Genomic DNA, 288358 nt, shown 5'->3' on the forward strand with positions numbered 1-288358 from the left:
TAACAGATTTATTGCTATGCAGCAGAACTGAGGTGGGTTTAAAGGGATAAACATGCAATGCAATTAACTGTGCTCTATAAAAGTCATATACACATCACAATCTAGTTTAACTCTAACCCTGCAAATATAACGTGGCAGGTTTCCCCTCTTTTGTATTGACTCAGTCCAAACGTTGGGGCCCAGTTGCCGCGGATGTTAGCGCGCAAAGTAGCAACCGTGGGTGCACTTAGATGAATGTTGCTGTCAATAGTCTAGGTTGCCGTGTACTCACTGTAAATAGCGCTGATAGAACCACAAGTATCAGAAGGGCACTCACTGTGTCTCTATCAGCCGGAGGATTCTTTGGACTCCAGCTGGGGGCTGCAGGATTTAGACCTTTATGCAATGGGAGTGCCAGCAGGACTCTCTGGATCTTTGCTCTCTCCAGCAACATGGGTGTCTCCACGGGGTCCCCCACACTCTGCAACTTAGGGGAATCAAGATCCACACCGCTCTGTCTCTCATAGCAAACAGCAGCCACGTTCTCCCTTCTCTGCACATTTACTTTCACTTTCTTCACAGCATCCTCCCCCAAGTTCCTCCTTCTCTCTTCTTCTATCATCTCACTGAAACAAGGGTCCCTGGGAATTGTAGTCTTCTGCCACTCAGGAGAAAAACGATTAGTGTCTGTGGGTCGCCCTCCCAGGGCTGTAGGGTACTCGTTACCGGGCTGGTGTCAGGAGGAATGTGTCACAGCAGCGGTGACCCGGACCGTGGCCCTGGGCGCCCAAGTAATGGTGGGAAATTGAATTGGTGAAATTTAGTGAACAGTTTGTGACACCACCTGTGGTGTTCGGCAAGTGAGATGTTAAGCCGACGCTGCTTGCAGATCCTCTGGGGCTGGTGGTGTGTTGCAGCCAAGATGGTGAAGCACCCCACAGGTGGAGCTGTAACCCCAGGGCAGTATAGATGTAAAGTTAGAGGAGAGGCACGAGTGGTGTAGAGGCTGGTACCCAGATGTAGCGGTGCTGAGTATGTTGGCGCAAGAATCAGTGGAGGACACAGGGCTTGTAGTTCCAAAGCTTTACTCACAGTCTGTAATACACACAGGTGCCTGCCTCCGTGCCGTGTCCTCCAGGTCAGGGACTCAGTCAAGCTCCTGGCAAGATGGAATGCTCCCTTCCCACGCTCCGCCAACATGTGCCTTTCTGAACGTCTCCTCTATAGCGCCTTTTTGTGTGAAGATCTCCTAGTACTGAATTACACTGGAGTTCCTCCTATAAGATGTTCCCAAGAACTCTACTTGTAAGGCAGACAGCTGTAGCCTGCTTCGGGGACTCCTTACTCCTGAGTCCAGGCTCTCTATCCGTGTTGCTGTTGTGCCCCAAAGTCTTAGATGGGAGTAGTGCATTTACAGCCCACTACTCCACCGGTGTCTGCCGCAGAACCATTAGTGTCCATACAACCTCAGGGACCGGGCCCCGGCCTTGCGCTTAGAACTTCTAGGCAGGGTTCTTCCTCTAACCCACGTCCTGTATGTTCCCTTTCTCCTACGTTCCGTACTTGTCTTTCTCTCTTTTGGAATCTCAGGCTTCTGTTCTACGTCTTTCTCCTTCTTTCCTTTCCTGTGCCAGCTGGCTCAGATCACTGAGGCAGCTGCAGCACTCCTTCCTCCATCCCTCTTCCAGGGATCTCCTCTCCTCACTCCTCTCTGAGTGACTTCCTACTCAGACTGACCTAAAATCCTCAACATTCCCGCTCTGTTATGTATTGTAAACTCCACCCACCTCCCAGCACGTTTCGTATTCCAAGCAGGGAGCCACCATAGGTGCTCTGCTACACTCTAAGCAAGAGCCGCAATCTGGCTTTGCTGAACTACCCTGTTGTGTGGGGTGTGAGTCTTGGAACGTGGTTAGGAGCCTCCACCTTACCTGGTAGGTGGGCACCACACCTCAGGAGGAGGTGCAGTATCTCTGTGGCGACTGAGCCTCAGGGGCGTCACATCTGTAGGTCCCTGTTTAACAGCCACTGCAAAACTCTTCTTAGGGTCTGTAAGTTCCAATATGTCGGTAGATGCTCTGACAGTTCCCTGTGGAGGTGTTACATTCTCCCCCTGGTGAGTCATTAAAAGTGTCCCATCACGATATGAGGACTCACCACCTGAAACATGAAGGGGGGTTAGGGCATCCTGACTAACACCAAATTTACATGCACACAAACAACCACCTGGACACATGGGAGATACCGAGAAATAAGGCCAAACAGAATTTGAATTAGGGGGTATCTGCCTAGGGACCTCAATGGTATGTCCCATTCTATCATAGGTGAGCATCATGAGTGGCCTAACGTCCCGTTTGGGATGAGTGTGTACCAAGGGGGCCCCCTCCTCAGCCCCCGACTCTTGTCTCTCCAAAATGGGCTCCTCCAGATGATTTTCTCCATTCAATAATTGTCCTTCTCCTGAACTCTCCCCCAACTGTGGGCAGAGTGCATTAGCCTCCTGACAAGTGTCCTTTTTTCGTGTTTCAACTTCAGGAGTCAGGTTTACAGGGCCGGAGCCTATGGGGCATGGGTCCTCGGTCCATATGTAGCTCCATTTATCGTTGGTTTCCCATTCATCCCCAGACTCGCTGTCACTTCCTCCTAAGGCAACCCCAAGCTGGGGTGGGGGTTCACCCCTACGACTTCTCCTATTGCACAGAGGGGTGGTACGACCTCCTTGAATTGGCAATGGTGGTAAAGGGATGTTTTGTCCCACAGGCAACAAATGGTGTCGATGATAGGTTTTGACAGCTTTGCCCCCTTTCTCAGGCTTTACTCTGTAGGCCAGGACACCAGGCAGCTCCTCCATCACCACATAAGGGTCAGGACACCACCGATCAGCAAGCTTGTGCTTCCCAGGAAGGCCCAAAAGTAGGATAAGGACTCTATCTCCAGGCAGTAAAACTTGTTCTCGAACTCTACAGTCATAGCGAGTCTTATTGCGCCTCCCTGACGACCCAGAGGCCTGTTCTGCCAATCTGTAAGCTTTTTTCAAATCATCTTGTAGCTGGGACACATATTTTAAGTAGGTCATCTCATTAAAGTTGTCAAATGATGTCCCAAAACTGATATCCACTGGTAGCCGGGCCTGTCTTCCAAACATGAGGAAGTAAGGCGAGTATCCCGTTGACTCATTTGTGGTGCAATTGTAGGCATGAACCAACTGACTCACATGCCTGCTCCAGTGTCCTTTCTTCCTGGGATCCAAAGTGCCTAACATATTCAAAAGGGTACGGTTGAACCTCTCGGGTTGAGGGTCCCCTTGGGATTGATAGGGGGTGGTTCTGGATTTCTTGATCCCACAGATCCCCTTGATTAGTCTACTTTCAAAATCTCTTCCTTGATCAGTATTGATGCGGGCTGGCAGCCCATAATGTACAAAGAACTTCTCCCATAGGGTTTTTGCCACAGTAATTGCCCTTTGATCTTTAGTGGGGTAAGCTTGGGCATATCGGGTGAAATGATCAGTGACCGACCACAAACACATTACTGACATTACTTTCATCAGGCTTGATGGAGAGGAAATCAATGCACACTAGCTCAAGTGGGCCATCGCTGGTAATGTTCACAAGGGGGCGGTTCTCAAAGGCAAAGTTTTTCTCAACACACACCGGGAGCTGTTGTGAACTCATTTTCTGCTCCACCAGTTGAGAGTTCTCCTTCCGTTCTCCCTCTGGTGGTGACAGGAGGTAGTGAGGTTGGTTTAATTGGTAGTGATCTGCCACCTGATGATGAGGATAACGATTGGATCTCTGGAGTATCAGACTGGATATAAGACAGCCGACGTCCTATCCTGGCGCTGGTGATTCAGTCTTCTTCTCAGGTCTTGGACTTCAGCTCTGTTCCAGTCTTCTCAAGCTAAGTTTTTCTGCTAATGTTCACACTTGATTTTGTTTGGTCTATTCAGCTTTTTGTGTGGTCAGCCAGCCCCGGCTGGGGCTGTGCTGAATTTCCACTCTTATTTATCTGTATTTTCCAATTTGCCTTTTTTTGTCCCTTATTAGATTGGCCTCTTTTTGCTCTGTCTCAGAATATTTCAGAGTGCTGATATAGTGGGAGAAGTCTAGTGACTTCAGGGTTAATTTTGCTATCAGAAGTGTTGGACATTATTTTTGTAGGGTTTTTGGCAGATTGCAGACAGTGTCTTTCCTTTCCTGTCCTTTCTAGTAAGTTTGGCCCCATCGTTTGCTCAGCCTATTTTCCTGCCTGTGTTTGTGTTTTCATCTTTTCTCACCGTCAATACATGTGTGGGGGCTGTCTTTCCTTTGGGGTCTGCTCTGGGGCAGTTAGTTTTCCCCTTTTCTTGCTTTAGGCTTATGTAGTCCTCCGGTTGTGATGAGGCATCTAGATTCATCGTAGGTACGCTCCACGACTGCTGCTAGTTGTGTGGTTAGGATCAGGGATCTGCAATCTACATAGTTACCAACCTCTCTGGTTTTCTGAGACTTAGCTTGTGTTGATTTTTCTCCTCGGTGACCCATTCATAACAGGGAGCATGATTTGCAGTTTTCTTCTATATCCGCTTCCATCCGAGGCCAGTAAAATCGGTCCGCCACAAGGCACGTGGTCTTCTCGATGCCAAGATGTCCATGATCATCATGCAGGGGCTTCATGACCATCCTCCGAAATCGGGTGGGTAACACCAGCTGTCTATGAACTCCTCCCTTCTGGCGCTTTGCTTCCCGGTATAGTAGTCCATTTCTTACTACTAGGGAATCTAGCTGCCGAGTCAGCAAGACAGACTCCTTTGTTCTCAATGCATTCTTCTCGGGTCTCAAGCCCTTCTTGACCCACCAACGGACTACCCCCACCGACCGATCCTCCTGCTGCACCTTTCTAACTTGATTACGAGTCAGTTGAGGAAGAGAATCTGGGGTCACATTTGTCACTTAGCAGTACAACAATGGGAGCGCTTCACTGGATGCTCCCAAGAATTTAGCACAGCACTGCATAGGGAGGGCATTAGTTTGATGTCTATGGCACAGAGTCTTCACCTCCGAGGCAGAGACCTCTATCCATCCTCCCTCTTCCTCAATTAAGGGTTCCCTGGGCAGGTGAGAAAGGGTGTCTGCATCAATGTTACTGATCCCTGGTCGATATTTCAAGCTGAAATCGTACAAACAGAGTGCGGCAAGCCATCGGTGCCCCATGGCATCCAATTTTGCTGTGGTTCTCACGTAGGTTAATAGATTGTTGTCAGTATGAACCATGAAATGTACCCCATAGAGGTAGTCATGCAGCATGTCCACTACAGCCCATTTCAGAGCCAGAAACTCAAGTTTGTGAGCTGGGTAGTCCTTAAAAGGACCTAAGCTCCTTCAGTTTGGTGGGCTTAGGCCAGTTTACAACAGCCTCCACTTTGGCGAGATCGGTGGAAATTCCTTCTCTGCTGACTATGTGCCCCACATACTTCACAGTCGTCTGGCAAATTCGGCACTTGTCAAGGGACAACTTCAACCCAGCCTCTTTCAACCGATTCAGCACCTTGAACAACCGCTGGTAGTGTTCCACAATAAGATCATCTAGATAAACCAGGACCTCACATACCTGCATGTCCCCCACCACTTTGTCCATACATCTCTGAAAAGTGGCCGGAGCACCTGTCAGTCCTTGAGGCAGTCTCTTAAACTCGAAGAACCCAATAGGGCAGATAAAAGCGGTCTTCTCTTGATTTTCTTTTGACATGGGTATCTGATAGTAACCACTCCAGAGATCTAACACAGAAAACCATTGGCTCCTTTGCAGACAATCCAAAGCTTCATCGATTCGGGGCACAGTGTACTGGTCAGGGACCGTACGTTTGTTCAAGGTACGTTAATCCACACACATCCGAATAGCTCCATTTTTTTTTCTTGCTATCACGATAGGGGAAGCATAGGGGCTACTAGACTCTATGATGACTCCTGTGTCCAGCATACCACGTAAATGCCGCCTGACTTCTTCGATATCCGCCGGAGCCAATCTTCGGGATCTCTCTCGGAAAGGCTTTTGATCCTTCAACCGAATGCGATGCTCTACTCCTTGGGCAAGGCCCATGTACCATTTATCCAGAGAGAACACTGCCCCCCGCATCATCATGCCGTCGATGACCAGCCTCCTGTCTTCTCCTTCCAGCTCACTTCCTTCAAAACAAGGGTCAAAGCTTTCAGGCTGTAGTTCCCTCTTCTTCTCCTCCTCCGCTTTCACATAGGCTTCCAAACAGACTGGGTGGATGGATAGGGTCTGCGAATAATTTTCTACCCCAATTTCCCGACACCACTGAGCTAACGTACGGAAGATGTTAGCATTTGTCCCCACTATGACAGGTGTTGGTCTCTCATCTGCCTCTGCCTCCGGGCAGATTAACGCTATGATGGGTATCTCTCTATCCACTCCAACAACAGTCTTTAGGAATCGCAATTTCACTGACACGTACCCTCTGTAGGGGTAGCTGTGCTCACTCAGTCCCCACACCAGGAGTCCAGACAACGGTTTCAGAGGCACGTTGGATAAATATCTCTTATACCATCCTTCGAAGATGATGGACACTTGACATCCGCTATCCAGCAATACTGTTCAAGGTTGACCATTGATATATGCAGGGACATGTGGGGCTGGTCCCACTAAACCTTCAGGCAGTGTTTCTGATGAGGCACTATTGGATGGGGCGGTAGAGTAGGACTTAGCTGCTGATGGGGGCACCGTATGGGGTTCTACTGGCCCCCCTTTCCCGTTTCCTGAATGCCCCTGAGTGTGATGGGGAAGATGTGAAGAGTTCTTTGAGCTCCACTTCTTCGGACACTGATGAGCCATATGGTCTGGACTACCACAAGCAAAGCACCCTTCTGGTTTCCTACTCTTTACTCTACAGAGGTCATCATTCTCGCTTCCTGTAACCAGGGTTTTCTTCTCGGCTACCTCCGCAACATTTTGTAGCCGCTGTATTGTCTTGGCCTGGGCACTTAACAATTGTGTAATCTGCTCCCCCTGTTTCTCGATGACTGTCAGCAGTTCCATCTCTCGGCAGTCGGCTGCTGGCTTCAGGGTAACAGTAGTCACCCGAGGGGATGTCTTCTCTCTTGCTGCCAAAATAACCTCCTCCTTGCAAACTTCCTTAAGCAGCTCATGAAAAGAACCAGGAATCTTCTCTCTGTCACAAGACCTCATCCGCTGGGCAATTGGATCATGCGTGAGAGCTCCTCTGAGTACTTGTTCCAGATGACACTGGTCAGCTTCTTTAGGGCTGACTCCAACTTTAGATACTATTCTATGAACCAGCTTGTCTAGTCAGTAGAGATAGTCGGATATCTTCTCATCTGGCAGTTGGTAGGTGGTACGGAGTTTATAGAGAAGATCAGTAGCATCTTCAGGGGATCCAAAAGCATCTTCTAAAGCACTCTTATATTCTTGATAGGTTTCTTGTGGCTTGCTCCGCCAAGCAGCCAGCACCACTTCCATAGCAGTACCCCTAAAACTTTCTACTATTCTCTGCTTCTTTACGGCATCCGTGCACTGCCACTCTTCTAAGCACAGCAAAGTGACATCCCTCCAAGTCTCATATCCTTCTTCTCCAGCAGGGGTGGGGAGGGCTCTGAGAAAGTTCTTGAACGATGGTAGTTCCCTTCTGGCTGCATCTTTGCAAACTGACTAACTAATTTTTCCATAGCTGTCATAAGCACATCTTCAGGGGCCGCTGTCTCTTCCTGACTGGCTCTAAATGGTGTAGAGGGCGGACCTTCACTAGTCTTTCTAGGCTGAGTGGTGGACTTCTGTTGCCGGGTCTCCACTTCGGACTCAGTAGGCCAAGTGATCCTCCATTGTCGACCATACTCTGGGGACACGGCTATCATGGTTGGGAAATATTCTTTCCTCAAGATCTGCATGGTTGAGATCAGGACTGTGGGCAACTGTCCCCCTTTTTCCTTCCTGCGGTCGACCACTTTAGGGTGGGCAAGTTCAGTGAGTCGGTTGACTATTTTCAGTATTTCCTCATCAGACGCATCACAGAGCTCACCACTCACTGCAAAGCTTTGTTTAGCTGTAACATCCATCTCTCTGCACCACAAATCCGCTTCTCGTTCTGTTAAAGTCTCCATGGTAAATACTCCTGTGTTAGTTCTGATCTCAGCAGTGCCTCCACTGTAACACCCCTTTAGGGCTACCACGGTACCCTGGGTGTTATGGGGGGATCTCACCTCTCTAGGGTGCTGTGCCTCCACCCGAATCTTGATTGGAGATCTGTCTCTGGGGCTGCAGAAGGACAGTTATCTTCTGCCAGGGGCTGATTCGGGAAACCCCTGCCACAACTCGGTACACACTCAGGAAACAGGAGTAAAACAGTTTAACAGATTTATTGCTATGCAGCAGAATTGAGGTGGGTTTAAAGGGATAAACATACAATGCAATTAACGGTGCTCTATAAAAGTCATATACACATCACAATGTAGTTCAACTCCAACCCTGCAAATATAATGTGGCAGGTTCCCCCTCCTTTGTATTGACTCAGTCCAAACGTTGGGGCCCAGTTGCCGCGGATGTTGACACACAAAGTAGCAACCGTGGGTGCACTTAGATGAATGTTGCTGTCAATAGTCTAGGTTGCCGTGTACTCACTGTAAATAGCACTGATAGAACCACAAGTCTCAGAAGGGCACTCACTATGTCTCTAACGGCCGGACTCCAGCTGGGGGCTGCAGGATTTAGACCTTTATGCGATGGGAGTGCCGGCAGGACTCTCTGGATCTTCTCCAGCAACATGAATATCTCCACAGGGTACCCCACACTCTGCAACTTAGGGGAATCAAGATCCACACCGCTCTGTCTCTCATAGCAAACAGCAGCCACATTCTCCCTTCTCTGCACATTTACTTTCACTTTCTTCACAGCTTCCTCCCTCAATTCCCTCCTTCTCTCTGCTTCTATCATCTCCCTGAAACAAGGGTCCCTGGGAATTGTAATCTTCTGCCACTCAGGAGAAAAATGATTAGTGTCTGTAGGTCCCTGTTTAACAGCCACTGCAAAACTCTTCTTAGGGTCTGTAAGTTCCCATATGTCGGTAGATGCTCTGACAGTTCCCTGTGCAGGTGTTACACTAGTTTTCTGCTTAACTGGTTCCCAATTTTTGTTTTTATTCATGTTATTTTTAATATTCGTTTTTGGAATAGCCCCCGCTTTCGAAGCAGTAAAGGTACTTCAGGGTTTAAATGAACCCTCCGTGAGGGCAAAATTTGTCTTGGAATTGTAAAAGGTACGTAAACCATTAACTAATTCATTTTGTTTTTACAAAAACCTATTATTATCCACCCCTAATGTGGTTGCAATTGAGTTAACGTGACCAGGGGTTTTTGGTTTTGTGGGAACTTCATTGTTTTTAGTCCCTCTCTACCCCGGCTGTGGTCTCGCTGGATGTTTTTATGCCCATTTTTTTAGTTAAAAAAAAATCTCTGTAGATCTTTTTGGTCTTCATCCCAATTAAATTGTTTTCAAAAATTTTTAAATTTCTATTTGTACCCCTATTAAGTGCTTCATGTTTTTTATATTGTCTCCATGTATATGCATATGTTATCAACACATTATCATATAATTAGACATATTGTCTGTATGGGAGATCTGCTATATTTCCATATTACTTAAAGGGGGGTTATATTCCCCATGCTGCCGAGGGTTGTCTTTATGGCTGCATATTCACACTACTCTGTCTGATGTATATTAATATTTATTTGTTGCTTTGTGACCAAAAAACTTTTTAATATTTTTTTCAACAATATTTTTTTCAAAAATATTTTTAAATATTTATTTCTATATGGTTTGTCAGACATCCTTATTTATAAGTTTTTCTTTATGCATGTATTTTTTCGGGGATTTCTTTATTTGATCCTTGACCATCGTTCACACCGCCCTATCTGGATGTTTGTAGCCATCTCTTGAAATGAGTTCCATAGCTATCCTTTTACCACTACACTGTTGTGAGCCTGACAGCATCTGCACATGTGCTAGACAGCATTTCATGTTTGTGATTTTGCTATCTTAATATACCAGCGCTCGTTGATTGCTATTTATTTATATTATCATATGCGTCTTTATTGCGCTTGTTAGTTGCACCTTTTCACTTTGCTGTTTTTGGCACAAACTGCGCTAGCGCTAAACAGTATGCTTTTTTCACTACTTCAACAAATCCGCTTCTGCGCTCTGCATTTCCCTTATTCTGGGCTCTGACAGTGCATGCACTAGTGAAATATATATATATATATATTTTAATATTCGCTTTGCTACATGGTGCACACAGGCACTTGAGTAAATTGACTTCTGCCGCGCTCAATTTCTGTGCTTCATCTACCCAGATAGTGACAGCGCAAACGCTAAGAAATCTCTTTCACTCTCGTTTTGGTATATAGATCGCGCTGGCGCATTAGTAATCTGACCCCCGCTGTGTTTAATCTCCGGGTCTGTTTCAGGCTGCAGCACAATACTGGGACATGTGGTCTATACCAGGGTTCCTCTACTCCAGTCCTCAAGGTCCACCAACAGATCATGTTTTCAGGATTTCCTTAGTATTGTTCAGGTGATAATTGCATCACCTGTACAATATAAGGGAAATCCTGAACATGATCTGTTGTTGGGCCTTGAGGACTGGAGTTGGGGAACCCTGGTCTATACCTCTGTTTCTGCTGCAAGCTGCCACCTGGTAAGAATTTTGTCTAATTATGTTGCTATATAAGAGTCATACTCTTTGGACCAGTTATACTCACCCTGACAAAGACACCTTTGAGTGTCATAACGCGTGGGTCTTCTTTGGTCTGTGTTCTCCACTTGGCATTATCACTGCTCTCTGGGTTATGGGGTGACCTTCTTGACTGTCTAGGGTGAAGTATCAGCATGCCTCTATTCACATCTTTGTCTGCTCTCACTCAGTTTACTCATTGGGTGAGTTCTTTAGGCTTAATGCTATTGTGCAGGGGTCAGAGGCATTTTGGGCTAGGCCCTATTAACTAACTATGTCCTTGCCAGATTCAGTTTTTACCTCCTGCTGTTCAGGTGTGAATGTTATCATGTAATATATCTAGCAGTATTTTTCTATATGATATTATGCATTAACTCTGTATATTAAGAGATTTTGTAGCCACTGGACACTTTCTTGAATATTGTATTCTTAATTTTTGATCAATAATGTATGTTCTTGTGGACGTTTTAGAAACATTTAAAACATGTGTGTGTTTTTGCTGGTCTGAAAAGAAAAACTTTGTTATCCTTTCATATTTTGTGGTGATCCTTAGTCTATGTATATACTTTCTCTCTCTTTTGTGGTTTCAATGGTTTTTCATGCAAATGAGTGATCCCACTCCTATCATGTGTTGATGGTGCCCACTTGATTTTAGTTATTTGAAGTCCTAGAATTTATTGTCCACCAAACAAACCTATACGCCCGACAATACATTTCGCAAAAACCCACTGCCTTTCGTTCCCGTTCCTGGATCCCCAAAAATGTCCTTGAAATTAAAAAAAAAATTAGGCATTACCCTTAAACCCTTCACCCCCAAGGGTGGTTTGCACGTTCATGACGGGGCCAATTTTTACAATTCTGACCACTGTCCCTTTATGAGGTCATAACTCTGGAACGCGTCCATGGATCCCGGTGATTCTGACATTGTTTTCTCGTGACATATTGTACTTCATGACAGTGGTAAAATTTAATTCAAATAACTTGCGTTTATTTGTGAAAAAAACGGAAATTTGGCGAAAATTTTGAAAATGTAACAAATTTCCAAATTTGAATTTTTATGCCTTTAAATCACAGAGATACGGCACACAAAAAACTTGATAACTAACATTTCCCACATGTTTACTTTACATCAGCACAATTTTGGAACCAAAATTTTTTTTTGTTAGGAAGTTATAAGGGTTAAAAGATGTCCAGCGATTTCTCATTTTTGCAACACCATTTTATTTTTATGGACCACATCACATTTGAAGCCACTTTGAGGGGTCTATATGATAGAAAATACCCAAAAGTGACACCATTCTAAAAACTGCACCCCTTAAGGTGCTCAAAACCACATTCAAGAAGTTAATTAACCCTTTAGATGCATCACAGGAATTTTTTTGAATATTTAAAAAAAAAATGAAACATCTACCTTTTTTTCACAAAAAAAAATTCAGTTTCAATTTTTTTTATTTTACCAACAGTAACAGGAGAAATTGGACTGCAAAAGTTATTGTGCAATTTGTCCTGAGTACACTGATACCTGATATGTGGGGGGGGGGGACGACTGTTTCGGCGCATGGCAGAGCTCAGAAGGGAAGGAGTGCAGTTTGACTTTTTCAATGCAAAATTGACTGGAATTCAGATCGGACGCCATGTCACATTTGGAGAGCCCCTGATGTACCTAAACAGTGGAAACCCCCCACAAGTGACCCCATTTTGGAAACTAGACCCCCCAAGGAACTTATCTAGATATGTGGTGAGAACTTTGAACCCACAAGGGCTTCACAGAAGTTTATAACGTACAGCGGTACAATTAAAAAATCATATTTTTTCCACAAAAATGATCTTTTCACCCCCAATCTTTATTTTCCCAAGGGTAACAGGACCCCAAAAGTTATTGTGCAATTTGTCCTGAGTACACTGATACCCCACATGTGGGGGTAAACCACTATTTGGGCGCATGGCAGAGCTCGGAAGGGAAGCAGCGCTATTTGACGTTTTTGGCTGGAATTGAGATCGGACACCATGTCGCGATTGGAAAACCCCTGATGTACCAAAACAGTGGAAACCCCCACAAATGACACCATTTTGGAACCTAGACCCCCCAAGGAAATTATCTAGATGTGTGGTGAGATCTTTGAACCCCCAAGGGCTTCACAAAAGTTTATAATGCCCGGGCATGAAAATAAAAAAATCGTATTTTTTCCACAAACATGATCAATTAGTCCCCAATTTTTTTATTTTCCCAAGGGCAACAGGAGAAACTGAACACCAAAAGTTGTTGTCCAATTTGTCCTGAGTACGCTGACACCCCATATGTGGGAGAAAACTACTGTATGGACACATGTCGGGGCTCGGAAGGGAAGTAGTGACGTTTTGGAATGCAGACTTTGATGGAATGGTCTGTGGGTGTCATGTTGCCTTTGGAGAACCCCTAATGTACCTAAACAGTGGAAACCCCCACAAATGACCCCATTTTGGAAACTAGACCCCCTAAGGAACTTATCTAGATGTGTGGTGAGCACTTTGAACCCCCAAGGGCTTCACAAAAGTTTATAATGCCCGGGCATGAAAATAAAAAAATCGTATTTTTTCCACAAACATGATCAATTAGTCCCCAATTTTTTTATTTTCCCAAGGGTAACAGGAGAAATTGAATCCCAAAAGTTGTTGTCCAATTTGTCCTGAGTATGCTGACACCCCATATGTGGGAGAAAACTACTGAATGGACACACGTCGGGGCTCGGAAGGGAAGTAGTGATGTTTTGGAATGCAGACTTTGATGGAATGGTCTGTGGGTGTCATGTGCGTTTGTAGAGCCCCTGATGTACCTAAACTTTTGAAACTCCCCACAAGTGACCCCATTTTGGACACTAGACCCCCCACGGAACTTATCTAGATGTATGGTGAGCACTTTGAACCCCAAAGTGCTTCACAGAAGTTTATAACGCTCGGGCGTGAAAATAAAAAAATCATTTTTTTCCACAAAAATGATATTTTTGCCCCCATTTTTTATTTTCCTAAGGGTAACAGGAGAAAGTGGACCCCAAAAGTTGTTTTGCAATTTGTCCTGAGTAGGCTGATACCCTACATGTGGGGGTAAAACACTGTTTGGGCGCATGGCAGAGCTTGGAAGGGAAGGAGCACCATTTGACTTTTTCAACTCAGAATTGGCTGGAATTGAGATCAGACGCCATGTTGCATTTGGAGAGCACCTGATGTGCCCAAACAGTGGAAACCCCCAATTCTAACTCCATCCCGAACCCCAACACATCCCTAACCCTAATCTCAGCCCTAACCCTAGTCCTGGCCCTAACCCTGGCCCTAACCCTAACCCTAATGGGAAAATGGAAATAAATACATTTTCTTTTAATTTTATTATTTTTCACTTACTAAGGGGGTGATAAAGGGGTTTTGATTTACTATTTATGGCGGTTTTTATTTTTGGCAGCTGTCACACGCTAAAAGACGCTTTTTATTGTAAAAATAGTTTTTGCTTCACCACATATTGAGAGCTATAATTTTACCATATTTTGACCCACCGAGTCATGTGAGGTCTTATTTTTTGCGGGACGAGTTGTAGTTTTTATTGGTACCATTTTGGGGCACATGACATTTTTTGATCGCTTTTTAATCCGATTTTTGGGACGCAGAATGAACAAAAACCAGCGTTTCATGAATTTCTTTTGGGGGAGTGCGTTTACACCGTTCTGTGTGCGGTAAAATTGATAAAGTAGTTTTATTCTTTGGGTCAGTATGGTTACAGCGATTCCTTATTTAGGTCATTTTTTATGTTTTGGTGGTTTTATGCAATGAAAACTATTTTTATATAAAAAATAATTATTTTTGCATCGTTTTATTCTGCGAGCTATAACTTTTTTATTTTTTTGCTGATGATGCTGATTGGCAGCATGTTTTTTGCGGGACAAGCTGACGTTTTCAGCGGTACCATGGATATTTATATGCGCCTTTTTGATCGCGCGTTATTGCACTTTTTGTTTGGCGGTATGATAATAAATCATTATTTTTTGATTCGTTTTTTATGTTTATTTTTTAAGGGGTTCGCTAAAGGGGTTAACTAATGGGACAGTTTTATAGGGCGGGTCGTTACAGACGCGGCGATACCTAATATGTGTACTTTTATTGTTTTTTTTTTATTTCCAAAAAATGGATTTATTGGGGGAATTTTTTTATTTTTTTTCTAATTTATTTGGTGACTTTTTTTTTACTTTATTTCATAGTCCCAGGTGGGACATCACTGTCCTTTGACAGATCGCTGATCTGTCACATCACAGATCACTGTGACAGATCAGCGATCTGTCACAGGCACTGCTGCAGACTTCCTCATGCCTGCGCTTTGCAGGCACTGAGGAAGCCAGCTCCCTGCAGGCCCCCGAAGGCCCCCGTCGCCATCTTGGATTCAGGGGCCTGCAGAGAAAGAGCCCCCCCTGCAGCAGCGCTTCACATTGCGCTGCTGTGGGGGGCTCAGGGAAGCACGGAGGGAGCCCCCTCCCTGCCGATGCTTCCCTTTAACCACCGGTACACCGCGATCATGTTTGATCGTGGTGTGCAAGGGGTTAACGTGTCGGGGGCGGTCCGTGACCACCCCTGACACATTGTGCCGGGTGTCAGCTGTGATAATCAGCTGACACCCGGCCGCGATCAGCGGCGCTCACCACGTGGGCGCAGCTGATCGCGCTAGACGTACTATCCCGTCCATGGGCATAGGGGCCCGGGTCCCATGGACGGGATAGTACATCTGATGTCAGAAAGGGGTTAATATGGGTTTAGTAAAAATAAAACACATTATGCTCTTAGGGTAGGTTCACATTGCGATGGGGCCATGCGTTGAGCGCAGCCGTTACATAGCGGCACTAATGCTATGTAACGGGTGCATTAACACACCCATTATAGTAACGCATCCCGATATCGGCATGCGTTAGCGATGATGCATTACTTTATGATGCACCCTCAAACACAGTCTGCAGCGTTTTCGGGTGCATCGGGTATAGCACACAGCGAACGGACGTGTGCGCTGTGCATAGACCTGTATGGCTAACGCATGGTAGCAAAATGCTACCATGCGTTAGCGCATACCGTTAGCTCTAAGGCACAAAAGATGTCAAAAATGACATAAGCGTTAGTGTGGCACCCTGTGTCATTACCGCCACAAAAGGGTTAAATATTTACTGTTTTGTATGTGTTTTGTGAGCAATGGGAGTTATGCTTGCTCTGCTAGAGACCACAGCACACACACACAATTCTCCTCCCTCCCTCACTTGTCTGAAGCTTAGAGCTTTGCAGACACACCCTAACTGGGAGGGGGAGGAGTCGAGACTGGTTGTTTTCAGTGTGGAGAAGAAGAACGCTCTTGGGAGCCATGAGACATGTGCCTGATCCAGGAGTGAGAGCTAAGAAGCATCAGGGTGCCAGCCCCTAGACCATCCATGCTTTCACAGCAGGGTGGTAAGCTGAGAGACTGTGTGGGATTATATGACCAGCAGAAAAGTGTTTTCCCTTGGAAATACTGAAACAACCTAGGATCAGTGAAGGATTGTGCAAGAAGGAACTTGAGCTGCTTCACAAAAGGAAAGGATCCAAGCTGCAAATTGCTGAATGAGAAATACACAGTGAGTAGAGGCAATATTGGAAGTTCTAAACTCCGGGAAGCCTTGGTCCCAGAAGGGATTTGAATAGCAGGGAGCCTACACTGAGTCACAGCAGAGAGGGAAGGTTAACTCCCATTCTCCAGAGCAGACTGTAACCTGGTGAGAGTTGTAATATCTCCTCTGAACGGCACCTGAACTACAATAAATGATAAAGTGACTTTCCTTGTCTCCTGCTTTGTTACTCCTTGCCTTCTACTTTCATCACAATCTCTGGGGTCTGCCCTGGTTGGAGCGGGTTTAACATCTTCACTGCCATCACCATCTACTCCCCCAGGGATCATCTGCAGTGCTGGCTATACTACAGTTGAACACTCCAACTGGTGTCACGAATCACTACATAAACTTTATTAACATTCAATTCTACCCCTTTTACATGACTGCCTGAGGCCACGGACCGGGTCCCTGCTACTGTGACATTTCCCATTGAAGTTAACGGGCCCGGCGCCGAGTATCCCACGGCCTCTGGGGCGCGTCATTAGTGCATCCATTTAACGGATACGTTAAACGGATGCCCCTAACACAATTTGAACCTAGCCTTACTGGGCAACAAAAGCTGTCCACAGCACCACTGTATTTGCAGCCGTCATGTCCCGAGTCTGTTACGAAGCCCTGATGTGATTCCACCACTTCAGTGACAATTCCCAAGCCCCCCAAGAAGTGACCACAATTATGATTGGCTAAATAAATTGAGACCCTAATTTCCATCCTGCAAAATTCATTTCTAAATTCCTATACCCCAGAGAAAAATGTGGCAGTCAACGAGTTCTTGATGAGCTACAAGGGACAGCTGTCATTCCGCCAATTTATCCCCTCTAAGCGTGCCAAATACGGAATCAAATTATACAAAACTTGTGAGCACTCATTAGGGTACACTTCCACCTTCCTAATTTATGAAGGTAGGGACCGCCAAATAAACCCCCCAAACTGCCCCCCAGACAATTGGCATCCCATGCAAACTTGTGTTGCAGCTAATGATGTCCTTTCTAACTCAAGGGTACCATGTGTATATGGACAACTATTACACAAGCATCCCCCTATATAAATCCCTCCACGCTGCAAATACAGGGACCTGTGGGACAATCAGGAAAAACAGAGTGGGGTTTCCATCACAGTTGGTGTCCAGACATTTGGAGAAGGGGGTGTCTTTATCACTTGCAAGTGACCAACTTCTTGCAGTGAAGTGGAATGACACGAAGGACTTCTACATGCTAACCCACTGCATGCGGACACCACTGTGATGGCCAGGGATAACATAAAACTGGTCTGCGACACAGACTAAAATAAATTTATGGGTGGCGTTGACTTATCAGACCAGGTTCTGCAACCATACCTGGTCAAGCGGAAGACCAGGGCCTGGTACAAATAGGTGGCAATCGAACACATTCAAACTGCCACATACAACAGCTTTGTCCTGTATAAAAAATCCCAAGGACCCCTTACATTCCTACAGTTTCAGGAAAAAATTGAGGGCCTCATGTTTGAGTCAATGGCACTGGGGGAAGCCTTTGAGTCTGAGGATTCCCAGAGACTTGCAGAGCGCCATTTTCCTCTCCCTATCCCTGTCACTCCCACCCAAAGGTATCCTCAAAAATGATGCCGGGTTTGCAGGAAGCATGGCAAAAGGAGTGATTTCCGGTGCTATTGCCCCACATGCCCATCCCAACCAGGCCTTTGTATCTCCCCCTGCTTTGAAACCTACTACACCACCTACAATTATTAGTTTTTTTCTATATAAGTTTTATTTTCTGCTTAGTGGCCCCAGTAGAGTAATTTGGAACAAGCAATAGAGAATATTTTCATTAGTAGATTCCATTTTACCTCATTCCACAATTAATTCCAACACTTGAACAATCCCATACCAAACTACTATTCCAACAAATTCTCATCCACGTACCCATGTCCGTACAACCCAGAGTGTGGACCCCACAAATGTTCTTGAAAAGTCAGGTCATCTGAAAATTAATTCTAAGACTTAATTACTCACAAACATTTTTGACCATTTATCTAACTTTGACTGTTTTTACGACTGTCTTGCTATACAAATCTTTGGCTTCCATTTATATTACTTATATTTATGTTGGTGATACGGGCATAATCATTTTATTGGAGGATTTCTAAAAATAAGCAAGTTCCGTACTTATACACTATGGACTTTACCGTACGGTTCTTGCCGAACCTCTGGTACCAGACAATACAGATTCTGTAGGGGATTGGTTGTTTTGTGCACATAGCGGTTCTGACCTTGGCGGGTGGGAGCTTGCTATGGTGCACCACATCTATTGACACATTCTTCTCTCAATATAGGGATTGATGGAGCTAAAATGATGTTGTACGACCTGTCTCTGAAAGTGTCTGCCATTCTAGCCCTGCTGGTGTTCTTTCATCTTTGGAACAAACTCAGCTTTGCCACATAGTTGGCTCCATTTTCCTCCAAATTTTGCCCTTCATTCCACTACAGTTTATTCTTCCTGATACAATATACGCAAATGCGGGACAACTGTTTTGTTAGCAAGACCAAATTTTATAATCAGCCAATGTATTTTTAGGAGCATGCCTCCCTCTGTGAGTAATAATTCCTGAAAGGATTTTCAAATAAAGCCAAATTTGTCACATTGTCCCCTTCCTGGCTGAGCACTGCAGTTTGTCCAAACAGAACTTTTGGACTACATATGGGATATCGTCACGCTCATAAGTAAGTGGGTAGCAAATTGTGAAGTCCACTTTTTGGTGTAATCTCTGACAAAAGTGAGAAATGCAGGTCTAAACCAAGATTTTTGTGGAAAAAAATGAACTTTTTCAATATGACGACCTAATGCTATCAAATTCTGTGTCGAACCTGTGGGTTCAAAATGCTCAATATACCCCTGGATAAAATCTTTGAGGGGTGTAGTGTCCAAAATCGGGTCAGTTTTGAGGGGTTTCTGCTGTTTAGGCCACATGTCCAAACCCGACATGGCATCCGATCTCACAATTTTGAGATTAAAAGTCAACCGGTGCTCCTTCCCTTCCGAGCCCTACCATGCACCCAAACAGAGGTTTACCCCCACATATGGGGTATCAGCATACTCAGGACAAATAGCGCAACAACTTTTGGGTTCCAATTTCTATCGCTACCCTTGGTAAAATAAAATATTGGGGGCAAAAATATCATTTTTGTTCCAAACGCAACATGGTGTCCAATCTCAATTCCAGCCAATTCTGCATTGAAAAAGTCAAATGGCGCCCCTTCCCTTGCGAGCTCTACTGTGCGCCCAAAAAGTGGTTTACCCCCACATATGGGGTATCGGCGTATTCAGGAGAAATTGCTCAACAAATTTTGTGGTTCCTTTTCTCTTTTATCACTTGTGAAAATAAAATAATTGGTTCTGAAGTAAATTTCTTGCAAAAAAAAGTTAAATGTTAATTTTTTCCTTCCACATTGCTTCAGTTCCTGTGAAGCACGTAAATGGTTAATAAACTTCTTGAATGTGGTTTTGAGCACCTTGAGGGGTCCAGTTTTTATAATGATGTCACATTTGGGTATTTTCTGTCATGTACACCCCTCAAAGTGACTTTAAATATGATGTGGTCCCTAAAAAAATGGTTTTGTAAATTTTGTTGTAAAAATGAGAAATCGCTGGTCAATTTTTAACCCTTATAACTTCCTAACAAAAAAAAATGTTGTTTCCAATATTGTGCTGATGTAAAATAGACATGTGGGAAATGCTATTTAATTAGAAATTTGTGTGATATGACTCTCTGATTTAAGGGCATAAAAATGTAAAGTTTGAAAATTGCTAAATTTTTTAGATATTTTTTTCATAAATAAACAAAAGTCATATCTAAGAAGTTTTACCACTAACATGAAGTAAAATATGTCATGAAAAAACATTCTCAGAATCAGCAGGATCCGTTAAAGTGTTCAGGAGTTATTACCTCATAAAGTGACAGTGGTCAGAATTGTAAAAATTGCCCTGGTCATTAAGCTGCAAAATGGCTCTGTCACTAAGGGGTTAATCATTATGTTTCTGTCTTTGTTGTTTTCAGTTTAGCGGCCAAGTGTGAATGTGCACTTACACACTGCATGCACATCAGTTTATATCCCATTTCATACCTTTGGGTTTTTAACAGTTATGTGATAGTCTGTATTGTACATAATATGATGGACAGCTAATACTGACGCTATATGGGAATTGTTTGGCCTTTTATGCTAATTGTGAGGTTTATTGAAACTTTTTCCTAAAAATTAACTCTCTAAACCATCTGCTTTCATTGATTGGTGCCAATTTTATGACTGGCAAATGGCCATTAAATATTTGTTAAACATTTACCGTGATTTATTCTGAATGCTTTTATGTATTTAGTATGTGGCACATCCCACTCAATATGAAAAATGTTCATAAGTAAATTTTTGGAAAATTTATACTAAGTAAATGTGAGAAATGTTATGCTTCAAAATGACACAAACAGATAAATCGAACGTCTGTCGCCTTAAAACTGCTTTATTGTGTGCACATTTATAACTAAACATCCAACCCCATCATCAAAAAAGTAAACATGAATGGATCATCATTAACATGTTTTTACAATAAAGACAGATCAATAAGGTTTTTTTTACACTTGTATCACGCACCAGATTCAGATTAAGGATAATGATAGAATTTAAGATTTACATATCGTGACATGGAAACTCAAATTGTGACATCTCAGACCTACTTCTCTCTGTGAGCTGCAATGAACAGCATAGCCTTATAGTCAGTAAGGTCACTCACAGCCGTTCTCTTCTTAATCACACAGCGGTCAATGATAAAACCTTCTGCAACTAGAGCTTTTCTGGCGAAATCCGCATCAAAACTGAAAGCATGGAACTTGTTTTTTCCGACTTTGAAATATGTCATCTCTAAACACGAAATTAATATGAAGTGTCCTCCAGGTTTCAGCAATGAGGAGAACTTCCTGAGATAATTCGTGAAATTACCTTGGTTTTTGCAGATATAATCTAGGAGGCAGACACTCATGACACAATCTGCCAGTGGTAAGACGATCGGTTCCATCATATTTTCTTTCTCAAGGTTACATTTCACAACATGTTGAAGGGCTGATCGCACTTTTCCTACTCTGTCCTGTAACTGATCACTGAAAGAAATGGGAAACGTGATGAAAGTGACTGTCGCACATTGAATGGGATGACATTAGAGCTCAGTGGTTGGTGCTGGATCATCGGCTTCCAGTTGGGAAAATACTTGAATTCAACCAAGACTGAAGCACAAAATATTATGCTTATAACTTCTTATCTTTTCACACAGTTTGTGGATAAAAAATGCTCTTTTTCCCTTCAAATGCAATGAAGGTAGACATAGGTCCCCATTCTCCTAACTGAAACCAAAATAGTGTTTTATTGCTTTCTCTTAAAATATTAGATGCTGACAAAACTTTTTAACTCAACAGGAAAGTGCCAAAAATTGGTCTTTCTGGTACAGTGGCCACTGCAAAAAAATTATACCTTGGAAAACTAATTTTTCAACCTTGGTCAATGGCAACCATTTGCCTCTATATGGGGAATCAGCTGAATACGTTGGATATATACATTAGAGCTGAGGTTTGGGATGCTCCCAATTTATATCTCTAACCAAAACATGATATGAGCAGAGCCCTACTGTACCCTTCCAACAGTGCCTTTTATTCTACAGCTACAAACATTGAGCATTGTAACATCAGGTAAACCATAGATATTAATGATATTACACTAAAAACGGCTTTCATATCTTTGGTATTCAAAAATGACATCAGAGGGTTTTCCTAATTTATGGACATATACTTCACCTCTTTCCCACTCTATCTACATGAAGTTTTGTGGCATGGTTCCAATCAAACGCTCCAGTACGTTCGTCCACCCATCTTTTCAGCTCCATGATGCATCTGTCTCTCATCTTCAGCACTATGATGTGCTTGAAAAAGTCACAGGCTGCAAACAAATGATGAACCAAGGAACCAACACTGAGGTCAATCAAGATATTGCCTTTAACATGACCTGCAGAAAAAAAATCCAAATATTGAAACATACATAGAGGTGGAAAAGTCAGAATAATTGTCAAATTGTGTCATTGAACACTGAATGGGAAATTCAAAACAGAGCTGATGCATTTTTGTTAACCCCTTCCTGCAATGTCATCATTAGTGTTGAGTGATACCTTCCGATATCGAGAAATATCAGATCGGATTGGATCAGATCAGTATCGGATATTGCCGATTCCGATACCGGAAACCAATGCAAGTCAATGGGACACAAATATCGGAATGAAAATAAACCCTTACTTTCCTTGTAGGTTAATTCTACATGAAGGAAAACAACTAAGAATAAGGTAGAATGTATTGGGGGAGGTGGAGGAGACATTAAAGGCATAGAGGTTTAGCCCAATCAAATGGAATAGCAGGAATTAATTTTTTTTAAGACGTTCAGAGTTACAAAGATATTGACTATGTTAACCCCTTCCTGACATCCAACATACTATCCCGTCCATGGGACCCGGGCCCTTATGCCCATGGACGGGATAGTACGTCTACCGCGATCAGCGGCGCCCACGTGGTGAGCGACGCTGATCACGGCCGGGTGTCAGCTGATTATCACAGCTGACACCCGGCACAATGTGTCAGGGGCGGTCACGGACCGCCCCTGACACGTTAACCCCTTGCACACCGTGATCAAACACGATCGCGGTGTACCGGGGGTTAAAGGGAAGCATCAGCAGGGAGGGGGCTCCCTCCGTGCTTCCCTGAGCCCCCCACAGCAGCGCAATGTGCAGCGCTGCTGCGGGGGGCTCCTTTCCTGCAGGCCCCCGAATCCAAGATGGCGACGGGGGCCTTCGGGGGCCTGCAGGAAGCTGGCTTCCTCAGTGCCTGCAAAGCGCAGGAGTGAGGAAGCCTTCTGCACTGCCTGTGACAGATCGCTGATCTGTCACAGTGATCTGTGATGTGACAGATCGGCGATCTGTCACAGGACAGTGATGTCCCACCTGGGACTATTTAATAAAGTTAAAAAAATAAAAAATAAAAGTGTTAAAATAAATTAAAAAAAATCGCCAAATAAATTAGAAAAAAAAAAAAAATATTCCCCCAAATAAATCCTTTTTTTGGAAATAAAAAAAACAACAATAAAAGTACACATATTAGGTATCGCCGCGTCCGTAACGACCCGCCCTATAAAACTGTCCCATTAGTTAACCCCTTTAGCGAACCCCTTAAAAAATAAAAATAAAAAACGAAGCAAAAAATAATGATTTATTATCATACTGCCAAACAAAAAGTGTAATAACGCGCGATCAAAAAGACGCATATAAATATCCATGGTACCGCTGAAAACGTCATCTTGTCCCGCAAAAAACAAGCTGCAAAACAGCGTCATCAGCAAAAAAATTAAAAAGTTATAGCTCGCAGAATAAAGCGATGCAAAAATAATTATTTTTTATATAAAATAGTTTTCATTGCATAAAACCGACAAAACATAAAAAAACGACCTAAATGAGGTATTGCTGTAACCGTACTGACCCGAAGAATAAAACCGCTTTATCAATTTTACTGCACGCGGAACGGTGTAAAAGCACCCCTCCAAAAGAAATTCATGAAAGACTGGTTTTTGTTCATTCTGCGTCCCAAAAATCGGAATAAAAAGCGATCAAAAAATGTCACGTGCCCGAAAATGGTACCAATAAAAACGTCAACTCGTCCTGCAAAAAATAAGACCTCACATGACTCGGTGGGTCAAAATACGGAAAAATTATAGCTCTCAATATGTGGTGATGCGAACACTATTTTTACAATAAAAAGCGTCTTTTAGCGTGCGACAGCTGCCAAATATAAAAACCGCCATAAATAGTAAATCAAACCCCCGTTATCACACCCTTAGTTAGGGAAAAATAATAAAATAAAAAAAATGTATTTATTTCCATTTTTCCATTAGGGTTAGGGTTAGGGTTAGGGTTAGGGCTAGGGTTAGGGCTAGGGTTAGGGTTAGGGCTGAGATTAGGGTTAGGGGTGTGTTGGGGTTCGGGTTGGAGTTAGAATTGGGGGTTTCCACTGTTTGGGCACATCAGGGGCTCTCCAAATGCAACATGGCGTCTGATCTCAATTCCAGCCAATTCTGAGTTGAAAAAGTCAAATGGTGCTCCTTCCCTTCCAAGCTCTGCCATGCGCCCAAACACTGTTTTACCCCCACATGTAGGGTATCAGCCTACTCAGGTCAAATTGCAAAACAATTTTTGGGGTCCAATTTCTCCTGTTACTCTTAGAAAAATAAAAAATTGGGGGCAAAAATATCATTTTTGTGGAATAAAATGATTTTTTTATTTTCACTTCCGAGCGTTAAAAACTTCTGTGAAGCACTTGGGGGTTCAAAGTGCTCACCACACATCTAGATAAGTTCCTTGGGGGGTCTAGTGTCCAAAATGCGGTCACTTGTGGGGAGTTTCAATAGTTTAGGTACATCAGGGGCTCTCCAAACGCACATGACACCCGCAGACCATTCCATCAAAGTCTGCATTCCAAAACGTCACTGCTTCCCTTCCGAGCCCCGACGTGTGTCCATACAGTAGTTTTCTCCCACATATGGGGCGTCAGCGTACTCAGGACAAATTAGACAACAACTTTTGGGGTTCAATTTCTCCTGTTACCCTTGGGAAAATAAAAAAATTGGGGACTAATTGATCATGTTTGTGGAAAAAATACGATTTTTTTCTTTTCATGCCCGGGCATTATAAACTTCTGTGAAGCCCTTGGGGGTTCAAAGTGCTCACCACACATCTAGATAAGTTCCTTAGGGGGTCTCGTTTCCAAAATGGAGTCATTTGTGGGGGGTTTCCACTGTTTAGGTACATTAGGGGCTCTCCAAAGGCAACAAGACACCCGCAGAACATTCCCTCAAAGTCTGCATTCCAAAACGTCACTGCTTCCCTTCCGAGCCCCGACGTGTGTCCATACAGTAGTTTTCTCCCACATATGGGGCGTCAGCGTACTCAGGACAAATTGGACAACAACTTTTGGGGTTCAATTTCTCCTGTTACCCTTGGGAAAATAAAAAAATTGGGGACTAATTGATCATGTTTGTGGAAAAAATACGATTTTTTTCTTTTCATGCCCGGGCATTATAAACTTCTGTGAAGCCCTTGGGGGTTCAAAGTGCTCACCACACATCTAGATAAGTTCCTTAGGGGATCTCGTTTCCAAAATGGAGTCATTTGTGGGGGGTTTCCACTGTTTAGGTACATTAGGGGCTCTCCAAAGGCAACATGACACCCGTAGATCATTCCCTCAAAGTCTGCATTCCAAAACGTCACTACTTCCCTTCCGAGCCCCGACGTGTGTCCATACAGTAGTTTTCTCCCACATATGGGGCGTCAGCGTACTCAGGACAAATTGGACAACAACTTTTGGGGTTCAATTTCTCCTGTTACCCTTGGGAAAATAAAAAAATTGGGGACTAATTGATCATGTTTGTGGAAAAAATACGATTTTTTTATTTTCATGCACGGGCAGTATAAACTTCTGTGAAGCCCTTGGGGGTTCAAAGTGCTCACCACACATCTAGATAAGTTCCTTAGGGGGTCTCGTTTCGAAAATGGGGTCATTTGTGGGGGTTTCCACTGTTTAGGTACATTAGGGGCTCTCCAAAGGCAACCTGACACCCGCAGACCATTCCATCAAAGTCTGCATTCCAAAATGTCACTACTTCCCTTCCGAGCCCTGACGTGTGTCCATACAGTAGTTTTCTCCCACATATGGGGTGTCAGCGTACTCAGGACAAATTGGACAACAACTTTTGGGGTTCAATTTCTCCTGTTACCCTTGGGAAAATAAAAAAATTGGGGACTAATTGATCATGTTTGTGGAAAAAATACGATTTTTTTATTTTCATGCCCTGGCATTATAAACTTCTGTGAAGCCTTTGGGGGTTCAAAGTGCTCACCTCACATCTAGATAAGTTCCTTTGGGGGTCTAGTTTTCAAAATGGGGTCATTTGTGGGGGGTTTCCACTGTTTAGGTACATTAGGGGCCCTCCAAAGGCAACATGACACCCGCAGACCATTCCATCAAAGTCTGCATTCCAAAACGTCACTACTTCCCTTCCGAGCCCCGACGTGTGTCCATACAGTAGTTTTCTCCCACATATGGGGTATCAGCATACTCAGGACAAATTGTACAACATCTTTTGGGGTCCAATTTCTCCTGGTACCCTTGGGAAAATAAAAAAAATGGTGACTAAAAGATCATGTTTGTGGAAAAAATACGAATTTTTTATTTTCATGCCCGGGCGTTATAAACTTCTGTGAAGCACTGGGGGGTTCAAAGTGCTCACCACACATCTAGATAAGTTCCTTAGGGGGTCTAGTTTACAAAATGGTATCATTTGTGGGGGGTTTCCACTGTTTAGGTACATCAGGGGTTTTCCAATCGCGACATGGTGTCCGATCTCAATTCCAGCCAAAAACGTCAAATGGCGCTGCTTCCCTTCCGAGCTCTGCCATGCGCCCAAATAGTGGTTTACCCCCACATGTGGGGTATCAGCGTACTCAGGACAAATTGCACAATAACTTTTAGGGTCCTGTTACCCTTGGAAAAATAAGAATTGAGGGTGAAAAGATCATTTTTGTGGAAAAAATATGATTTTTTAATTGTAAGGCTTTATGTTATAAACTTCTGTGAAGCCCTTGGGGGTTCAAAGTTCTCACCACACATCTAGATAAGTTCCTTAGGGGGTCTAGTTTCCAAAATGGTGTCATTTGTGGGGGGTTTCCACTGTTTTGGTACATCAGGGGTTTTCCAATCGCGACATAGTGTCCGATCTCAAATCCAGCCAAAAACGCCAAATGGCGCTGCTTCCCTTCCGAGCTCTGCCATGCGCCCAAATAGTGGTTTACCCCGACATGTGGGGTATCAGCGCACTCAGGACAAATTGCACAATAACTTTTAGGGTCCTGTTACCCTTGGAAAAATAAGAATTGAGGGTGAAAAGATCATTTTTGTGGAAAAAATATGATTTTTTAATTGTACCGCTGTATGTTATAAACTTCTGTGAAGCCCTTGTGGGTTCAAAGTTCTCACAACACATCTAGATAAGTTCCTTAGGGGGTCTAGTTTCCAAAATGGTGTCATTTGTGGGGGGTTTCCACTGTTTAGGTACATCAGGGGTTTCCAATCGCGACATGATGTCCGATCTCAATTCCAGCCAAAAACGTCAAATGGCGCTGCTTCCCTTCGGAGCTCTGCCATGCGCCCAAATAGTGGTTTATCCCCACATGTGGGGTATCAGCGTACTCAGGACAAATTGCACAATAACTTTTGGGGTCCTGTTACCCTTGGGAAAATAAAAATTGCGGATGAAAAAGATCATTTTTGTGGAAAAAATATGATTTTTTAATTGTACCGCTGTATGTTATAAACTTCTGTGAAGCCCTTGGGGGTTCAAAGTTCTCACCACACATCTAGATAAGTTACTTAGGGAGTCTAGTTTCCAAAATGTTGTCATTTGTGGGGGGTTTCCACTGTTTTGGTACATCAGGGGTTTTCCAATCGCGACATGATGTCCAATCTCAATTCCAGCCAAAAACGTCAAATGGCGCTGCTTCCTTTCCGAGCTCTGCCATGCGCCCAAATAGTGGTTTACCCCCACATGTGGGATATCAGCGTACTCAGGACAAATTGCACAATAACTTTTAGGGTCCTGTTACCCTTGGGAAAATAAAAATTGGGGTGAAAAGATCATTTTTGTGTAAAAAATATGATTTTTTAATTGTACCGCTGTACGTTATAAACTTCTGTAAAGCCGTTGTGGGTTCAAAGTTCTCACCACATATCTAGATAAGTTCCTTGGGGGGTCTAGTTTCCAAAATGGGGTCCCTTGTGTGGGGTTTCCACTGTTTAGGTACATCAGGGACTCTCCAAACGTGACATGGCATCCGATCTGAATTCCAGCCAATTTTGCATTGAAAAAGTCAAACGGCGCTCCTTCCATTCTGAGCTCTGCCATGCGCCGAAACAGTCGTTCCCCCCCACAAATCAGGTATCAACGTACTCAGGACAAATTGCACAATAACTTTTGCAGTCCAATTTCTCCTGTTACCCTTGATAAAATAAAAAAAATTGAACCTGAAGTATTTTTTTTGTGAAAAAAAGTTAGATGTTCATTTTTTTTTAAATATTCAAAAAAATTCCTGTGACGCACCTAAAGGGTTAATTAACTTCTTGAATGTGGTTTTGAGCACCTTAAGGGGTGCAGTTTTTAGAATGGTGTCACTTTTGGGTATTTTCTATCATATAGACCCCTCAAAGTGGCTTCAAATGTGATGTGGTCCTAAAAATAAAATGGTGTTGTAAAAATGAGAAATCGCTGGTCAACTTTTAACCCTTATAACTTCCTAACAAAAAAAAATTTTGGTTCCAAAATTGTGCTGATGTAAAGTAAACATGTGGGAAATGTTAGTTATCAAGTTTTTTGTGTGCCGTATCTCTGTGATTTAAGGGCATAAAAATTCAAATTTGGAAAATTGCGAAATTTTCAAAATTTTCGCCAAATTTTCATTTTTCTCACAAATAAACGCAAGTTATTTGAATGAAATTTTACCACTAACATGAAGTACAATATGTCACGAGAAAACAGTGTCAGAATCACCAGGATCCATGGAAGCGTTCCAGAGTTATGACCTCATAAAGGTACTGTGGTCAGAAATAAAAATTGGCCCGGTCATGAACGTGCAAACCACCCTTGGGGGTGAAGGGGTTAAAGGGGTTGTGTAGCAATAGAGGGAGACGTTCAGAAAAGGCACATGTTGGCGGAGTGTTGGAACGGAGTGCTTCATCTAGCTTGGAGATTGACTGAGCCCCTGACCCGAAGAACACGGTATGGATGCGGGCACCTGTATGCACAACAGACTGTGAGTAAAGCTTTGGAACTACATGCCCTGGTGTCCTCCAGTTATTCCTGTGCCAACACACTCAGCACTGCTACATCTCTGTGCCTGGCACTGCACCATCTATGTCTCTTCATTACCTCTCCATCTACACTGCCCTGAGACTACAGCCCTACCTGTGGAGGGCCACAACATCAAAGCTGCACCACACCATCTGTCCCAGAGGATGTCTGCAGCATCGGCTTAACATCTTCATTGCCGAACACCACAGGTGGCGTCACGAATCATTCACTTATAAACTTTAATCATCATCCACACGTTCAACATTTCCCTTTTACAATGGATGCCCAGGGCCATGGACCGGGTCACAGCTACCGTGACATCTCCCATTGAAACCAACGGGCCTGGTACCGAGTACCCCACCAGTCCTGGCGGGCGATCCAACTTGGCGGAAATACATAACAGAACAGGTTGTCCGGGCTTTTCACATAATCTCAGTGCATATCTAGGCTGCAGAATGCTGACAATAAGTAATTTACCTTCTGTGGCTAGTCTGCATGGTTTCCAAGATATCATCTCTTGCTTCTAAGATAAACTTCCAGGGGGGGTGTTCTGGCATTGAAATGAGAACTGTTGTTTCCTCCTCCCTCACTAGTTTCACTTTCCATAGATCACTGTTCAGCATGTGTCTGGGAGAGGAGCAGCTGGGTGGTCCGCTCGCAGCCAATCACAGCCATGCCATTAGTTAACATGCCTACAGTACATGCCTAACAGGATGTGCCCACACTTCTTAGGATTCCTCATTGGCTGAATCAAATCAAACTGGCTCATAGCATTATGGGAACTTCTGATTCCGGTATTCGATATGCAAAAAGTATCGGAACTCAGTATCGGAATTCCAATACCGTGAATATCGGCCGATACCCGATATTTGCAGTATCGGAATGCTCAACACTAGTCATCATATATTGACTGTACAAAGCAACAAATATGAACCTAGCACTCAACTTAAAGGTATTTGTAAGGCGGTTTATTGTAGTACACGAAAAAAGACGTTTCGGTCAATGTGACCTTCTTCAGTTACGTGTGGTATATAGATTGTGTAGAGCTTATAGGCATCTATCAGAAAGGACGATGGTGCTTTAGGCATTGAGGAGAATGATCTCTCTAAGGTAATGAGCTTGTCAGTATATAGGAGAGGGGCAAACGTGCCTCCAGATGCGGTGCCCCTCTCCTATATACTGACAAGCTCATTACCTTAGAGAGATCATTCTCCTCAATGCCTAAAGCACCATCGTCCTTTCTGATAGATGCCTATAAGCTCTACACAATCTATATACCACACGTAACTGAAGAAGGTCACATTGACCGAAACGTCTTTTTTCGTGTACTACAATAAACCGCCTTACAAATACCTTTAAGTTGAGTGCTAGGTTCATATTTGTTGCTTTAATGGTTTGGGAACCTAACCTTAGCACCATCTTGAGTTGTGCTCACGGTGTTCTTTCTATATTGACTGTACAGACGGAAGGCTGCTTTCATAGGGGCTGAACATTTACTGCAGTCAAATGTTGCCAGCTCAGGATCTGTAATAAATAGCAGGACTCATGTAATTTTACAAAATTCACTGTAGTTAACAAATCAGAATAATTCTTGATTGATTTCAGACAGCATAAGATAGAGACGAGAGATCACATCATGTTCTGTCTCCGACATTTAATTCCTAATCTCTGATTGTCTGCTTGTTAAATGTTTTCAGTGTTTTTTGGCTCCATCTAGTGACCAGAGTCATAACCGCATTGTTATTGTGTGTTTTACTTTCGCTTTTTATTTCCCTCCATTGCAATGCATGCTGGTAGCCTTTTGCAAAGGATTATGGTTAGTTCAGCCCCATTTTCCCTGAAATGATTCAACCTACAGTCTCCTTATTGGACCCCGGTATAGCGGTTTAGCTGCCTGTATAGCTACATGAAGTCTGCTTCATTTAGTGAGGACTTAACACATCACCTGGCCGGTCTCCCCATAATGCCTTACAGCAGTAGTCATAGCAGAGCCGATCATGATGAACTATAGGTCTGAAGTCACTTGTGCTGAGTTGAACCCTCCATCTTTTTTTGTAGTGCAGACTGTTAAAATTTATTTTGCCACAGCATAACTTTTTTGACATCTATCACTGTGTATTGTCTGACTGCTGTGAACATTATGGTGATTTGTGTTTTCCACATCAAACTAACAGTTTTAAAGATTAATTATAATTATAGTGCATACTTTAAATATTTTGTGCCACAGTATTAATCTTTTTCTATCTGCCACTGTGCCATGTATTATTGCTGCACCCAATATTGCCATTTTTATTTTTTGAGTCAAACTCACAGAGCCGAAGATTTAAACACCACCATTAAATATTTACAAAAAAGTCTGATTTGCCCGAATACAAATGTTCAATCATTTGCTTTGTGTGAATTCAATAAAATGGTAACCATAAAATAAACTGTGACTCTGCAACATACTTCACATAGGATACACTGATACTGTTGTATACATCATGTAGGAGACACTGAGATTGTTGTATACATCATATAGGAGACACTGAAATTTGTGTTTGTGCATCATGTAGGAGGCGCTAAGAAAGCCGTATACATCACATAGGAGACACTGGTACTTGTGTATATACATCACTTAGGAGACATTGAGTCTGCTGTATTTTCACGTATACCATTGATTTAAAAAAAATAAAGCAATGGATATTCTTGTAGCACACATTGCTCATTTAAAGTAATAGGATGTCTAAGATAAGTTTTCAAGAAGCCTTATATACATGCTTCAAATGCCATTTAGCACAAAAATTTACCAGGAGTGCAGAATTTAACAGCATATTTTTAATCTATAGGGCAAATTCAAGGGAAGTTTGTATGAAAAATTCACAACAAAATCAGCTGAAAGGCCACATGAAGCACCTGAAACTTTTGTTGTGAATTTTCTCTGGATCTTCATCAAAATTTGCATCTCAAAATTTACACATGTGAATGTACCAACTGAAATTTTAATTCTTAAATGATCATTTTATCACAATCAATATATTTTCTAAAGTGTGGGAAACACGGAGGAGGGAACATTGACACTATTAACCCTAAAGCCTATATGGTTGTAAGTAATAACTAGAGCTTTGCTATGCTCCCTTTGGTTGATATGCATGGGGCAGTGTGCTTTACCTCTTTTTTATTACCCAAACCCCATATAACCAAGTTTGCTTATTTTGTATCTTGTTAAACTAATTAAACTCAAGAATAATTAGATACATACCCTCTGTGAAAGTTTTTGTAAGATTTTCAATGGGAAATATCAAGGAATCCTCTCCAAAGACCATATCAGGTTTATCTGAAAAATAATTCTCCAGACTTTCTCTGGAATCAAAGTCATCTTCATGGTAGTGCTTACAGGTGCTGGAATCCATTGTCTAATCTTGTATAACAGAAAGAGAACTCTTTTAGCTATGGTGCACAAGGTCTTTATATAATCAGTAAGAATTGATTAACAATGCATATTAGTAAGGATGACATTTAATTATTACAACATGAGTTCAAATATTACTTCAAAGAATCATATGATCATACATTTATTTTGAATTTGAAAGACTGTCATATGTTAAAGCGTAATGAAAACAAGTTGCTTAACCCATTAATGACTAGCCTTTCATGAGTACACAGAAGTCTTGATTTTACTTTTTGGCAGTGAAAAACTAATAAAATATATTTTTGCATCAATCCAGCTTTGCGATGTCTTTATAGCTATGCAGGGTGTAGATTTTACACAACGTATTTTTTTGATGTGTGTTTGGGACACAAGCAATAAGAAATATTATTTAGTAGTGATCAGCGAGCATGCTCCCACTGAAGCATCGGGGTATTCGGGCACGCTCGGTACTCTATCGAGTATTGCGGATGCTCGAGTGTCATGGTTGTATCGCCACCCCACTTGTTTGAACATGCCGGGATTACCCGCAATACACGGTAATGCCGTTGCCATGTTGGATACTGGCATTACTGTGATTGGCCTGCCGCATAATGTGATAGGGTCTTATATAAGATTTCATGAAGCGATGCTTGGCACACTGTGTTCAGGAAGCAGTTCAGGAAAAGTTGTTATAGAAGGGAGAGGATAGTTTAGTGCAGGGATATATTCAGGGTCTAATAATATTGCTATTGCAGTACTGGTCTACCTCTGCTGCACCGATAAACGTGACAGCATCAACGTATGAAAAAACTTTGATGTGACAGTTGTAATAATGGTAATAGTGGCTACATTTAAGCTATAATTTATTTTTTCCATTTTTGGCAATAATTTCATGTGTGTTGTTATAGTACAGGATGCAGATTCTTTCCTGCCGATGCAAGCAGTGAAGGAAAGAAACCACTGGAGCCATAGGCGGAGGAGGACATGACTTGGGGATGGGTGGACCTTTACTCCTGCAGCTTTTTTGGTATAGTGGTGTAGATTTTAAGCAAGAGTGATGTTGCTTTCAGAGGAAGAAGCCCAGTATGTCTGTGCCTGGTGGGTTACTGTGAGGAGGGTGGGGCTTATATAGAACAGGAAATCTGTCTCTCTCCCTCTTTCATGCACAGGATGAACAGGAGGAAGCATGTCTGCAGTTTCAGGGAGTATAATACTGGGGTTATCACCTCACATTACAGATGATAGGAGCACATTCACCTCAGACATCATGTACTAGTGTAGTATCAGCCCCTACATTATGTATGGGATCAATATTACCTCAGCAATTCATGTAGCTGCCATGTCCCTCATGTGCATGCTACATTTTCCTCACAGACTGTGAGACAACTTCTGTGTGACCTCCCTGCAGACATGTTTGATATGCTACTCTGCATTCACCTCAGACATTGTGTGGTGTGTACTATCCAGCCAACTAACAATATAGTACAAAAACTTGGCACTCAAAAGGGAGGCAAGTGTGTCACAGGGAGAGTGAACGTGCTGTTCAGGAGAAGCACTGAGGGTGCAGAGGAATAGCGCTTGGTCTGTGGCTGGACGCATGTGCTGCTGGTATGAGAGACACTCACTCTCCCTGTGACACACTTGCCTCCCTAGGCAGGACAGACCATTTGGAGAATCACAGCACCCAGTTGTGGACATTCATGCCTGTCACAAACAATACAGGATAGTTTCCTGAATATATTACAGTACAAATTTCAGGACACCCACACCAATTATTGGATCTACCGGTCCCTGTATAACCTAAGGTGTCAAACCCGTGGGTCTGGTGATTTCCTACATGAATGGTGTCCTTTCATCCTCAGTAGCTGCTGCTTCCCAGACCTCTGTTTCTCCACATTATTAATGAATATACCCAGTTAAAACCAACTGTGAAAAAATTCTGTTTCTGATGAAGGTCAATTGTATGACCGAAAACGTTTAAAGAAGTAAAAGAAGTATATTTAACTGGATGCCTTTTACAATAAAGGAACTGTCAAATCAATTTTTCTTTTGAGTGCCAAGTTTTTGTACTATATTGTTAGTTGGCTGGATACCCGACTTGTGCACCTCCCTCCATCCACACTGAGTGCTGTGTTTTTTCTATTTTGTACTAGGGTAGTATCAGCTCCTACATCATATATGGGATCAAGATTACCTCAGAAATTCATTTAGCTGCCATGTTCCCTCACTTATTGTAGAGGCAGCTTTTGTGTGACCTCCCTGCAGACATTTCTGATATACCACATTACTGCTGTATTATACAGAGTCTTCATGAGTTCTGGGTTTATGTATGATAGGACAGAGCAGGGACACATACAGTGTCTGCCATTACTATGGTGGAGCTGAGCAGTCACATGTATTAGAGACACTGGTGAGAGGAGCAGTCGGGGGATGGTATATGTATGATGATGAGAGGCTCCACTTCATGTCAGTGCACTGTATACTGACCCTGCTGTGTGCTGATTACCCCCCTTCCCAGTTATGGAGTCTGATGATCCGTATGTGACCTCATCTCTGTTACATACTGTGAGGCTGGGTGTGCAGATCCAGTGTAACCAGGTTACTCGCTATATGTGGTATCTGTGTAAAGGCTCTATTCCTGTGCTGTATACTTAACCTGTACCACAGGTCTGTATACATGATACCACTCCTCACTCTGCTGTATACGGATCATGCTGGGTCTAGACATCCTGTGTCTCCAGGTCATTTTCCTGGCTGTACATGACTTCCAGCTTAGTGCTTAATTTCTGTAGCTATGGCCACCTTTAGTCCTCTTATGTTACATGCTGTCCTGCTGGATATATCCATCCTGTCTCAGTATATTGTCCCCATCATATGTTTGCAGGATCAGAGTATACCTACCAAGAGCTTATTTTATATTACCTAAGATGGTGGATAGCACAGACCTGAATGGTTTATGTTTTTTCATGTGTAAAATAAATAATCGTGGAGTAACTCGGTACATTTGAGTGTGCACTAATAACTCAGCACATGGCGGGCAGTGAGTGGGCACTCCTAGTGTGATGCTGCACATTGCTCTGGAAAACACATCATGGGCCCAGTTTTCAGCCCTGTCTCTCGTCTATTGTAATTGTATGCAGTAGAGTGACTGACTGGGATACAGAACTTGCAGTTTTCTGCTCACACACCTATGGCTGCAGGCAGCTTATATTAGACCTACATATTTCTTACCATTTATGCGCAGCTGGTGATTAGAGTCTGTCTGTAACTGCTGTAGAGGAGCATGCGGCTGTTACAGCATATAACACAGCATTGCCCATCTCTGTCTATTTCTGGACCTTACAATGGGATATTTTCCATTATACCTTGGTTGTAAACCTGCATGGTTTTCATCCTCACTTATCCCACATCTTGTGCGGTTGGAGGGGTCCTTGAAGTTGGTTAAATATTGTCTTGGGGATCAAATGGGATATGGTTTCCTCCTTTTGGAATTTAATATGGTTCTGGATCTGGTGAAAGGTGGAGGGGAGTTTCGGCAAGGGTTTTTCGGATCCCCAGGAAATTCAAGTGAACATTGGAACCCTTGTGGTTATGGTGCTCCCGAGCTAGTGGGGTAACGGCTGGGAGTAATTGTTGGTACATTTTATGTTCACTTTATGTTTGGCAATCACAAGATTTTCGGAGCTTCAAGGACTCCTACCAGCGTGTTAATATTATTTATGCTTTGATGTTTTATTGTATTTCTGTTTTAATAAAGGCGTTAATAATAATTTAACAAAAAAAGGGATCGGTGAATACCCACCAAGTGCTTATTTTATATTACTTAAGATGGCGGATAGCACAGGCCTGAGTGGATTACCTGGAGCCTGGTGGTTGGGGGGGTCCTTGAAGTTGGTTAGAAATTGGTCTGGGGAATCCATTGGGATATGGATTCCTCTTTTTGGAAGTTAATATGGTTTTGGACCTGGTGAAAGGTGGAGAGGAGTTTCGGCAAGGGTTTGTCGGATCCCCAGGAAATTCAAGTGAACATTGGAACCCTTGTGGCTAGTGGTAGAGTTGAGCGACTTTTGGTTTTTTAGGGTCACGTTTCGTTTCGTGAAACCCGACTTTTCCAAAAGTCGGGTCGAGCAAGATCGTCCGATTATAGGGAAAAGTCGGGGTCGTCCCGAAACACGAAACCCAATGTAAGTCAATAGGGAATAAAAGTCGGCAGTGAGAGGAGGACAGGAAACACAGCTACAGTGCCCATTTGAATGCCAAAAGCATCAATTCTTCTTACTTAAGCTTGTCAACCTTAATTAACTTCATAATACAAGTTACGCACTGAAAAATGGGGGTTATTTGGCTACAGTTGTGGGAGGGGAGGGCTGGCTCCAAGTTTTCATGTGCCCTGGGCGAAAGAGCGCCCCTTTAACACATACCACAACTCATCATGCTCCGATATGGCAGAGAAATAGCGGTATAGTACAATGAAAAATACTTCACTTTTTACATCTCATGACGAGGCCCATCTATTTCTCCATACAGAATCATTGGTCCCATATAATGTTTGAAACAGTATATGATGAGCTCCACATAATGCTACAGTATATGTTGGTCCCCATGGATGAAGCTCCACTGTCTTATGGGCCCAAATAATGCTCCAAACATAATGGGCCCCATTTCTAATGCTCTAGTGTATAATGGGCCCTGTAAATGCTGCTCCAGTGTCTGATGTCCACCTTTGGAATGTTCCAGTGTATGGTGGGCCCCATCTATCATTCTCCAGAGTATAGTGCTCCCCAAAAATTGCTGTCCCAACATTGAAAACAATCAAATAAGTCTCCTCGCTAGGGAATCCCTGTACTTGTCTGGACTCCTCGTCATCCCCATCTTCCATCTCACTGCACAGTATTTCAACTTTGCAAGTGCTGTGATCCTGAGCAAGCAGGGGGGGCCCACTCGTTGGCGACGGCACTGGCACAGGGCCCCTGATAGTACGGTGGTGTGTCTGATGGCGGGTGGGCCGAACCTGCACTTTCATCTGCAGCTTCCTCTTTGTCACCGTGTAAGATGGAACTGTATATGGGAAGGGTAACCTGAGTTTCATCAGGGTCAGATTCAGGCTGTGTAGCGTGCGAGGGGAATGTAGTGGTCTGGGTCAATGTACCAGCAGATTCATCGAGCAGTGGCTGGGCATCAGTGCACTTGTGTCGCCCCCAGGAGTACGGTCGCCACAGTGGCATTACCTTCCTCCTAGGGAGTGTGATGTCATGCTTGGGAGCAACGAACGATCTCTAGCAGGTTAACTGATTGGGCGGCGTTATTCCCACGAGTCATGACCCTCCAAACAGCGTTCATGAAGGCAAAGTGTTTGTTTTACGTGGGCAGTATGGTTGCAAAGCTGAACCTTAAAGGAATGTCCAGAAGGGCACCACCAGGAGTGGAGCCTACGGTTAAATTCGACTCCACCTGGGAAACCTCAAACATGCCAGCTACAGAACAGATGCACACATTGCAAGCTTAATTCCGTTAACGAACGAGACTCCGTCATACCCCGCGGTCCGAGTCCGGCTTACTAGAGGGACACGTGAGGCTCTGGCACATGAGATTGGCCAATAACTGGTGTGTCATGCCCTTACATGTCCGTGGCTGCATGTGCGCTACACTGAAAAGGCCAGCGTTTGTCGCTTACAGGTGCAGATAACCCGCTGAACAACGTTAGTGATGGGGATCACTGATTACAATTATTACCCGCGAACAATGATTTCCCAGTAAGTGCAGGTCAACCGCAGTTCCGGAATTAGGCCTAACCGTCATTCCTGAAAAAATGAAAGGCAGGCTCAAATGGTGTCAGGCCCAGTATGGATTGCACGTGATTGCACAAAGGTTAGAAAGGGTACCGTATCCCCGGATAACATGTATGGATAGCGTACACATTCAAAATATATGTCTATACATCAGGAGGCAGGCTCAAATGGTGTCAGGCCCAGTATGGATTGCACGTGATTGCACAAAGGTTAGAAAGGGTACCGTATCCCCGGATAACATGTATGGATAGCGTACACATTCAAAATATATGTCTGTACATCAGGAGGCAGGCTCAGACGGTGTTAGGCCCAGTATGGATTGCACGTGATTGCACAAAGGTTAGAAAGGGTACTGTATCCCCGGATAACATGTATGGATAGCGTACACATTCAAAATATATGTCTATACATCAGGAGGCAGGCTCAGACGGTGTTAGGCCCAGTATGGATTGCACGTGATTGCACAAAGGTTAGAAAGGGTACCGTATCCCCGGATAACATGTATGGATAGCGTACACATTCAAAATATATGTCTATACATCAGGAGGCAGGCTCAGACGGTGTTAGGCCCAGTTTGGATTGCACGTGATTGCACAAAGGTTAGAAAGGGTACCGTATCCCCGGATAACATGTATGGATAGCGTACACATTCAAAATATATGTCTATACATCAGGAGGCAGGCTCAGACGGTGTTAGGCCCAGTATGGATTGCACGTGATTGCACAAAGGTTAGAAAGGGTACCGTATCCCCGGATAACATGTATGGATAGTGTACACATTCAAAATATGTGTCTATACATCAGGAGGCAGGCTCAGACGGTGTTAGGCCCAGTATGGATTGCACATGATTGCACAAAGGTTAGAAAGGGTACCGTATCCCCAGATAACATGTATGGATAGCGTACACATTCAAAATATATGTCTATACATCAGGAGGCAGGCTCAGACGGTGTTAGGCCCAGTATGGATTGCACATGATTGCACAAAGGTTAGAAAGGGTACCGTAACCACGGATAACATGTATGGATAGTATAGTGTACACATTCAAAATATATGTCTATACATCAGGAGGCAGGCTCAGACGGTGTTAGGCCCAGTATGGATTGCACGTGATTGCACAAAGGTTAGAAAGGGTACCGTATCCCCGGATAACATGTATGGATAGCGTACACATTCAAAATATATGTCTATACATCAGGAGGCAGGCTCAGACGGTGTTAGGCCCAGTATGGATTGCACGTGATTGCACAAAGGTTAGAAAGGGTACCGTATCCCCGGATAACATGTATGGATAGCGTACACATTCAAAATATCTGTCTATACATCAGGAGGCAGGCTCAAACGGTGTCAGGCACAGTATTGATTTAACGGCCCAGACTACACAGCGGAGGAGCAGGGAGAGGTAAAGATTGCAAATGCTGGGGCCCTGCCCAAGCAAGGGGGGCCCACTCTTGGGGGGCGTCGGTACTGGCACTGGGCCCCTCATAGTACGGCGGTGTGTCTGAAGGCGGGTGAGCACCACCACCGTCAGAGACACTTGATTGCACTATGAGGGACCCTGTGCCAGTGCCCGCGCCCAAGAGTCGGCCTACCCATCTGTCCAGGGCAACGGCACTCGCACGGTGTCGTGCGCTAGGTGGTGACCCCGGCCATGGGGGGGGAGGCAGCACAGTTAGGGAGTTTTAGAAAGTGGCATATGTTGATGTTGGACATTCAGCTGATGCAAAAGGTGAAATAGGTCAAGTCCCAGGAAGAGGTGGACCAAAGCAAGCCATTTTTCTGTCACCCTATGTGTCATCAGGGGAAGGTGGGACAAAATCCTTGGAAACCCATGCGTGGTTCATTTTAATGAAGGTTAGATCATCCACATTTTGGGTTGACAGACGGGTCCTTTTTTCTGTCAGGATTGATCCAGCTGCACTGAAGACTCTTTCCGATAGCACACTTGCAGCTGGGCAAGCGAGCTCCTGTAAGGCATATTGTGCCAATTCAGGCCAGGTGTCCAGTTTAGCGGTACAATAGTCAAAGGGGAATGACCTGTGTGGGAGAACATCGATATGGGAGGAAAAGTAGTTTGTAACCATAGTTGACAACTGCTGTCTCCTGTCACTTTCCATCGATGCAGTATTACCAGTTGTGTGAGCGGTACTTGAAAAATCAGTCCACAACATTGTCATGAAACCCCTGTCTCCAACGCCACTTCTGCTGTGTGCACCACGAACACCTCTGGCAAGCTGCCCCGGCCCGTACAGCTCGTGTGAGAACCATCACCGCTGCTGTGTGCTGGGAATGCCTCAAGCAACCGATTTACCAGAGTTGCTTGTTTATTAGCCAATATTAGGTCAAGGTTCTCCTGTGGCATGATGTTTTGTAATTTGCCTTTATAGCGTGGATCCAGGATGCTGGCCAACCAGTAGTCGTCATCGTTCATCATTTTGGCAATGCCGGGGTCCCTTTTTAGGATCAGCAAGGCATAATCTGACATGTGGGCCAATGTTCCCAGTGTCAATGATGCACTGCGAGTGCTGGTTGGAGGAGCACTTTCTGGCAAATCCACATCCCTCCAGTCACGCACAAACCCTGTACCAGACCTTGCCACGCCAACATTTTCACTTGCCCCACGAGATGCATCCTCCTCCCCTAAGTAATCATCCCCATCATCATCCTCCTCCTCCTCCTCTTCTTCCTCCACCTCGTCCAGAAGAGGTCCCTGAGCAGACAATGGCTGAATGTCATCAAGGATTCCCTCCTCCTCTTCCTCCTCATCAACATTGGCTGCAGAAGCCTGCTCCTTAAGGTGTATCAAAGTTTGCATGAGCAGACGCATAAGTGGGATGCTCATGCTTAGGATGGCGTCGTCTGCGCTTACCAGCCGTGTGCATTCCTCAAAACACTGAAGGACTTTACAGAGGTCTTTCAGCTTCGACCACTGCACACCTGTCAACTCCATGTCTGCTCTCAAAGTGCCTGGCCGTGTATCCTCCCACAAATGCATTATGGCCTGCCTCTGCTCGCACAGCCGCTCCACCATGTGCAGGGTGGAGTTCCACCTTGTTGCAATGTCGATAATGAGGCGGTGGTTGGGAAGGTGGAGCAATCACTGCAGCTTCTGCATACGAATGGAGTGTACAGGCGACCGGCGGATGTGCGCGCACAGTCTTTGCACCTTCTGGAGCAGGGCTGTTAACTCCGGATAATTTTTGAGGAAGCACTGCACCACCAGGTTCAAGGTGTGAGCCAAGCAAGGTATGTGGCTGAGTTTTGAAAGGGCTATGGCTGCCACAAAATTACGGCCGTTATCACTAACTACCTTGCCTGCCTCAAGATGTACACTGCCCAGCCATGACTCAGTTTGTCGCTTCAAGTACTCGGCCAGCACCTCGGCGGTGTGTCTGTCGCCCAAACACATCATCTGCAACACAGCCTGCTGACGCTTTCCACTAGCTGCTCGATAGGGGGACACCTCGTGTGCAAAAGTGGCAGCTGCAGATGGAGTGCTCGTACGACTGCGCTCTGTGGACGAGCTTTCGCTTCTGGAGGAGGAGGAGGAGGAGGAGGGTCGAACGCCTACAGCCAACTGTTTCCTATACCGTGGGCTAGGCAGCACTGTCCCACCACCGCTGTCCCCTGTGGACCCTGCATCCACCACATTAACCCAGTGCGCAGTGATGGACACGTAATGGCCCTGGCCATGCCGACTGGACCATGCATCAGTTGTGAGGTGCACCTTTCCGCTCACTGACTGCTTGAGTGCATGCACAATGCGGTCTTTTACATGATGGTGGAGGGCTGGGATGGCTTTGCGAGAGAAGAAGTGGCGACTGGGTATGTCATAGCGTGGTACTGCATAGGCCATGAGTTCGCGGAAAGCTGCGCTTTCCACCAACCGAAAGGGCATCATCTCAAACGAGATTAGTTTGGCAATTTGGGCTTTCAAACCCAGTGTACGCGGATGAGAGACTGAGTACTTTCTTGACCTACTCATAGTGTCTGGGAGGGTGAGCTGGACTTGAGAGCTGCATATGGTGGAAGTAGCGGTGGACAGGGCGGACTGAGAGAGGGTTGATGATGGTGATGGAGTTGGTGTTCTTTCTGATGGCCTAGAATCAGTCTTTCGTTGATATAACAGTGGGATTCCCTGACTGCTGTGGCCTTGCAACGACACCTCAACATTTGCTGCTGTGCTAACCGGTGGGCTTACAGTGGGGGAAACAATGTAGCGTTGCTGACTACCTTCGTTGTGATCAGTTGCACATGTGGCACTTGAGGTTTGGTGTTGTGTCCACGCTTGCAAGTGCATGGTGTTTAAATGTCTAAGCATGCAACAGGTATTCAAATTTTTCAGATTTTTCCCTCGGCTAAAGGTCTTTGCGCACTTCTTACAGATAACCTTGGCCTGATCATGAGGATTTTGTTCAAAAAAGTGCCACACTGCACTCTTCCTACTTTGGCAGACATTTTGCAGCCTAGCACGCTGTGATCTTTTGACCCTCTAGACAAGCTGTCCAGCAACTCTTTTGATTTTTGGAACCTGTCTTTGGAGTGCTCCGGGCCTGCCAGATAACAGCTGTTGCGATGTCGATGTCTGCTGTGGATGCTCCTCATCTGAGCTATTGGAAGCAGCACCCTCTTCCCCCAATGGATGCCAATCTGGGTCAACAACTGGGTCATCCATCACCTCCTCTTCAATGTCATGTGCACCTTCCTCTGTGTCACCGTGTATGGTGGTATAGTGTGCGGGAAGGGGCACCTGAATCTCAACAGGGTCAGAATCTGGCTCTGTACACTGCGAGGACAATGTAGTGCTCTGAGTGAATGTACCAGCAGAATCATCCATCAGCGGCTGTGCATCAGCGCACTCCATGTCAAATTCATCTTGGCCTGGGTAATTCACCATTTGACTTGATAATCCAGGCATGGTATGTGAAAACAGCTCCATGGAGTAATCAGTAGTATGGCCTGCGTCATCCTTCAATCTTGGTTGGGGTGAAGGACACAAGGAAAGGTGTGGTTCATGAACATGAGCCTCCAATGACGACTCAGTGCTTTTACTTTTTACAACTGAAGAAGAGGAGGCGATAGAGCTGGTGGCTGAGTCAGCAATGTAAGACAAAACTTTTTCCTGATGCTCTGGCTTTAAAAGCGGTTTGCCAACTCCTAGAAAACTAAGCCTTCAAAGCCTTGTGGAGCCAGACGATGACGCAGGCTCAACACCTCCTGCATTCGGTCTTATTTTGCTCTTGCCACTACCATCAGATCCACCACCAACACCATCATTACCAGCTGCCAACCCCCGCCCAATTCCACGGCCTCTTCCACCAGCCTTCCTCATTTTTGGTAGAAATGTAGACAAAATCCAACAAACTATATAGTAATGTAAAACAAGGTACAAGGTGTCTATAGGACAGGGGAGATTTTGAATTTCTGCTCACACTAGTGGACACTGGACACTTTTGGATTGTGTGAGGCCCACTGAATATCTGAGCGCTATGTCACAGGCTCGATGGCACAGCTGTGACCAAAGTGACTAGAGGATAAGTGAGATTTTGAATTTCTGCAGACACTGGGCACTTTTGGATTGTGTGAGGCCCACTGAATATCTGAGCGCTATGTCACAGACCCGATGGCACAGCTGTGACCAAAGTGACTAGAGGATAAGTGAGATTTTGAATTTCTGCAGACACTGGACACTTTTGGATTGTGTGAGGCCCACTGAATATATGAGCGCTATGTCACAGGCTCGATGGCACAGCTGTGACCAAAGTGACTAGAGGATAAGTGAGATTTTGAATTTCTGCAGACACTGGACACTTTTGGATTGTGTGAGGCCCACTGAATATCTGAGCACTATGTCACAGGCTCGATGGCACAGCTGTGACCAAAGTGACTAGAGGATAAGTGAGATTTTGAATTTCTGCAGACACTGGACACTTTTGGATTGTGTGAGGCCCACTGAATATCTGAGCGCTATGTCACAGGCTCGATGGCACAGCTGTGACCAAAGTGACTAGAGGATAAGTGAGATTTTGAATTTCTGCAGACACTGGACACTTTTGGATTGTGTGAGGTTCACTGAATATCTGAGCGCTATGTCACAGGCTCGATGGCACAGCTGTGACCAAAGTGACTAGAGGATAAGTGAGATTTTGAATTTCTGCAGACACTGGACACTTTTGGATTGTGTGAGGCCCACTGAATATCTGAGCTCTATGTCACAGGCTCGATGGCACAGCTGTCACCAAAGTGACTAGAGGATAAGGGAGATTTTGAATTTCTGCAGACACTGGACACTTTTGGATTGTGTGAGGCCCACTGAATATCTGAGCGCTATGTCAAAGGCTTGATGGCACAGCTGTGACCAAAGTGACTAGAGGATAAGGGAGATTTTGAATTTCTGCAGACACTTGTGGACACTGGACACTTTTGGATTGTGTGAGGCCCACTGAATATCTGAGCGCTATGTCACAGGCTCGATGGCACAGCTGTGACCAAAGTGACTAAAGGATAAGGGAGATTTTGAATTTCTGCAGACACTGGACACTTTTGGATTGTGTGAGGCCCACTGAATATCTGAGCGCTATGTCACAGGCTCGATGGCACAGCTGTGACCAAAGTGACTAGAGGATAAGTGAGATTTTGAATTTCTGCAGACACTGGACACTTTTGGATTGTGTGAGGCCCACTGAATATCTGAGCTCTATGTCACAGGCTTGATGGCACAACTGTGACCAAAGTGACTAGAGGATAAGGGAGATTTTGAATTTCTGCAGACACTTGTGAACACTGGACTCTTTTGGATTGTATGAGGCCCACTGAATATATGAGCGCTATGTCACAGGCTCGATGGCACAGCTGTGACCAAAGTGACTAGAGGATAAGTGAGATTTTGAATTTCTGCAGACACTGGACACTTTTGGATTGTGTGAGGCCCACTGAATATCTGAGCGCTATGTCACAGGCTCGATGGCACAGCTGTGACCAAAGTGACTAGAGGATAAGTGAGATTTTGAATTTCTGCAGACACTGGACACTTTTGGATTGTGTGAGGCCCACTGAATGTCTGAGCGCTATGTCACAGGCTCGATGGCACAGCTGTGACCAAAGTGACTAGATTATAAGGGAGATTTTGAATTTCTGCAGACACTTGTGGACACTGGACACTTTTGGATTGTGTGAGGCCCACTGAATATCTGAGCGCTATGTCACAGGCTCGATGGCACAGCTGTGACCAAAGTGACTAGAGGATAAGGGAGATTTTGAATTTCTGCAGACACTGGACACTTTTGGATTGTGTGAGGCCCACTGAATATCTGAGCGCTATGTCACAGGCTCGATGGCACAGCTGTGACCAAAGTGACTAGAGGATAAGGGAGATTTTGAATTTCTGCAGACACTTGTGGACACTGGACACTTTTGGATTGTGTGAGGCCCACTGAATATCTGAGCGCTATGTCACAGGCTCGATGGCACAGCTGTGACCAAAGTGACTAGAGGATAAATGAGATTTTGAATTTCTGCAGACACTGGACACTTTTGGATTGTGTGAGGCCCACTGAATATCTGAGCGCTATGTCACAGGCTCGATGGCACAGCTGTGACCAAAGTGACTAGAGGATAAGTGAGATTTTGAATTTCTGCAGACACTGGACACTTTTGGATTGTGTGAGGCCCACTGAATATCTGAGCGCTATGTCACAGGCTCGATGGCACAGCTGTGACCAAAGTGACTAGAGGATAAGGGAGATTTTGAATTTCTGCAGACACTTGTGGACACTGGACACTTTTGGATTGTGTGAGGCCCACTGAATATCTGAGCGCTATGTCACAGGCTCGATGGCACAGCTGTGACCAAAGTGACTAGAGGATAAGGGAGATTTTGAATTTCTGCAGACACTGGACACTTTTGGATTGTGTGAGGCCCACTGAATATCTGAGCGCTATGTCAAAGGCTCGATGGCACAGCTGTGACCAAAGTGATTAGAGGATAAGGGAGATTTTGAATTTCTGCAGACACTTGTGGACACTTTTGGATTGTGTGAGGCCCACTGAATATCACAGCGTTATGTCACAGGCAGAAATTGGCTAGTGTATCACAAACTACAAGGTGTATGTAGAATTGGGCAGAGTAGGAATCTCCCTAGAGTGCAGGTCTGTAAGAACGGAACATGTCCTCGACTTATTCTCACAGAGTGACACAGATAGCTTCACTGTGGCTGTGATAACAGCCATTACACGGTACTGTGTGAGGAGCGTACACCGCTGTATGGTGTGAAAAAATGCATGCTCAGTACCTCAGCAGGACAAAACAAAAATTGGGATTGCTTATAAAAAAGCAGTTTGCAGCTCAGTACCTCAGCAGGACAAAAAAAAAAATTGGGATTGCTTTTAAAAAAGCAGTTTGCAAAGCAGTGGGTAAACAGCAATGCAGCTGTCAGGAAGCCTTAGAAGGCAGCCCAACAACCAACACCACTGATACACCACAATATAGCCTCCCCTTGCACTGCACACACAGTGACTGGTGTGTTGTACAGGCACAATCGCTAGCAGCAGAAGCAGTTTTTTTTTCTTCTTCCCTGCCTAACGCTCGCCCTACAGAATCATCAGCAACCTCTCCCTATGCTAAGATCGGCAGAAGTAAGATGGCGTTTGGCGTGCACGCCCTTTTATACCCCCTGTGACGCCAACAAAAGCAAGCCAATCACTTGCATGCCCTTCTGAAAGATGGTGGTGACCCATGCCTATGTCATCACGTTGCCCACAGTGTCCGTGGATCCTGATTGGCTGAAAAAGAGCGCAAAACAAACTTTTGAAACGCTACTTTGCCGCGTAAGTCGCCGACCTCGTGGCCGACCTCATCCTAGGGTCGGGTTTCGTTTAATAAAACCCGACTTTGCCAAAAGTCGGCGACTTTTGAAATTTTTCGACCCGTTTCGCTCAACTCTAGCTAGTGGGGTAACAGCTGGGAGTAATTGTTGGTACATTTTATGTTTGATAATCACCAGATTTGGGAGCATCAAGGACTCCCCCAGCGTGTTAATGTTATTTATGCTTTGATGTTTATTTTATGTTTAATTTAATAAGAACATGAATTGAAAATTTAAAAAACAAAAAACGAAAACAAAAACAAAAAAACTAAACAAAAAAAGTTATTTATTTTCCTTTTAGTGGGTCCTTGAAGTTATTTATAAATTGGTCACTAGGGGTAACAATGTTATGTATGGACCCCTGGTTTGGGGGGGGTGTTCATCACAGTATGACCCTCCTGGGTTTGGAAGGGTAACCATTTCAGGTATGGCACCCTGGATTTGTGGGGTAATCATCTCAGGTATGGCCCCCTGGTGTGGAGGATAACCATCTCGTGTATGGCCCCCTGGTGTGGAGGGGGTAACCATCTCCGGTATGGCCCCCTGGTATGGAGGGGTGACCATCACGGTATGGCCCCCTGGTCTCCAGAAGCATTTATATTTTATAGGACCCTGTTAGGGTAAAACCCCTGGGGTAATGGCAATCACATTTTGCATGCCTACAGAATAAAATGGCTCCTCTGAGCCAAGAACATCGGCTGGAGGGGAGAAGAGAACATGCTTTTCAATACAATCTATAGCTTCAAGGACCCTCTCTTTTTTTTCATGTGACTTGAGAATGCCAAGGCATGGTTTTTGACTGTTTATATTGACCAAATCATGTTTCTTTCCATGTTTCTTTCAAGGTTGTCGTCTGGACAATGCAGTTATCTAGTGCATGAAACTGAAGAGCAATGTACCTAATCTGTGTGTCCTTGAGTCAGTGGGAGTGACAAGGGTAAAGTAATCAAGTGCATTAACATGAAGGGCAATAAGCCTATTCCCGATACCCTTGAGCTGGTGGGAGCGGCTAAGGGTATAATCTAGTGCATTGACACAAAGGGCAGTATACCTATTCCTGATGCCCTTGAGCCAATGAGAGCGGCTAAGGGTATAATCTAGTGCATTGACACAAAGGGCAGTATGCCTACTCCTGGTGCCCTTGAGCCAGTGGGAGCGGCTAAGGGTAAAGTAATCAAGTGCGTTAACACGAATGGCAATATGCTTATTCCCAATGCCTTTGACCCAGTTGGAGAGGTCAACAGTAAATGTTATCAAGTGCATGAAAAACAATTAACAATGGTGTGGCAGGGTTACTAATAATGCCTTTGTAGACTTTTTCTGCTTTAGGTTTATTTAAATTACTACTTCCAGATATTCTGAACGTTATTTTATGGTCGGTTATAATGTTGATGTTATATTGTGCATAGTTTTTATTGACTCCCTATTTATAATATCTTTCTATTGATATGTTCATCACTTTTCGGGTAGTGATAGTAAATGGGTTTAAGAAATTTTACTGCACAGCTACTGTAAATAATGGTGGTTTCTAGAACTAAAATCTGTGAAATGATGAATTATTAGAGCTGGCTACAATGCATGCGATATAATAGTTTTTTGAGGCATGACAGATGTCATTATACAGTATTCAGATTGCAGCTACGACCTTAATTATGGTTTACTTTCCACACTCCCCATTATGGGATTCTCATTGCAAGATGTTTAGCAACTGTTATTTTGCTGTAGTTACCGTATTATCGATCATAACTTGGTAGCATGGTATTGATAAAATTAATCTGTCGGAGCTCTGGAATTTTATTTTTTATTACTTGTGTGCACAGTCTTTCCATAGCATGTAGAAATGGTTGATGGCTTTATTAGGCATGGTTGATGGGGGTCGAGTCCATTTAAGGTGTCAAATGGCCTCTCTGGTGGCGGTTTAGGAGTCAGGTGGAAGCTGCAGACAAGTTAAGGTGGACTCATTTTAACTAATAGAGGATGTAAAACCTCATGGTGGTGAACAGGCTCGGCTTTGGTGGCCAGCCTCAAGGACGTTGTAATGGTAACGTCAATCAGGGGCGGGCACAGTGGTTAAGCATAGGACTGAGGATATTAGGGTCATTGGTGCCCTGAAAGTCTACTGGCTCTGCTTGAATGGCAAGCCAGTGCGTGCCGCCCCTTTATGGCTGTCTGTCCTGGTTCTGTATGTCAGACAGCTGGGGATATCACAGTACTTGTGAATCCCAATGTACTAGCACTTCACCTGACTCCTACTGTGATTGTTTTAATCCTGTGATTTAAATAAAGCTGTGGCCATTTTTGACAACCAAAATAATGTGTTGTGTATTTATTCTAGTGCCTAGGTTTACTGTAGTTATGGTGGTTTTAAGATGGAGTAGGGGTCCATCCCATATCCATAAGTCATGTGGCTTAAGAAGAAATTAAAGGAAGCATTAGCTTATTTTCAACATCAACAGTATACATGATGATATGCAGTATTTATCCTGTGCAATGCATGGTCCCTTCTTAGCAGCTGAAGGACAGCAAGGATCTTCAAGAAGAAATGGTACACATTTTGCAGTGATCCATTGCTTGAGTATAGTCTTTTAATGTTGTTCTATCATGCTGATATTTTGAGGTAGCACACTAGCACTAATGAATATGGGAGAGAACAGAATCCATTTTGTGTCTGTAGTATCCATTTAATAACTGATTTGATATGGTGTTCAAATAACACTACTGGGTGGAGAATTTTCACATTTCTATTCACACCTCTAAAGTTCCTATTGGCTACATATTATGGAGGAAGCATTCCTTTTTCTGTAAAACTGCTAAATGTATATTTCGGACTATAGGGCTATGTGCCCACGTTGCAGAAATGCTGTGGAAATGTCCGCAGCATTTCCACAACTCCAGCAGCAAGTAAAACGCATGCGAAAGCGTTTTGCAAGCATTTTTAGCTTGCAGAATGCTTGTGCTTTTCCAATCGATTTGAAGCATCGCTTGGAAAAGTGATTGACAGGTTGGTTACACTTGTCAAGCATAGTGATTGACAAGTGTGACCAACTTTTTACTATTGATGCTGCCTTTACAGCATCAATAGAATTTTAAAAATAATTAAAAAAAAAAAAAAATAGGGGTATACTCACCTTCTGTCGGCCCCTGGAGCCATCCCGCCTGTCAGCCACACTGCTGGCATCTTCTGTTCCCAGGAATGCCTTGCAACAATGACCTCTGATGACGTAGCGGTCTTGCTAATGTTAACCCCCTTCCTAGCACCCCCCCTGCCAGCCTTGACAAGCTCGAAGGCCGCAATAAGCTGGGGGACACAAATGTGCTCAACCGGCTCCCAGGTCCTATCCTCTGGCCCATGACCCTTCCAGTCCACCAGATAAAAAATTTTGTTGTGTACCATCTGGGAACCGACAATCGCATTCACCTCTAAATCGTCCGAAGATGTACCCGAAGTCCCGGCAGAAGACGCAGAAAACTGGGATATGTGAACAGGATTCAAGAGGGAGATGTGAAAGGTGTCAGTAATATTCAGGTGTGGCAGAAGGGACAGGCGATATATAACAGGATTCACCTGCTCAAGGACCTTCAAATGGCCAAGATAACAGGACACAAACTTAGTGGACTCTACAAGCAGCTTGATATTACGAGCTGAGAGCCTCACTAGGGATGAGCGAGTATACTCGTTAGGATTTGGTACTCGGCGAGTAATGCGGTACTCATGGTACTCGAATCCTGGCGAGTATTTCACTACTCACCTCGCAATATTCGGCACAGCCTGCACAGTCCCCGCACAGCGCAGCACAGTCCCGGCACAGTCCCCGCACAGTACCTGCACAGCCCAGCACATGCCCAGCACAGTCCCAGCACAGCCCAGCACAGTCCTAGCACCGTCCCCACACAGTACCTGCACAGCCCGGCACAGTCCCCGCACAGTACCTGCACAGCCCAGCACAGTCCCGCATAGCCCAGCACAGTCCCGCACAGCCCAGCACAGTCTCCTAACAAAACCTTCACAGCCCAGCACAGTCCTGCACAGCCCAGCACAGTCCCACACAGTCTGCCATAGTCCCTGCACAGTACTTGCAAAGCCCAGCACAGTCCCGCACAGCCCAGCACAGTCTTTGCACAGGCCAGCACAGCCCGGCACAGTCTTCGCACAGGCCAGCACAGTCCCGCACAGCCCGGCACAGTCTTGGCACAGGCCAGCACAGTCCAGGACAGTCCGGCATCGTCTTTGCACAGGCCAGCACAGTCCCGCACAGCCCAGCACAGTCTTCGCACAGGCCAGCACTGTCCCGCAGAGCCCGCTACAGTTTTCACACAGTCCCTGCCCAGCTCAGCACACACACAAAGCCCATTAATCGCATTTCTCATAGACTTACATTGGACTCACTACTCGTTACGAGTACCCGAGTATTAGGAGGTACTCGTAACGAGTACAGCGAGTCCGAATACTACACTACTCGCTCATCCCTAAGCCTCAGCAAGTCACCGGGAACGATGACAGGAGTGGGGTGGTGATGCGCGTCAGCAGAAACCCTCATTCTCTCCTTTGAGGCCTTGATGGCATCCTGTGTGCGGTCCCAGATGTCACGAGCCTCCACAGCCCAGTCTAACACCCTAGAGTTGAAAGACGAGACGGGCATGGGGACAGACGCTGACTTTAATTATTTTTATTTTTCTGCTGATGGAGCTGTATTGTGGCTTCTTTTTTGCTGGACAAGATGGCATTTTCATTGGTACCATGTTTATTTATATCTGTCTTTTTTATTGCGTTTTATAACACTTTTTGTTTGGCAGTATGATGATAAAGCATTGATTTTACCTTGTCTTTTTTAATGTTCACTAAAGAGGTAATCTAGTAGGACAGTTTTTTTGGGTGGGGCATTCCAGACGCAGGGATACCAAATATTTGTACTTTCATTGCTTACTTTTTTCATACAAATATTTATTTATAGGTACAATATTTTTTTATTTTTTATTATTTTTTTTATTTATTTTTCTTGTTAAATATTTTTACAGTTATTTAAATTTTTTTTTTAACTTTTTTACTTTTTCACTTTGTCCCACTATGGTACTATACTTTTTTACAGGCTGATTGCTTCTATAGCACAGGGATGCAGCAACATCCATTTGATATGCAAACTGTCAGCGCTGCACTAACCGAGTACTGCTGGTTTCACATTTGTATATCTGTGCGCAGCGTTTGATCCGCATAGATCCGCATGCGTCATGCATACATATATTTAACATGGTGTGTGCAGGGACATGCGTTTGAATGTGTTCACTTGTGGATGTGTATGCATGCGTCGTTTCGCAGTGTGCTGCGGTGTGCGGCGAACGCAACATGTTGCATTTTTTGAGGCATCAAATATGCGCAGCCATACGCATGCGGATGAGTGTGGATGAAGGGCGTCAAAATGACGCATTACTGTCTATGGGAACACATTGGTACACAAGGACATGCGTACACATGTGTTCGATTCGCATGCGTACTTTAGAATGAGCAGGTCCAGGAACTGGTCTCAGCAACCCCCAAAACAAAGCTGTATAAAAAGAAGGTGTGGACACTGGAAGATCAGTACTCTCAAGCCTCTATATGCTATTACAAACCAGTGGAACTGCTGTGAAGACTCTGGATTTCACTCTGGATGACAAGTCCAGCAGCACGCCAGTCTGAAGCCACCACGATGCCGAGTCCTGCAGCACACCAGTCTCAAGCTACCACCGTGTTGAGTCCTGCAGTACGTCAGCCTGAAGCCACCACTCCCACACACCCAAGGAAAAAAAGCAGGAAACAGAAGCCCAGTACCAGTTTTGCTCAGCACCACCAGAAGAGGAAGACTTGGAGCACCAAATGTCCCTTCAAAACTGTCCAACCACCTCCACCCTCACCTACCGATGTATCTCTGTTTTCTAATTTGTCTCTCCATTCCAATGTGTCTCTCCATTGCCAGGATTCCACTCCTAATGTGTCTACTCCCATCCATGACCTCCCAGACCCCATGCATTTTATAGCCCCTTCTCCTGGAACCCCTTCATCATGCACTCATGGTAGCCACTCATTTCAGCTCCACACAACCAATGTCCACGATATCTCACCCTCCGACATACCCCAAAGCTAATTACTGTTTTTATTGTTTAATAAAAATTTGCTTTTGTTTGTCTCTTTATGTGCTGCAAACACACACATGTGTGAATTGCATTGTTGAGGTAACTTTTAATGGATGTTTAACTAGAGATGTTTTATTAATAAAATCAGCAAACATTACAGGTACATAACATTACAGGTACATAACATTACAGGTATATTTTAGCGGCTTAAACCATTTCGTCTTGCAATGCCACACATCCAATATCCATAACAAAGTAGGCAGCAAATGTATCCCTCATTTGGGCAACTTCCACTGTAGTCCTCAGAGGGTGATCTTGGTACAATGTGGTAGCAACAGGTTCATCAAGTTCTAAGTTGGGTTGCTCTTCTGCCAGGTTGTAATTGCGCATAACAACACACGCTTTCACAACCTCATCAATTGTCTCAGTTTTTAGATTCATGGGTGTTCCCAAAATGTGCCATTTAGATGCCATCAAACCAAAGGCATATTCCACAGTTCTTGAGTATGGTTTTATGAGGTTGGCACACATTTGAAACGCCTCATCCCCAATCACAACAAATGGCATTGGCGGTCCTTCAGTGTTTGGAAGAGGTCATGGCTGTGGAAAATTGAAATTATTCCCATACAAACGTTGGCCCATGTCAGAGTTTTTGAAAGTCTGTGGGTCAATCCCTTGTCCAAATGAGCCAACGTCTACAGCAACAAATCGACAGTCAGCATCTGCAATCACCATGAGAACAATAGAAAATGTTTTTTGTAACTGAAATACTCAGATCCACTTCCAGCAGGTTTCCTAATCCGAATGTGTTTGCCGTTCACAGCCCCCAAATAGTTAGGAAAATTACAAATGTCCTGGAATTTTGCAGTATTTTACAGCCAGAGTTCAGTTGTAGGTTTGGGGGGAATTCCTCATGCAGAACATAACATAAAGCACGGCAGGTGTCTCCAACAATCCCAGAAAGGGTGGACACGCCAATGCGGAATTGAGATGATGATAAGAGATGATAAGGTCTCTCCGGTAGCCAGGAATCTGTGGAACAGAAAATGGGAAAAAAATCAGTACATAGCTTTTATAACAATAATACTAATGACAGGTGTTTCCTTTTCAAAATTACATACCTTAGGGTCACCAACAGACATTCCTCAGCAGGAAATGCTCGACGTAGTTGTGTGTCCTGCCCGGTGAAGGATCTTTGGACACGTAGCAGCAAGTCATCGAAGCTCTGTTCCAACATCCTTGTGTAGTCGAAAACCTTCTGAGGGTTTGCACGCAGCTCAGTGTACAACAAGTGGTAGGCTCCATGGCTCTCTTGGACTTCAAAGAGGTGTTGCCAATAGTGATGATGACGACATCTTCTCTGTCTTTCCCTTCTTCTTTCTTCTTCATAAGCCACAGCAAAGGCAACAGTCAATTTCGAGTCTAAATCCAGATTACAGTAGAAACTCTCCATGCCAAGATCTATCTTGCAGCTGGATACAACAGCAAAAGTTGAGGATTTCATCTGTACAAGAGTCTATATACAGAATTTCCATGAGACACGCCCTTTGGACGTGGCTTGTGTCAAGGAAATTCTCCTGGAAAAGCAATGTCCTATTGAATGCATGCGCATAAATGACACAAACGTATGCCAAAACGCATGCACATGCAGCATTTTTTTGGCATCATGCCTAAGCTGATGCGGATAAAAAATGCTGCATTAGCATGCATTTGCGTTTTGGCATGCGTTAGCGCATGTAGATGATACGCTGCACACATATACGCAAATGTGAACTTAGCCTAAGTTGCTGATTATGCTCTTAGCATGCTATAGCAAATTTACTAGCTCTGGTAACCCAGATGTCATCATGACAACATCGGGTCCCCACAACAACGATCGGGACGCTGCAATGACGTCATAGTGTCTCCGATACAAGGGCAGATGATCTATCTTCCCTCTGCCTGCTCCTGGAATGCAACAATCAAGTTCAATCACAGTATTTAGGGGGATAAAGTCCTGGGAGCGATGCAAGACCACTCCTGGCACTGACACCCAGCAGCAATCGTGCATGCACAGCCTGTGTGCGCGCACAATCGCCTGGACGTATCCATCCATCCCAGGTCAATAAGCCACAGGTCAAAGGGATGTATGGATACATCCAAGGTGGGAGAAGGGTTAAAACAGATGTGCAATAAAAGTAGTTTGTGACCCACACACTTTAATGTCTGGATTTTTGTCAATTTTCTTTCAACACAATTATTTAATCTTCCTCAAAAGGGATAGAGCAAACAATTCAAAACCTCTATACAATTGCTTGTCCTAACTATGCCTTAACAGACACTGAGTTTAGATTTTTTTTTCTTTATTAAATATAGTGTTGGCTTGCTGCGCCTGTACATGAAGAACAAAAACAAGTCTAATTGAAATCCAGCAGGACAGCATGCCAGCTATACTTTATCAAAGTGTCAGTGTGTATATCAGTGTGTGATCAATCACACTGGCAGTACTACTGGCATCTCTCCTATCTCTCGCTCTCCCCAGATCAATTTAATCTATGTAATATTCATGGACTACTACACTCATATTCTTCTTTACCTCTGTTGAACAATGCTCTTTTTTAAAGTATTTGTCAAATATTTAATGTTTTTTCTCTCTCTCTACTTCTAAACTAGAAAAAAAACAGCACTCTGAAATGCTATAATATGCAAACATTGAATGGATGAAATTGGATCCGCATCAGTGCTATAGAAAATATGCTAAAAATGATGGTGCTTAAAACACAAATTGTCTAATTCGTGGGAGCTGAACACCCAGCAACAAGGTGTACCTCTTTGTTGGGACCCTAACCTAATATGTGTCACGGGTATACCGCAACAGAGAGGAGCCAGAAGACTGCAGCATCTGATTTCTTCTATTCCTGCACTGACTAGAAGCACTTAACCATCATATTAGATGGTGTAAATTTGTTTTAGCAGTATAGTGGTTATACTGTTTAGTTCAGAGCTTCTGGAAACTTTCATTCTTTAAGGCTCTCAGCTGTGCACTGTTAGTCACTTCCATCTCCTACATAAACTGGGACCTGGCTAGCACTTGTAGGGAAGGTGAATTGACGGACGAACCTGTCTGTAATAGGAAGGCAAAGGATGTAAGGCAGTGTAGGAGTGAGAGATGGAAAACAGCTGTAGATAAAGAGAAAGAAGTGTAGTGTTGGGGTTTGACCATTAGAGGGCAGTGGAGAGTTGTAGGGTTGTAGGTTAGGACTGAACATCAGCCATTGGCTAGGAAAAACCATTGAGTCATGGGGGGCGGAGTTACCAGAGCAGAAGGTGATAAAAGGCAGATGTAAGGTTCTGGAAAGGTCAGTCAGCACAAGGAGCACAGGAAGCTAGAAGCTGAGGAAAAAGGAAGTTCCTGAGAGGACTGACAGTTGTGCCAGTTACGGGGGGTGGCCCTGACAGGATTAGCCGCAGACAGAGACAGCAGAGGCCACGGACGGAGAGCAAAGAGAGGCCGCAGACAGAGACAGCCTGGGGTACCACTAAACCGAACGGACTCGGACTGGTGAAACGCTGTGGTGGTAGTCCTAGCGCAGCCACAGTGACAGAGCCGCGAGGGACGTCCACTTGTCAATGAAAGAAAGTGAAGGTACCCGGGCCTGTGTACAAAGTCAAGTAGCTACTGTGTGTAGCTGAGGGAATCGTCGAGCGGCTGCTGTGTGCAGCTGTGGAGAGTGACGAGCAGCTGCTGAGTGCGGCTGTGGAGATTGACAAGCAGCTGCTGTGTGCAGTGTTGTGTAGCAGCTGTGGGAGGCCGCGGAGGCTGTCGTGCAGTCACGAAATGAAGCTGTGAAGTTGTTACCTAACTGCCAGATAAATAATAAAGAAGACCTGTTGGACACGATCCTGTCTCTGTCTCAAGTCTGTCTGCGGCCAGTAACGGACCCCCCCCGGTCGGTTGCTCTCACTCCTACCTTACCTACACACTCATTGTCAGAGGAGCTAATCTTGTGCAGCTGGAGGTTTTTGGTTGGTGGTTGTTATTTGAGAAGGTGTTTGGTGGATTTATCTGAGACTATTGATAGGTTTTGAGTAAGTGATAATTTCTGTTCTTCTCCTACTTTATTTTAACCCCATCCTCCACTCCCCAGTGCATTCCTCTGTTATATGTGTGAATATATTTGTATGTTGGTATTTTCCTTTATCCCTGTTGGTATTACCTTGTTAGTCTGGTTGGTGTATTACTGTACACTGGGAGGGGAAAGGGTACAGACTGAGGGCAGATTCAGGAGCTAAGGAAAGGTATGTGGCCCCAGAGTCTTCAAAATCAGAAGGAATCCGTGGAAAAGGGCAAGCTAGGGCACCCCTAGGGTTAGGGACCCTGGTCCTGCGACACCCGATAACAGAGTCATGACAATATGCTTCTCCTGGGCTAAAAGCCTACAATTTTAAGGGCAAGTAGGATCCAGCTCTAATTAAAAATGCCTTGACGACCAAGCATTTCAAATTCCAGCTGTTTTTTCTTAAGCTCAGACGACCAAGTCAATAAAGCTAAGAAAAACAACTGCACTTTGAAATGCTTGTTTATCTCAGCTTGCACCTTTTCACACTTGTCTTCTTCTGTTTGGGGCTGGATCCAACATGCCCTTAAAATTGTGAGCTTTCACCCGGGAGAGGCATAGTAGCTTAGGGTCCCAACAAAGGAGTATGCCTTGTTTTGAGTTAATCTCTCACAAACTGACCAATTTGTGCTGTAAGTACCTTCATTTTTAGCTTTTTTTCTATAGTAGTAATGCAGATCCAATTTCATATATTCAATGTTTGTATATTATGCCATTTCAGAGTGCAGCTGTTTTTCTCAATTTAATGATATAGAGAGAAAAACACTAAATATGGGACAAACACTATAAATAAAGGGTTCCAATAGATCAAGAAAGAATACCAAGGCACTAATGACTTGTTTATGCATTTAATAGCCAGATACGTGAGTTACAGTTGGCTTATCGACAGGTGTACAGTGTGTTCAGCTTAAAACAATCGTAGCAGACTGCTGGCAAGAGAATAATGAAAGTGGCACTCACCAAGTTGATGAACATAAAGTCCTTTATTCCATATTTTAGGACATGGAAAGAGTTTGCAGGGATGCAGGGAAGAATGTGAAGACGATGGCTGCTTCGCTTTATTTCAACGCTTCTATGGGTCCAGGCGTTGGAATAGCACACAACGGCTGTCATCCACACATTCTACCCTGCATCCCTTTGAATCTCCTGCAAGCCCTGTCCATGTCCTAAAATAAGGAATAAAGGACTCTATGTTCATCGACTTGGTGAGTGCCAGCGGTATACATACATTGTGTTGTTCAACAGAAGTAGAGGAGAATATGAGTGTGGCAGTTCAGAGTGCAGCTACTTTTTCCTAGCCTTATAGACTTGCTTGTCACAGCTTGCACCTGTTCACACTTCTCTTCTTCTTTTTGGGGATGCTTGACAGTCTTTCTGATATTTTTATTGCTAAACTGTTAGCCATACCATCCTCTAGCTATCCAAATTCGTCCTAAATTATCTGCTGCATTTCCTACTTTGTTTTTTTTACAGGCTATGATATTTTGTCCTGCTCCTGATTTGGTTGTGCTTTACCATGTGATGTGATAGCTGCAAGGCAACATGTGGAAGCGCTGACACTGTGAGCCTTCTCTGTCTGATACAGTGTTCTGCTTTATGTACAATACTGAAGGATATATTTTTGAGAGTTTGCACGAATCAAGTTGCAAATTCTGTTTCATTTGGGTGTCCAGAGTATTTCAAATTTGATTGAATTTCAATTTGCAACAAATCGATTCACTTATTTTTAATAAATAGTAGATGTTAAAAATTAACCCCTTAAAGTCCAATGACGTGTACAGCCCATCAAGGCACGATGTAAGTTCACGCAGTGACAGTTCAGTGCCGACAGCTGTCATAGACAGCTGACAGGCATGGGAAGAGGTGCGGGGACCCATGCTTTCGGTCCCCACATCCAGAGTGCTGTGATTGGTCAGTCAATCTAACTGACCGATCACAGCATGAACGGGCAGGAGATGCTGAAATTTCAGGATCTCATGCCCGTTAAGTGCAGGAGCTCAACGCTGCCCATGGCTGAGCTTCCTGCACTTACAGCCATGAGAGGCGTCCGTGCCGCCCCAGGCTGTTAACCCCCTGATTGCTGTGATCGGGCGCTATCGCAACGTTCAGGGGGGAGGCAGAGGGTTGGGGACTCCCTCTGCCTCAGATCGGCGTCCCCACTATATAATCGTGGGGCCCAATCTCAGCCATGATGACCAGGGGTTGTCATGACAACCCCGGGTCATCCAGCTACTGAAAGCCTCTGAGACCATGCTCACTCTGCATAGGTATAATGCATTGCAATTCTGGAGCATTGCAATGTATTATACCTGCAATCAAAGGGAAAAAGTGAAAGTCCCATAAAGGGACTAGGTAAAAAAAAAACATTTAAAACAATATGTAAAAAAAATATTAAAAAATAATAAAAATAATAAAAAATTCGCCTAAAAAATTCACATTTTTATGTAAAAAAATAAAATAAGCAAAAAAAAACACGTTTGGTATTGCCGCATCCATAAAAATCCCATCTATAAATCCTCATACCGCTTGGAAAAAGTGGAATAAAACGCGATAAAAGAACGAATCGTAATAGATATAGTATCACTGAAAGCGCCATCTTGTCCCGCAAAAAATGAGCTGCCATACAGCTCCATCAGCAGAAAAATAAAAAAGTTATAGCTCTCAGAATAAAGTGATGCAAAAATAATTATTTTTTCTATACAAGTTTTTATTGTGTAAAAAATGCCAAAACATGAAAAAAACCCGATATAAATGAGGTATCGCTGTAATCATACTGACCCGAAGAAGAAAGCTGTCTTACCAATTTTACCACATGGGGAATGGAGAAAAAAAACAATTCCTGAATTGCTGGTTTTTGTTCATTCTGCCTCCATAAAAATCGGAATAGAAAGCGATCAAAAAAGTTATGTGCCCGAAAATGGTACCAATAAAAACGTCAGCTCGTTTCACAAAAAACAAGCCCGCACATGACTCTGTCAGCCGAAATATAGAAAAATAATAGCTCTGAAAATACGACGATGCAAAAATTTCTTACAAAAAATTCTTTAAAAAATCGTCTTTTAGTGTGTGACAGAAGTTAAACACAAAAAAATATATAAATCTGGTATTGCTGTATTCGCACCGACCCGAAGAATAAAGTCGCCTAATCACTAATACCGCACAAGGAATGGCGTAAAAAATAAAACCTTTTGTGGATTTGTTCAATCTGCCTCCCAAAGACCACAGTAAGGCGATCACAGTGGTTTACCCCCACATATGGGGCATCAGTGTACGCAGGACAAATTGCACAACAACTTTGGGCATCTAATTTCTCCTGTTACCTTTGTGAAAATAAAAATTTATGGCAAAAAGATCATTTTTGTGGAAAAAAAATGATGATTTTTTTATTTTCATAGCTCTATATTATAAACTTCTGTGAAGCGCTTGAGGGTTCAAAGTGCTCACCACACATCTAGATAAGCTCCATGCGATGTCTAATTTCCAAAATGGGGTCACTTGTGGGGGGTTTCTACTGTTTAGGCACATCAGGGGCTATGCAAACGCAGCATGACACCTGCAGACCTTTCTATCAAAGTCTGCATTCCAAAACGGCGCTCCTTCCCTTCCAAGCTTTGCCATGCGCTCAAACAGTGGTTCCACCCCACATGTGGGATATCAGCGTTCTCAGGACAAATTGCACAACAACTTTTGCAGTCCAATTTCTCCTGTTACCCTTGGGAAAATAAAAGTTTGGGTGCAAAAAAATCATTTCTGTGGAAATAAATATGATTTTTTATTTTCACGGCTCTACGTTATAAACTTCTGTGAAGCACTTTGGGGTTCAAAGTGCTCACCACACATCTAGATAAACTCCTTGGGGGGTCTAGTTTCCAAAATGGGGTCACTTGTTGTGGTTTTTCACTGTTTAGGCACATCAGGGGCTCTCCAAATGTGACATGATGTCTGATCTCAATTCCAGCCAATTTTGAGTTGAAAAAGTCCAACGGCGCTCCTTCCCTTCCGAGCTCTGCCATGCACCCACACAGTGGTTTATCCCCACATATGGGTTATCAGCATTCTCAGGACAACTTGCACAATAACTTTTGAGGTCCTGTTACCCTTGGGAAAATAAAAATTGGGGATGAAAAGATCATTTTTGTTGAGAAAATATGATTTTTTAATTTCACGGCTCTACTTTATAACCTTCTGTGAAGCCCTTGGGGGTTCAAAGTGCTCACCACACATTTAGATAAGTTCCTTGGGGGGTCTAGTTTCCAAAATGGGATCACTTATGTGGGTTTTCCACTGTTTAGGTACATCAGGGGCTCTCCAAATACGATATGGCGTCCGCTCTCGATTCCAGCCAATTTGACATTCAAAATCTCAAATGATGCTCCTTCCCTTCTGAGCACTGCTGTGTGCCTAAAGATTGGTCTTCCTCCACACATGGGGTATCTGTGTACTCAGGAGAAATTGCACAACAAATATTGTGGTTCATTTTCTCCTGATACCCTTGACAAAATAAAAAAAATTGCGTCCAAAGAAAAATTTTGGGGAAAAAAGTTAATTGTTCATTTTTCCTTCCACATTGCTTCAATTCTTGTAAAGTACCTAAAGGGTTAATAAACTTCTTGAATGCAGTTTTGAACACCTTGAGGGGTGCAATTTTTAGAATGGTGTCACTTTTGGGTATCTTCTGTTATATTGACCTCCCAAACTCACTTGAAATGTGAGGTGGTCCCTAAAAAAATGGTTTTGTAAATTTTGTTGTAAAAATGAGAAATCGCTGGTCAACTTTTAACCCTTATAACTTCCTAACAAAAAAAATTTGTTTCCAAAATTGTGCTGATGTAAAGTACACATGTGGGAAATGTTATTTATTAACTACTTTGTGTGACATCACTCTCTGATTTAAGGGTACAAAAATTTAAAGTTTGGAAATTGCACAATTTTTAAAATTTTTGACAAATTTCCGTTATTTTCATAAATAAACGCAAGTCATATCGAAGAAATTTTACCACTAACATGAAGTACAATATGTCACAAAACACAATCTCAGAATCAGCAGGAACCATTGAAGCGTTCCAAAGTTTTAACCAGATAAAGGGACTGTGGTCCGATTTCAAAATTAAGACCTGGTTATTAACCTAAAAAGTGGATTGGTCCTTAAGGGGTTAATGAAGAGACAAAATGTAATCATGATGTTTTGTCAGTTGAATAAACAATGGTTTTGTTTAATGAACAATTAACAGCTCATGAGGATCATAAGATCTGATATTCAACCAACAGCCAAGAATGCCTATAAAGTGCAACGTCACGTAGAAATGAGCTATACTTAACCCTTAACACTTTGTAGCATCCCTTGTGTGATCATTTGCTGTTAATCTGTGATATTGGCTTGGATTCCAAAATTTTCCATTCTCAGCTATTTTACTCTTGATGTGAGCAATAGCTATTAGAGATGAGCTAATATGTTCAAAAAAACGATCACCCAACATAAATTCGGTACGAATATGGCACATTCGGATTCATGATCGTAAACACGAGCAAATTTTTATAAAATCAGAAACAATCGGTAACATTCATTAAAAAGTGTGGGAAAATATTTGTGTTGCCACTAAAGTATTTTGAACACTTTGGCTAGGATAGTGGTGGTGTAGGATGAGCGTGGGGCACATATGTGATGAGGGTAGGGGCTGGGCATAGCTAAGAGGAGCAACGTGCTTTTAAATGTTTTTTTCTAGCTTAAAGTATGCACATTGTGGATGTTTCCTGCACCCTGTTTGGCTTGCTGCAATGTCCAGACACAACGGCTTGTATCATTGGCTGCTGAAATCACTTGTCCTTCTATATAAAGCGTGAACATCTTGTTTTAGCACCATTTTGTCAGAGAGGCTGGTCCTGGATGTTAGGCACCGAGGTTTCCCTACTGCACAGGGGGAATGTCAAGCCATGTCCTCTGCGGCCGCAGAGGATCCTGCTCAGCAGAGACATCGGTCCCGGTGTCTTGCCCAGGCTAATGCTATGTGTCTGATTGCTACTGCCACTCCAGGCTCAGCTATAGCATCAGACATTAGTCAGCGGTGAGCAGACGCTCCTGGGACTAAGTCCTGCTTTTCCTCATCTGAGCATGCCTGTGAGACGACCGCTCATTGGTGGTCGGAGGTCACATGCCCAGGTCCACAAGCAACCCAGGCTGGGTCATCAGGAAGGTCCCGGAAGGCTGCACATATAAAGGGATCGCAAAGCTGCACAGCCGTGCGCTAGTATAGACTGCATTATCAGACTATGTGAAGTGAGTGTTGTATGCACGTATGTATGTCTAAGGTGAATGACTCATTATGAAACCCCTACCCTTGGTACTCATGTGTTGTGTAGCCTAATAATAATAATAATAATCTTTATTTATATAGCGCCAACATATTCCTAGCCTAGCCTGTTAAGCGCCCAGGCTGAGGTGCAGGCAGGAGGCAGAGTAAGAGACTGGCATCAGCACCAACTAGTGGCTTTGTCTGTACGCCACGGTGCATGTGGTCGGCACTTCACAGTAGCCATCGTCCATTAGTGGCATCCGCAGGTGCGATGCTGCACGCTTAGTAGGTCTAGAGGGACTCTGACCCCGTGTCCTAGGGGCTGAGTTCTGTGACCTTTTACTGAGCGCTCCCTTTGCCGAGCTCTGTGAGCTTAAACAGGCTCCGGCATTTATGTTCCGCAGTAGTGCAGCTCTCTGAGGTAACAGAGTCCGCCCCTGTACACATTGGGTGATGTTAACCCGCATGTGTTCTTCTTTTATACCGCCAAATAGCATCTGCCATTACCGAGCAGCAGTCTACCATTGCTGCACAGTGGACCCCGGGCTGCGAACGCACCATTTTGCCATCTTTTTATTATTTGGTGCGTTCCACCTGCCCTAACACTGGGTGCTGATTGATTTTAGCTAGGTAGCTAGTCAGTTGTTTCTAAGTCAGATAGAATAGATAGCTAGTGTCTTGTGTGTCATGGTTAGGACATGGTTAATGTCCTGTTTTCTCAGGATTAATTTTACTGGCCTCCCTTTGGATTTGGGAGGGGTATTTATACTCACTCCTGACTAGGATTCCCTGTCAGCTATACTGTTATTCTGGCTGTGTGTCTGACCCCCCTGGTGTGCGTGTATACTGCTTTGCTTGTTTGCTTCCCATGTATGACTCGGTCTGTCCCCTCACTCTGTTCTCTGTCTCACATTTTGGTACTATTGTCTTCTCTGGTTCTGACCTCCTGGCTTGGCTATTGCTACTCCGTTACAGTTTGTCCCTATTGTACCGTCTATTGCCCGTTCTGGTTTTCTGATCTATTGCTACGTCCTAACTATCCGTTCTGTCTTACCCTTTGGTACTGTTGCGCTATCTCGTGTTTTGGCCCCGGCTTGATCTGGTTTTTGCCCCTTGGTACCCTTGTCCCGTAGTTACCTTTCTAGGAGTTTTCCTCAGCTCCTAGCTCTCTGGAGTTTAGGCCATGTCCCCAGCAGTCACGTGCTTCAGGTCCTGCAAGTCTGAAGCATGCATCTTCACCGCTGCTGCCCCACTCCACAGGTATCTCTGAGCACAGTTTGTTTTACTCAGGACACGCGCACTGGCTCAGTGAGCAAGTGCAGTGCGGTGTTCCTGACATTGTGTGGTTGTGAAATCAACCTTCCAGCTGATTTTTTTTCTCTTTTTGTGCCATTAGTGAGGTCCACAGACAAAGACAGCAGGTCACATTTCATAGAAGTGTGTTGTGCACTGCTTCTATTCTGCTACATGCATGAGTAGACCTTTCAAAATCTTATTTTTTCAGTTGCTAAACATGACACAGCATGCCATATCCCACCTTGTCATGTAGTGGTGGTGAAATTGTTCTGTGATTTAACCTGTTGCACAGTGAAAAAAATATATCTTTGGCAGTTGCTCAAGTGATTCAGCACGCCATGTCTCACCCTGTCACTTAGTGGTGGTGAAATTCATCTTTCTGTACAGTTTTTGCATAGTAAAAAAAAAATTCTGAAATTCTGTAGCTAAATGAGATACAGCCCCCCATATCCCACCTTGTCAATTAATGGTGGAGAAATTGTTCTGTGTGCAGAGCTGTATCCCAGTAAAAAAAAAAAATTTTTCCTGTGGCAAACGGGATACAGCAGGCTAGATCAGAGTTTGAAATAGTTTGGGGCATATCTTCTAGGTTATACAGGCCTCATCCACACTCAAAAATATTTTATTCTGTTACTAACTTGATGCAGTAGGGGAGATATCAGTTTGAACTTTGCTTGGAGCATGTAGTCTATGTTATACAGGCCTCATCCATACAAAAAAAAAATTCTTCTGTTACTAACCTGACACAGTAGGGGAAATCTCAGTTGGAAATTGGTTGGAGCATAAAATCTATGTTATACAGGTCTCATCAACACAAAAAAAATTTCTTCTGTTACTAATGTGATACACTCAGGGAGATGTCAGTTTGAAATTGATTGTTGCATTTCTTCTTTGTCATACAGGTCTCATCCACACTGAAATAATTCTTTCTTCTGTTACTAACTTTATAAAGAAGGGGAGATATCAATTTTAAAATTGGAGCATGTCTTCTTTGTTATACAAGCGTCATCCACAGTGAAACAATTCTTTCTTCTGTGACTAATGTCATACAGTGTGGAACATCTCAGTTTGAAATTGTTTGGAGCATATCTTCTTTGTCATATGGCCTCATTCACACTGAAACAATTCTTTCTTCTGTGACTAACATGATACAGTAAGGGAGATCTCAGTTTGAAATTGTATGGAGCACATAGTCTATGTTATACAGGCCTCATCCACACAAAAAAAATTTCTTCTGTTACTAACATGGTACAGTTGGGGAGATGTCAGTTTGAAATTGTTTGGAGCATTTCTTCTTTGTCATATAGGTCTCATCCACACTGAAATAATTTTTTCTTCTGTTACTAATGTTATACAGTAGGGGAGATCTCATTTTTATAATTTGAGCATGTCTTCTTTGTTATACAGGCATCATCCACAGTGAAACAATTCTTTTTTCTGTGACTAATGTGATACAGTAGGGGAGATCTCAGTTTGAAATTGTTTGGAGCATATCTTCTTTGTCATACTGACCTCATCCACACTGAAATAATTCTTTCTTCTGTGACTAACGTCATACAGTAGGGAAGATCTCAGTTTGAAATTGTTTGGAGTATATATTCTTTGTCATATTGCCTCATCCAAACTGAAACAATTCTATCTTCTGTGACTAACATGATACAGTAAGGGAGATCTCAGTTTGAAATTGTTTGTAACATATCTTCTTTGATTTACTGGATTCATCCACAGTGAAACAATTCTTTCTTCTGTGACTAACGTGATACAGCACACCATATTTCAACTTGTCATTTAGTGCTGCTGAAATTGGGCTGTGTGCAATAATTTGACTACTGCATGCATGAACCTTCACATGTGCAATCAACAAGGGTTATTATGGCAATCCCACTGCACTAAAATGCGGACCAGCAGACCTCAACAATCATCAGCCACCCCATCAAGCACATCTGCTGCTTCTTCTTTCTCCTCTGTTCCGTTCCAAGTATTGTCATACAGGTTTCTGACCACAAAACCTCCAGTTATTTACCCGCTCTAATCAGGTTGAGTGAGTGTCCTTCAGCTGTAACAGAAGCGGACATGCCACACATCACAACTTTATCAATCCTCTGTAACATCTCCGCCTGCACCTCACTCACGGTTCAGCAGTTTGTCCGGTTCACTGTTTTCTTCTGTTTCTATGCACTGCTGCCAGCCCTTGGTCCTGCAGTTGTGGTCATGTAAAAGACTGTTTCCTTCCAAACATGATAAAGCTAAGATGAACTCCACCATCGCCAATCTGTTGAACACGGGAAAGCTGCCTTTCCGAATGGTAGATACAGATGGTTTCTGAAAGCTGATGGTCGTCGCAGTCTCCCAGTACCAGTTGCCCAGTCGCCATTAGTTCTCTAAGAAAGCTGTGCCTGCACTACACCAGCATGTCTCAGACAACATCACCCATTTCTTGACTAAATCTATGTCTGTCAGGATGCATTTCTTTTGCACCCCAATCGCGGTCTGTACAGACTACGCAATGTTGTACTTTTTAGTGTGCTGCATTGATCTCACGCAATTGCAGTCTTTGATGTCTTTAGTGGGGCTTCTGTGTCTGCTGTTGCTGCTGCAGATGTTAACACTAATTTGTGGAAATGTGAACAGTCCTGGTTGGGTTGCCATCTGCTGGGTTGACTGTAGTGAAAGACATGACATTAGACTAGTTCTGTTCTCATGAAATTGATGCCTCTTTGGTGTCAGGCCCTAATTTTTAAATTTGAAGATTCCTGATTGGGTCTCCATCTGTTGGGTTGGCTGTAGTGGAAGAGATGTCACTCCCTATTATACTATTTTTACTCTGGTGAAATTGATGCCACTTTGTTGGTGTCTGCCACTAACTTTTGAAAATGTGTAGACTCTTGGTTGGGTCTCCTTCATGTGTGTTGCCTGTAGCAGTAGGTCTCTGAGACCAGCAGACCTCCACTCCCTTTGAGTCAACTACTTGTGTTACTTTCCTTGCATTTTTCTGACATTAGTAGTCTGCGAAGCTAATATTTGTTCCACCTGAGTGTGGCTGAGCTTCAAAACAGGTTGAGCTATTGCATGTGGTTTCAGGGCTCACAGTACAGGAAGTGTTATGAACGAGTCACCATAAGAGGCAGACACAAAAATAGAAGCTACGTCCAGAAAACCAGAGAAGTTGGCAACTATCAGATTGCAGACCCCTGAACCTATCAACACAACTAGCAGTAGCCGTGGGGGGTTCCTACGGTGCCCTAGACCCCTCGATCACAGCCGGAGAGCTAAATAGCCTAAAGACAGAAAAGGAAATCTAAACTGCCCCAGAGCAGACCCCAAAGTAAAAGGCAGCCCCCAACATATAATGACGGTGAAGCAAGATGAAAAAACACTCACACAGATAGAAAGATAGGCTGAGCAAACGATGGGGCCCAAGCTAACTAAACAGAACAGGAAAGGAAGGTTGCTGTCTGCAATCTGCCAAAACCCTATCAAAGCCATAAGCCAACAAGCTGATATGGAAAAAGACCCTGAAGCAGCTAGGCTTCAAAAACTATATCAGCACTCAGGTATTTTCAGAAGACAGAGCTAAAGGAATTCAGCTCACCCCAGCAGGGAATGGCAGAAATCCAGAAAAACAAAGCAAAACAAAGTCAAAGCACAAATGCAAAAAGCAGAGCAGAAAACTTAGCTTTAGAAGAGCAGGAATTCAGACTGGTCTCCAAGGATCCCACAGAGAAGTCACCCACAGGGCAGAAGGGCGTAGGCAGCCTTATATCCAGTCAGTAACTCCACTCAGCCAGTTATCATCATTAGGCTTAGGTGTTTGATAATCAGGCTCACTATCTTTCTTTATCAGAAGAGGGAGTTCATCGGGCCTCAGTAGTGAAGGGGAAAATGAACTCACAACAGTACCTCCCCTATTGTGAGTTCATTTTTCCCTTCAACACTGAGGCCCAAGGAACTCCCTCTTCTGGTAAGGAAGGGTAGTGAGCCTGATTATCAGGCATCTGAGACTAATGATGATGACTGGCTGAGTGGAGTCTCTGACTGGATATAAGGCGGACAACGCCCTTCTGCCCTGCGGGTGGTTCTCTGTGGACTTCTAGGACACCAGTCTGATTCCTGCTCCCCTAAAGCTAAGTTTTTTGCTTTGCCTTTTGCATTTGTGTTTTGTTTTTGTTTTCCTTGCTTTTCTGGATTCTGCCATTCCCTGCTGGGGTGAGCTGATTCCCCTTGTGCCTATAGCTCTGTCTTCAGTATATGCCTGAGTACTGACAGCTTTTTGAAGCCTAGCGTCTTCAGGGCCTTTTTCACTGTCAGTCTGTTGGCTCTTATTTTCATAGGGTTTTTCACGGATTGCAGACAGCAGCCTTCCTGTCCTTTCCTATGTAGTTAGTTTGGGCCCTGTCTTTGCTCAGCCTATCTTTCTGTCTGTGTTAGTGTTTTCATCTTGCTTCACCGTCATTATTTGTGGGGGCTGCCTATTGCTTTGGGGTCTGCTCTGGGGCAGTTTAGATTTCCCCTTTCTTTCTTTAGGCCTATTTATTTCTCTGGCTGTGATCGAGGGGTCTAGGGCATCGTAGGAACCCCCCACGGCTACTGCTAGTTGTGTTGATAAGTTCAGGGGTCTGCAATCCGATAGCTGCCAACTTCTCTGGTTTTCTGGACTTAGCTAGCATTTCTGTTTTTGCCTCCTACGGTGACTCAATCATAACAGAATCACCCGCCGTACCGCAGATACTAGGGTACTCAATAGCAGGAAAGAATTGTAAAAAAAAAAAAAAAGGGTGTATATTTTTTCCTCTATATCTCTGAGGCCGTAGGGGGAATTTTTTTTTTCTCTCAATGGAGATAAAGCAATTGTCTGATCGTGTGGAGCAGCTTGCTGCGGAAGTGCGGGGAATTTCCGCCTACCTTGCTCATTCACATGCTGCTGAACCAAAGATTCCTACACCTGATGTATTTTTTGGGGATCGATCTAAATTTTTGAATTACAAAAATAATTGTAAAATATTTTTTGCCTTGAAGCCCAACTCGTCAGGGAGCTCCGCGCAGCAGGTTAAAATTGTCATCTCTTTGCTGCGTGGCGATCCTCAGGATTGGGCGTTTTATTTGAAACCAGATGATCCTATTCTGACTAATGTGAACGCATTCTTTCAAGCCTTGGGGTTGTTGTATGACGAACCTAATGCCATTGATCAGGCTGAAAAGACTCTGCTGGCATTGAACCAGGGTCGAGATTCTGCAGAATTGTACTGTCAAAAATTCCGAAAGTGGGCGGTACTTACTACCTGGAATGATAATGCCTTGGCTGCTCTCTTTCGGAAGGGTTTGTCAGAAGCCGTAAAAGATACTATGGTGGGATTTCCTGTTCCCTCTGGTCTGGTCAATTCTATGTCATTAGCCATTCAGGTTGATCGGCTTTTGCGCGAACGCAAAACTGCACGAGAGGTGTTGCCAACTGTTGAACAAATGTCTGAACCTATGCAATGTGATAGAGTTTTGTCCAGAGAGCAGCGTCAGGAGTTCAGAAGGCGTAATAAGTTGTGTTTTTTCTGTGGAGATGCCTTGCATATTATTTCTGTCTGTCCTAAACGAGAGAAACGCTTTGCACACACGTTTTCTGTTGGTGGTGTTCAACCTAAGTTTCTTCTTGCTATTACTCTGATCTGCTCCCTGTCCACATTTTCCGCCAAGGCTTTTGTGGATTCGGGGGCAGCCCTAAATCTAATGGACTTGGATTTTGCTAAACGTTGTGGATTTCCGATGACATCTCTGCAGACGCCTATCCCTTTGAGGGGGATTGATGCTACTCCTTTGGCTAAAAATAAACCTCAGTTTTGGACCCAGGTGGTAATGCGGGTCGCCCCAGACCATCAAGAAAATTGCAGGTTTTTGGTGTTGCATAATCTGCATGATACCATTGTTCTGGGGTTACCCTGGTTACAAATTCATAATCCAGTTTTGGATTGGAAATCTGTGTCTGTGGTGAGTTGGGGTTGTCGGTGTGCCTTTAATGAGGCTCCGGTGTTTTCCACCTCTCCTCAGTTGCATGATGTTCCTAATTATTTGGCGGACTTTTATGATGTATTTAGTGAGAATGAGTCTGGGTCTCTGCCTCCTCATAGGAGTTATGACTGTGCTATTGAGCTGAGCCCGGGGTGTAAATTTCCCAAGGGTCGGCTCTTCAATTTATCTGTACCCGAGCACGAGGCTATGCGATCCTATATTAAGGAGGCGTTGGAGAAGGGTCACATTAGACCATCCTCGTCACCCTTAGGTGCCGGTTTTTTTTTTGTAGCCAAAAAGGATGGATCATTAAGACCTTGTATTGATTATCGTGCCCTCAACAAAATTACTGTTAAATATCAGTATCCGTTACCCCTGATTTCGGATCTATTCTCCAGAGTTAAAGGTGCTTGCTGGTTTACCAAGCTTGACCTCAGGGGGGCGTATAATCTTATTCGCATTAAGCATGGGGATGAATGGAAGATGGCGTTTAATACTCCGGAAGGACATTTTGAGTACCTGGTGATGCCTTTTGGGCTCACTAATGTCCCTTCTGTCTTCCAGTGTTTCATGAACGATATTTTCCGAGATTTTGTCGATAAATTTTTGATTATCTATCTGGATGATATTTTGATTTTCTCCAAGGATTGGGATTCTCATGTGGAACATATTCGGACTGTGTTCTGGATCTTGAGGGAGAATTCCCTGTATGTCAAAGGATCTAAATGCCTTTTTGGTGTACAGAGGATTTCTTTTTTGGGATTTATTTTGTATCCGTCAACTATTGAAATGGACCCGGCCAAGGTACAGGCCATTTACGATTGGGTTCAGCCCACTTCTTTGAAGGCCCTCCAGAAGTTTTTGGGTTTTGCTAATTTTTATCGGAAATTTATAGCAAAATTTTCTAGTATTGCCAAGCCTTTGACTGATTTGACTAAGAAGGGTGCTGATGTGTTAAATTGGTCTCCGGAGACTGTTTCTTCCTTTCAGGAGCTGAAGCGAAGATTCACCTCCGCCCCGGTTTTGCGGCAGCCTGATGTCTCACTTCCGTTCCAGGTAGAGGTGGATGCTTCTGAGATTGGTGCAGGAGCTGTTTTGTCCCAAAAGGATCCTGTAACATCTAAAATGAATCCCTGTGCTTTCTTTTCCCGAAAGTTCTCTCCATCTGAACGTAACTATGATGTGGGGAATCGGGAACTGTTGGCCATGAAATGGGCATTTGAGGAGTGGAGACATTGGTTGGAGGGAGCTAAGCATCAAGTCGTGGTCCTCACTGACCACAAGAATTTGATTTACCTAGAGTCGGCTAAGCGCTTGAACCCTAGACAGGCTAGGTGGGCCTTGTTTTTTACACGTTTTGATTTTGTGGTTTCTTTTCTTCCTGGAACTAAGAATGTCAAGGCTGACTCCCTCTCTAGGAGCTTCTTTGCTGATTCTCCTGTGGTGACCAAGCCTGCTACCATCTTAGGCGAAGGGGTGGTTCTTTCTGCCATCTCGCCCGATTTGAGACGTGCTCTGGAGGAGTCCCAGTGGAAAGTTGTATGTTCCTGACCAGTGGAAGAAGAGAGTGATGTCTGAAGTTCATTGCTCTGCTTTGGCTGGTCATCCAGGTATTTTTGGTACTAGAGATCTGGTGAGTCGGTCCTTTTGGTGGCCCTCCTTGTCTCGTGATGTCAGGAATTTTGTGCAGTCCTGTGGGACGTGCTCTCGGTCTAAATCGTGTTCTCGCTCTAGTGGGTTGTTGATGCCTTTGCCTGTCCCCAAGAGGCCATGGACCCATATTTCAATGGATTTCATCTCTGATATGCCTGTCTCTCAAAGGATGACTGTTATTTGGGTGATTTGTGATAGGTTCTCTAAGATGGTTCATCTTGTACCACTCCCGAAGTTGCCGTCCTCTTCTGAGTTGGTGCCCCTGTTTTTTCAACAGGTGGTTCGCTTGCACGGGATTCCTGAGAACATTGTATCTGACAGAGGAGTTCAGTTTGTGTCTAGATTTTGGAGAACTTTCTGTTCCAAGCTGGGAATTCAGTTGTCCTTCTCCTCTGCGTTTCACCCTCAGACCAATGGGCAGACAGAGAGAACAAACCAGACCTTGGAGTCATATTTGAGATGTTTTATTTACGCTGATCAGCATGATTGGGTTTCATTTTTGCCCTTGGCCGAATTTGCTTTAAATAATAGAGCTAGTTCTGCCACTTTGATGTCACCTTTTTTTTGTAACTTTGGGTTTCATCCTCGATTTTCTTCAGGGCAGGTGGAGCCCTCTGCCTGCCCAGGTGTTGACACTGTGGTGGAGAGAATGCACCAGATCTGGGACCAAGTGGTGGATAAGTTATCTCTCTCCCAGGAAAAGGCCCAGCGGTTTTCCAACCGACATAGGACCATTGGTCCCCAGTTTAAGGTTGGTGATATGGTGTGGTTATCATCAAAAAATATTGCTATGAAGGTGGCTTCTCCTAAGGTAAGCCTAGATTTATTGGACCTTACAAGATTTTTGAGATTATTAATCCGGTCTCTTTTCGTTTGGCTCTTCCTGTCACATTTAAAATCCATAATGTGTTCCATAAGTCTTTGTTGAAGAGGTTTGTTGAACCTGTTGTTCCAGGGGTGGCACCTCCAGATCCTGTATTGGTTGAAGGTAACATGGAATATGAGGTAGAGAAAGTACTGGATTCCCGTCTGGCTAGACGGAGACTCCAGTATTTGGTTAAGTGGAAGGGTTATGGTCAGGAGGATAATTCCTGGGTCCCTGCCTCTGATATTCATGCCAAAAGATTGGTGCGTGCCTTTCATCGGGCTCACCCTGATCGCCCTGGTGGTGTGGTTCAGGGTTCGGTGACCCCTCCTCAAGGGGGCGGTACTGTTGTGAGTTCATTTTTCCCTTCAACACTGAGGCCCGAGGAACTCCCTCTTCTGGTAAGGAAGGGTAGTGAGCCTGATTATCAGGCATCTGAGACTAATGATGATGACTGGCTGAGTGGAGTCTCTGACTGGATATAAGGCGGACGACGTCCTTCTGCCCTGCGGGTGGTTCTCTGTGGACTTCTAGGACACCAGTCTGATTCCTGCTCCCCTAAAGCTAAGTTTTTTGCTTTGCCTTTTGCATTTGTGTTTTGTTTTTGTTTTCCTTGCTTTTCTAGATTCTGCCATTCCCTGCTGGGGTGAGCTGATTCCCCTTGTGCCTATAGCTCTGTCTTCAGTATATGCCTGAGTATTGACATAGCTTTTTGAAGCCTAGCGTCTTCAGGGCTTTTTTCACTGTCAGTCTGTTGGCTCTTATTTTCATAGGGTTTTTCACGGATTGCAGACAGCAGCCTTCCTGTCCTTTCCTATGTAGTTAGTTTGGGCCCCGTCTTTGCTCAGCCTATCTTTCTGTCTGTGTTAGTGTTTTCATCTTGCTTCACCGTCATTATTTGTGGGGGGCTGCCTATTGCTTTGGGGTCTGCTCTGGGGCAGTTTAGATTTCCCCTTTCTTTCTTTAGGCCTATTTATTTCTCCGGCTGTGATCGAGGGGTCTAGGGCATCGTAGGAACCCCCCACGGCTACTGCTAGTTGTGTTGATAAGTTCAGGGGTCTGCAATCCGATAGCTGCCAACTTCTCTGGTTTTCTGGACTTAGCTAGCATTTCTGTTTTTGCCTCCTACGGTGACTCAATCATAACACTCCCCCTTGAGGAGGGGTCACCGAACCCTCAACCACGCCACCAGGGCGATCAGGGTGAGCCCGATGAAAGGCATGCACCAATCTTTTGGCATGAATATCAGAGGCAGAGACCCAGGAATTATCCTCCTGACCATAACCCTTCCACTTAACCAAATACTGGAGTCTCCGTCTAGCCAGATGGGAATCCAGTACTTTCTCTACCTCATATTCCATGTTACCTTCAACCAATACAGGGTCTGGAGGTGCCACCCCCGGAACAACAGGTTCAACAAACCTCTTCAACAAAGATTTATGGAACACATTATGGATTTTAAATGTGACAGGAAGAGCCAAACGAAAAGAGACCGGATTAATATTCTCCAAAATCTTGTAAGGTCCAATAAATCTAGGCTTAAACTTAGGAGAAGCCACCTTCATAGCAATATTTTTTGATGATAACCACAACATATCATCAACCTTAAACTGGGGACCAATGGTCCTATGTCGGTTGGAAAACCGCTGGGCCTTTTCCTGGGAGAGAGATAACTCATCCACCACTTGGTCCCAGATGTGGTGCATTCTCTCCACCACAGTGTCAACACCTGGGCAGGCAGAGGGCTCCACCTGCCCTGAAGAAAATCGAGGATGAAACCCAAAGTTACAAAAAAAAGGTGACATCAAAGTGGCAGAACTAGCTCTATTATTTAAAGCAAATTCGGCCAAGGGCAAAAATGAAACCCAATCATCCTGATCAGCAGAAATAAAACATCTCAAATATGACTCCAAGGTCTGGTTTGTTCTCTCTGTCTGCCCATTGGTCTGAGGGTGAAAAGCAGAGGAGAAGGACAACTGAATTCCCAGCTTGGAACAGAAAGTTCTCCAAAATCTAGACACAAACTGAACTCCTCTGTCAGATACAATGTTCTCAGGAATCCCGTGCAAGCGAACCACCTGTTGAAAAAACAGGGGCACCAACTCAGAGGAAGACGGCAACTTAGGGAGTGGTACAAGATGAACCATCTTAGAGAACCTATCACAAATCACCCAAATAACAGTCATCCTTTGAGAGACAGGCATATCAGAGATGAAATCCATTGAAATATGGGTCCATGGCCTCTTGGGGACAGGCAAAGGCATCAACAACCCACTAGAGCGAGAACACGATTTAGACCGGGAGCACGTCCCACAGGACTGCACAAAATTCCTGACATCACGAGACAAGGAGGGCCACCAAAAAGACCGACTCACCAGATCTCTAGTACCAAAAATACCTGGATGACCAGCCAAAGCAGAGCAATGAACTTCAGACATCACTCTCTTCTTCCACTGGTCAGGAACATACAACTTTCCACTGGGACAACGCTCAGGTTTGTCCTCCTGGAACTCTTCCAGAGCACGTCTCAAATCGGGCGAGATGGCAGAAAGAACTACCCCTTCGCCTAAGATGGTAGCAGGCTTGGTCACCACAGGAGAATCAGCAAAGAAGCTCCTAGAGAGGGCGTCTGCCTTGACATTCTTAGTTCCAGGAAGAAAAGAAACCACAAAATCAAAACGTGTAAAAAACAAGGCCCATCTAGCCTGTCTAGGGTTCAAGCGCTTAGCCGACTCTAGGTAAATCAAAGTCTTGTGGTCAGTGAGGACCACGACTTGATGCTTAGCTCCCTCCAACCAATGTCTCCACTCCTCAAATGCCCATTTCATGGCCAACAGTTCCCGATTCCCCACATCATAGTTACGTTCAGATGGAGAGAACTTTCGGGAAAAGAAAGCACAGGGATTCATTTTAGATGTTACAGGATCCTTTTGGGACAAAACAGCTCCTGCACCAATCTCAGAAGCATCCACCTCTACCTGGAATGGAAGTGAGACATCAGGTTGCCGCAAAACCGGGGCGGAGGTGAATCTTCGCTTCAGCTCCTGAAAGGAAGAAACAGCCTCCGGAGACCAATTTTACACATCAGCACCCTTCTTAGTCAAATCAGTCAAAGGCTTGGCAATACTAGAAAATTTTGCTATAAATTTCCGATAAAAATGAGCAAAACCCAAAAACTTCTGGAGGGCCTTCAAAGAAGTGGGATGAACCCAATCATAAATGGCCTGTACCTTGGCCGGGTCCATTTCAATAGTTGATGGAGACAAAATAAATCCCAAAAAAGAAATCCTCTGTACTCCAAAAAGGCATTTAGATCCTTTGACATACAGGGAATTCTCCCTCAAGATCCAGAACACAGTCCGAATATGTTCCACATGAGAATCCCAATCCTTGGAGAAGATCAAAATATCATCCAGATAGATAATCAAAAATTTATCGACAAAATCTCGGAAAATATCGTTCATGAAGCACTGGAAGACAGAAGGGGCATTAGTGAGCCCAAAAGGCATCACCAGGTACCCAAAATGTCCCTCCGGAGTATTAAACGCCGTCTTCCATTCATCCCGATGCTTAATGCGAATAAGATTATACGCCCCCCTGAGGTCAAGCTTGGTAAACCAGCAAGCACCTTTAACTCTGGAGAATAGATCAGAAATCAGGGGTAACGGATACTGATATTTAACAGTAATTTTGTTGAGGGCACGATAATCAATACAAGGTCTTAATGATCCATCCTTTTTGGCTACAAAAAAACCGGCACCTAAGGGTGACGAGGATGGTCTAATATGACCCTTCTCCAACGCCTCCTTAATATAGGATCGCATAGCCTCGTGCTCGGGTACAGATAAATTGAAGAGCCGACCCTTGGGAAATTTACACCCCGGGCTCAGTTCAATTGCACAGTCATAACTCCTATGAGGAGGCAGAGACGCAGACTCATTCTCACTAAATACATCATAAAAGTCCGCCAAATAATCAGGAACATCATGCGACTGAGGAGAGGTGGAAAACACCGGAGCCTCACTAAAGGCACACCGACAACCCCAACTCACCACAGACACAGATTTCCAATCCAAAACTGGATTATGAATTTGTAACCAGGGAAACCCCAGAACAATAGTATCATGCAGATTATGCAACACCAAAAGTCTGCAATTTTCTTGATGATCTGGGGCGACCCGCATTACCACCTGGGTCCAAAACTGAGGTTTATTTTTAGCCAAAGGAGTAGCATCAATCCCCCTCAAAGGGATAGGCGTCTGCAGAGGTGTCATCGGAAATCCACAACGTTTAGCAAAATCCAAGTCCATTAGGTTTAGGGCTGCTCCTGAATCCACAAAAGCCTTGGCGGAAAATGTGGACAAGGAACAGATCAGAGTAATAGCCAGAAGAAGCTTAGGTTGAACACCACCAACAGAAAACGTGTGTGCAAAGCGTTTCTCTCGTTTAGGACAGACAGAAATAATATGCGAGGCATCTCCACAGAAAAAACACAACTTATTACGCCTTCTGAACTCCTGACGCTGCTCTCTGGACAAAACTCTATCACATTGCATAGGTTCAGACATTTGTTCAACAGGTGGCAACACTTCTCGTGCAGTTTTGCGTTCGCGCAAAAGCCGATCAACCTGATTGGCTAATGACATAGAATCGTCAAGACCAGAGGTAACAGGAAATCCCACCATAGTATCTTTTATGGCCTCTGACAACCCCTTCCGAAAGATAGCAGCCAAGGCATTATCATTCCAGGTAGTAAGTACCGCCCACTTTCGGAATTTTTGACAGTACAATTCTGCAGAATCTCGACCCTGGTTCAATGCCAGCAGGGTCTTTTCAGCCTGATCAATGGCATTAGGTTCGTCATACAACAACCCCAAGGCTTGAAAAAATGCGTTCACATTAGTCAGAATAGGATCATCTGGTTTCAAAGAAAACGCCCAATCCTGGGGATCGCCACGCAGCAAAGAGATGACAATTTTAACCTGCTGAGCGGAGCTCCCTGACGAGTTAGGCTTCAAGGCAAAAAATAGTTTACAATTATTTTTGAAATTCAAAAATTCTTTCCTGCTATTGAGTACCCTAGGATCTGCGGTATGGCGGGTGATTCTGTTATGAACGAGTCACCGTAGGAGGCAGACACAAAAATAGAAGCTACGTCCAGAAAACCAGAGAAGTTGGCAACTATCAGATTGCAGACCCCTGAACCTATCAACACAACTAGCAGTAGCCGTGGGGGGTTCCTACGGTGCCCTAGACCCCTCGATCACAGCCGGAGAGCTAAATAGCCTAAAGACAGAAAAGGAAATCTAAACTGCCCCAGAGCAGACCCCAAAGTAAAAGGCAGCCCCCAACATATAATGACGGTGAAGCAAGATGAAAAAACACTCACACAGATAGAAAGATAGGCTGAGCAAATGATGGGGCCCAAGCTAACTAAACAGAACAGGAAAGGAAGGTTGCTGTCTGCTATCTGCCAAAACCCTATCAAAGCCATAAGCCAACAAGCTGATATGGAAAAAGACCCTGAAGCAGCTAGGCTTCAAAAACTATATCAGCACTCAGGTATTTTCAGAAGACAGAGCTAAAGGAATTCAGCTCACCCCAGCAGGGAATGGCAGAAATCCAGAAAAACAAAGCAAAACAAAGTCAAAGCACAAATGCAAAAAGCCGAGCAGAAAACTTAGCTTTAGAAAAGCAGGAATTCATACTGGTCTCCAAGGATCCCACAGAGAAGTCACCCGCAGGGCAGAAGGGCGTTGGCAGCCTTATATCCAGTCAGTAACTCCACTCAGCCAGTCATCATCATTAGGCTCAGGTGTTTGATAATCAGGCTCACTATCTTTCTTTACCAGAAGAGGGAGTTCATCGGGCCTCAGTAGTGAAGGGGAAAATGAACTCACAACAAGGAAGCCTACACTGATCTCTCAGCCACCATGTCTTAATTTGAAGCTCAATTCAAAGCTGTAAATGATGGTCCAGACCCTGATACCTCATGCATGGCTGATTACTGCCGTGCCAGTCTAACATTTGCACTGTTTGTGAATTGAGGCCACTTTCCTGTTTTCTGTCCATCATTTGATGTGTTTTGGCAGCTTTTGAGCCCATTTGAAGGTGTTGTGTATGCGTTAGTTTTTCCCTCCCATTGACTCCAAAGGCATTCGGCTATGTTCGAAGAATATTCATTGAATAAATTGGTGAATATTGCAAAATTGTTGATCATAATCCGAACCAAACATTGAAATATTCACTCATCTCTAATATCAATCACAGAATCACAAGAACATTTGTTTGGTCCCTCTAAAGTTAAGTTTACATGTCCAATAGTGATCAAGTTAGAATGGATCCAGCAGCAATCAGTTAGCAAAAAAGTTGTGCAGACATAAATTTTTTCTCTGTTTTTAAATAACATCTCTGCTGGATCTGTTTTTTTTAACATTAAAATCTATGGAAAACATATCCTTTAATTAACCATCTGTTTTTTCTTATATTTATAATGGATCCATTTTTTTCTTACCAGATGCATTACTACATTATTGCAGCCAGACATAATTTTGTCTGAGATGATTCAGTCCTTTAGTGAAAATATAGCTAGTAGGTCTGTCCAGGAGCCATAGCCAGAGACAAGGACAGAGTAGGTGCCACTACCAGGCTGGCTTTACCCAGCACAACTTGTGAATATTATTGACCAATTTGACTGATATAGATATATATATAATATAATATTATATTATATTATATATAATATTATAATATTATAGGATATAGGATAATATTATATTATATTATTATTATATTATTATTATTATAATATTATATTAATATAATATAGACCTGTCTGAACAACTAAGGGTGGTTTCACATTAGCGCTTTTTAAGCGCACGCACGGCCGGGGGTAGCTCCGCCCCCGAGCCGGCTCTCTGCCCGGCGTGCCCGCCCCTTGCTTGTAGCGCCGCCTCCTAGCGCACAGCGGCGCCTGCGATCGGCGCACCCTATCTTTAGCATAGGGTGCGCAGATCGTGCGCAGGCCGTGCGCTAGTTGCGCTTTGACCTGCGCTGCGCACTTTTGACGGTGCGCCGTGCGCGCCAAAATAAAACTTTTCGGATTTTGGCGCGCACGGCGCACTGTCAAAAGTGCGCAGCGCAGGTCAAAGCGCAACTAGCGCACGGCCTGCGCACGATCTGCGCACCCTATGCTAAAGATAGGGTGCGCCGATCGCAGGCGCCGCTGTGCGCTAGGAGGCGGCGCTACAAGCAAGGGGCGGGCACGCCGGGCAGAGAGCCGGCTCGGGGGCGGAGCTACCCCCGCCCGTGCGTGCGCTTAAAAAGCGCTAATGTGAAACCACCCTTAGATATGGACAATCTGCAAGAAATTGTCCCCCAGAAGGGAGAGGAAGGTTTCCTCCTTGGCACTTAACCTGTCTGACACATTTCACATCCTGTATTCGGCTTTAGATATATAATATAATCTACAGATAACTGAACCTTGACTAAGTCAGTTGCCAATAAAGTTTAAGGAGATTTATCTTCACCGAATTCAGAAAGTGCCGATTCACCACTGTCAATGTCATAATTCTTACCACTAATTGTGAAAGAAATCAAATTGGATGCCACCCTGAAATGGCTTCTTTTAGCCATCCCAAAAAATTATCAGATTATTTGGGAGCAGGTTCAGGCTTGTTGTTATATTTACTTTGTACAGAGAAGGGTTCCTTCTAAGGCCTGTTTCACACATCAGTTTTTTTTGTCAGTTGAAATCCACCAAAATGGCGGATAACGGATCCGCTTGTGTACGGACATCGTGTGCCACCGGACCGTTTTTTTGACGGATCCATTGAAGGAAAAAATTTAAAGGAACCGCCATCTGGGGAGGAGAGAGAGAGAGAATTTTCAGCCGCCAAAACAGAGTTTAGGGTTAAATTTGCGGCCGAGGCAAGTCCTCCGGGCATGCGCAATGTAAAATGCGGATCCGCCCACCTGAAAAAACGTTGCATGGTTCGTCCAGGCATGTCGGCGGACGCCAAAATTTTGGTGGATCCGCAAAAAAACGGATCCAACGGATGGCCATCCATCAAGGTCCGCTGGTAATTCAACTTAATGGGAAAAAAAACGGATCCACCAAGCAAAAAGGCGGATCGTTTTTTTGCAAATCGACGGATCTTGACTGATGGTGACAAATGGGTGTGAAACAGGCCTAAGCAGCAACAAGACAATATGGAATCTGATATACACGAGATGTCCAACTCTTTAGCAGTAGTGGCAATAGTGGAAACTACAGAACATATTGGAGAAGAACATTTTCCAGCTGTGTAACGGTGGTGGGAGCAGCAACGCCGTACAGTTTGGAACATTATGGACAGGCAAAAGATGTCTTTATAGTGGTCACAGTTGTAGTAGTGGCAGCACAGTATTGAAATAAAGAGCAATTACCCACTGTCAGTTATGGCAGATCTAATCTTTGGGATCAGATGGAGGTCTAAGAAAATCCTCACAACTCTATGCTTGATTTAATTTCACAGTATGCTGGTATTTTTTTTATATTTCTTCAATGTCCCTTCCAGCCACCTGGAAGTCTCAACAACATCGCGTGAGGCACGAAGAACGTTAGTAATATGGACCCTCCCTCACGTGACTGCATACAGAATGACACATGACCCTAACATTTTGGCATGGATAATACTGAATAGAAGACCAGGCTGGAAAGGAGGATAGAAGATAGAAAACAAAAGACAGAATATAGAGGGGAGTCATTTGAATCAATCATTTGGCCTTATCCAAAGGAAAAGAATACAATTGTATCTTCTGCACAAGTCTTTTTTTATCAGGGGACTGGCGTCAGCAAAATAGATATTGGTAGGGCTAAGGAGTGGTAAGTATAAGAATTTTTTTCCACCGCTCTTCAGTCGATTCAATTCAAATTTATTTGATGCAAATCAAATTTTTCCTCTGAATTGAACAAATCAATTTTTTTGTGATTTGCTCAAATCTATTTTGGTTAGTTATATCTTGTTATTATTACTTTGTGTAGGTTGGGTATATAGCAGCTGCAGTATAGTTTGGAACATGATGGACAAACAGGAGAAGTGTAGCTGTGTAGCAATTTGCTCGAAGTTTCCAGTCATCAGCTTACTTTGTTTCTGCTCTGGTGGCTGGTGATTCTGTTGTTTTTCCTTCATTGCTGATTTTGGACCTCTGTGTAAATCCAGAAGCCTTTATAGAGGATAAAAGATGAAGGCCAGTGTTCCTCTTGGACCTGCCAAATGGAGTTGCTCAAAGTCCATCCGAGGAAACCCTATTAAGAGATAGTAATCTTCCACACACAGCTCAAATTTATAGTAATCTAATGAATAGGCAGGAGATTGTTGGTTGTGTAGAGTGATAAAGGCAGTAGTACATTATGGGACATGGTGGACAGGTAAAAATGTGTTGCTTTTTAGAGGCAGTGGTGTAAGCTACGGTAATGACAACAGCAGCTGCAAAATATAGGACATACAGTGGGAAAAAAAAAGTATTAGTCAGCCACCAATTGTGCAAGTTCTCCTATTTAAAAAGATGAGAGAGGCATGTAATTGACATCATAGGTAGACCACAACTATGAGAGACAAAATGAGAAAACAAATCCGGAAAATCACCTTGTCTGATTTAGCAAGATTTATTTTGCAAATTATGGTGGAAAATAAGTATTTGGCCATTAACAAAAGTTCATCTCAATATTTTGTTATATATCCTTTGTTGGCAATGACAGAGGTCAAACGTTTTCTGTAAGTCTTCATACAGTAATCTTGGCACACACTGTTGGTGGTATGTTGGCCCATTCCTCCATGCAGATCACCTCTTCTGTAGAGCAGTGATGTTTTGGGCCTGTTGCTTGGCAACACGGACTTTCAACTCCCTCTAAAGGTTTTCAGTGGGGTTGAGATCTGGAGACTCGCTAGGTCACTCCAGGATCTTCATATGCTTCTTAAAAAGCCACTCCTTCGTTGACCTGGTGGTGTGCTTGGGATTATTATCATTCTGAAATACCCATCCACGTTTCATCTTCAATGTACTTGCTGATGAAAGGAGTTTTGCACTCAAAATCTCACGATACATGGACCCATTCATACTTTCATGTACATGGATCCATCATCCTGGTCTCTTTGCAGAGAAACAGCACCAAAGCATGATGTTGCCACCCCCATGCTTCACAGTAGGTATAGTGTTCTTTGGATGCAACTCAACATTCTGTCTCCTCCAAACATGATGAGTTTTGTTTCTACCAAACAGTTCTACTTTGGTTTCATCAGACCATATGACATTCTCCCAATACTCTTCTGGATAATCCAAATGCTCTCTAGCAAACTTCAGACACCCCCGGACATGTACTGGCTTAAGCAAGGGGACACGTCTGGCACTACAGGATCTGAGTCCCTGGTGGCGTAGTGTGTTACTGATGGTAGCCTTTGTAATGGTGGTCCCAGCTCTATGCAGGTCATTCACTAGGTCCCCCCATGTGGTTCTGTGATTTTTACTCACCATTCTTGTGATCATTTTAACCCCACGGGGTGAGATCTTGAATGGAGTCCCAGGTCGAGGGAGATCATCAGTGGTCTTGTATGTCTTCCATTTTCTTATTATTGCTCCCACAGTTGATTTCATCACACCAAGCTACTTGCCTATTATAGATTCAGTCTTCCCAGCCTGGTGCAGGGCTACAATCCTGTTTATGGTGTCCTTTGACAGCTCTTTGGACTTCACAATAGTGGAGTTTGGAGTGTGACTGAGGTTGTGGACAGGTGTCTTTTATACTGATAACAAGTTCAAACAGGTGCCATTACTACAGGTGATGAGTAGAGGACAGAGGAGCCTCTTAAAGAAGTTGTTACAGGTCTGTGAGAGCAAGAAATCTTGCATGTTTTTAGGAGACCAAATACTTATTTTTTACCATAATTTGAAAAATAAATCTTGTAAAATCAGACAAGGTAATTTTCTGGATTTATTTTCTCAATTTTGACTCTCTCAGTTGTGGTCTACCTGTGATGTCAATTACATGCCTCTCTCATCTTTTTAAGTGGGAGAACTTGCACAATTGGTGGCTGACTAAATAGTTTTTTCCCCACTGTAATTAACAGGCAGGAGATGTGAGTCCGCAGCCAATATGTGTGCTTAGATATGTAAGACTGACAGTTTCTACAACTGGTTAAAAAAAGAATGCTTTGAAACGCCAGCTTCATGTATTGCAATAGCCACCATGTTGTATATGTGGTCAGTTGCACATTATGTGATCTTATGTACTGTATGTAGGGTGCATTGACCATAAACTTAAAGTACATATGGCCAAACATATTTATAATTTAGAAAAAAATGCCATAAGCCCATAACCAAAAAACATGAACCCTTTGATGTCATAAGATATTCCATTTAAAAACATGCTGCAGATTTAAAAGGTTTTAATTTGCTTGTAATTAGAGAAATCAGTAACTAAGAAAAAGATGGTATGATGGACCCCACAGTCCCCCCACACAGTATGATGGACTCTACAACCATCCATAAATAGCATAATGGACCCCACAACTCCCGACACCATATGATAAACCACACAGCCCTCCACAAACATTAAAATGGACCCCGCAGCTAACAATGCAATATGATGGACCCCCAAGTCCCTCATACAGTATGGTGGACCCCACAGTTCTCCACACATTATGATGGTCCCTAAAGTATGATGGACCTTACTGTCCCTCACAAACAGAAAAATGAACCAGACATCTCGCTATACGGTATGATGGAACCACAGCTCCTGACAAACATCATAATGGATCCCTTAGCTACATAAGCAGTATGGTGGACTCCACAGTCCTCCGCACAGTATTATAGACTCCACAGCACCTTATATAGTATGATAGACCCCTAAGCTCCCCACTTAGTAGAATACAGCACCTACAGTCTCCTCCCACACATCAAGATGGAACCAACAGCTCCCCACAAACAGCAAAATGGTCCCACAGCTCCCTACACTGTTTGATGGACTCCACAGCTTACCACAAACACGGAGTGATTGACCCACAGCTTATCACAATTTGACGGACCCCACAGCTCCCCACAAATTTATTATAATGGGTTCGAAAGCTCCTCATACAGAACAATAGACCCACAATCACCCCACACACACATAGTATGTCGAAATTCTACAGCTAGTCACAGTATAATAGACCTCACAGCTCCATATGCCGACAGTTTCCGACTCCACCATTATATTTACCAGTATTTGTGTGCTCAGCATGCCGAGGGGATACAGGACAGCTACATGGTGCCATATGGGATCTGCAGGCTTCACTTTTCCCACCCTTTTTTTAGACCGTCTGTTTTAATTGATTGGCCCAAACTTTAAGGCCATCAAAAGCAGATATCTGTGAAAAATCCAGTATGATTTATTCTGATTTCAGTTACTGCTTGTATGTAGCCATTAGCAGATGTCACATCAAACTCAATATGATTATTGCTCATACATCAATTTTAGTAGAACTTTAGTGCAAGTAAGCAACAAAAAATTAGACTTAAGTAAAGGACACAAATGCGACAAAGAATGGTAAAATATTACATGCTTCATTTTATTAGACTGGTGTCATATACTGTAAGTGTAATAGGAAACATAGCAGCTGTTAAAAAGCAGCTGACAAGCAGTTAGCCAGCATGGTGCACCAAATGTGCAATTTAACAGTTACCTAAAGAAATTAGCGGGATTTAAGCTTTACATATGTTTTGTGACATAGAGACTCAACTTGAGTCATTTTTGATCTACTTCTCTTTGTGTGCTGCAATAAATATGATGGCTTTATAGTCAGTAAGGTCACTCACAACCGTTCTCTTCTTAACCTCACAACGTTCAATGATAAAACCTTCTCTAACTACAGATTTCCGAGCAAAATCTTCATCGTAATTGAAGGAATGGAACTTGTGTTTCCCAACTGTTACATATGTTACATCCAAAGACCCAATTAATATAATGTGTCCTCCAGGTTTCAGCAACTTTGAGACCTTCTTGAGATATCTCATGTAATCATCTTGATCTTTACAGATGGCATCTAGCAGCCAAGCACAGATGATACAATCCGCTGGTGGTAAGACAATTGGATCCATGATATTTTCTTTCTCGAGGTCACATTTCACGACATGTTGAAGGGCTGATCTCACTTTTTCTTCTTTAATCTGTAACTGATCACTGAAAGAAATGGGGAAAATGATGAATGTAATTATACCACTGTCCATAATTATACCATATTGAATTTATGATGTTAGAGCTCAGTGGTTAGAGCTGGACTATTTCAAGCTACTGCACTGAATCCTGCATGTGTCCTACCTATGTTATTCACAGCATATATAATGGTATTTAACTATTTCAAGCTACTGCACCGAATCCTGCATGTGCCCTACCTATGTTATTCATATTAGCAGCATATATAATGGTATATAGTTATTTCAACTTACTCTGCTTATCCCCTTATGCTATGAGGTCAAGTAACTTTTCAAAGTGGTTTATGATCCATGTAGGCCTGGACACTTGATGATCTGCTCACTACATTTATTGTGTCCTGCTGTCTCAACTTAGTGTGATTGATTGCTAACGAGAGAAAAAAAAGTAAGAGATCTTAGAACTGGCCTCCTACTGTATATATTCAGATGTAGCCTGGGGAAAGCATTTATGCAGGGGGGCATTTATGTACATTTAATCGAAGCACATTTGATCAAAGTACTGGCAGTTTTAACATGATAGTTAGACAGGGCAGGAGACAGGTAAGACAAATTAATAAACCTGTATATTTGGATTACAACAAATATACACCATATGTATTTGTATAATTTATATCCTGGCTGCTTCAATCACTCACATCCACTGCCCTTGCATTACCTCTTTACACTCCATCCTTATCGGCCACTTTGTCCTTTCCTCTCCTATGTATAGCACTCACGCTCTTTTCACATTGCTAAACATTCATTTGCACCATCCAACACATGAGACTCTCTCACAAATCACTTAACCATCTGCTCACTCTTTCTATTCTCCTTCTCCTAATCGCAGGAGAAATCTCTCCCAACCCCGGCCCCCATGTCATAGTAGATCAAACCCCTCAACTGCTACACTCAGAAACCCCTCTAATCTTATTAATATTCCCTGCATGCCTTCTATCTCTTTTAATTGTGCCCTTTGGAATTCTCGCTCAGTGTGTAATAAACTTTCCTTCATCCATGACTTCTTACTTTCTGATTCTCTTAACCTTCTGGCTCTTACTGAAATCTGGATCCGGCAGTCAGACACCACCGCTGCTCTTTCATACAGTATGGTAGAATACACTTCTTTCATACCCCAAGATCAGACAACAGAGCAGGTGGAGGTGTTGGTCTACTCCTATCACCCAAATGTACCTTTCAGGTTATCCATCAAGTACCCTCACTTGTCTTCCCTTCTTTTGAGGTCCATGCTGTCAGACTCTACATCCCCTTCTTCTTGCGAGTGGCAGTTATGTATCGTCTTCCGGGCCCCTCCTATCAGTTTCTGGATCACTTTGCCACCTGGCTTCAGCACTATCTCTCCTGTGACATCCCCACCCTCATCATGGGAGACTTGATCATTCTCATTGCTCTTCCCCTCTCACCATCCGCTTCTCACCTTTTATCTCTTACCTCCTCTTTTGGCCTCTCGCAGCATACTAACTCCCCCACGTATGGAGATGGAAACTTCTTCGACTTGGTCTTCTCCCGGCTTTGCTCAGTGGATGATTTCACAAACTCCCCTGTCCCGCTCTCTGACCACAACCTTCTATCATTCTCTATCAAGAACTGCCATCCCACCCAGGTCACCCCACTTTCCACATTTTTAGAAACATACAGGTCATTAGCACACAGAAACTTATGAATATCTTGCAGTCATAATTGGCCCCTAACTTCTCCCTCTCATGTCCTGATTCTGCACTGAATGAAACACTTTAAAGTGCCCTGGATGAAACTGCACCTCCAATACATAGAATAACTAGGCACAGATGGCGACAACCCTGATTCACACTGCAAACACGCTTCCTACAGCGGTGCTCCATGTGCACTGAACATCTGTGGAGAAAATCCAATCTACCCGAAGATTTCATCCATTATAAGTTTATGCTTAAAACATACAATGCCTTTCACCTCTCAAAACAAAGCTATTTCAACACCCTCATCACCTCACTATCCAATAACCCGAAACATCTATTTGTCAGTTTTCATTCCCTACTCAACCCAAGAGTGCAGCCCCAACCACAGAGCTCCACGCTGACGATCTGGCCAATTATTTCAAAGAAAAAATTGACCATATCCGACAGGAAATTATCTCCCAATCATGTCATACCATGCACTGTCCTCCCTACCCCACTGCATCTAGCTCACTCTCTGATTTTGAACCAGTAACAGAAGAAGAAGTAATCAGGCTCCATGCATCTTCTCGCACTACTACTTGCACCAGTGACCCCATTCCATCACATCTCCACCAGTCCTTTCCCCTGCTGTCACCACTCACCTAACAAAAATATTCAACCTCTCTCTCTTCCAGTATCTTTCCTTCCTCATTTAAGCATGCGATTATACAGCCATTACTTAAAAAAACCATCCCTCGACCAAAACTGTGCCACTAACTATAGTCCTGTCTCTAATCTTCCCTTCATCTCTAAATTCCTGGAAATGCCTGGTTTACACCCGACTTATCCGCTATCTCTCAGATAACTCTCTTCTCGACTCTCTACAATCCGGTTTCTGCCCTCTACACTCTAATGAAACTGCCCTCACTAAAGTCTCTAATGATCTTCTAAAAGCTAAATCTAATGGTCACTACTCCATGCTAATTCTCTTGGATCTCCCCGCAGTATTCAACACTGTGGATCATCAGCTCCTCCTCATTATGCTCCAATCCATCGGCTTCAAGGACACCATTCTCTCCTAGTTCTCCTCCTATTTCTCTGACAGCTCCTTTACTTTATCTTTTGCTAGCTCCTCCTCCTCCTCTCATCTTCCCCTTACTGTTGGGGCTCCTCAAGGATCGGTTCTAAGCCCCCTCCTCTTCTCTTTGTAAACTGAACCTGTCAAAAACTGAACTCGTTGAGTTTCTTCCCTCTACTAACCTACCTATGCCCAACATTGCCATTTCTGTGTGCGGTTCCATCATTACTCCCCAGCAACATGCCCACTGTCTTCGGGTCGTACTTGATTCCGAGCTCTCATTCACCCCTCACATCCGATCACTGGCTCGCTCTTGTTATCTGCTCCTCAAAAACATTTCTAGAATTCGACCCTCTTTTACTTTCGACTCTGCAAAAACTTACTGTTTCTCTTATTCATTCTCGTCTGGACTATTGTAACTCTCTACTAATGGGTCTCCCTCTTACCAAACTCGCCCCTCTCCAATCTGTCCTGAATGCTGCAGCTAGGATCATATACCTCACCAATAGTTATACCAATGTCTCTACCTTGTGCCAGTCCTTACACTGGTTACACATCCACTCTAGAATTCAGTATAAACTTATTACCCTCACCCATAAAGCACTCCATGGCTCAGCACCACCCTACATCTCCCTCGTCTCAGCCTACCACCCTACCCTGCTCTCCGTTCTGCTGACCTGAGATTAACATCCTCAATAATCATAACCTCCCACTCCAGTCTCCAAGACTTTTCCCGTGCTGCGCTAATTTTTTGGAATGCACTACCCAGATTAATATGATTAATCCCCAATCCCTACAGTTTTAAGCATGCCCTAAAAATGCATTTGTTCAGACTGGCCTATTGCCTCAGCGCATTAACCTAAATTTCCCTGTGTGGCTCATTCAAAATTTTTTACCATAACCAGGTTCCTTGCATCATGTTCTCACATGCTTTATGCATTTAATAGCCTTTTGTGTCTGTACTGTTAAATATTTAGACTGTTAACTGGTTCATGCAGCATCATAGAAACACCCGATTCTTACACTATGGCTGCTCCAAACAATAAAACCAATTGTTACCATCCACCTTTCGTGTCTCCCCTTTTTCCTTGTAGATAGTAAGCTTGTGAGCAGGGCCCTCATTCCTCTTGATTCCTCTTGGTATCTGTTTTGATCTATGTGATTATTGTTATGCTGTAATGTCTATTGTCTGTAGAAGTCCCCTCTATATTGTAAAGTGCTGCAGAATATGTTGTCGCTATAGAAATAAAATTATTATTTATTATTATTAGACTATTGAATTTCAAGACGGAAGAGAGTCTCGAATTAAACCAAGGTTGATGGTCTAGAAGGGTCACAAATAGAAAGCCAGAGACTCCGTAAGAAAGATTAAAAAATAGGTCCTCCCATACAGCTCCAAACCACCATGAAATAAAACATCGGATTCCTGTGCTTGACTTGTTGGGGTCCAATGGGGAGTCCTTTTAGGAGCGAACTGCTTAGATGCCATCTTCTCTGTTTATCACGGCATTTGCAGAGTTAAATTGCATCAGTTTGAGTTACTGTAACTATCCTGGCATCTACCACATATGAATAAGGAACGGTATATGTGGAAATGGCTCTTAATAAGTCTTCCTAACTTATGCCATATTTAATCAGCAGATATTAGAAGAAAAGGACAGGTGGTACCATTCAAAACCATAGTGATTGTGTGGCCTGACACCATTGATGGAATGCCACTGAGCACCAGATTTTAAGAGTATAAGCTATGTTTGTGCCTTGTTTGGATATTTAACATATGTCTTGGGAAAAAGCTCAGTAGATATGCAATAAAAGTAGCCAAAGGCTGCCATTCACCTAATGATGGCCAAAATAATGTTTTGTTTTTTTGGCTCTGGTATTATAAGCTAATAAAACTTTTCTTACAGAATTGAGCAGCGTACCTAAAAACGCTTTCCACAGTGGGCCACTGCAAAAAAGTGGCTTTTTTTGTATTTGGGACATTGATGAGCATTTACCACTCTATTTCTAATCAGTGAAATTTCTGCTTAATCATCATTCTGATTTATACGGTAATTCTGATTAAACTGTACCCATTATTATACAGTTTGAGAAAGTTGTTTTGACTATATAAAAGACGACTCTTTCCGGTATAAATTTTCATTTTAAGTAGACTATTAAGGGAAACCAAAGCAGATGATGAGAAGATACATGATATTATGCTTAGACTGCAGTCATAGATTTTATATTGTAGAAACAAGATCTGAAGGTTTTCTTAAATTTTGGTCAAATATTTCACCTGTTTCCATCCACATCAACATGAAGTTTTGTGGCATGGCTCCAATTGAAAGCTCCTGTACGTTCATCCACCCATCTTTTCAGCTCCATGATGCATCTGTCTCTCATCTTCAGCACTATGATGTGCTTGAAATAATCACAGGCTGCAAACAAATGATGAACCATGGAACTAGGACTGATATCAATCAAGATGTCTCCTTTAATATGACCTGCAGAAAAAAATTCGGAATATTGAAGGATGCATACACAGCAGGGGGAAAGTTTCAGTAACTGGTTTCATCTTCGTGTTAAGACACTACTCTTACTATAAATTATATCTATTGATTACATCTATTTTCTCCATCCTGCCCATGCATTATTGACATCATGGGCGAAAATTCTCTATCATGGGGTGCATAAATTTACCATTTTTGCAGTATAGAAAATGCATCTCTTATTAGTAAGCAGAATGGATAAGTCCAATACATCCAATATTCAAGAACGTTTTGTTAGAAAGTTTGTCTCGTTACAACAAGACCACCTCGTACATCTGCTTCCATAAATTGACTGGTGAATCCATCCAAAACATATTTTTTTATTTTATAAAGACATCATCTTAAAGAAGTCTCTTCTGTAATTTTAGGTATATAGATCCAGCTGCCAAAATACATCTCATGGATTTCTTGAGTTGACAGAAAACCATGCACTATGACATCTCCTGCTATGGGACGAATACTATCAAGAAAAGAAGGTCACCTTGTTAACTTTACACTATGGACAGGGTCTTGCTATCCTCTAATTATAATGATTACAAAACTCCTTGTTACTAGCTTTCTTCTTGTACGATATAATGTTTTCAAATAATATTCTTCTATCTATACAGTCTAATATAGTTTCAATTGTTCCATGCACTGATAGAAAATTGAAACATTTATTATGTTAAACACTCAAAGACGTTTTAGATGAACAATGGCTTTTGTCTATAATTTTTAACAAAATTGGTGAACCCCGCTTTTCTGAAATCCAAGAAAAGTGAAAGTAATCCTCCAAAGTTCTCTGATGCTAGGTACTCTAACCTTGCCAAATTATCAGATGGGCCCCTCAACAATCAGCAGAACAAAAAGCATCCCCTACCTGCGACTCCCAACAACTGAAATGTAATCTGTGGGACAACCTTACAGTGTTTCCAATATTCCTGAAGGATCATCATAATCTAAATTTATCACTTCCCAATATGGCAATTTTCTATTTTTGAGCTTTAATTTTTTTCCTCTCCTTATTCCAAGAGCCATAACTTTTTTTGCTTCTCCGTATGATGTATGAGGGCTTAGTTTTTGGGTTTTTTTTTGTACTTTTGAATGACATCATTTATTTTATCATATCATGTTATGGAAAAAGTGAAATGCCAGAAAAAGCATATTTTTTTAAAAAAAAAAAATTTCTTTATATGGCAAAAGGACCTAGTAATATTTTTCTCCAGATTAGTATGATTATGGCATTACAAAACTTGCCAATTTTTTTTATTTAAGTGGTGAAAAAATGTTGGAAACTTGTCAAAAAATTAATTTAGTTTGTGCTGCCATTTTCCAAAAAACCATAATATTTTTCAAATTTTTGTTGTGGGTGCTTGTTTTTTGCACCCAGAGTTTTGGTGGAGGAGTCAATGGGCAGTTTGAACAATGTACCCCCCTACTGCACTCTGTGATTGTTGTTGTCAGAGATATGTTAAAATCCGCTGGTGGAACACTGATCCATTTGCTGCTGTTAGAAGCAGATGATGGCTGAATAACACAGTCATTAGCTGTCATCAGTTTTGAGCCCGCATCAAAGACAGAGCTAACATATGACTTACCTAGAAGTCATATGTTGGTAAAGCGTTAAAGAAGCGCTACAGCAATTTCTATTTTTTTGCACATATGTTTGCTCATCAGTAGTGATGAGTGAGCAAAATTGGTAATGATCTAATGTACTAGCGGTGCTCGGCGAGCGCCGAGCATTTCTGGGATTGTTCTGCAGGAATTCGGGTCCCCGCCCTGCATGTTTGGTGCTCTTTAGAGCGCCAGTCAACATGCAAGGATTGTCTGCCATGCACTGTAACTTAAACCCTAACCCCAACATGCCCCTAGCCCTAACCCTACCCTGTTGGGAAAATGAAAATAAATACATTTTTTTTATTTCATTATTTTTCCCTAACTAAGGGGCTGATAAAGGGGGGTTTGATTTACTATTTATAGCAAGTTTTTATGTTTGGCAGCTGTCACACTCTAAAAGACGCTTTTTATTGTAAAAAATAGTTTTTGCATCACCACATTTTGAGAGCTATAATTTTTCCATATTTTGACCCACAGAGTAATGTGAGGTCTTATTTTTTATGCGATAAGTTGACATTTTTATTGGTACCATTGTCGGGCACATGACATTTTTTGATCGCTTTTTATTCCGATTTTTGAGACGCAGAATGAACAAAAAACAACAATTCATGAACTTCATTTGGGATGGGTGTTTACACTGTTCCACGTGTGGTAAAATTGATAAAGCAGTTTTATTCTTCGGGTCAGTACAATTACAGCGATACCTAGTGTTGAGCATTCCGATACTGCAAATATCGGGTATCGGCCGATATTCGCTGTATCGGAATTCTGATACCGAGTACCGATAGTTTTACAATATCGAATACCGGAATACATTCAACACATTAGCCGGATGATGGGACTACTACTTTCACATAATTGGCTAATGTGTCAATCACTGTCATTGTAGCAGGCATAGCCCGACGGGACTTGTAGTCCCATCGGAAAATGCCTGCACACAGACACAAAGACCCCCGAGAGGACCGCACAGACCCCCGGCAGGCCCGCACAGACCCCCGGCAGGCCCATACAGACCCCCAGCAGGCCCACACAGTCCCCCGGCAGCCCGCACAGACCCCCGGCAGGCCTGCACAGACCCTCGGCAGGCCCGCACAGACCCCCGACAGGCTGCACAGACCCCCGGCAGGCACGCACAGACCCCTGGCAGCCCGCACAGACCCCCATCAGGCCCGCACAGACCGCTGGCAGGCCCGCACAGACCCACGGCAGCCCGCACAGACCCGCGGCAGGCCCGCACAGACCCCCGAGAGGCCCGTACAAACCCCGCCCGCACACACAGACACGCACAGTGTCCGCCCACGCACCGCCCACACTCTTCCCCCCTCCCGAACTGGATGTGCAAGTAAAGAAAGGGTTTATTTTCATTCCGATATTTGTGCCCCATTGACTTGCATGGGGTTTCCGGTATCGGAATCAGGGTCAATATAATTACAACAGGTGAGACCAATTATAATCTGACACATTCCTCCTTCTTTTGCTGTCAGGTAATCTAGTACAATAGTATGTTGGTTAGTAACTATGATTAATTGTCTCTGTATTGTATTAGTTTCATTAAGAACTTCAAGAATCTGGAAAATCTGATCGTCCAGGTAGTCGGTAGCTTCCACTAATTTATCCCACAGTTGTGTTATGAAGGGGTATATTAGCATACTACGGAATATTTTGTTATCCCCATCTTTACTAGATGCAACCTATCATGTGGCTGGGGCTTATTGTCTGCAGCCCTTCTATACAAAGTGTGATTTGGAACTTCTGCAGTGTCTATTTTACTATGAGGAACTATGAAAGTGGCTGGTGTTAGTTTGGTAAGAGTGCAAACCCCTCTTATGTCTGGACTCACCCACCTGTAGGCATAATGTCTGCAAACCAAGAATACTCCTTCGGGGAGAACACAAACGTGACCAGGGGTCTGTATACATTGGTATAAACTCAAAAGTCCTGACATAGGCTTATGGGCACACCAAGTATTATTCATTTGCTTTCCACTTATACCAGATGTACATTTACCCCTTTCTTTCCTTATTATTTTACCCGTAGATGCTTTACAGCCTTCAACACCATCTTGGTACACCGTATCATTAACCTGTGTTTGATCGCGAGTGTATATGCGGAAGCAATTATTGTCCTCACCACAGGTGTCTGCTCCAGTGTGTTGAAGACTGAACTGCAGTCCATCAGTTGGTTTCCTGTTCCGAAGGGGAACCGCAGGATACGCTACAGTCTTACCTGGGCCAAGGAACCGCCTGTGCAGGGGTTCCGGTCCAGAGGCAGCGACGGGGGAGTGCTGGAATCCGGCTCCCTCCTCGGCTGGTATGGATGAGGGGCAGAAACCCCGGTACCGGGTGGCGCCGACCGGGGTTCTTCTGTGGACGACATGACACCGGGCGGGAGGATCCATTCCGGTCCATGTGGGGGCGCAGGAATCGGAGAAAACGGCAGCCTCCGGCGTTCCTAAAGGGCTTCAGCGTCCAGGAGGACGCACATGCAGCGCAGCAGGAAGTGGTAAGGAGGAACTTCCGGGTTACCGGAGGTTCCTCGGCTCAGAGCGCACGCACGGCTGGGCGGCGCTGCAAGCAGAGAGGCGCTCCCCGCCCCCTCCAGAAAAAAAAAAAAAAAGAGCGATTTGATCTGCAGAGCGTGGGCGGCTAGTCTCAGCGCTGTAGCGAGGAGCCGAAAATAGGTGCACCTGGAGGGGGAGGTACCAGGTATGAAGGGGCTTATAAAAGGCCTGGGGCACAGGGATATGGCGTGCAATCATGTCTTCACCAAGGCAGGACACGCATCCCCAGGCAGGCGACGCAGCAGCAGCCAAGGACCACGCAATACGAGGGTCCTCGGATCGTAGCCACAGAAGCCATGCCAACAAGCCTCCTTCTCAGCCTCCTGAGCCGGTACCTACAGCTTCTCTGGGTGAGTGGACGACGCTCTGCCTATCAAGCTGATAAAATGTCTCTCTCTCTCTATCTCTCTCTCTCTCCCTCTCCCCTCCGTCATGATGTCTCTATCTCAGACTAAGAGGAAGGAAAAATCAAAAAATAAAGAATGTGCCCTGTGTACACGTCCGCTACCGGACTCTTACACAAAAAGAGTGTGCAAAAGATGCATAAACGAAACGGCAAAACAGGCGTCAACATCAGCCGCAGATATAAGGGCTATAATTAGGGAAGAACTACAGGCCCTAAGTCAGTCTAGCAGGCCTACTAATATCGAAACAACTAGGCCAGCAGACGCCGTAGACACCGATGAGGGCGAAATAGCCTCGGATAGTTCTAATACATCCACATCGGCATCCTCCTCAGAGATGGAGGGCCATTGCTGTTTTCCCTTAGATCATATGGATAATTTAATTAAATCCGTGAGGAATACAATGGGTTGCACAGATACAAAGCCGCAAACGACTCAGGAAATTATGTTTGCAGGTCTGACAGACAGAAAGAGGAGAGTTTTTCCCGGTTATTCCAGCGATAAAAGCTCTGGTTAAGAAGGAGTGGGAGAGACAGGACCAGAGAGGGTATCTTCCCTCAACTTCAAAGAGAAGGTACCCCTTTAACGACGAAGACTTGTCGACATGGGTTAAAGTCCCGAAGGTAGACGCGGCAGTGGCCTCCGCCTCAAAGCAAACAATCTTACCAGTGGAGGACTCGGGGGTTCTAAAAGACCCTCTGGACCGTAAAGCTGACGCCTCATTAAAGAGGGCATGGGAGGCAGCTACCGGCACGTTTAAACCGGCAATAGCTAGTACTTGCACAGCTCGCTCTATGCTGGTCTGGATCGACCAACTAGACCAGCAAATAGACCAGAAGATCTCCAGAGACAAGCTACGAGCCGCCATACCTCTAATCCGCGGCCCAGCGGCATATATAGCAGATGCTTCGGCTGATTCCTTACGCATGGCAGCCAGAACAGCAGGGTTGGCTAATAACGCCAGACGTAGCCTATGGCTAAAAAGCTGGAGAGGTGACACCCAATCCAAAGCAAAGCTTTGTACCATTCCTTGCGAGGGTGAGTTCTTATTTGGGAAAGCCTTAGATTAAATCCTTACGAAGGCAAAAGAAAGGAAAAAAGGATTCCCTAACCCTCCTCTCCCATTTTATAGGAGGGCGTTTAGGAGAAGACCTTTGGCCGAGGAAGACCAGCAGAAAATCAAAACCGCTGGTCCACAAAGGAAGGAAAGAGCAAAGGTGCCATGTTTAGAGGTTCCTCCTTCCGCAGGGACAGGAACTGAGGAGCCAGTCCCTCCAGTAGGGGGGAGGCTAAAATTTTTTTTTAGAGAATGGGAGAAAATTACGCTTAGCCCTTGGGTTCTGGGCATTATTAAAGAAGGGTTAAAGATAGAATTTCATCAAGTACCCCATAATTCGTTAATCATAACATCCTTCAGCTCGCCAATTCAACAGCAGGCCCTGGAGGCTGAGATTTGGAGCCTTCTGGACAAAAAAGTTTTGGTCCATGTGCCTAAAAGGCAGGAAGGGAGAGGATTTTACTCCCCTCTCTTTCTGATACCTAAACCAGACGGGTCATTCCGGACGATAATCAACTTGAAGAAATTAAATTCATTTATAATAAATCATAAATTTAAGATGGAATCCATAAGATCCACGATTAAACTCCTCTTCCCTAATTGTATGATGGCAGGCTTGGATCTGAAGGATGCTTATTATCATATTCCCATCCATTGCAGATATCAGAGATACCTCAGAGTGGCGGTCCTCCTCGATGGCAAGATACAGCATCTCCAGTTCACAGCCATGCCAATCGGCATTTCCATCGCACCACGAGTATTTACAAAGGTGATGCTGGAAGTGATGGCTTTTTTATGCCAGAAGGACACACTAATAGTACCCTATCTGGATGATTTTTTGATAGTAGGGAATTCAATTCGGCAATGTAATGAGCGAGTTGCTGATACAATCTTGTCCCTACAGGCCCTAGGGTGGATAATAAACTTCAAGAAGTCCAGAATCGAGCCGCAGTCTGTTCAGTCCTTCCTAGGTCTCGAGCTAGACTCCATATACCAAAAATGTCTACTGTCTCAGGTAAAAATTTCAGCAATTAAAAAGAAAGTGAGGATAGCAATAGTTCGGCCACACATATCTTTAAGGGAAGCAATGTCCCTCCTGGGATCCCTTACTGCCTGCATCCCCGCAGTTCGCTGGGCCCAGTTCCACACGAGGGAACTACAACACCAAATTCTCTTAGAGGAATCTCGGGATCGGGGGAATCTGACAAAGAAAATCACGCTATCCCAGGAGGTCCTAACCTCCCTTACATGGTGGCTAAGGGATGATAACTTAGCGGGAGGAGTACCTTGGGTTATAACACCCTCCCGTATAATTATCACGGACGCTAGCCCCACAGGATGGGGAGCCCATATGGGAAATAGTTTTGCCCAAGGCCTATGGGATATAGGCGAAGATCAGGATTCGTCAAATTTAAAAGAACTAAAAGTCTATCATGCATTGTGTCATTTTCTTCCACAGCTACAAGGGGAAAACGTGAGAATCCTTTCGGACAACACCACAGTAGTCGCATATCTGAACAGACAAGGCGGAACTCGATCAGTCACCTTAATGTCTTCCGCAAGAAGGATTTTATCCCTAGCAGAAAAACAATTTTTGTCTCTCTCAGCCCTCCACATAAGGGGAAGAGACAATTGGGAGGCAGATTTTCTAAGCCGCCATACACTGCGACAAGGAGAGTGGTGTCTAAGCCGGGAGATATTCACACGCATCGTGGCACTATGGGGTCGTCCCCAAATAGATCTCTTCGCCACCAGAGAGAACAGACAGGTGCGAAGATTCGCCTCTCTAAATATGACAGACAATCCGGAAATTCTGGATGCCCTCCAGGCCCCGTGGCAATTCAAACTGGCATATGCATTTCCCCCAATCATACTACTACCGCTGGTGATCAGGAAAATCAGAGCAGAGGAAGCACAAATAATCTTAGTAGCACCATTCTGGCCCAGGAGGCCTTGGTTTTCTTGCCTGCAAGCAATGTCAGTGACAGACCCGTGGGTGCTTCCATCAACCCCCAGGCTCCTCTCACAGGGGCCATTCTTCCATCCTCAAGTGGACAATCTCCACTTGACGGCTTGGAACTTGAAAGGGAAATGTTGAGATCAAGAGGATTCTCGGAGAGATTAGTCAATACACTCCTACAAAGTGGAAAAGTGACAACGACAAAAATTTACACCAGAGTATGGAGAAAATTCCTAGAGTCCCACGCAGGGCCGGATTCGGGAGAAATTCCGATTACAGCGATCCTAGAGTTCCTACAGAAAGGGAAGGAATTAGGGTTAGCTGTTAACACACTAAAAGTACAGGTGTCGGCTCTAGGGGCCCTCTATAGTTATAACGTGGCAGGCAATAGATGGGTAAGCAGATTCATCTCGGCCTGTGAGCGGAGTGAGCCGGTGCACATACCTAGAGTTCCTCCTTGGGACTTAAACCTGGTTCTGAAGGCTCTAACACGTCCTCCCTTTGAACCCTTAGATTCAATATCCCTTAAACACCTATCCTTCAAAACAGTACTGCTAGTTGCACTAACCTCAGCCAGAAGAGTTAGCGACATACAAGCACTTTCAATAGAACCCCCTTTTCTGTTGACATTTCAGGATCAGTTAATATTAAAACCAGACTCCTCATACTTACCAAAGGTAGCAGGGAAGTTTCATAGATCACAAGAGATCCACCTCCCTTCATTTTTTAGTAACCCTTCTACTCCAGAGGAAGAAAAGTTCCATACACTAGACGTTAGAAGAGCTGTATTACAATACATCGAGAGGTCTAGCAGCTGGAGGAAGAGTAGGGCTCTGTTTATTTCCTTCCAGGGCCAAAAGAAGGGATATGAAGTCACAAGGGGTACTTTGTCTCGGTGGATCAGAGACGCGATTGGGCTGGCATACTCCGAGAGCAATAAAAATCCTCCGGAGGGTATCAGAGCACATTCCGCCAGAGCTATGGCTTCCTCCTGGGCAGAGAGAGGAGACGTCGCAATCGAGTCTATATGTAAGGCGGCAACCTGGTCTACACCCTCTACCTTTTATAATCACTATAGGCTTGATTTATCATGCTCATCCGACCTAGCCTTTGGTAGAGCGGTCCTCAGCACGGTGGTCCCTCCCAGGTGAAGGTCTCTGAGGCGGACCGCCCTCTTTTATCTCTGTAGGTTTCCTGTTCCTATGGGCGGATCCCTCTCTCCAAGTGGGTGCTGTCGTGGACTCATTAAAAGAGCATTACCGGTAAGTAATCCGGCTTTTTTTGCCTTGTCTTTTTTTAAGGGGTTCACCAAAGGTGTTAACTAGTGGGACAGTTTTATAGGGTGGGTCCTTACAGACGCGGCGATACTAAATATGTGTACTTTTATTGTTTTTTTATTTAAAAAAAGAAATGAATTTATTGGGGAATAATTTTTTTTCTTTATTTAGAAATTTTTAAAAAATTATTTTTACACAATTTTTTTTTACTTTATTACATTGTCCTAAGGGGGACATTACTGTATAATGTCAGATCGCTGATCTGACACCTTTCACTGCACTGTGTCAGATTAGTGATCTGACAGGCAGTGCATGCGGCTTCTCAGCGCCTGCTCTCAGCAGGCACTGAGAAATCCACCTCCCTGCAGGACGCGGAAGGCCCCCGCAGTCATCTTGGATCCAGAGGCCTGCAGGGAGTAAGGCCATCGGAACAAAGGGAGCACATCGCATTGTTCTGAGGGTCTCAGGGAAGCACGCGTGATTCTTCTCTATGCCCCTGGAGCACTGCGATTATGTTTGATCGCAGTGTGCCGGGGGTTAATGTGCCGGGAGCGGTCCGTGACCACTCCTGATACATAGTGCCAGATGTCAGCTGTGATAATCAACTGACACCTGGCCGCAATCAGCGGTGCTCCCCCCGTGAGCGCCGCTGATCGGCTATGACGTACTATCCTGTCCTTGGGAATTTAGTCCTAGAGCATATGGATGGGATAGTATATCACATGGCAGAAAGGGGTTAAACTGTGGTTTTCCCACACATGGATCACATACAAGTTCACTCCAAATTCAGTCATTTGTAGTGAACATGGAAAATATTGCATTCCATTTCAAATGGGCAAGGCGCGTGGCAAGGGACGGGGAAGTGGACGTGATGGTGATGGTGCATGCAGAGGCTGAGGCTGTGGGCAAGCTGAAATTGTGCCACAGAAAACACCCACTTCTTCTTGCTCGACCTTCCTGTCCCATTACTAGGGGACCGCAGCAGCACACTACTATTGAACCCAGAGCAGTGTCAAAAGGTTGTTGGTTGGATAGCGGATAATGCTTCTAGTCACTTTGCCACCACCACCCTGTCTTGCACACGGTCAAGTCTTAGTAGCCGTGAGTCTGGACCGCATATTGCTTACCCTGATCCTCCTGTCTCCCACCATGCCGAGTGTCAGAGACAACTGATCCTACCCTTGGACACTCCGAAGAGCTGTTCACTTATCTATTTATAGATTCGGGCCTCTCGCCCAGTCCACTTGAAGTGGGGCAAGATGAGATTGCATGTAGCAATGCCCAAATATTAGCACAGCCACAGTCACATGAATATGTCACAAGAGGCAGGAGATGATGAGACACAATTGCGCTCGCTGAGTGAGGCTCCTCGCTCCAAGACAGTGAGTGATGTGGCAGTTCCTGCTGTGGCAGCTCCAGCTGGCTGTGGCACCCGGCGCTCAGTGAGGCTCCTCGCTCAGGCGGCTCCTGCTCCAGCAGCTTCCACCACCGCACCGGACACTGGCGGCTGATCTCCCGGGCCCCGGCGCTTGCTGTGGCTCCTCGCTTCGGCGGCTCCTGCTGCAGCAGCTGGCACCGCCGCACCGGACACTGGCTGACACACATCTCCCGGCTTCTCATCTCAAGTTATCAACCCACAACAAAGGTGAGTTCTGGCTTTAGGGGGGGAGGGAGGGAGGGGGGTGACCACCTAACAGACCTAGCAAAGCAACACCAACAACCTCCAATGTCTCCAAACTCAAGACCCCGGCCTCAACCATCATTCTCCAGGACCTACTTAGTGATGATCCAGGAATTTACACAATAGTCACAAATCCTTCCATAGGTCCCACTCTACAGCTCAGACTCCTGTGCAGGGAGGGGGCGACTTGTCTGCAGTTTGTCTTCATGTTTCTAGAATAATGGTGCAACAGCGAGAAGCTGCAGACTTGATGGTACAACGGCTTCATCCCATCTCCAAGTTGTAAGGAGTCGCACACCATCCATAAACCAAAAAAAATGCACTTTCGAAAAATATTCTTTATTGAGTATATTAAGAAAAAAATGGTAAGAAAATGACAATGACAGTAAAAGGCCACACTAGGAAAACTCCCCGGAGTTCCAACACAAATTCAAAATGTACAATCAAAGTAAGGGACAGCAGGAAAATGACGATGTTTGTTACCCAGTTCTGTCCCTGAAAAGCCCTTTCTCTGCTGTATCTGTGCATCATCAATTGTGGTATGTGTTAAAGGGGGGGGCTCACTGAGACTATTTCGCCTGGGGCCCTCAAAAACCAGGAGCCGGCACTGTTCGTACTGTAACACCAACACAACGGAAGATGGCAGTACAACTGTAAGAGTGAGTGCACATGCTGCGGATTGGTCTGCGGATTTTTCTGCGCGATTTGGCAAAATCCACAGGTAAATCAAAAGACCTGCAGTTTATCTGCGGATTAGCCTGTGGTTTTACCCTGTGGTTTGACACTTGTACAATGTAACAGATGGCAAACCGCTGCAGAATCTGCACAAAGAATTGACATGCTGCGGAATTAAATCCGCAGCAAATCCGTGCGGAACAATCCGCAGCAAGTGCACTGCGGGTTCCATTTTCCATAGGTTATAATAGTACTGTACAACGCAGCAGACTCTGCTGCTGACCCGCAGGGCCAAATCCGCTGCGGATCCGCAGCAGAATCCGCAGCGTGTGCACATACCCTTAGGTCTTCCAGAGTCTGATTGTTTTTTATCCCCTTTCTACCAGCTGATGGGAGAGTATGTCAGCTAGCAGTATCTCCCGCTTTGATGAGGGCTCCAACGGTGAGCCCACATCAAAGCCGGGACATATCAGCTGTTTTGAACAGCTGACATGTGCCCGCAATAGGCGCAGGTGGAATCGTGATCCACCCGTGCCTATTAACTAGTTAAATGCTGCTATCAAATGCTGACAATAGCATTTAGCTTCCGACCACCAGGCCGAAAATACGCGCATTATTGACCCTCGTCACGTGATCGGGGGTCAGCTGTCATGGGGCAGTAGGGGGAAAGCAGGGGACGTGGAACCAGGGCCCCTGAACTGCCCCTAAGGCTACGGGGGTGCCCTGACTTTCCTTAACTTTGGGGTACACTTGATGATAGTGAGGCCCAAGTCCCCGACCTGTCCCTATCTCCTGGTTAGCCCTGAGCTAAACCCCCAACCCCCTCCCCAGGAGGTGAGACAGGGAAAATGTGAGCTGCACCAAAAACTAAAGGAAAGATAAAGCAGACACCTAGGGGTTATAACAACTGAAAAACAACTTGCTATGCTGCAATGCTCCTGGACAGCAGAGTTAGACATCTGACAGCAGCATATATCCGAAGCCACAGAACTCTAACAGCTCCTGACTCCAGCTAGCTTTGCCTTCAAAGACACAGTGTATCACCAACAGTGAACTGCAGCACCAGGTGGCCTTATAAAGGGAGGTGGGAGTGGCACCCAGCTGCACAGATAATTAATCATAATGCAGTAACCCCAGCGGCCACCGGGGGAAAAATCCACCAACAGATTAACTACAGTTGTAGAAACACCAGCGGCCACCGGGGAAAAAAAACTGACATTAACCCCCGATGGCCAGAAAGGAAAAAAGTTTAAATGTGAGCAGTTCAAACTGACACAGATCCAAGAATGGATCGTGACATCACCGATGCGTTGGTATAACAACCAGTGGTCTCCTGGAGACCTCTATGGTTGTTGATGTCGGATTGTTATGAGCGCCACCTTGTGGTCGGTGCTCATAGCAATGCTGTAATTCTGCTACATATAAGTGATCTAATCATCGCCTATATGTAGCAGGGACGATCGAGCTATGGCAGCTTCTAGTCTCCCATGGAGGCTATTGAAGCATGCCAAAAGTTAAAAAAAAGTTTTTAAAAATATAAAAGTAAAATAAACTTAAAGGTTTAAATCACCCCCTTTCGCCCCATTCAAAATTAAACAATAAAAATAAAATCACACATACACATACTAGGTACCACCATGTTCAGAATCGCTCAATCTATCAATAAAAAAGGAAAAATGGTGTAGTGGGAAAAAAATCAAAATGCCACAATTATGTCTTTTAGGCTAAGTGCACACGTACCGGAATTCTCGCGGAAATTACCGCGAGAATTCCGGAATTCCAGTCCGCGGGAAAATCGCATTTTAAATTCCCGCGATTTTCCCACGGAAAAACTAGCATTTTGCAAGCGTAATTAGCTTGCAGAATGCTAGCGTTTTCCAAGCGATCTGTAGCATCGCTTGGAGAACTGATTGACAGGTTGGTCACACTCGTCAAACATAGTGTTTGACGAGTGTGACCAACTTTTTACTACTGAGGCCGCCTATGCAGCATCAGTAGTAAAAGATAGAATGTAAAAAAAAAATAAAAAACGGTGTTATTCTCACCCTCCGACGTCCCGCGCATCCGTTCCCAGTAATCCTTTGCGAAAATGCCCGCGATGATGTCAGTTCTCGCGGGATCGCGACGTCTCGCGGTAATTCGCGATGACGTCGCGCGAATGACAGCGAGACTTCGCGATCCCGCGAGAACGGACGTCATCGCGAGCATTTTCGCAAAGGATTACTGGGACCGGAGCGTGAAGAGAAGCGGGAAGGCTGCGCGGGACGTCGGAGGGTGAGAATAACAATATTTTTTATTTTAAATTCTATTTTTTACAGGGATATGGTACCCAAAGCCCGGAGGACAGTCTCCTCTCCTCCGGACCGTGGGTACCATCCGCAATTGTTCTGCTTACTTTCCGCATGGTGTGCACAGCCACATGCGGGAAATAAGCGGAACAATGCATTCCTATGGGTGCGGGATCGCCGCGATTCCGCAAATTAATGAGCATGCTGCGGTTTTTACCGCAAAGCGATTCCGCCGCGGTAAAAACCGCAGCATTAGCACAGCATTGCGGAATCCCATAGGAATGCATGGGATGCTTATTTTTCGCGTTTTCGCGGCAAAATCGCGCGGTTAAAACCGCCGCGGAAACGCGAAAAAAATGCAACGTGTGAACTCAGCCTTAGGCTCATGGAGATGGAAACTTTTCGCAACCTGATGGCGGCGGTCGTCCCAAGATACTCGGCCCCTAGCTGCCACTATTTCTCCCAGTGTGCCGTCCTGGCATTTCACAAGCATGTGTCCCACATAATTACCTGTGCCCTCAACAATGCAGTTACTGAGAAAGTCCACCTAACCACGGACACGTGGACAAGTGCTGACGGCACACTGGGTTCACATAGTGGAATCCGGGACCCAGTCAGACCTTGGGATGGAACACGTCTTCCCGATGCCGAGGATTGTGGGCCCTATGTCAATCAGGGTTGCCCCCACAGTCTACTGATCCTGCACCCCCTCCTCCTCCTCTTCAGCCTCCATCTCTGAAATGACCACATCAGTCACAAGCTGGAAGCAATGCAGCACTGCCTCAGCCAAGCAGCAACAGGCTATGTTGAAGCTAATATACTTAGGTGACAAACCACACAATGTTGATGAGTTGAGGACAGCTGTGAAAGAGCAGGCAGATCTGTGGCTGACACCGCTGAACCTACAGCCATGCATGGTCATGTGTGACAAAGGCTGGAACCTGGTGGCATCTCTGAGGCGAGGCGAGCTTACACACATACCATGCTTGGCTCATGTGCTTAACCTCGTTGTTCAATGGTTTCACAATAGCTACCTGGAGTTGCAGGATCTGCTTGTGAAAGTATGCTGCCTGTGTGACCATTTTATAAAGTCAGCTCCAGCTTCTGCCGCCCTTGCCGTGCTTCAGCAGCGTTTGCAGCTTCCGGCTCACCGACTGATGTGTGATGTCCCCACATGTTGAAACTCTACACTGCATGTACTGAAAAGGATTTGTGAGCAGAATAGGGCAGTTGTTGACTACCAGCATCAACAAGGCCATCGGTATTCAGTTCAGACTCCACACATAAGACTTCAGGAGTGGACATGGATGTCAGACATATGTACCATCCTACAAAACTTTGAGGAGTCCACCAAGATGGTGAGCGTTGATGACTAGTGTTGAGCATTCCGATACCGCAAGTATCGGGTATCGGCCGATATTCGCTGTATCGGAATTCCGATACTTAGTTCCGATACTTTTTCATATCGAATACCGGAATCGGAAGTTCCCATAATGCTATGAGCCCGCTCGATTTGATTCAGCCAATGGGAATCCTCAGAAGTGTGGGCACATCCTGTTAGGCATGTAGGCATGTTAACTATTGTCATGGCTGTGATTGGCTGCTGAAATGATGTCATGATGCACTATAAAAGCCGCCGCCGCCATTTCTGTTCACTCTGCTGTGAATTCAGTTAGGGACAGGCTGCTGTTGAAGACTGTGAGGGACAGTTAGAAATAACGATTCTCAAAACAATATTGTGCTTTACCCAGGCTACATAAACCACCACTGTAGCTTTCTTTTGCCTAGCAGTAGTGTTCACAGCTGTCTGCAAGGGCTGTGTGAGTGCAGCTCACGCTGTGTAGTGGGTCCTTCAGCCACGTCTGGTTGTAGGCCGCCCAGCGTGCGTCACTGCTGCCTCATACATATTTTTCTTTTCTAGCTGCTTATTTTTCATAAATTCTATCTAGTGTGCTTCCATCCATATCCATATACATTGGTTGCAAACACTAGTAGTAGACAGCGGAGCCTTTCTGCAGCCTTTCAGTGCCCACTTCTCTGCACTGTTCACAGCTGTCTGAGAGGTCTCTGACTGTGTGTGAGTGCAGCTCACGCTGAGTAGTGTGTCCTGCAGCTACGTCTGGTTGTAGGCCGCTCAGCGTGCGTCACTGCCTCACATATTTTTCTTTTATTGCAGCTCCTTTTTTTTCTCCTATTAGTGTGCATCCATCCGTATTCATCTACATTGGTTGATTGCAAACACTATATAGGAGTAGATAGAGGAGCCTGTTTTCTGGCTTGTGCCCTTCAGCTGCAGTCAGATTAGTATTACCCAATTTTTTTGGAGCCTCATCTTTTGCATTGTAGGTTACCTGCCTGCATTGTAATAGCTCCAAAAAGTTGATGATACTATCACTTTCAAATCTTTGGTCACATCCTTTTAGCTTTTTTCAAAAAAACAAACAAAATAAAGTTCAACAAACACTACATTTGACAGTTGTGTAGGCCAAATTAGCTCCTATTAAAGTGTAGTCCACACACACTTCATAAAATTAGTGTTTCTTATACCTGTTACCAGCTGTTCAGGAATAAGTACACTAAGCCCCCCCCCTTTGTACTTTTCTGCCTATCTTTATCAGTATAGCAAGATGAAGAAGGTAGGGAGTAAGGCAGGGAGAGGACGTGGGGATTCTGCAGGGAGAGGACATGGGGATTCTGTGCCTGCTGCTGCTGGCACCAGTGAGTAAGCATCCCCCAGTTTCATCAGGCAACAGTCCTTTATGCGCAGCTTTGTAGGACCTCGCCGTACCCCACTGCTGCGGGAGGAACAAATTGAAGCCGTTGTCGGATGGATGGCAGCTAACGCATCGACTTCAATGACTTCCACATCCTATCAGGGCCGAGCCACTTTTATTTCAGCAGGTGAGCCGTCCCTGCCATGCAAAAACGTGGAGGGAAAAATACAGCATGCGCTACTAAATGCCGTCAGTAGCAAGGTCCACCTGACCACCGATGCGTGGACCAGTAACCATGGACAGGGACGATACCTTTCCCTCACTGCCCATTGGGTCAATGTTGTGGAGCCGGGTACAGATCTGGAGAGTGGCGCTGTACGTGTTCTGCCAACTCCACGGATTGCAGGAATCCAGTCTGTACACATTGACTCCTCCTCCTACTCAAGTTCCTCAGAAACAGCCCTGCTGGAGCCTGTTACGACCGATATGATTACAGCCGTGGCCAAACGTCAACAGGCCATACTCAAATTCATTTCTTTGGGGAATCGAAGCCACACAGCGCAGGAGCTCTGGAATGCCATCAAGCAGGAGAGCGACGTGTGGTTTCTGCCAGCGAATCTCCAGCCGGGCTTGGTAGTGTGTGACAATGGCCAAAATCTGGTGGCAGCTCTTGGCCTAGGCAACCTCACTCACATGCCATGTCTGGCACATGTGCTTAACTTGGTCGTGCAGAGCTTTCTGAGGGACTATCCGGATCTTGATGCACTGCTGCACAAGGTCCGCATAGAGTGCGCTCACTTGCGGCGTTCCAGCACGGCAAGATCGCTCCTTGCTGCTCTGCAGTGCTGATTACGCCTACCGGAACATCGCATCATATGTGACCTATCCACCAGGTGGAATTCAACATTACATATGTTGGAGCGGTTGTGTGAGCAGCAGGCAGTAGAGTTGAGCGAAACGGGTCGAAAAATTTCAAAAGTCGCCGACTTTTAGCAAAGTCGGGTTTCATGAAAAGAAACCCGACCCTAGGATGAGGTCGGCCACGAGGTCGGCGACTTAAGCACCAAAGTCGCGTTTCAGAAGTTTGTTTTGCGCTCTTTTTCAGCCAATCAGGATCCACGGACACTGTGGGCAACGTGATGACATAGGCAGGGGTCACCACCATCTTTCAGAAGGGCATGCAAGTTATTGGCTTGCTTTGGTGGGCATCACAGGGGGTATAAAAGGGTGTGCACGCCGACCGCCATGTTACTCATGCTGATCTCAGAATAGGGAGAGCTGCTGCTGCTGCTGATTTTGTAGGGAGAGAGTTAGGCAGGGAAGAAGACACCAAAAACTGCTTCTGCTGCTAGCGAATTTGCCTGTACAACACACCAGACACTGTGTGTGCAGTGCAAGTGGAGGCTATATTTAGCTGGATCAGCGGTGTTGGTTGTTAGGCTGCCTTCTAAGGCTTCCTGACGGCTGCATTGCTATTTACCCACTGCTCTGCAAACTGCTTTTTTAAAAGCAGTCCCAATTTTTTTTTTGGTCCTGGTGAGGTACTGAGCGTGCATTTTTTCACACCATACAGTGGTGCACACTCCTCACACAGTACCGTGTAACGGCTGTTATCACAGCCACAGTGAAGCTATCTGTGCGTCACTCTGTAAGGATAAGTCGAGGACATGTTCCGTTCTTACACACCTGCACCTTCTAGTTTTGTCTAGTTTTCAAACAGTTAAATATATTTGCTGTTTGATCACATTCAAAACTATAGAGAGACAGCGTGTGTCAGTCCGTATACTTAAAAAACACGGAGCTTGACAATTTTACGTACACCGGACAGCCGTGTACGTGCACGCTCCTCTCTCAGTACCGTGTAACGGCTGTTATCACGGCCACGTTGAAGCTATCTGTGTGTCGCTCTGTAAGGATAAGTCAAGGACTTGTTCCGTTCTTACAGACCTACACTCTAGGGAGATTCCTATTCTGCCCAATTCTATATACACCTTATAGTTTGTCATACACTAGCCAATTTCTGCCTGTGACATAGCGCTGTGATATTCACTGGGCCTCACACAATCTAAAAGTATCCAGTGTCCACAAGAGTGTGCAGAAATTCAAAATCTCCGTTATCCTCTAGTGACATTTTTCACACCTGCGACATCGAGCCTGTGACATAGCGCTGTGATATTCAGTGGGCCTCACACGATCCAAAAGTGTCCAGTGTCCACAAGAGTGTGCAGAAATTCAAAATCTCCGTTATCCTCTAGTGACATTTTTCACACCTGCGACATCGAGCCTGTGACATAGCGCTGTGATATTCAGTGGGCCTCACACAATCCAAAAGTGTCCAGTGTCCACAAGTGTGTGCAGAAATTCAAAATCTCTGTTATCCTCTAGTGACATTTTTCACACCTGCGACATCGAGCCTGTGACATAGCGCTGTGATATTCAGTGGGCCTCACACAATCCAAAAGTGTCCAGTGTCCACAAGTGTGTGCAGAAATTCAAAATCTCTGTTATCCTCTAGTGACATTTTTCACACCTGCGACATCGAGCCTGTGACATAGCGCTGTGATATTCAGTGGGCCTCACACAATCCACAAGTGTCCAGTGTCCACAAGTGTGTGCAGAAATTCAAAATCTCCTTTATCCTCTAGTCACTTTTGTCACAGCTGTGCCATCGAGCCTGTGACATAGCGCTCAGATATCAGTGTGCCTCACACAATCCAAAAGTGTCCAGTGTCCACAAGTGTCTGCAGAAATTCAAAATCTCCCCTGTCCTATAGACACCTTGTACCTTGTTTTACATTACTATATAGTTTGTTGGATTTTGTCTACATTTCTACCAAAAATGAGGAAGGCTGGTGGAAGAGGCCGTGTAATTGGGCGTGGGTTGGCAGCTGGTAATGATGGTGTTGGTGGTGGATCTGATGGTAGTGGCAAGAGCAAAATAGGACGGAATGCAGGAGGTGTTGAGCCTGCATCATCGTCTGGCTCCACAAGGCCTCGAAGGATTAGTTTTCTAGGAGTTGGCAAACCGCTTTTAAAGCCAGAGCATCAGGAAAAAGTTTTGTCTTACATTGCTGACTCAGCCTCCAGCTCTATCGCCTCCTCTTCTTCAGTTTTAAAAAGTAAAAGCACTGAGTCGTCATTGGAGGCTCATGTTCATGAACCACACCTTTCCTTGTGTCCTTCACCCCAACCAAGATTGAAGGATGACGCAGGCCATACTACTGATTACTCCATGGAGCTGTTTTCACATACCATGCCTGGATTATCAAGAGAAATTGTGAATTACCCAGGCCAAGATGAATCTGACATGGAGTGCACTGATGCACAGCCACTGATAGATAATTCTGCTGGTACATTCACTCAGAGCACTACATTGTCCTCGCAGTGTACAGAGCCAGATTCTGACCCTGATGAGACTCAGGTGCCCCTTCCCGCACACTATACCACCATACACGGTGACACAGAGGAAGGTGCACATGACATTGAAGAGGAGGTGATGGATGACCCAGTTGTTGACCAAGATTGGCATCCATTGGGGGAAGAGGGTGCTGCTTACAATAGCTCAGATGAGGAGGAGGAGCATCCACAGCAGACATCGACATCGCAGCAGCTGTTATCTGGCAGGCCCGGAGCACTCCAAAGACAGGTTCCATAAATCAAAAGAGTTGCTGGACAGCTTGTCCAGAGGGTCAAAATATCACAGCGTGCTAGGCCGCAAAATGTCTGCCAAAGTAGGAAGAGTGCAGTGTGGCACTTTTTTGAACAAAATCCTCACCTTTGAATACCAGTTGCATGCTTAGACATTAGAGTTGAGCGATACCGTCCGATACTTCAAAGTATCGTATCGGATGGTATCGGCCGATCTTTAAAAAAAGTATCGGTATCGCCGATTCCGATACCGGAAGTCCCATTCAAGTCTATGGGACTTCCGGTATCGGAATAAGAAAAACCCTTTCCTGCCCTTGTACAGCCTCTCTGGGGTCTGTACGGGCCTTTCGGGGGGCTGTGCCGGCCTGCCAGGGGGTCTGTGCAGGCTCCGGTGGTCTGTGCCGGCCTGCCGGGGGGCTGTGCCGGCCTGCCGGTGGTCTGTGCAGGCTCCGGTGGGCTGTGCCGGCCTGCCGGGGGGCTGTGCCGGCCTGCCGGGGGGCTGTGCAGGCTCCGGGGGGCTGTGCCGGCCTGCCGGGGGGCTGTGCCGGCCTGCCGGTGGTCTGTGCAGGCTCCGGGGGGCTGTGCCGTCCTGCCGGGGGGCTGTGCCGGCCTGCCGGTGGTCTGTGCAGGCTTCGGGGGTCTGTGCAGGCATCGTCCGATGGGACTACAAGTCCCATCGGGCGATGCCTGCTACCATGACAGTGATTGACACATTAGCCAATGATGGGACAGTAATAGTCCTATCATCCGGCTAATGTGTTGAATGTAAAAAAAAAAAAAAAAATTACATGCTACATACATACAACATGCATACTACATACATGCTACATTCATACTACATACTACATACATGCTACATACATGCTACATTCATACTACATAAATACTACATGCAACATACATACTACATATATACTACATACATACTACATATATACTACATGCATGCTACATACATACTGCATGCTACATACATACTACATGCTACATACATACTACATGCTACATACATACCACATATATACTACATACATACTACATACATACTACATGCATGCTACATGCATGCTACATGCTACATACATAACACATATATACTACATGCATGCTACATACATAGTACATGCTACATGCATGCTACATACATACTACATGCTACATACTACATATATACTACATGCATGCTACATACATACTACATGCTACATACTACATATATACTACATGCATGCTACATACATACTACATGCTACATACATACTACATATATACTACATGCATGCTACATACATACTACATGCTACATACATACTACATATATACTACATGCATGCTACATACATACTACATGCTACATACATACTACGTATATACTACATGCATGCTACATACATACTACATGCTACATACATACCACATACATACTACATACATGCTACATGCTACATATATACTACATATATACTACATGCATGCTACATACATACTACATGCTACATACATACTACATATATACTACATACATACTACATACATACTACATGCTACATACATACTACATATACTACATGCATGCTACATACATACTACATGCTACATACATACCACATACGTACTACATACATGCTACATATATACTACATATATACTACATGCATGCTACATACATACTACATGCTACATACTTACTACATATATACTACATACATACTACATACATACTACATGCATGCTACATACATACTACATACATACTACATGCTACATACATACCACATACATACTACATACATACTACATGCTACATACATTCATACATATATACTACATGCATGCTACATACATACTACATATATACTACATGCATGCTACATACATACTGCATGCTACATGCATGCTACATACATACTACATACATACTACATGCTACATACATACCACATATATACTACATACATACAATACATTCATACAATACATACATAGACATACAGTACATATAACGTAGAGTAACATACCTACCAATACTTGTCACATTGTTCCCCGAAGCCATTGTCTTTTCCGGAATAAATATTAACATAACAAACCACAAAAATACTCACCCACGATCCGAAGCAGTCCACGAGTGTGTCCCACGACGATCTTGGGTAGAGAACTGCAGCATCAGCTGATGCTGCCGTTCTCTACGGGCTGCAGGAATCCAATGACGGAAGGTAGGTATCCTTCCGCACTGTATTCCTCCGCCACTTAAAAAAAAAAAAAGTCCCTAGTCTCACTTTATGCCATTGCTGTGTGGGAAATTCCCAACACAGCAATGGCATAAAGTGAGACTAGGGACTTTTTTTTTTTTAAGTGGCGGAGGAATACAGTGCGGAAGGATACCTACCTTCCGTCATTGGATTCCTGCAGCCCGTAGAGAACGGCAGCATCATCTGATGCTGCAGTTCTCTACCCAAGATCGTCGTGGGACACACTCGTGGACTGCTTCGGATCGTGGGTGAGTATTTTTGTGGTTTGTTATGTTAATATTTATTCCGGAAAAGACAATGGCTTCGGGGAATAATGTGACAAGTATTGGTAAGTATGTTACTCTATGTTATATGTACTGTATGTCTATGTATGTATTGTATGAATGTATTGTATGTATGTAGTATATATGTGGTATGTATGTAGCATGTAGTATGTATGTAGTATGTATGTAGCATGCATGTAGCATGCAGTATGTATGTAGCATGCATGTAGTATATATGTAGTATGTATGTAGCATGCATGTAGTATATATGTAGTATGTATGTAGCATGTATGTAGTATGTATGTGGTATGTATGTAGCATGTAGTATGTATGTAGCATGCATGTAGTGTATATGTAGTATGTATGTAGTATGTATGTGGTATGTATGTAGCATGTAGTATGCATGTAGTATGCATGTAGTATGCATGTAGTATGTATGTAGTATGTATGTAGTATATATGTAGTATGTATGTAGCATGTATGTGGTATGTATGTAGCATGTGGTATGTATGTAGCATGTAGTATGTATGTAGCATGTAGTATGTATGTAGCATGTAGTATGTATGTAGCATGCATGTAGTATATATGTAGTATGTAGTATGTATGTAGTATGTATGTGGTATGTATGTAGCATGTAGTATGTATGTAGCATGCATGTAGTATGTATGTAGCATGCATGTAGTATGTATGTAGTATGCATGTAGTATGTATGTAGTATGTATGTAGTATATATGTAGTATGTATGTAGCTTGTATGTGGTATGTATGTAGCATGTAGTATGTATGTAGCATGCGTGTAGTATATATGTAGTATGTAGTATGTATGTAGTATGTATGTGGTATGTATGTAGCATGCATGTAGTATGTATGTAGCATGCATGTAGTATGTATGTAGCATGCATGTATGTATGTAGCATGCATGTAGCATGCATGTAGTATGTATGTAGTATGTATGTAGCATGCAGCATGTATGTAGCATGTATGTAGCATGTATGTAGTATGTATGTAGTATATATGTAGTATGTATGTAGCATGTAGTATGTATGTAGCATGCATGTAGTATGTATGTAGTATTTTTTTTTTTTTAACATTTAACACATTAGCCGGATGATGGGACTACTACTGTCCCATCATTGGCTAATGTGTCAATCACTGTCATGGTAGCAGGCATCGCCAGATGGGACTTGTAGTCCCATCGGACGATGCTTGCACAGACCCCCGGACATCAGCACAGCCCCCCGGCAGGCCGGCACAGCCCCCCGGCAGGCCGGTACAGACCCCCACAGGGTGCACAGACCACCGGCAGGCCGGCACAGCCCCCCGGCAGGCCGGTACAGACCCCCACAGGGTGCACAGACCACCGGCAGGCCGGCACAGCCCCCCGGCAGGCCGGCAGAGACCCCCGGAAGGCCCGAAATGACGGCGCATCATGATGCGCACACACCGCGCCTCATGATGACGTCAGGCTGTCAATCAACTGAACTTCCGATTCCGATGCCGAATTCCGATATTGAAAAAATATCGGAAGTCGGTATCGGAATTCCGATAAAGCAAGTATCGGCCGATACCCGATACTTGCGGTATCGGAATGCTCAACACTATTAAACATTTAACCAGCATGCACTTGAAAGCATGGACACAACACCAAACCTCAAGTACCACATGTGCAACTGATCACAAAGAAGGTAGTCAGCAATGCTACATTGTTTCCCCCACTGTAAGCCCACCGGTTAGCACAGCAGCAAATGTTGAGGTGTCATTGCAAGGCCACAGCAGTCAGGGAATCCCACTGTTATATCAACGAAAGACTGAATCTAGGCCATCAGAAAGAACACCAACTCCATCACCATCATCAACCCTCTCTCAGTCCACCCTGTCCACCGCTACTTCCACCATATGCAGCTCTCAAGTCCAGCTCACCCTCCCAGACACTATGAGTAGGTCAAGAAAGTACTCAGTCTCTCATCCGCGTACACTGGGTTTGAACGCCCACGTTGCCAAACTTATCTCGTTAGAGATGATGCCCTATCGGTTGGTGGAAAGCGCAGCTTTCCACGAACTCATGGCCTATGCAGTACCACACTATGACCTACCCAGTCGCCACTTCTTCTCTCGCAAAGCCATCCCAGCCCTCCACCATCATGTGAAAGACCGCATTGTCCATGCACTCAAGCAGTCAGTGAGTGGAAAGGTGCACCTCACAACTGATGCATGGTCCAGTCGGCATGGCCAGGGCCGTTACGTGTCCATCACTGCGCACTGGGTTAATGTGGTGGATGCAGGGTCCACAGGGGACAGCGGTGGTGGGACAGTGCTGCCTAGCCCACGGTATAGGAAACAGTTGGCTGTAGGCGTTCGACCCTCCTCCTCCCGAAGCGAAAGCTCGTCCACAGAGAGCAGTCGTACAAGCACTCCATCTGCAGCTGCCACTGTTGTACACGAGGTGTCCCCCTATCGAGCATTTAGTGGAAAGCATCAGCAGGCTGTGTTGCAGATGATGTGTTTGGGCAACAGACACACCGCCGAGGTGCTGGCCGAGTACTTTCAGCGACAAACTGAGTCATGGCTGGGCAGTGTACATCTTGAGGCAGGCAAGGTAGTTAGTGATAACGGCCGTTATTTTGTGGCAGCCATAGCTCTTTCAAAACTCAGCCACATACCTAAGCATGAGCATCCCACTTATGCGTCTGCTCATGCAAACTTTGACACACCTTAAGGAGCAGGCGTCTGCAGCCAATGTTGACGAGGAGGAAGAGGTGGAGGGAATCCTTGATGACATTCAGCCATTGTCTGCTCAGGGACCTCTCCTGGACGAGGTGGAGGAAGAAGAGGAGGAGGAGGATGATGGGGATGATTACCTAGGGGAGGAGGATGCATCTCGTGGGGCAAGTGAAAATGTTGGCGTGGCAAGGTCTGGTACAGGGTTTGTGCGTGACTGGAGGGATGTGGATTTGCCAGAAAGTGCTCCTCCACCCAGCACTCGCAGTGCATCATTGACACCGGGAACATTGGCCCACATGTCAGATTATGCCTTGCAGATCCTAAAAAGGGACCCTTGCATTGCCAAAATGATGAACGATGACGACTACTGGTTGGCCAGCATCCTGGATCCACGCTATAAAGGCAAATTACAAAACTTCATGCCACAGGAGAACCTTGACCTAATATTGGCTACTAAACAAGCAACTCTGGTTAACCGGTTGGTTGAGGCATTCCCAGCACACAACAGCGGTGATGGTTCTCACACGAGCCTTACGGGCCGGGGGCAGCTTGGCAGAGGTGTTCGTGGTGCACACAGCAGAAGTGGCGTTGGAGACAGGGGTTTCTTGACAATGTTGTGGACTGATTTTTCACGGACCGCTCACACAACTGGTAATACTGCATCGATTGAAAGTGACAGGAGACAGCAGTTGTCAACTATAGTTAACAACTACTTTTCCTCCCATATCGATGTTCTCCCGCACAGGTCATTCCCCTTTGACTATTGGGCCGCTAAACTGGACACCTGGCCTGAATTGGCCCAATATGCCTTACAGGAGCTCGCTTGCCCAGCTGCAAGTGTGCTATCGGAAAGAGTCTTCAGTGCAGCTGGATCAATCCTGACAGAAAAAAAGGACCCGTCTGTCAACCCAAAATGTGGATGATCTAACCTTCATTAAAATGAACCATGCATGGGTTTCCAAGGATTTTGTCCCACCTTCCCTTGATGACACATAGGTTGCCAGAAAAATGGCTTGCTTTGGTCCTCCTCCTATTCCGCGAACTTGACCTATTTCACCTTTTGCAGCAGCTGAATGACCCACATCTACATATGCCACTTTGTAAACCTCCCTAAGTGGCCGGGGTCACCACCTAGCGCACAAAACCGTGCGAGTGCCGTTGCCCTGGACAGGTGGGTAGGCCGACTCTTGGGCGCGGGCACTGGCATAGGGTCCCTCATAGTGCAATCAAGTGTCTCTGACAGTGGTTGTGCACACCCGCCGTCAGACACACCGCCGTACTATGAGGGGCCCAGTGCGAGTACCGACGCCCACGAGTGTGCCCCCCTTGCTTGGGCATTGCCCCAGCATTTGCAAAGTTTACCTCTCCCTGCTCCTCCGCTGTGTAGTCTGGGCTGTCAAATCCTTCACTGGGACTGCCACTACAAATTGATTGAACTGAAAGATGATGGTTAAGATGTAGCTATGCCCTGTCCTGCTGGCCGGGCTCTAGCTCCAGATGATCAGTGGCTTCCATTTCTTATGGACGTCGACTCACAATTACATGCAGTGGTGGTTTATCATCAGCTTTCACAGTTTTCCTACTCACAAACATGTGACATTCCGGCACACATTTCAAAATGTGCCCTCTCATGCCAATCAAATAGAATCGCCTACGGCCTGTGGCTTCTGTCTTTTGCACTTCAAAGTTACGTGACAGATCATGATAGCCAGTGAGCACCATGTTTACATCGCTCCCTGTGAAAAAAATTGGATTGAGATGAGTAACAGTGATGGAATCAACGGAAGTGCGATACAGCAAGACTTTTATTCACAAAAAAATGTTTTCACTGTCTCAACACACAAATTAATTGAGGGTCAGCATAGCCTATGAGAATTGTGACGGAAGTTTTTCCCGTGAATAATAATTCCTAGATTTCTGCAATCAATAGCCTTTATGTCACTAATTGTATGCATCTCATTTCCTATTGCAGAGAGGCTGGACTGTATTACTGAGACAGAAATATATATAAAGATTTAAAAATAACACCAAAAGTATATAGTTGTGTACGCCTCAAATGCATTTCCTTTTTTCCACTTTTTAGATTGCTGTGTAATCCATACTGAGAACACGGAGATTTTACATGTTTAAACTATGCTATATATACCTGCTATCCAGTGATAAAGTACCCTTTCTCAACTTTGTACAATCTGGTCAAATCCATGCTGGGCTTGAGAACATCTGAGTCTGCCTCCTGATCTATAGACATATATTTTTAATGTGTAAACTAGGCTACATATATACGTGTTATCCGGTGAAACTGTACCCTTTATCAACTTTCTACAATGTTGTTGAATCCATACTGGGCCTGAGAACGGCTGCCGAGCTGTTAAGCAAGCTACAGCACCTGTGGTTTGGACACATAATTTTTTCAGGAATGACGGTTAGGCCTAACTCCGGAATTGCGGTTGACCTGAACTTACTGGGAAATCATCGTTCGCGGGGAATAATCTGAATCCCAGATCCCCATCACTAACGGAGTTCAGCAGGTTATCTGCACCTGTAAGCGACAAAAGCTGGTCCTTTCAGTGTAGCGTGCATGCAGCCCCGGACATGTACTGGAATGCTAGACCTGTTATTGCTCGATCTCACGTGCCACAGCCTTGCGTTTCCCTCTAGTAAGCTTGACGCGTACTGCGGGGCCATGCCGGAGTCTCGGACGTTAACGGAATAAAGCTGAGAAATCGCTAGCACAACTACAAACGGACATACCACACACAGAATCGACAAAGCTTGCAATCTGTCCATCTTTTCTGTAGCTTGTATGGTAGTGGTTTCCCGGGTGCAGTCCAATTAAGCCATAGGCTCCACTCCTGGTGGTGCCCTTTTGGACATTCCTTTAAGGTTCAGCTTTGCAATCATACTGCCCCCGGAAACCAAAAACTTTGCCTTCAGGGACGCTGTTTGGAGGTTCGTGGGAATAACGCCGCCCGATCAGCAGTCGGCATATGGGTCGCCCTCCCAGGGCTGTGGGGTACTCGGTACCTGGCCGGTGTCAGTGGGATGTGTCACAGCAGCGGTGACCCGGACGGTGGCCCTGGGCGCCCATTTTAATGGCGTGGTATAATGGTACAGAGTTTATATAGATAGTTTGACGCCACCTGTGGTGTTCGGCAACATAGATGTTAGGCCGACGCTGCATGCAGATCCTCTGGGACTGATGGTGTTGTGCAGAAAAGATGGTGAAGCTCCCCACAGGTGGAGCTGGAGTCCAAGGGAAGTGTAGATGTAGTGATTGGGGAAAGGCACAGGCGGTGTAGGTGCTGGTACCCATATGTAGCGGTGCTGGAATAACTGTAGGACACCAGAGCGTGCAGTTCCAAAGCTTTACTCACAGTCTGCAGGTTACACAGATGCCTGCCTCCGTGCTGTGTCCTCCGGGTCAGGACCTCTGCCAACCTCCGGGACCAGAATGGAAAGCTCCCTTCCCACACTCCGCCAACATGTACCTTCCTGAACGTCTCCTTTCTAGCGCTTGTGGGGGAAGCACTCACAGGACCGTGGTTCACTGAAATGCCTCCTGTCTAACAGATGTTCCTCAGACTTCACTTGTATGGCAGACAGCTGTAGCCTTTTCCTTCTGCCTCGCACATGTCGATGCTGGGGCCTCTGAGCCTTAGTTGGGTACAGAGCATTTATAGCTGCTACTTCCCCCCGGTTTCTGCTGCAGGAACGTCAGTGTCCCTACAAACTCGGAGACCGTAATCCGGACCATGCGTTCCAGCTAGGAGTGAGCCTTAACTCTGCTCATCCTCCAGCTCCCCTTCTCACATCCACACACTTCCCCTTCCCTGCACAGAGTGCCCTAACTTACCTCCTCCCGGCCACAGAGAGTAGCTCCTCAGCAGTCAGGTTCAGAGGTCTCCCTGCTGGCCTGGAGTGGGAAATGTGTTGTGTGTTGGTTTCACTGCTAGAGAGATCTTTCATTGCTCCCAAGCTTGACAACACACTCCCTAGGAGGAAGGCAATGCAACAGTGGCGACTGTACTCTTGGGGACACCACAAGAGCACTGAGGCCCAGCCACTGCTGGATGATGCTGCTGGTACATTGACCCAGACCACTACATTCCCCTCGCACTCTACACAGCCAGAATCTGACCCAGAGGAAACTCAGGTTCCCCTTCCCGCATTCTATACCACCTTACACTTTGACAAAGAGGAAGGTGCAGATGAAAGTGCAGGTTCCTTGAGCAGGTGGGGGGGCATACTCATGGGCGATGGCACTGGCACAAGGCACCGCATAGTACGCAAAAGTGTCTAAAGAGCCAAGTGCAGTGAGATGGAAGATGGGGACGACAAGGAGTTCAGAGTAGTGCAGGGATTCCCTAGCAAGGAGACTTATGTAATTGTTTTCAATGTTGGGACAGCAATTTTTGGGGAGCACTATACTCTGGTGAATAATATATGGGGCCCACCATACACTGGAGCATTTCAAAGGTGGACATCAGACACTGGAGCAGCATTTACAGGGCCCATTATACACTAGAGCAGTAGAAATGGGGCCCATTATATATGGAGCATTATTTGGGCCCATAAGACAGTGGAGCTTCATCCATTGGGACCAACATATACTGTAGCATTTTGTGGAGCTCATCATATACGGTTTGAAACATTATATGGGAATAATGATTCCATATGGAGAAATATATGGGCCTCATTACTCTGTATAGCACACTAAGCGCTGGCCATAATACTGTATGGAGTTATATACTGTCCGTTTTTGGAGGTATTGCAGAATTTAAAATGGATATCTGTCATGAGATGTAAGAAGTGAAGTACTTTTCACTGTACTATACTGCTATTTCTCTGCCGTATCGGTGCCGTATCATGAGTTGTGGTATTTGTTAAAGGGGTGCTCTTTGGCCCTGGGCCCACGAAAACCTGGAGCCAGCCCTCCCCCCCCACAACTGTAGCCAAATAACCCCCATTTTTCAGTGCGTAACTAGTATTATGAAGTTAATTAAGGTTGACAAGCTTCAGTAACAAGAATTTATGCTTTTGGCATTCAAATGGGCACTGTGGGTGTGTTTCCTGTCCTCCTCTCACTGCCGACTTTAATTCTCCATTGACTTACATTGGGTTTCGTGTTTCGGGACGACCCCCGACTTTTCCCTATAGTCGGCCGATTTTGCTCGACCCGACATTTGGAAAAGTCGGGTTTCATGAAACGAAACTCGACCCTAAAAAACCAAAAGTCGCTCAACGCTAGCAGGCAGCAGTCATGGAGTAAAAGCTGCATCTGGCGCAAACAAGTCACACTGTGCGCCGGTCCCACTTCAGCACCACTGAGTGGGCCTCTATGAAGGACATCAGCCTCGTTTTGCGTGCCTTCGATGATTCCACGCGGATGGCGAGTGCAGATGATGCACTAGTCAGCATGATTGTCCCCCTTATCTGCCTGCTTCAAAAAACATTGCAAGCACTAAGGGAGGAGGTTTTGGAAGAGGTGGAGGATGAGGAGTCCCAAATGCCATCTGCTTCTGGACAGTCTGCGCTACGTGGTTCCTCACAAAGGCCTAGGCAGGGGACACCTTGTGAGGAGGATGAGGAGGAGTCGATGGAGGAGGAAGACATCTCTCCAGAGGAGGGAGGTACACAATCCTCTAGTCAGTATGTACAGTGAGGGTGGGGTGATGCAGAGCAGGCAGAGATGACAACTCAAGCAGGGGACAGCGTTTCTTTGGCAGTTGGGAGTCTGCAGCACATGGTTGATTTCATGCTGCAGTGCCTGAGAAACGACCGCCACATCGCCCACATTCTCAGCACGGCTGATTATTGGGTGTTCACCCTCCTAGATCCTCGCTACCGGGACAACTTACAAAGCCTCATGCCACTGTTGACCCGGGAGCGTAAACTGCGGGAGTACCAAGACACACTGGTGCAGTCCATCATGTTTTCCATTCCACCCGACAGCAGTGGTGCTAGTGCTTTACAAAGCAGCTCTGTGCGTCGGGGCAGTGGAGGAAACTCGGCACAAAGAGGGAGCAGAGGCCGCGCCTCAGCACAAGGCAAGACCCAAATGTGGCAAAGTTTTGTGTGTCCGCCACAATTGTCTACACCATCACAGACAGCTCCATTCAGCAGGAGGCAACGTTTCCATCAGATGATGACAGACTACATGTCTTGCCCTGTCAGTGTACTCCCAGATGGCTCTTCCCCCTTCAAGTTTTGGGTCTCTAAGCTGGATACATGGCCAGAGCTTAGCCAGTATGCATTGGAGGTGCTGGCTTTCCCTGCTGCCAGTGTATCATCGGAACGCATCTTTAGTGCCACAGGTGGTGTGCTAACAGACCGTCGCACGCGACTATCTTCCGATAACGTTGACCGGCTTACTTTTCTGAAAATGAACAAGGCCTGGATCTCGCCAGAATTTGCCAGTCCTCTTCCCGAATAAATAATTGGTTGGCAACAGTATCCAGGTCTCCTGTTGTGTTCATGTTTCTACCACCTGAACTATTATCCCTGGGCTTCAACACAGCCAGCTGTCGCTCAGAAGTCTCGTCTGCACAGAGAAAAACACTAGCTCCTGTGTTAGTGGGGTTCAGTAACGCCAGCTGCTCCCCTGCTGTGTGGACGGCAAAGTCTCCTGCTCCATCGACATTTAAACTACTACTGATTTTTAACCGTTCTCCACTTAGGCCTCTGGCTCCACTGTCTCTAGTATTTCCCCTGGCCTCCAACCCCACCAGTTGCTGCTCTGAAGTGGCATCTGCACAATCCACATTTGTTCCTGTGTTACTGGGGCTCAGTCACGTCAGTTGATCCCCTGATGTGTGTCCGGCAATGTCTCCTGCTCTGTCCACATTCCCATTACTAGTAGTGTGAATGAGGACAGAGCAGGGGACCTTGCCGGACACACATCAGGGGATCAACTGACGTGACTGAGCCCCAGTTACACAGGAACAAGTGTGGATTGTGCAAACGCCACTTCAGAGCTGTAACTGGCGGGGTTGGAGGCCAGGGGAAATACTAGAGACCGTGGAGCCAGAGGCCATAGTGGAGCACGGTTACAATCAGTAGTAGTCTACAACCTATTTAAAACCTGCTGCAAGTTCGCCTCCACGTGCTGCATGCTTCATCCAGTTGGAGTTCAGAAGTGCCGTCTTCACAGAGAAAAACACACTAGCTCCTGTGTTAGTGGGGTTCAGTAATGTCTGCTGTTCCCCTGCTGTGTAGACGGCAATGTCTCCTGCTGCCTCTACATGCCAAAAACATCAGGCCTCAGCCTGCTCCATGCTTCATCCTGGGCTCCAACAATGCCAGTTGGTGTTCTGAAGTGCCGTCTTCACAGAGAAAAACACACTAGCTCCTGTGTTAGTGGGGTTCAGTAATGTCTGCTGTGCCTCTGCTGTGTAGACGGCAAAGTCTCCTGCTGCATCCACATGCCAAAAACATCAGACCTCAGCCTGTTCCATGCTTCATCCTGGGCTCCAACAATGCCAGTTGGTGTTCTGAAGTGCCGTCTTCACAGAGCAAAACACACTAGCTCCTGTGTTAGTGGGGTTCAGTAACGTCTGCTGTTCCCCTGCTGTGTAGACGGCAATGTCTCCTGCTGCCTCCACATGCCAAAAACATCAGGTCTCAGCCTGCTCCATGCTTCATCCTGGGCTCCAACAACGCCAGTTGGTGTTCAGAAGTGCCGTCTTCACAGAGAAAACCAAACTAGCTCCTGTGTTAGTGGGGTTCAGTAACGTCTGCTGTTCCCCTGCTTTGTGGACGGCAATGTCTCCTGCTGCCTGCACATGCCAAAAACATCAGGCCTCAGCTTGCTCCATGCTTCATCCTGGGCTCCAACAACGCCAGTTGGTGTTCAGAAGTGCCGTCTTCACAGAGAAAAACACACTAGCTCCTGTGTTAGTGGGGTTCAGTAATGTCTGCTGTTCCCCTGCTGTGTAGACGGCAATGTCTCCTGCTGCCTGCACATGCCAAAAACATCAGGCCTCAGCCAGCTCCATGCTTCATCCTGGGATCCAACAACGCCAGATGGTGTTCAGAAGTGCCATCTTCACAGAGAGAAACACACTAGCTCCTGTGTCAGTGGGGTTCAGTAACGCCAGCTGCTCCCCTGCTGTGTGGATGGCAAATTCTCCTGCTGCCTGCACAGTGTCACTACTACTGATTTTTAACCATGCTCCACTTATACCTCTGGCTCCACTGTCACTAGTATTTCCCCTGGCCTCCAATCCCGCCAGTTGCTGCTCTGAAGTAGCATCTGCACAATCCACACTTGTTCCTGGGTTACAGGGGCTCTGTCACGTCAGTGGATCCCCTGATGTGTGTCCGGCAAGGTCTCCTGCTGTCTGTCTGTCTGGTCTGTCCACATTCCCATTACTAGTAGTGGGAATGTGGACAGAGCAGGAGACCTTGCCGGACACACATCAGGGGATCCACTGACGTGACAGAGCCCCTGTAACACAGGAACAAGTGTGGATTGTGCAGACGCCACTTCAGAGCAGCAACTGGCGGGGTTGGATGCCAGGGGAAGTACTGGAGACAGTAGAGCCAGAGGCATAAGTGGAGAATGGTTACAATCAGTAGTAGTGTACAACCGATATAAAACTTGCTTCAAGTAGGCCTCAGCCAGCTCCGTGATTGATCCTGGGCTTCAACACAGCCAGTTGTTGCTTGGAAGTGCCATCCGCACAGATAGAAACACTCGCTTCTGTGTCAGTGGGGTTCAGTAACGCCAGCTGCTCCCCTGCTGTGTGGATGGCAAAGTCTTCTGCTGCCTCCCAAATCACACTACATCTTATTTTCTACTTGCTCCAAGTAGGCCTCAGCCTGCTCCGTGATTGATCCTGGGCTTCAACATAGCCAGTTGTTGCTTGGAAGTGCCGTCCGCACAGATAGAAACACTCGCTCCTGTGTTAGTGGGGTTCAGTAACGCCAGCTGCTCCCCTGCTGTGTGGATGGCAAAGTCTCCTGCTGCCTCCCAAATCACAATACATCTTATTTTCTACTTGCTCCAAGTTGGCCTCAGCCAGCTCTGTGATTGATCCTGGGCTTCAACACAGCCAGTTGTTGCTTGGAAGTGCCATCCGCACAGATAGAAACACTCGCTCCTGTGTCAGTGGGGTTCAGTAACGCCAGCTGCTCCCCTGCTATGTGGATGGCAAAGTCTCCTGCTGCCTACACAGTCACACTACTACTGATTTTTAACCATGCTCCACTTAGGCATCTGGCTCCACTGTCTCTAGTATTTCCCCTGGCCTCCAACCCCGCCAGCTGCTGCTCTGAAGTTGCATCTGCACAATCCACACTTGTTCCTGGGTTACAGGGGCTCTGTCACGTCAGTGGATCCCCTGATGTGTGTCCGGCAATGTCTTCTGCTCTGTCCACATTCCCATTACTAGTAGTGGGAATGTGGACAGAGCAGGAGACCTTGCCGGACACACATCAGGGGATACTCTGACTTGACAGAACCCCTGTAACCCAGGAACAAGTGTGGATTGTGCAGACGCCACTTCAGAGCAGCAACTGGTGGGGTTGGAGGCCAGGGGAAATACTAGAGACAGTAGAGCCAGAGGCCTAAGTGGAGCACGGTTACAATCAGTAGTAGTGTACAACCGATCTAAAACTTGCTCCAAGTAGGCCTCAGCCTGCTCCGTGATTGATCCTGGGCTCCAACATCGCCAGTTGCTGCTCAGAAGTGTCTTTGGCACGGGTACTCCCTCCTGCCCAGCCTGGTTCCAGCGCGCCTGCTTTTTCCGGGTAGTGTCAACATCACTTTGCCACCAATACGTTGTCCTGTCGTGTTGTCATCGGGTTAGCTGAGCCTATGGTGCCTGCAGTTTAGGTGCTTCCTATGTGGGCTGCGGGTTCTGGTAATAAAGGCTGGTTCCATAGTGCCAATAGGACAAGCACCCACTGTAGGACTGTGGGTTTCGGTAACTGCGGCCGGCTCACGGCCTTGCAACTTTGTCTTTTTCATGGGTACTTTCTGCTACCCATCCGGGTTCCAGGACCGTCAGCTGGTTCTCGGCAGAGCCTTTGGCCTAGGTGCCTCCTTCTCGGTATCCGAGTTCCAGCAACGTCTGCTTGTCCTTGGTAGTGCTTTGTAGCACAGGTACCTCCTGCTTAGTAACCGTGTTCCAGCACCGTCAGCTGGTCCACAGTTGTGCCATTTGGCTCTTATTCCTTCTGCTGCCCCTCCGGGTTCCAGCACCGTCAGCTGGTCCTCGCTAGTTTCATTTGCTCTTGCAGCTTCTGCTACCCATCCGTGTTCCAGCACCGTCAGCTGGTTCTCGGCAGAGCCTTTGGCCTAGGTGCCTTCTTCTCGGTATCCGAGTTCCAGCAACGTCTGCTTGTCCTTGGTAGTGCTTTGTAGCACAGGCACCTCCTGCATAGTAACCGTGTTCCAGCACCGTCAGCTGGTCCATGGTTGTGCCATTAGCTCATGTTCCTTCTGCTGCCCCTCCAGGTTCCAGCACCGTCAGCTGGTCCTCGCTAGTTTCATTTGCTCTTGCAGCTTCTGCTACCCATCCGGGTTCCAGCACCGTCAGCTGGTTCTCTGCAGTGCCTTTGGCCTAGGTGCCTCCTTCTTGGTATCCGAGTTCCAGCAACGTCTGCTGGTCCTTGGTAGTGCTTTGTAGCACAGGTACCTCCTGCTTAGAAACCGTGTTCCAGCACCGTCAGCTGGTCCACGGTTGTGCCATTGGCTCTTGTTCCTTCTGCTGCCCCTCCGGGTTCCAGCACCGTCAGCTGGTCCTCGCTAGTTTAATTTGCTCTTGCAGCTTCTGCTACCCATCCAGGTTCCAGCACCGTCAGCTGGTTCTCGGCAGTGCCTTAGGCCTAGGTGCCTCCTTCTTGGTATCCGAGTTCCAGCAACGTCTGCTGGTCCTTGGTAGTGCTTTGTAGCACAGGTACCTCCTGCTTAGTAACCGTGTTCCAGCACCCTCAGCTGGTCCACGGTTGTGCCATTGGCTCTTGTTCCTTCTGCTGCCCCTCCGGGTTCCAGCACCGTCAGCTGGTTCTCGGCAGTTCCTCAGCCTTCTTGTACCTTCTGCTACTTTTCCAAGTTCAAGCTTGTGGAATTGTTTTTTAATTCTCACTCTGGATCTCCCTGACGATGACCCTGAAGACGACGACCCTGAAGACCACACCGAAGAAGACCAAAAAGATTACCCTCAAGAAGATGACCAAGAGGACAAAGAACATGAAGTCAACCACCAAGATGCAGAACAACAAGAGACAGAAGACCAAGAAGCAGAAAAAACAAAAGCTGAAGAACATTAAGCATAAGACTAAAAATAAGAGCAAATGATTTTATCTAAATTATAAGCAGAAGAAGACTAAGTAGTGTATGGCGGTGAGTCCGTTCCTCCTGGTGGTGCCCCTGGAAAATGCCTGCTGCTGCAGGCCAAACTGAACGCGGACAAATCCTGTTGTAAATCTTTTGTGACAGGCAGACCGGAAGGTGTAATCTTCAAACTTTCATAGATAACAACTACAGGAATGCCTGTCACAAATAAGAATATGATGAAGAAGAAGAATAGGAAGAAGATGAAGAAGTAGAATATGAAGAAGAATAATAGTTGAATAAGAATAATATGAAGAATGTAAAAAAAAGATTAATAGGAAGAAGGTGAAGAAGAAGAAGAAGATGAATAAGGTGAAGAAGAAGTTGATGAAAAAGATGCTGCTGCTGAGGATGATGAAGGAGAAAGTGTGGGAGAAGTAAAAAAGAAGGTGAAGAGCATGGAAGTAGTGAAACATACATATCTGACAAAATATAAAAGAGGTTAGCATAGTCAATATCTTTGTAACTCCAAACGTCTTTAAAATAAAAAAATTATTACTGCTATTCCATTTGATTGGGCTAAAGCTCTATGGCTTTAATGTCTCCTACACCTCCCACAATACATTCTACATTATTCTTAGTTGTTTTTCTTCATGTAGAATTAACCTACAAGGAAAGAAAGGGTTTTTTTCAATTCCGATATTTCTGTTCTATTGACTTGAATGGGACTTCCGGGATCGGAATCGGCGATACCCAATATTTTTTTTTAGATCGGCCGATCCAATCCGATCCGATATTTTTCAATATCGGGTGGTATCGCTCAACATTATTGATGACACCATAATTAGCGTCACCATCCTGCTTCTCTGTATTCTGAAAAGCTCTCTGCTCTCATTGAAATAGGATTGCAGGCAGAGCACAATGAGATGGAGCTAGGAACCAAGCAGAGTGATAATGTGACGCTAGTCACAACCCACGTCTAGGCCGTGTATATGTGCAGTCAGAGGTGGGTCAATACCAAAAGATCATGTAGTAATCCAAAGGAAAATTCAAAGTCGCAAGCCAGGTCACATGCCAGGGTCAGAATGCCAGAGAAGCAGTGGATAAGCAAAGGGGCAATAATAATCAGGAAGTCTGAACACGGTCCAAAGGTCAGCAACGGAATATCAGATGCAAAGGGGCAATAAGAATGGGTAGTCTGAATACTGTCCATAGGTCAGCAATGGAATATCAGATGCAAAACGGCAATGACAAGCGGGTAGTCTGAACACAGTCTAAAGGTCAGCAGCAGAATATCAGATGCAAAGGGGCAAAAACAATTGGGTAGTCTGAACATGGTCCAAAGGTCAGCAGCAGAATATCACAACTTACAGCGCAGGGTACAGGCGAACATACCAGAGAGCACCAGCTTAGAATTAGCTTTTGACTGGAAATGATCTGGGCCAGACAGACCTAATTAACAGGGCAATTACCAAGAATATGGAGCACCTGTAGAAGTCTCTGCACCTTCCAGTCAGATAGGTCATCCGAGCTATCAATCAAAGCACCGACAGCTCAGCGCATTCCAGCACAGGATAGGATGCCAGAGCTGTCCATCACAGAGTCCTAGACACTCTGAGCAGAGAAATCATGACAGATTACACACAGCCAGCCTCATGTCATCCCAACGTGGATTGGTTGACAATGAGGAAGAGGAGGAGTGGGAAGAACAGGAGCTAGTTTCATGCGCTATAGACGGTACTACAAGCACAACTGTCATACAGTCTGCTCAGCGTGGATGGCTTGAGGACAGGGAGGGGGACACAATGGTCAGTCATCCTCTACGTAAGGACACGGAAGTCTTGCCTGCTAGCAGTCTGGCATGGATGGCTGACTTTAGTTTGCGCTGCCTTTCCAGTGACCCTCGCATTCTCAAAATTTTGGGTGACACTCATTACTGATGGTGACACTTCTAGACCCACTCTACAAGGAGAACTTTAAATCTCTTCAGAGGAAAACAGGTCTACTAAATTGGGGCAGTACCGAAGGGCCCTTGTTGTGGAATTATTTAAAAAATTCCCATCTGAAAACGCTGATGGCAGAGGTCAAGTTCGTTGGGCAATCAAGGAGTACAGGCAAGAGAGACACAATTCCAAACCAGCAGAGGCAGGGAAACACTGGCAAAGTTCTGCAAGAGTTTTCTCAAGCCCTCCCATCGCACTGGCCCTGAGGTGTGGGGTACTCTCACAAGGAGTGCAAAGTTTTGGAAGATGATAATGGAGTACTTTGCTGACCGTACCAACGTCCTCCATGATTCCTCTGTGCCTTTTAGTTATTGGGCATCCAAGCTGGACACGTGGCATGAACTGGCTCTCTACGCCTTAGAGGTCTTGGCCTGCCCTGAAGAGCGGGTTTTAGGTGCCGCTGGTGGAATTATAACTGATATACTCCATCAAACGATAACAGCGAAACATAACCTCAAATTCAGTGTCATTTTTTGGGAGGTATATTCCCATGCACCTCTTCACACCCATACATGGTATGCGCTTCCTGATTTTGCCTATTTGCTGTTATCCTTCTCCTTCTCTTCATCCTCATCAGCCACCACCACTAGGTCACCATGGTGACCATGGTCCGAGATGCAACAGCCACGTTATTGTGTGTTAAAGGGTGTTTTTGATACCAGTAAAAAAATTTTTTAGCACATTATGTTGATGTGTACCCCCCAGGGGAAATGTTTGTCAGCCCATACACTTACTGTATGCTCATTACTAGAGTTGAGCGAAACGGGTCGAAAAATTTCAAAAGTCGCCGACTTTTGGCAAAGTCGGGTTTCAAAAGTTTGTTTTGCGCTCTTTTTCAGCCAATCAGGATCCACGGACACTGTGGGCAACGTGATGACATAGGCACGGGTCACCACCATCTTTCAGAAGGGCATGCAAGTGATTGGCTTGCTTTGGTGGGCGTCACAGGGGTATAAAAGGGCGTGCACGCCGACTGCCATCTTACTTCTGCCAATCTTAGCATAGGGAGAGGTTGCTGCTGATTCTGTAGGGAGAGCGTTAGGCAGGGAAGAAGAAAAAATAACTGCTTCTGCTGCTAGCGATTGTGACTGTACAACACACCAGTCACTGTGTGTGCAGTGCAAGGGGAGGCTATATTGTGGTGTATCAGTGGTGTTGGTTGTTGGGCTGCCTTCTAAGGCTTCCTGACTGCATTGCTGTTTACCCACTGCTCTGCAAACTGCTTTTTTTAAAAGCAATCCCAATTTTTTTTTTTTGTCCTGCTGAGGTACTGAGCTGCAAAGTGCTTTTTTAAAAGCAATCCCAATTTTTTTTTTTGTCCTGCTGAGGTACTGAGCGTGCATTTTTTCACACCATACAGCGGTGTACGCTCCTCCCACAGTACCGTGTAACGGCTGTTATCACAGCCACAGTGAAGCTATCTGTGTCACTCTGTGAGAATAAGTCGAGGACATGTTCCGTTCTTACAGACCTGCACTCTAGGGAGATTCCTACTCTGCAAAATTCTACATACACCTTGTAGTTTGTGATACACTAGCCAATTTCTGCTTGTGACATAGCTCTGTGATATTCAGTGGGCCTCACACAATCCAAAAGTGTCCAGTGTCCACAAGTGTCTGCAGAAATTCAAAATCTCCCTTATCCTCTAGTCACTTTGGTCACAGCTGTGCCATCGAGCCTGTGACATAGCGCTCAGATATTCAGTGGGCCTCACACAATCCAAAAGTGTCCAGTGTCTGTAGAAATTCAAAATCTCACTTATCCTCTAGTCACTTTGGTCACAGCTGTGCCATCGAGCCTGTGACATAGCGCTCAGATATTCAGTGGGCCTCACACAATCCAAAAGTGTCCAGTGTCCACAAGTGTCTGCAGAAATTCAAAATCTCCCTTATCCTCTAGTCACTTTGGTCACAGCTGTTCCATCGAGCCTGTGAATAGCGCTCAGATATTCAGTGGGCCTCACACAATCCAAAAGTGTCCAGTGTCTGCAGAAATTCAAAATCTCACTTATCCTCTAGTCACTTTGGTCACAGCTGTGCCATCGAGCCTGTGACATAGCGCTCAGATATTCAGTGGGCCTCACACAATCCAAAAGTGTCCAGTGTCTGCAGAAATTCAAAATCTCACTTATCCTCTAGTCACTTTGGTCACAGCTGTGCCATCGAGCCTGTGACATAGCGCTCAGATATTCAGTGGGCCTCACACAATCCAAAAGTGTCCAGTGTCCACAAGTATCTGCAGAAATTCAAAATCTCCCTTATCCTCTAGTCACTTTGGTCACAGCTGTGCCATCGAGCCTGTGACATAGCGCTCAGATATTCAGTTGGCCTCACACAATCCAAAAGTGTCCAGTGTCTGTAGAAATTCAAAATCTCACTTATCCTCTAGTCACTTTGGTCACAGCTGTTCCATCGAGCCTGTGAATAGCGCTCAGATATTCAGTGGGCCTCACACAATCCAAAAGTGTCCAGTGTCTGCAGAAATTCAAAATCTCCCTTATCCTCTAGTCACTTTGGTCACAGCTGTTCCATCGAGCCTGTGAATAGCGCTCAGATATTCAGTGGGCCTCACACAATCCAAAAGTGTCCAGTGTCTGCAGAAATTCAAAATCTCACTTATCCTCTAGTCACTTTGGTCACAGCTGTGCCATCGAGCCTGTGACATAGCGCTCAGATATTCAGTGGGCCTCACACAATCCAAAAGTGTCCAGTGTCTGCAGAAATTCAAAATCTCACTTATCCTCTAGTCACTTTGGTCACAGCTGTGCCATCGAGCCTCTGACATAGCGCTCAGATATTCAGTGGGCCTCACACAATCCAAAAGTGTCCAGTGTGCACAAGTGTCTGCAGAAATTCAAAATCTCCCTTATCCTCTAGTCACTTTGGTCACAGCTGTGCCATCGAGCCTGTGACATAGCGCTCAGATATTCAGTGGGCCTCACACAATCCAAAAGTGTCCACAAGTGTCTGCAGAAAATCAAAATCTCCCTTATCCTCTAGTCACTTTGGTCACAGCTGTGCCATCGAGCCTGTGACATAGCGCTCAGATATTCAGTGGGCCTCACACAATCCAAAAGTGTCCAGTGTCCACAAGTGTCTGCAGAAATTCAAAATCTCCCTTATCCTCTAGTCACTTTGGTCACAGCTGTGCCATCGAGCCTGTGACATAGCGCTCAGATATTCAGTGGGCCTCACACAATCCAAAAGTGTCCAGTGTCTGCAGAAATTCAAAATCTCACTTATCCTCTAGTCACTTTGGTCACAGCTGTGCCATCGAGCCTGTGACATAGCGCTCAGATATTCAGTGGGCCTCACACAATCCAAAAGTGTCCAGTGTCCACAAGTGTCTGCAGAAATTCAAAATCTCCCTTATCCTCTAGTCACTTTGGTCACAGCTGTGCCATCGAGCCTGTGACATAGCGCTCATATATTCAGTGGGCCTCACACAATCCAAAAGTGTCCAGTGTCTGCAGAAATTCAAAATCTCACTTATCCTCTAGCCACTTTGGTCACAGCTGTGCCATCGAGCCTGTGACATAGCGCTCCGATATTCAGTGGGCCTCACACAATCCAAAAGTGTCCAGTGTCTGCAGAAATTCAAAATCTCCCTTATCCTCTAGTTACTTTGGTCACAGCTGTGCCATCGAGCCTGTGACATAGCGCTCAGATATTCAGTGGGCCTCACACAATCCAAAAGTGTCCACAAGTGTCTGCAGAAATTCAAAATCTCCCTTATCCTCTAGTCACTTTGGTCACAGCTGTGCCATCGAGCCTGTGACATAGCGCTCAGATATTCAGTGGGCCTCACACAATCCAAAAGTGTCCAGTGTCTGCAGAAATTCAAAATCTCACTTATCCTCTAGTCACTTTGGTCACAGCTGTGCCATCGAGCCTGTGACATAGCGCTCAGATATTCAGTGGGCCTCACACAATCCAAAAGTGTCCACAAGTGTCTGCAGAAATTCAAAATCTCCCTTATCCTCTAGTCACTTTGGTCACAGCTGTGCCATCGAGCCTGTGACATAGCGCTCAGATATTCAGTGGGCCTCACACAATCCAATAGTGTCCAGTGTCCACAAGTGTCTGCAGAAATTCAAAATCTCCCTTATCCTCTAGTCACTTTGGTCACAGCTGTGCCATCGAGCCTGTGACATAGCGCTCATATATTCAGTGGGCCTCACACAATCCAAAAGTGTCCAGTGTCTGCAGAAATTCAAAATCTCACTTATCCTCTAGTCACTTTGGTCACAGCTGTGCCATCGAGCCTGTGACATAGCGCTCAGATATTCAGTGGGCCTCACACAATCCAAAAGTGTCCAGCGTCTGCAGAAATTCAAAATCTCACTTATCCTCTAGTCACTTTGGTCACAGCTGTGCCATCGAGCCTGTGACATAGCGCTCAGATATTCAGTGGGCCTCACACAATCCAAAAGTGTCCAGTGTCCACAAGTGTCTGCAGAAATTCAAAATCTCCCTTATCCTCTAGTCACTTTGGTCACAGCTGTGCCATCGAGCCTGTGACATAGCGCTCAGATATTCAGTTGGCCTCACACAATCCAAAAGTGTCCAGTGTCTGTAGAAATTCAAAATCTCACTTATCCTCTAGTCACTTTGGTCACAGCTGTTCCATCGAGCCTGTGAATAGCGCTCAGATATTCAGTGGGCCTCACACAATCCAAAAGTGTCCAGTGTCTGCAGAAATTCAAAATCTCCCTTATCCTCTAGTCACTTTGGTCACAGCTGTTCCATCGAGCCTGTGAATAGCGCTCAGATATTCAGTGGGCCTCACACAATCCAAAAGTGTCCAGTGTCTGCAGAAATTCAAAATCTCACTTATCCTCTAGTCACTTTGGTCACAGCTGTGCCATCGAGCCTGTGACATAGCGCTCAGATATTCAGTGGGCCTCACACAATCCAAAAGTGTCCAGTGTCTGCAGAAATTCAAAATCTCACTTATCCTCTAGTCACTTTGGTCACAGCTGTGCCATCGAGCCTGTGACATAGCGCTCAGATATTCAGTGGGCCTCACACAATCCAAAAGTGTCCAGTGTGCACAAGTGTCTGCAGAAATTCAAAATCTCCCTTATCCTCTAGTCACTTTGGTCACAGCTGTGCCATCGAGCCTGTGACATAGCGCTCAGATATTCAGTGGGCCTCACACAATCCAAAAGTGTCCACAAGTGTCTGCAGAAATTCAAAATCTCCCTTATCCTCTAGTCACTTTGGTCACAGCTGTGCCATCGAGCCTGTGACATAGCGCTCAGATATTCAGTGGGCCTCACACAATCCAAAAGTGTCCACAAGTGTCTGCAGAAATTCAAAATCTCCCTTATCCTCTAGTCACTTTGGTCACAGCTGTGCCATCGAGCCTGTGACATAGCGCTCAGATATTCAGTGGGCCTCACACAATCCAAAAGTGTCCAGTGTCCACAAGTGTCTGCAGAAATTCAAAATCTCCCTTATCCTCTAGTCACTTTGGTCACAGCTGTGCCATCGAGCCTGTGACATAGCGCTCAGATATTCAGTGGGCCTCACACAATCCAAAAGTGTCCAGTGTCTGCAGAAATTCAAAATCTCACTTATCCTCTAGTCACTTTGGTCACAGCTGTGCCATCGAGCCTGTGACATAGCGCTCAGATATTCAGTGGGCCTCACACAATCCAAAAGTGTCCAGTGTCCACAAGTGTCTGCAGAAATTCAAAATCTCCCTTATCCTCTAGTCACTTTGGTCACAGCTGTGCCATCGAGCCTGTGACATAGCGCTCATATATTCAGTGGGCCTCACACAATCCAAAAGTGTCCAGTGTCTGCAGAAATTCAAAATCTCACTTATCCTCTAGCCACTTTGGTCACAGCTGTGCCATCGAGCCGCTGACATAGCGCTCCGATATTCAGTGGGCCTCACACAATCCAAAAGTGTCCAGTGTCTGCAGAAATTCAAAATCTCCCTTATCCTCTAGTTACTTTGGTCACAGCTGTGCCATCGAGCCTGTGACATAGCGCTCAGATATTCAGTGGGCCTCACACAATCCAAAAGTGTCCACAAGTGTCTGCAGAAATTCAAAATCTCCCTTATCCTCTAGTCACTTTGGTCACAGCTGTGCCATCGAGCCTGTGACATAGCGCTCAGATATTCAGTGGGCCTCACACAATCCAAAAGTGTCCAGTGTCTGTAGAAATTCAAAATCTCACTTATCCTCTAGTCACTTTGGTCACAGCTGTGCCATCGAGCCTGTGACATAGCGCTCAGATATTCAGTGGGCCTCACACAATCCAAAAGTGTCCACAAGTGTCTGCAGAAATTCAAAATCTCCCTTAACCTCTAGTCACTTTGGTCACAGCTGTGCCATCGAGCCTGTGACATAGCGCTCAGATATTCAGTGGGCCTCACACAATCCAATAGTGTCCAGTGTCCACAAGTGTCTGCAGAAATTCAAAATCTCCCTTATCCTCTAGTCACTTTGGTCACAGCTGTGCCATCGAGCCTGTGACATAGCGCTCATATATTCAGTGGGCCTCACACAATCCAAAAGTGTCCAGTGTCTGCAGAAATTCAAAATCTCACTTATCCTCTAGTCACTTTGGTCACAGCTGTGCCATCGAGCCTGTGACATAGCGCTCAGATATTCAGTAGGCCTCACACAATCCAAAAGTGTCCAGTGTCCACAAGTGTCTGCAGAAATTCAAAATCTCCCTTATCCTCCAGTCACTTTGGTCACAGCTGTGCCATCGAGCCTGTGACATAGCGCTCAGATATTCAGTGGGCCTCACACAATCCAAAAGTGTCCAGTGTCTGCAGAAATTCAAAATCTCACTTATCCTCTAGTCACTTTGGTCACAGCTGTGCCATCGAGCCTGGGACATAGCGCTCAGATATTCAGTGGGCCTCACACAATCCAAAAGTGTCCATTGTCCACAAGTGTCTGCAGAAATTCAAAATCTCCCTTATCCTCTAGTCACTTTGGTCACAGCTGTGCCATCGAGCCTGTGACATAGCGCTCAGATATTCAGTGGGCCTCACACAATCCAAAAGTGTCCAGTGTCTGCAGAAATTCAAAATCTCCCTTATCCTCTAGTCACTTTGGTCATAGCTGTGCCATCGAGCCTGTGACATAGCGCTCAGATATTTAGTGGGCCTCACACAATCCAAAAATGTCCAGTGTCTGCAGAAATTCAAAATCTCACTTATTCTCTAGTCACTTTGGTCACAGCTGTGCCATCGAGCCTGTGACATAGCGCTCATATATTCAGTGGGCCTCACACAATCCAAAAGTGTCCAGTGTCTGCAGAAATTCAAAATCTCACTTATCCTCTAGTCACTTTGGTCACAGCTGTGCCATCGAGCCTGTGACATAGCGCTCAGATATTCAGTGGGCCTCACACAATCCAAAAGTGTCCAGTGTCCACAAGTGTCTGCAGAAATTCAAAATCTCCCTTATCCTCTAGTCACTTTGGTCACAGCTGTGCCATCGAGCCTGTGAATAGCGCTCAGATATTCAGTGGGCCTCACACAATCCAAAAGTGTCCAGTGTCTGCAGAAATTCAAAATCTCACTTATCCGCTAGTCACTTTGGTCACAGCTGTGCCATCGAGCCTGTGACATAGCGCTCATATATTCAGTGGGCCTCACACAATCCAAAAGTGTCCAGTGTCTGCAGAAATTCAAAATCTCCCTTATCCTCTAGTCACTTTGGTCACAGCTGTGCCATCGAGCCTGTGACATAGCGCTCAGATATTCAGTGGGCCTCACACAATCCAAAAGTGTCCAGTGTCTGCAGAAATTCAAAATCTCCCTTATCCTCTAGTCACTTTGGTCACAGCTGTGCCATCGAGCCTGTGACATAGCGCTCATATATTCAGTGGGCCTCACACAATCCAAAAGTGTCCAGTGTCTGCAGAAATTCAAAATCTCCCTTATCCTCTAGTCACTTTGGTCACAGCTGTGCCATCGAGCCTGTGACATAGCGCTCAGATATTCAGTGGGCCTCACACAATCCAAAAGTGTCCAGTGTCCACAAGTGTCTGCAGAAATTCAAAATCTCCCTTATCCTCTAGTCACTTTGGTCACAGCTGTGCCATCGAGCCTGTGACATAGCGCTCAGATATTCAGTGGGCCTCACACAATCCAAAAGTGTCCAGTGTCCACTAGTGTGAGCAGAAATTCAAAATCTCCCCTGTCCTATAGACACCTTGTACCTTGTTTTACATTACTATATAGTTTGTTGGATTTTGTCTACATTTCTACCAAAAATGAGGAAGGCTGGTGGAAGAGGCCGTGGAATTGGGCGGGGGTTGGCAGCTGGTAATGATGGTGTTGGTGGTGGATCTGATGGTAGTAGCAAGAGCAAAATAGGACCGAATGCAGGAGGTGTTGAGCCTGCGTCATCGTCTGGCTCCATAAGGCTTCGAAGGCTTAGTTTTCTAGGAGTTGGCAAACCGCTTTTAAAGCCAGAGCATCAGGAAAAAGTTTTGTCTTACATTGCTGACTCAGCCTCCAGCTCTATCGCCTCCTCTTCTTCAGTTGTAAAAAGTAAAAGCACTGAGTCGTCATTGGAGGCTCATCTTCATGAACCACACCTTTCCTTGTGTCCTTCACCCCAACCAAGATTGAAGGATGACGCAGGCCATACTACTGATTACTCCATGGAGCTGTTTTCACATACCATGCCTGGATTATCAAGTCAAATGGTGAATTACCCAGGCCAAGATGAATCTGACATGGAGTGCACTGATGCACAGCCGCTGATGGATGATTCTGCTGGTACATTCACTCAGAGCACTACATTGTCCTCGCAGTGTACAGAGCCAGATTCTGACCCTGATGAGACTCAGGTGCCCCTTCCCGCACACTATACCACCATACACGGTGACACAGAGGAAGGTGCACATGACATTGAAGAGGAGGTGATGGATGACCCAGTTGTTGACCCAGATTGGCATCCATTGGGGGAAGAGGGTGCTGCTTACAATAGCTCAGATGAGGAGCATCCATAGCAGACATCGACTTCGCAGCAGCTGTTATCTGGCAGGCCCGGAGCACTCCAAAGACAGGTTCCAAAAATCAAAAGAGTTGCTGGACAGCTTGTCCAGAGGGTCAAAAGATCACAGCGTGCTAGGCCGCAAAATGTCTGCCAAAGTAGGAAGAGTGCAGTGTGGCACATTTTTGAACAAAATCCTCATGATCAGGCGAAGGTTATCTGTAAGAAGTGCGCAAAGACCTTTAGCCGAGGGAAAAATCTGAAAAATTTGAATACCAGTTGCATGCTTAGACATTTAAACACCATGCACTTGCAAGCGTGGACACAACACCAAACCTCAAGTGCCACATGTGCAACTGATCACAACGAAGGTAGTCAGCAATGCTACATTGTTTCCCCCACTGTAAGCCCACCGGTTAGCACAGCAGCAAATGTTGAGGTGTCGTTGCAAGGCCACAGCAGTCAGGGAATCCCACTGTTATATCAACGAAAGACTGATTCTAGGCCATCAGAAAGAACACCAACTCCATCACCATCATCAACCCTCTCTCAGTCCGCCCTGTCCACCGCTACTTCCACCATATGCAGCTCTCAAGTCCAGCTCACCCTCCCAGACACTATGAGTAGGTCAAGAAAGTACTCAGTCTCTCATCCGCGTACACTGGGTTTGAACGCCCACATTGCCAAACTAATCTCGTTTGAGATGATGCCCTTTCGGTTGGTGGAAAGCGCAGCTTTCCGCGAACTCATGGCCTATGCAGTACCACGCTATGACCTACCCAGTCGCCACTTCTTCTCTCGCAAAGCCATCCCAGCCCTCCACCATCATGTGAAAGACCGCATTGTCCATGCACTCAAGCAGTCAGTGAGCGGAAAGGTGCACCTCACAACTGATGCATGGTCCAGTCGTCATGGCCAGGGCCGTTACGTGTCCATCACTGCGCACTGGGTTAATGTGGTGGATGCAGGGTCCACAGGGGACAGCGGTGGTGGGACAGTGCTGCCTAGCCCACGGTATAGGAAACAGTTGGCTGTAGGCGTTCGACCCTCCTCCTCCTCCAGAAGCGAAAGCTCGTCCACAGATCGCAGTCGTACGAGCACTCCATCCGCATCTGCCACTGTTGCACACGAGGTGTCCCCCTATCGAGCAGCTAGTGGAAAGCGACAGCAGGCTGTGTTGCAGATGATGAGTTTGGGCGACAGACACACCGCCGAGGTGCTGGCCGAGTACTTGAAGCGACAAACTGAGTCATGGCTGAGCAGTGTACATCTTGAGGCAGGCAAGGTAGTTAGTGATAACGGCCGTAATTTTGTGGCAGCCATAGCCCTTTCAAAACTCAGCAACATACCTTGCTTGGCTCACACCTTGAACCTGCTGGTGCAGTGCTTCCTCAAAAATTATCCGGAGTTAACAGCCCTGCTCCAGAAGGTGCGAAGACTGTGCGCGCACATCTGCCGGTCGCCTGTACACTCCGTTCGTATGCAGAAGCTGCAGCGATTGCTCCACCTTCCCAACCACCGCCTCATTATCGACATTGCAACAAGGTGGAACTCCACCCTGCACATGGTGGAGCGGCTGTGCGAGCAGAGGCAGGCCATAATGCATTTGTGGGAGGATACACGGCCAGGCACTTTGAGAGCAGACATGGAGTTGACAGGTGTGCAGTGGTCGAAGCTGAAAGACCTCTGTAAAGTCCTTCAGTGTTTTGAGGAATGCACACGGCTGGTAAGCGCAGACGACGCCATCCTAAGCATGAGGATCCCACTTATGCATCTGCTCATGCAAACTTTGACGCACCTTAAGGAGCAGGCTTCTGCAGCCAATGTTGATGAGGAGGAAGAGGAGGAGGGAATCCTTGATGACATTCAGCCATTGTCTGCTCAGGGACCTCTCCTGGACGAGGTGGAGGAAGAAGAGGAGGAGGAGGAGGAGGATGATGGGGATGATTACTTAGGGGAGGAGGATGCATCTCGTGGGGAAAGTGAAAATGTTGGCATGGCAAGGTCTGGTACAGGGTTTGTGCGTGACTGGAGGGATGTGGATTTGCCAGAAAGTGCTCCTCCAACCAGCACTCGCAGTGCATCATTGACACCGGGAACATTGGCCCACATGTCAGATTATGCCTTGCTGATCCTAAAAAGGGACCCCCGCATTGCCAAAATGATGAACGATGACGACTACTGGTTGGCCAGCATCCTGGATCCATGCTATAAAGGCAAATTACAAAACATCATGCCACAGGAGAACCTTGACCTAATATTGGCTAATAAACAAGCAACTCTGGTAAATCGGTTGCTTGAGGCATTCCCAGCACACAGCAGCGGTGATGGTTCTCACACGAGCCGTACGGGCCGGGGACAGCTTGCCAGAGGTGTTCGTGGTGCACACAGCAGAAGTGGCGTTGGAGACAGGAGTTTCATGACAATGTTGTGGACTGATTTTTCAAGTACCGCTCACACAACTGGTAATACTGCATCGATGGAAAGTGACAGGAGACAGCAGTTGTCAACTATGGTTACAAACTACTTTTCCTCCCATATCGATGTACTCCCACACAGGTCATTCCCCTTTGGCTATTGGGCAGCTAAACTTGACACCTGCCTGAATTGGCACAATATGCCTTACAGGAGCTCGCTTGCCCAGCTGCAAGTGTGCTATCGGAAAGAGGCTTCAGTGCAGCTGGATCAATCCTGACAGAAAAAAGGACACGTCTGTCAACCCAAAATGTGGATGATCTAACCTTCATTAAAATGAACCACGCATGGGTTTCCAAGGATTTTGTCCCACCTTCCCCTGATGACACATAGGGTGAAAGAAAAATGGCTTGCTTTGGTCCACCTCTTCCTGGGACTTGACCTATTTCACCTTTTGCATCAGCTGAATGTCCAACATCAACATATGCCACTTTCTAAAACTCCCTAACTGTGCTGCCTCCCCCCCCATGGCCGGGGTCACCACCTAGCGCACGACACCGTGCGAGTGCCGTTGCCCTGGACAGGTGGGTAGGCCGACTCTTGGGCGCGGGCACTGGCACAGGGTCCCTCATAGTGCAATCAAGTGTCTCTGACGGTGGTGCACACCCGCCGTCAGACACACCGCCGTACTATGAGGGGCCCAGTGCCAGTACCGACGCCCACGAGTGGGCCCCCCTTGCTTGGGCAGGGCCCCAGCATTTGCAATCTTTACCTCTCCCTGCTCCTCCGCTGTGTAGTCTGGGCCGTTAAATCCATACTGTGCCTGACACCGTTTGAGCCTGCCTCCTGATGTATAGACATATATTTTGAATGTGTACGCTATCCACACATGTTATCTGGGGATACGGTACCCTTTCTAACCTTTGTGCAATCACGTGCAATCCATACTGGGCCTAACACCGTCTGAGCCTGCCTCCTGATGTATAGACATATATTTTGAATGTGTACGCTATCCATACATGTTATCCGGGGATACGGTACCCTTTCTAACCTTTGTGCAATCACGTGCAATCCATACTGGGCCTAACACCGTCTGAGCCTGCCTCCTGATGTATAGACATATATTTTGAATGTGTACGCTATCCATACATGTTATCCGGGGATACGGTACCCTTTCTAACCTTTGTGCAATCACGTGCAATCCATACTGGGCCTAACACCGCCTGAGCCTGCCTCCTGATGTATAGACATATATTTTGAATGTGTACGCTATCCATACATGTTATCCGGGGATACGGTACCCTTTCTAACCTTTGTGCAATCACGTGCAATCCATACTGGGCGTAACACCGTCTTAGCCTGCCTCCTGATGTATAGACATATATTTTGAATGTGTACACTATGCTATCCATACAAGTTATCCGGGGATACGGTACCCTTTCTAACCTTTGTGCAATCACGTGCAATCCATACTGGGCCTAACACTGTCTGAGCCTGCCTCCTGATGTATAGACATATATTTTGAATGTGTACGCTATCCATACATGTTATCCGGGGATACGGTACCCTTACTAACCTTTGTGCAATCACGTGCAATCCATACTGGGCCTAACACTGTCTGAGCCTGCCTCCTGATGTATAGACATATATTTTGAATGTGTACGCTATCCATACATGTTATCCGGGGATACGGTACCCTTTCTAACCTTTGTGCAATCACGTGCAATCCATACTGGGCCTAACACCGTCTGAGCCTGCCTCCTGATGTATAGACATATATTTTGAATGTGCACACTATGCTATCCATACATGTTATCCGGGGATACGGTACCCTTTCTAACCTTTGTGCAAACACGTGCAATCCATACTGGGCCTAACACCGTCTGAGCCTGCCTCCTGATGTATAGACATATATTTTGAATGTGTACGCTATCCATACATGTTATCTGGGGATACGGTACCCTTTCTAACCTTTGTGCAATCATGTGCAATCCATACTGGGCCTAACACCGTCTGAGCCTGCCTCCTGATGTATAGACATATATTTTGAATGTGTACGCTATCCATACATGTTATCCGGGGATACGGTACCCTTTCTAACCTTTGTGCAATCACGTGCAATCCATACTGGGCCTAACACCGTCTGAGCCTGCCTCCTGATGTATAGACATATATTTTGAATGTGTACGCTATCCATACATGTTATCCGGGGATATGGTACCCTTTCTAACCTTTGTGCAATCACGTGCAATCCATACTGGGCCTAACTCCGTCTGAGCCTGCCTCCTGATGTATAGACATATATTTTGAATGTGTACGCTATCCATACATGTTATCCGGGGATACGGTACCCTTTCTCACCTTTGTGCAATCACGTGTAATCCATACTGGGCGTGAGAACGGCTGGCGAGCTGTTAAGCAAGCTACATCACCTGTGGTTTGCACACGTAAGTTTTTCATTTTTTCAGGAATGACGGTTAGGCCTAATTCCGGAACTGCGGTTGACCTGCACTTACTGGGAAATCATTGTTCGCGGGTAATAATTGTAATCAGTGATTACACTAACGTTGTTCAGCGGGTTATCTGCACCTGTAGGCGACAAACGCTGGCCTTTTCAGTGTAGCGCACATGCAGCCACGGACATGTAAGGGCATGACACACCAGTTATTGGCCAATCTCATGTGCCAGAGCCTCACGTGTCCCTCTAGTAAGCCGGACTCGGACCGCGGGGCATGACGGAGTCTCGTTCGTTAACGGAATTAAGCTTGCAATGTGTGCATCTGTTCTGCAGCTGGCATGTTTGAGGTTTCCCAGGAGGAGTCGAATTTAACCGTAGGCTCCACTCCTGGTGGTGCCCTTCTGGACATTCCTTTAAGGTTCAGCTTGGCAACCATACTGCCCACGTAAAACAAACACTTTGCCTTCATGAACGCTGTTTGGAAGGTCGTGACTCGTGGGAATAACGCCGCCCAATCAGTTAACCTGCTAGAGAGATCGTTCGTTGCTCCCAAGCATGACATCACACTCCCTAGGAGGAAGGTAATGCCACTGTGGCGACCGTACTCCTGGGGGCGACACAAGTGCACTGATGCCCAGCCACTGCTCGATGAATCTGCTGGTACATTGACCCAGACCACTACATTCCCATCGCACGCTACTCGGCCTGAATCTGACCCTGATGAAACTCAGGTTACCCCTCCCATTTACAGTTCCATCTTACACGGTGACAAAGAGGAAGCTGCAGATGAAAGTGCAGGTTCGGCCCACCCGCCATCAGACACACCACCGTACTATCAGGGGCCCTGTGCCAGTGCCATCGCCAACGAGTGGGCCCCCCCTGCTTGCTCAGGATCACAGCACTTGCAAAGTTGAAATACTGTGCAGTGAGATGGAAGATGGGGACGGCGAGGAGTCCAGACAAGTACAGGGATTCCCTAGCGAGGAGACTTATTTGATTGTTTTCAATGTTGGGACAGCAATTTTTGGGGAGCACTATACTCTGGAGAATGATAGATGGGGCCCACCATACACTGGAACATTCCAAAGGTGGACATCAGACACTGGAGCAGCATTTACAGGGCCCATTATACACTAGAGCATTAGAAATGGGGCCCATTATGTTTGGAGCATTATTTGGGCCCATAAGACAGTGGAGCTTCATCCATGGGGACCAACATATACTGTAGCATTATGTGGAGCTCATCATATACTGTTTCAAACATTATATGGGACCAATGATTCTGTATGGAGAAATAGATGGGCCTCGTCATGAGATGTAAAAAGTGAAGTATTTTTCATTGTACTATACCGCTATTTCTCTGCCGTATCGGAGCATGATGAGTTGTGGTATGTGTTAAAGGGGCGCTCTTTCGCCCAGGGCACATGAAAACCTGGAGCCAGCCCTCCCCCCCACAACTGTAGCCAAATAACCCCCATTTTTCAGTGCGTAACTTGTATTATGAAGTTAATTAAGGTTGACAAGCTTAAGTAAGAAGAAGTGATGCTTTTGGCATTCAAATGGCACTGTAGGTGTGTTTCCTGTCCTCCTCTCACTGCCGACTTTTATTCCCCATTGACTTACATTGGGTTTCGTGTTTCGGGACGAACCCGACTTTTCCCTATAATCGGACGATCTTGCTCGACCTGACTTTTGGAAAAGTCGGGTTTCACGAAACGAAACGCGACCCTAAAAAACCAAAAGTCGCTCAACTCTACTCATTACAACCATAGGAGACCTGCTCCTTTAAATTTGGAAAAGATTTTTATTAGGCCATCCTCCACATCTCTTCCAAGGGGTATTGGGGTGCATCCAAATTTGGAGCAGGCCTTCATGGGCAAACAGGATTGGAGTGACAAATTAAGAAAAATGGGAACTTTGGTTTCATGTGTCCATCCAGTACGTTGGTTCAAAGGGTTATTGGGTTGTGTGTAACTTTGGGGCAGGGCAGGTCTTGCAGTCAATGCATTGGCTAACATTATGGGAGTAGTAAATTGAGAAAAATGGGAACTTTGGTTTCATGTGGCCATCCAGTAAGTTGGTTCAAAGGGTTATTGGGGTGCGTGCATCTTTGAAGCAGGGCAGGCCTTGCATTCAATGCATAGACTAACATTATGATAGTAGCTAAATAAGAAAAATGGGAACTTTGGTTTCATGTGGCCATCCAGTATGTTGGTTCAAAGGGTTATTGGGGTGCATGTAACTTTGGGACAGGGCAGGTCTTGCATTCAAATCATAGGCTAACAGTATGGCAGTACCAAATAAATAACAAGGGGAACTTTGGTTTGAAGTGGCCATTTAGGACGTCTGTTCAGTGGGTTATAGGATTGTATCCAAATTTGGGGCAGGCCTTGCATTCAATGCATAGACAATAACAGTATAGGAGACCCACTGTTTAATAATGGGAACAATAAAGCATAGCCAGCTGATGGCTCTCTAAGAATGGTGAGGACAAACTGCTGTCCCTTTAATAATTTTAAAGTCCGCCTGATGGCCCTCCTCTTTTAACAGTCCCTCCTTCATGAATAAAACAGGATGTGTCTGATGATGTGTCAAGCACAACATGGCTAGCTAAAGTTGTAAAATGTTAAAATGACATTTCCCAGTGAATGCATTTGTCTTGGTTGAAAGCAATGCTAAAGTTGAAAAACGCATCAAAAACGCAACATGTCAACATAGCCCAAGTGGTGGAGGAACATTTTTGTTTTGGGTTATTTGTTTTGCTTTACATACAAATATTAACCCTGGAAAGGATATTCCTTAACATATTTCCCAGTGAAATCAATCTTGGTTTTGTTTTTGTTTTATTGTGCGCCCGGAAAAGTGGCATAAGTCTCTGACAACATTATTCACAGCAGTGATCTGGGAGTCAGAAATGCTTCCAGGGGTCTCTCCCATGTCATTTCAGCACTGTTCCCATAAAAAGACCCTGGGGGGGGTTGTGGCAAACATGCTCGGGTTTCCCATAGACTTACACTGGGCTCATTGATTGGATCGAGCACCCGAGCGTTCCAATTTGCTCGACCCGAGCAACGAGCACCCGAGCATTTTAATGCTCATTCATCACTACTTATCAGTCATCACTAGAATTCTCAGTGTAAAACCTATTTCATCCTATAACTTACATGTACGCATGGAACAACTTGCTTGCCACTCTCTCTACCCAATCCCCAATCTCGGGAAAAAAATTTTGCCCCACTTGTATATATTTAAAGCCAATAAACATAGAAATGTAAAAGTACATACCCTCTGTGAAAGTTTTTGTAAGATTTTTAATGGGAAATTCCACAATATCCTCTCCAAAGGCCATTTCAGGGTTATCTGACAAGTAATGCTCCAAATGTTGTCTGGAATCTAAGCCATTTTCATGATAGAATTTGTAGGTACTGGAATCCATTGTTGAATCGTGTATACCAGATGGGGATGACTCCTTTTGCATCGATGCTTAAGGACAGGTCTTTATATAGTCAGATGGAATCAGTTTACGAAGCATGTATGAATTAATTTCCATGTCATGAGTTATCACCTTTATTTAGAGAGTCATGGGATCTTATATTTACTTGGTGATTTGGATAACCTTCAATATTCAAATCATTTTTATGACAAAAAGAACAATATTAAAAAAACAATAATTCCCAAATACTCTGCACTGGATCTCAAAAAGAGCATGTGATCATCCTCAACCGTGCAGCAGAAATTGAAACAATGATTCCAAACTTGGAAATTGACTTGGCCACAGCTTAAAAGGATAAAAATATTCATTAGCATAACTTAGAGATGTGATCAAATCTGCCGAGATTGAATAAAATTTTGAGGGAATTTCAATTTACAGCAAAGTTCTTCTCTGCGGGTTGAATGTTCCTTGTTATGCTCTGGGGTCAATTCTGGTCCCAGACCTTAAAAGGAACCTGTCATCTATTTTAGCCGCTATAAGATGGGCACTGCAGTACTTTGCTCTGTCCTCAATAGGGCAGAGAAGTATGCCTGTGCAGAAGAGGGATTCTGGGAGCGATGAAGCAAGCAGGAGGACGTTATTGCAAGAAGATGGGAGGCACCGGCCCCGGAACTGCAACACCCATCGGACCGCACCGGACTGCCCCGCTTGATGAGTATAATAAAATTCATTTTTCTTATCTTGCAGGTTGGATCAGGGGCTTATCTACAGCATTATAGAATGCTGTAGATAAGCCCTGAAAGGCAGTGGCCACATCTTTTAGCAGTCAAAACAGCTGACAGGTGCACTTTAATAATCATTGAATGTAAAAAAAAGATTACTAAACTATCACCCACTTGCCCTACTGTCCCTGCAGCCCCCCGTCAGATTCTCCACATCTTTTCTTTTCCCTTTCCATGCATTCTCTTCTGCTTCTTCTGGGACTTCTGGATCAAATAGCATCGGAAGTCAGAGTGCTCTGTGCTGTCACTTGAGCAACAAATGTAGGAACATCATGACGTCACAATGTGTGCCGCTGTAAGCAGGTTGCTGGATGCAGTGATGCAAGGAAGGAAGAGAAATGGTTAACAATTTAATTGAACAATAAAGGTACTCCTCACAGGGAGATAAACAGTTAAATTTGGAACGAATAAAGAAAGATGACAAAGTACTACAGTAGTTCTGTGAAGCCCAAGGGCTTCACAGAAGTTTATAACGTACAGCCGTACAATTAAAAAATCATATTTTTTCCACAAAAATGATCTTTTCACCCTCAATTCTTATTTTTCCAAGGGTAATAGGACCCTAAAAGTTATTATGCAATTTGTCCTGAAGACACTGATACCCCATATGTGGGTGTAAATGACTATTTGGGTGAATGGCAGAGCTCGGAAGGGAAGCAGCGCCATTTGACTTTTTTGGCTGGAATTGAGATCGGACACCATGTCGCGTTTGGAAAGCCCCTGATGTACCAAAACAGTGGCAACCCCCCACAAATGACACCATTTTGGAAACTAGACCCCCTAAGGAACTTATCTAGATGTGTGGTGAGAACTTTGAACCCCCAAGGGCTTCACAGAAGTTTATAACGTACAGCCGTACAATTAAAAAATCATATTTTTTCCACAAAAATGATCTTTTCACCCTCAATTCTTATTTTTCCAAGGGTAATAGGACCCTAAAAGTTATTATGCAATTTGTCCTGAAGACACTGATACCCCATATGTGGGTGTAAATGACTATTTGGGTGAATGGCAGAGCTCGGAAGGGAAGCAGCGCCATTTGACTTTTTTGGCTGGAATTGAGATCGGACACCATGTCGCGTTTGGAAAGCCCCTGATGTACCAAAACAGTGGCAACCCCCCACAAATGACACCATTTTGGAAACTAGACCCCCTAAGGAACTTATCTAGATGTGTGGTGAGCACTTTGAACCCCCAAGGGTTTCACAGAAGTTTATAATGCACGGGCGTTAAAATAAAACAATCGTATTTTTTCCACAAACATGATCATTTAGTCCCCAATTTTTTTTATTTTCCCAAGGGTACCAGGAGAAATTGGACCGCAAAATTTGTTGTCCAATTTGTCCTGAGTACACTGATACCTCATATGTGGGAGAAAACTACTGTATGGGCACACGTCGGGGCTCGGAAGGGAAGTAGTGATGTTTTGGAATGCAGACTTTGATGAAATGGTCTGCGGGTGTCATGTGCGTTTGGAGAGCCTCTGATGTGCCTAAACTATTCAAACTGCCAAAAAGTGACCCCATTTTGGAAACTAGACCCCCCACGGAACTTATCTAGATGTGTGGTGAGCACTTTAAACCCCCAAATGCTTCACAGAAGTTTATAACGCCCGGGCATGAAAATAAAAAGAACATTTTTTTCCACAAAAATGATATTTTTGCCCCAACTTTTTATTTTCTTAAGGGTAACAGGAGAAATTGGACCCCAAAGTTGTTTTGCAATTTGTCCTGAGTAGGCCGATACCCCATATGTGGGGGTAAAACACTGTTTGGGCGCATGGCAGAGTTTGGAAGGGAAGGAACGCCATTTGACTTTTTCACCGCAGAATTGGCTGGAATTGAGATCAGATGCCGTGTTGCATTTGGAGTGCATCTGATGTGCCCAAACAGTGGAAACCCCCCAATTCTAACTCCAACCCTAACCCCAACACACCCCTAACCCTAATCTCAGCCCTAACCCTAGCCCTAACCCTAACCCTAACCCTAGCCCTAACCCTAGCCCTAGCCTTAGCCCTAAACCTAGCCCTAACCCTAACGGGAAAATGGAAATAAATACATTTTTTTAATTTTATTATTTTTCCCTAACTAATGGGGGATTTGATTTACTATTTATGGCGGTTTTTACTTTTGGCAGCTGTCACATGCTAAAAGACGCTTTTTATTGTAAAAATAGTTTTTGCATCACCACATATTGAGAGCTAAAATTTTTCCATATTTTGACCCATTGAGTCATGTGAGGTTTTTTTTTTTGCGGGACGAGTTGACGTTTTTATTGGTATCATTTTCGGGCACGTGACATCTTTTGATCGCTTTTTATTCCGATTTTTGGGACGCAGAATGAACAAAAACCAGCATTTCATGAATTTCTTTTGGGGGGTGCGTTTACACCGTTCCGCCTGCGGTAAAATTGATAAAGCGGTTTTATTCTTCGGGTCAGTACAGTTACAGCGATACCTCATTTATGTCTTTTTTTATGTTTTAGCATTTTCATGCAATGAAAACAATTTTAAATAAAAAATAGTTATTTTTGCATCGCTTTATTCTGCGAGCTATAACTTTTTTATTTTTTTGCTGATGATGCTTTGTAACAGCTTGTTTTTTGATCGCGGTGTGCCAGAGGTTAACGTGTCGGGGGGCGGTCCGTGACCGCCCCTGACACATTGTGCTGGGTGTCAGCTGTGATAATCAGCTGACACCCGGCCGCGATCAGCGGCGCTCACCATGTGGGTGCCGCTGATCGCTATGACGTAATATTCCGTCCATGGGACTTAGGTCCCAGGTCACATGGACGGAATATTACGTCCATTGTAGGAAAGGGCTTAAACCTTGGAAAGATAGAGAAAACCTTGGTGGGGATAGTCCGCAGCCTGCGTTTCAAATGGAGAAGGCTCCATTACCTCGAGGCGAGGCAGGAGACGCCCAACCCACAGTAAAAATTGCAGATACTTTGTCTCCTAGATAGGTTCAGGAGGCCGGGAGTTCATTAGCCGAAATACAGATGTTTTTTCGGAGCTCCCCGGACACACCTCCCTAATCCAACATGACATTGTCACGGAGCCACAGGCCAAAGTCTGACTAAAGGGTTGATGAGCTGATAGAGCGATTTGGGCAGGCACTGTATTTTACAACTCTGGACCTCACAAAAGGTTATTGGCAGGTACCCCTAACAGAGGAGGTGAAGGAAAAAACGGCTTTTGTAACGCCCGAGGGGCTATTCCAGTATAAGGTGTTACCCTTTGGGTTGCATGGAGCACCAGAGATGTTCCAGCGATTAATGGATATTGTTTTCCGTCCCCATCGCCGCTATGGCTCAGCCTATGTAGACAATATTATTGTGTACAGCACTGACTGGGAAAGTCACTTAGCAAAAGAACAGGCAGTGATAGACTTTGCGACAAGCAGGGCTAACTGCCAACCCAAAGAAGTGTTCCATAGGGTTGGAGAAAGCTCGGTACTTGGGTTACATCATTGGGAGAGGAGTTCTCAAGCCTCAAGTAAACAAAGTGGAGGCAAATCAGAACTGGCCCCATCCCCTCACACCAAAACAGGTAAAAGCCTTTTTAGTTTTGGTGGAATATTACAGGCGGTTCATTACCAACTTTGCAACCCTGTTCGCGCCTTTAACAGACTGCTTAAAAGGAAGGAAATCTGTGATGGTCCATTGGAATGATCAATTAGAGGGGGCCTTTACAAAGTTAAAAAAGGTACTGTGTGGAACACCAGTCCTGATCAATCCAAATTTCAAAAGAGAGTTCGTTGTGCAGACTGATGCCTCTGAGATAGGACTCGGTGCCGTGCTGTCTCAGGAGGTTAACGGGGAAGAGCATCCTGTTAGTTTCCTAAGCCGGAATCTTACCCCAGCTAAAACCAGGTACAGTATTGTGGAGAGAGAGTGCCTGGCCATCAAGTGGGCACTGGAGTCAATGCACTACTATTTGCTGAGGAGAACATTTCGGTTGGTGACAGATCATTCCCCTCTTACGTGGATGAGTCAAGCTAAGGAGAGGAATGCCCGAGTCACCAGTTGGTTCCTGTCCCTGAAAAATTTTAGATTTTCAGTAGAACATCGGGCAGGCAGACTACAGGGCAATGCAAATGCCCTGTCCAGAGTTCACTGTATGTCATGTGTCCACCCCTCTAGGGTTGAACATAAGAGGGAGGTATGTGGCACAGTAAAGGGTGTTTTACTGGATGGTTTACTGGACGGTTTCATGTTGTGGAGGTGTAACGCGTGTCGAGGTGTGTTCTCACAGGCGGTTATCCCATATTGGCACCATGACTGAAGGTAAACATTTTTTTTATATATTGTGATATGTTACTTTAAGCAGCTATGGACATAGGTTATCATAGGGATATCTTATTTACATTTTTCTATTTCATGGCGTTTTTTCATTTGAATTAGATGCCACAGCTATTCGTTTATTCTGACGAATGCTTTTTGATGTATACCTTATATCCCTGTGTATGCTTATGGGGCAACTTAGGTATTTATGCAGTCTAAATTTTGGCACATACCTTTGTATATCACCTTATTTCGGCTACACCCCCTGTATGCTTCTTTATATATCGGTCCTTACTCTTTGGTACTTCAGACTATTGTGTTGTGCTATGTAGTTTTTATATGTGACATAATAAAATTTGTGTTTTTATATATTTTGATTCTTGCCCTTCAATTTGCTCTTTTTGGGTCATTTAACTTTTGAAGGCATCTTAGTTATCTATGAGGAATTTTTTCTGGTTGTCAAGCATAGTGTTTGACTAGTGTGACCAACTTTTTACTATTGAGGCTGCCTATGCAGCATCAGTAGTAAAAAGATAGGATATTAAAAATAATAATAATAAAAAAAAATTGTGATATTCTCACCTTCCGGCGTCCCTCAAAGCGTCCCCAGGCCTCAGCGATGCTCCCGTTCCCAGCGATGCCTTGCGACTAAGACCTTTGATGACATACCATCAAGCGAGACTGTGACATCATCAAAGGTCATTGTTGCGCAAGGCATCACTGGAAACGAGAGTTGGTGGGAGCATCGCTGAGGCCTGGGGTCGCTGCGAGGGATGCCGGAAGGTAAGAATATCATGATTTTTTATTTTAATTTTTTTTACCAGGGATATGGTACCCAGGGCCTGGAGGACAGTCTCCTCTCCTCCAGATCCTGGGTGCCATCCGCACAAAAAGAATGAGCCTGCTGCATATTTTTCCGCGATGCGATTTTGCTGCGGAAAAATATGCAGCATTAGCACAGCATGTGCGGAATGCCATTGAATGCAATGGGTTGCTTATGTTATGCATTTTTGCAGTGTTTTCGCAGCAAAATAATGCGGCAAAAATGCATAAAATCCGCTGGAATTCTGGACGTGTGCACACAGCCTAAAGGTACTGTCACACTAAGCAATGTACCAGCGATCCCGACCACCGATATGACGCGGTCAGGATCGCTGGTGCATCGCTAAGTGGTCGCTAGTGAGCTGCCACACAGGCAGATCTCACCAGCGACATCGCTGGGGTCGGGGGTCGCTACTTACCTGTCTCACTAGGCGATCCTGCGTCCTCCCGCCCGGCTCCACGCTCGTCGTTCGTCTCTCCACAGGAAGCGCTGCAGGAAGCTGACGACGAGAAGCGGTCCTGAACGTTCTCGCGCGATCAGCGATAACCAGCGGGGGAGCGGGTCGTAGGTAAGTATCAGACACAGCGATATCACTAACAATATCGCTATAACGTCACAAGTTATAGCGATATTGTTAGCGATATCGCTTAGTGTGACAGTACCTTAATGCTGCAGAATCATGACCCCCCAAGGCTGGCTGCCCACCCTGTATGTCTGTGACTTGCATTTTACAGCCTTGTGTTGTATATATTTTTAAAGGGAACATCTCATCAGTGGTTGAGTCTTTCAACAAATGCAGCTGCCTTTACCTGCTCTGTGATGCATTACACCCACATGTATATTGTCTCCTGACCACCTGTTTACCCCCAAACAAAACATCTGAGTTGCTCCCATGCTGTATTTCAGTGAGACTGGTCAGGCATCATCTCTTCACTGTGTGCCTCCTTTCTGCTCCTAAACTACGTCTTTCGACTCTGATAACTATGGATGATGTGTCATCCACATATCAGAGCAAAATCTTACGCCTGCACAGTAGCATCACCATCCCACGCAGGCGCACTTTCACCTGTGCTGGAATTACATCTTATGCAATAATGTGCCTTGCTCCAGCCGCAGAGCAAAGTGGACAGGTCAGCGATGCTACTGCACAGGTGTAAGATTTCGTTGCACTATGTGGATGACGCAGGAGGAGTCATCCACACCAATCAGAGCTGGAGAGTGGTGATTAGAAGCAGAGAGGAGGCGCACACACCACAGATGGTTTTGGGGCTATACATGGGGAAGGCAGGAGTCAATATACACATTTGTGTAATGCAGCACAGAGCAGATAATAGTGATGACATTTGTTGAGAGACTCAAAATCTGGTGACAGGTTCCCTTTAAATTTCGGAATAGCTTTAAACCCTTTTTTTCTTTTCAGTTTGCTTTTTTTTGTGGGGTAGGCGGGGTGGTCCTATGCCTCTGTCTACCTTTTTCTTAAAATGACACATCCTTTTAAAATGAAGCAATTTTCACATCATTTCCGTGTGATTTGGTCAGCTAGGTTTTGTTGCCATTTGTGTATAGTAACCCTGGTTCTGGTATTCTGTTATTTGTATTGGTGTAATAAGTTGGTTCTTTGGCCAGATCACATATTTAGTTGTGTAGTGTTAGGGTTTGTGCAGACGCCGTATTATTGGTCCAAGTGTGTGAGAAAAAAAACATTGGATCTCACTCGGACCAGTGTTAGTATATGGGGCCCTGCACATGTACAATATTTTTCTCAGACAGACGAAGCCATTGCTGCATGTCCGAGTTTGAGCTGATATTTCGATCACACTCAATAATGCAATTCAATGAGTGCATGGAAAACATCGGACTGCACTTTGATGACACAATGGAGAATATTTTGTTATCCATCTTTTCCTCAGTGTTCTCTGATTCTCTCATCCTAGACAATCGGACCACACTATGCTGACACTCGGGTCAGAGCTTGATCCAAGTGTCAGCTGTACAGTATAATTGGCCGATTTTCTCAGATGAAAGAATATATGTGGCAGTCTGCATTGGCCCTTAGAAAAACATGTAGCCGCACACTCCGGTCTGAGTGCCAGCGTCAGTGCCGAGTGTTGATGCGAGAGACTCGTACGAGTTTGTCACATCACACACGCTAGTGGGACCCCGGCCTTAGAAAGATTCTTGTATTCAGCATTTGCAGGGTGCTGTAGCCTAATGTTTGTATCTAGGGTATGTGCACACAGTTTTATTCCAGGTGGCAGAGCTGCTTAAGGAAAGTGTCTCAAGTCTTTTACCTGAAGGCGCCATGTTTTTTTGTGCCACCGTCGTCTTTTCTCAATAGTTTCTATTAGGCTATGTGCACATGTTGCGGAATTGCCGCGGCAACTCCCTGCTGCGGGAAATACTCTAGAATTCCGCATGCATACTTCCTGCGTATCTCCCGCATTTTAACTAGTGTTTTGCAAGCATAATTAGCTTGCAGAATGCTAGCGCTTTCCAAGCGATCTGTAGCATCGCTTGGAAAACTGATTGACAGGTTGGTCACACTCGTCAAACATAGTGTTTGACAAGTGTGACCAACTTTTTACTATTGAGGCTGCCAATGCGGCATCAATAGTAAAAAGATATAATGTTAAAAATAATAATAAATAAAAAAAATCGTGTTTTTCTCACCTTCCGGCGTCCCCCACAGCGTCCCCAGGCCTTAGCGATGCTCCCGGCAAGTCCCGTTCCCAGCAATGCCTTGCGACAATGACCTTTGATGACGTAGCGGTCTCATGACTTCATCAAAGGTCATTGTCGCAAGGCATTACTGGGAACGGGACTTGCCAGGAGCATCACTGAGACCTGGGAACGCTGCGTGGGACGCCGGAAGGTGAGACTATCAAGATTTTTTATTTTAATTCCTTTTTAACAGGGATATGGTACCCAGGGCCTGGAGGAGAATCTCCTCTCCTCCAGACTCTGGGTACCATCCGCACATTTTCCGCTCACTTTGCGCATGATGGGCATAGCCACATGCAGAAAGTTGGCGGAACAATGCATTCCTATGTGTGCGAAATTCCCACGATTCCACACAGAGAATGAGCATGCTGCGTATTTTTCCGCAATGCGATTTTGCCACGGAAAAATAAGCAGCATTAGCACAGCAACGTTTACGCCGCATTTACACGACTAAAAAATGCGGCAAAAGCGCATAAAATATGCGGGAATTCCAGACATGTGCACATAGCCTGATAGTTACAAGTGACAGAATGTGCTACTTCTTTTAATGGCCTCAGTTTCCGAGCACTGAAGCAGTTAAAAGAAGTAACAGACGGAGCAGTTACAGCTATGTGGTTTTACATTGCTGTGCACTAATTTCATGTTTAGTGGCAGGTTTGTGGCGCTTTTTCAATCCACCTGAAAAAGATGTGTGCACATACCCTTAGGCTAGGTTCACATTGCGTTAATGCAGTCCGTTCAACGCATAGCGTTGACGGACTGCATTAACGCTACTGTCATATTGTGATCGCATTTAGCGATCACGCTAGCACAGCTTCCCTGTCTGTGCTAGCGGTGACGGACCCCCGAACACTGCAGCCCACGTCCGAGGGTCCATCACAGAATGACGGCACATCGCATACTCATGCCGATTAGGCGATGCGCTCATCTATCACAGTCTATGGGTGCGTTAGCGCATCCGTTACATAGCGTTAATGCCGCTATGTAACGGATGCGTTAAATGCTGCCCACAAACACAATGTGAACCCAGCCTTACCTTGGTTCTGCAGCCACAAAATACATGCATCCCAACATGAAAATGATCTCTCCAGTCTCGTTTCTTAAAAGTTACCTCTGCTGCTTCTATAAGGAAGGCAAGGCAGCAAAAAACTGGTTAATGAGTCACTACACATGGGCCGGTGATGTGTGCTTGCCCCCAGACTGAAGTTTTAGTGATTTTCACGTATGAAAAATAAATTAATTAAAAGCTTCTCCTATACATTACAATGTTAATCAACGCAGTGCGTACACTGGTGCTATCTATGTGGGGTCTGTGATTGGCACAGATTCATAGACTTGTGTAGGTGATTTTGTCTGTGACAACGATAAGAAACGATTTTCATTTGGGGAGACACACTCTGCAAAAACATGAGCCTATGAGCAGCACCATAGACTATAATGGAAAAGAAATACTGAAAACCACAGATAGAACATGTACGTGAGAAATGGACGTCTGAATGAGACTTTACTGTCATTACGGTGCTATAGCACGTACACGACCACCGACCAGCCATATACACGTCAGTCAGTGTCCTATATGGCCTATTCACGCAGGAGGACGCACTTCTCGGTGCACACAGCGACTGGTAATATGCTCTGTGAATGTAGAATGTCCTGTTCTCAGGAGCGCATGTCCTGTTTACCCCGAGCAAAGAACTTTGATTTTTAAGCTGGCTAAAAATTGTCTCACGTGACTAATAATCATTTTGCTCTTACATCAGGTTATTACTGACCTATGTAAACGAGACAATAATCAGGAAGATGGGCTCTTATAATCACACATTTCATGATTATTGGCTCATCTAAAGTGGCTTTTGGTTATGCAGCTCCGCAACACTAAATGTTTGGATTGCATGCTGCTGACCTGTACTTAGACTATCTAGAGAGCAAGATTACAGAAGTTACAAGACGTGGGCCTGTGTTCTTAAAAAATGCCAGGGCTGAATTTCAATCTCAGTCCGGCCCTGCTCCTCGTCCACAGTGGAGATGTTTTACAATAAATATATATATGTATTCTGCTTAAAAAAAATAAAGGGAACCCTGGACACTCTTACTGAGCAGACACATGTATGTTAGTGACCTTCCTATCATTTCTACCTGTTGTTTATTCCATTTGCACAACAGCAGAAGAAATTGAATCACAATCAGTGTTGATTTCACAGAAGTGTGACTGACTTGGAGTTATATTTTGTTGTTTAAGTGTTCCCTTTATTTTTTTTGAGCAGTATATATATATATATATATATATGTATATTAAGTGTTCCCTTTATTTTTTTTGAGCAATATATATATATATATATATATATATATATATTTATACTGTACATGCTTTCCAGCTGCTCCTTCACTTGACAAATCCCAGGATAGATGAAAAGGAGCTAAGCACAGTACCGCTGTCCCCTGAGTCTGCGCACTGCTGTGCTGTGAGCCTATTCCACTCCTTCTCAACTTCTGACCCAACCATGCCAGGAGGGGCAGAAGAAAAGAAAGAGAGATGTGCTGGGACTACGGAGAATGTACAGCATCCTCTTCCACTGTGTGGAGGAATTGCAGAAGCCCCCCTTTGTGGATGGGGGCCCTGAGCATTTGCCCAGTCTGCCACCCCTCGGTTGTTCTATCCAGATTAAACTGCTAATCATGAACAATTCTTAAACTTTATCAGGGTTGGAATTTAGGAAATTATCCTATGGTGTAATGGTGCACACAAAGAAAATGAAATAGTATAAAGTGTATAATTAGGGTAATGTTGTTTATTCTGGTCTGTAGCCGATCCTCGATTTATGCTACATACTTTACAAAGTTGTGGCAATCAAGTTTCAGATGCAGTTCCAAGTCTGCTTGAAAGCATTTGTCAAACATCTGAAGTTATTTGATATGATTTTGATTACAGGTTGTATGCAGATGTTGAAATATGGTTTATATCAAGTTTATCTCTCTGAATATGATTATTGCTTCTAAATCAAGATTTGTAAAACCTGTTATCTATTGGGCAACATAGTAAAATAATGGCATCATAGAGAGACACGAACACTTCGATGTAATATGCTTCATTTTATTTCATATTCATAAAAAGAAATTAGGAATCAAAACACCGACATTTAACAATAAAGAAAGAAAAATGATTCCAAGATGTCAGGCTTCTATAATTATTCACATTATGAAATTAGATCCCAGTGCAAGTAAAAGTCCATAGCCATTTCCCATTTATGATGGAACTCTAAATTTATTTATAACACAGAACCTAGAAGTAGATATCAGCAAATCTTTTGAATTTCTAATTATCTGGTCAATAAGTTCATGCAAATCTCTGTTCTGGGAAGCATTAAATTGCTTGGAAAATATCAGTGGGGTAAAGGAGAGAGAGGGGACCTCGTTGACCATAAGAGCTTACACTTTAGACCCTAGGGCTAGAAGATGTATAGCACTTTTTATATTGGAAACAATGTAATTAGAAACACAGTTTTTAAAACTTGCGTCACGCACTAGTCACAAATTAAGCAAGTTGCCATGATTTTCTACGAATCCCTCTATGTGAATAATTCTGTTATAAATGTTGCAGTTTGCATAAAAGCTTTCTGCATAACTCCGAGATTTAGATATGTAAGTATCTACTCTGATTTCTCTTTGTGAGCTGCAATGAATATGACGGCCTTATGGTCAATAAGGTCACAGACAAACGTTCTCTTCTTAACCTCACAGCGGTCAATAACAAAACCTGCCTCAACTACAGCTTTCCTGGCAAAATCCTCATTATATGTGAAATAATTGAATTTGTCTTTCCCAACTATGAAATATGTTGCATCTAATACCCCAATTAATATGAGGTGACCCCCAGATTTCAACAACTTTGAGAACTTTCTGAGATATTTCACGTAATCATCTCCATTTTGACAGATAATATCTAGGAGCCAAGTGCTGATGACACAATCTCCCAGTGGTAAAACGATCGGCTCCGTCATATTTTCTTTCTCTATGTTGTATTTCACAACATGTTGAAGGGCTGATCTCACTTTTCCTTGGTTGTCCTGAAGCGAGTCACTGAAAAAAAAATTGGAAATTTGAATAACATGCTTTTCCCACAGTCTGTTTTGACCTTCCTTACCAGGCCAAATTTTAAAATTCTGACCAGCGTTACTTTATGTGGTAATAACTCTGGGACACTTCAGCATATCCCAGTGATTGAGATTTGCTTTTTTGTCACACATTGTACTTTATGTTAATGGTAAATTTAAATTGATATTCATTGCATTTTTTTGTGAAGATATTGGAATTTTGGCAAAAATTTAGAAAGGTTTACAATTTTCAAACTTTACACTTTTATATTTTTAAACCATTTCGTCATGTTGTACAAAAAAATTAATTAATAATATTTTCCTTATGTCTACTTTACATCAGCATAATTTTATAAACAATGGTATTCTTGTTAGAAAGCTAGAAGGTTAAAAGTAAATTAGCAATTTTTAATTTTTTCAGCAGGTGCTTTTCAGTAGGAGCTTCACAGGATTTAAAGCAATGTGGGAGGAAAAAATGAACATTTTAACTTTACCCACCAAAATGTTAATTTAACCCCAAATTTTGCATTTTTACAAAGGTAACAGGAGAACTTGAACAATAAATTTTTTTGTGCAATTTCTCGCGAGTGGGATAATCCGCATGTAGGGGAAAACTACAGTTTGGGATCACGCCAGGGCCCAGAATGGAGGGAGCACCATTAGAATTTTGGAGTGAAAAATTGACTGGAGTAGATATCTGATATCATGTTGCATTTGCAGAGCCCATGGTGTGCCTAAACAGTGGAAATCCGCCACAAGTGACCCCATTTTGAAAAGTACACCCCTCAAGCATTTTATCTAGAGGTGTAGTGAGCACCTTGAACCCACAGGTGCTTCAAATGATCTTATTTACTTGAGCTGTGAAAATAAAAAAATAATTTTTCCCACAAAAATATTGCTTTAGCCCTAAATTGTTCATTTTCACAATAGTAACAGAAAATGGACTTAACGCTTGTTATGCAAATTCTCTCAAGTAGAGATGAGCGACTTTGCCTTTTTTAGGGTCGAGTTGGGCTTCATGAAACCCGACTTTCGCAAAAGTCGGGTCGAATGAAATCGGCCGACTATAGGGAAAAGTCGGAGGCCGACTGAAACACGAAACCCAATGCAAGTCAATGGGGAAGCAAAGTCGGCAGGGAGTGGAAGACAGTAAACACACCTACAGTGCCCATTTCAATGCCAAAAACATCAATTCTTATTACTAAAGCTTGTCAACCTTAATTTACTTCATAATGATAGTTACTAGAGATGAGTGACTTTGCCTTTTTTCGGGTTGAGTCGGGTTTCACGAAACCCGACTTTCGCAAAAGTCGGGTCGAACGAAATCGGCCGATTATAGTGAAAAGTCGAAGTCCGACTGAAACACGAAACCCAATGTAAGTCAAAGGGGAAGAAAAGTCGGCAGTGAGTGGAGGACAGGAAACACACCTAGAGTGCCCATTTTAATGCCAAAAACATCAATTCTTATTCCTTAAGCTTGTCAACCTTAATTTACTTCATAATACTAGTTACGCACTGAAAACTGGGGGTTAATTGGCTAAAGTTGTGGGGGGGTAGGGCTGGCTCCAGGTTTTCGTGGGCCCTGGGCCAAAGAGTGTCACTGGGCTCCTTTAACACATGCCACAATTCATGATCCTTTGATACGGCAGAGAAATAGCGGTACAGTACAATGAAAAATACTTCAATTCTTACATCACATGACTGATATCCATTTTAAATTCTCCAATAGCTCCAAAAACAGACAGTATATTCCTCCATACATTATTATGGCCACCGCATAGTGCGCCATACAGAGTAATGAGGCCCATATATTTCTCCATACAGAATCATTGGTCCCATATAATGTTCGATACAGTACATGTATATGATGAGCTCCACATAATGCTACAGTATATGTTGTTCACCATGGATGAAGCTCCAGTGTCTTATGGGCCCAAATAATGCTCCATATATAATGGGCCCCATTTCTAATGCTCTAGTGTATAAAGGGCCCTGTAAATGCTGCTCCAGTGATGATGTCCACCTTTGGAATGCTCCACTGTATGGTGGGCCCCAGAAATCATTCTCCAGAGTTTTGTGCTCCCCAAAAATAGCTGTCCCAACCTTTAAAACAATTAAATAAGTCTCCTCGCTAGAGAATCCCTGTACTCTGGACCCCTCGTCATCCCCATCTTCCATCTCTCTGCACTTGGACTGTTTAGGCAGAGGGCGTACAGACGTGATGTCATCGCGCTCTTTGACCAGAATGTCACTGTCAAGAAAGGTGTTTGTTTTCCGGGGGCAGTATGATTACAAAGCTGAACCTTAAAGGAATGTCCAGAAGGGCACCACCAGGAGTGGAGCCTGCGGCTTAATTGGACTCCAAATGGGCAACCTCAACCATGCCATCCACAAAAAAGCTGCACAGATTGCAAGCTTAAATCCGTTAACGAACGAGACTCAGGCATGCCCCCGTGGTCCGCATCCAGCTTACTAGAGGGACACGCGAGGCCCTGGCATGCGAGATCGGCCAATAACAGGTCTGTCATACCCTTACATGTCTGGGGCTGCACGCGTGCTACAATGAAAGCACCAGCGTGTGTCATGTCCGCCATGTCTGCCTTGTCTGTTTTGCCTCAAGAACCCCTGGAGCGGTGTGCACGCGCATCTCGTGTCTGCTATCCTGCATGTTCCCTAGAGCACTGTGCACACTCACCTCATGTCTGTTGAGCTGCAGGCTGACTGCGGTTCTGCTCTGCCTTCTGTGATCATCTCGTCATGTCTAGAATCCCTGATCATGTGACCTTTCCTAGGATCCTGCACTGTCCGGTTCTGCAATCGTTTCTGCATGTCTGAAACCCTGATCATGTGACCTTTCCTAGGATCCTGCACTGTCCGGTTCTGCAATCGTCTCTGCATGTCTGAAACCCTGATCATGTGACCTTTCCTAGGATCCTGCACTGTCTGGTTCTGCAATCGTCTCTGCAGGTCTGAAGCCCTGATCATGTGACCGCGCTCTGTGATCCTAGAGGGCTGAACTGGAAGCTCTTCCCTGGTCCTGACCCAGAAGTGGAGGTTCTATGCCCTATATCAGACCGCCCCTTCCTATGCTAAGGGCCTGAGTTGTGTGTTGCTCCTCTGCATGGCCGCTTGGTCTGTGGGGTTGCTCCCTCTATTCTGTGCCGTGGCACTCTGCTCTGTAGTGCATCTCTGCACACGCTCCGTGCTCGTATTCCGTCTCTTGTCTCGTGCCTTGTCTTGTGTTTGCCCTTCCTTTCCCTTGTTTTGTCTTTGCCCTGCTTTGCCTTGTAGTCCTTGTTTGCTCTGATTCTGTTCCATGTTTCTTTCCATGCTTCCTGTCTCGCTTTGCTTTGTGGCTTCATGTACCCCTCTCTGTACCCTGTCCCTGACGTGTCTCCCTACACGTCCAGGCCTCGTCTCTGTACCCTGTCCCTGGCGTGTCTCCTACACGTGCAGGCTCCGCTCTGTACTCTGTCCCTGACGTGTCTCCCTACACGTGCAGGCCTCCTCTCTGTACCCTGTCCCTGGCGTGCTTCTCTGCATGTGCAGGCCTCCGCTCTGTACCCTGTCTAGTCCCAAGGTTCTCCCTTGGCCCGGCTCTGGGCTTCGGCCTACGCTCTGCTGCTAGACTCTGTCCCTGTCCCTGACATGTCTGTTTACATGTGCAGGCCTCCGTTCTGTGCCCTGTTCCTGATGTGCCCCTCGGTACTCACAGGCCTCACCTTGTACTTTGCCCCTGGCATCTCCTTGGCATGCGCAGGGTCCTGTCTACTACTCTATGCCTTGCCTCTGATGTTTCGTGCGCTCTTGTACTTTTCGTTCTAGGCTTTGCCGTGCTCTCTGCACGTGTCTCTGTCCTATATCTTTGCCTAGCCCTGCCTTGTGGCTCCGCGACTCCGTGCATGTGCCTGGTCGCCTGTGCCTGTCTGCTGTGCCTCAAACATGCCGCCTCTAGCCGTGCTCGCCTGTGTGCCTCAGCCGTGCCCCCGTCCAGTGCTATAGTGGTTACCGGCTGCGTGACCGCAGCGGTGCTGCCTCTAGTCGTGTCCGCTTGCTTATGCCATCGTCGGTTCCACCTGCCGGTGCCCCCAGCTGTGGTCTCCGTGCTCCCTTGCACGCATGCTGGTTCTCACACTGTGCCTTTTCGTGCTCCTCTTGCACAAAGTCTTTTGCTCTCTTTGCTCTGCTCTGAACTCTAGTTTGCCTGCCGGATTCCGTAACCTGCCGACCGCTGCTAGAGGTCCGGACATAGATGACTGCGGCCTGATGTCCGTAGCTGATGTCCGTAGCCTGCTTCCTGGACCCTGTCGGTCGATCCCAGCACCCTGGATTCCGATGCCATTGAACCCGTCCCTGGCGTGCCCTCACACACGCAGGTCTCCGTCCTTGTACCAGTCCCTGGCATGCCCCTTGTCATGCGCAGGCCTCCGTCCTGTGAACCCAAAACTGGCGTGTCCATTGACACGCATCATGTCGTTAACCCTGTCTTGTTTCCTTGCATGGAACCCTGGCTGACTTTCGGATGTCCGGATCCTGATGATTGCCTACAGAGCTTCAGAACCTGATGTCCCGGTTGATCTTCGCTTGCTGTCCGGAGTCTGATGTCATCGTGCCTCTGCCTACCATCTGCACGTACCATGCTTGGACTTTGGCGTGCCCTTGCACGCATCTTGAAAGGCTGTCCCTGTTCTGGTTATGTTTGTACCTGATGTTATCCCTGAAGCCTTCCTTAAATGAAGTTTCTTTGAACTAATGTCTCGTCTCGCCTTGTGTTGTTTCCCTGAGCCGGCCGTCTGGTCCAGCTGCCGTGGTGGCTCACCCCCTTGGTCTTGCCCCTGACACTCCCTGTATAGGGGATGGTTCTTACTAGGTTAGTTCGCCCTGTGTGTGTGGGTGCCATGGCCCAGAGGGTCCACTCATTCAAAGAAGAAACGACTCAGTGTAAGCTGACGCTCGTCACAGAATACTCAGGCCATGGACTCCGCTGGTACCTCGGCTACCCGTTTGATGAAGAATCTGATCTGGTCTATGTCTCCTGAACTCGTTTGAAAATGGCGGTACCCCGGCCACTCTTCTGGTGTAAATCAGACCCGGCCCTTGACCTCTGAACTTGTTTGGAAATGATTGCAGCTAGAGTAAGAAGACTTGCTTGTGTACCCGCAGTCCTCCCCACTGGATCCCCGTGTCTCGTCCGCGGCTCCTGTGTCTTGACCGGTTCAGTGTCCTTTTCAGATGTCGGATCAACGTTGTTGGAGTGGTTTGTACAAAACTCTGGTTTCTGCCGAATAATTTTTTTTTTCTTCTTTCCAGCCCCGGTAAGAGAGGGCTTAAGGAGGGGGGTACTGTCATGACCGCCATGTCTGCCTTGTCTGTTTTGCCTCAAGAACCTCTGGAGCGGTGTGCACGTGCATCTCGTGTCTGCTATCCTGCATGTTCCCTAGAGCAGTGTGCACACTCACCTCATGTCTGTTGAGCTGCAGGCTGCCTGCATTTCTGCTCTGCCTTCTGTGATCATCTCGTCATGTCTAGAATCCCTGATCATGTGACCTTTCCTAGGATCCTGCACTGTCCGGTTCTGCAATCGATTCTGCATGTCTGAAACCCTGATCATGTGACCTTTCCTAGGATCCTGCACTTTCCGGTTCTACAATCGTCTCTGCATGTCTGAAACCCTGATCATGTGACCTTTCCTAGGATCCTGCACTGTCTAGTTCTGCAATCGTCTCTGCAGGTCTGAAGCCCTGATCATGTGACCGCGCTCTGTGATCCTAGAGGACTGAACTGGAAGCTCTTCCCTGGTCCTGACCCGGAAGTTGAGGTGCTATGCCCTATATCTGACGGCCCCTTCCTATGCTAAGGGCCTGAGTAGTTTGTTGCTTCTCTGCATGGCCGCTTGGTCTGTGGGGTTGCTCCCTCTATTCTGTGCCCTTGCACTCTGCTCTGTAGTGCGTCTCTACACACGCTCCGTGCTTGTATTCCGTCTCTTGTCTCGTGCCTTTCTTGTGTTTGTCCTTCATGCCATGTTTTGTCTTTGCCCTGCTTTGCCTTGTAGTCCTTGTTTGCTCTGATTCTGTTCCGTGTTTCTTTCCATGTTTCCTGTCTCGCTTTGCTTTGTGGCTTCAGGTACCCCTCTCTGTACCCTATCCCTGACGTGTCTCCCTACACGTCCAGGCCTCATCTCTGTACCCTGTCGCTGGCGTGTCTCCCTACTCGTGCAGGCTCCACTCTGTACCCTGTCCCTGATGCGTCTCCCTACACGTGCAGGCCTCCTCTCTGTACCCTGTCCCTGGCGTGCCTCTCTGCACGTGCAGGCCTCTGCTCTGTACCCTGTCTAGTCCCAAGGTTCTCCCTTGGCCCGGCTCTGGGCTTCGGCCTAAGCTCCGCTGCTAGACTCTGTCCCTGTCCCTGACGTGTCTGTTTACACGTGCAGGCCTCCATTCTGTGCCCTGTCCCTGGCGTGCCCCTCGGTACGTGCAGGCCTCGCCTTGTACTTTGCCCCTGGCATGTCCTTTGCATGCGCAGGGTCCTGTCTACTACTCTATGCCTTGCCTCTGATGTTTCGTGCGCTCTTGCACTTTTCGTACTAGGCTTTGCCATGCTCTCTGCATGCGTCTCTGTCCTGTATCTTTGCCTAGCCCTGCCTTGTGGCTCCGTGCCTCCATGCACGTGCCTGGTCACTTGTGCCTGTCTTTTGTGCCTCAACCGTGCCGCCTCTAGCCATGCTCGCCTGTGTGCCTCAGCCATGCCCCCGTCCAGTGCTATAGTGATTACCGGCTGCGTGGCCGCAGCGATGCCGCCTCTAGTGGTGCCCGCTTGCTTATGCCATCGTCGGTACCACCTGCCAGTGCCCCCAGCTATGGTCTCTGTGCTCCCTTGCACGCACGCTGGTTCTCGCACTGTGCCTTTTCGTGCTCCTCTTGCACAAAGTCTTTTGCTCTCTTTGCTCTGCTCTGAACCCTAGTTTGCCTGCCGGATTCCGTAACCGTGCCGACCGCTGCCAGAGGTCCGGACCTAGATGACTGCGGCCTGATGTCCGGAGCTGATGTCCGTAGCCTGCTTCCTGGACCCTGTCGGTCGATGCCAGCACCCCGGATTCCGATGCCTTTGAACCCGTCCCTGGCGTGCCCTCGCACGTGCAGGTGTCCATCCTTGTACCCATCCCTGGCATGCCCCTTGGTATGCGCAGGCCTCCGTTCTGTGAACCTGACAACTTTATCTTCCAAAAGGTAGGGGAGAAAACAAGGGGAACTGCTACCTTGGATCTAATCCTTATAAACAGGGAGGAAATGGTTGAGGAGGTAAAAGTGGCTGGGACCCTAGGAGGTACCGACCATGCTATTTTAGAATTTTGGATAACTAGAGGAGGAAGACCTGTGAAGACTCAGATGTCAAGGTTAGATTTCAGAAAGGCAGATTTTAAGGGATTCAGAAAGAGAATTGGAGGGATCCAATGGCTGGTTATCCTTAAAGACAAAAATGTCCAGGAAGGATGGGAAATCTTGAAAAATGAAATTCTCAAAGCACAATTGTTAACAATTCCGAAAAGAGGGAAGAATAGGAAGCATTTAAGGAAGCCAGGATGGATGAACACAGAACTTAAGCACATGCTAAAAAGGAAGAAAAAAATGTTTATAAAATGGAAAGAGGGAGGCATATCTAAAGAAGAATATAATGCTGTCTGCAGAACCTGCAGGGCACAAATCAGATTAACTAAGGCTGACAATGAATTGAGGCTTGCTAGAGATGTCAAAATCAATAATAAAGGATTTTGGGGATATGTCAAAAGTAAAAGAAAAGTCAAAGATGCTATAGGATTTTTACAGGATGAAAATGATGAAATGGTAAGACAGGATGTTGAGAAGGCCAAACTTTTAAATTCCTATTTTGCATCTGTTTTCTCTCAGAAAGGAAATGTAACATCAACTGTTCTTCACTGTCCTATTAAGGGAATAGAAGAATCCAGGATATCTATAAACAGAAAGATAGTGAGGAAACACTTAGCTAACCTAAATGAATTCAAGTCTCCAGGTCCAGATGAATTACACCCCAGAGTACTGAAGGAGATAGCAGAAGAAATTTTGGAACCCCTCTCCATAAACTTCGAAAATTCTTGGAGAACAGGAGAAGTCCCAGAAGACTGGAGAAGAGCAAATTTTGTTCCTATCTTCAAAAAGGGGAAGAAGGTGGACCCAGGCAACTATAGGCCAGTGAGTCTGACTTCTATACCAGGAAAGATCTTTGAACAAATTATTAAACAACATGTATGTCAGTACCTGGATAAGAATGAAGTGATTAAACAGAGTCAGCATGGGTTTGTAACTAATAAGTCATGTCAGACTAACTTAATTTCCTTCTATGACGGAATCACTGATTGGGTGGATCAAGGAAATGCTGTAGATATAGTATATCTTGACTTCAGCAAAGCATTTGACAAAGTATCTCATACAATCCTTATTGAAAAAATGACTAAGTATGGAATGGACAAGGCAACTGTTAGGTGGATTCATAACTGGCTTAGTGATCGGACCCAAAGAGTGGTCGTAAATGGCTGCACATCCAGTTGGAAGAATGTCTCAAGTGGGGTACCACAGGGCTCTGTCCTGGGCCCTGTATTGTTCAACATCTTTATCAATGATTTAGATGAAGGAATTGAGGGTAAACTGATTAAATTTGCTGATGACACAAAGTTAGGAGGGATAGCTAATACTAGAGAAGTGAGAGAGAGGATTCAAAAAGATATAAATAAACTGGAGAAGTGGGCAGCAACTAACAGAATGGTTTTTAACAGGGAGAAATGCAAAGTACTACATCTGGGCAATAAAAATGAAAAAAAGCATATACAGAATGGGAGGAATAGGGCTAAGCAACAGCACATGTGAAAAAGACTTGGGTATACTAATAGATCACAGACTAAATATGAGTCAACAGTGTGATGCAGCAGCAAAAAAGGCAAATGCAATTCTAGGATGTATTAACAGAAGCATACAGTCTAGATCACGTGAAGTCATTATTTCCCTCTACTCCTCTTTGGTCAGACCTCATCTGGAATATTGTGTCCAGTTTTGGGCACCACACTTTAAAAAAGATCAACAAACTGGAGCAAGTTCAGAAAAGAGCGACCAGAATGGTGACCGGTCTGCAAACCTTGTATTATGAGGAAAGGTTGCAGGATTTGGGAATGTTTAGTTTGCAAAAGAGAAGACTGAGAGGAGACTTAATAGCTGTCTACAAATATCTAAAGGGCTGTCACATTGTAGAAGGATCAACTTTATTCTCATTTGCACAAGGAAAGACTAGAAGTAATGGGATGAAACTGAATGGGAGGAGACACAGATTAGATATTAGAAAAAACTTTTTGACAGTTAGAGTGATCAATGAGTGAAACAAGCTGCCACGAGAAGTGGTGAGTTCTCCTTCAATGGAAGTCTTCAAACAGAGGCTGGACAAACATCTGACTGGGATGATTTAGCGAATCCTGCTTTGAGCAGGGGGTTGGACCAGATGGCCCAGGAGGTCCCTTCCAACTCTACGATTCTATGATTCTATGATTCTATGGATGCTCATGCTTATGATGGCGTCATCTGCGCTTACCAGCCATGTGCATTCCTCAAAACACTGAAGGACTTTGCAGAGGTCTTTCAGCTTTGACCACTGCACACCCGACAATTCCATGTCTTCCCTCAAACTGCCTGCCAGTGTATCCTCCCATAAATGCATTACAGCCTGCCTCTGTTCACACAGCCTCTCAACCATGTGCAGGGCAGAGTTCCACCTTGTTGCAATGTCTATGATTGTTGCAGCTTCTGCATACGACTGGCATGTACGGCTGAGCGACGGATGTGCGAGCACAGTCTTCACACCTTATGGAGCAGGGATGTTAACTCCAGATAATTATTAAGGAAGCACTGCACCACCAGGTTCAAAGTGTGAGCCAGGCAATGTATGTGTGTGAGTTTTGCAAGGGCTATGGCTGCCACAAAATTACAGCCATTATCACTGACTACCTTGCCTGCCTCAAGATGTAAACTGCCCAGCCATGACTCAGTTTGTCGCTGCAAGTAGTCGGCCAGTACCTCCGCTGTGTGTCTGTTGTCGCCCAAAGACATCAACTTTAACACAGCCTGCTGACGCTTACCACTAGCTGTTCGATAGTGGGACACCTCGTGTGCAACACTGCCAGCTGCGGATGGAGTGCTCGTGCAACTCTGTGGATGAGCTTTTGCTTATTGAGGAGGAGGGATGAAAGCCTTCAGCCAACTGTTTCCTATACCGTGGGCTAAGCAGCACTGTTCCACCGCGGCTGTCCCCTGTGGAGCCTGCATCCACCATATTAATCCAGTGTGCAATGATGGACATGTAACAGCCCTGGCCATGCCTACTGGACCATGCATCTGTTGTGAGGTGCACCTTTCCACTCACTGATTGCTTGAGTGCATGGACAATGCGGTATTTCACATGCAGGAGGAGGGCTGGGATGGCTTTTCAAGAAAAGAAGTGCCGACTGGGTAGGTCATAGTGTGGGACTGCGTAGGCCATGAGCTCGCGGAAAGCTTCGCTTTCAACCAAACGGTAGGGCATCATCTCTAATGAGATTAGTTTGGCAATTTAGGTGTTCAAACACACTGTACGCGGATGAGAGGATGAGTAATTTCATGTCCTACTCAGAGTGTCTGGTAGGGTGAGCTGGACTGGAGAGCTGCATATGGGGGAAGTAGCGGTGGACCGGACTGAGTGAGAGGGGGTTGGTGATGGTATTGGTGGTGATGGCCTAGATTCAATGCTGTGTTGCAAAACCATTGTGATTCCCTGAGTGCTTTGGCCTTGCGACGACACCTCAACATTTAGTGCTGGTGGTGTGCTTAATGGTGGTGGTGGTCTTACAGTGGGGGAAGCGATGGAGCATTGCTGGCTACCTTCAGCCGGAGCAGGTGCACATGTGCTACCTGAGGTTTTGTAGTCCGTCCATGCTTGCAAGTGCATGTTGGATAAATGTCTAAGCATGCAGCTGGTATTCAAATTTCTGAGTTGTTTACCTCGACTAATGTTCCTTCCGTACTTCTTACAGATAACCTTTGCTTCATCAGTAGGATTTTGGACAAAGAAGTGCCACACTGCACTCTTCCTACTATGGTATACATTTTCTGGCCTTGCACGCTGTGCTAAGTTGACCGTCTGGCCAAGCTGTCCTGCAACTCTTTTAGTTTTTGGTCCACATTTTTGGACAGCTACGGGCCTGCCAGATAACCGCTGCTGCGATGTCAATGCCTGCTGCAGATCCTTCTCCTTATCTGAACTATTGCCAGCGCCACCCTCCTCCCCCAGTGGATGCCAATCTGGGTCAAGAACTGGGTCATCCATCAGCTCCTCTTCAAAGTAATCTGCACCTTCCTCTTTACCTTCCTCTGTGTCACCATGTAAGGTGGTATAGTACGCGGGAAGGGGCACCTGAGTTTCATCAGGGTCAGATTCTGGCTCAGTAGACTGTGTGGGCAATGTAGTGCTCTGGATCAATGTACCAGCAGAATCATCTAGCAGTGGCTGTGCATCAGTGCACTCCATGTCAGATTCATCTTGGACTGGGGAATTCAGGATTTGACTGGGTAACCAAGGCATGGTATGTGAAAAGAACTCCATAGAGTAATCTCAAGTGTGGGCTGCCGCATCCTTAACTTTTGGTGGTGGTGAAGGACACAAGGACCAGAACCCTGCACTGACGACTCCGTGCTTGCAGGTTTCGACCGTTCAGAAGAGGAGGCAATAGAGCATTTTAAAGTTGATCCTTGAGTGTATTGGTCTTTTAAAGTGGACTTGAAAATCTTTGATTTTATTTATTAAATAATTTATTACATAAATTGGATTAATTATATAAGTAACCCTATTAAAAGCCTCTCAGCAATTTCATGTCAACCTTGGTCTCCCATTTTTTATCACATGTTTAATAAGAAAGGGGATTAATAGGGCCTACGATCCCATGGAAAGCCCCCACAGCAATTAGAGTGGGGTCTACATGATCTTTTAAAGGGTTAATAGTCCCTGTTGTCATGTAACAGAAGCAGGTGATCGCCCTGATTGGCTGGCCTGACTGTCTGTAAGCTGTTAATTTGGATTGGTTGGAAAAAATGCTGGGAAGGTGCTCTACTTATAGCTTTATAGCCCCTCCCTCAGGAATTCTCAGTTTCTGTGAGGAAACAAAGCAACTGTCACCCACCCACCCGGCCTCTTTGTTATTCTTTATTACAAGATGGAGTGTCTTCGTCGTCGAGAGGCTTTTCTTTATGGGAAAGTTAGTAATTTTAAAGTTGATCCTTGAGATCAGGAGGTTATCATATCAAGCCCTGCTATCATGGCAACCATAGGGTACCCATGATGACATTACAATGGTGTCAAATAGTGATGAGCGAATGTGCTCGCCACTACTCGTTACTTGCCCGAGTATCACGGTACTCGGTGTACTCAGCGAGCACCGAGCATTTTCGGAATTACTCGGCGGAACTCGGGTCTCCACCCTGCATTTTTGGCGGTCTTTAGAGACCCAATCAACATGCAAGGATTGTCTGCCAGGCAATGTAATATCACAGCCATCTTTGTTGTGGTCTTACAGTGATTGGCAGGCCGCACAGCATCATCAAGGATATAAGAGACCGGACTGGGCGCATTCAGCTCTGGTTTGAGATAGTGTAGGGAGATAGGGTAAGATTTAGGGATTTCTTAGTCAGTGTGGGGTCTACCGTCCTAAACTACTTAAATCCAGCTAAACCAGCAGTCATTCTAAGGACTAATTCCGGAGTATATAGGTTGCAGTGTTAGTTAGGCAGGGGATTGTACATCGTTCTATACATATCGGTGCAAGGCCTGCAGGCACTGTATGTGTGTAAATAGATATCATTGCATACATCAAGAGGGTCCATTCCATTACTATCTGCTGCTTCTGCTGCTACTTATAGCATACATTGACCATATATACCTAGCCCCAGGTATAATTGGCTAGGAATTTTTTTTCCAGCTTAATAGACATTGTTTTATTCCAACGCTTCCATAGTCCTTTTTTATCTCCATTAGATTTTTGACACTGCACAATACAGCCAGATCCTTTACCTAGCACAGCGTGAAAATCCAGCAATTTTAAAGGGGTCCCAAAAATCACAATTGAGTGCGTAGAAAAATCTGTCATTTTTTTGTGGTACGGTAAAAAAAAATTTCAGTGTCTTGCACAATTTCTTGACACCATTTTGCTGAACCTCAAAAAATACATGCAAGCCACATATTTTACATATGCGTGTGCTAAAAATTTGGGCATTTTAGGCCTAAATTCCATTTTCGGCTGTTACTCTAGTTATATGCAGCACTATTTTGCAGACCCCCCCAAAAAAATACAGGCCACATATTTAACAGTGTGGTATCTCTGTGACAGGTTTCATTTATCTGCGTGCTCCAAGTTTGGGCATTTTAGGCCAGTATTCCAGTGTTTTTCCTTTCTGTTACTCTAGTTATATACAGCACTATTTTCCATTAAAAAAATAAAAAATACAGGCCACATATTTGGCAGTGTGGTATCTCCATGACAGGACTCATATACCGTATATACTCATGTATAAGCCGAGATTTTCAGCCCATTTTTCTGGGCTGAAAGTCCCCCTCTTGGCTTAGCACGGGTCATATACCTGGGGGTCGGCGGGGGAGGGGGAGCGGGGGTGTCAGAGATCATACTTACCTGTCCTGCCGCGGTCTCTGCAGCCTCACTCGCTTCTCCACTGTCTCCCTTCCTGTCTTCAGCAGTCACATGGTGCCGCTCATTACCACTCATGAATATGCGCATATTCATGAGTGGTAATGAGCGGTACCACGTGACCGCTGAAGACAGGAAGGGAAGGGAGACAGCGGAGAAGCGAGCGAGGCTGCAAAGACCGCGGCAGGATGGGTGAGTATAGCGATATTCACCTGTGCCCCGGTCCATCACTGCTCACCGCTGTCTCTGCTGCATAATGTGTCAGTGACGTTTAGGCAGTAGGGAGCGCGGTGACGTGATTAGTGTGTGCTGCCCCTCTGCTGGCTGAACAGTCACTGACACAAGAAGCGGCAGACAGTGGCGATGGACCCTGGAGAGGTGAATATGGCTTTTTTTTGCAGCATATGGGGGCATATTTTATGGAGCAGCATATGGAAGCATAATAATAATAATAAATTTTATTTTTATAGCGCCGACATATTCCGCAGCACTTTACATTTCAGAGGGGATTTGTACAGACAATAGACATTACAGCATAACAATAATCACATACAGTAGATTATAACAAATACCAAGAGGAGTGAGGGCCCTGCTCGCAAGCTTACAGTCTATGAGGAAAGAGGTAGACACGAAAGGTGGGTGGTAACAGTTGCCCTGATTGTATGGACCAGCCATAATGTTAAGTGTGTAACAGTACAGACACAGAGGGCTAATGGATGCATAAAGCATGTGGGAACATGATGCTGGGAACCTGGTTATGGTAAAATTTTTGGCTCTGCCACACAGGGATAGGTTAGGTTAATGTGTTGAGGCGATAGGCCAGTCTGAATAAATGCGTTTTCAGGACACGCTTAAAATTGTGGGGACTGGGGACTAATCGTATTGACCTGGGAAGTGCATTCCAAAGAATTGGCGCGGCACGTGTAAAGTCTTGGAGACGGGAGTGGGAGGTTCTGACTATTGAGGATACTAACCTCAGGTCATCAGCAGAACGGAGGGCGCGGGTAGGGTGGTATACTGAAACAAGGGAGGAGATGTAGGGTGGTGCTGAGCCATGGAGGGCTTTGTGGGTGAGGGTAATAAGTTTATACTGAATTCTGGAGTGGATGGGTAGCCAGTGTAATGACTGGCACAAGGTAGAGGCATCGGTGTAACGATTGGTGAGGAATATGATCCTGGCTGCAGCATTCAAGACAGATTGGAGAGGGGAGAGTTTTGTAAGAGGGAGACCGATTAGAAGAGAGTTACAATAGTCGAGACGAGAATGAATAAGAGAAACAGTAAGAGTTTTTGCAGAGTCAAAAGTAAGAAAAGGTCGAATTCTAGAAATGTTTTTGAGGTGCAGATGACAAGAGCGAGCCAGTGATCGAATGTGGGGGGCAAAGGAAAGCTCGGAATCAAGTATGACCCCAAGACAGCGGGCATGTTGCTGGGGAGTAATAGTGGAACCACAGACGGAAATGGCAATGTCGGGTGTAGGTACATTAGTAGCGGGAGGAAATACAAGGAGTTCAGTCTTTGATAGGTTCAGTTTCAGATATAGTGAGGACATGATATTAGACACAGCGTTTAGACAATCGCCAGTGTTTTCTAGAAAGGCTGGCGTGATGTCAGGAGAAGAAGCGTATAATTGGGTGTCATCAGCATAGAGATGGTACTGGAAACCAAATCTACTGATTGTTTGACCAATAGGGGCAGTGTACAAGGAGAAGAGGAGGGGGCCTAGAACCGATCCTTGAGGAACCCCAACAGTAAGAGGAAGGTGAGAGGAGGAGGAACCGGCAAAAGAAACAGTAAAGGAGCGGTCGGAGAGATAGGAGGAGAACCAGGAGAGAACGGTGTCCTTGAGGCCAATGGAACGGAGCATAGTGAGGAGGAGCTGATGATCCACAGTGTCGAATGCTGCAGAGAGATCCAAGAGAATTAGCATGGAGTAATGACCATTTGATTTAGCTGTTAGCAGATCATTAGAGACTTTAGTGAGGGCAGTTTCAGTGGAGTGTAAAGAGCGGAAACCGGATTGGAGAGGGTCGAGAACAGAGTTTTCTGAGAGATAGCGGATAAGACGGGAGTGGACCAGGCGTTCCAGGAGTTTAGAGATGAAGGGAAGATTAGAGACAGGTCTATAGTTAGCGGCACAATTTTGGTCGAGGGATGGTTTTTTAAGTAGTGGATGTATGATGGCATGCTTAAATGAGGAGGGAAAAATACCAGAAGAGAGAGAGAGGTTAAATATTTTAGTTAGGTGAGGGGTGACAGCAGGGGAAAGGCACTGGAGGAGATGTGACGGAAATGGGTCACTGGTGCAAGTAGTTGGGCGAGAAGATGCAAGGAGCCTGCTTACTTCTTCTTCTGTGACTAGTTCAAAATCAGAGAGTGAGTTAGATGCAGTGGGGGAGGGAGGACAGTGCATGGTATGAGGGGATTTGGAGATAATTTCCTGTCGGATCTGGTCAATTTTTTCTTTGAAGTAATTGGCCAGATCGTCAGCTCGGAGCTCAGTGGCATAGTCTATGGGTCAGTATATGGGGGCATATTCTATGGGGCAGTATATGGGGGCATAGTCTATGGGGCAGCATATGGTGGGCATATTCTATGGAGCAACATATGGGGCATATTATAAGGGGGCATAGTCTATGGAGCAGTATATGGGGCATAGTCTATGGAGGGAGGACAGTGCATGGTATGAGGGGATTTGGAGATAATTTCCTGTCGGATCTGGTCAATTTTTTCTTTGAAGTAATTGGCCAGATCGTCAGCTCGGAGCTCAGTGGCATAGTCTATGGAGCAGTATATGGGAGCATATTCTATGGAGCAGCATATGGTGCATATTCTATGGGGCAGCATATGAGGGCATATTCTATGGGGCAGCAAATGGGGGCATATTCTATGGAGCAGAATATGGGGGCATAGTCTATGGGGCAGCATATGGGGGGCATAAACTATGGAGAAGCATATGGGGGCATATTCTATGGAGCAGCATATGGGGGCATAAACTATGGAGCAGCATATGGGGGCATATTCTATGGATTCCACCCTCGGCTTATACATGAGTCAATACGTTTTCCAAGTTTTTTGTGGCAAAATTAGGGGAGTCGGCTTATACACGGGTCGGCTTATACGCGAGTATATACGGTATCTGCATGCTCCAAGTTTGGGCATTTTAGGCCGGTATTCCAGTGTTTTTCCTGTCTGTTACTCTAGTTGTATACAACATTATTTAGCAGACCCCCAAATAATAGAGGCCACATATTTGGCAGTGTGGTATCGCTGTCAGACGTCTTATGTATTTGTGGCCTACAAATTGTGACAATTCAGGCCTACATTCCACTGTATTTGTTGTCTGTTACCCTAGTTCTGTACTCTATTTTGGGGTAAAAAAATTAAAAAATACAGGCTACATATTGAACAGTCTGTTATCGCTGTCAGACTCTTCATCAAGCTGCGGGCTAGAAAGTGTGCTTTTGAGGCTTCCATTCACCTTTTGTTGCTGCGTGTTACCATAGTTCTCTACACTATTTAGGGCCTAGGGGTAAAAATACAGGCCACATATTGAACAGTGTGGTATCTCGGTTAAAATACTTCTGTTTCAAGTTTTATGGCTGCTTCATGACTGTCTTAAATGCTCCAACTACTACCACCATCATCATCTTCTGCCTAGAGGCAGTAACTGCGCAGATAGAGAGTCTGAGGAGCAGAGGGTGAATGTTTGGGCGGTGTTGTACACTGTCTCTGAATTTCGAAGGAGAAATCTTCTAGATTAAATCATGACTGGAAGATCAAGAGCATGTGGAAGAGCACAGGGCCAGGACTCGCAACTACTGATGCCTGGTATTCCTGGGCCGGATTCTGACAATCCATCACCTACTAATACTGAACTGGTTGGATGAGGACATCAAACAAGGAGCCCCTGCATTTTCTATAACAGAAGCTAGAGATTTTGGCATTTCGGCTGTATTTCAAGAGGTGTCAATTGGCGAGCGTGGTGGTCGTAGATGTGACTTCTACACCACCACCCGAACTGCCACAACCCCCACTCTTCTGTCTCTTCCCCATTATCCCGTAGAATGTAAGTCTGCAAAGACAGGGTCTTCTCCCCTCTGTACCAGTCTGTCATTGTAAATTTCTTTACTATAAATAATATCTACTACTTTGTATGTAACCACTTCTCATGTACAGCACCATGGAATTAATGGCACTATATAAATAAATAAATAAATAAATAAATAAATAATAATAATAATAATAATACTATATTGGTGTTTCCACTAGACAATGTATCCAACATGTTATTGAATCAAAATCTTGTTTTTCTGACAACTCTGTTCAGCTGTGCACAAACTATGTCAAATTGGTAGCTAGGCCTCAGTGGGTCTTGTCATGTTAACTACAGTCCACAGATGTTATCTAGATCCCTAATCTCATCTCTACTTTACCAGCATGATGAATTAATAGGAAAAGCATGTGGTATTGATGGAGCTGTTGTTTTCTTGCCAAAGAAACTCAATAGGATCAAAGAGGTGGTTAGCCCCACATTGAATGGAGAAATAGTAAAGATGACAATTACTTTCACATTTGAGATAAAACACACTTCACCAACTTGCTTTCACTTTTACAACATTATATTCTGAAGCCTTGAAGAAAAAGATAAATATTGTTAGGCATCAGATTCTGGCCCCTGCACAGGAGGAATCTCGAGCCTTGCCTTCCGTGGTCTCCCATTCGGTCGCGGCCACAGAGGGTCCTGCTCAGCAAAGATGTCGATCCTGGCATCTTGCTCAGGCTAGCACTGTCGGTTTGGTTGCTGCTGCCACCCATGGTCCAGCTATAGCAATCTGTTGTAAATTCGCTTTCTGGCCTACCTCTGGTTACTAGTGAAGGTAGTGGAACTGGTTATATTGACAGAGGGGTGGCGAGTTCTCTTTCTGGGCTCCCTCTGGTGGTTACTGGAGGTAATGGAGCTGATTTGATTAATGGAGGCTTCCCACCTGATAATGAGGAGGACGATTGGAGATCTGGGGTTTCTGACTGGATTTAAGACAGCCGACTCCCTCTATCCCTGCTGGTGATTTTTTCCTGCCTCCTGAGGTCTTAGTTTCCAGCTCAGTCCCTGCATGCTCAGCTAAGTGTTCTTTTGCTATTGTTCACATTTGATCTGGTTTTGTTTATTTCAGTTTTGTGTGGTCAGCCAGCTCCGGCTGGGGCTGTGCTGAATTTCTATCCATATGTTACTGCTTGTGCCAGTTTGTTTTTGTCCCTTATTAGATTGGCCTCTTTTTGCTCTGCTTTCAGAATACACCAGAGTGCTTATATAGTGGGCGAAGTCGTGCGACTTCAGTATTTTTCTATCAGATGTGTTGGACATTTTTTGCAGTTTTTTGAGTGACTGCAGACAGTGTCTTTCCTTTCCTAGATTGTTTAGTTAGTGTGGGCCCCATCATTTGCTCAGTCTATTTTCCTATCTGCGTTTGTGTTTTCATCTTGTCTCACTGACAATATATGTTTGGGGGCTATCTATTCCTTTGAGGTCTGCTCTGGGGCAGTTTAGATTTCCCCTTTCTTGCTTAAGGCTTATTTATTTCTCCGGCTGTGTTGAGGCATCTAGGATCATCGTAGGTACGCTCCACGGCTACTGCTAGTTGTGTAGATAGGATCAGGGGTCTGCAATCTGCTTAGATAACAACCTCTCTGGTTTTCTGTGACTTAGCTTGGTCTTGCTTTCCTCCTTGGTGACCCAATCATAACAGAATCACCAGCCTAAACCGCAGACTCTAGGGTACTCAAAGGAAGGAAAGAATTGTAAAAAAAAAAAAAAGGGTCCGAATTTTTTTATATATATTTTTTCCTCTTTTTTTCTGGGGCCGTAGGAGGATTTTTTTTTCTTTAATGGAGATTAAGCAATTGTCTGATCGTGTTGAGCAGCTCACTGCTGAAGTGGGGGAATTTCCGCCTATCTCGTTCAACAAGCTGTTGAACCAAAAATTCCTACTCCTGATGTGTTTTCTGGGAATCGGTCTAAATTTTTGAATTTTAAGAATAACCAGCTGAAGAGCCCGGCGCTGCCCGGGCATAGTAACTAACTGTGGTTATTTATAGCAAATTATAATTATCCTCCATCCCATAGTCCCATGCCCATATACCCATCATACATATCCACGATCCCATAGGCCCATGCCCATATACCCATCATACATATCCTCCATTCCATAGTCGAGTGCCCATATACCCATCACACATCCTCCATCCCATAGTCCCATGCCCATATACCCATCACACATCCTCCATCCCATAGTCCCATGTCCATATACCCATCATACATATTCACCATCCCATAGTCGAGTGCCCATATACCCATCACACATCCTTCATCTCATAGTCCCATGCCCATATACCCATCACACATATCCTCCATCCCATAGTCCCATGCCCATATACCCATCATACATATCCACCATCCCATAGTCCCATGCACATACACCCGTCATACATATCCTCCATCCCATAGTCCAGTGCCCATATACCCATCACACATCCTCCATCCCATAGTCAACCATTATGACATCATAATGAGTGCGGGGCTTGCAACCCATGATGACATCAGCGTCGCCATGGCAACCATTATGACATCATAATGAGGGGCGGAGCTTGATACACACAAACTTTTTCCCCATTATGTAGATAGGGGCAAAATTGTTTGGTGAATTGGAACGCGCGGGGTTAAAATTTCACCTCAATACATAGCCTAGGACACTCTCGGAGTCCAGACATGTGACTGTGCCAATTTTTGTGGCTGTAGCTGCGACGGTGCGGTGCCAATCCCAGACATACATACATACATACATACATACATACATACATACATACATACACACACTTGAGCTTTATATATTAGATTGTAAACTAGTTCTTGCCTTGAAGCCTAAATCATCGGGGAGCTCTGTGCAGCAGGTTAAAATTGTCATCTCCTTGCTACGTGGCGATCCTCAGGATTGGGCTTTTTCTTTGACACCTGGAGATCCTATTCTGACTAATGTGGATGCATTTTTTAAAGCCTTGGGGTTGTTGTATGATGAACCTAATGCTATTGATCAAGCTGAGAAAACCTTATTGGCATTGAATCAGGGTCAGGATTCTGCAGAGTTATACTGTCAAAAATTCTGAAAGTGGGCGGTCCTTACTACATAGAATGACGATTCCCTAGCAGCTCTCTTTCGGAAGGGTTTGGCAGAAACCGTAAAAGATGTTATGGTGGGATTTCCTGTTCCCTTTGGTCTTGATGATTCTATGTCATTAGCAATTCAAGTTGAACGAACGTCTGAACCCATGCAATGTCATAGGGTTTTGTCTAGGGCACAACGTCAGGCGTTTAGAAGGAGTAATAAGCTGTGTTTTTTCTGTGGAGACGCCTCTCATACTATTTCTGTCTGCCCTAAATGAGAAAAATGTTTTGCGCACACATTTGCTGTGGGCAGTGTAAACCTAAGTTCCTTTTGGCAATTACTCTGATCTGCTCCTTGTCTACATTTTCCGCTAAGGCTTTTGTAGATTCAGGAGCAGCTTTGAATCTGATGGATTTAGACTTTGCTAAATGTTGTGGTTTTCCCATGGAACCCCTGCAGACTCCTATCCCTTTGAGGGGTATTGATGCTGCTCCTTTGGCGGAGAATAAACCCCAGTTTTGGACCCAGGTGATAATGCGGGTCGCCCCGGACCACCAAGAAAATTGCAAAATTTTTGGTGTTGCACAATTTGCATGATACTATTGTTCTGGGATTTCCCTGGTTGCAAACTCATAATCCTGTCTTGGATTGGAAGTCTGTGGTGAGTTGGGGTTGTCAGTGTGTTCTGAGTGACACTCCTGTTTTCTCCACCTCTTCCCAGTCTCATGATATTCCTGATTATTTAGCTGATTTTTTTGATGTATTTAGAGAGAGTAAGTCTGTTTCTTTGCCTCCTTATAGGAGATATGATTGTGCAATTAAGTTAATGCCCGGGTCTAAATTTCCCAAGGGTCGGCTTTTCAACTTATCGGTACCTGAACATGATGCTATGCGATCTTATATCAAGGAATCGTTGGAGAAGGGTCATATTAGACCATCCTATTCACCTTTAGATGCTGGGGTTTTTTTGTGGCCAAGAAAGATGGTTAATTAAGGCCCTGTATTGACTATCATTCCCTTAACAAAATCACTGTTAAATATCAGTACCCGTTACCCCTGATTTCTGATTTATTTTCCAGAGTTAAAAGTGCCTGCTGGTTTACCAAGCTTGACCTCAGGAGGGGGGCTTATAATCTTATTCGCATCAAGCACGGGGAGGAATGGAAGACGGTGTTTAATACTCCGGAGGGACATTTTGAGTACCTGGTGATGCCTTTTGGGCTCACTAATGCCCCTTCTGTCTTCCAATCTTTTATGAACGATAATTTCCGGGACTTTGTGGATAAGTTTTTGATCATTTATCTGGATGATATTTTGATCTTTTCCAGTGATTGGGATTCTCATGTGGAACATGTCCGGACTGTTCTGGATTTTGAGAGAAAATTCCCTGTATGTTAAGGGATCGAAGAGCCTCTTTGGTGTACAGAGGATTTCATTTTTGGGATTCATTTTGTCCCCGTCGGCTATTGAAATGGACCCGGCCAAGGTACAGGCCATATATGATTGGGTTCAGCCCACTTCTTTGAAGGCTCTCCAGAAGTTTTTGGGTTTTGCCAATTTCTATCGTAAATTTATAAGCAATTTTTCTGGTATTGTCCAACCACTGACTGATCTGACCAAACAGGGCGCTGATGTGGTGAATTGGTCTCCAGAGGCAGTCTCGGCATTTCAGGAGCTTAAGCGGAGATTCACTTCTCCTCCGGTTCTATGGCAACCTGATGTCTCACTTCCATTTCAGGTGGAGGTAGATGCTTCTGAGATTGGTGCAGGAGCCGTTTTGTCCCAAAAAGATCCGGTGACTTCTAAAATGAATCCCTGTGCCTTCTTTTCTCGAAAATTCTCCCCATCTGAACGTAACTATGACGTGGGAAATAGGGAATTGTTGGCCATGAAATGGGCATTTGAGGAGTGGAGACATTGGTTGGAGGGAGCTAGACATCAAATTGTGGTCCTCACCGACCACAAGAATTTGATTTATCTTGAATCAGCCAACCACTTCAATCCTAGACAGGCTAGGTGGGCCTTGTTTTTCACGCGTTTTAATTTTGTGGTCTCTTTTCTTCCGGGCACTAAGAATGTTAAGGCGGACGCCCTTTCTTGGAGTTTCTTTGCGGATTTTTATTGTGACCGAGCCTACTGCCATTCTAAATAAGGGGGTAGTTCTTTCCGCCATCTCACCCAATTTGAGACGTGCCCTGGAGGAATTTCAGGAGGACAAATCTGAACGTTGCCCTATGGGAAAATTGTATGTTCCTGACAAGTGGAGGAAGAGAGTAATGTCTGAAATTCATTGCTCCGCGTTGGCTGGTCATCCAGGTATTTTTGGTACCAGAGATTGAGTGAGTCGGTCTTTTTGGTGGCCTGCCTTATCTCATGATGTCAGGAATTTTGTGCAGTCCTGTGGGACTTGTTCTCGGTCTAAACCCTGTTCTCGTTCTAGTGGGTTGTTGATGCCCCTGCCGGTGCCCAAGAGGCCATGGTCCCATATCTCAATGGATTTTATTTCCGATCTTTCTGTCTCTCAGACAATGACTGTTATCTGGGTGATTTGTGATAGATTTTCTAAGATGATCCATCTTGTACCACTCCCAAAGTTGCCATCTTCTTCAGAGTTGGTGCCCTTGTTTTTACAACAGGTAACATAGTAACATAGTTATTAAGGTTGAAGGGAGACTTTAAGTCCATCTAGTTCAACCCATATCCTATTCTAACTAGCCCTAACATGTTGATCCAGAGGAAGGCAAAAAAAACCCATGTGGCAAACAGTAAGCTTCACATTGGGGAAAAAAATTCCTTCCCGACTCCACATACGGCAATCAGACTAGCTCCCTAGATCAACGCAATATTAAGGAAACTAGTGTATATACCCTGTAATATTATACTTTTCAAGAAAGGCATCCAGTCCCTTCTTAAATTTTAGTAGGGAATCACTCATTACAACATCATATGGCAGAGAGTTCCAGAGTCTCACTGCTCTTACAGTAAAGAATCCGCATCTATGAGTATGCTTAAACCTTCTTTCCTCCAGACGTAGAGGTGGTTTGGTTGCACGGGATTCCTGAGGACATTGTGTCGAACAGAGAAGTCCAGTTTGTTTCCAGTTTTTGGAGAGCTTTTTGTTCCAAACTTGGAATTCAGTTATCTTTCTCCTCTGCATTTCATCCTCAGACCAATGGGCAGACTGAGAGAACAAACCAGACTTTGGAGTCCTATTTGAGATGTTTTATATCTGCTGATCAGGATGACTGGGTCTCATTTTTGCCCTTGGCCGAACTCGCGCTAAGCAATAGAGCTTGTTCTGTCACATTGATGTCGCCCTTTTTCTGTAAGTTTGAGTTTCATCCTCGATTTTCTTCAGAGCAAGTGGAATCTTCGACCTGCCCAAGTGTGGACACTGTGGTAGAGAGAATGCAGCAGATTTGGGACCAAGTGGTGGATAAGTTGTCCCTCTCTCAGGAAAAAGCCCAATGGTTTTCCAACCGGCATAGGACCATTGGTCCCCGGTTTAAAGTGGGTGATATGGTTTGGTTGTCATCAAAGAATATTCCTATGAAGGTTGCGTCTCCAAAGTTCAAGCCAAGATTCATTGGACCTTATAAGATTTTGGAGATTCTTAATCCTGTTTCTTTTCGATTGGCTCTTCCAGTTACATTTAAGATCCATAACGTGTTTCATAAGTCTCTGTTGAAGAGGTTTGTGGAGCCAGTAGTTCCTGTGGCGGCGCCTCTTGACCCTATATTGATTAAAGGCAATGTGGAAAATAAGGTAGAGAAAATATTGGATTCTCGTTTGGCTAGACGGAGACTCAGTACTTGGTCAAATGGAAGGGTTATGGCCAGGAGGATATTTCTTGAGTCTCTGCTTCTGACATTCATGCCGATAGATTGGTTCGTGCTTTTCACCGGGCCCATCCTGATCAGCCTGGTGGCGTGGATGAGGGTTCGGTGACCCCTCCTCAAGGTGGGGTACTGATGTGAATTTGCTTTCTGGCCTACCTCTGCTTACTAGTGAAGGTAGTGGAACTGGTTATATTGACAGAGGTGATGCTATTGTTCTCATTTGTTCTGGTTTTGTCCATTTCAGTTTTGTGTGGTCAGCCAGCTCCGGCTGGGGCTGTGCTGAATCTCTATCCATATGTTTCTGCCTGTGCCAGTTTGTTTTTGTCCCTTATTAGATTGGCCTCTTTTTGCTCTGCTTTCAGAATACACCAGAGTGCTGATATAGTGGGCGAAGTCGTGCGACTTCAGTATTTTTCTATCAGATGTGTTGGACATTTTTTGCAGGGTTTTTTGCATGATTGCAGACAGTGTCTTTCCTTTCTTGTCATGATTAGTTAGTGTGGGCCCCATCATTTACTCAGTCTATTTTCTTATCTGCGTTTGTGTTTTCATCTTGTCTCACCGACAATATATGTTTGGGGACTATCTATTCTTTTGGGGTCTGCTCTGGGGCAGTTTAGATTTCGCCTTTCTTGCTTTAGGCTTATTTAGCTCTCTGGCTGTGTCGAGGCATCTAGGATCATCGTAGGTACCCTGCACAGCTACTGCTAGTTGTGTGGATAGGATCAGGGGTCTGCAATCCGCTTAGTTACCAACCTCTCTGGTTTTCTGTAGCTTAGCTTGGTCTTGCTTTCCTCCTCGTTGACCCAATCATAACAGCAATCCATGCTAGCCAGCAGCTCCAGGGACTAAGTCCTTCTTTTGAACTACTGAGGTTGCCCAAGGCTTATCCTCTCATTTGAGCTCGGGGATCATATGCTCAAGTCATGTGGCTATTCCGATTGGACCACAGGGAAGGTCCCAGAAGAACGCCACTATAAAAGTGTCCCATGGCCGCTAGGCCATGCGCTAAGATAGACTTTTGTTGAGACTTGTGTGAGTGATGATGGATGCATGAAACTGGTGACTGACTCATTAAATAACCCCTCCCTTTGATACGTATGTGTTAGGGTTAGTTTAGCTTGAGTCAGCGCCTGATGGTGGCAAAGCATGTGCCACAGTGCTCCAGTCTAAGCACAAAAGTTAGCGCCATAGTGCCACCATATCTCCCGTAACTCTGGGTGGTACAAGTCTATCCGCTGCACCCTTTGACAGCTAACAGGGAACAGCATTTTCCTAGCGTCACTCTCTAGCGCTGCTGCAGCGGTTCCGTGCACAAATGGGACTAGAAGGACTCTGACTCCGTGCCTCTGGGCAGAGTTCTGTGACCACATTGCTTGCGCTCATATCATATTAGTGTGACCCTCTGAAGTAACAGACTTCGCCTCGTACACTCCGGGTGAGGTAACCCGAGCATGCTACTATCCGCCATTACCTAGCAGCAGGTTACATCTCTGCACGGTGGACCCTGGGCTGCGAACGCACCTCTTGCCATCATAATTATTTGGTGCATTCTGCTAGCCCTTAACAAATATATTGTGAAGCAAATAGGTATGAATAATTATCACCCAAATGATGCTACTTAAGTCAGAACATACACAACCTATCTGTGGGGAAATTATTTACCACCGAAATTTGAAGTATGAGACTAGTGTCATCTTGTGGATTGATATGAGCCACAAAGTCCTTCAAAGTGAAACTGTTCTGGATGTAATGTACAATTTTCTACTGAAAATTAGAAGAACATGCCTTACATGATGCTTCTATTAAAGAACTGATTGGCCAGATATGTACGGACACAGGATGACTGGGCTGCGGGTACCTGTGCTGTGCTGGGTCCGGAACTGTCAAGGCTGCGTCCCCTGTTTCCTGGGGGAAGGAATAGGGGAACAGACAGGCTCCATTACCCAGGAAGAGAGGGAGTGTTTAGACAGGGAACCTGGCCGTAAGCTGAGGGAAAAAAAACACAAAGCAGGAGTGAGTCCCCAGCTGTCAGCATGTAAGCAGCAAAGAGGGCAGTGTACTACGTGCCTGAAGCACTGGCGCTGCGACGAACAGCAGCAGACAGACCCAGTGACCTAGAGGCAGGGGGGCCAGATTAAGAGAAAGCGGGCATGACAGCAGATATTTTTGGCGTGGACAAGCAGCGCATAGGAGGCTGAGCAGCGTGCTCCATCCTTAGAGCACTGGCGCCGCAAAAGACTGTTCCTGTTGGCTACCACCACTAAAAGCGGTACTGCCAGAGAGCGAGGCATTGTGTGCCCAGTGACCACCAGAGATCGAGGTGCTGTGTTCCCAGTGACCGCCAGAGAGCGAGGCGCCGTGTGCTCCTTGACCATGAGTACAGTACACGTGCGCAGTAGAGAGAGCCAGTTCATGCCACGTGTTCAGCGTGGATAACCAATAATTATAAGGCAGAGAGGAATGACAGAGGACGTTGGTACGGTCAGCAAGGTACTCCCTCAGCATTTTCCCAAACTTTGCACTCCTTGTGAGAGTCCCTCAAGCCTCCGGGCCAGTGCGATGGGCGGGTCTGAGAAAGCTCTCGCTGAACTTTGCCAGTGTTCCACTGCCTCTGCTGGATTGGAGTTGTGTCTCTCTTACCTGTACTCCTTGCTTGGCCAATGAACTGTGAACTCTGCTGCCAGCATTTTCAGATGGGAATTTTTTTAATAAATCCGCAAGAAGGGCCCTCTGGTCCTCCAACATTTTGGTACACCTGTCTGCCTCTGGAATAAGAGATATAAAGTTCTCCTTGAAAGCGTGGGTCTATAAGTGTCAGTATTGCCTGTCACCCAAAATTTTAAGAATGCGAGGATGATGGGAAAGGCAGCATAAGATAAACTCAGCCATGCGTACAATACTGCTAACAGTCAATACTTCAGTGTCCCCACCAAGAGGACCATGCTCTCCTCCTCCTTGTCCTCAGGCCTCCACGACTTTCGACTAACCTCTGTAATATCATTGTAAATACATTATTGCAAATACACCCCTGTAGTTTTTATCTCCCCCACCTCTTTGTAGATTGTAAGTTGTCAGGAGCAGGATCTTTGTTTTGGGTGTAATTATTGTTATCGCTGTTACTTAGTGTAGATTGCAAGCTGTCACGAGCAGGGTAGTTTTATTTCTGTATAATAATTGTATTATTGTTATTGTTGTTACTTAGTGTAGATTGTAAGCTGTCACAAGCAGGGTAGTTTTAGTTTGATTTAATTATTGTATTATTGTTATCGTTGTTACTTAGGACTGCTGTGTTTGAAACTGTTAAACCGTAAATATGTTGGCGCTATATAAATAACTATAAATATTAATATTGGAACACAGAGAAGCAGGATGGAAATGTTAATTATGGCATCATTGCCGCTCACCATCTTGGTGGATCCCTCAAAGTTTTGGAGGATGGTACAGATGTCTGAAATCCATGTCCACTCCTGAGATCTTATGTGTGAAGTCATAATTGAATACAGACGACCTTATTGATGCTGGTAGTCACCAACTGCCCTCTTCTTCTCACAAATCCTTTCCAGCATCTGCAGTGTAGAGTTTCAACGCGTGGGGACATCACACACCAGTCGATGAGCCAGAAGCTACAAACGCTGCTGAAGCACGGCAAGGGCGGATGAAGCTCTTTCTGACTTTCTAAAATGGGTACGAAGAGCGTCATACTTTTCCTAGCCGATCTGGCAGCTCTGTTTCGCTTTTCAGAAAACGTTGAACAATGAAGTTAAGCACATGGGCCAGACATGGCACGTGTGCGAGCTCGCCTCATCACAGAGCATCCACCAGGTTCTAGCCATTGTCACACATGACCATGCCTGGCTGTAGGTTCAGCGGTGTCAGCAACAGATCTGCCTGCTCTTTCAGAGCTGTCCACAACTCTTCAGCATTGTGCGGTTTGTCACCTAAGCATATTAGCTTCAGCACAGCTTGTTGCCGCTTGGATGAAGTAGTGCTGCAGTGCTTCCAGCTTGTGACTGATGTGCTACTTTCGGAGATGGAGGCTGAAGAGGAGGCATAGGAGGTGCAGGAGCTGCAGACTGTGGGGGCAACCCAGATTGACGTAGGGCCTGCAATAATCGGGATTGGGAGGACATGCACCATCCCAAGGTCGGACTGGGTCCCGGCTTCCACTATGTTAACCCAGTGTGCCGTCAGGAACATGTACCATCCCTGACCACAAGCACTTGTCCACGTGTCTGAGGTTAGGTGGACTTTCCCTGAAACAGCATTGTGGAGGGCACAGGTAATGTTATGGGACACATGCCTGTGTAATGCCAAGATGGCACACCGGGACAAATAGTCCCACATGTTCGGGGCCTTGGGGTGATCCTTGACTCTGCCCTCTCTTTCAAGCTACATATCCAATCTCTTGCCTCCTCCTGCCCACCTCAACTCAAAAACATTTCCAGGATCCGTACATTCCAAGAAATTGCAAAAATGTTCGTGCACACCCTCATGATCTCCAGCCATGACTATTGCAACCTTCTACTCTCTGGCCTCCCCTCTAGCACTTTTGCACCAATCCAATCTTTCCTAAGCTCTGCTGCCCAAGTAATCCAACTGTCCCTCCGTTATTCCCCAGCCTCTCCTCTCTGCCATGCCCTACCCTGCCTTCCTATTGCCCATAGGCTGCAGTTCAAAACCCTAAGTATGACATACAAAGCCTTCCACAACCTATGTCATCCATACATCTGTGACATGGTCTCCCAATGGCCGACTGGGTCATGGCTCTATGCTAACCCAGTGTGCCGTCAGTGAGATGTACCGTCCCTGCCCACAAGCACTTGTCCACGTGTCCGTGGTTAGGTGCACTTTCCCTGTAACAGCATTGTTGAGGGCCCAGGTAATGTTGTGGGACACGTGCTTGCTTGTGTAATGTCGTGACAGCAGACCAGGGGAAATTGTGGTGGCTGGGGACCGAGTACCTTTTGACGGTCACCGCCATCAGGTTGCGGAAAGCTACGTCTCCCACGAGCCTAAAATGCAACATTTCGAGCACAAGCAGACAAGAAATGTGTGAATTTAGTACTGTGGCGTTGGCTGCGTATTTCCGCTTGCGTTCCAAGGACAGGGGTATGGACAACTGAACACTGGGACAAGGACGAGGACATGCTTGTTAATGGTGCTAGTTGAGTTTGTGTGCAACTATAGATGCAGGGCAGGAGACCTCCTTGCATCCACCATGGACAGGGGAATGGCTTGCACGCAAAACATCGGAAGAAGCAGTGGTATCACCCGCAGACACTGTTCATGGAGCCTGGTGTTCAACCAACAAAGTCGGGTGCTTTGCTGCCATGGGCCTGATCATGTTGGTGGTGGTTAGGCTGGCAGTTTTGCTACCCTGCTGATGCGGGCATGGCCAGTGGTGCAAATGGTCTTCTTGGGGTCATCGGCAGAGTTTTTAAAAAACAACCAGACTGTTAAGGGAACATTCAGTGTCTCCCGCTCACACACCACCTCCTCACCTTGACCTCTGTCTTTCAGTGTTCCCCAAGGCTCAGTTCTAGGACCCTTACTCTTCTCCATCTACACCTTTGGCCTGGGACAGCTGATGTAATGGCACGGTTTTGCAGTATCATCTCTATGCCGACGACACGCAGATCTACCTATCTGTACCTGACATCACCTCGTTACTGACCAAAATCACACATTTTCCCGCTATATCATCCTTCTCTCTATTCTGCTCACTTTCAAAAAGTGTACATAGAAAAAACAGAATACATCATCTCTGAACCATCTCATGCTGAGTAGACATGAGAGGCATGTATGCATCATTCGGTACCACTTTAGCAATAGGGAAAGTTTCCAGACATTCACGGCCTTTTTTGCACATTTTTTGCAGCTGTGATCTTCATCTTCTTCGTGTGTATGTGGTAAATTTCCAAGTCCTCATCACCCATATCTTGTAAAGAGGAAATCTGGTGTTTCCCAGGGCCGTGGTTATCTACATTTACTGGCATTCCTTTAACAGTGTTCATTCAATTTTCGACTGTGACATTTGGATATTATTGGTAATATGTATGGGTAAAGATGAAGAAGCTTGTGCCACTGGTGTGTTTATAGTTACAGACGATGCACTCCTCTTTAAACTTAGATTTTCATGAGCATCCATCAGTTTGTTTGGTTTTCCTCCAACACTGATCTGCTTTCTCTATTTTAGCATCTCAAGAACATGTTACACTTTGCCCTTTATACAGTCACGTGCTTCTTTGGCAACATATTTTGGACAGGCAATTTTTAGGCTGAGTCTCACACGAGTATCTGTTACACCAATCTTCTGACGGGCATGAAACACATTCTGGTAATTAGTGGTGGCTAAACGACTAATCATTGTAGGCTGTATCCTGGGTCTCATACCTACCTTAGAAACTGCTGTTATTAATCATGTACGTTCCCATTCCTGTCATCACCATGCCCCTTTTCCTGATCATTTCATCCAACGATTCGTCCGCCATATTTTTACTAAAAACCTGCACCTTCCCAGCAGCAACTGTGTAGGAAACCACGTTACAGTTTTGCAAGGTGTTTATGATGCCCCTAAAAAAAAATACCCATTATGTTGATATGTACCCCCAGGGGGAAAAGTTTGTCAGCCCACACACCTAGTGTATGACCATTCCAAGTATAGATGAAATGTTCCTTTGCAATGTGATTTTTTTTCTTTTAATGAAACCCTCCTCCATGTTTCTTCCAAGTGCGTGCAAATTAGGGCCAGGCCTGGCATTCACTTCATGGACAATCTTTATAGTAATAAAAAATAAAATAATAATGGAAACTTTTGTTTCATGTGGCCATCCAGTATGTGGATTCAAAGGCTTATTGGGGTGCATGTAACTTTGGTGCAGAGCAGGCCTTGCAGTCAATGCATAAGAAAGGAGTATGGGAGTGCCAAATTAATAATGTGAAGTGGATTTTCCTGTGCCCATCCAGTACCTGGGTTCAAAGGCTTATTGGGGTGCATATGACTTCGTTGCAGGGCAGGCCTTGCAGTGAATGCATAAGAAAAGAGTATGGGAGCACAAAATGAATAATGGGAAGTGGATTTTCCTGTGTCCATCCAGTACATGGGTTCAAAGGCTTATTGGGGTTCATATGAATTGGTAGCAGGGCAGGTATTGCAGTCAATTCATAAGAAAACAGTATGGGAGTATAAAATGAATAATGTGAAGTGGATTTTCTTGTGGTCATTAGAGTTGAGCGACTTTTGGTTTTTTAGGGTCGCGTTTCATTTCGTGAAACCTGACTTTTCCAAAAGTCGGGTCGAGCAAGATCGTCCGATTATAGGGAAAAGTCGGGGTCGTCCCGAAACACGAAACCCAATGTAAGTCAATGGGTAATAAAAGTCGGCAGTGAGAGGAGGACAGGAAACACACCTACAGTGCCCATTTGAATGCCAAAAGCATCAATTCTTCTTACTTAAGCTTGTCAACCTTAATTAACTTCATAATACAAGTTATGCACTGAAAAATGGGGGTTATTTGGCTAAATTTGTGGGGGGGTAGGGCTGGCTCCAGGTTTTCATGTGCCCTGGGCGAAAGAGCGCCCCTTTAACACATACCACAACTCATCATGCTCCGATACGGCAGAGAAATAGCGGTATAGTACAATGAAAAATACTTCACTTTTTACATCTCATGACGAGGCCCATCTATTTCTCCATACAGAATCATTGGTCCCATATAATGTTTGAAACAGTATATGATGAGCTCCACATAATGCTACAGTATATGTTGGTCCCCATGGATGAAGCTCCACCGTCTTATGGGCCCAAATAATGCTCCAAACATAATGGGCCCCATTTCTACTGCTCTAGTGTATAATGGGCCCTGTAAATGCTGCTCCAGTGTCTGATGTCCACCTTTGGAATGTTCCAGTGTATGGTGGGCACCATCTATCATTCTCCAGAGTATAGTGCTCCCCAAAAATTGCTGTCCCAACATTGAAAACAATCAAATAAGTCTCCTCGCTGGGGAATCCCTGTACTTGTCTGGACTCCTCGTCGTCCCCATCTTCCATCTCACTGCACAGTATTTCAACTTTGCAAGTGCTGTGATCCTGAGCAAGCAGGGGGGCCCCACTCGTTGGCGACGGCACTGGCACAGGGCCCCTGATAGTGCGGTGGTGTGTCTGATGGCGAGTGGGCCGAACCTGCACTTTCATCTGCAGCTTCCTCTTTGTCACCGTGTAAGATGGAACTGTATATGGGAAGGGTAACCTGAGTTTTATCAGGGTCAGATTCAGGCCGAGTAGCGTGCGAGGGGAATGTAGTGGTCTGGGTCAATGTACCAGCAGATTCATCGAGCAGTGGCTGGGCATCAGTGCACTTGTGTCGCCCCCAGGAGTACGGTCGCCACAGTGGCATTACCTTCTTCCTAGGAAGTGTGATGTCATGCTTGGGAGCAACGAACGATCTCTCTAGCAGGTTAACTGATTGGGCGGCGTTATTCCCACGAGTCATGACCCTCCAAACAGCGTTCATGAAGGCAAAGTGTTTGTTTTATGTGGGCAGTATGGTTGCAAAGCTGAACCTTAAAGGAATGTCCAGAAGGGCACCACCAGGAGTGGAGCCTACGGTTAAATTCGACTCCACCTGGGAAACCTCAACCATGCCAGCTACAGAACAGATGCACACATTGCAAGCTTAATTCCGTTAACGAACGAGACTCCGTCATGCCCCGCGGTCCGAGTCCGGCTTACTAGTGGGACACGTGAGGCTCTGGCACATGAGATTGGCCAATAACTGGTGTGTCATGCCATTACATGTCCGTGGCTGCATGTGCGCTACACTGAAAAGGCCAACGTTTGTCGCTTACAGGTGCAGATAACCCGCTGAACAACGTTAGTGATGGGGATCACTGATGACAATTATTACCTGCGAACAATGATTTCCCAGTAAGTGCAGGTCAACCGCAGTTCCGGAATTAGGCCTAACCGTCATTCCTGAAAAAATGAAAAACTTACGTGTGCAAACCACAGGTGCTGTAGCTTGCTTAACAGCTCGCCAGCCGTTCTCACGCCCAGTATGGATTGCACGTGATTGCACAAAGGTTAGAAAGGGTACCGTATCCCCGGATAACATGTATGGATAGCGTACACATTCAAAATATATGTCTGTACATCAGGAGGCAGGCTCAGATGGTGTTAGGCCCAGTATGGATTGCACGTGATTGCACAAAGGTTAGAAAGGGTACCGTATCCCCGGATAACATGTATGGATAGCGTACACATTCAAAATATATGTCTATACATCAGGAGGCAGGCTCAGACGGTGTTAGGCCCAGTATGGATTGCACGTGATTGCACAAAGGTTAGAAAGGGTACCGCATCCCCGGATAACATGTATGGATAGCGTACACATTCAAAATATATGTCTATACATCAGGAGGCAGGCTCAGACAGTGTTAGGCCCAGTATGGATTGCACGTGATTGCACAAAGGTTAGAAAGGGTACCGTATCCCTGGATAACATGTATGGATAGCGTTCACATTCAAAATATATGTCTGTACATCAGGAGGCAGGCTCAGACGGTGTTAGGCCCAGTATGGATTGCACGTGATTGCACAAAGGTTAGAAAGGGTACCGTATCCCCGGATAACATGTATGGATAGCGTACACATTCAAAATATATGTCTGTACATCAGGAGGCAGGCTCAGACGGTGTTAGGCCCAGTATGGATTGCACGTGATTGCACAAAGGTTAGAAAGGGTACCGTATCCCCGGATAACATGTATGGATAGCGTACACATTCAAAATATATGTCTGTACATCAGGAGGCAGGCTCAGACGGTGTCAGGCACAGTATGGATTTGACGGCCCAGATTACACAGCGGAGGAGCAGGGAGAGGTAAAGATTGCAAATGCTGGGGCCCTGCCCAAGCAAGGGGGGCCCACTCATGGGCGTCGGTACTGGCACTGGGCCCCTCATAGTACGGCGGTGTGTCTGACGGCGGGTGTGCACCACCACCGTCAGAGACACTTGATTGCACTATGAGGGACCCTGTGCCAGTGCCCGCACCCAAGAGTCGGCCTACCCACCTGTCCAGGGCAACGGCACTCGCACGGTGTCGTGCGCTAGGTGGTGACCCCGGCCATGGGGGGGGGAGGCAGCACAGTTAGGGAGTTTTAGAAAGTGGCATATGTTGATGTTGGACATTCAGCTGATGCAAAAGGCGAAATAGGTGAAGTCCCAGGAAGAGGTGGACCAAAGCAAGCCATTTTTCTGTCACCCTATGTGTCATCAGGGGAAGGTGGGACAAAATCCTTGGAAACCCATGCATGGTTCATTTTAATGAAGGTTAGATCATCCACATTTTGGGTTGACAGACGGGTCCTTTTTTCTGTCAGGATTGATCCAGCTGCACTGAAGACTCTTTCCGATAGCACACTTGCAGCTGGGCAAGCAAGCTCCTGTAAGGCATATTGGGCCAATTCAGGCCAGGTGTCCAGTTTAGCGGCCCAATAGTCAAAGGGGAATGACCTGTGTGGGAGAACATCGATATGGGAGGAAAAGTAGTTTGTAACCATAGTTGACAACTGCTGTCTCCTGTCACTTTCCATCGATGCAGTATTACCAGTTGTGTGAGCGGTATTTGAAAAATCAGTCCACAATATTGTCATGAAACCCCTGTCTACAACGCCACTTCTGCTGTGTGCACCACGAACACCTCTGCCAAGCTGCCCCTGGCCCGTACGGCTCGTGTGAGAACCATCACCGCTGCTGTGTGCTGGGAATGCCTCAAGCAACCGATTTAATAGAGTTGCTTGTTTATTAGCCAATATTAGGTCAAGGTTCTCCTGTGGCATGATGTTTTGTAATTTGCCTTTATAGCGTGGATCCAGGATGCTGGCTAACCAGAAGTCGTCATCGTTCATCATTTTGGCAATGCGGGGGTCCCTTTTTAGGATCTGCAAGGCATAATCTGACATGTGGGCCAATGTTCCCGGTGTCAATGATGCACTGCGAGTGCTGGGTGGAGGAGCACTTTCTGGCAAATCCACATCCCTCCAGTCACGCACAAACCCTGTACCAGACCTTGCCACGCCAACATTTTCACTTGCCCCACGAGATGCATCCTCCTCCCCTAAGTAATCATCCCCATCATCCTCCTCCTCCTCCTCTTCTTCCTCCACCTCGTCCAGGAGAGGTCCCTGAGCAGACAATGGCTGAATGTCATCAAGGATTCCCTCCTCCTCTTCCTCCTCATCAACATTGGCTGCAGACGCCTGCTCCTTAAGGTGCGTCAAAGTTTGCATGAGCAGACGCATAAGTGGGATGCTCATGCTTAGGATGGCGTCGTCTGCGCTTACCAGCCGTGTGCATTCCTCAAAACACTGAAGGACTTTAAAGAGGTGTTTCAGCTTCGACCACTGCACACCTGTCAACTCCATGTCTGCTCTCAAAGTGCCTGGCCGTGTATCCTCCCACAAATGCATTATGGCCTGCCTCTGCTCGCACAGCCGCTCCACCATGTGCAGGGTGGAGTTCCACCTTGTTGCAATGTCGATAATGAGGCGGTGGTTGGGAAGGTGGAGCAATCGCTGCAGCATTCGGAATAAGAAACGGAGTGTACAGGCGACCGGCGGATGTGCGCGCACAGTCTTCGCACCTTCTGGAGCAGGGCTGTTAACTCCGGATAATTTTTGAGGAAGCACTGCACCACCAGGTTCAAGGTGTGAGCCAAGCAAGGTATATGGCTGAGTTTTGAAAGGGCTATGGCTGCCACAAAATTACGGCCGTTATCACTAACTACCTTGCCTGCCTCAAGATGTACACTGCCCAGCCATGACTCAGTTTGTCGCTTCAAGTACTCGGCCAGCACCTCGGCGGTATGTCTGTTGCCCAAACACATCATCTGCAACACAGCCTGCTGACGCCTTCCACTAGCTGCTCGATAGGGGGACACATCGTGTGCAACAGTGGCAGCTGCAGATTGAGTGCTCGTACGACTGCGCTCTGTGGACGAGCTTTCGCTTCTGGAGGAGGAGGGTCGAACGCCTACAGCCAACTGTTTCCTATACCGAGGGCTAGGCAGCACTGTCCCACCACCGCTGTCCCCTGTGGACCCTGCATCCACCACACTAACCCAGTGCGCAGTGATGGACACGTAACGGCCCTGGCCATGCCGACTGGACCATGCATCAGTTGTGAGGTGCACCTTTCCGCTCACTGACTGCTTGAGTGCATGGACAATGCGGTCTTCACATGATGGTGGAGGGCTGGGATGGCTTTGCGAGAGAAGAAGTGGCGACTGGGTAGGTCATAGCGTGGTACTGCATAGGCCATGAGTTCGCGGAAAGCTGTGCTTTCCACCAACCGAAAGGGCATCATCTCAAACAAGATTAGTTTGGCAATGTGGGCGTTCAAACCCAGTGTACGCGGATGAGAGACTGAGTACTTTCTTGACCTACTCATAGTGTCTGGGAGGGTGAGCTGGACTTGAGAGCTGCATATGGTGGAAGTAGCGGTGGACAGGGCGGACTGAGAGAGGGTTGATGATGGTGATGGAGTTGGTGTTCTTTCTGATGGCCTAGAATCAGTCTTTCGTTGATATAACAGTGGGATTCCCTGACTGCTGTGGCCTTGCAATGACACCTCAACATTTGCTGCTGTGCTAACCGGTGGGCTTACAGTGGGGGAAACAATGTAGCGTTGCTGACTACCTTCGTTGTGATCAGTTACACATGTGGCACTTGAGGTTTGGTGTTGTGTCCACGCTTGCAAGTGCATGCTGGTTAAATGTCTAAGCATGCAACTGGTATTCAAATTTTTCAGATTTTTCCCTCGGCTAAAGGTCTTTGCGCACTTCTTACAGATAACCTTGGCCTGATCATGAGGATTTTGTTCAAAAAAGTGCCACACTGCACTCTTCCTACTTTGGCAGACATTTTGCGGCCTAGCACGCTGTGATCTTTTGACCCTCTGGACAAGCTGTCCAGCAACTCTTTTGATGTTTGGAACCTGTCTTTGGAGTGCTCCGGGCCTGCCAGATAACAGCTGTTGCGATGTCGATGTCTGCTGTGGATGCTCCTCATCTGAGCTATTGGAAGCAGCACCCTCTTCCCCCAATGGATGCCAATCTGGGTCAACAACTGGGTCATCCATCACCTCCTCTTCTATGTCATGTGCACCTTCCTCTGTGTCACCGTGTATGGTGGTATACTGTGCGGGAAGGGGCACCTGAGTCTCATCAGGGTCAGAATCTGGCTCTGTACACTGCGAGGACAATGTAGTGCTCTGAGTGAATGTACCAGCAGAATCATCCATCAGCGGCTGTGCATCAGTGCCCTCCATGTCAGATTCATCTTGGCCTGGGTAATTCACCATTTGACTTGATAATCCAGGCATGGTATGTGAAAACAGCTCCATGGAGTAATCAGTAGTATGGCCTGCGTCATCCTTCAATCTTGGTTGGGGTGAATGACACAAGGAAAGGTGTGGTTCATGAACATGAGCCTCCAATGACGACTCAGTGCTTTTACTTTTTAAAACTGAAGAAGAGGAGGCGATAGAGCTGGAGGCTGAGTCAGCAATGTAAGACAAAACTTTTTCCTGATGCTCTGGCTTTAATAGCGGTTTGCCAACTCCAAGAAAACTAAGCCTTCGAGGCCTTGTGGAGCCAGACGATGATGCAGGCTCAACACCTCCTGCATTCGGTCCTATTTTGCTCTTGCCACTACCATCAGATCCACCACCAACACCATCATTACCAGCTGCCAACCCCCGCCCAATTCCACGGCCTCTTCCACCAGCCTTCCTCATTTTTGGTAGAAATGTAGACAAAATCCAACAAACTATATAGTAATGTAAAACAAGGTACAAGGTGTCTATAGGACAGGGGAGATTTTGAATTTCTGCAGACACTTGTGGACACTGGACACTTTTGGATTGTGTGAGGCCCACTGATATCTGAGCGCTATGTCACAGGCTCGATGGCACAGCTGTGACAAAAGTGACTAGAGGATAAAGGAGATTTTGAATTTCTGCACACACTTGTGGACACTGGACACTTTTGGATTGTGTGAGGCCCAATGAATATCTGAGCGCTATGTGACAGGCTCGATGGCACAGCTGTGACAAAAGTGACGAGAGGATAAGGGAGATTTTGAATTTCTGCACACACTTGTGGACACTGGACACTTTTGGATTGTGTGAGGCCCAATGAATATCTGAGCGCTATGTGACAGGCTCGATGGCACAGCTGTGACAAAAGTGACGAGAGGATAAGGGAGATTTTGAATTTCTGCAGACACTTGTGGACACTGGACACTTTTGGATTGTGTGAGGCCCACTGATATCTGAGCGCTATGTGACAGGCTCGATGGCACAGCTGTGACCAAATTGACTAGAGGATAAGGGAGATTTTGAATTTCTGCACACACTTGTGGACACTGGACACTTTTGGATTGTGTGAGGCCCACTGATATCTGAGCGCTATGTCACAGGCTCGATGGCACAGCTGTGACAAAAGTGACGAGAGGATAAGGGAGATTTTGAATTTCTGCAGACACTTGTGGACACTGGACACTTTTGGATTGTGTGAGGCCCAATGAATATCTGAGCGCTATGTGACAGGCTCGATGGCACAGCTGTGACCAAAGTGACTAGAGGATAAAGGAGATTTTGAATTTCTGCACACACTTGTGGACACTGGACACTTTTGGATTGTGTGAGGCCCACTGATATCTGAGCGCTATGTCACAGGCTCGATGGCACAGCTGTGACAAAAGTGACGAGAGGATAAGGGAGATTTTGAATTTCTGCACACACTTGTGGACACTGGACACTTTTGGATTGTGTGAGGCCCACTGATATCTGAGCGCTATGTGACAGGCTCGATGGCACAGCTGTGACAAAAGTGACAAGAGGATAAGGGAGATTTTGAATTTCTGCACACACTAGTGGACACTGGACACTTTTGGATTGTGTGAGGCCCAATGAATATCTGAGCGCTATGTGACAGGCTCGATGGCACAGCTGTGACCAAAGTGACTAGAGGATAAGGGAGATTTTGAATTTCTGCACACACTTGTGGACACTGGACACTTTTGGATTGTGTGAGGCCCACTGATATCTGAGCGCTATGTCACAGGCTCGATGGCACAACTGTGACAAAAGTGACTAGAGGATAAGGGAGATTGGATTGCTTTTAAAAAAGCAGTTTGCAGAGCAGTGGGTAAACAGCAATGCCAGCCTGTCAGGAAGCCTTAAAAGGCAGCCCAACAACCAACACCACTGATACACCACAATATAGCCTCCCCTTGCACTGCACACACAGTGACTGGTGTGTTGTGCAGGCCATATCGCTAGCAGCAGAAGCAGTTTTTTTTTCTTCTCAGCAGGACAAAAAAAAAAATGGGATTGCTTTTAAAGAAGCAGTTTGCGGAGCAGTGGGTAAACAGCAATGCAGGAATGTAAGGAAGCCTTAGAAGGCAGCCCAACAACCAACACCACTGATACACCACTATATAGCCTCCCCTTGCACTGCACACACAGTGACTGGTGTGTTGTACAGGCCAAATCGCTAGCAGCAGAAGCAGTTTTTTTTTCTTCTCAGCAGGACAAAAAAAAAAAATTGGGATTGCTTTTAAAAAAGCAGTTTGCGGAGCAGTGGGTAAACAGCAATGCAGGAATGTCAGGAAGCCTTAGAAGGCAGCCCAACAACCAACACCACTGATACACCACTATATAGCCTCCCCTTGCACTGCACACACAGTGACTGGTGTGTTGTGCAGGCCAAATCGCTAGCAGCAGAAGCAGTTTTTTTGTCTTCTTCCCTGCCTAACGCTCTCCCTACAGCATCAGCAGCAACCTCTCCCTATACTGAGATCGGCAGAAGTAAGATGGCGGTCGGCGTGCACGCCCTTTTATACCCCCTGTGACGCCCACCAAAGCAAGCCAATCACTTGCATGCCCTTCTGAAAGATGGTGGTGACCCCTGCCTATGTCATCACGTTGCCCACAGTGTCCGTGGATCCTGATTGGCTGAAAAAGAGTGCAAAACAAACTTTTGAAACGCGACTTTGGCGCGTAAGTCGCCGACCTCGTGGCCGACCTCATCCTAGGGTCGGGTTTCGTTTCATGAAACCCGACTTTGCCAAAAGTCGGCGACTTTTGAAATTTTTCGACCCGTTTCGCTCAACTCTAGTGGTCATCAAGTACGTGGCTTCAAAGGCTTATTGGGGTGCATGTAACTTTGGGGCAGGCCAGGCCATGCATTCAATGCAACATTTTTTCAGGAAACCCTCCTGTACCTCTTGTGAAAGGGGTATAGGGGTGCGTCATAATTCTTGGCAGCCCATCCACTCACTGCATAGACAATAACAGTATAGGAGACCCACTGTTTCATAATGGTCTTTTAAGAATATTATTCTGCCTGATGGCCCTCTATAAAAAGGCTCTGTGACTTTAAGAGTGCCTCATTCATAAATGAAACACAATGTGTCTGATGATGTGTCATACAACACATGGCCAGCTAGGGTTGTTAAATGTTACAGTGACATTTCCCAGTGAATGCTTTTGTATTGGTTGAAAGCAATGCTAAAGTTGAAAAACACATCAAAAATGCTGCGTGTGAACATAAGCTAAGTGGTGGAGGAACGTTTTTGCTTTGGGTTAATTATTTTGCCTTATATACAAGTCATTAACTTCTTAACATATTTCTAAGCAAAATCCATTTTGCTTTCGTTTTTGTATGTTTTTTGGTGCGCCTGTAAAAATGGCGTGAAACTCTGACAACATTGTTTACAGCTGTGACCTAGGAGTCTGAAATGCTTCCAAGGGCATTTGCCATGATGCTCCCGTGTCATTTGAGCAGTGTTTCTATAATTTTCAGACGTTTTTAGACCTTAAAAGGACCCCCCGGGGGGATCGCAGTAAAAATGCTCGGGTCTCCCATAGACTTACATTGGGCTCGTTGTTCTGTCCGAATACCTGAGTATTCCAATTTGCTCGACCCGAGCAATGAGCACCCGAGCATTTTAGTGCTCGCTCATCACTAGTGTCAATTGGTGAAATGTACAGTGCCTTGCGAAAGAATTCGGCAAACTTTTCAACCTTTTCCCACTTATCATGCTTCAAACATAAAGATACCCTTTATGGAGACCCTCACTAGAGCCTTTGATCAAGAGGGGGACAATATGGTATGATATTACTGTGACTACTACTCCTATTAAAAAGTTGCCATATTATATGTCGAGAAACTGTTATAATATAATAATTTTAGTGAACTGGATGATTCATTGTATATAAGATATTGCATATTTTGTGCTGTAGTTACTCTGTTTCAAGAAGGAGGCTGGGGAAGGGCACAGCCTAGGGGAAGCCCCCCATGACTGCTATGGGCAGGAAGTTTTAGAACTGGTGTTGTGCCAGTTTGAAATGGTTGGCCGGGACGGGGGCCGGGGGAGGGGTTTAAGGTGGGGGCAGCCTGTATTAGGGAAAAAGTGCGGGAAAAAAACCGCACTCACCAGCCAGGAGCAGAGGAGAGAAGTCCCACCTGAATCCATGGACGACGAGCAGCAACTTTTCGCCAGGCTGCAGGATGTGGCCAGGTCCAGGAGGGGAGGATGGCTACAGACCCAGCTTTCCTCCCTCCTCAGCGCTGCAGAGCAGGGATCCGGCCAGCGTGGAAGGAGGACCCGTCCCCCCGAAAGGCTGTCACCGGAGGTGTCAGCCCGCAGCAGGCGGCGGCTGCGGAGCCCCTCCAGGGACCCTGCGGGCGGCGCAACAGATGGGGCTGCATCCCCTCCCCGCGCCCGTCCCGGCAGGAATCCGCCCAGCCGGCCGGTCAGTACGGGCGGCAAGCATGTGGGAGCAGGACAGGAACAGCAGGCCGGACCGGAAGTGTCGTCACGGGCAGGAGCCGAAGAGGCGCGCAGCAGGGAGGAGAGTGAAGGCCGCGGCAGGCCCTCACAGCGGCGAGGCCGTCGGCGGCCGGCGCCGGGCAACACAGCGGCGGGAGGCAGGATCGAGGGCGCCCCCGGGGATGAGGACCGCTCGGGGGTGTCTGCCAGCCAGGGCGCCAGACGTGGCGCGGCGGGCAGGAGGGGGCGTTGCGGCAGCGCCCTGCCTGGCCCCACCGTCAGCAGAAGGACCGGAGATGAGGCGGGCGGGAGGGTGCCGGTTGCTGCCGCCCTGCCTGCCCCCATTGCAGTCCGTAGCGAGAGAGCTGCGGTCGTGAGGGGGCAGCACGAGGACGCCCTGCCTGGTCCCAGCAGCACGTGGAGCCCCGGCCGATCGGCGGACGGGAGGGGGCTCAGCGGGGACGCCCTGCCCGGTCCTAGCAACGCGTGGAGCCCGGAACAGTCGGCGGGCGGGAGGCGACTTAGCGTGGTCGCCCTGCCTGGCCCCCATGCAGCAGACGGGGCACCAGGCACCTGGGGGCATTTATCCGGGAGTCGCCCGGAGGGTGCTACGGACCGGCCAGTCGGGCACGGGTCCAGGGACTGTCACAGGTCCCGTTCAAGCGGGAGTTCTCAGGAGCGGCGGGTATCGCATGCTCGGGTCCCCCCTGGTGACGAGGAGGCCAGGGGCGCGGGCCTGGAGCAGCGGAGCCTGCATCAGGATCATCGAGGACGTCAGGATTCCGGATTTCCAGCTGGCGGGGACACAGCACCCGCGCAGCTATGTGAGTATGGCTCCATGTCGTGTTTGTCGCCCGCAGGGGCTGTATTGCAGGATGATGGGGGCAGGCAGGGAGATGGTAGGGAGCGGATGGGGCGTAGTGGGCCTAGCGGGGCTGAGGTGCCGGGGCTAAGGGACATTTTGGCGAACATGTCGCAAATATTGAGGAGACTGGAGGGGGGGTAATTGGGGAGGCAGCTCCGTCCCCAGCAGGGGCATGGTTAGTGGGTCGCGGTTCGGGCACAGAGTCGGGTGGTGACGTGTTACGCGCGGTAGAATGCGATGAAGGAGCTGCGGCAGGAGTATCTGTTTCAGTGCAGACGGAAACGGATAAGGGGGATAGGATAAAACTGGACGATAGGGCTAAGGGAGAGGTTTACGTGTGCTTTGAGGGGCCGCTGGGGGCCCATTTAAAGAAAGAAGTGAAGGAGAAGATTTGGCGGGACGAGTATGTGGAGATATTTTCATTGCTGCCATTGGAAAAGTTTAACCTGGATAAGGGGAAGAAGGACGATAGTAAAAAAGAGGAGGAAGAAAAGAGGAGGTGGCGTCTAATCCCGCAGACTTTTGTGAATTGGATGCAGGCATTCGCTATTTTGGCTAGTGTCATAGGGGAGAAGTCTCCGGATAATTGTTCTGGCCTTTTTTGTTATTTTGATGCTATCGGGGAGGCGCATCGTATTTATGGGGGCCAGGCGTGGCTGCGATACGACGAGCAGTTTAGGCAGAGGAAGGCGGTAAGGCCAGAGATAAAGTGGGATCAAAAGGATATCGGGCTGTGGCTGAAGGTGATGGCCCCAGTGAGTTATGGGCAGTCCTTTCACGGGAGCGGGGGCAGCGGCAGTCAGCAAGCAGGTCAGGGGAGCAGTGGTCAGGCAACCCAGGGAGGAAGAGAGAAGTCGGGAGTGTGCTGGCAATTTAATGACGGGCAGTGTAAGTACGGGGCGGGCTGCAAGTTCAAGCACGTGTGCTCCCACTGCAACGGTAGCTCACACGGCGCTTCCAAATGTTTTAAGAAAGGGAAAGGAAAGCCAAATGTGGGTGCCGGTCAAGGGGGAGAGCCCGGTGAGGGTTCAAGAGATGGCGACCCCTTTCTTGCCTGGATATTCGGACACTCTTACGTTTATTGGGGTGCGCTACGAGCCGACGCGAGGCCAGATGGTAGACAATTGGGCTTTGGGAGGGAGCAGGTGCTGGTCCGTTGGTTGGGTTTCCGAGGAATGGTATGGAGCAGGGTGCTCCTGGAGTTAACCAAGTCCGCTCGCTTGGATAGAACCCCCGACATTATTGTTTTCCATGTGGGGGGCAATGATTTAGGGGTCAGGCCAGTGAGAGAATTAATTAGGGACATACGTTCCGATTTTTTGAGGTTGTGGACTTCGTTCCCGAACGTGGTGACGGTATGGTCGGATGTGGTACCCAGACAGAGGTGGAGGCAAGCGAGATCGTTGAAAGGGATTAACAGGGCAAGGGTAAAATTGAATCGTGCGGTGTCGGCATTTGTGTCCAGGAATGGGGGCATTAGCGTTCGTCACTTTGAATTGGAGACAGGTGCCGGTAATTTTTGGTTGGCTGATGGGGTTCATTTAAATTCTATTGGTATTGATTTATGGGCGCTGTCAATACAGGAGGGGATCGAGAGGGCCTTGGTGGTTTTGGGGCACTCACGAGCCTGAGGTGGTCAGGGCTGTTCGTGGTTGGCGGGGGGTGGGGTTCTTGGAGTTGACGGTGATTGGTCGGGGAAGGATTCGGAAGTAACATTCCCGACAGTTTAAAATGGTATGGGGGATCTGGCTTTTGGGTATGGGCTCTGGACGGGGTTTTACCTCGGGAGCTATGGTGGTTGGTCTCCCAGAAGGGGAGTTACGGTGCCCTCGAGCTGGGCTGGACGGCTGGGGGTAACATGGTGGAAATAAGTTTATAGCCAGATCTTTCTAGCTCCAAGAACCCTCCCCTCATAATTTTGAATTATTTAATGTTTATTGTTAATGTTTGTTAATAAAATTGGCCGCTGTGGCCAAAATTATCCAAAGAATTTAAATTGTGCCGTATCTTATTCTCAGGAGAAGGGAAAGAGGGGGATGATAGGAGGCGGCGAGGTATCGAGGAGAAGGTAAAACTGAAGTCGCCATATGCGGTCAAGAAGGGGGCTGGGGAAGGGCACAGCCTAGGGGAAGCCCCCCATGACTGCTATGGGCGGGAAGTTTTAGAACTGGTGTTGTGCCAGTTTGAAATGGTTGGCCGGGACGGGGGCCGGGGGAGGGGTTTAAGGTGGGGGCAGCCTGTATTAGGGAAAAAGTGTGGGAAAAATCGCACTCACCAGCCAGGAGCAGAGGAGAGAAGTCCCACCCACCCTCCCTGTTTTGGGTAGCATGTTGGGGGCTGCTAGGGGATGTACGTTTTAAAAAAAAAAAAAAAAAAAAAAAGGTCATCGGTATATAGATTCTTGTCAGGGTCTATACGAGGCATTGTTGTTGCTGTTGTCACAGTGGCTGTGGGGCGGGGGGTGGGGTTCTTGGAGTTGACGGTGATTGGTCGGGGAAGGATTCGGAAGTAACATTCCCGACAGTTTAAAATGGTATGGGGGATCTGGCTTTTGGGTATGGGCTCTGGACGGGGTTTTACCTCGGGAGCTATGGTGGTTGGTCTCCCAGAAGGGGAGTTACGGTGCCCTCGAGCTGGGCTGGACGGCTGGGGGTAACATGGTGGAAATAAGTTTATAGCCAGATCTTTCTAGCTCCAAGAACCCTCCCCTCATAATTTTGAATTATTTAATGTTTATTGCTAATGTTTGTTAATAAAATTGGCCGCTGTGGCCAAAATTATCCAAAGAATTTAAATTGTACCGTGTCTTATTCTCAGGAGAAGGGAAAGAGGGGGATGATAGGAGGCGGCGAGGTATCGAGGAGAAGGTAAAACTGAAGTCGCCATATGCGGTCATGTGATTTAACGTTTGTTATCATTACCCTTTTCCTGCCCATGCTATAGAAATAAATTGTTTGTCTAGTTACTTCCGCCTTGCCCCTTGTCTGCATGTTGCATCCAACCTTTTTACTTATACTGTACATCGAAGATAAACATGGGAGAATACTCTTAATACACATTTTCATCCTACATATTAAACACAATTTTCCTTACTGTTCTGTTAGAACAGCTCTTATTAAACAGCAATTAAGAATTTTGATCTGGGTGAATAAATGCAGACAATTGCATGGATTTTAGAAATGTCATTTCAATAAATTATATCATATAAATAATAGATTTGCTGTGCCAAAATCTCCTAAATTTGCCCTTAAATACATATGACATGCCCACCAGGGCAGTGGGGTACTTGGAAGCAGGACAGACTCCATGGCCCTGGCTGTGCTGTAAAATGGGGATATGTTTTTTGGAATTTAACGTGAGGCCACCTGTGGTGTTAGGCTCTGATGGCTGATGCTGCTAAAGAAGACTGCTGGGGCTGATGTTGTCGCAGCTGGGATGGTTCTGCTCCCCACAGGAGGAGCTGGGACCCAGGGCTATCGGTTCCGTTTATGTCAGGCTGCTTCGTGTACCTTGTGATGCAGGACTCAGGGTGCAAGAGATTACTGGAGGACACAAGGGCTGTAGTTTTGTTTTCCTCTACTTGATGGTTGATAGTACAGACCGGGGCACTGGAAACAGATCGTCATGGAGAGCTGGGCAGCCTGGAAGCAATTTTGGAAACACCTGGCCAGGTAGGTATGGAGGCCTTCCTTCTGCACTGTCCTCCCTTTTTCCTTGCTGCCTAACAACTCACCCTCCTGCTGCTAACTGTCTCTCTCTGTTTTAAAAACAAACCGTTGCCCGCATGGCAGGCAGCTCGAGCCTATCACAGGTGCAGCTCCTTTGTGTCGGCTCCAGGCTCTGGTGTGCTGCTGTGCTGCCTGGTATTAGAACGGGCCAAGAGACCTGCAGTCCCTTGCCCTCTGGATTTAGCTGCCAGGACTTCAGAACCCGCGCAACCACAGACTCTGTGGAAAATCACAGATTTCCTAGTGCTCAGCTCTGGGGCCAGTTTAATCACAGCTCCACTCCCCAAGTTCGGCTCAACTTCTCTCCTGCTGACACCTGGTAAGGGGACCCCTCCCTGCTTCCAGGCATTACATTACTCCCTGTAAGGGAGGCAATGCCACTGTGGCAACCAGACTCCTAGGGTGGCACACATAGAATGGAAGCAGTTATGCCAATGCCAATGGGTTTCCACAATTTTTTTGACAAATACTTCACCTGCATTCTCCTATGTCTGCATGCATTTTTACGGCATGGGTCCAGTTAAACGCTCCTGTACGTGAGTCCACCCATCTTTTCAGCTCCAAGATGCATCTGTCTCTCATCTTCAGCACGATGATATGTTTGAAAAACTCACAGGCTGCAAACAAGTGATGAACCATGGCACTCGGACTGATGTCAATCAAAATATCTCCATTTATGTTGCCTGCAAGAAAAGTCACAGAAAAAGGGATTGTCTGTATTACGGTATTTAGAAAAAAAAAACTTCTACCCACTTTTAATTTTGTTTATTAACTCTGGATGGAAATATTAAAACCTATCTTTTAATACATTCACTTTTCCCTGGACCTTATACAGTTATATCATATACAGTTAGGTCCAGAAATATTTGGACAGTGATACAAGTTTTGGCATTTTAGTTGTTTACCAAAACGTATTCCAGATCCTGTAATATAATCAATATGAACTAAAAGTGCAGATTCTCAGCTGTAATTTGAGGATGTTCACATCCTAATTGGAGTAAGGGTTTAGGAATTACAGCTCTTTAAAATGCAGCTGCCTCTTTTTAAAGGGAATGTAATTGGACAATTGTCTCAAAATGTCTTTAATGAACTACATAAGATTTTCCCTTGTTAATGCATCCTCAATTATGCAGGTAAAAGGTTTGGAGCTGATTCCAGGTGTGGCATTTGCATTTGGAAGCTCTTTCTGTGAAGCCACAACATGCAGTCAAAGGGTCTCTCAATGAAAGTAAAACAGACCATCATTAGGAAAGACGAAATCCATCAGAGAGATAACAGAAATATTGGGATTGGCCAAATCAACTGGTTAGTACTGTTATGCCCAACCGTGGTGTACGTGGATTTGTGGGGCCTTCCCAGCAAGAAGCATAACTAACCTGGTGTTCACTGGAGCTCCTGATGGGGGAGACAGACAGGACTGCAGGTAGCCGCCAGATACCACTCATGGGAAGAGCCCAGTACTGGACCTGCAGACCCCAGGAATCAGGTTCGCTGACACTGATTAGGGCTATGCCTCCATTCAGACTAGTAAGTTCTGGCACCTCTACACAATGTTTACTGACATGGAATCAGGCTCTGTTCAGGCACATTGGTCAAGGATACTGGATCAGGGTTTGGCCGCATATGGACCAGGTGACAATGTCCAGGCCCTGGCTACACTGGGACCAAGGGGCGAGGTTCAGGCATTGGCCGCTTTGGGACCAGTGGACAAGGTTCAGTCACTAGCTGCTGCGGGACAAAAGGGACTTCAGATATAGGTCTAGCCACTCCGGGACCAGGGTACTTTGGATACAAGACTGGCAACACTGGAATCAGGGGAGTTTGGATACAGGACTAGCAACACCAGGACCAGGGGACTTTGGATACATGACCGGCCACTCCAGGACCAGGGATACAGGTTCAGGACTCTGGCCGCAAAATGGCTCCCAGCCAATACCCTAACAGTGTGTACACTTGCAAAATGGCTCCCAGCCAACACCTAGGAGGCATTTTATATAAAATACTTCATCTCCCTTTGGGAGATGCCAAGCATTGAGTACAAACATTGGTGAGTAAACTGTTTGTACTCAATGCTTGGCATCTCCCAAAGGGATTACAAACACACATGTGACATGCACAAATGTGAACACGTCGATCAGACAATGCTCACACCACCCACTAACTGAGATACAACAAGACAACACAGAATGACAGATTTGCAAAAATACTCTGCAATAAAAAATGGCAGTAATCAGCAAGTGCTGGATAACAAATACAGGGTATTTAGTCGATACGTTTTTTTGTGCAAAAAAATGTACTCCAAGCTGCTCCACCACGTCAAGGTAACCCCTATTGAAGCAGTCCCTATCTAATGTATTAAAAACCTGAACATGAGAACAGTGTCTAATATGAACAGGATTCAGACAGGCCGCTCCCTAGTATGGGCTTGTGGTCTGAGACAGCTCTTATGTGCACGTCACACAAGAGAGGGGTGGGGTCTCCCAAACCATGCTAAGCAAGGAAAAAAAATGGATAAAAAACACACATGCGACATGCACAAATGTGAACACGTTGATCAGATAATGCTCACACCACCCACTAACTGAGATACAACAAGAAAACACAGAATGACAGATTTGCAAAAATACTCTGCAATAAAAAATGTCAGTAATCAGCAAGTGCTGGATAACAAATACAGGGTATTTAGTCGATACGTTTTTTTGCGCAAAAAAATGTACTCCAAGCTGCTCCACCATGTCAAGGTAACCCCTATTGAAGCAGTCCCTATCTAATGTATTAAAAACCTGAACATGTGAACAGTGTCTAATATGAACAGGATTCAGACAGGCCGCTCCCTAGTATGGGCTTGTGGTCTGAGACAGCTCTTATGTGCATGTCACACAAGAGAGGGGTGGGGTCTCCCAAACCATGCTAAGCAAGGAAAAAAAATGGATAAAAAACACACATGCGACATGCACAAATGTGAACACGTTGATTAGATAATGCTCACACCACCCACTAACTGAGATACAACAAGAAAACACAGAATGACAGATTTGCAAAAATACTCTGCAATAAAAAATGGCAGTAATCAGCAAGTGCTGGATAACAAATACAGGGTATTTAGTCGATACGGTTTTTTGTGCAAAAAAATGTACACCAAGCAGCTCCACCTATAGCTTTACCTATATAATGAAAACTGCGTGGGCAAAATAAAACATAAACAACAAAACGCGTGCGACAAGATATGAAATCACGTCCCTCGTGTAATATGCCTCCCATATTAAGATGTTTGGTGGTAAAAAAAAAATGAACAAAACAAACAGTGACCACACTTAAAATTACCTTTCGGTGTATTTTTGTTCAACCAGTTGTTTGACTCTTTTGTGATCCTGTTACACACCAATAAATCTTTTAAATTTTTAGTCCTTCCATTTGTTATTAAAGGACCTCTGGCCACTATACGAGTATCAGAGATATCTTTCTCTAGGACAGTGGTCAGGAAAAGGTGCACAGTAGATTGAAGTTCCACTTACTTCATAGGGAGAGGAAGATTACTATCCCCTTCCTTCCAGGTCAATCCTTAAACTCTGCTACTCCCCATGTGGACCTACCATGCTCTTGGTGGCGTTCCTTTTTTCTTTTCTTTTTTTTCAGTTGTCTTACGAAAAAAAAACCCTGGTTAGTTTTTCTCACTTAAGAAGTTTATCTAGTCGAAATGTTCTGTTGTTTTTCCTTTCCTTCCTCCATCCTCAGAATTGCCCCTTTTCAGCCTTTCTTCTTGATATTTTCTTTTAACTTTGTAATATGTCTTATCTGAGAAATCTGCTTAGTTCTACTTCCGGACTTATCTTCCATTCTCAAAATTCTCAATTAATCGGTAAAATCTGTATTCAGTGAACACAGACTTTCCAATAACTGAGATAAGAGATGGCAGTCGCTACTGATAAGCTCATATCTAGACAGGAGAGAGATAGAAGTTTATGAGCACCAACTGTCATCTCAGTAATGGGAGAGTCTGTGTTCACTGAATACAGATTTTACCTGTGGATTGACAATTTCTCTATTCTCTATATATAAAACTGAATGTGTCTGTGTATCACCAACCAATCACGAAGCATCTTTCATTTCAACAGAGCTGTTCAAAAGAAACTGAGCTATGATTGGTTGCTATGAGCAACAGTTTTCCTTGCAACCAATCACTAAGCATCTCTCATTTCACTAGAGCTGGTTAAAAGAAGCTGAGCTGTGATTGGTTGCTATGAGCAAGTTTTCCCACTTGAGAACACCTCAGCAGACATTGACATGGTGGGAGAAATCTAGCATCCCTGAGAACATAAGCTCCCAGCCATTGTCTGCTCCCCAAAAAGGAGCATAGAGCACATGACAGAAATTAATCCCCCCCTCCTGTGCCCATCTCCCCATCACACATCCTCCATCCTATAGGCACATCTTCCCTCTTAAAGGGATCATTGGTATGGAAGTCAGAACAAATCCATCCAGCGCTTTGGTTTTGACCCCAGGCCTCTCTTAAAGGGATCTTCGGTATGGAAGTCAGGACCATTCCACTCAGCTCTGTGGTTCTGATCCCAGTTTCTCTTTAAAGGATCATTGGTATGGAATTTAGGGCAAATCCACTCTGCTCTTTGGTACTGGCCCCAGGCCTTTCTCAAAGGGATCTCCGGTGTGGAAGTCAGGGCAATTGCCTTCAAATGCTCTGGTACTGACCCCAGGCTCTCTTAAAAGGATCTCCTGTATGATGGAAGTTAGAGCAAATCCCTCAGCGCTCTGATTCTGCCCTCAGGGTTCTATTGAAGGGATTATTGGTATGAAAGTCAGGGAAAATCCACTCAGCTCTCTGGTTCTGATACCAGGCTCTCTTAAAGGGATCCCAGGTATGGAAGTTAGGGCAAATCCACTCAGCACTCTGGTTCTGACCCAAGGCCCCTCTTAAAGGGATGTCCAGTATGGAAGTGAGGGCAAATCCACTCTGCGCTTTGGTACTGACCCCAGGCCTCTCTTAAAGGGATTTCCGGTATGGAAGTTATGGTAAGTCCCTCAGTGCTCTGATTCTCACCGCAGCCTTCTATTTAAGGGATCATTGGTATGGAAGTAAGGGCAAATCCACTCAGCACTCTGGTTCTGACACCAGGCCTCTCTTTACAGGGATCCCCGGTATTGAAGTTAGGACCGTTCCACTTAGTGCTCTGGTACTGACCCCAGACTGACGGGATGATGTGGAATATTAGGAGTAATAGTCCGGTGGCTCCTGCTGACGGGATGATGTGAGATATTAGTGGTAGTTGTCCGGTGGCTCTGGCTGACGGAATGATGTGAAATATTAGGGATAGTAGTCCGGTGGCTCTGGCTGACGGAATGATGTGGGATATTAGGGGTAGTAGTCCGGTGGCTCTGGCTGATGGGATGATGTGGGATATTAGGAGTAGTAGTCCAGTGGCTCTGGCTGATGGGATGATGTGGGATATTAGGAGTAGTAGTCCAGTGGCTCTGGCTGATGGGACAATGTGGGATATTAGAGGTAGTAGTCCGGTGGCTCTGGCTGATGGGATGATGTGGGATATTAGGGGTAGTATTCCGGTGGCTCTGGCTGATGGGACAATGTGGAATATTAGGGGTTGTTGTCCGGTAGCTCTGGCTGACGGGATGATGTGGGATATTATAGTGAATGTGGCTATGCGGCGTGGGCGGGGCTCTACACTCAGTTATAATTTGTTATAACTAACCGTAGTTAGACATATTTACAAAATTGCTAATTTTTCTATCTAGTATTGATTTATGAGATAATAATTACAATGATGGCTACACATTTCTGCAACATAAAAAACTCACCAAATAATTATTGTGGGATTGTAGTCTAATGGTTTTACCTACATAGAAAAAAATGCAGAAACAATAAACTTTTTTTTACTCTTTTTGGTATGTTTGCTTTGTTTTTGATACTGTCTGATATTTGACATTAACAAAACTTTTTTTGAAAGTTATGTGCGGATTTCAGTGTTCCAACAACGGAAACGCATTAAAAACGCCTGAGTTTTTTACTTGAAAATTTTCGACATCTAATACAATTCTAAGCGGAATATCTGCACAAAGAACTCAGCGTACTCGCTAGAGAAATTGAGATGTGGCTAATAACAATGAATTGACAGTGGCATTTTTGTTGCCTGTTTTTTAAATTTATTTATTAATTTAATTTTTCATATTGTGCATCAACATAAGATTATATGTAGACCTTTGGGTCTGTAGAGATCTAGCTCTGATAGGCATTAGGCAGCATTCATAAAGGCAACAGTTTTAGCTCGATAAGGTTTACTAGCTCCAGAAACCCTGGAAGGACATTAATACACAAAGGTAAACACAACAGGATAGTAGAATAATAATAATCTTTATTTTTATATAGCACTAACATATTCTGCAGTTCTTTAGGCTATGTGCACACGTAACGGAACTCTCGCGGAAATTACCGCGAGAATTCCGGAATTCCATTCCGTGGGAAAATCGCATTTTAAATTCCCACGATTTTCCCACGGAAAAACTAGCATTTTGCAAGCGTAATTAGCTTGCAGAATGCTAGCGTTTTCCAAGCGATCTGGAGCATCGCTTGGAGAACTGATTGACAGGTTGGTCACACTCGTCAAACACAGTGTTTGACGAGTGTGACCAACTTTTTACTACTGAGGCCGCCTATGCAGCATCAATAGTAAAAGATAGAATGTAAAAAAAATTGTGTTATTCTTACCTTCCGATGTCCCGCACAGCCGTTCCCAGTAATCCTTTGCGAAAAAGCCCGCGATGGCGTCCGTTCTCGCGGGATCGCGACATCTCGCGGTAATTCGCGATGGCGTCGCGCGAATGACGGCGAGACTTCGCGATCCCGCGAGAACGGACACCATCGCGGGCATTTTCGCAAAGGATTACTGGGAACGAGAGCGTGGAGAGAGGCGGGAAGGCTGCGCGGGATGCCGGAAGGTAAGAATAACAATATTTTTTATTTTAAATTCTATTTTTTACAGGGATATGGTACCCAAAGCCTGGAGGACAGTCTCCTCTTCTCCGGACCGTGGGTACCATCCGCAATTGTTCTGCTTACTTTCCGCTTGTTGTGCACAGCCACATGTGGGAAGTAAGCAGAACAATACATTCCTATGGGTGCGGGATAGCCGTGATTCCGCAAAATTAATGAGCATGCTGCGTTTTTTACCGCGAAGCGATTCCGCCGCGGTAAAAACTAGCAAAATTAGCACAGCATTGCGGAATCCCATAGGAATGCATGGAATGCTTATTTTTCGCATTTTCGTGGTTAATACCACCGCGGAAACTACGCCACGTGTGAACTCAGCCTAACAGTTTGCACACATTATCATCGCTGTCCCCAATGGGGCTCTTAATCTAAATTCCCTATCAGTATGTCTTTGGAATGTGTGAGGAAACTGGAGAACCCGGAGGAAACCCACACAAACACAGGGAAAACATACAAACTCCTTGCAGATGTTGTCCTTGGTGGGATATGAACCCTGGACTCCAGCACGGCAAGGCTGTAGTGCTAACCAGTGAGCCACCTAGCTGCTCACTGCTGCATAGAATACCTACGAAGGTCAATATTCCGGCATTTATACTTCCAATTCTACAGCATGTATACAACCAACACTCTGGCACATACGCATCCAAAAATCCAAAACTCTGACAGATTTTCATCCAGCCATGCACACAGGTCAGTGTGAGATCTCTGCAGCTCCCACACTCTGGTAAACTGTCCCTAATTAAATGGTACTTTTTCTCTCTAGGACCAAAGACTGCTTTGCTCTTCAGCTTACACAGTCACTCCATTCAGAGAGAGATCCACAGTTGTCTCTACAGCTCACATCTTGGTTGGTCAATCATGAACTTACACACTTGAATCTGCTATATCAATGGGCAGGGGATTAATAAAATCATATATAACAGGGAGAAATGCAAGATCCTGCATCTGGGCAAGAGAAACGAAAATTACATCTACAGAATGGGAGGAATAGTACTAAGCAACTACATGTGTGAAAAAGATTTGGGTATGCTAATAGATCACAGACTGCACATAAGTCAATAATATGATGCAGCAGGCAAACACAGTTCTAGGATGTATTAAGAGAAGCATAGAGTCTAGATCACGTGAAGTAATCACCTCCCCTACTCCTCCTTGGTCAGGCCTCATCTGGAATACTGTGTCCAGTTCTGGGCACCACATTTTAATAAAGACATTGAAAAACTGGAGCAAGTTCAGAGAAAATCTACCAGGTTGGTGAACGGACTGCAAAGTATGTCCTACGAGGAGCGGTTAAAGGATCTAAGAAGGTTTCACTTTCAAAAAAGAAGGCTAAGAGGAGACTTAATAGCTGTCTATAAATATCTGAATTGCTGTTACAGTGTAGATGTATCATTGTTATTCTTATGTGCACATGGAAACACAAGAAGCAATGGAATGAAACTTAAAGGGAGAAGATACAGATTAGATAGTCTGAAAACTTTTTGACAGTGAGGGTGAATCAATGAGTGGAACAGGCTGCCACAAGAGGTGGTGAGTTCTCCTGCAATGGATTTCTTCAAACAGAGGCTGGACAGACATCTGTCTGAGATGGTTTAGTGATTCAGTGAATAGCTTGTACATGATGACCCTGGAGGCACTTTCCCACTCTAGTGAAACAAGGGCAACCGGGGGCATAGTTCTTTAAAGACACAGTACATAGACAGAATCCACTGAGCAATAGGTTAGTGAGCACCCCATACATAGTGCTCTAATAAACCATCTGTGTCTTCTCTATGGGAAAGTTTCTGTGTAGCTGTTTGACTTTGCAGTGATGTATTAGAATGTTACTGCAGAATACAAGCCGGCCCAGTCTATAGGCATTACAGGAGCAGTAAATAATATAATATAATTGTTTTTTGCACATTGTATATTGTGGAAATTATGACGCTATGAAGAAAAGTTTAACAGGCACAACACAACATCTTGACCTAAGTTCAGATGAAGCACTAGAGAAAATGTGAAATAATCGCTGCTTGTTTGTGTCCTACAAAATTGTATCTGGTTGGCCATTTATTCATGCAAGAGACGTCAAAAATCAATAAAAAAAGTATTTTGGGGATATGTCAAAAGAAAAGTCAAAGATGCTATAGGATTTTTACAAGATGAAAATAATGAAATGGTAAGAAAGGATATTGAGAAGGCTGAACTTTTAAAGTCCTATTTTGCATCTGTTTTCGCTCAGAAAGGAAATGTAACATCAACTGATCTTCACTGTCCTATAAAAGGAATAGAAGAATCCAGGCTATCTATAAACAGAAAGATAGTGAGGGAATATTTAGCTAACATAAATCAATTAAAGTCTCCAAGTCCAGATGAATTACACCCCAGAGTACTGAAGGAGATAGCAGAAGAAATTTTTGAACCCCTCTCCATAATCTTTGAAAATTCTTGGAGATGAGGAGAAGTCACAGAAGACTGGAGAAGAGCAAATGTTGTTCCTATCTTCAAAAAGGGGAAGAAGGTGGACCCAGGGAACTATAGATGGGTGAGTCTGACTTCTCTACCAGGAAAGATCTTTGAGCAAATTATTAAACAATATGTATGTAAGTACCTGGATAAGAATGAAGTGATTAATTAGAGTCAGCATGGGTTTGTTACTAATAATTCATGTGAGACTAACTTAATTTTCTTTCTATGACAGAATCACTGACTGGGTGGATGAGGGAAATGCAGTAGATATAGTATATCTTGACTTCAGCAAAGCATTTGACAAAGTATCTCAAACCATCATTGAAAAAATGGCTAAGTTTGGAATGGACAAGGCAACTGTTAGGTGTATTCATAACTGGCTTAGTGATCGGACCCAAAGAGTGGTTGTAAATGGCTGCACATCCAGTTGGAAGAATGTCTCAAGTGGGGTAACACAGGGCTCTGTTCTGATCCCTGTACTGTTCAAAATCTTTATCAATGATTTTGATGAAGGAATTGAGGGTACACTGATTAAATTTATGTGTGCAAACTGTAAAGCGCTGCGGAATATGTTAGCGCTATATAAAAAAATTTATTATTATTATTATTATTAACCCCTTCATGACCAAGCATATTTTGACCTTAATGACCAGGCCATTTTTTGCAATTCTGATCAGAGTCCATTTATGAGGTAATAACACTAGAACGCTTCAACGCATCCTAGCGATTCTGAGATTGTTTTTTTCGTGACATATTGAGCTTCATGTTAGTGGTAAATTTAGGTCGATAATTTTTGCATTTATTTGTGAAAAAATCAGAAATTTAACGAAAATGTCGCAATTTTCAAATTTTGAATTTTTATTCTGTTAAACCAGAGAGTTATGTGACGCAAAATTTTGGAAACAAAATTTTTTTTTGTTAGGAAGTTATAAGGGTTAAAAGTTGACCAGTGATTTCTCATTTTTACAACAAAATTTACAAATTCATTTTTTTGAGGGACCACATCACATTTGAAGTCACTTTGAGGGTTCTATATGGCAGAAAATACCCAAAAGTGACACCATTCTAAAAACTGCACCCCTCAAGCTACTTCAAACTACATTCTAGAAGATTATCAACCCTTCAGGTGCTTCACAGGAACTAAAGCAATGTGGAAGAAAAAATGGACATTTTAATTTTTCCAACAAAAATTTTCTTTTAGCATCATTTTTTTCATTTTCACATGGGTAACAGGATAAAATGGATCCTAAAATGTGTTGGGCAATTTCTCCTGAGTACACCGATACCTCAAATGTGGTCATAAACCACCGTTTGGGCGCATGGCAGGGCTCAGAAGGGAAGGAGCGCCATTTGACTTTTTGAATGGAAAACATGCTGGAATGTTTAGCGGTTGCCATGTCGCGTTTGGAGAGCCCCTGTGTGCCTAAACATTGGAGCTCCCCCACAAGTGACCCCATTTTGGAAACTAGACCCCCCAAGGAACTTATGTAGATGCATTGTGATCACTTTGAGCCCCCAGGTGCTTCACAAATTGATCTGTAAAAAAAAGTACTTTTTTTCACAAAAATTTTCTTTTAGCCTCAGTTTTTTCATTTTCACATGGGCAACAGGATAAAATGGATCCTAAAATTTGTTGGGCAATTTCTACGGAGTACACCGATATCTCATATGTGGTCATAAACCACTGTTTGGGCGCACGGCAGGGCCCGGAAGGGAAGGAGCGCCATTCGTCTTTTTGATTGGAAAATTAGCTCCAATCGTTATCGGACACCATATCGCGTTTGGAGAGCCCCTGTGTGCCTAAACAGTGAAAACCCCCTACAAGTGACACCATTTTGGAAACTAGACCCCTTGCGGAACTTATCTAGATGTGTAGTGAGCACTTTGAACCCCCAAGTGCTTCACAAAAGTTTATAACGCAGAGCAGTGAAAATAAAAAAAATTTTTTTTCCTCAAAAATTATTTTTTAGCACGCTATTTTATATTTTCACATGGCTAACAGGAGAAATTGGACCACAAAAGTTGTTGTCTAGTTTGTCCTGAGTACGCTGGTACCCCATATGTGGGGGGGACCACTGTTTGGGCGCACGGCAGGGCTCAGAAGGGAAGAAGCGCCATTTGAATTTTTGAAATGAAAATTAGCTCCAATCGTTAGCGGACACCATGTTGTGTTTGGAGAGCCCCTGTGTACCTAAACTTTGGAGCTCCCCCACAAATGACCCCATTTTGGAAACTGGACCCTCTTAGGAACATATTTAGATGCATAGTGAGCACTTTGAACCTCCAGATGCTTCACAGAAGTTTATAATGCAGAGCCGTGAAAATAAAAAAATTTTTTTTTCCCAAAATAAATATTTTTTAGTCCGCAATATTTTATTTTAACAAGGGTAACAGGAGAAATTGGATGCCAAAAGTTGTTGTACAGTTTGTTCTGAGTACGCTGGTACTCCATATGTGGGGGATGACCACTGTATGGGCACACTTCGGGGCTTGGAAGGGAAGTAGTGACATTTTGAAATGCTGACTTTGATGGAATGGTCTGCGGGCGTCATGTTGCATTTGCAGAGCCCCTGATGTACCTAAACTGTGGAAACCCCCCACAAGTGACCCCATTTTGGAAACTAGACTCCCCAAGGAACTTACCTAGATGTGTGGTGAGCACCTTGAACCCCCAAGTGCTTCACAGAAGATTATAACGCAGAGCCGTGAAAATAAAAAAAAAAATTTTTCTCAAATAAATATTTTTTAGCTCGCAATTTTTTATTTTCACAAGGGTAACAGGAGAAATTGGACCCCAAAAGTAGTTGTCCAGTTTGTCCTGAGTAAGCTGTTACCCCATGTGTGGGGGGGAACCATTGTTTGGGCACACATCAGGGCTCGGAATGGTAGTAGTGACGTTTTGAAATGCAGACTTTGATGGAATGGTCTGCGGTCATGGTTACATTTGCAGAGCCCCTGATGTGCCTAAAGAGTGGAAACCCTCCACAAGTGACCCCATTTTGGAAAATAGACCTTCCAAGGAACTTATCTAGATGTCTGGTGACCACTTTGAACCCCCAAGTGCTTCACAGAAGTTTATAACGCAGAGATATGAAAATGAAAAAATAATTTTTTTTCCACAAAAATAATTTTTTAGCCCTCAATTTTTTATTTTTACAAGGGTAACGGGAGAAATTAGTCTGCAAAAGTTGTTGTGCAATTTTTTCTGAGTACACTGATACCCCATATGTTGGGGTAAACCACTGTTTGGGCACATGTCGGGGCTTGGAAGGGAGGGAGCACCATTTGACTTTTTGAGAGCAAAATTGGCTGGAATCAATGGTGGCACCATGTCGCATGTCAATTCTATCTCCAACACTAACTCCAAAACACCCCTAACCACAACCCTAACCCCAACACACCCCTAACCCTAATCCCAACCATAACCACAAGTCTAACCCTAACCCCAACACACCCCTAACCCTAATATTAACCCCAATTCCAACCCTAACGCTAATTCCACCCTAACCCTAACCCTAATAGCAACCCTAACCCTAATTCCATCCTAACCCTAACTGCAACCCTAACCCTAATTCCACCCTAACGCTAACCCTAATTCCAACCCTAACCCTAATTCCACCCTAACCCTAACTCCTACCCTATCCCTAACCCTAATTCCAACCCTAACCCTAATTCTAACCCTAACCCTAATGGAAAAATAAAAATATTTTCTTTATTTTATTAGTTGTGCCTACCTATGGGGGTGATAAATGGGAGGTTTATTTACTTTTTACTTCATTTTGATCACTGTGAGAGTGATCAAAATGAATGAATGGAATCTGCAGCTGCAGATTCGAGCGGGCGCACTGCGCATGCGCCCGCCATTTTCCAAGATGGCGGCGCCCATGATTCGGGACCGCGGGACAGCGGGAGTGACAGCGGCACTTGGAAGGTACCGGGGGAGTGAGGGGGGATCGGAAGCAGGCGGGGAGCGGAGGGAAGGGGAGAGGGAGCAGATGATGACAGCGGCGGCAGATCGCCACTGTCATTCAGTGGTGGGGGGCCGATCGCCTGTGGGGGGGTCGGATCGGTGTCTCCAGCCATATCCGATGCTACTGCAGCATCGGCCATGGCTGGTTTGTAATATTTCTTCAAATTTCATTGATGAAATATTACTATCGCTCTGATTGGCTGTTTCACTTTTAACAGACAATCAGCGTGATCGTAGGCCACGTGGGGGTGAAGCCACCCCCCTGTGGTGAAGTACAAAGCCTCCTGTATTTTCGGGTCGGGTGACGTTTCATTGACCCCGGTCACCCGACCCGCAGGGGGGCTTTAAAGTCATGACACAGCATATGCATCATTGGTCGGATTGGCACCGACTTTCATGATGCACACGCTGTGTCACTGGTCGGGAAGGGGTTAAATTTGCTGATGACACAAAGTTAGGAGGGATATAGCTAATACTAGAGAAGAGAGAGAGGATTCAAAAACATATAAATAAACTGAAGCAGTGGGCAGCAACTAACAGAATGTTTTTTAACAGGGAAAAATGCAAAGTACTACATTTGGGCAATAAAAATGAAAAAAGCATATACAGAATGGGAGGAATAGGGCTGAGCAACAGCACATATGAAAAAGATTTAGGTATACGAATAGTTCATAAACTAAACATGAGTCAACAGTGTGATGCAGCAGCAAAAAAGGCAAATACAAATCTGGGATGTATTAACAGAAGCATACAGTCTAGATCATGTGATGACATTATCCCCCCTCTACTCCTCTTTCGTCTGACCTAATCTGGAATACTGAGTTCAGTTTTGGGCACCACATTTTAAAAAAGACATCAACAAACTGGAGCAAGTTCTGAGAAGAGCGACCAGAATAGTGATCGGTCTGCAGACCATGTCCTATGAGGAATGGTTACAGGATTTGGGAATGTTTAGCTTGCAAAAAAGAAGACTGAGAGGAGACTTAATAGCTGTCTACAAAGGCTGTCACATTGTAGAACGATCATCTTTATTCTCATTTGCACAAGGAAAGACTAGAAGCAATGGGATGAAACTGAATGGGAGGAGACGCAGATTAGATATTAGAAAAAAAACTTTTTGACAGTGACGGTGATCAATGAGTGGAACAGGCTACCATGAGAGGTGGTGATTTATCCTTCAATGGAAGTCTTCAAACAGAGGCTGGACAGATATCAGTCTGGGATAATTTAGGAATAATATTTAGAATTGAGAGTCCTCAGTGGTTGATACCTTTTAATGGCTAACTGAAAAGATGGTAACAAACTGCAAACTTTCAAGACTATGCAGGTCTCTTCATCAGGCTAGACTAATACAAAATCTGAAGAATCACATATTTATACACAAGATAGCACAGAAATAAAGCAATAGCTAAGACAAGTGATGTGAAGCGGAATAGTCATTATGGGAGATGGATAAGCATAAATATTGGAGCAGTTCATAGATAAGCAGTGTGAAGGTTTTATTGCCCTCTGATTGCGATCTGGTTCTGTGTTGTGATTTAGTGAATCCTGCTTTGAGCTGGTGGTTGGACCAGATGACCAAGGAGGTCCCTTCCAACTCTACCATTCTATGATTCTATGTTATTGGAGAAATACAGAAAATAACCTCTACTAACCATGATTTTATCTCACCATAGATGCTGCCACTTTCTAGTTACTGTTTTATCTTACTCTAATGATTAATTCAGAGCTACATTATTGATTACTGCTGTATAAGGATTAATTTGCTGTTGCTTCTAAACATTATCTACATAGAGACAAAAGAGCAGGAAACCCTTATATATTGGTGTAATGAGTGACAAAGAGTTAGGAAAAGAAGTACACCAATAACCTGCCACTTTCTGGTGAGAGTTTTCTCTCGCCCTAGTGTTGGATTCTGCATTGCTCAGTGTGGCTGCATGGTGTTTTCTTTCCTGCTGCTTTTGAAGAAGTGCTAAAGGGAGAAGAGAGCAAGAATCGCTTATGGTGTGCTGTGTACAGGAGATATAACAGCAGCTAATTATTATCTATTAGTTTTGAGACAATCAAAAATTACAGATAGAGACTGCAAATATCAATATAAGTGAAAAATGCAGGTTATATAGTATGTCACATAACAGCCAAAACAATAGCTTTACTAAATCAAGAGGCCATTTATATTCCATATAATATTCAATACCCAGAGTTTTGTCTGCTTCTTTTTGTTGATAAGATACGTGCAGCATGCCCCCCCGTAATCATTCAACCCCCAAAAACTGAAATACTCAATTTTTATCTAATTATGTACAGTAAAACAAATAAAAAATGAAAAGAATAAGACTACATACCATCTTTAAAGGCTTTTGAAAGATTTTCAAGGGGAAATTTTAGGGAATCCTCCCCTAAGCCCAAATCTGTTCTATCTGAAAAATAAATCTCCATATTTTCTCTGGAATCAAAACTATGTGTATGATAGCACTTATTGGGATTGGGATCCATTGTGTTATCTTGGAATCAAAGACGGGGTGACTCCTTCTACGCTAATGCGAAACATCTTTATATCATCACTAGGAATTAATTTACAGAGTGTAAGAATTAATTTAATGTCATGAGTTATCACCTTCATGATTCAGTCATGAGATCAAATATTTACATTTTTATATCATGATGTTTATAAGCCGAAACATTTTTTTTAACAAATTGAGCAATGGGAAAAAAATCTCCATAAACTTGTTTACTTGCATGTCTGGAATGGCTGCTTAAAATGAGAGAATGATCAGCCATAGGATAGAGAGAAGTATTTTAGCCAACTGATTCAAAGCTACACTTCTTTGGTCACTGCTCAATAGGATAACAGAGATACTTAAAATAATTTAATAAATCAGCATACAATCAATCAGTAAGTATTTTTGTCATGGGTTACCGCGACAGAGGGGGGCCAGAAGACAGCAATGTCTGGTTTCACAGGCCGTTTTTGCCATATTGCCATGATTTTAGAGGTCTCCCGCAAAAACAGGCTGCAAGAAACCTCAGATACCCATTTTTCCCTGCTATAACAAATAGCAGGGAAAAAAACAGCGATCCGCAAATATGGTGTACCGCAAAATCAAGCTAACGTTGTTTTTGCGGTACCATTGATTTAAATGGAGGCCATGTCCGTGAGCTGTGAAAAATTTCGAGGAAGCACGATATTTTTTCATGGCGTTATACATGGCCCTCACGGTCATACGGGACACGGCGCTCCGATGTATTTTTGCGGACCGTTATTTGGCCTCACAGAAATCTATTGGGGCCACAAAAACAGCCCACAAAAACACGGCAAGTGTAAAAGCAGCCTTACTTTACCATTGTATTAAACAATGCAGTTTTTTTCCTTTCTTGGAGTGCAAGAGTTAATCTTTTCAGTTGACATCTCCTGAAACTTTCCTATTTGGATGGTCTCAGCTGTTTATTGTTTGGCAATCCCCTCAGCTATATATCTTCACCTCTGGCACTTAGGGATTGCCAGTGTTAGTTCTTACTGCCTGGTCCTGAAGCTTGAGGTGTAGTTCATGGTTGGAGTTAGTGTTTGGAGATTCTTCTGGAGATTGTTGCTTGGACTTTTTTCTGGGTGTACATCTTCAATCGCTTCTCTTTGGTTTCTCCTTCATTTCACTCCTCTGTCTACCACTCTGGTCACTGACCATGTACCATCCTCGGCATCTTTTTTACTGTCACTTTGCACTGAAACTGCAGATATTTTCACACTAGGATGGGAATTCTGGTCACGGGTAGGCTTTTTATGTCCCACACTTGTGCAGGATCAGCTCGTGTGTAATCATGGCTGGAAGTCCCGACCTAGAGTGTACATCGTAAAGCCACAGCATTTATTCTGATGTCATGAAATTGCTGAGACAGCATGTCAATAGCATTAAAAGAATGTCTAAGCAAAAACTGTATTCTACAAATGAGGCTGCAATATAAACTACCGTAGTTTATTTTCTATTTTTATTCATGTTTTTGCTAATAGGATGAAAGAAATTGAGGCTTAATCAAACAGTTGTGTGTTTTTTCTTACACTTTTACCAATGAATGAAGATTTCTTCTTCACTCACCAGCCAACTATAGATTCAAAAAAATCCCCTTTTTTATCCTGAGCATGTGAGACTTAGCAAGATAGGGACCATTGTTCTCTCTAAGCAGGATTCTCTGTATATGACATTCAAAGAGGTTGTCCACTACTTTAACATTGATGGCTATGCCTGGGTACTGAACATCCTCCCCCTATTAAAATCAATAGGAAAAAGATGTGCAGTATCCAGCTGCGGTGACGGTACAATAGCCGGATCTGGGCTGTGCAACTCCAGAACTGTGCAGTTCAAGCTGCCGACCATTAATGTTAACTCAATTTGTTTCTGGGCTTTCGCACTGGCTCTGCCATGGTCTGTATAATTAAGTAATGAAGGACTAAATTCAGCTCTACAAACAGATTCTTCTTTATTCAAACATGCTAATCTACTTGCATTAATTCAGGAAAAAATGCTTGGGAGAGAAGATGGCACAAAGGAGGCTTTTACCCACATAGCGTAGGGGTGTAAGCGTTAGATTATGCTTATATGATTAGACTTCTTTCGCATTTGTAGTATTTAAAAGCTGGTGCAGATGCACGGGTTACAATGTAACCAAGAACACTCTATATTCAGAAGAAATCTTTAGTGGAAATCCTCTGTGCTGCTGGACGGTTGAAAAGACATCCGTACAAGTAGAATTTAATAATAGATTAGTTTAAGATTAACACACTGGCGCCAGTCCACTTGGACAGAGAAGGAAGGTCCACTATTCCCAGATGCAGCTGGTGAATAACAGGCTCTGTGCTGGTGCCTGTTTAAAAGAGCTAAACCTGATAAGAAAAGAAATACACCGCGCTATACTGGGAACTGAAAAAATAATATAACTGAGTACTTACTTGCTGGTGTGTGAAAAAATCACGTGGTGGTGGATGTATAGCAGTATTCTGAGACTATTCACCTTGTCATAGATGTATATTGCCTTGCATTTGGATGCCAAAACTGCTGAGTAGATAATATAGGGTTAAATGGGGGTGAGCCCGTTAGTGTGTTTCAGAGGGAAAAAAATAAATAAATAAATAAATAAAATAAAATATGAACTATCTTGATTTACTCACTTAAGGAAATCAGAACCATATAAAATATACAGTATGCTGTAAATGTAGCCATTGCCAAGTATTAAGATTGGAATGTTGCAGCCTGTTTCTGATGTAAAAAAATATAATAGTTAAAAAAAAAAAAAAAAGAGGGGGATAAATAGATGTTTGAGATGATAACTGAATGCTGACCTTACTGCATGCCAATTTCAACAGGCGAGGTCAGAATGATTAATCCTGTGCAAAACAAATGATGGCACAGTTCCTGCAAAGTGAATGAGCGTTAGTGACAGCTTGTGCCCACTAGTGGAACGAGGTGCTTAATTCTGGTGCACTTACTTGCAGGGCCAGTGCTCAGTGAGGCAGGCTTGGGTGCTCAGCGTGGGGACTGGGGCTGCTGCTGCTAATCCGTATGGACGTGGAGACCGCCGCTGCCTCGCGTGCTCCGGTCGAGAGCAACGCTGAGGGACTCGGCGTGTGATGGGGCAGGGCTAGCGTGACGTCACACTGGGGGTAAGACAGTGGCTCAAAGGCAGCACAATACCGACATGTTTCGAGAGATAGCTACTCTCTTCAACAGGGTTCTTTTCTTATCAGAATTTAATAATAAATTGTGGCTTTATTCTTCATGTTTTGAAGTTACAAGAACTTCTTCAGGAAAAGGTGGTCCTTCTTTTTCCAGACGAAGACAGTCTTGTAACTTCGAAACACGTAGAATAAAGCCCTCAAATTATTATGAAATTCTACTTGAACTGACGGCTTTTCAAACTTCCAGCAGCACAGAGGATTTCCACTAAACATTTCTTCTGAATATAGAATCTACATGCCTTCACACTCTCCTATGTCCTCTGTATGAACCTTGAGTGAAGAAGATTCTGTTCCTAGAGCTTCAGCTAGATTTCCTCCTTCATTATGCAATTTTAAACAGTAATATTGAAAATAATGTTTTACCATAAAAAGAGTTTCTTATATAATTTTTCCATGTCTGAGACAACACTTAGCATGAGAATGGATGTTTGTGTGTATAAGTTACTCAGTTTTGGACCGTAATTGCCTACTAATATACCATTAATTCCCACTAATGAAAATGTTTGAGTGGTCACTAGCCTAAGAAATTCACTGAATATACATCATGAAACAATTATATGAAATAACTTACAATGTCAATCTAAATCAAGAATCACAGCAAAATGAATCCCTAAAGCTTAACTTTTATTGACAGCTACCTATGATTAAGCCACGGTTTCATCAGACCACCTGGGATTTTCAAATGAAGCATTTTCTCTTTGATACCATGACATAATATTATTATTTTAACTTTAATGCGCTGCATCCCACAGATGGTTTAAGCCAATGGAAACGCATTTGGGTGGAATAATAAAAGATGTAACAGAATGTAGGATCTTATTAGGGCAGAATAGAGTAAGATAATTTGTTCCTTTGGTCATATTGCTGCATGTTGCGGATTACTCTATGATTTACGCCCCCCCCCCGAAGAAGCACATGTCATGGTTGTGGACAGGGTTACTTCCCTGTCCTCTCAGGGTTAATTTGGTATGGCCTACTTTTGGTTTGGGGAGGGCTATATTTACCCGCCTTTGTCTGGGGATCTTTGTCAGTGATGCATCTGTATTAGCTGTGTGTCTGACCCCCTGGTGTGCTTGCATAATGTTCATTCTGATTGATTTCTCATGTATGACCCAGTCTGTTTTCTCGTTCTGTGCGTTGCTTTATGACTCTGTGCTTGTTGTTTCTTTCTGGCTCTGACCTTCGGATTGGTACTCTAACTTCCCACCTGTCTGCCCCGTTTGTACTGCACTGCTATCTCCGGCTTCCCGACCTTTTTGCTACGTCCTGACCACTCTTAGCGTCTCACCTTTTGGCACTTTATCGACCTCCCGGCTTGACTTCAGTACGTTCAGACTACTCTCCGGCTTCACCAGTCACCGCTGCTACTCGGCGTCTGGCTCTGCCTCCAGCCACTCCCCGGTGGTCATATGTCTCAGGTCCTGTGCTCTGGCAGGTAAGCTTACCGCAGCTCTCCTAACACATCCTCTGTCCTTCTGTAACACGTGCACAGACTCCTGCTGCAAATCTGCAGCAGAGTTCTTGATATTATCACTGACCAGAACATTTCAATGAGATTTTTCACCTTTTTTCTTTCCTTTGGTCATTGATCTGCTGCATGCTCTCTGAGCAAGTGAATAGCTTCACTCAAATGATGCAAACACTATATGTGGAGCAGCGAACCCTGGCTCAGTTGCATCAACAGGTTCAGAGAGAGGTTGCTGATGCCATGCGGGGTTCTTTTCCTTCTGGGGCTCGGGGTGAGGGTACCACAGATGTTTCCTTAATCTCCCCCGAATCACTGTTAAGTTGCCTGACACCTTTTCTGGGGATAAAAAATTATTCAGGGTGTTCAAAGAGGGGTGTAAATTGTTTTTCTCTCTGTGTCCGTGCACCTCTGGGAATGAAAGCCAGAGGGTGGGAATTATAATTTCTTTTTTAAGGCTTGGGCTTTTTCTCTTTCTCTTTCTGCTCCGGAACGTATGTCTGGGGATCTGTTTTTTGAGGCTCTTGGGCATATTTATGATGAGCCCGATAGAGTGTGTCTGGCTGAGGATATGGTTATGAGTGTGACACAGGGGAAGCACTCAGCTGAGTGGTTCTAATCCGAGTTCAGAAGCTGGGCGGCTGAGATATCCTGGAATGATGTTGCCTTATGAGGGCTGTTCTGCAGAGGCCTGTTAAACCGTTTGCAGGATGCTTTTGCCTTGCATCCTCCCCCCGGATTCCCTGGAGGACGCCATGACCCAGGCTGTCCGTATGGACTGTAGGCTACATGCTATAGGGGTGATGCAGCAGGAAACCCCTTTATACTCCAGCTCAGGGGTCCCCGCTTCACCTACAGAACCCATGAAATTGGGAGCCATCTCGGTCAAAGAGAGAGAGAGGAGACAACACAGAGATAACCAGCTGTGCTTTTACTGTGGAGCCCCAGGACCCTGGAAAAAAGATTGTCCTTCTTGTCCCACCTCATCTAAGATGTAGTGAAATGCCTAAGTCTGGGTAGTGATTGAGGAGGTTGCCCAGACTCCCAGGTACAATTTTCCTCATTTGCTAAAATCCTTCTCCAGGTGGAGTTGGAGGATATTGATGGCCCCGTTTTGACCAACTATTTTGTTGACTGTGGATCTACCATCAATTTGATTGACTCTTGTGTTGTGATTCCTTATAAGATAGGGACAGTTGAGCTTGAATCCCCTGTCAAGGTGGTGGACATTGACTCCTCTCCTCACACCCGAGAGGGAATCTGTTTTGTGTCAGAGGTTTTCTTGCCAAGAGTGGGTCCTGCTCATGTGGAAAGCATAAGCTATTTTGTCTTGAATAATTTGCCTGCAAGTCTGGTTTTAAGTATGCCTTGGCTTCAGCGCCATAACCCCGTTATTGATTGGGTAACTGGGGAAATTGTCCAGTGGGGGGTCTAATTGTACCAGTTTGTGTTGCAATTCTGTGCCATTGTCTACCTCTTTAAAATCTGTATCTGTGTCATCTGTCGGTCTGGAGGGTGTTCTGGAGTACCTAAAAGATTTTGAAGACATGTTCTCCGAAAGTGAGGCTGAGGTGCTACCACCACATAGACATTTTGATTGTGCCATTGACTTAGTTCCTGTGGCTAAATGTTGTGAGTTCATTCTCTGGTTCGGGAGGTGGTGCGGCTGGTTTGATAGGTGGAGATCTGCCACCTGAGAATGAGGATGACAATTGGATCTCAGGATTCTCAGATTGGATTTAAGTCAGCCGACGCCCTATTCAGTTGCTGGTGATTCCTTCTGGCTTGTCAGCTCTTGGTTTTCAGCTCTGTTCCAGTCATCTAAAGCTAAGTTTTTCTGCTAATGTTCACACTTGATTTTGTTGGTCTATTCAGTTTTTTGTGTGGTCTGCCAGCCCCGGCTGGGGGCTGAGCTGAATTTCCACTCTTATTTATCAGTATTTTGCCAATTGGCTTTTTGTCCCTTACTAGTTCTGTCACTTTTTGCTCTGTCTCAGAATATTTCAGAGTGCTGATATAGTGGGAGAAGTCTAGTGACTTCAGGGTTAATTTTGCTATCAGAAGTGTTGGACATTATTTTTGTAGGGTTTTTTGCAGGTTGTAGACAGTGACTTCCCTTTCCTTTCCTGTCTAGTTAGTTTGGGCCCCATCATTTGCTCAGCCTATTTTCCTGCCTGTGTTTGTGCCTTCATCTTGTTTCACCGTCAATACATGTGTGGGGGCTATCTATTCCTTTGGGGTCTGCTCTGGGGCAGTTAGTTTTCCCTTTTCTTGCTTTAGGCTTATGTAGTCCTCAGGCTGTGACGAGGCATCTAGGTTCATCACTCCACAGCTACTGCTAGTTGTGTGGTAAGATCAGGGATCTGCAATCTGCATAGTTACCAACCACTCTGGTTTTCTGTGGCTTAGCTTGTTTTGCTTTTTTCTCCTCGGTGACCCATTCATATAAGCTAAACTTCCCATGGCTCTTTTGTTTAATCTGCCCGGCCCGAGCGCCAAGCCATGAAGGACTATGTTGCGGAGAGTCTCCGCAAAGGGCATATTCGCCCTTCTGTCTCGCCTGTAGCCAATGGGTTTTTTCCGTTAAGAAATAGATGATGGTTTGCAGCCGTGCCTCGACTTTCGGGAACTCAACAAGATTACCGTGAGAAACACGTATCCACTCCCCCTCATTCCGGATCTGTGCAACCAACTCTCTGGTGCCAAACGATTTTCCAAGCTTGATTTACAGGGGGCCTATAACCTTAAAAGGGTTCGTGAAGGGGATGAGTGGAAAATGGCATTTCTCACATCTGAAGGACTGTCTGAGAACTTAGTCATGCCCTTTGAACTATCTAACGTTCCTGCTGTTTTTCAAAATTGTATTAATGTAATTTTTTCTGATCTGATTGGGTGCTTTGTGGTCATTTTTCTTGATCACATTTTAGTGTATTCACCTGATAGTCAATCCCCCTTGCACCATCTGCAAACTGTTCTTCGGAGACTTAGAGAAAACCATTTGTATGCTAAGTTAGAGAAGTGTTCATTCTTTGTACAGGAATTTCCTTTTTGGGTTTGATTATTTCTTGTCAGGGGTTTCGCACTTATCCGAAAAAAATCCAGGCTATTATTGATTTTGTTCAACCTCATGATTTGAAGGGTTTGCAATGCTTTCTGGGCTTTGCAAACTACTATCGAAAATTCATTAAGGGTTTTTCGCAGGTGGTTAAGCCCCTGACTGATCTCACACTCAAGGGGGCTGATGTGAAGAATTGGTTGACTTCTGCGAAAAATTATTTTCTGACCTTAAAAAAGTGTTTTATTTCTGCCTCAGTGTTCATCCAGCCAGACCCATCTAGACCTTTTATCGTGGAGGTTGACGCTTCTGAGGTGGGAGTGGGGGCAGTTTTGTCTCAAGGTCCCGCTACTCTGACCAACCTCAAAACTTGTGCCTTCTTTTCCAGAAAGTTCTCTTCTGCCGAGAGAAATTATGATGTGGTAATAGAGAGCTTCTGGTGGTCAAGTTGGCCTTTGAAGAATCGAGGCATTTTTTGGAGGGGGTGATTAATCTGGTCACTGTGATCACCGATCACAAAAGCTTAGCTTATATCAAGTCTGCCAACAGATTGCCCCCCAGGCAGGCCCGGTGGTTGCTTTTTTTTCCCCGATTTCAATATTCCATCACCTTCCGTCCAGGGTCTAAGAATGTTAAGGCAGATGCATTGTCCTAAAGCTTTGATCCGGTGTCTCCTCCTGAACCCCCATCCTCCATTTTTGAGCCTGGAGTAGTGGAGGCCGAAGCCTCTTCTGAATTGGAGAGAGAAATTTTTGAGGCCCAGGCTCTGGCTCCCAGTAATAAACCGGTGGGTAAATTGTTTGTACATGAACAATTCCGTCTTAGACTTCTGCGGGAGTTTCATGAGTCTATATTGAGTGCTCATTCTGGGATTTCGGCCACCCGGGAGGCAGTTGCTAGGGTTTTCTGATGGACCTCTTTGGTTGCAGATGTTAAAAAGTTTATGTCTGCATGTGGGGTTTGAGACCGTTCTAAAAATTCTCATTGCCGGCTCTCTGGGGAATTGGTGCCTTTACCTATTCTGGATAGACTATGAACACATTTGTCCATGGATTTTATTACTAATCTTCCTCCTTCCAGGGGTAACGCCATTGTGTGGGTGGTGGTGGATAGATTTTCCAAACAGGCTCATTTTGTACCTCTGCCCACTTACTGTCTGCTGAAACCTAGGCCAGGTTGTTTGTGCAGCATGTGGTCCAGCTGCATGGTGTGCCTATGAATGTGGTGTCTGACTGACAGAGGTGTGCATTTTGTGGCCAAGTTTTGGAGGGCTTTTTGTAAGAAGTTGGGAATCACTCTTTATTTTTCCTCTGCCTATCATCCGGAGTCTAATGGGCAAACAGAACGCACTAATCAGTCCCTGGAGCAAATTCTGAGATTTTTGGCATCCTCCAGACAGGATGACTGGTGTGATGCATTACCTGTGACAGAGTTTGCTTTCAACGGTTGTGTGAGTCAGTCCACAGGAATGTCTCTCTTCCTGGTCAACTATGTGATTAACACACATTTTGGGGAGTTTTCTTGCATTGGCTCAGGGGCAGAGGGTATGGTGCAACGCTTAAAGACCGTGTGGGTGGAGGTTCAGCGAAACATCATGAAGGCCCAGGGAAGGTATACATTTTTTGCAGGCAAGAGAAGGTGGTTGGGTCCTGCCCTCCTAGTGGGCAAGAAGGTGTGGTTATCCACCCACAATATTAAGCTCAAGGTCCCCTCAGCCAAACTGGGTCCTAAGTTCATTGGCCCATATAAAATTATTGAGGTTGTCAACCCGGTGGCCTACAGGTTACAGCTTCCCGCCTCCTTCAAAATATCCAACATTTTTCACAGGTTCCTTTTGAAACCATTGGTAGCGGTCGAGGTGGACTTCTCGTCCGTCAATCCTCCTTTATTGGTGGAGGGCCACCTGGAATATGAGGTGGGGCGCATCGTTGATTCTCGGTGGGTGCGCTGGAATATACAGTATTTGGTGCACTGGAAGGGGTATGGTCTAGAGGATCGGTCGTGGGTCTTGACTGGTTCAGTGATATGCCAACCCAGTAGTCAGCACTATTTCTAGCCCTAAGAATTCGAGCATCGTATTGAAGATAGTGCAGCAAGAAGGTGCTCATGTGTCTGATGCTTCCATGAAGTCCAAGTCCATGATGTGTTGGTGGTGGGGTAACACACAAGGTTGCTTCCTCTATCATTTCCTGCCAACCACAGACTGCAGAGGGCGAATCATTATACTCTTCATCTCCTGGCTGTTGTGTGTCAATCACCTCTTCCTTCTCCATTTGTCCCTCAGCTAATGAATCTTTACCAGCAGTTTGTCTGGCTGCATGAGTCCCCCTCGATCGCTGTAAGCCACCCTACCATGGCACCCACCTGTGCGATGACAATCCGGAAATCTAAGATATTGTTATCCCTTTTGCATCCTCCTCAGCTTCCACCTCTTTCCCTGGGACCACCGCCTCCTCAAACAGACTATTCAAAGTGTGATCTAGCATGTAGATGACCAGAGTAGTGATGCTGATGACGACATTGTCGACACTTACCATTTTAGCAGCCATTTCAAAACTATGCAGTAGGGTGTAGGTTCTTTCATCTGTGCCAACTCAGCAAGCGTGATTTTCACCACATTCGTACTACATTGGCCCAGGCTAAGCAAAAGGACATTATGCATCATTGCTCGTCGCTGCTGCCACAGTTGTTGCAACATGTGCAGAATGCAAATTCCAACTTGTCAGGACATTACAAATTAAATGGTTAACTGGTAGACCGAAAATCCTCTGTAGCAATGCAAGTTGATGACCTGTGGGTTGTGATAGTCGGAAGTGATCACAGTGACAGTGTTTTATGCAGCAGCGCATTCAAGCAGGGATAGTTGGGGAGAAATTGCCGTACCACCAGGTTGAGGATGTGAGCCATGTATGGCACGTGCATGAGGTTGCCACGGCGTAGTGCTGCTACCAGGTTTGCACCGTTATTGCACATGGCCTTCCCTGGCTCCAGGTTTAGTGTAGACAGCCATTGCTCTAACTCGGCCTAGATAGCGGTCCACAACTCTTGAGCTGTGTGACTGCGATCTCCAAGGCATTTTAAGTTAAACTCTGTCTGATTGCATTGAGCTATGGCTGAAGAGTACGGACGTGGGTGTGACTATCTGCAATGTTGGAATGCATGTTTGCTTAAGAGAGAGGTTGCACACACAGGTGGAGGCCCTAGAGGAGATGGAGGAGGTAAATTCAGTGGAGGAACTGTTAGATGCAGAGGTTGTTTCCATAGGTCTTGGGGATTCAAAGACTTGTGGAGCAGCCCCTTGATCGCCTGACCCCACAGCCACCTGAGTCACCCAATGCAAAGTCAGTGAGATATCATGCCCCTGCAGATGTCTGCTCATCCAGGTGTTAGTGGTGAAATCTACCCTGGCATACATATTTTTTTTCAGGGAACGGGTGATGATGCTGGTGACATACTGGTGTAGCGCAGGCACAGCTTTCTTAGAGAAGTAATGGCGACCGGACAACTGGTACTGGGGGGACTGTGACAGCCATCAACTTTCTGAAACCCTCTGTATTCACAAGACAGAAAGGCAGAATTTCCACGACCATTATATTGGAAATGGTGGAGTTCAAGCTCTTAGCTTTAGCAAGTGTAGGAGGAAACATTATTTTACATGAATGCAACTGCAGAACCGAGGGCTGGCTGCTGTGCTGAGAGAGGGTGGATTGCGAAGAACAGGAACTGCTGGACTGTAAGTGAAGTGCTGACGGAAATGTTATGGTGGATTGAGAAAGATGTGTTGTGCTAGGTGACAAAAAAGGAGCAGTCATGTCTACTTCCGTAACAGCTGAAGGACTCTTACTTACCCCAACTGTAGGGGGTAAACAAATGTAGTTTCTGCAGCCAGAGATCTGTTTGAGAAGACTTGGCATGGTGATGGAGGAGGAACATGCAGGAGATTGGGTTGATGGGATGGCCAGTGATTGGCAAGCCCCACATTTTAGCACAGTGAGATTTCCACACTAAGGCATATTCATAGCGCATGTGCCGGTTCATGCATGTAGTTGTCAAATTATTGTAATTTTTGCCTCCACTGAGATTCTTTTGCAAATTTGACAGATAATGTATGTTGCGTCATCCTTTGCAGTCTCAAAAATGCCCATGATAGGCAAACCTTGCAGCCCATGCTAACTGCACTTTTGCGACCAGTGCTTAACACAGCCATAGTTGGGGCTGATGATGCAGTGTTTGTCATGGTTAAATCACTTCTTGTCTGTGTGGTAAGCCACAATGTAACCTCTTCATTTTTCTCCTCCTCCACCTCCTCTTTTGAGCTACTCAGCTGCATATCTCTGGGTTCACACCAAGTGGAATCTACAACCTTATCATCATCCTCTATGTTCTTACACTCCTCACTCTGAGAGTCAACCTCCTCCGCTTCCCATCCTGACACCACAGTACAATCCCCATGCACCTCTGGTATCTGAGTCTCATCAGGATTACCTCCATCACTGGTGTTTAACGTCTGGTAACAAGGATCTGGATTCTGCTTGCATTCTACTTCGTCCGGTCCTGGATCCAACATGGAAAAATTTTGGGCATTGGTGCAGATGATTTCCTCTTCTGGATTCTCTGATTCCTATGGAAAAGAATTTGTGAACAGCTCTGTAGAATGGCCCATCAGAGGTTGCCCATAGTCAGCTGGGCATTTATAAATTTTTGACATGTGGGAAACAAGGGTTATTGGGGTGCTACCTTTGTACTGTGTGTGATCATAAGGTGGAGGAAGAGGAGGAGACGCCACTTGATGCAATGGTTGCCATTAGAGTTGAGCGAAACGGGTCGAAAAAATTCAAAAGTCGCCGACTTTTGGCAAAGTCGGGTTTCATGAAACGAAACCCGACCCTAGAATGAGGTCGGCCACGAGGTCGGCGACTTACGCGCCAAAGTCGCGTTTCAAAAGTTTGTTTTGTGCTCTTTTTCAGCCAATCAGGATCCACGGACACTGTGGGCAACGTGATGACATAGGCACGGGTCACCACCATCTTTCAGAAGGGCATGCAAGTGATTGGCTTGCTTTGGTGGGCGTCACAGGGGGTATAAAAGGGCGTGCACGCCGACCGCCATCTTACTTCTGCCGACCTTAGCATAGGGAGAGGTTGCTGCTGATTCTGTAGGGAGAGCGTTAGGCAGGGAAGAAGACAGAAAAACTGCTTCTGCTGCTAGCGATTTGGCCTGCACAACACACCAGTCACTGTGTGTGCAGTGCAAGGGGAGGCTATATAGTGGTGTATCAGTGGTGTTGGTTGTTGGGCTGCCTTCTAAGGCTTCCTGACAGGCTGGCATTCCTGTTTACCCACTGCTCCGCAAACTGCTTTTTTAAAAGCAATCCAATCTCCCTTATCCTCTAGTCACTTTGGTCACAGCTGCGCCATCGAGCCTGTCACATAGCGCTCAGATATTCATTGGGCCTCAAACTGCTTTTTTAAAAGCAAGCCCAATTTTTTTTTTTTGTCCTGCTGAGAAGAAAAAAAAACTGCTTCTGCTGCTGATAGCAATTTGGCCTGCACAACACACCAGTCACTGTGTGTGCAGTGCAAGGGGAGGCTATATTGTGGTGTATCAGTAGTGTTGGTTGTTGGGCTGCCTTTTAAGGCTTCCTGACAGGCTGGCATTGCTGTTTACCCACTGCTCCGCAAACTGCTTTTTTAAAAGCAATCCAATCTCCCTTATCCTCTAGTCACTTTGGTCACAGCTGTGCCATCGAGCCTGTCACATAGCGCTCAGATATTCATTGGGCCTCACATAATCCAAAAGTGTCCAGTGTCCAAAAGTGTGTGCAGAGATTCAAAATCTCCCTTATCCTCTAGTCACTTAGGTCACAGCTGTGCCATCGAGCCTGTCACATAGCGCTCAGATATTCATTGGGCCTCACACAATCCAAAAGTGTCCAGTGTCCAAAAGTGTGTGCAGAGATTCAAAATCTCACTTATCCTCTAGTCACTTAGGTCACAGCTGTGCCATCGAGCCTGTCACATAGCGCTCAGATGTCAGTGGGCCTCACACAATCCAAAAGTGTCCAGTGTCCAAAAGTGTGTGCAGAGATTCAAAATCTCACTTATCCTCTAGTCACTTAGGTCACAGCTGTGCCATCGAGCCTGTCACATAGCGCTCAGATATTCATTGGGCCTCACACAATCCAAAAGTGTCCAGTGTCCAAAAGTGTGTGCAGAGATTCAAAATCTCACTTATCCTCTAGTCACTTAGGTCACAGCTGTGCCATCGAGCCTGTCTCATAGTGCTCAGATATTCATTGGGCCTCACACAATCCAAAAGTGTCCAGTGTTCAAAAGTGTGTGCAGAGATTCAAAATCTCCCTTATCCTCTAGTCACTTAGGTCACAGCTGTGCCATCGAGCCTGTCACATAGCGCTCAGATATTCATTGGGCCTCACACAATCCAAAAGTGTCCAGTGTCCAAAAGTGTGTTCAGAAATTCAAAATCTCCCCTGTCCTATAGACACCTTGTACCTTGTTTTACAAACTATATAGTTTGTTGGATTTTGTCTACATTTCTACCAAAAATGAGGAAGGCTGGTGGAAGAGGCCATGGAATTGGGCGGGGGTTGGCAGCTGGTAATGATGGTGTTGGTGGTGGATCTGATGGTAGTGGCAAGAGCAAAATAGGACCGAATGCAGGAGGTGTTGAGCCTGCGTCATCATCTGGCTACATAAGGCCTCGAACGCTTAGTTTTCTAGGAGTTGGCAAACCGCTTTTAAAGCCAGAGCATCAGGAAAAAGTTTTGTCTTACATTGCTGACTCAGCCTCCAGCTCTATCGCCTCCTCTTCTTCAGTTGTAAAAAGTAAAAGCACTGAGTCGTCATTGGAGGCTCATGTTCATGAACCACACCTTTCCTTGTGTCCTTCACCCCAACCAAGATTGAAGGATGACGCAGGCCATACTACTGATTACTCCATGGAGCTGTTTTCACATACCATGCCTGGATTATCAAGTGAAATGGTGAATTACCCAGGCCAAGATGAATCTGACATGGATGCACAGCCGCTGATGGATGATTCTGCTGGTACATTCACTCAGAGCACTACATTGTCCTCGCAGTGTACAGAGCCAGATTCTGACCCTGATGAGACTCAGGTGCCCCTTCCCGCACACTATACCACCATACACGGTGACACAGAGGAAGGTGCACATGACATAGAAGAGGAGGTGATGGATGACCCATTTGTTGACACAGATTGGCATCCATTGGGGGAAGAGGGTGCTGCTTCCAATAGCTCAGATGAGGAGCATCCACAGCAGACATCGACATCGCAACAGCTGTTATCTGGCAGGCCCGGAGCACTCCAAAGACAGGTTCCAAACATCAAAAGAGTTGCTGGACAGCTTGTCCAGAGGGTCAAAAGATCACAGCGTGCTAGGCCGCAAAATGTCTGCCAAAGTAGGAAGAGTGCAGTGTGGCACTTTTTTGAACAAAATCCTCATGATCAGGCCAAGGTTATCTGTAAGAAGTGCGCAAAGACCTTTAGCCGAGGGAAAAATCTGAAAAATTTGAATACCAGTTGCGTGCTTAGACATTTAACCAGCATGCATTTGCAAGCGTGGACACAACACCAAACCTCAAGTGCCACATGTGCAACTGATCACAACGAAGGTAGTCAGCAACGCTACATTGTTTCCCCCACTGTAAGCCCACCGATTAGCACAGCAGCAAATGTTGAGGTGTCGTTGCAAGGCCACAGCAGTCAGGGAATCCCACTGTTATATCAACGAAAGACTGATTCTAGGCCATCAGAAAGAACACCAACTCCATCACCATCATCAACCCTCTCTCAGTCCGCCCTGTCCACCGCTACTTCCACCATATGCAGCTCTCAAGTCCAGCTCACCCTCCCAGACACTATGAGTAGGTCAAGAAAGTACTCAGTCTCTCATCCGCGTACACTGGGTTTGAACGCCCACATTGCCAAACTAATCTCGTTTGAGATGATGCCCTTTCGGTTGGTGGAAAGCACAGCTTTCCGCGAACTCATGGCCTATGCAGTACCACGCTATGACCTACCCAGTCGCCACTTCTTCTCTCGCAAAGCCATCCCAGCCCTCCACCATCATGTGAAAGACCGCATTGTCCATGCACTCAAGCAGTCAGTGAGCGGAAAGGTGCACCTCACTACTGATGCATGGTCCAGTCGGCATGGCCAGGGCCGTAACGTGTCCATCACTGCGCACTGGGTTAATGTGGTGGATGCAGGGTCCACAGGGGACAGCGGTGGTGGGACAGTGCTGCCTAGCCACGGTATAGGAAACAGTTGGCTGTAGGCGTTCCACCCTCCTCCTCCTCCTCCTCCTCCTCCAGAAGCGAAAGCTCGTCCACAGAGCGCAGTCGTACGAACACTCCATCTGCAGCTGCAACTGTTGCACATGATGTGTCCCCCTATCGAGCAGCTAGTGGAAAGCGTCAGCAGGCTGTGTTGCAGATGATGTGTTTGGGCGACAGACATACCGCCGAGGTGCTGGCCGAGTACTTGAAGCGACAAACTGAGTCATGGCTGGGCAGTGTACATCTTGAGGCAGGCAAGGTAGTTAGTGATAACGGCCGTAATTTTGTGGCAGCCATAGCCCTTTCAAAACTCAGCCACATACCTTGCTTGGCTCACACCTTGAACCTGGTGGTGCAGTGCTTCCTCAAAAATTATCCGAAGTTAACAGCCCTGCTCCAGAAGGTGCGAAGACTGTGCGTGCACATCCGCCGGTCGCCTGTACACTCCGTTCGTATGCAGAAGCTGCAGCGATTGCTCCACCTTCCCAACCACCGCCTCATTATCGACATTGCAACAAGGTGGAACTCCACCCTGCACATGGTGGAGCGGCTGTGCGAGCAGAGGCCGGCCATAATGCATTTGTGGGAGGATACACGGCCAGGCACTTTGAGAGCAGACATGGAGTTGACAGGTGTGCAGTGGTCGAAGCTGAAAGACCTCTGTAAAGTCCTTCAGTGCTTTGAAGAATGCACATGGCTGGTAAGCGCAGACGACGCCATCCTAAGCATGAGCATCCCACTTATGCGTCTGCTCATGCAAACTTTGACGCACCTTAAGGAGCAGGCGTCTGCAGCCAATGTTGATGAGGAGGAAGAGGAGGAGGGAATCCTTGATGACATTCAGCCATTGTCTGCTCAGGGACCTCTCCTGGACGAGGTGGAGGAAGAAGAGGAGGAGGAGGATGATGATGGGGATGATTACTTAGGGGGGGAGGATGCATCTCGTGGGGCAAGTGAAAATGTTGGCGTGGCAAGGTCTGGTACAGGGTTTGTGCGTGACTGGAGGGATGTGGATTTGCCAGAAAGTGCTCCTCCAACCAGCACTCACAGTGCATCATTGACACCGGGAACATTGGCCCACATGTCAGATTATGCCTTGCGGATCCTAAAAAGGGACCCCCGCATTGCCAAAATGATGAACGATGACGACTACTGGTTGGCCAGCATCCTGGATCCACGCTATAATGGCAAATTACAAAACATCATGCCACAGGAGAACCTTGACCTAATATTGGCTAATAAACAAGCAACTCTGGTAAATCGGTTGCTTGAGGCATTCCCCGCACACAGCAGCGGTGATGGTTCTCACACGAGCCGTACGGGCCGGGGGCAGCTTGGCAGAGGTGTTCGTGGTGCACACAGCAGAAGTGGCATTGGAGACAGGGGTTTCATGACAATGTTGTGGACTGATTTTTCAAATACCGCTCACACAACTGGTAATACTGCATCGATGGAAAGTGACAGGAGACAGCAGTTGTCAACCATGGTTGCAAACTACTTTTCCTCCCATATCGATGTTCTCCCACACAGGTCATTCCCCTTTGACTATTGGGCCGCTAAACTGGACACCTGGCCTGAATTGGCCCAATATGCCTTACAGGAGCTCGCTTGCCCAGCTGCAAGTGTGCTATCGGAAAGAGTCTTCAGTGCAGCTGGATCAATCCTGACAGAAAAAAGGACCCGTCTGTCAACCCAAAATGTGGATGATCTAACCTTCATTAAAATGAACCACGCATGGGTTTCCAAGGATTTTGTCCCACCTTCCCCTGATGACACATAGGGTGACAGAAAAATGGCTTGCTTTGGTCCACCTCTTCCTGGGACTTGACCTATTTCGCCTTTTGCATCAGCTGAATGTCCAACATCAACATATGCCACTTTCTAAAACTCCCTAACTGTGATGCCTCCCCCCCCATGGCCGGGGTCACCACCTAGCGCACGACACTGTGCGAGTGCCGTTGCCCTGGACAGGTGGGTAGGCCGACTCTTGGGCGCGGGCACTGGCACAGGGTCCCTCATAGTGCAATCAAGTGTCTCTGACGGTGGTGGTGCACACCCGCCGTCAGACACACCGCTGTACTATGAGGGGCCCAGTGCCAGTACCGACGCCCACGAGTGGGCCCCCCTTGCTTGGGCAGGGCCCCAGCATTTGCAATCTTTACCTCTCCCTGCTCCTCCGCTGTGTAATCTGGGCCGTCAAATCCATACTGTGCCTGACACCGTCTGAGCCTGCCTCCTGAGACATATATTTTGAATGTGTACACTATCCATACATGTTATCCGGGGATACGGTACCCTTTCTAACCTTTGTGCAATCACGTGCAATCCATACTGGGCCTAACACCGTCTGAGCCTGCCTCCTGAGACATATATTTTGAATGTGTACGCTATCCATACATGTTATCCGGGGATACGGTACCCTTTCTAACCTTTGTGCAATCACGTGCAATCCATACTGGGCCTAACACCGTCTGAGCCTGCCTCCTGAGACATATATTTTGAATGTGTACGCTATCCATACATGTTATCCGGGGATACGGTACCCTTTCTAACCTTTGTGCAATCACGTGCAATCCATACTGGGCCTAACACCGTCTGAGCCTGCCTCCTGAGACATATATTTTGAATGTGTACGCTATCCATACATGTTATCCGGGGATACGGTACCCTTTCTAACCTTTGTGCAATCACGTGCAATCCATACTGGGCCTAACACCGTCTGAGCCTGCCTCCTGAGACATATATTTTGAATGTGTACGCTATCCATACATGTTATCTGGGGATACGGTACCCTTTCTAACCTTTGCACAATCACGTGTAATCCATACTGGGCATGAGAACGGCTGGCGAGCTGTTAAGCAAGCTACAGCACCTGTGGTTTGCACACGTAAGTTTTTCATTTTTTCAGGAATGACGGTTAGGCCTAATTCCGGAACTGCAGTTGACCTGTCCTTACTGGGAAATCATTGTTCGCGGGTAATAATTGTAATCAGTGATCCCCATCACTAACGTTGTTCAGCGGGTTATCTGCACCTGTAAGCGACAAACGCTGGCCTTTTCAGTGTAGCGCACATGCAGCCACGGACATGTAAGGGCATGACACACCAGTTATTGGCCAATCTCATGTTCCAGAGCCTCACGTGTCCCTCTAGTAAGCCGGACTCGGACCGCGGGGCATGACGGAGTCTCGTTCGTTAACGGAATTAAGCTTGCAATGTGTGCATCTGTTCTGTAGCTGGCATGGTTGAGGTTTCCCAGGTGGAGTCGAATTTAACCGTAGGCTCCACTCCTGGTGGTGCCCTTCTGGACATTCCTTTAAGGTTCAGCTTTGCAACCATACTGCCCACGTAAAACAAACAATTTGCCTTCATGAACGCTGATTGGAGGGTCATGACTCGTGGGAATAACGCCGCCCAATCAGTGAACCTGGTAGAGAGATCCTTCGTTGCTCCCAAGCATGACATCACACTCCCTAGGAGGAAGGTAATGCCACTGTGGCGACCGTACTCCTGGGGGCGACACAAGTGCACTGATGCCCAGCCACTGCTTGATGAATCTGCTGGTACATTGACCCAGACCACTACATTCCCCTCGCACGCTACACGGCCTGAATCTGACCCTGATGAAACTCAGGTTACCCTTCCCATATACAGTTCCATCTTACACGGTGACAAAGAGGAAGCTGCAGATGAAAGTGCAGGTTCGGCCCACCCGCCATCAGACACACCACCGTACTATCAGGGGCCCTGTGCCAGTGCCGTCGCCAACGAGTGGGACCCCCCTGGTTGCTCAGGATCACAGCACTTGCAAGGTTGAAATACTGTGCAGTGAGATGGAAGATGGGGACGACGAGGAGTCCAGACTAGTACAGGGATTCCCTAGCGAGGAGACTTATTTGATTGTTTTCAATGTTGGGACAGCAATTTTTGGGGAGCACGTTACTCTGGAGAATGATAAATGGGGCCCACCATACACTGGAACATTCCAAAGGTGGACATCAGACACTGGAGCAGCATTTACAGGGCCCATTATACACTAGAGCATTAGAAATGGGGCCCATTATGTTTGGAGCATTATTTGGGCCCATAAGACAGTGGAGCTTCATCCATGGGGACCAACATATACTGTAGCATTATGTGGAGCTCATCATATACTGTTTCAAACATTATATGGGACCAATGATTCTGTATGGAGAAATAGATGGGCCTCGTCATGAGATGTAAAAAGTGAAGTATTTTTCATTGTACTATACCGCTATTTCTCTGCCGTATCGGAGCATGATGAGTTTTGGTATGTGTTAAAGGGGCGCTCTTTCGCCCAGGGCACATGAAAACCTGGAGCCAGCCCTCCCCCCCCACAACTTTAGCCAAATAACCCCCATTTTTCAGTGCGTAACTTGTATTATGAAGTTAATTAAGGTTGACAAGCTTAAGTAAGAAGAATTGATGCTTTTGGCATTCAAATGGGCACTGTAGGTGTGTTTCCTGTCCTCCTCTCACTGCCGACTTTTATTCCCCATTGACTTACATTGGGTTTCGTGTTTCGGGACGACTTTTCCCTGTAATCGGACGATCTTGCTCGACCCGACTTTTGGAAAAGTCGGGTTTCACGAAACGAAACGCGACCCTAAAAAACCAAAAGTCGCTCAACTCTAGTTGCCATCCAATGCAGCACATACTTTTTCTGAGCATCATCTGCAAAGCGTATCGCTGTGCAACTGCCAAAGAAAGGGAGTTGAGTAGCCCAGCCAGTAACAGATGTTGTCAGTGGTCTATGGATAGGACTAGATGGTGTTTGTTCAGATGAGCTTTAATTAACATTAACACCTAACCCATGTAAACGTCGAACACCAAGCCTATTCCCCCTTCCACCATGACCTTGCCTTTTCCCACTCATGTTGTAATTAGCCTTCCACTCTTGTTCCCTGCTGTTTCACAACCTTAAGCTTACACCTCTCAGTCACCTGTCACTAAATGAACAATCATTTATTTTCTTAGATAGTGTGCCTGAACAACTGTGCTGTTTCAGTTTATTCTGATAGACTTTCAGCCATACATGGACATTTATGTAATGGTATATACTTAGTTTATCATCAATTGTATTTGTTATACTTTGCTGCCATCTACTGGCCATTGCTGTATTACACTGTAATATTTTGTTATGGCACATTCCCATAATACCTCTCTGTCTATAGCTCCTCCTATCTTTTCCATTCTGTTTCCTGTTTTTGTACTCCGGGCCATCTTGTAACACACATGCGCTGCAGAGCTGGAGAAAGGATTCTCTTGTTACCTCCAATCTGGAGCTCCTATCATCTCTAATCTGGTGCTTCTATAACAGCTCTAACCTACAGTCCTCACTCCTACCTCATCTCCATTTCTTCATCTTCCTTGACATCTCATCTCATCAAGGTACTGTAAATAAAGCCTGTTGAATTCATCACTGCATCATCCTTCCGGACCACCACGCGCCGCTGATAGGATTTCAGAGCACAGGCTGGGGAGTAACGCTATCCGCCATTGTTTATATAGAGATTCGTGATCACATCCCTCAGACACATCTCATCCACGTATATCGGTGGCAGAATAACAACCCTGTTATATCTAGCAATGGTTAAGTGGAAATCTGGCTTTTGATTTGCCACTGAAGCACAAACAATTTGGAGTAGCTAATTGGGCCTCATGGCTGCACCCCAATATTAGGCTCAACGATTTTTAAGTGAAAATCTCACCTTCTAATTTGCCACTGAAACAAAGTTTTAATGCAAATGATTTGGAGTAGCTAATTGGCCCTCCAGGCTGCACCACAATATTAGGCCTAACGATTTTGAAATGGAAATCTGGCCTTCTGATTTGTCACTAAAACACAGTTATTATCACAAATGATTGGGACTAGCTAATTGACCCTCCAAATTTCATTTTTATTTATTTACTAGCTGAAGAGTCCAGCATTGTCCGGGCATAGTTATTAGCTGTGGTCTGAGGCCGAAGTGTGAGGAGTAGACATCGGAGCTGCCGTGTGCGGTGACTTTTGGGGATGCTCGGGGGGTGGTGAGCTCTGGATGTGCTTGGTGCTCGGGGGCGGTGAGCCCAGGAGGTGCTTGTTCTTGGGGGGCGGTTAACCTGGGATGTGCTCGGTGCTTGGGGGACGGTGAGCATGGGATGTGCTTGGTGCTCGGGGGAATGGTGAGCACGGGATGTGCTCAGTGCTCGGGGCTGGTATTTCTCTGCTCTGATATTTGTCTGCTGAGGGAGAGACAGCAGTCAGGATACCGGGATGGATAATGTGGGATATTAGGGGTAGTAGTCCAGTGGATCTGACGGGATGATGTGGGATATTAGGGGTTCCATTTCTGTACTAATTTCTGTAAGTCTTGGCTCCCTTTCTTCTTTCTGTAAGTCTTGCTCATTGAGGCCTAATACAGCTTTACTCTTAGAGAAAGCAGATTTCAACCTTGTGGGAAGGTAATACCATTTAGTTAAAAATTTTAAAGAAAGACTAATTTAGAGTAGCATTAATTGTAGCTGTATAAATAAGTTTAAAGCGAACCAGGCATTGTCAGGTTGGTGCTGTTACACCGATTAAAATGATACCCGAGTTGTAGAAATCCATCTTGTGTTTCTTTTGTTAATCTGTGTTTGAATTTTTAAGTTTATGAGATACTTCATGCCAGACAAAGAGAAGTTCCTGATTCTGGGCTCACCCTGCAGTCTGTCAGAGGGTGGTTTATGTCGGCACGGTAATAAATTGTGTTATTTCTAGAGATGAGCGACTTTGCCCTTTTTCGGGCCGAGTCGGGTTTCATGAAACCCGACGTTCTCAAAAGTCGAGTCGAACGAAATCAACCGACTATAGGGAAAAGTTGAAGGTCCGACTGAAACACGAAACCCAATGCAAGTCAATGGGGAAGCAAAGTTGGCAGGGAGTGGAGGACAGTAAACACACTTGCATGCCGGACCGCTTTTTTAAAGTGCGCAAAAACTCTCTCTCTCTCACTCACTCTGTCTCTCTCGATGCTGCACACATCATCTCGTTGTCCGCAGTGTACGTCCTTGCTCAGTGGTTGAAAAAAGTCACGTGCAAGCATTCTGGGAAATCCAACTTTGGTGCTCGTTTTGCTGACCGCATGGCTCACTTCACGCTGTGGTCGGGTTTCGGTCAGCGAAACCCGACTTTGCCATAAGTCGGTGACTTATGAATCTGGCCGACCTGTTTCGCTCAACTCTAGTTATTTCCATCTTTACAGAAGGATGATAACACCCTAGAAAGGATAAGAATAAAAGGCCTCAGTTACCACAACTGGCTACAAGGAAAACAGTTGCTCATAGAAACCAATCACAGCTCAGCTGTCATCTTTTAAACAGCTCTGGTGAAATGAAAGATGCTTAGTGATTGGTTGCTATGGGCAACACAGGCAGTGTAACCTGTTGTGGTCAAGAAGATCTGCCTATGAAATATATATATTAGAAATTTATTATATATATATTAGATTAAATTTATATATATATATATATATATATATATATATACACTCACTGGCCACTTTATTAGGTACACCATGCTAGTAACGGGTTGGACCCCCTTTTGCCTTCAGAACTGCCTCAATTCTTCATGGCAGAGATTCAACAAGGTGCTGGAAGCATTCCTCAGAGATTTTGGACCATATTGACATGATGGCATCACACAGTTGGCGCAGATTTGTCGGCTGCACATCCCTGATGCGAATCTCCCGTTCCACCACATCCCAAAGATGCTCTATTGGATTGAGATCTGGTGACTGAGGAGGCCATTTGAGTACAGTGAACTCATTGTCATGTTCAAGAAACCAATCTGAGATGATTCGAGCTTTATGACATGGCGCATTATCCTGCTGAAGTAGCCATCAGATGTTGGGTACATTGTGGTCATAAAGGGATGGACATGGTCAGCAACAATACTCAGGTAGGCTGTGGCGTTGCAACGATGCTCAATTGGTACCAAGGGGCCCAAAGAGTGCCAAGAAAAAATTCCCCACACCATGACACCACCACCACCAGCCTGAACCGTTGATACAAGGCAGGATGGATCCATGCTTTCATGTTGTTTACGCCAAATTCTGACCCTACCATCCGAATGTCGCAGCAGAAATCGAGACTCATCAGACCAGGCAACGTTTTTCCAATCTTCTACTGTCCAATTTCGATGAGCTTGTGCAAATTGTAGCCTCAGTTTCCTGTTCTTAGCTGAGAGGAGTGGTACCCAATGTGGTCTTCTGCTGCTGTAGCCCATCTGCCTCAAAGTTCGATGCACTGTGCGTTCAGAGATGCTCTTCTGCCTACCTTGGTTGTAACGGGTGGCAATTTGAGTCCCTGTTGCCTTTCTATCAGCTCGAACCAGTCTGCCCATTCTCCTCTGACCTCTGGCATCAACAAGGCATTTCCGGCCACAGAACTGCCGCTCACTGGATTTTTTTTCTTTTTCGGACCATTCTCTGTAAACCCTAGAGATGGTTGTGCGTGAAAATCCCAGTAGATCAGCAGTTTCTGAAATACTCAGACCAGCCCTTCTGGCACCAACAATCATGCCACGTTCAAAGGCACTCAAATCACCTTTCTTCCCCATACTGATGCTCGGTTTGAACTGCAGGAGATTGTCTTGACCATGTCTACATGCCTAAATGCACTGAGTTGCCGCCATGTGATTGGCTGATTAGAAATTAAGTCTTAACACACAGTTGGACAGGTGTACCTAATAAAGTGGCCAGTGAGTGTATATATATATATATTAGATATTTATTATACAGGGCTTTGCGTGTGGAGTGAGTGTGGCTATGCAGAGTGGGTGTGGCTTGATACATGATACATACACACACACACACACTGTTAGGGTGTGTGGATCACACTGAATATAAATTATGGTAAAGTGCAATCGCAACCCGAGGTCCATTGTGCGGTGAAGGAAAACCGCAGCTATAGAACAATGGCGGAGCGAAGTTGCGAGCAAGCATCGTAAACACACTGAGTTAAAGGTCACTCCGTGTTAGCAAAGTGCAAAGTAAATGACTCTGTTACTCCACAGAGCGGTACTGCAACAGACAGCTCTCGAGACTATACCCTGTTAGACGTCACAGAGGCATAGTGGTAATGACGCTGGTTGGAGGTCCCTATAGCTAACCCCAGAGAAGACTAGACTGGTGGTTGTGCTTGCTCTGACACTCGGCTGTGCTTACTGCACATGTGACTTAGGACGCCCGGAGTCAGATGCTGAGTCAAGCAGGAGCTCCCACTCTACACTGCCTACCTAGATAAGCACTCACAGTGGTAGTAGCGGCACACGTGCACACAGGGTAGTAATGTGTCCGCAATACACCAAACACACATGATTTTAGCATGCCAACGCATGCTGTAGGGAATCTTTCATACGTTCCTGTTCAAGGACCTTGCTCGTGGACCAATCCGGAGCTGCCATGTCACCCGAGCAGCTGACGACCGACCACCAATGATAGGACACCACCTCACGACCATGCTCAGTAGGGTGATTTCTGGATTTAGCCTCTGGAATGCCTAATCACCCCTGCCTATAGCTTTGACTGGAGAGCTAGCAGTAACCAGGCAAACAGCACGAGTCTGAACAAGACGACGTGACCGACGTCTTTGCTGAGTAGTTCCCACTGTGGCCGAAGCAGAATGGGAGACCGCAGAGGCAGACAAGGCTTGGCATCTACCCCATGCAGTGGGAGAATCCTGGTTCCTAACACACACATACTCATTTTTATAAAAATATAGATTTATTTTTCTCAAAATTTTTTCAAGCTTTTTTCTAAAAAATTTTTTCCTCTCAAAAGTTTTTTTTCCTTTTTTTAAAGAGTAATTGTATTTATTGTGATGAATTTTAGTTTTCAAATGTAAATGCATCTAGTTTAACCCCTTAACGATGGCCGATATGCCTTTTAATGGCGGTAGTCAAGGTACTTAAACCACAGCGCCGTTATTTAACAACTTTGAGGAAAAAGTGTATAGCGCCCCCTAGAGTAAGATTTTCTCTAGGGTCTCAGCTGCGGGGATAGCCAAGACCCCAGAAAATATGACTTGCATCGGTTTTTACCGACCCTGCTTTTGCGATCGCCATTATTAACCGTATAACGGCGACCGCAAAAAAAGTCTGATGTGTCATTTAATTTCTCTCTCCTTTGATGTGATCACACATCAAAGGAGAGAGAAATAGGGTTCCCAATCTTCCCCAGTGGTCCTCGGCCCACGTGCTTCCCCTCCATGGGCGCAGCCATCTTCCTCTGGGAAGAAAATGGCGGGCGCATGCGCAGTGCACCCGCCGAGATCTGCCGGCCGGCACCTGGCAAGATTTAATTCCTTCATTCAAGGTACATTTTGATCACTGTGATAAACCCTATCATAGTGATCAAATAGTAAATAACCCCCCCTTTATCTCCCCCTTAGTTAGGGAAAAATAATTAAATATATTTATTTTCATTTTTCCATTAGGGTTACAGTTAGGTTAAAGTTAGGGTTAGGGTTAAGGTTGGAATTAACGTTAGGATTAGGGTTGGAATTAGGGTTAGGGTTGGAATTAGGGTTGGAATTAGGAATAGGGATGTGTTGGGGTTAAGTTTGTGGTTAGGGTTATGGTTGGTATAAGGGTTAGGGGTGTGTTGTGGTTAGGGTTGTGGTTAGGGTTGGGATTAGGGTTAGGGATGTGTTGGAGATAGGTTTGTGGTTAGAGTTATGGTTAGGGTTGGGATCAGGGTTATGAGTGTGTTGGGGTTAGGGTTGAGTTAGAATTGAGGGGTTTCCACTATTTAGACACATCAGGAGGTCTCCAAATGCGACATGGCACCACCATTGATTCCAGCCAATTTTGTGTTCAAAAAGTCAAACGGTGCTCACTCCCTTCCGAGCCTCGACGTGTTTCCAAACAGTGGATTTACCCCAACATATGGGGCATCAGCATACTAAGGACAAATTGCACACCAACTTTGGGGTACTTTTCTCCTGTTACCCTTGGGAAAATAAAAATTAGCAGGCTAAAAAATATTTTTTTTATTTTCACGGCTCTGCGTTATAAACTTCTGTGAAGCACTTAGGGGTTCAAAATGCTCACCACACATCTAGATAAGCTCATTAGGGGGTCTAGTTTCCAAAATGGGGTTACTTTGGGGGTCTTCTACTTTTTAAGCACATCAGGGGCTCTGCAAATGCAACATGATGCTGGCAGACCATTCCATCAAAGTCTGCATTCCAAAACGGCGCTCCTTCCTTTCCGAGCTCTGCCATGCGCCCAAACAGTGGTTCCTCCCCACATATGGGGTATTAGCGTATTCAGGACAAATTGTTCAACAACTTTTATGGTCCAATTTCTCCTGTTACCCTTGTGAAAATAAAAAATAGTGGGCTAAAAATCATTTTTGAGGAAAAAAATGATTTTTTATTTTCACGGCTCTGCGTTATAAACCTCTGTGAAGCACTTTGGGGTTCAAAGTGATCACCACGCATCTTGATAAGTTCCTTAAGGGGTCTACTTTCCAAAATGGTGTCACTTGTGGGGTTTTTTCTCTGTTTAGGCACATCAGGGGCTCTCCAAATGCAACATGGCGTCCGATCTCAATTCCAGCCAATTCTGCATTGAAAAGGTCAAACGGCACTCCTTCCCTTCTGAGCTCTGCCATGCATACAAACAGTAATTTACTCCCACATATGGGGTATTCGTATACTCAGGACAAATTGCACAACAACTTTGGGGTCTAATTTCTCTTGTTACCCTTGTGAAATTAAAAATTTGGGGGTGAAAAGCTAATTTTTGTGGAAAAAAATCCATTCCAAGCCCTGCCATGCGCCGAAACAGTGGTTTACTCTTACTTATGGGATATTGGCGTATTCAGGAGAAATTGCACAGCAAATTTTGTTGTTCATTTTCTCTTTTTACACTTGTGAAAGTAAAAAAATTTGGTTCTGAAGTAAAATGTATGTAAAAAAAGTTAAATGTTAAGTTTTTCCCTCCACATTGCTTCAGTTCCTGTGAAGCACGTAAGGGTTAATAAACTTCTTGAATGTGGTTTTGAGCACATTGAGGGGTGCAGTTTTTAGATTGGTGTCACTTTTAGGTATTTTATGTCATATTGACCCCTCAAAGTGACTTCAAATATGATGTGGTCCCTAAAAAAAAGGTTTTGTAAATTTTGTTGTAAAAATGAGAAATTGCTGGTCAACTTTTAACCCTTATAAGTTCCTAACAAAAAAAATGATTCCAAAATTGTGCTGATGTAAAGTAGACATGTGTGAAATGTTATTTATTGAGTAGTTTGTGTGACATATCTCTCTTATTTAAGGGCATAAAAATTAAAAGTTTGAAAATTTCAAAATTGTAAAAATTTTCGCCATATTTCCATTTTTTCATAAATAAACCCAAGTCATATTGAAGAAATTTTACCACTAACATAAAGTACAATATGTCACAGAAAACATTCTCAGAATCAGTGGGATCCGTTAAAGCGTTCCAGAGTTATAACCTCATAAAGAGTCAGAATTGTAAAAATTGGCCTCGTCATTAAGCTGCAAATTGGCTCCATCACTAAGGGGTTAACATGTTTCTTACAAACATGTTCACTATTATTATTATTTTTACACATTGTGTAATTCATGTTTTTATATGTAAAAGACCAATGTAGGATAAATCACCCATCTTTCTCTTTTACATCCCATCCCTCTCACACTGGGAAAGGGCTATATAAGAATCAATTTTCTATTTTTTTACCTGAAGAAGGCCGCAAACAGCTGAAATGTATTGTGCACATAGTTTTTATCAGTTTGAATACAATTTTCCCTACAAGCAACCTGAAATTTCTGCACCCTGATACAGTATCTCTCAGTGGCAAAAGACAGCTTTGACAAAGACAGGCATTCCTTGGTCCAATTATTCTGCAAGAAGTGAGAAAAATAAGGTACAAAGCATTATGACCACCTTTACATTTGATTAACCCCTTAACGACTGCCAATAGCCTTTTCACGGTGGCAGATAGGGGTCCTTAAACAACAGCGCCGCTGTTTAACGGCGCTGAGGTTTAAGTGTATAGTGCCTCCAAGAGTCAGATTTTCTCCAGGGTCTCGGCTACCGGGGGGTAGCTGAGACCCCAGAGAACATGATTCGGGTCAGTTTTTACCAACCTCCGTTTTGCGTTAGCCGTTGTTAATCGTATAACGGTGACCACAAAAAAAGTCCGATGTGAAATTTAATTTCTCTCTCCTCTGATGTGTGATCACATCAGAGGAAATAGGGTTCCTGATTCCCCAGGTAACGCCCGATGTCCATGGGTCTAGTGACTTCCCCCCATGGCCACCGGCATCTTCCTCCGATAAGAAAATGGCGGGCCTATTCGCAGTGCACCCGCTTAGGTCTGCCGGCTGTCACACGGCAACAATTGGAAGATTTTTCTTATTGCTTCATTTTGGTAGCTGTGATAGACCCTATCACAATGATCAAAATAAAAAAGATAGTTAATAAACTCTCCCTTGATCACCCCCTTTATTAGGGAAAAATAGTGAAGTAAAGAAAATATATTTATTTCCATTTTTCCATTAGGGTTAGAGATAGGCTAAAGTGAGTTGGGCTAAAGTTAGGTTTGGGGTTAGGGGTGTGCTTGGATTAGGCTTATGGTTAGGGTTATAGTTAAGGTTGGGATTAGGGTTAGGGCTGTGGTTAGGGTTATGGGTGGGATTAGGGTTAGGGGTGTGTTGGGGTTAGGGTTGTAGTTAGGGTTAGGGTTTTGGATTTGGGTTAGGAGTGTGTTGGAGTTAGGCTTGGAGTTAGAAATGGGGGTTTCCACTGTTTAGGTACATCAGGGGTTTTCCAAATGCAACATGGCACCACTATTGATTCCAGCCAATTTTGGGTTCAAAAAGTGAAATGGTACTCCCTCCATTCTAAGTTCTGCTGTGCACCCAAAAAGTGGTTTACTCCCACATATCAGCATACTCAGGACAAATTGCTCAACAACTTTTGTGGTCTAATTTCTCCTGTTACCTTTGGGAAAATAAAAAATAGGGGCTAAAATATCATTTTGTGGAAAAAAAATGATTTTTTTATTTTCTTGGCTCTGCGTTATAAACTTCTGTGAAGCACTTGTGGGTTTAAAGTGCTCATCACACATCTAGATAAGCTTCTTGGGGGGGTCTAGTTTCAAAAATGGGGTCACTTATGGGGGTTTCTACTGTTTAGGCATATCAAGGGCTCTGCGAATGCAACAATGCCTGCAGACCATTTCAAAACGTCACTCGTTCTCTTTTGAGCCCGATGTGCGCCCAAACAGTGGTCCCCCCCACATATTGGGTACCAGCGTACTCGGGACAAATTGGACAACAACATTTGGGGTCCAATTTCTCCTGCTACCTTTGTGAAAATAAAAAATTGCGGGCTAAAATATCATTTTTGTGGAAAAAAAAATTATTCTTTATTTTCACGGCTCAGCGTTATAGGACTGTAGCTTTTGGGGGACTGCTGGTCTGCCTACTCTGTCGGAATCGGAAGCTGTTGGGCTGGAGGCACCAATTACTCTGGAGGAATTAGAGGAGGCTCTAGATTCTACGGCAGGGAATAAGATACCGAGGTCTGATGGGCTGCCTGTGGAAGTATATAAACAGTACTCAAATATAATGCTTCCACAGCTGTTGAAGGTGTTTGAGGTGGCTAGGGAAGATGGGCACTTGCCCCGGTCCTTGAATGAAGCAATTATAGTGGTGATCCCCAAGGCTGATAAAGATACTTGTCTTCCAGAGTCATACAGGCCTATCTCCCTTTTAAACGTTGATGTCAAGATTTTTTCAAAGATTCTGGCAATGCGTCTGTCTAGAGTAATATCTAGTATCATTCATCCGGATCAAACTGGTTTTATGCCAGAGAAATCAATTGCAATTAATATCCGGCGGTTGTATCTAAATTTACAGATCCCATCAAAGGGAAAGGAACCTAGGGCTGTTGCATCTTTGGATGCTGCTAAAGCATTTGACAGCGTTGAATGGCCATATCTGTGGGCTATATATTTATTGCCTGGATACAGCTGCTGTATTCGAGTCCAGAGGCCAAAAGTAGAATTAATGGGGAGATTGCAAATACAATTAACTTACACAGAGGGACCAGACAGATGTGCCCCCTGTCTCCCCTACTGTTTGCTCTGGCAATTGAGCCCTTGGCAGTAGTAATTTGGGCAACACCTGAAATTAAGGGGTTTGGGTATGAGTCTTTGCAAGAAAAAATAGCGTTGTATGCTGATGACATGCTCTTGTTTTTGAGAGAGTGGCCATCTTCTCTGAGGGTGGCAATGGAAGTCTTTGGATCCTTCGCAGTGATCTCTGGTTTATGTTTTAAATGGGAGAAATCTTCAATTATGAGTGTGGGAGATGCTCCTGAGAACTCCTTGGAATTGGCCGGACGATTAAATGTAGTCAAAGACAAGGGCGGACCTACTGCCCATGCAGTCGGTTCATTTAACGTGGGCCCTGGGGGAGAGGGGCCCCTCCAGCCTCCTGCACAGCATGGCTAATTATTCAATTTTCAAATTAGCCATGAGGCGTGCAGGAGGAGAGGAGAGCAGCGCCAAGCATTGGAGGACCTGTGGTGACGTCATCGTCATGTGAACAGGGGACAGAGCTGACCACAGGCCTTCAACATTGATCAGCGCAGCCCCCTGATCACATGAAGATGACATCTCCACAGGTCCTTCAGCTCACACAGGAGCATTTGTCGGGTCATGATTGGAGACATTGGGGGCAGGATAGAGATGGGGGCAGGATGGAGATGGGGCAGGATGGAGATGGGGCAGGATTGGAGATGGGGCATGATTGGAGACATTGGGGGCAGGATGGAGATGGGGGCAGGATGGAGATGGGGCAGGATGGAGATGGGGCAGGATGGAGACATTGTGGGCAGGTTGGAGATGGGGCAGGATGGAGACAGGGGCAGGATGCAGACGGGGCAGGATTGGAGACTTGGGCAGGATTGGAGATGGGGGCAGGATTGGAGACATTGGGGCAGAATTGGAGACATTGGGGCAGGATTGGAGACATTTGGGGCAGGATTAGAGACATTGGGGACAGGATGGAGATGGGGCAGGATTGGAGACATTGGGGCAGGATTGGAGACATTGGGGGCAGGATTGGAGACATTGGGGGCAAGATGGAGATGGGGCAGGATAGGAGATGGGACAGGATGGGGCAGGATTGGAGACAGGGCAGGATTGAAGACGGTAAGTACAGATCCCCTGTGTATAATGGCACTTATGGCGATAGTATTGTTTTTTTATTACTGATCAGTATTTGTATTATAGTATTCAGTCATTATGTGGTGGTAATATGTGGTCTGGACATGGTGTTGCAGTATTTGTCCCTTGTATGTGCTATTATTTGGTCACTTTGTGGTGGTAATATGTGGTCTGGTCATGGTGCAGTGGTATTTGTTCCTTGTATGTGATATTATTCGGTCACTGTGGTAGTAATATATAGTCTGGTCCTGGTGTGGTGGTATTTGTTCCTTGTATGTGATATTAATTATAGGTCACTATGTGGTGGTAATATTGTGTCTAGTCATGGTGCGGTGGTATTTGTCCTTTGTATGTGATATTAATGGTCATTTTAAAAATTGAAAAATAAATACAAATGTACCTAAATTGTATTGCATATTTTAACAAATATTTAATAGGTTACAGTAGAGTAGAGCTTGGCCAAAAGTGTCTACAGTGTTGTGTTGGCGGCTTTAAAAAGATTTTGGTGAAAAAAAAAATCTGCCAGCTATATGTGTGATCTGGTGATGGGAACTGTTAATGTGTGATTGGTGAGAAGTGGAGTTTTCCAAGAGAGGGCGGTGGGACTGTGGACAGTTTGAAGGGTGGAGGCGGGGCTGGGGTGGAGCCTGGGCGGAGTCTTATGGGGGCTCCAAAAATGTTCCCAGTATGGGGCCCCGAAATTCCTAGTGGCAGCCATGCCCCTGCCCATATGCTGCAGCAGTTCAGGAATGTGCAGAGTGCGGACACTGGACAGTGTGGAATGGATGGATCCTCTTGGTCTGGCCTGCCCTGCCTGCTCCAGATAAGAGTACTATCAGAGCTGAGCAGGACTGAGGGACTGGGACCGAGGTGCAGGCATGATTTTGGGGGGCTCCTGGGGTGGGGGAGAACTGAACATGGCAGGCATGATTTTGAGGGGCTCCATCCTGGGGGAGAACTGATGCATGATGGCCTGGCTGCTCATGAATGGGGGGCCCTTGGCCTGGGGAGAAGGGAAGCATGGCCTTGGCTGTTCATGAATGGGGGACCCCTGGGGAGAAGCATGGCTGCTCATGAATGGGGGGGCCCCTAGGGAGAAGCATGACTGCTCATGAATGGGGAGCCCCTGGGGGAGATGTTTGGCTGTTCATGAATGGGACGGCTCATGGGGGGAGAAGAAACATGAATTGGGTGGCCCACATAAGGGGAGAAGCAGCATAAACTGGGGGGCCACATGGGGAGAAGCAGCATAAACTGGGGGGCCACATAGGGCGAGAAGCACTGTGCCAAAAGAAGACCGCATATGGGGGAGAGCATTATGAAACAAAGGGAAACACGGGTGCCTATATATATTACCTATCTATATGTTTACATAACTTTGTTGCCCTATGAAGGCCGGGGGGGCCCGAAAAATTTCTTGCATAGGGGCCCACTACAGTCTGTGTCCGCCTCTGGTCAAAGAGTTTAAATACTTGGGAATTCATATTGGGTATAATATACAAGATTTTGAGCGTTTAAATATTACCCCGCTACTTGCTAAATTTCATCCAAAAATAAAGGACTGGTGCAAGTTACCACTGAGTATGGTGGGAAGGGCAAACCTGGTAAAAATGGTTCTCATGCCACAAGCTTTGTATGCCCTCCACAATGTGCCCATTTGGATTCCTGGTCGAATCTTTTATCAGATAAACAGAATATTTAGAGAGCTTATCTGGAAGAGGAGTGTTCCTAGAATTCGGTTGGAGGTTTGGCATACATCTAAAGAACAGGGGGGATTAGCGGTTCCTGACCTGTTTCTGGATTATCTTGCAGTGCAGTTGCAGCATTTCAGAGGATAGGGGGAGGAGGATTCCTTCATGCGAAGTTCCTTGAGATGTATGCTTACATGCGTAGTGAGAAAGGACTTACTGATGCAGGCGCTAGACTCAGGGCGGTTCCGTCAGTGTCAAGGTATCAATAGTCCGATAATGAAGGGCATGGATAAGGTATGGGACACGGCCAAAGAAATATTGGGTATACAGGGAGTCACGGCGCATTCCCTGATCTGGAGAAACTTGACATGTACAGAGCTAAATAAATTAGAGGGTTTTGAGCTATGGGAGAGGAGAGGGCTTAAACTAGTATCACAGCTTTATTCTGAAGGGGAGTTTCGATCTTTTGAGGATCTCAAACAGACATTTTCCATCCCTAATAAAAGATTTTTTCAATATCTCCACCTGAGACATGCTTGTGAAGCACAACAGCGACTCGCTCTACTAGGTAATACAGCTAAAACTCCGCTGTTGGATAGAGTAGTGATGAGAGGAAGATCAAGAGGTATTATATCCATGATATATGCAACCATGTTGGAAAAGAGAGTGGCAAGTTTGGAGACGCTGAAGATTAAGTGACAAGTTGATGTAGGTGATTTAACAGATGATGAATGGGAGAATGCAATGCAAGAAGTCACGAAAGTCTCGGATAGCGAGGCACAGAGAGTGTCGCATCTTTATTTGCTTCATCGAGTTTATCGAACCCCTGTATGGCTGGTGAAAATGGGCTATGCTAGAGAGGCAGATTGTTGGAAATGTGGAATGCCCAATGCGGATCTGATACACATCACCTGGAAATGTCCTCGGTTATGTAGGTTTTGGGGAGTTGTGAATGATTTACTTAATACTGTCTATCAATGACAAATGGTACTAGAACCCAAAATGGCTCTTCTGGGGCGGGTGGAGACTGCTGCTTTCGGAGGAGCACCAGCTGGCAGTCTCACGAATATTATATCAAGCTGGTAAAAGGTTGGCAGCTCACTGGAAGGGATCTTCTGTACCCACAATCACGGAAGTTACCGATGCAGTTAATAATAATATAGATATGGAAAAATATGTGTATCAAAAGAGAAGAACAACTAAGAAGTGGGAAAATATGTGGGTACCTTGGTTGGACACATCCGGGTTGGTGCCTCCTAGATTAACATGAATGAGAGCGTTGAGTAGGATATAACCAAAAATTGTAGCTGTGAGAGACCAAATGCATCGGGAGAGACGAGAGGTGTTTTTTCGGGTGAGGGTGGGGGGTGAGTTGGGAGGGATTTTTGTGGGGTTCTATTGTGTTTATGTAATACACTATTTGGGAAATACTCTGTATATATGACTACCTGTTGTTTCAATTTTTGAAAATGTTTAATAAAAAAATTACCTGACATAAAAAAATGAAATATGCAAACATTGTATAATGCTCCATATATAATGGGCCCCATTTATAATGTGAAGGTGTATGATGGGCCCCATGGATGATGCTCCAGTGCATGATGGGCCCCATTTATAATGCTTCAGTGTATGATGGGCTCATATAATGCTCCATATATAATGGGCACCATATGATGCTCCAGTGTATAATGGGCCCTATCTATGATGCTCAAGTGTATGATGGACCCCGTATATAATTCTCCAGTGTATAATGCTCCCCATATATTGCTCCAAACATTAAAAAAATGAAACACCTCTCCTCGCTGGGCACAGCTCTACTCTAGTCTCCTAAGCGTCGCCATATTCCAGCTCTCTGCACTTGCACTGTTCAGGCAGATGGCGTACAGACGTGACGTCATCGCGCTCTCTGATCTGAATGTCACTGTCAGGAAACGCGGAAGAGGTCACAGCAGTGGAGCAGGGAGAGGTAAGTATTGCAAGTGCTGGTGCCCTGAGCAAGCATGGGTGGCCCACTCGTGGACGACGGCAGTGGCACAGGGCCCCTCATAGTACGCCGGTGTTTGTGACGGAGAGTGGGCAAAATGAGACTTTTTGTGCAAATTCAGGCCAGCTGTCCAGTTTAGAGGCCCAGTAGTCAAAGGGGAATGAACTGTGAGGGAGAACATCGATAGGGGAGGAGAGGTAATTTTGAACCATAGTTGACAACTGCTGTCTCCTGTCTGTTGCAATCGATTCAGTATTAACAGTTGTGTGAGTGGTCCTCGAGAAATCAGTCCACAACAAGATCATGAAAAACCTGTCTCCAACACCAGTTCAGCTGTGTGCACCTCGAAGACTTCTTCCATTTGGCCCAGTACGGCTCGTAGTATAACCTGGTGTCATGAAAAATTTAAATCTATGTATATATTTCCTTAGTCACAGACGCTCTCCCAGTATGTATTTGACAGTAATCCAACCAGCAGATATATGGTGCTATATGAGGAGCGTACACCTGTATAAGGTGTAGTGTAAAATTTAAATCTACATATATATTTCCTTAGTCACAGACACTCTCCCAGTATGGATTTGACCACGATCCAAACAGCAGATATATGGTACTATATGAGGAGCGTACAGCTGTATAAGGTGTAGTGAAAAATTTAAATCTACGTATACATTTTCTTAGTCACAGACGCTCTCCCAGTATGGATTTGACCATAATCCAACCAGCAGATATATCGTACTATATGAGGAGCGTACAGCTAAATAAGGTGTAGTGAGTAGTTTAAACTACATATATATTTCCTTAGGCTACTTTCACACATCAGGTTTTCGGCGTCAGGCGCGATCCGGCGTCGTGCCGGAATGCCGGATCCGGCAAATGTTTTGTAAAACCTGATGTGCCAGATCCGGTTTTCTGCCGGATCCATCTTGTTCTTGACAGACAAAACCGGATCCGTCTCATCCGGTTCATCCGTTTTTCTATCCGTTTTTCGACGGATTACGCCGGATCTGGTTTTTAAAATTGACCCTTGTGGCCTTCCGAACGGGATTGGCTACTGGAAAACTATATATAGCATGTTCCTACAGCCCTTCTTTGACAGGTTGTAGAGGAGAAAGTGCAGGTTGGAGAGAAGAGCAAGTTACTGGCGAAGATGGATGTTGTCATTGGAAATATTACCACTAGAAGTTCTGTGACGGTTTCAGTAATGAGGGACAATTTTGCACTATACTTTATGTCACCTCAAGGCAGAGTACACTGGCAGGATGACAGAGTGTGAAAGATTTGTGCCCTAACCAAACTTGTGTACCTACTGGACCAACAGTATATACCTTTGCCAACCAAAGTTGGCTATCTTGTCATGGTCTTACTATTTTTAGCTTTAGGCCACAGGTGTGTACCTGGTTGTGTTTTATGCAAAGTATTTCACCTTTTAACAAAAGTTGTGTACATTGTTAGGAAATCACCAACAATAAACACAACTTTTCAGGTGAAATACTTTGCTTCAAACACAACCAGGAACACAACTGTGGCAAAAAGATAAAATTTACCCACAGTTATATACCTGGTTTTGAATACCTTTTTACCTTTTAAATACCCTGTATTTAACCTTTTTTTTAAACATATTTCGCCGCAGAAAGAAATGACAGACAACCAGTGTAAACAATAATTTAACTTTTATTTAAAATATTTTTTTTGTGTAAACTGTTTTTAAAGTTAAAAAAACTTTTTTAATAAAGGTTTGAAACCAACCAAATGGGCATTTTTATTACAAAAAAAACATTATAACTCGGTGTAGTGTGGCGTGGAAATACTGCTGGAGGGGCTGCGGGACACTTCGACAATGGGAGTGTGGAGAGAGGACTGGGATCGTGGTGGGGAAGGAACAGTTAGAGGTGATGGTGTGGAAAAAGCTACAGAATGGGTGGACATGTGGGAGGCAGAAGAGGTGGTGGGCGGTGGAGTGGAGGGTTGGGCAGGGACTGTAGGAGCAGATGATGTTGATGGAAAGTTGTATGGGGAAGGAGTTTGGTACGGGGAAGGAGTTTGGTACGGGGCAGGTTGCTGGAAGTGGGGAGATGTCTGGTACTGGGGAGGTTGCTGGTACTGGGAAGGTTGCTGGTACTGGTGAGGTTGCTGGTATGTAATAGGAGGGGGAGGATGGAAAGTGGCTGGAGGGGGTGCAGATGTAATAGGAGGGGGAGGATGGAAAGTGGCTGGAGGGGGTGCAGATGTAATAGGAGGGGGAGGATGGAAAGTGGCTGGAGGGGGTGCAGGTGGAGGAACTACAGTGGTGGGAGGTGGAGGTTGGGCGGTAACCTGCTGTAGAGCACCGTGGCACGAATGCATTACATGCATCTGCTGGGTAGGAGATAGTGTTGCCATGCGCTCCACAACAGACCTGAAAAAGGTGTGGTTTGGCGAAGATCTTGCTTCTGAATGCATGGTTTGCAGAAGTGTCTTCACCTCCAGAATGCTGGAGTTGATCTGCTGAAAGCCTGCGGAGATTTGCTCTGACAAGACTTTTAGACAGTTCTGGAAAGATGCATTCAGATGCAAGAACTCTGGCGCATAACTCTTTTCCTGACCCCTCTGCCGCTGCCGCCCAGTACCCGCAGGTGTACTAGAGGTGGCAGGGGCAGAAAGGTGGGGTAAAGGGAAAGCGATCTCCTCACCAGCAGCTTCATGTAATGTAGGCGGCCACGATGCTCCTGTGCTGGTGGATGGGACAGATGGGTCGAATGTGTGGGAAGGCTGGGAAGGTGCAGATGTACCGGGGCGGTCGAAGTGTCCCTCGGTGCCGGTCTCCTCAGGGATCGCCTCAGAAGGGTCCAATCGTGCAGGCTCCCGAGTGCTGCTCACCGTGCTGTGGAATAAAGAGAAAAAAAAACAATTAAAATACTGACATGGTATGGCCCTGGCTGAAAAAAAAAGTTACATCTAACATTTTTTTTCACATGTGGTGTGTAATATTTACCTTCTAGTGACCATTGTTTCCCGGAGGAACGACAGGGCTTGTGCGTACTTGTACTTGCTCCTGCGTCCTCCAGATCCACTCGGAGCCCGCATCTCTTTATTGAACTCCTTCTTGAAACGATCCCTCACAGACCGCCACCGATTCACAATTCTGTTCCCTGAAACGAGAAAGGAGTGGTTAGTATACAACATCAGTGTTTCACAAACTCCAGTCCTCATGGTCCCCAGGGGTCATGTTTTCAGGATTTCCATAGTAAATAGAAATCCTGAACACATGATCCGTGGGGACCACGAGGACTGGAGTTCGGGAAACACTGGTTTACATCAAGCAACCGGTACTGTATATACTTACGCTCTTTAATCTGGGCCCGAACATCGAGGTCCTCCCAGCGGCCCACAAGGAGCGAACAGATTTCCTCCCAGAGTCGTCGGGTAACGATAAGGTCAGCGTGGCGGCGGTCAGCCATATTCCAGAGCGGCTCCCTTTCTCTGACGAGATCGATGAGGTGGTCCACATCGAGTCCTCCATCCTCACCGTCAGAGTCGGGAGCACGCTGTGAAGGCTGTTAAAGAAAAAGACAAAAATAACATAATTAGCCTCCACAAAAGAAATGAAATAAAAAGTGCAAAAAAACAAAGCAAAAATATTTATACTTACACGCTGGTGACCGCCGCGTTGCTGTCGCCGACGACCCTGGGAGGCACTGCGAGGACCTCTTGGCCGAGCACCAGATTGGGAAGACTAGAGAAGAAAACAAAAAATGTTATGTCTTTGGATGTAGGCATTTGTTTGCTGTGTGTGGTCTGCAGAACATTGTTTTCTATGTGTTGTGTGTAGTGTGATGTTGTGTTTCTGCGTTTGATGCAAAAAACTTACCAATTGTGAGCCCACTCCAAGTGTCTGTCCACCCCTTCCTTCTTCTTCTGGGAGCTCCTCTTCATCTTGTGAATCCTGTTTTGAAATAAAAGGCAATGAATAGACATATATTACAGAGATGATGGATTATGGAAATAAAAACTTACCGTCAAACGCTGACGATGCGAGGGAGGGCTCCCAGAAGATGATGTGCTGTCTTCCTGGTGGCCACACTCCATGCCTGTGGGTGGTGTTCCAGCTGCTGCCATTGCTGCTGCATCTATTGGGCGGCTGTTGAATAAAGAGAAACAAAGGGCCAATGAATATCTTGATATTCAATAGCCCTAGTTTGGAGGAATGGGGATTTGATAATTACCGTCTCTCATCTGCTGCTGGCCTCCCCTCCTCAGCATGTTCCATTTGCTGCTCCATTTGGGGTGGTGGTGGTGCTGATGGTGCTGCAGTGGTCTCCTGCCTTCTCCTGCTGCGCTTGGTTGCTTTCTTGGGTGGCATGTTGGGTGTGGCTGTGGGTCCCACTGTCTTGCTTTTATATATGTCTTGTGGGCAGAGCTACTGAGCATGCTCAGACCAAAAAACCGGATCAGGCGCATTGCGGCGCTCATAGGCTTTCATTGTGTGAAAAAGCCGGACGCGCCGGATCCGACACATTGCCGGATCCGGCGAAAACCGGATGAAACGCATGGCCATCCGGCGCGATCCGGCGCAAATGCAAGTCAATGGGGGGGAAACCGGATCCGGCATTGCATTTCGCCGGATCCGGTTTCTGTCAAAAGCGCCGGATCGCGCCTGACGGCGAAAACCTGATGTGTGAAAGAGGCCTTAGTCACAGATGCTCTTCCAGTATGTATTTGACCGTAATACAACCAGTAGATATATGGTACTATATGAGGAGCGTACAGCTGTATAAGGTGTAGTGAAAAAATTAAATCTATGTATATATTTCCTTAGTCACAGACGCTCTCCCAGTATGGATTTGACCATAATCCAAACAGCAGATATATGGTACTATATGAGGTGCGTAAAGTTGTATAAGGTGTAGTGAAAAATTTAAATCTACGTATATATTTCCTTAGTCACAGACGCTCTCCCAGCATGTGTCACGGGGGCTTAGTTCAACTAAGGCTGAAATACCCGGGGCCCCTGTGGTGTCCCTTTTACTAGGGGAAACCCTGTCTGACCCTCAACCCAGGGTTTTTGCTGAAGGTGCAAATGCCTGAGCCTCCGACCTTTCCTTATCTCCTGCTCAGCCCTGCACTTAACCCTCCACCCTCCACCCAGTGAGGAGTCACACCACCAAAGCTCCCACACAAATAATGACAGACAGGGAGAACTTAAACTGCACTGCGCCGCACACACACAGGAATAAACAGTAATGTGAACAGGGCACAACTAAACACAAATATGGGAAGGAGAAAGGATAACAACGGATCATACGACACCAGATATGAATCTCTCTCTCTTGAACACCTCCACTCCAGACCGGAACCACTTGGTATGAAACACAAGCTATAATCGGCGACGCCCATATGCCAGTATGACTATTTAAAGACCGTGGGCGTGACTAACCTTCCAACCTGGTCTCCAGCAGGATTAACCCCCGAGAGCCTGAAGATCAAACCGGCGCCACTGAGGCTATAGTGGCTGGAGGTGGAACTACCTCTGCCTGCCGGATGCTGTGGTGTGAACAGCGTCCGACATGACAGTACCCCGTCTTCTACGAGGGACCCCAGGGCCCTCAAGACTCATAGGACCCGGCTTGTCCGGATGACGACGGTGAAAAGAACTGACCAGCCGATCCGCATGTATGTCTGAGGCTGGAACCCAAGACCTCTCCTCTGGACCATACCCCCGCCAGTGCACCAAATACTGAAGAGTATGGCGTACTACTCGAGAGTCCACCACCTTGGCGACCTCGAACTCTAACTCGCCATCCACCATGACTGGAGGTGGCATCGGCGTCGTGTCCACCAAGCCTACCACCTTTTTCAATAAAGCCCTGTGAAAAACGTTATGTATTCTGTACACCGCAGGAAGTTCCAACCGATAAGCCACTGGGTTAATGATGGCAGAAATCCTAAAAGGCCCAATAAACCTTGAACCCAGTTTTAAAGATGGGATTTTGAGTTTTATGTTCTTCGTAGCTAACCACACCCATTCACCCACACACAGGTCCGGACCTGGCACGCGTCTACTGTCAGCCACCCGTTTGTACCTGGCACTCATGCTCAACAAACGCTGTTTCACCCCCCTCCAGACTGATGACAATTGGGCTCCTAGCTGATCCTCCTCCGGGACACCCCCGGAGTCACCCTGACGTAAGGTACAAAACTGAGGATGTTGACCGTACACACAAAAGAATGGAGACTCTCCTGATGACTCTTGGCGGTGATTATTTAATGCGAATTCGGCCAGAGGAAGGAAAGTAGACCACTCCTCCTGGTTGTCGGACACAAAGCATCGTAAATACTGTTCTAGATTTTGGTTCATGCGCTCAGTTTGTCCATTAGACTGTGGATGAAACGCCGATGAATGTGACAACTTGATCCCCAACCTAGAGCAAAAAGCTTTCCAAAACCTCGCCACAAATTGCGTACCCCTATCAGATACTATGTCAGACGGTACTCCGTGGAGTCTGACCACCTCCTTCACAAATACCTGAGCCAACGTCTTAGCATTGGGCAAAGAGGACAACGCCACAAAATGCGCCATCTTTGAAAAACGGTCAACCACCACCAGGATGACCGTGTTCCCTGCCGAGGCTGGCAAGTCAGTGATAAAATCCATGGAGATTTCTGTCCATGGCCTATTGGGTACCCCCAGAGGCTGTAGCGTGCCAGCAGGACGGGTTCGGGGTGACTTAGCCCTAGCGCACGTGATGCAAGCTGCCACGTACGAGACCACGTCCTGCCGGATTTTGGGCCACCAGAAACGACGCGATACCAGCTCTAAGGTGCCCTTCACCCCTGGGTGACCAGCCAGTACCGAATCGTGGTGTTCCTTCAACACCTTAGGCCGAAGATGCAGGGGTACAAATGATTTGTTGGCGGGAAGTCCTGGTGGTACCTCCTCTTGGGCCTCGGCAATCTCCGCCTCTACCTCAGTCGTGAGAGCCGAGACCACTACCCCTTTCTGGAGGATGGGTACCGGCTCTTCCCGAGGTTCTCCCCCCGGAAAACACCTAGACAAAGCATCCGCCTTGGTGTTTTTAGCCCCGGGACGGTACGTCACAAGAAAATTGAAACGAGTAAAAAACAATGCCCAGCAAGCCTGCCTAGGAGACAGACGCTTGGCCGACTCCAGGTAGAGCAGATTCTTATGGTCGGTGATAACTGTGACCTGGTGAGCCGCCCCCTCCAAGAAGTGTCGCCATTCCTCAAAAGCCAGTTTGATGGCCAACAACTCCCTGTTGCCGATATCATAATTCCGTTCGGCCGGCGACAGCTTCTTGGAGAAGTAGGCGCATGGATGCATCTCGCTCAAGGACGAGCCTTGAGACAGTACTGCCCCCACTCCCACCTCCGACGCATCAACCTCTACCACAAAAGGTTTAGACACGTCTGGTTGCACCAGAATGGGGGCTGAAGCAAAACTATTCTTCAGACGCTCAAATGCACGTATAGCCACCTCAGGCCAGTTCGACAGATCGGCACCCTTCTTTGTCATGTCCGTGAGCAGTTTGGCGACAGTCGAAAAGTGTTTTATAAATTTCCTATAATAATTCGCAAACCCAAGGAACCGCTGGAGTGCTTTCAGACTCTCCGGCCTCTCCCATTGCAACACCGCTTGCACCTTAGCGGTGTCCATTTTAAAACCAGCTGCGGACACAATATATCCCAAAAAGGGCAACTCCTGGACAAAAAATAAACATTTTTCCAGCTTAGCATAGAGCTGGTTCTCCCGGAGCAACTGTAACACCTGCCTAACATGCTCCAAATGAGTGTCCCGATCGCTAGAATAAATGAGGATATCATCCAGGTATACAATCACAAATCTCCCCAGGACATGAGCAAATACATCATTAATAAAATGTTGGAAAACGGCAGGCGCGGTGGTCAACCCAAACGGCATAACCAGACTCTCAAAATGACCCTCAGGAGTGTTAAACGCCGTCTTCCACTCATCCCCCTGACGGACCCTTATGAGGTTATACGCCCCCCTGAGGTCCAGCTTGGAAAACCATTTCGCCCCCGCTACCTGGTTGAACAAATCCGGGATCAACGGCATTGGGTAGGGATCACGGATAGTAATCTGGTTTAACTCTCGGAAATCCAAACACGGGCGTAACCCCCCATCTTTCTTTTTAATGAAGAAAAACCCCGCGGCTACAGGCGAGGACGAAGGCCGGATGTGACCTTTGCTCAGACTCTCCGCGATGTAGTCTTTCAGAGCTTGTCTCTCAGGACCAGAAATATTAAACATCCTGGCCTTAGGTAATTTGGCCCCGGGTTTTAACCTAATAGCACAGTCATAGGCTCTATGTGGAGGCAGTTCTGAGCAACCCTTCTCAGAGAAAACATCCGCGAAATCCTGCAAAGCCTCCGGCAGGCTGGGCGTCACGGCGGACACACATGTGGCCAAGCAATTGTCTTGGCAGAAACCACTCCATTGTACTATGTCCTGAGTTTTCCAATCAATTACCGGGTTGTGCCTGGACAGCCATGGAAAACCCAGGACCATTTGAGCTGGGAGATTACGGAGGACCCTACATGTAACCGACTCAGAATGTAGGACCCCAATGTGGAGTTTCACCTCTGCCACAAACTCAGTAATCTCCCCTTGAGGGAGGGGAACAGCATTAATGGTCACCACCTGTATGGGGTGAGGAAGTTTTTCGATCTTAAACCCGGCGGTGTGTGCAAACTCCTCATCTATGAGATTGGTAGCGGCACCGCTATCCACAAACACTGATATAGGTAGCTCTCTGCCGGCGATAATAACCTTGGCAGGGAGCATACATTGAGATACCATCATGGAGGATATGCATACGCTCAGTTGGGTCTCCTCCATTCCCTCTGAGCTTAACAGTTTTCCGCCGGTGTGACCCTCTTAGGTAGTACCGGGCAAACGTTAACATAATGACCTCCTTTACCACAGTAGAAACATGCTCCGGGCTTCCGGAATCCCGGAGCGCGAGGCTGAACCTGTGCCACGCCAGCAATCTGCATAGGTTCAGGGGACTCATCTACTTCAACCACACCTGCACCTCTGTTTTCCCCCAGAGGTAGCGTCTCCTGTGCCCCCTGACGAAAACGGCGATCAATACGTATCACCAAACTCATGGCAGACTCCAATGATGCCGGAGTCTCATACATCAGGAGGGCTTGTTTCACCCTCCCTGATACCCCATGAATAAACTGGCTCCGCAGTGCTGGGTCGTTCCACTGTGTGTCTACAGCCCAGCGGCGAAATTCCGAACAATAGTCTTCTGCCAAGCGCTCCCCCTGGCGGAGGGCGCGGATTTTAGATTCCGCTAGAGCCAGTCGGTCAGGGTCATCGTAAATGAGCCCGAGGGCAGAAAAAACATTATCGACCGAATGAAAAGTAGCAGAGTCAGCTGGTAAGGAAAATGCCCATGCTTGGGGGTCACCACTCAGTAATGACAACACCAGCCCTACTCGCTGGGCCTCATTACCTGAGGATATTGGCCGCATGCGGAAGTATAATTTGCAGGCCTCCCGAAATACGACAAATTTGCTGCGATCGCCTGAAAATCGTTCTGGCAGCGGAAACTTCGGCTCTGCACCGATACCTGCAGATGCCGTTTGCACCTTTGCTACTACCAGGCCCTGCTGCTGAACTGCCCCTTTCAACTCGGAGACCTGTATGGACAGCGCCGCCAACTGGCGGGTTATGGAATCTAATGGATCCATGGACTCCTGAAAAAATGTGGGCCGATTATAATGTCACGGGGGCTTAGTTCAACTAAGGCTGAAATACCCGGGGCCCCTGTGGTGTCCCTTTTACTAGGGGAAACCCTGTCTGACCCTCAACCCAGGGTTTTTGCTGAAGGTGCAAATGCCTGAGCCTCCGACCTTTCCTTATCTCCTGCTCAGCCCTGCACTTAACCCTCCACCCTCCACCCAGTGAGGAGTCACACCACCAAAGCTCCCACACAAATAATGACAGACAGGGAGAACTTAAACTGCACTGCGCCGCACACACACAGGAATAAACAGTAATGTGAACAGGGCACAACTAAGCACAAATATGGGAAGGAGAAAGGATAACAACGGATCATACGACACCAGATATGAATCTCTCTCTCTTGAACACCTCCACTCCAGACCGGAACCACTTGGTATGAAACACAAGCTATAATCGGCGACCCCCATATGCCAGTATGACTATTTAAAGACCGTGGGCGTGACTAACCTTCCAACCTGGTCTCCAGCAGGATTAACCCCCGAGAGCCTGAAGATCAAACCGGCGCCACTGAGGCTATAGTGGCTGGAGGTGGAACTACCTCTGCCTGCCGGATGCTGTGGTGTGAACAGCGTCCGACATGACAGCATGGATTTGACCGTAATCCAAACAGCAGATATACGGTACTGTATCAGAAGCGGACAGCTCTATACGGTGTATGGAAAAATGTAAATCTATGTATATTTATTTCCGGAGTCACATACAGATGCTGTCTCAGTATGGATTTGAACATATTCCAAACAGCAGATATACGGTACTGTATCAGAAGCGGACATCTCTATATGGTGTATGAAAAAATGTAAATCTATGTATATTTATTTCTGGAGTCACACACAGACGCCGTCTCAATATGTATTTGACCGTAATCCAAACAGCAGATATACGGTACTGTATCAGAAGCGGACAGCTCTATATGCTGTATGGAAAAATGTAAATCTATGTATATTTATTTTCAGAGTCACACACAGACGCTGTCTCAGTACGTATTTGACTGTAATCCAAACAGCAGATATACGGTTCTGTATCAGAAGCGGACATCTCTATACGGTGTATGAAAAAATGTAAATCTATGTATATTTATTTCCAGAGTCACACACAGACGCCATCTCAGCATGTATTTGACCGTAATACAAACAGCAGATATACGGTACTGTATCAGAAGCGGACAGCTCTATACATGTATGGAAAAATGTAAATCTATGTATATTTATTTCCGGAGTCACACACAGACGCTGTCTCAGTATGTATTTGACCGTAATCCAAACAGCAGATATACGGTACTGTATCAGAAGCGGACAGCTCTATACGGTGTATGGAAAAATGTAAATCTATGTATATTTTTTTACAGAGTCACACACAGACTCTGTCTCAGTATGGATTTGACCGTAATCCAAACAGCAGATATACGGTACTGTATCAGAAGCGGACAGCTATACACGGTGTATGTATGGAAAAATGTAAATCTCCGTCTATTTTTTTCCGGAGTCACACACAGACGCTGTCTCAGTATGGATTTAACCGTAATCCAAACAGCAGATATACGGTACTGTATCAGAAGTGGACAGCTCTATATGGTGTATGTATGGAAAAATGTAAATCTCCGTATATTTATTTCTGGAGTCACACACAGACGCTGTGTCAGTATGGATTTGACCATAATCCAAACAACAGATATATGGTACTGTATCAGAAGCCGACAGCGCTATACGGTGTATGTATGGAAAAATGTAACTCTCCGTCTATTTTTTTACGGAGTCACACACAGATGGCATGTATTTGTTCGTGAAACAGCCAGTACACGGTAGTGTGTGAGGAGCGTACAACCCCAATACGGTGTGGGAAAAAATGAACGCTCAGTAACTGTTCAGAAAAAAATTATAAAAGTAGGAGTGCTGTGTAAAAAGCAGTCTGCACAGCAGTGTGCACACAGCAATGCAGCTATCAGGTAGCCTAATAAGGCAGCCTAGTAAACAGCGCTGTTTCACACAAAAAAATCCTCCCCTGTCACGGCACACTAACTGTACAGCACAATTGCTATCAGCAGAAGCACATATTCTTTTTTGTTCCCTGCCTATCTGTTTTACTTTCCTGCCTAACACTCTCCCTATTGAGAAGCAGCAGCAGCCAGCAACTTCTCCCTATGCTAAGATCAGCAGAAGTAAAATGGCGGTCAGCTGTCGGGGCTTTTATAGGCACTGTGACGCCACACAAAGCAAGCCAATCACTGAAATGACCTTCTCTAAGATGGTGGTGGCCGCTGCCCATGTCATCGCATTGCCCACAGTGTGCGTCTTTTCTCATTGGCAGAGATAAGGCACCTGAAAGCATTATGGGAAACGCAACTTTGGCGCTCGGGTTGGCGACCGCATGGCCGGCCTCACGCTATGGTTGGGTTTCACTTGGCGAAACCTGACTTTAGCGAAAGTCGGCGACTTTTGAATTTGACCGACCCATTTCGCTCAACTCTATTTAATATATATATATATATATATATATATACTGTATACAGTGGGGAAAAAAAGTATTTAGTCAGTCAGCAATAGTGCAAGTTCCACCACTTAAAAAGATGAGAGGCGTCTGTAATTTACATCATAGGTAGACCTCAACTATGGGAGACAAACTGAGAAAAAAAAATCCAGAAAATCACATTGTCTGTTTTTTTTTTCATTTTATTTGCATATTATGGTGGAAAATAAGTATTTGGTCAGAAACAAGCAATCAAGATTTCTGGCTCTCACAGACCTGTAACTTCTTCTTTAAGAGTCTCCTCTTTCCTCCACTCATTACCTGTAGTAATGGCACCTGTTTAAACTTGTTATCAGTATAAAAAGACACCTGTGCACACCCTCAAACAGTCTGACTCCAAACTCCACTATGGTGAAGACCAAAGAGCTGTCAAAGGACACCAGAAACAAAATTGTAGCCCTGCACCAGGCTGGGAAGACTGAATCTGCAATAGCCAACCAGCTTGGAGTGAAGAAATCAACTGTGGGAGCAATAATTAGAAAACGGAAGACATACAAGACCACTGATAATCTCCCTCGATCTGGTGCTCCACGCAAAATCCCACCCCGTGGGGTCAGAATGATCACAAGAACGGTGAGCAAAAATCCCAGAACCACGCGGGGGGACCAAGTGAATGAACTGCAGAGAGCTGGGACCAATGTAACAAGGCCTACCATAAGTAACACACTACGCCACCATGGACTCAGATCCTGCAGTGCCAGACGTGTCCCACTGCTTAAGCCTGTACATGTCCGGGCCCGTCTGAAGTTTGCTAGAGAGCATTTGGATGATCCAGAGGAGTTTTGGGAGAATGTCCTATGGTCTGATGAAACCAAACTGGAACTGTTTGGTAGAAACACAACTTGTCGTGTTTGGAGGAAAAAGAATACTGAGTTGCATCCATCAAACACCATACCTACTGTAAAGCATGGTGGTGGAAACATCATGCTTTCGGGCTGTTTCTCTGCAAAGGGGCCAGGACGACTGATCCGGGTACATGAAAGAATGAATGGGGCCATGTATCGTGAGATTTTGAGTGCAAACCTCCTTCCATCAGCAAGGGCATTGAAGATGAAACGTGGCTGGGTCTTTCAACATGACAATGATCCAAAGCACACCGCCAGGGCAACGAAGGAGTGGCTTCGTAAGAAGCATTTCAAGGTCCTGGAGTGGCCTAGCCAGTCTCCAGCTCTCAACCCTATAGAAAACCTTTGGAGGGAGTTGAAAGTCTGTGTTGCCAAGCGAAAAGCCAAAAACATCACTGCTCTAAAGGAGATCTGCATGGAGGAATGGGCCAACATACCAACAACAGTGTGTGGCAACCTTGTGAAGACTTACAGAAAACGTTTGACCTCTGTCATTGCCAACAAAGGATATATCACAAAGTATTGAGATGAAATTTTGTTTCTGACCAAATACTTATTTTCCACCATAATATGCAAATAATAATGCTGTTATAAGAAAAGCACAACAGAGGATGTTCTTCCTGCGTCAGCTGAAAAGATATGGTTTGTCTAAGAATCTGCTGATCTTATTCTTTAATGCTGTCATCAGATCTGTGATTTGTTCCTCTCTGATAGTCTGGTATGGGGGAGCCACTGCGCATGACAAACTCCGCTTACAAAGGACTTTCAGAACAGCAGAGAGAATTATAGATTCCCCCCTGCCTAAAATCCAGGATCTTTATGATAAGAGTATTTGATCCCACGCATTGAAAATTTCATCCGATCCCTCTCACCCGGGACACTCCTCATTCCAACTACTCCCTTCAGGACGTCGCTTCAGAGTCCCCAAATGCAGCACCAACCGCCATATGAACAGCTTCTATCCACTCTCTGTTCAACAATTAAATCGTCATGTGTAGACTATATACTGTATCTGTCTTGTTAGATGTTACTTGTTGTATCTGTTGTTATATATTATGTTGCCTCTTTGCCACAAAGAATTCCTTGTATATATGTAATATGTACTTGGCGATAATAAATTTGATTTGATTGATTGATTTGATAAAATGAAAAAAAACAGACAATGTGATTTTCTGGATTTTTTTTTCTCAGTTTGTCTCCCATAGTTGAGGTCTACCTATGATGTAAATTACAGACGCCTCTCATCTTTTTAAGTGGTGGAACTTGCACTATTGCTGACTGACTAAATACTTTTTTTCCCCACTGTACACAAAAAACTAAACATATAAATATTTAATTTCCAATATTACACAATCTGTCATATTTGACTGGCTCGTGATGTATTTATGTGAAAGATATTTCCTTTGATACATGATGCTCACCAAATTTCATACTGAAAAAATAAGAATTATATTATTTCTTACTAGTACCATGCACTAGCATTTACTGATTACTATAGGGGAGGCCTTCCCCCAAAAAATGAAGTTGGGTCCCCCTGTTCTCAATAACCAGCAAAGGCTAAACAGACAGCTGTGGGTGACATTAATAGCCTAGGAAAAGACCATGGATATTGTCCCCCTCCCAGACTAAAAACATCAGCCCTCAGCCACCCTAGAAATAGCACATCCATAAGAAGTGCCAACTCTGGCACTTTGCCTCACTATTCACACATGCCCTGTGGTGGAGGCAAGTGAGGTAAAAGGGCTGAGGTTGATGTCAGCTTTGTATTGTCAGCTGACATCAAGCCCTGGGGAAAGTAATGGAGAGATATAAATAAGACACCCCCATTACTAACCACGTAGTAAATTTTGAGACAAACACACTGCAAGAATAAAATCCTTTATTTGAAAGACACAAACTCCTTTATTTGAAATAAAAATAAAAAAGCAAAGTTATACACACCTTTACACCTAATACATTGATGCCCATGTCCCATGTAAAAGACAGAGAATAATAAAGGACCATATTTGTCACCTGTCCGGCGAGAAGATAATCCATATCTGTCTCACAAAGTTCTGTATGATTTGGAGAGCAGTCACGTCAGTGACTGCTTTCCACACCAGCCAGCTCACACTGAGACAGAAGCATAATCACGCCCGTGCAGTGTGTAGCACTGAGCTGCCATGATAATAACTTATCTTCACTTCGGACAGGTGTTGGTTTATTATTTTCTGTCTTTTACAGAGAACATGGGCTTCAGTGGATTAGGTGTAAAGGTGAGAATAAATTTGCTCTTTATTCTAAATAAAGGTGTCAGTGTCTTTATTTCAAATAAAGGACTTTATTCTTGCTGTGTGTTTTTTTACAATTTAACTATGGGGTTAGTAATAAGGTGTGTCATTACTAATTCCTGGGCCATAAAACAGCTGATATCAACTCCACAAATATTGACCCACTTGCTACCACACCAGGGAAAGGGGGAAGAGCTGACGTGCCTAATAGATATGGCTTTTCTGGGGTGGCTTCAGGCTGCTATTTTTAAGCTGGGTGGGGGCAATATCCAGTCTGAGAATACCAGCACCTAGCTGTCTGCTTTAGTCTGCTTTAGCTTGGCTGCTTGTCAAAAATGGAGGGGAACCCAACAGATTTTTAAAATTAGTTAAATAATTTAAAAAATGGCATGGGACTCCTCTATTCTTGATAACCAGCCATGATAAAGCTGACAGCTGAAGGTTGCAGCCCACAGCTGTGGATTTTGTCTGCTCTAGTTATTAAAATATAGAAGATACCCCATGTCATTTCTATTTATTAAATTTATTTATTACACAGGCACCAAATAATGAATTCTCTGATCAGCCTCGTCATCAGCCTCGTCTGCTCTCATTATCAGCAACAGCAGGCGTACACTGATGAGAGTAGTATTCTCTCATCAGCTGACGCCTGTGACCAGTGGTAGCCTTTTTATTGTTAGACACAGCTGCTGGATCACACACTATCATCTCGATGATGGCGTGGGAACCACTGCTCTCTGACTAACGGTAGCAATCTTACTGCCGATCAGAGCCTTTGTTTGCCGCTCTGTCACACAGATGACAGTGTGGCAAACAACACATGTTTGGGTCCCTGAATTCATTTGAATGGGGTCCATGTTTTAGTTTGAATTCAGGTACTGTTCCGGTAGCCAAACCAAACTTTTTTTAAATGTTGGGCGGAACCAGTTGTAACTGAACATCCACGAGTTTGCCCATCACTACTCACAAATGTTCTCTTCTTAACGTTATAGTTATCCATTGAAAAACCTGAATCAACTAGAGCTTTCCTTACAAAATTCTCATTAAATTTAAGAAAGTGCATCTTGTCTTTGCCAACAGTTTCTTACGTACCCTCTATATTTTCAACTAGCATGAGGGGTCCTTCAGGTTTTAGTAATCCTTAGAACTTCCTGAGATATTTCATGTAGCCACCTTGATCTTTGCTAATAAATTCTACAAGGCAAGCACTGATGGTATCATTCAATTGAATGGTGGTAATAAATATCAAAATGAAGTAGAATCCATTGTTTTCATCCATTATGTTCATCTAATTCAGCGCTAAGGTTACTACAATAAATAATACGGATGGACTTCATGATGAATGAATAAAAAAGAGTGTTTTTTCCGCACCGCCAGTAAAAACAGTTACAGGACCAAAGATCGTTACTGGATGGAGCCAGAAAACTGAAAGAAAACTGAGTTTTATTCTCAACGCGTTTCGAAGTTAACACACTTTTTCTTCAGGACAAACCACAGTAACTGATTTGCCCTGAAGAAGAAGTGTGTTAACTTTGAAATGAGTTGACAATAAGTAGCTGGTTACTGTGGCTTGTCCTGAAGAAGAAATGGGTTAACTTCTAAACATGTTAACACTAAAACTGCATTTAATTTTCTCATTGTTTCCTGGCTCCATCCACCAACAATCTCTGATTTTCTTGCTGGTTTTCCTGGCAGTGCAGAAAAAAAACAGTACTTTTCATTTATTCATGCTGGATCATCATGTGGGTCTTCAGTAACGTTAACCAAAAGATTTTACATTGTTGTGGTCACGCAATGTCACCAGGTGAGCAAAGTCCCTATAGTTTTTCCTTTGTTACTGGTATAAGATACTATTGCGCTATTGTTTTTTCCAGCCCTTTTTCAATTATGGTTTGATCTCAGTCTCATCCTCGATTACAAAACTTTTAGAACTGGTCTTTCTTCCTAAACTTATGATAGCTAGATAAGTTAGCACACAATTAATCTGTGAGGGCTGGCGGAACGCACCAAATAATAAAATGATAGTAAGGTTCGCAGCCCGGGGTCCACCGTGCAGAGGTGGTAAACTGCTGCTTAGTAATGGCGGATGTATATAGCGGTATACAAAAGGTCACACGCGGGTTAACGTCACCTGGTGTGAACAGGAGCGGACTCTGTCACGTCACAGAGCCGCAGTACCGCGGAACATACATGCCGGAGCCTGTTAAAGCTCACAGCACTCGGCAAGAGAGCGCTCAGTATATGGTCACAGAACTCAGCCCCAGGACACGAGGTCTGAGTCCCTCTCAACCTACTGAGCATGCGGCATCGCACTTGCGGACGCCTTCAATGAACGCCGACCACCGAGGAGTGCAGACTATGTGCACCGTGGTATACAGACAAAGCCACCGGTGGATGCTGATGCCAGTCTCTGACTCTGCCTCTACCTGGACCTCAGCCTGGGCGCTAGCAGGCTAGGCTACACAACACATGCGTACCAAGGGTAGGGGTTTCATAAGAATCATTCACCAGAGACATTCATACATGCATAAAACACTCACTCCCCATAGTCTAAATCTTTCTCTATATTAGCGCATGGCAGGGCGGCCATGCTTAGCTTTTATAGTTGCAGTCTTCTGGGACCTTCTTGGTGGTCCAAACGGAGCAGCAACTGGACCTGAGCATGTGACCTCCGACCTCCAATGAGAGGTTGTCCCACGGGCATGCTCAGTAGGACAAAAGCAGGACTTAGTCCCAGGAGCGTCTGCTTTCCGCTGACTCATGCATGGTAGAATAGCTGAGCCTGGAGGAGCAACCAGATGCCTAGCATTAGTCTGGGGAAGATGCTGGGACTGATGTCTCTGCTGAGCAGGAACCTCTGCAGCTGCAGAAGAATGGGAGACCACAGAGGATATGGTTCGAGACTCCCCCTGTGCAGTGGGAGAAACTCGACACCTAACATAATCAGTAAGTAATAGAGACGAAGGATTCATTTTAATGCAAATCAGATTCATGCTGAAGTTTTGGGAATTGTCTGAACTCCATAAATTTGAATAATTTGCAAACCACTTTGCATAAAACACCTAAAATGACCTAGTCTATTCTACACATTCAAAAAAATTGCATCAGCAAGAGAATGATCACATGAATTCATGTGGCCAAGCAAGCTTCCCCATAATGCTTTGTAGCTTTCACATCGTTTGGTATACAGCTCTTCAGGAGCCAATATAAAAGGTGAAACAGGGAAGCTAACAGTCATTTTGAGGTTAATCTGGATAGTAATAGAGAGAGAAATCTAATTGTACAGATAGTGTGTGTGACAGCACAACCAAGAATTTTAGTGTGTCGTAAAGAGAACAATGCAGATTTTATTTATATGTAGCTATTGCTTGTTTGACTAGTGTGGTTATAGTTTTATTTTGCTGCATTTCAATTACTGATTTTATCCATCTATATTACTAAAATAAATAATACCATATATTTATTTGACTGCCTCACAAAGTGTGTATATAAAAAACAGTGCTACTTATTTTTTGCATACCTGTTAAAGAAGTCTAATTTGATGGACAGTAAGTAGACACAAAAAGAAGACTGTGGCCTACTGCCTGTGGGGTTTTTTTTCTCTTTACTTTGCATTTCTTGGTAGTTTTGGTAAAGTTTCAATTTGGAAAAGTGTCAAAAATAAAAACTAAAAGTAAAAAAAAATCATAAATTGACTACAATTTTTTAGCAGAAGACCAGATATCCCCCTTAAACAATGAGATGAACTTTGCTATTTGACTTTCAGTAACCTTACTGTTAGTGAATGATCGGTTCTCCTGATCCTCATGCGCTGTCAATATTTGCTGCTGACGACTTCATTAAGAAAAAAACATTGTTCATTCTATTGACATAGACATCATAAGGGATCAGATGACTACATGATGTCTCTTCATCCATTTGTAATAATTTGCACTTCAGGCATTTAATAAACATTTCAAAATATTAATCGGGAGAAGGATATTTCTTATTTCAAGTGTTTTGGTATGTTTTAATGAAGTTTTTTTCTTTTGCAAAAACCCTGTAGCCAGATACTACTAGAATATTTAATAGATTTTTAGTTTAAGCCATATTAAGTTTTGATTTATGTCATCTTCTTGTTGTCTTTTTTGGGTCAGTGGCATTTTTTTTACATGCAGCAAGCATTTTTTGTAATTTATTTTATTGCATAGGCTCATAGTACTACTTGAAAAATGGCAGAAATATGCTCATGTTACAAATGGGACAAAAGAAAAATTGTCACCAAAATTATTGTAAACAAAAGCAAACTATGAAAAATGTTTGAAATTCATTGTGTTTTTTCCAGGTATTCTGAAAACTCCCCACAAACAAACATGTGGGAATCTCTAAAGACCCCCGTGCACATTAGATGTAAGTCGGATTATTAAAGTCATATCAGGTAACCGGCTATTATAATTGGAGGCCTCCAAACTCACACAGAATTTAACAGTTATGGCATTTAAGGTTGAAATGCCAATACAAAATCCTTTTGCTTTGATGGGAAACAGGTTGCTGATAGAGGAGTTTGTTTTATGCCTGGCTGCTCCATTGCAAACACATGAATGATCAACCGGGAGAGTCATTAGAGACAGCAGTCAGCTGAACAAACGTTAGGCAGTCAACTATTTTGTGTGGCTAGTCTTAGGGTCCCAACAATGATCCCAACAACGATACGACCTTGTAAATGGTCGCTAGTAAGCTGCCAAACAGGCAGATCTCTTCAGCAACACAGCAATAAGCCGGCGATCTGTATAACTACCTCAGCGGTCGTTGGTACCTTGTCACACAGCAGCTTTTCTGATGATTCCCACCTGCGTCTCGGAGTTCTGCGTTGCCAACAAGGTCGCTCGTCGGGGTCAATCACAGCGATGTGCACTGGCCAGAGGGACACCGATGATGAAAAAATGGCCCAGGACATTCGAGCACGATCAGCGATATCCAGCGGGGGGGGGGACAGTCGCCGCTGCATGTCACATGTAGCGAGATCTCTGGCGAGGTCACTGTTGCATCACAAAATCGGTGATGCTTCAGTGATCTCGCTAGCGATCTCGCTATGTGAGACGGGGGCTTTACAGTAATGGGTTACCTGAGAACAACCATTGCCTATATAATAGTGCCATACAATACCGACATGAGGCCATATTTTTCCGGCATTGTCCAATTGGTCAGCATTCATAAGGTTCCCACAGTTGCATTAAAACAATCAGATGGTGTTAGTACAATTCCACATACAGCCAAGGTGTCCCCAAAGGTCTCTGAAAACCACATTATACAAAGTCAAGTGATACTGTATTGTATTGTCAAGACTACATATTGCTGTGCGAATATCCAGCTACTTAGTGATTAACTTCATTGCGTTTGTATTCTACTTCAACTCAGCTATTACTTTTTTCAACATTTTCCTGCTGCAATATATTCAAAGGACTCATGTAATGGAGTCGATTAAAATATTATTGTGATCACTTAGACACTACCTCTGTGTGCACGTAACCGCTGCCAAAATCATAGAAAATTTAGATCTCAGTATATAATCATTTTGATGCTGCAATCGAGTACTGTATAAGGGAAGGAAACTCTCTTATAGCTATTATCCTCAATATTGATGACATGATTGCTGGGTAGAGCTGAGTGAATTTATTCAAGTGGAATTGAATTCTACTCTAATACACAAAAAAAGCTAAATTTTTTTCAAATACAGATTTTTGTAATTTCGCTTTGCACTGACTCAGTAGAATGGCTGAGTTGTTAAACCATAGACAGCTAGCCAAAAAAAACCTTATACCCATCTCCTACTGGTACTCCCCCACCTCTGCTCTCTACCTACTGCACACAGTCATATCCTCAGAGTTGCCTTTAATTTTCCCAGACTGTTTATTCTATCCTAGAACTTTAGGTTATGACCAGGCCTTGGAAGACATTGCATGTCGAGTGAATAGGTTGAATATATGACAATGTAAAGAAAAGGACCAGATGCCTGAGGAAGGAGCAAAACCGTCTCTGAAACACGTTGCAATAAAATGGGATGTTTTTCCATAGCACTTGACTTCACCATTGTCAGCAGCAGTGCCCGGAATTCACCACACTAATCTTTCCTTCATTTCTCACGTCCTCCCAGTCTGATGTGAGCACAAATGATCAGAACAGCAGTCAAGATAGGATTATATATCACTCTTCCATGGAGTTGTGCTGAGCACAGCTTGTTTAAGAGAGCGACCAACCTTTCGCTTCAACTCAACCTGTTGCCAACGGAGTTGCTCAGGGAGTGCCTTTTATCTTTTCTTTCTTTAATATTAAAGTCTGAGGCAAATACTAAAGGCCCCGTCACACACAGCGATATCGCCAGCGAGATCGCTGATTTTGTGATGCCACAGAGATCTCGCCAGCAATATAGCTTTGTGACATGGATCAGCGATCGGCCCCACTGCCGGGTATCGCTAATCGTGCTGGATCGTCCTGGGCCGTTTTTTGATCGTTGGTCTCCCGCTGGCCAGCACGCATCACTGCGTATGACAGCGGGAGAGCAACGATCAGCAACGCTGCACACTGGTTTCCAATGTAAACAGCGGGTATCTAGGAGCTGCGCGGTTCTTAGTTACCCGCTGTTTACCTTGGAAACCAGCATGCATGCTGGTTTCCAGGGTAAACAGCGGGTATTTAAGAGCCGCACGGCTCTTAGATACCTGCTGTTTACCTTGGAAACCAGCTTGCTCGCTGTTCCTGATTGCTGGAGGGGCTGTCTATGTGACAGCTCACCAGCGATCAGCCTAACGATGTCCCAGCGATCCCATCCATGTCGGATCATTGGTGGGATCGCTGGGACATCGTTTTGTGTAATGGGGCATTAAGTTAACAAGTGTTCCAGTTCCTGTTCCTGCAACTCATTATATTACATAAGGTGTGAAAATATACAGCTGTGTAATGTTGGACATTTGTTAAATCATCTGAAACCCAGCTGGTCATTTGCAAATATCAGGATGTGTACAGTTCAGCAGGGTGTGAAATGGCGGCCTCAGCAACTGTTGCACTGTCATGCACAAACCTTCCACACTCAATTTAATGCAAGTATGAATTCCAAACAATGCTGTGAAAGTATAGAGTTTTAATTTGATGTATTGTTCTAATGCTTTTACTATTAGAATTTAGAACTATATATTTTATCTTGTCAACCCTTTCTTATCAAGAATATATCTAGATCAGTTATAGGTTACTAAGGAAAATAGGAATTTAGTCTCATTTCAGACCTCTGCTATAGCTTTTAAAGTTATTGATGTCAACTACTAATGGGGTACTGCCATGGGCACCATTGACATGCCTGTTTTCCACATTTTCATGTGAGAACTGAGCAATATAAATTACAAAGGAGGCTGACCACCTTTACATTTGATTAGGAATTTTTTTTAAATAATTATATAATCCCCAATTTTATGTTATTAGTTTTTTTATTCTTGTTAATTTTTAATTACTTTAAGCTATAAAAAGATAGATGATTTTCATTGTTTTTTTCTTAAATAAATCAATGGCAGTTACTGCTAAATATTTTATTCAATAGTTGAAACACTATTGCCAATAGCTAATAGGGAAGTTAAGTTGGCAAATTTTATCCAAAAAATGAGATGTAATTAATTTTTGTAATATAATTTGTAAGATTATCCCATTCACGCCGCAGCCCTTTTTTTTTTTTGAGTCTATGTTTTGTGCTCCTCCCTTTATTTCCAGAGACATAACTTTTTTATTTTTCAGTCAATATGGCCATGTGAGGGCTTGTTTTTTGCAGGATGAGTTTTACTTTTGAACAACACCATTGGTTTTACCATATCATACTCATATGGAAAAAAAAATTCCATGTGCGGTGAAATTGCAAAAAAAGTGCAACTCCAGAACTGTTTTTTTGATTTTTTTACCATGTTCACCAAATGCTAAAGCTGACCTGCCAGTACGATTCTCCAGGGTAATTACAAGTTTGCAGATACCAAACATGTATAGGTGTTTTTTATTTAAATGCTAAAAAAAATCAAAGTGTGTTTGAAATAATGCGTCATTTTGTAAGACCTGTAGTGTCTTCATTTTTTGTGATCTTGGGCCATATGAGGGCTTATTTTTTGCGTGCCAAGCTAATGTTTTTAATTATATTATTTTGATGTGGATGTGATCTTTTGATCGCCCATTATTGCATTTCAATGCAAAATTGCGGCAACCAAAAAAAACGTAATTCTGGTGATTTTACTTTTTTTCGCTACGCCGTTTACCGATCAGATTCTTTTTATAGCTTGTGTGTTTGAAATAATGCGTCATTTTGTAAGACCTGTAGTGTCTTCATTTTTTGTGATCTTGGGCCGTATGAGGGCTTATTTTTTGCGTGCCAAGCTAATGTTTTTAATTATATTATTTTGATGTGGATGCGATCTTTTGATCGCCCATTATTGCATTTCAATGCAAAATTGTGGCAACCAAAAAAAACGTAATTCTGGTGATTTTACTTTTTTTCACTACGCTGTTTACCGATCGGATTCTTTTTATAGCTTGATTAATCAGGCGATTCTGAACTGGGTGATACCAAATATGTGAAATTTCTTTGTTTTATTTTGAATGGGGCGAATGGGAAGTGATTTGAACTTTTATTTATTTATTTTTTTAATTTAAAAAAATATTTTTTCTTTACTTTTTGCATGCGTCAATAGTCTCCATGGGAGACTAGAAGCTGCAGTTGTCTGATTGCCTCTGCTACACACAGGAGATGATCAGATCGCCTGTGTGTAGCAGAAATGCTCACTTGCTATGCAATATAGCAATCTGAAAATGACAACCATAGGGGTCTCCTACAGATCTTGGATTGTTATGCCAACCTATTAGTGACCCGTGGTCATTTGACATGGGTGCCGATGGGGGGATTACTCAAACAAAAAAGGCAGCACTCTGTTTCGCCATAGCATGCAAATATGAAATATGAAAATTGAATTGCATTACTGCATTAGAAATATGAAAAATTCAGAATGCTTAGCGCAAAAATTAGCCAATTCATGTGTACCTGTAAGCCATGTTAAGGTGATTCTCATTTTCCAGGACCAAACCCAATATGAATCCTCTCTTAGACTGAGATCTATATCGCTGTGGAGGGGTAGTGGCCCTGCTGTGATTAAAAAGGCGGAGTGCTCAGTCAGAAGGCTAATAAATAAAACTGTCAAAAAACTGACCGTCACATTCAAATGGGGGGATTAGTGATGCGTTTCCGGTGCAATCACATTAAATGCCACTGTCAGAGATTGACATAGGCATTTAATGGGTTAACAGCCATGGGTGGATCGCATTTCCACCCGCGGCTGTTAGGGGCACATGTCAACTGTTCATGTCCCAGGAAAGATGTGGGCTCAGCGCCGGAGCCCACATCAAAGCGAGGGACACAACATGCGCTATACATGTACAGCGCATGTCATGAAGGGGTTATACCATCTGCCAAAATTGATTGGCTAGTTCCATGGTTTCAAATGCTTCTCAGATGTTGATCAAAAGTAAAAATTTATGAAAAATCCGATATGATATAAATGTGGATACAGCTTGTGTATAGTTGTTAACATGGTGCATCCCTATTAATAATTTGCTAATAATAGTTGCTCATAAGTAGTAATGAGCATACCCATGGATGTTCGAGTCTTGCATGTTAGGCCGCATCTAAAAAAGTACAGTTTAGGTAGTCGAACGGTATCCAATCCTGCACCCCATTCAGATGAATGGGGGGTCTGATAACATCTGTTGTTTGCCACACTGTCATTTGCATGACAGCACAGCAAACACATGATCTCATCAGAGATAAGATTATTACAAACAGTCAGGGAGAAGCGGTTCCCATGCTGTCATATGACAGTGTAAGCCAGCAGCTGTGACCAAGAGCAAAAAACTTACTTACGGTCATGGGCCTTGGCTGATGAGAGAGTGCTACTCCCATCAGCCTATACCTGCTGTTGCTGAAAACAGGGAGAAAAGGTGCCACAGATGGGAGTATTCATCAACTGGTGCTTGTGCTATAAATAAATAAATGTAAAAAAAAATATATGGGGTCTCTTCTATTTTTTCAACCCTTAGCTGTCTGCTTTATCATGGCTGGTTATCAGAAATAGAGTCATCCTCATGACTTTTTTAAATTATTTAAATTAATAATTTAAAAATGGCATGTCTCCCCTCATTTTTGACAACCAGACAAGGTAAAGCAGATATAAATAGTGAAAACATGGAATACACAGTCAAAAAAAAATTCAAAAAGCTTTATTAAATATACAAGACATATATATATATATATATATATATATATATTATATATATACTGTGTATATATGGCTTGGTGGTTAGCACTGCAGCCCTGCAGCGCTGGGGTCCTGTGTTCAAATTCCACCAAGGACAACATCTGCAAGGTGTATGAAAGTTCTCCACGTGTTTGCGTGGGTTTCTTCCAGGTACTCCGGTTTCCTCCCACACTCCAAAGACATACTGATAGGGAATTTAGATTATGAGCCCCATTGGGGACAGTGTCCATAATGTCTGAAAAGCGCTGTGGAATTAATGGCGCTATATAAAAGAGTAAAATAAATAAATATATATATATATATACATACATATGTATATTGTACATTGTGGTAATTTAACTCGCTCAGCTGCTCACAGAGGTGGACACAGGATTGTTTCTTCTGCTGGTTTATTCACATGCCACAAACCAATTCAGAGCTCAGTAACATAAATGGTGCCTTTTCTGGAAAACATGAAACCAAAAGATAACATTTAGTCGAGTCCAAATGCCTGTGGGGATTTGGCCACTCAGGGTACAATCAACAGCGTCCAGTACAGTTGCACATAAACACTTCTCTGGAGCTTAATGCCTCCAAATCCACAGACAGACAAATAAAAACTCAGTGGTCTGACATTTAACTTTTCGAACCACATTCTTGGGGAGGATATATGGTGAATTACTGTCCACACCATCTCTTACAGCCATTCACGAAAAAGTCCAAACCTGTCATGGCTGATTGCTAGTGATGAGCGAGCACTTCAATGCTCGGGTTCTCATGTCAATCATTTTTTAATGCTCGGGTGCTCTACCCGAGCAACGAGCCCAATGTAAGTCTATGGGAAACCCGAGCTTTTTTGCCTCTACTCCCCCCTGGAGGTCTTTTGAGGGTCTAAGACTGCAGAAATCTATGAGAAAAGTGCTCAAATGACAAGGGAACAACATGGGGAAGAATCCTGGAAACACTGCTGTGAACAATGCTGTCCGAGTCTTATGCCACTTTTACAGACTCACCAAAAAACATCAAAAATGAAACCAAAATGGATTTTCCTGGGAAATATATTATGGAACATCATTTCCAGGGTAATGACTTGCATATAAGGCAAAATAAATAACCAAAAGCAAAAATGCTCCTACACACCTTGGGCCACCCCAAATTCCCAATTGAACAGCCACCCCAATACCCCCGTACAGGATGGCCACATGAAAGCATTGTTCCCATTATTAGAAATATGCTACTCCCATGCTGTTTGCCTATGCATTTCTGAACAGCCAATCGCAGCCTCTCTCATTGTTTTAGCCAATCAGATTAGCTGAAACAGTGATGTCCCAGCCTAGGATCGAGTACCGGTGAAAACCTCTCAGATTGGCTTGATTGACAATCATATCGATCGCGCCAATCTCAGGGCATAGCCGCTGTGTTGCCACACGATCGCGCCAATTAAAGGGCACAGATACAGCGTGACCATGTTGTGCCCAGCTGCTGACTTGCCGGTGACCTGCCTAGGATCGGAGCTGTGAGCTCTGATCCTAGGCCGGTGCCTAGCAACACCAGCATCATCAGAGCTAGCTCTGATTGGTGGGATCGATGTGATCATCAATCCCACCAATGACAGGTCACAGCAGCGATATGACCACTCTGTGACTTGTCTGTGATCTGTCTGACCAAACTGCAGGTCCTCACATTAGCTGAGGATTCCTGCAGAGCGTTCACACTGCTAGATCTCCTGCTGTGCTAGGCTTTGTGCTGCCACAGACGCCTGTGACACCAGAATCTCTGCTGAAGAGAGAAGAAAGAAAGAAGAATGAAAAGAGACTACAACCGTAAGTGTACTGATCCCTGCCCGAACTTTCTTCATCCACCCCAATCCCCCATCCCGCTTCTCCTTCTCTCTCTTTGTACCCCCCTCCACCTCCCCTTTGTTCCACCTCAGTGCGCACATTTAGCAGCTGCCGAGCGTTAATTGATGATGCAGCTCACGATCAACACTCTTGCTTGTTTTTCTTTCTTACCACCCTTTGTGCCACCTCCATGTACACCTCCCGCAGCCGCCGAACTTTGATAAGTGATGCAATTCACTTATCAGAGCTCGTGCCTGCTGTTTTCCATTTTTCTTTTTCACTCTCTTGCGCCACTCCCATGCACACATCCCGCAGCCGCCAAACTTTGTTAAGTGAAACAGTTCACTTATCAGTGCTCATGCCTGCTGTTTTAGACACTTTTGCCACCTCCGTGTGCACATCCAGCAGCCGCTGAACTTTGATAAGTGAAACAGTTTACTTATCAGAGCTTGTGCCTGCTGTTTTACACTTTTCTTTTCACAGAAATATTTTTCTCCCTGGTTCTTTTTTTCTTTTAGCTATTTATTTTCAGACAAGTTTGCACCAAGCACTATCCCCCCACACATACACAGAAATAAAGTACTTGACACAAGCACCATATTTCATTAAAAAAATGTCCCACCCATCACGGTCATCCCAACAGTGCTATTCAGTGGAGGAGGCATATGCTTTCCTTGCCTCAGACACTGATAGCGAGGGAGAGGATCCCACATTTCTTTATTTCTCGGATTCTTCATCCTCATGCTCTTTTTTTTCCTCCTCCTCATCTTCCTCCTCGGGTCCTGTGGAACCGTCATGCAGACGACCCAGGACAGAAGATGCGGCAGCGCCCACTATTCCAGAAGATGAACCAGCACACACCATTGCAGACCCCGTATGGACCTCATCCCCCAAAAATTACGAGCCACTGGTTCCTGATTTTGTGGCAGAATCAGGAATCAAGTTTGACATCACCGGCCTCACAAAAATAGACTTTTTCAAAGTCTTTTTCTCTGGGTTTTTTGTTAACCTCATGGTAGGCCAAGCAAATATATATGCTCATCAATTTTTGGAACGATACCCTGATATGTCGTACCTTCAGTTCCAGGAGGTAGTGGTTAACTCCCTGATATTTGGCACTCAAGAAGAACGGGCCCCAGTACTTACGGAACTGAAGGTGCTCGTATCGTACCAGGTCAGCATTTCCCAGGGTGGTCTCACAAACTGGAGAAAGAGATAAGTAGCAAAAAAGGTTCAGAG

At 45.2% G+C, this 288358-nt stretch overlaps 3 protein-coding genes across 3 annotated transcripts; all 3 read right to left on the bottom strand.

Moving 5' to 3' along the window:
• Positions 1-20836: 20836 nt before the first annotated feature.
• Positions 20837-32736, bottom strand: LOC141097717 (indolethylamine N-methyltransferase-like). Its single transcript, XM_073585092.1, has 3 exons — positions 32553-32736; positions 22174-22381; positions 20837-21486 (listed from the first exon to the last, which is right to left on the bottom strand). Exons 1-3 carry the CDS (start codon positions 32701-32703, stop codon positions 21063-21065), a joined length of 783 nt encoding a protein of 260 aa, XP_073441193.1. The 5' UTR covers positions 32704-32736; the 3' UTR covers positions 20837-21062.
• A 53492-nt stretch (positions 32737-86228) lies between these two features.
• On the bottom strand, positions 86229-147858 carry LOC141097719 (nicotinamide N-methyltransferase-like). The gene is made up of 3 exons (XM_073585093.1): positions 147641-147858; positions 91880-92087; positions 86229-86860 (listed from the first exon to the last, which is right to left on the bottom strand). Exons 1-3 carry the CDS (start codon positions 147831-147833, stop codon positions 86437-86439), a joined length of 825 nt encoding a protein of 274 aa, XP_073441194.1. The 5' UTR covers positions 147834-147858; the 3' UTR covers positions 86229-86436.
• Positions 147859-159473: 11615 nt separating this feature from the next.
• Positions 159474-223639, bottom strand: LOC141097720 (indolethylamine N-methyltransferase-like). Its single transcript, XM_073585094.1, has 3 exons — positions 223432-223639; positions 208126-208333; positions 159474-160475 (listed from the first exon to the last, which is right to left on the bottom strand). Exons 1-3 carry the CDS (start codon positions 223580-223582, stop codon positions 160046-160048), a joined length of 789 nt encoding a protein of 262 aa, XP_073441195.1. The 5' UTR covers positions 223583-223639; the 3' UTR covers positions 159474-160045.
• Between the last annotated feature and the right edge of the window lie 64719 nt (positions 223640-288358).

This window comes from Dendrobates tinctorius, unplaced genomic scaffold, assembly GCF_039654945.1.
Source record: "Dendrobates tinctorius isolate UK_male_01 unplaced genomic scaffold, ASM3965494v1 ptg000086l, whole genome shotgun sequence".
Taxonomy (NCBI): Eukaryota; Metazoa; Chordata; class Amphibia; order Anura; family Dendrobatidae; genus Dendrobates; species Dendrobates tinctorius.

Coding starts and splice junctions, on each gene's coding strand:
- LOC141097717 (XM_073585092.1), bottom strand. CDS start 32,703: ATGGATTCCAGCACCTGTAAGCACTACCATGAAGATGACTTTGATTCC. Junction 22,382..32,552: donor TACAAAAACTTTCACAGAGG/GTATGTATCTAA, acceptor TTTTTTCTGCAG/GTCATGTTAAAGGCAATATC. Junction 21,487..22,173: donor GTAGATAGAGTGGGAAAGAG/GTGAAGTATATG, acceptor CATTTCTTTCAG/TGATCAGTTACAGGACAGAG.
- LOC141097720 (XM_073585094.1), bottom strand. CDS start 223,582: ATGGATCCCAATCCCAATAAGTGCTATCATACACATAGTTTTGATTCC. Junction 208,334..223,431: donor TTCAAAAGCCTTTAAAGATG/GTATGTAGTCTT, acceptor CTTTTCTTGCAG/GCAACATAAATGGAGATATT. Junction 160,476..208,125: donor GCAGACATAGGAGAATGCAG/GTGAAGTATTTG, acceptor TTTTTTTTTCAG/TGACTCGCTTCAGGACAACC.
- LOC141097719 (XM_073585093.1), bottom strand. CDS start 147,833: ATGCAAAAGGAGTCATCCCCATCTGGTATACACGATTCAACAATGGAT. Junction 92,088..147,640: donor TACAAAAACTTTCACAGAGG/GTATGTACTTTT, acceptor TTTTTTCTGCAG/GTCATATTAAAGGAGACATC. Junction 86,861..91,879: donor GTTGATGTGGATGGAAACAG/GTGAAATATTTG, acceptor CATTTCTTTCAG/TGATCAGTTACAGATTAAAG.